Raw genomic sequence first — 288,358 nt, 5'->3', positions numbered from 1 at the left:
TCGATATTTTACAAGTACGTGGCTTGGACAGTGTAGAAGTATAGTGTTAAGTGTTAAGGTAAAGGTAAAGCCTTTTGTCGAGCCTAGTGGCCCATCAGGCCTGGGCTTATACCGGTTTTTCTAGATAGGCTGCTGATGGGATAGGATGCTAGTCCATCACTGGATTAGGTACCACCAGCACTAGTATGTTCGCCGGCACCCCATTCATACACCTGGGTGGAGACAGCAATATGAAAATAAAGTGTCTTTACAAGAGTACAACGCATTGCCCCAGCCAGGGCTAGAATTCGATCCGAAGTCCTGCGCACCAACATTAAGCCACCGCGCTTCTGATATTTTTTGGAGTACTTTTAACGAGCTTTGAGGTGATTGGAAAAATGGGAAACACGATGTTAATTAATATAATACAAATTCCAAACAGATAAAAGAACCGTTAAACAAATCTTTGCCAATTGAGATAAGGTATCCACAAGTAGTCAGGATTTAGATTTCCTTTGTTTAAAATAAATATTGTTGAGTTTCCGAAGTAATATTCCATGTTTTAGAGCATATTTTCGTTTGGGGATATGGAGGCACAAGACGTATTTGTTTTTTTTTTTCTCCAAAAGGTTACGGTTACTTCATGCATAAGAGTGGGAAATGCGCTCATTATATCAACCAAAGGCTGGTACTTAAAACTAACTGCAAAAGCAAAACTGCTCTCCTGAGCTGGTCAAGCGATGGGAGTATTAAACAAGGCACAGACTGCATTGTTGATCAGTCGCTTGGACAGTGCCCTCCGTACGTAGCTATAGTATAGTAGCCTTCATCAACTCAATTATCTTATCTTAGTACACTCAATTATCTTAGTACAATTAAATTGAAAAAATATATTTCAGATAACAGAATTTCAAAAATACATGGCAGTATATTTTTCAAAGTAGAGTAGAGTAGAGTAGAGTGGAGTGGAGTGGAGTGGAGTGAAGTAGAGTAAGGTAGAGTAGAGTAGAGTAGAGTAGAGTAGAGTAGAGTAGAGTAGAGTAGAGTAGAGTAGAGTAGAGTAGAGTAGAGTAGAGTAGAGTAGAGTAGAGTAGAGTAGAGTAGAGTAGAGTAGAGTAGAGTAGAGTAGAGTAGAGTAGAATAGAGTAGAGTAGAGTAGGGTAGAGTAGGGTAGAGTAGAGTAGAGTAGAGTAGAGTAGGGTAGGGTAGGGTAGGGTAGGGTAGGGTAGGGTAGGGTAGGGTAGGGTAAGGTAGGGTAGGGTAGGGTAGGGTAGGGTAGGGTAGGGTAGGGTAGGGTAGGGTAGGGTAGGGTATAACATGTTTATTTCGACAGGATAGCCCATAACGATATAAACATATGTGTGATATATAAATGATATATGTTGATTGTAAAAAGGAATGCTTGGAAAAGAGGTTTAAGAAATCTAAAGTAGAGACGGTCCTTGTTCTGTTCTCTTTATTTGCTTATGCCTTAATTTTTCTCCCTAAAGTTTTCAGTTCACGAACGTAAACTCTCTACAAGACGTATTCACCAGCAAATGCCTGGTCCCTGAGGCTGGGCAATTGGATCCTGATGAAGACACCGTGTTAGTTGAAAGGGCAGAGTGTGGAAAGGCATATGCCAGCTTTGCATTAAAAAGTAAGTAAATGAAGAAAAGAGGGACAGACAGACAGACAGACAGACAGGTAGCCAGGCGAACAGACAGCTGGGCAGGCAGGCAGACAGCGAAACTACCTGAGCAGACAGAAGATTGAGACCAACTAACTCCCGAGTTAGGATTTCGAGTTGGATTTCGAGTTAGGATTTCGAGTTGGATTTTCGAGTTAGGATTTCGAGTTGGATTTTCGAGTTAGGATTTTCGAGTCAGGATTTTTTTGGCAAAGCAAAACCCATTACAATTATTGAAAGCTTACCGTAAACAGGCTAACCGTAGTGCATAGTGGGCTAACCGGAGTGAACTTGAAAATCCAACTCGAAAATCCAACTCGAAATCCTAACTCGGTAAATAGGCAACCTCCAGAAGACTACAAAGGAAACATGCCCAGAAACATACGTCTGGACTCATAATTTCATGTAACCTACTGCTATAAATAATTACAATTTATTACAAAAATATGAAAAACAATTAGTTAAAATTGAAAAGGCATCTGTTCACAAAACAGCGTTTATGACGTTCAGTTCTGACACGTGGCAGAATGTAGGGGTTTCCCCTTTTCCTAAGGCTCCTTCCTCTTTGGGGTGGAAGCAGATTGTGAAGGGGATTGGTACTACCGGTAGTTAACTTAACTCATAATAGCCTATCTTTGGTTCTAATTTCTTTAGTTATGGCTGTTTATTATTCCACTATTGCGCCATTTTACCATATTAGGGCAAAATAATGCGAAAAATATGCCACGTTATTACACAGGGCAAAAATACGGGCTGACAAACTTGCGGAATATTGGCCCAAACAAAGTGAAAAAATTAGTGAATAATAAATTCCTTATTCGATGGTTTGACATATAATACGAGCGGACATTTTGCTACGCAACTCGCAAAATATCCGCGCGTATTATATGTTAAACTTTCGAATAAGGTGTAATATTTGCTGGTATTTGGAGTTTACCTGGTATTTGGAGGTTACTGGTTATTTGGCGGTTACCTGCAGGACCTCTATTATTTCCGTAACCTTCGTCGAAGGGCGATACCTACAGTATAACAGGGGTCTAAAATTTTGATAGACACTTTTATTTATTTCTCCCAGGAATCCACGGATACCTGAAACACTCAAGCGACAAATGTGTTGGTGTAAAAGCAAACAAGCTGGTGTTCCAATCTCAGCCTCCCTGTACGTCTGGCGAACAAGTCTTCTATAAAGAAAGCTTCTCGTCGCCACTGGTTCATGTGGCAAGTGGAAAATGTGTCGCAGATCCCGGCTCAGATGACACGGTAAGATATGATGCAATGCAAACAAAGGTTACCATAAGTGACTCGTAATAGTCTAGACATTCCCGTCTTTGGCATTCTATTGTTGCTAAACCTGTAATGTTGACGTTTAACTTTCAAAACATATTTGTAAAGGTTTTTCATATTGAACAAATTGAAGTCACGGTGACGTCATAAAGCGTTGCCATGGCAACTACAAAAGTGGTCAATGACACCCTATTTTTAACCGTTTGAGGCTAATTTACATTGTTCCAATAACCAACGCCTTGGAACAAATTAACTGTACCTTGATAAGTGAAAGTCAGAATCGAGAAATGTAGTTTCGTTCTAAATTCTGTGTAGCATCAAGTGCTGATTTGCTGTTGTTTCATGGCACTAGGCACTGACTCTAACAGACTGTACATCATCTGGATTGGCAACCTTTACCTACGACGGGACGACCCTTGGTTATAGCGGAGGTAAGTGCGTGAAGCCGCAGGGAGGTGGAAACAGTCCAGCGGATGACGAGGAGTTGGTGATTCAAACAGAATGCTCTAGCCCAGCTTCAACATTTCATTTTGCTGGTACGTCTTTTTAATGTTTCATTTATGAAGTTCATTGGCCAAACGTGCTTGCTTACTTAAACCCTTTCGCTCTCAGTGGAGCATAGGTACACGAAAACCATTGCTCGCCATCGTGGTCTGTTTCGGGCTATCCTTAAGCTGCCACCAGGTGTAGCCTGCTTTGCTCGCCTTGTCGTCTACAATTCTTGTCCAGGTGTTCCTGGGACGGCTTCGGCTCCTCTTCCCCTGTGGGTTTCATCTCAGTGCCTACTTGGTGACATTGCAGTTAGTTTTCCTGAGGGTGTGCCCAATCCAACCGCACTTTTGCCTTCTTATCTAGATGTTGATCCTTTTCTGCTCAGTTGTTGTCCATAGTTTTTCCTTTGTTATGACCTCTCGCCAGTGGATACAGTGGCCAAAGATCACTCTTAATGCGAAGGTTACATCCAACCACGGTTCCAACTCAATACCAACTAAAAAGGCTAAGATTACAACTGTAGCCTTAGGGCACAGAGGAGTCAAGTTTGTCCGCACTTCAAAATTTCTACCGTGCAAAACGACCTTCTAAGCGATCTTGTAAGCGTACGTGATCCAGCGAAATCCAGCGCCCGAAGACGATTTATTTCGCCCTACCAGCCACTACCCACTACCCAACCACTGTCAGTAAGCGATATCATCAGGCGTGTAAACAGATAGTGTCGCATGCCGGCACTGTATCACGTACGTTTGCAAGATCGTTTAGAAGGTCGTTTTGCACGGTAGAAATTTTAAAGTGCCGACAAACTTACTCCTCTGTGCCCTGTACTGCAGCCGGTTATACGGATTCGCGATAAAGATAACACTACGTCCCAAGAGTAACAATTTTTTCCTCACAATAACAACAATTCTTGATAAAGGAAACGCTATGGCATATTTTAATAAATTCTGCCAACATTTAAGATAAGAAAATTTAAGAAGATCTGTCAGAAGAATTTTTATGTAGATATTTGATAACGATAACAGAGGACGCTGCTGGTCACCTTATTGGTTTTTACAGAGTGAAATGTTGAATAAACACTGTTTGAATCGCTCTTTTTTCTCTAAATTGCAGATGGCAGCTGTGGAAGCTCTTGCACATGCGTTGAAGGCTACGAGAAGCATGGCGAAAACTGTTTTCCCATCAACAATTGCGAGACAAATGATGGTGGTTGCCAAGGTAATGCCGATTGTGTCTACACAGGACCCGGTACAAGCATGTGTGTCTGCCCTCCTGGCTATAGGCTCAACTCAGATGGAACAAATTGCGACCAGTGCCCCAATAACAACTGCTACACTCAGTGTCAGTTTGTAGATGACAACGAACTGAAGAGTGTGACCAGCATAAAGCCCCACGTTGAGATTCGATTCTTAAATATCAAGACATCTGATTTGGAAGCATATATAGGAGATACCACTACCGAACTCGTTGTCTATGCGCACCAAATAACGATTTCTGGGGTTCTGACGCTTCCAAGTAGCCTTGCCAAAGTTGCTTTCTTTGCCAATGAGATCCTAAAAGAAAACGGAGGAGAAATTGTGCTGTGGAATAACGCCCAACATACAACGCCAACTACAGGTCGCCGGGCAGCAGTTAAAGTTGTAAATGGAAAACTTTTGTGTCAAAACCGTTATTCAGGCAATTCCCCGTGGCCAGGATATGTCCAAGGAACAGTTCTGAACATCTATACATCGAAGTCATCAGTACCTTTTTCATGCTCTGGAAACTACAACACAAGGGATATTTCAATACAAGCTGCTATCAAATCCAAGCGAAATCCAAAGAGAGCTCTCGATGTTGAACTATATTCATTGATTTTAAATTGCGCAAAAGTCGTTGCACAGGGAATAAATTTTGCAAAGGAAGGCAAGTTGCTCAGAGGAAGTCTTCCAGTTACATTGACTCAGCATGTTTTAGATGAAGTTCGAGCAGCCAAGGACGAACAACTAGATACAGGATCTGTGGATGCTCTAAGATTGGATGCAAAGAATTTATTAGAAGATCTTTCCCTTCGTGCTGGCGGATTTTACAAGGTACCTTACCTATCGCTGAAAGCACATGAGAAGATTCTAGTCCTCATAAAGGATGACGCAAAAATGGCCATACAGAAGTATGAAAGATTCGAGAGAATATCCCAAGACTTTGCGGCAGGGATTGAAGCCACAGACTCTATGACAGAACTTATGACAACTATCGTGAGGAAAAACGACCTGGACGTTGAAGCCCTGCAAACGGAACTTCAAGCAGCAAAAAAGGATGTGCAAGCAATGAAAGCCAAACTTGATGATGCAGTAACTGCCTTAGACACTGCCAAAGCAACATTCGAGGCAGGGGTGCGAGCGTACTCAAACCAGCAGATTGCTAACGCAGTGTTCTCTGTGCTCGGAGGAATTACAACTATATTTGCTGGTGGGGCTGGCGCAGTAATGGGTTTTACAATTGAACTGAGCTCTCTTGGTAGTGACATAAGTAAAATTCAGAAGACCCTCTTCAAGATAAACATTATAATGGACTCTATTTCCAAGATTACTGAAGCTGCAACTGCGTTCACGGATCTTCATTACGATGTCCTGCCCTACGCCGGCACTGGCATTTCTGATTACTATTCAAAATCTATGCCCGAGAAAAATGACCAAAGTTTGGCGGTTATGATCAAAGAGTGGGAAGTGTTTGAGGCAGAAGCAGACGCATTTCTTGGAGTTGGAACAGCTAGCGATATCTCAGGGGCATCAGATTACCTAGCAGCGCTTAAGACAGTAGCCATTTGGGGGAAGGGATACCATGAAAAGTCTATCACGGTTCAAGAGCTTCTAGCAAGGTTGACAAAACTAAAAACACTTAAGAATGAACAGCATCAAGCACAGGCAAATATAAAAGCATCTCGCGACAATGCACTAGAAAACACAGAAATGAACGGAGAGCTATTGGTAGAAATGGCACTGCAAAAGCAACGACTTCGTAACATAATGGTTGAAAAGCTGATGTCTTTCTGTGATTCTTACTTCTTCAACTGGTTGTCGGAATGTCCTGTGATGCCTACCATGTCAGATGATTTGTACGCTTTACACGAGAAGGTTAATCAGGGTCTCAGCGCTGTTATCAATGCTGTTGCGAACTTTGCACCTTTCATTCCACAGCAATTTGAAGCAACCATAACAATAGCGGACGATGGAGAATGCAATTCTCGTCGTAAGCGGGCATTGATTTCTCAGAAGAGACACCAGTTGGAGAAGCGGTCAAGTGGAGGAGCAAACCAGTTGGCACTGAACACTCTCAAATGTCCAATTTCAGAGCTCAAGCGCACTAAAAGCTTTCTATTCAAGCTTGACGAGAACGATCGACACATTTTCAGGGGACACGAGCGGGTTCACGTGGACGAGTTTGAGATATATTTTAAAGGCGCCGAGTTTGACCCAGATGAAACAGAGAAAGAGATTACTGCATGGATTTCCTTTACTGGCCTGATGACAGATGTATTCAGAGGAACACGATATGAGTTTCTTGCTCCCCCTCGAGTGACAGAGTTCTCTTACCAGATCAAAGAAGGTGGCGGCTACGAGGTGACGCAATCTGGTAAAGTAAGCGACAAATATGAAGAATACTACGATGGAATTGCTGCTCTCACCACCTGGAGTGTCAACCTTCCTGACGCACTGAATAGCCCAAGCCTGGATTTGGCAGGAGTAACCCAGGTCAAATTGAAACTCAAGGGAACGCGAGTACCTATAGAGCCAGTTGAAGGCCAAGGCGATAGGGATTCGGGCCAGCATCGGAGAGTTGCAAAGAACGACAAAGAAAAACGTCTAAAAGGAACGAAAGAGAGGAAAATATCGAAGAGCTTCTAAAGAAGGAGATCACTATACAACAGCAGTAGCTGGAAAAGGTTCTGAAGAAATATGGCATTTATCCACGATAAATGTTAAAAGTAGAAGTTAGCTTTTTATTGCTACATGGCAATAGAAATACGTAGGTCATTAATGCAAACGTGTGCTAATTGCATTTATTGCCAATAAAACAAAATGTTTTGGCCATTTGTCTGTGTACTTCTAGTCAATAGCTACGAGCTATTTATGGCTATAAGCGAACGTCACGTGATACGTCCAAGGTGGTCTCCTTAGACGAGAATAGATGGTCCTCCAAGTTGTCTGGGGGTGGGTGCATTTTGCATTGTTTGTGTGGAAAAGCCAGTGAGAATTTTCCACCTAATGGAGCATTTTATATTTTAGTGACCATCAGGATCCCATCAACACCCGTAGTCCAGGAGATAAGTGTCATTTTAGGAACTAATCGTGCATTTTATGATAAAAGTATAAAACTTGGCACACTAATATTATAAATCATGAGGAATATTTTAAAGATTATAGGCAATCTGGATATGACTTTTTCCGGGGGGACAGAGGCACTTTTCAAAATGGCCGCCAGCCAGAATGTTTATTATGACAGCATAATGCAAAACTACTTACTAGAAGGTTTGATTAATATTTTTAAGGATGGTCATTTATTAAAGAAATTCCAGATTTAAAAAATTGTTCAGAAATTGAAATTTTGAAATGTTTTGGGAAACATTTTGCCATTTTGGACTTTATGCAAATTAGATTTTCAAAAGAATTCATTCACACTGATTATATAAAAGTATCTTGTACCCTTTTTTGTTTTTCTTGAAAAAAGTATTTAAACTTGTTTTAATACTGTTTTGCTGAACATATTTCATATATACAAGCAGCTTACGCTTATAGAATGGATCAGCTTGGACGGGACTCCTCAGTAGATCATTCTACTAGATTGAAAAAAAAATTCTCAGCAATTTTCCACAATTGGAAGGATGCAATGAGGCTCCAAATGTGCTGTTTGTGGCCAATGGATACGTCGGAAAATCTCCAAGATCGTGTTATCTCAACGATGAGAGTGAAGCTGCAAAGTAATGATAAAGTCGTGCTGCAAACGTTGTTCACGAGGACATGTTAAGAAACAAACGCGGACCACTAGTTCATTCCCAGAAAATTGTCAGGAGAATTCGGTGCCTCAATGTTATCATGTGTGGGACAAACATTAAGGACAAAGCTAGCTACTTGTCACAACTTGCTCTGTTTCTCAACGATGAGAGTGAAGCTGTGCTCTTATAATGTATAACAGTTGTGTGCGCCGGCGTCAAAAACCCTTTTCGAACACCAGGCATTTCGAACAATGAGAGACGCCACTGCCACTATTTCTAGGTGCAATAGTACACTCAAGAACAAGATCAAAAGATCTAGTGGATACACTTTACAGGCTGGGAGTATCTGTTTCACATGACCGTGTCCTAGGATTGTCTGCAGACCTTGGTAACTCTGTCATTAGCCACTTCGAGACAGTTGAAACAGTTTGCCTGTCTACACTAAACATTGGAGTGTTCCTAATATCAGCAGTCGATAATATTGGCCATGGTCCGACAGCAACTAGTGCACATGGAGTCTTCATTGGGACAGGCATAACACTGTTCAGGGATCCCTACACTGAAAATCGTGGCACAGAACAATCATGCGTTTCTATCTCCGGGTCTGGCAAGACCGGACAGCTACACATTTGTACCGGCAGCCACCGTCGCAAAGAAGGAGCCTTTTGTTCCAGAAGGTTGTGGACTGAAACAATCCAGGTGCAGTCTGATGAATAAGCCTGTAGCAGAAGACAATGATACGACCGGTCATCTCAGCAAGATTATCGATGGTAGTGCCAGTGATAAGGACTTGCATCACCTTGGGCTGCATACCACTCAATAAGACAACAACCAACAGACCCCAGTTCATGGCCCTGCAGCAGTCAGCGCACTTGTTCCTCTTTCCCGGATGACTCGAAGTCAGTGGCGATGATTTGTCATTCCGTGAATGTGTTGAAAAAGGCTGTGGCAGTTTTTAATCCTGGGAAAATTTCTGTGATCACATTTGTTCAACCACTGTTCAGAATTCAAAGCAAATCCAGTGGATATGACCAGAAACATATTGGAAGGAGTCATTTGAAGAAATGATGGGTGGCAAACACATCAAGATGGCATTGCTAAAAGCACTTTCTAAAAGCACTTGGAGATCTTTCAGATGGCAGTGGCTGGACGTCAGCACTAGTACAAGTTGAAAAAGCGACTGCAGGAACTTCAAATTCTTTTTTTAACGGTGCATGTCAAGAAGACCGCCCGTGCACACCAGATTACAGCTTGAGCTCTGTATAAGCTTGACAGGTATTGTACGTAAAGTGGCAAACAAGTCAGCCAGAATGTAGCGGTGCATCGTTTAAAGAATGGTGTCTGGACCAGAGATGTCCAGGATCATTGGCGAATGTCGCGTTGTTTTGTACATGAAGGAAACAGCTTCACAGCTTCATCACCACGAGGACCAGCCAGGTGACCTAACTCATCAAATTGTATTTTTCTGTTATTTTCACCATTTTGTGATAACTGCAGTCTGTCCTTACCGATAAAATACAAGGAACTTAAAACATTTGGTATAACAGTTTTTATAATAGTTTTTAAGCTAAGATTACAAGAACATGATTACTTCACAACGATAACATCATATTTTGCATTTATTTTTAGCAAGCCAAGCATCGTTCCTCGATCAAGAATAATGAATGCAGCAGTCATCGATTCTGTCCGCAATTTAAAAGAGCTTAGCGAACACTAGTGCAACGAGTCCTTTATCAGCTGAATAGTAGAATGCACAACTCGTCTAGTGATAGGATATACAAAAGAACAATTTGAGTTTATTCAGTTGGCGTCCTGATAAAGCAAAAACCCGCACACAGGAGACGCAACTGTCCATGAAACGGGTTTGGCATTTGTTTTCAGCATTATTAATCGCCAGTCAAGTGCGTGATGCTGACCTTTACGCCACCATCAATGAGGGATGTACTAGGCGCTTCAGAGGACGGTGTAGATGTGTAAAAGAAAATCTGCCCTGTACAGTCAAGTATGCAAACGTGGTAGCTGTCAGCGCCACGAATTGTAGGGACACTTGTTGGTTGAAATCATTGTATCCCATATGAGCTTACGTCAGAACAGTCATAAAGTATATCTCGGGGTTTCTTTAATATGAGTGTAATGAAATCATAATTTGCATATATAATTTTAGCTTCGAAAATACCACTCAAATTCTGTAAGACACTTAAAAAGAAATTTTGATGCCATATTTCTTATTTTTGGTCTTAGATCAATGAATAAATATCCTAAAAATGACAATTTGACGTTGTACCAAGTCGCTTTGTTCCAAGTTGACGTAACAAAGAATCTGCCTGGCGGCCATTTTGAAACGTCCCCTCCGCCTGACAAAGGTCACATCCAAGATGCCTATAATCGTTGAAATGTTCCTCAAGATTTATAGTATTTGTGTGCCAAGTTTCATGCTTTTATCATTATGTGCACAATACTTTCACTTATCCACCGGACTACCGGGCCAAGCGTATAAAAACATCATTAAATTGCAGTTATAAGTAATTATAATATATAGATTTAGGCACGCCTAAAAGCGGAGCTCCCCATTTATTTAATTTTCACTGGAGCTTACAATGTTTTCATTCTAGTGAATAAGCGGCCAAAGTACTAATGTTTATGGCGGTTTATAGGTGGAAGAAAAATTTAAATAGCTCACGGTTAAACTGAATGTCAGCAGTACGACAAAAATAATAAAGCGGGGCAAAATCATTACTCATGGCACGAAAAATTACTTTAGAGTACAGTAAATTATCTGCTTTTTAGCAATAGAAAATAGTTTCGCGATCCTGTTATAATTTCGCAGCAGTTTAGTAGACTCCACAATATCTATTACATTGATATAGGATATATTCAACGTGCATTACAGAGTCTGCCGGATTAGCTCAATCGGTAAGGTGCCAGCCTGCGGCTCGGGAGGTCGTGAGTTCAAATTCAGAGGGTCAAGTTTTTTTTTAAGTTTTTTTTACCCTGTAGCAATAAAATGGTTTGTTTATTACATCAACCCGATTTAGCTTTCGAATGCTCCTTCATGTACGATGTTGGCTTTACAGATAGACACGAAAGTCATCGATCGATTATGGCTCTCAATGTCCACTTTTTTGGCGGTCGATTACTTTCTACACGTAATTTTCAGCCACATTTAGTTTCATTGCTTCTTGTTTTTCTTTTCAAACCTCTTTAAATTTTAAAGGCCGCCTTTATATGGCCTTCTTGCTTCACTCTTTCTACCATCAAACTATGGCCGCCATGTTGCGCGACTCCGTACGTATGTACGCCGTACGTACGCGCCCGCGAACCATGCCGCTATCCATGTTGACCATGAAAACTCATTTCGATAGTGTTCCTTCTTTCATGGTTATGGTGCTACGCTTAGGACCTCCGCTAAAAAAATTCCAAGGGCCCTGATTATCTCTCTTGTAATTATTTAAAAGTGTCCAAAAAATGATATTGCCTAAAATGTTAGTGTCGGTCGACTGTATACGCAACCAAATAGTTGATGCTGTTCAGTACACAACAAAGTATTGGCGTCTGGGACATGCTCCTCTGAAACCTTTTAGTGTCAGAACCTCAGACGTGACACGCCATTTACAACATTATAGACATCTTCACCACAACACTTATACAACAATAGACGTCAGAAGCCAAAAAGAGCTAACGTTCTCTCAGTTTTATCAAAGAGAGGTAGTTATTAGTGGAGTTTCTGTTAATTTTTTTAACCAAATAGTTGGTGGGGTACATAATAAAGTAAGGGGACCGGGGGCATGCCACCAATGAAAAAATTGAATTTTCAGAACCTCGGGAATGCTATTTTGGGCATTCTAGCAGAATTTGTGCAGTATAATAGATTATACATTAAGCTATAATTATCTACAGTTCCCCCCCCCCCTTATAGACCATCTCTTTTCTGTCTCCCCTCTCCCCCTTGAAATGGCATTTAAAGACTTAATAGTAGCGCCACGATCCTCCGCCATTTTGTTTTTCATTCCCGTGCGCGCCCTCCATTTTCGTATCCAGCGGTCTCCTGCGAATATAACTAGCGACTTAAAGCAAGTCTAGGAAAGGCGCAATTAAGGTTTTATTTTTACATACATTTCAACCTCGTTCTCAGGGCTTTTCCCTATTTACTAAGGAAAAAGCGCTGGGAGCGAGGTTGCATACATTCGTCTGAAATCCGAGGCGCTGGTCACGCGGAAGTTTAAAAACATCTCTATTTAAAACTAAAGAAATATTAATGCAATTTCTTACTTCCTAGTACTATCACCTTGTAGCTCATTGTAATTGTAGAATAGACATTTTCCCTCACTATTCTTATAGACCCTTATAAATTCATTGTAAATTTTGCCGTGTTTGTCCTCCCAAAACTTTTCGCCATAACATTTGGGTAAGCGATTCAGCAAATTTTGTTACCTTACATTTGGGTCTGATAGCAGCCGTGGATGCGGAGCCGGCAGCAAGAAAATTGTTGCTTCACTTGTCATAAAATGCCATCACGTAGTTTAACGGAAGAAGATTATTTTCATCTAGATATGCTTATGCACCAAAACCAGTCTGATACAAACAAAACTTCGCTTGAAAAGCAATCGTGGGCACTCCAGATCCACCAAAACCTGACCGTTTAAAACTCCAAATGTACATTTTGGGCCACCACGTGGATTCATCCAGGTACAAAAGAATCGAATAAGTTTTCTCACAAGGGGAACTCAAAATAAAGATTTTCGGCCATTGTGATGAGACCTAATTAACACTCAGAATCCACCAAAAACTGCCAGTTTGAAACTCAATGTACAGTCTGGGCCTTTGTGGGAGAATGCCACAACATTGATTCAGCCTTATGTTCACTCAGGGTCCAAAAGGATAGAATAAGAAAATGTCACATGCATGGTGGCCTTCAAAATGAAGATTTTTGGCCGGGGCCTTGTAATGGAACTAAAGCTTAACACCAAAAACTGCCAGTTTGCACAGCATGAAAATTGGTATTTACATTAAATTAAAGGTGGTTAAATCTGGTGTAAATTCGGTTATCCAACTTTACACCATCAATTAAATGTTGTTAAGGCGGTTAAACAGACCTTTACGCTACCGTGTGTAAATGTCATTTAAAGTTGGTGTAAAGAAGTCTCTTAATCTTCCTTTATACTTGAGTGTAAAGCTGGGATAAAGGTCAGCTTTAAAAAATGTAAAGTCAGCGTATAGCTGAAAAAATTTCAAATTTACGCCAGCTCTATTTGAGCTTTACACCACGGTAAAGTTATGTTTTCATGTTGTGTTGAAACTTAAGGAGGCTCGATGTTTTTTTTTTTAGCCGAAGGGTGGTTGTATTGAAAATTAAAATTATCAAGGAAGCCAATGCTCGATTTTTGCCAAAATACACCATAATGATCAAATATGACCAAATTTTATTTTATACCCGTCACTTAATCACAAAGGCTACCATAGCAACCACTGAAGTTTTCTTTTGTTCTCAAACAAGCTTGATTTTCTCGAAATCTAGATTGACTCTTGGTATTCATTTTTTGATAAGTTCAAGTATAGTAGATTGACTACCTGTACACAAAATTTTAGGAAAATCTGTAGTAAATAAGTTTTAATCGTGTAAGTATTCATATTTCAGTGAGAGTAACTGCGCTCAAATAATACGAAACAATTTAAAAGTGCCTATTTTAGATTAAAACAGGGTTTTTCTGAAAATTTCATTCTTGATTTACTTGAAAACGCTCTTACAGATTTTTCTAAAATTTTGTCAAAAGTTAGTCAATCTACTAAACTTTAACATATCAAAAAATAAACAACAAGAGTCAATCTAGATTTCGAGAAAATCAAGCTTGTTTGAGAACAAAAGAAACGGTCAATGGTTGCTATGGTAATCTTTCTGACAATATGACCGGTAAAAAATTAAAATTTGGTCATATTTGATCATTATGGTGTATTTTGGCAAAAATTGAACATTGGCTTGCCAGAGAATTTCAATTTTCAAAACAACCACCCTTCGGCTAAAAAAACTACATCGAGCCTCCTTAATATGTACAGTTTGTGCCTTTTTGGGAAAATGCCACCACATGTATTCAGTCTTATGTTCACAGGATCGAATAAGAAAGTGCCACATGGGGCACTAAAATTGAAGATTTCTTTGCCCTTGTGATTAACAGTCCCAGGCTCCATCGCACGTGGAATAAGAGATGAATCCAAGCAAAGCTGTCATTTTGACCAGGTACTTATTTATGAAATTCTTTTTATTAATCGGGCGTGGCCGATTTATAGTTTACCCTTTGGTCGTCCTAGAGCATAGTCTCCTGTCGGCCAAAAAGACGGGGATAGCTTGGGGTTGCTACAAAACCGCTACGGGTGACGCATACCGCAATGGTTTTCATTTTAGTTTTGACAGGAAATCGTTGCAGGCACACTTGGTCGACTTTTGGGTTAATGTGTAATCAGGTTGTGTTTTTTTGCTTCGGCGGAAGGACAGAGAAAAAAGCTTACGGGGCAAAGTACAGTATGGGGCCCAGTTCTCGGCCACTTTTGACGTAAACTTGTATTTCTTACCTCAGAAGAACCGCAGGAACTTGAAATTTCTCCCAGAGCTAGCTACATTATTCAGCTTTTTGGTGTAAAGCTATCGACCGGTCAAAAATTAATTTGCCCGAGCAATAATAAAAATAAAAGCTCCATTTGTGGGCCCAGTTCTCGGCCACCTTGGCCCAGTTCTCGGCCACTAAAAAGCTTGTGCGTAATTATCTGTAAAAAAAAAATGCTCAATTAATTTTCAGTCATAAAATCACTCTGTAAACCTATTTATGTTATATCGATCCCAAATTATTTTTATGAGGCTTTGTTTAACTTTAGAAAAGAAGGATTTTAACGCGCCTAGTTGCCTATGTGCAGGTTCTGGCAAAACCGCATTGTGTGACCCGTGCATTTAGATGGTTTATTTTGCAGTGAAAAGGTCTTGAAACATTTAGGTGTTGTAGAAATAATAGACAAGACAAGAGTCAGCTCAAAATTTAGAGATAAGATTGAACTTTATTTTTAAAACATTTATTTCTTTCATTCTGGCAGCAGCAGATGAAATTATATTAAAAACCAAGCGCTAAGCTGTGATAGCGAGCAGGGTGGCCGAGAACTGGCAAATACGCAAACGTCGCAAGAAAAAATTTCGAAGTAAATTAAGACCAAAAAATACAACGGTTCAACGAAAAGTTAACTAAAGCAGAAAGCTGAATTATTCTACGTTTCACATGCCAAAAATTAGCTCGTATGGTGGGGGCTTTTGGATAAAATACGGATTTAACTACATCCATGAATTTTAAGGAGCCGTAAACAAACAAATTTTTCGGGAATGCAAATTCACCTACCTCCGCGTAAAGTCGACGTGTGAGCTTTCTATATCGAATTGAGCGATCAAACTCAAGATACTTAAAGCACATGAATCAGTCTATTGTTTGAAGGAAAACCTTTTTCTTTTAATTCAACTGGAGTGTGAAAAAACGCGTTAAACACAAAGTGGCCGAGAACTGGACCCGGCCGAGAACTGGGCCCCATACTGTACTGATATTCACCATTGTGAAATTGCACTTACTTTGACAAGTTAAAGTTATTTTTGTAAATGAAAAAGGTAACGTCATTGATGTCACGCAGTGTTTTTTTTTAGCAAACTAGATGGTTTGCTGGTTTCTGACTATGAATGGGGGTGTGATCTTGCGGTATATTTTTTGAGCCTGACTCCGCCGTAAAACTTTTTTTTTATTTAGCAAGAACTGTGTCGATTTTCATTTCTGAACAATTGGTCGTCAAGTCGTTTGTCACAAAGAGTAGAATATTTGTACAGCATGTTTTGGAATTATTTTAGATTTGGTTAGTAAGACGCTTCTGAAGACCTGAGCAAAACATTGGGAATGTACAGTATTAATAGGAACTTGAATGGAATTTTTCACAAGTTGGATAAAGGTATCAACTGAAAAAAATGGACTTCAAAATGAGAACTTGGATTTTGTTGTAATAAAATTTTATCGCGGATTGGATGCATAATATCACGGCTTTGAAAGTCTTCAAATAATTAGAAAGGTTCCTTTCTTCCTTTTGATCTTATTGTTATTTTCATGTATTGATTATTCGAAAGTGGTTTTCGTTGATACGAAAAAAAAAACGGGTTTTCACTGAATTGCTTGAAGTATTTTTAGACGTGATAATATTGGCTTAATCAAATTACATTGTGCACGAAATATTTGTTATTCTTTTGTCTTGAAACTTTGAGGAAATTGAAATTTTTGTTTGACAGTAGTGTATGAAAGGCATTTTATAGAACTGAATGAAAAATAAGAAACATTGATAAAGGTTATTTCAAAGATTTATTTTGCCTGATTTTGAAGGGTTTCAGGAGTTTTAAAGAGTGCTGGTAAACAGCTGTATGTTGTTTGTGATTACGGATCTTATTTAGTTTCGAACGCTCTAATTTTTGAAAGGTTAAAACAGGTTAAAACCGGGCGGTTTCATGAGTTTTTTGGGTAGAAAGGTACGGTGGTGGTCAAAAAAAAATGTTTAGAAAGGAATGACTGTAGTAGCACGTAAGTCGGAGGTTTGCGTGAGTCGCGGGGTATAGTATGCGTGAGCTGGATTTCCGGCGTCATAACGGCATGTTTTGTTTACTGAAAGATACACTCGACGTTTAGTTAGCTTAGTCGGCTTGGGAAACTATTTTAAAAATGAATGTTGTAATAGTTAATTAATAGTAATCTAGAATTAACCCACTCTCGATTGGAGTCTGTTCTGGATTCGCGCTACCTTTTCGCCGCGAAGGAATTTTGTAAAATTTCGCTAGTGGAAAGAGGTACTGTAAGAACAGTATCAATAACTCAAAAGGAGGAACTTCTTTGTAGCTCTGAATTAAGACGTATGATAAAATTTTAGAATAAGAAACTTTCGATATATGGTTTTCATATTGTTTTTGTCAATTTCCTTTTGTGGCAGATTTTTTGAGAATCAGCTTTTCTTTCGTGTGATGACAGACACAGGACAGAACGAGAGGTGGATGAGAAAGATGCCGAAAATGAATAGGCACCGGAAAACGACAAGAACCGTCAAGGACTTATCTTTAGAGGGCGGGGAGTTTTGGCATACTGTATTTCGAGGACTGGACTGGACTAGTAAAACGCGGACTAGTAAAACGCGGACTTGTAAAACGCAGACTAGTATAACGCGGACTAGTAAAACGCGGACTTGTAAAACGCGGACTAGTAAAACGCGGACTCAGGTAAAACGCGGACTTGTAAAAGGCGGACTAGTAAAACGCGGACTAGTGAAACGCGGACTTGTAAAACGCGGACTAGTAAAACACGGACTTGTAAAACGCGGACTTGTAAAACGAGGGCTTGTTAAGCATGGACTTGTAGAACGCGGACTTGTAAAACAAGCGCTTTTAAATCGGATAAAACTAAACGGTTTAGCGAGCGAAACAATTTGTGTTTGAAGCTCTTGTGTGTTTCTTCGACGGCATATTTCTAACTCTTTGGTCTGTTTTAGCGTGGAGATGTTTTTGCAGTATAGCACATGTTCGTTCTGCAAACCCCTACTAAAACAACGGGATTGATGCTATGAGTTGTGTGCATATGTTTCTTTCTTTCCACTACTTGACGTCTGTTGAGTGCAGTCGTTTGTATTGCTCCCACCTCCCACCATAGAAGGTTGTCCAATATACACGACCTGATACAGATCGTAAAAATCATCACTCCAATTGTACGGTTCGTACGGTTGGTACGAGTCGTGAAACAATGGGTTTACAAGTCGTACAGTAGGTGAAGTGCATATGATTAGTGAGACTTAGTATGACTTAGTATGATTACTGTGAGACATAGTAGGTCTTAACAGTGCTACGAATCGTACGAATCGTACGGTTCGTACGAGTCGTGAAACAATGAGTTTACGAGTCGTACGTTGAATTCAAGTGCATATGATTAGTGAGACTTAGTATGACTTAGTATGATTACTGTGAGACATAGTGGGTCCTAACAGTGCTACGATTCGTACGGTTCGTACGGTTGGTACGAGTCGTGAAACAATGGGTTTACAAGTCGTACAGTTGGTGAAGTGCATATGATTAGTGAGACTTAGTATGACTTTGTCTTAGTATGATTACTGTGAGACATAGTGGGTCTTAACAGTGCTACGAATCGTACGAATCGTACGGTTCGTACAAGTCGTGAAACAATGAGTTTACGAGTCGTACAGTTGGTGAAGTGCATATGATTAGTGGGACATAGTGGGTCCTAACAGTGCTACGAATCGTACGAATCGTACGGTTCGTACGAGTCGTCAAACAATGAGTTTACGAGTCGTACAGTTGGTGAAGGGCATATGATAGTGAGACATAGTCGGTCCTAACAGTGCTACGAATCGTACGGTTCGTACGAGTCGTGAAACAATGAGTTTACGAGTCGTACAGTTGGTGAAGTGCATATGATAGTGAGACATAGTGGGTCCTAACAGTGCTACGAATCGTACGAATCGTACGGTTCGTACGAGTCGTCAAACAATGAGTTTACGAGTCGTACAGTTGGTGAAGGGCATATGATAGTGAGACATAGTGGGTCCTAACAGTGCTACGATTCGTACGAATCGTACGGTTCGTACGAGTCGTCAAACAATGAGTTTACGAGTCGTACAGTTGGTGAAGGGCATATGATAGTGAGACATTGATTGACGGTGAAACAATAGTTTACGAGTCGTACAGTTGGTGAAGTGCATATGATTAGCGAGACATAATGGGTCCGAACAGTGCTACGAATCGTACGAATCGTACGGTTCGTACGAGTCGTCAAACAATGAGTTTACGAGTCGTACAGTTGGTGAAGGGCATATGGTTATTGATATTTGGTGGGTCCGAACACTGTGCTACGTATCGTACGAATCGTACGGTTCGTACGAGTCGTGAAACAGAAATTTGCGAGTTGTTCAGTTGGTGGTGAAGTTCATATGTTTTAAGAGACTTGAGACTGATATCTTTTTTGCGAGCACGAGACCTTTTTAGCCTTACAACCCAAGCCATCCCACTAACGATTCTTTTAATAAAACAAGAATGACAATCACTTTTGAGCGTTTGAGCGTGAAGGTCGTCGAATGGTAAATGCGAGACTTTGCGAGACGGCGAGACTGATATCTTTTTTGCGAGCCCGAGATCTTTTTAGCCTTACAAAAGAAATTGAGACTCCGAGAAGGCGTCAAAGAAAAATTCGAGACGACGATACCCCTGAAATTTGGCTAAAACTTTGCGAGACACAAAGTTTTTGAAGAACCATTCACCACCCAAAAACTTTGTGTCTCGCAAAATTTTAGCCAAATTTCAGGGGTCTCGTCGTCTCGAATTTTTCTTTGACGCCTTCTCGGAGTCTCGATTTCTTTTGTAAGGCTAAAAAGGCCTCGGGCTCGCAAAAAAGATATCAGTCTCGCCGTCTCGCAAATTCTCGCATTTACCATTCGACGACCTTCACGCTCAAACGCTCAAAAGTGATTGTCATTCTTGTTTTATTAAATAAATCGTTAGTGGGATGGGTTGGGTTGTAAGGCTTAAAAGGTCTCGGGCTCGCAAAAAGATATCAGTCTCGCCGTCTCGCAAAGTCTCGCATTTACCATTCGACACCCCTTAGCTTGTTTGGGCCATTCTAAAGCGTGTTTGGGTTTCCACGTTTTTAGAACGAGAAATATACATTGTGTTTACCGTGTTGGGGAGGTGTGTTTACCGTGTTCAAACGCTTTTAGAACGAAGAATATACGTTGTGTTTACCGTGTTGTGTTTAGCGAGTTTCGCTAGCACACTTTTTATAGAACGAAGAATACACTGCGTTTAGCGTGTTTGGGACATTTTCTAAAGCGTGTTTGGGTTTGCACGTTTTTAGAACGAGAAACACTGCCTTTAGCGTGTTTGGGACATTTTCTAAAGCGTGTTTGGGTTTGCACGTTTTTAGAACGAGAAATATACATTGTGTTTACCGTGTTTTGTTTTTAGCGAGTTTAGCACACTTTTTATAGAACGAAGAATACACATTGCGTTTAGTGTGTTTGGGCCATTCTAAAGCGTGTTTGGGTTTCCACGTTTTTAGAACGAGAAATATACATTGTGTTTACCGTGTTGGGGACGTGACGCTTACAGAACGAGAAATATACATTATGCTTGGTGTGTTTTGATTACAGTATCACGCTTTATCACTAATGCTATGCAGTTAGCAAACTGCACGAGTCGTAAACTATTGTTTCACGACTCGTACGAACCGTACGATTCGTATAGCACTGTTCGGACCCACCAAGTCTCGCTAATCATATGCACTTCACCAACTGTACGACTCGTAAACTATTGTTTCACGACTCGTACGAACCGTACCAACCGTACGATTCGTAGCACTGTTCGGACCCATTCAGTGTCTCACTAATCATATGCACTTCACCAACTGTACGACTCGTAAACTATTGTTTCACGACTCGTACGAACCGTACGACTCGTACGATTCGTAGCACTGTTAGGACACACTATGTCCCACTAATCATATGCACTTCACCAACTGTACGACTCGTAAACTATTGTTTCACGACTCGTACGAACCGTACCAACCGTACGATTCGTAGCACTGTTCGGACCCATTCAGTGTCTCACTAATCATATGCACTTCACCAACTGTACGACTCGTAAACTATTGTTTCACGACTCGTACGAACCGTACGACTCGTACGATTCGTAGCACTGTTCGGACCCATTATGTCTCGCTAATCATCTGAATCATATGCACTTCACCAACTGTACGACTCGTAAACTATTGTTTCACGACTCGTACGAACCGTACGACTCGTACGATTCGTAGCACTGTTAGGACACACTATGTCCCACTAATCATATGCACTTCACAAACTGTACGACTCGTAAACTATTGTTTCACGACTCGTACGAACCGTACCAACCGTACGATTCGTCTAATGGTTTTTACGATCCGTATCAGGTCGTGTATATTGGACATGGATGCCACCATACGGTCAATCAACTGCCTTATCTTTCTAATCCCACTAAATATGTCGATAAATAAACATAATAAGCTTCATTACAAACATCACTTGCATTCTCCCATATTACCTTTCCCAAATGAAACTATCTCACTTTATCCCAACAATCCATCATCCCTAACAAAGTTACAAATACATTTAGATCCCCCTGATCCAACCTAGGTTATTTGCAATTCCCTGCTATTTCGAAATAAAACCTTTTTCCTTGTCCGAAATCGTAATTTATGCAAATTGTAATTATGCAGAAATCACGTGATCAAAAAAGTACGGACCTCGTGAAGAAAAACCTTCGGTTCTTGAAGTTTTGTAAGCGGACGGGTCGATTAAGGATTTACGTATTAAACAAGGACGAGTCTAGTGACTGTGAGCGTGTTGCTTTATTTGGTGTACCGGGAGCAACCTTTTCCCACACCAAAAGTGGCGACCCTGCCAGGACATAATCTGAACAAAACGATAAACAAGTATCGAGCGATCGAGTGGAAAACATAAACATGGTGGACGTCGCTGAACAGCGCTACGCGAAGGACCTAAAAAAGGCAACCTACTACGTCAACGAGATTAAGGAAATGGTCGATTTGAGTGTGAAAGAGGATTTGTTGTCTGCTTACGAGAAGATATGTGACATAAGCAAGACCCTGGAGGCTTCGGCAAATCTTGTCAAGGACGCCATGTTGGATGCTGAAAAATCATTTGAAGAAGTAAAAGGCTGGTCACAAGCTCGCAAGGTAGATTTCGTACCTATTCATGAGTTGAGAAGCAGACTTGCGAATGAGTTAAGCGAACTGGAGAAACGGGAGTTGCACAAACGGGAGGAAGATTGGTTCGCAAAGAAGGTTGAGCTCGAAATGGAATTGGAGAAGAAGAAGGTTGAGCAAGCAATGGCCAAACCCCAAGCAGTGAAGTTGCAGAAGTACACAATAACACCATTCCATGGGGACTGTAAGGATTGGCTTCGCTTTTGGAACCAGTTTGTTGTGGAAGTGGACAGCTCGAAGATTTCTGAGATAAGTAAATTCAATTATTTACTAGAATTAGTTGAGGGGGAACCGAGAGAGCACATTTTGGGGCTGCCACACACCCCTGAAGGCTATAACGAAGCAAAGAAGATTCTTGAAATGACTTTTGGAAAGGACATTAACACAGCATGAAAACACGAATTTACGCATTTTTACCGCTTGCGTAAATATTCGTAAATATGTGGCCTTTTCTTTACGGACAAGTTCGCGTTCCGTAAAGATGCGTAAACGGCAGAGAACGCGTAAAGACTGCGTAAAGGATATTACATGTTCGTAAAGGATAAAGATCTCGATGGATATAATTCAAGCTAATTCACTACTTTATATGAAAAGAAATACCGAAAGAAGTGAAACATCATCCGTCTTAAGTAGAATTAGAGTTATTTTGATCAGCTTCACTGTTAAATTTACGCGTCTTTAACATTCTTAACGATTCTTTACGTACCGTTCTTTACGTACCTTTAACTTTCTTTACGCACTGAAAACAGTTCTTACGCGCCTTGTATATAATTCACCACTTTCTAATGAGAGAAATGCTAAAAGAAGTGATAAATCGTCCATCAGAGTAGAATTAAAACTATTATGATCAGTTTCGTTGTTAAAACTTTACGAATCTTTAACATTGTTTACGCTTCTTTACGAACCGTTCTTTACGGACCTTTAACGTTCTTTACTCAGAGTCAATCTTAACGCGCCTTTTATTTCTTTAAGAACATTACTATTTCTTTAAGGCTATTCGAGTAATTCTGTACGCACAATCCAACTACTTTTAAATGTCTTTCCGAATATGTTTAAGCTGTTTTTTTTTACACGGCCACAAACTGTCCGCTGTAATTACCTTTTTTGATTCACATTTTAATAGCATTGAAAAACAGGGAGTTGTCTTATCACGAAAGATAACTGTTTTGTTCTTACAATGGAGACTGCACTGATATATGCAAGCATGATGCTTTGACAGTTAGCTTTTCCAACTTTAAGATTAGACTTTCAAGGCTTCTTGCATTCATTGGCCTAGCCTCTGGCCTCGGTTTATCCTAAAAATTGATCCACCTCCCGGAATCTAAATTTTTTGCCTGTTTGCAAGTGAAAACCACATCTTATCTTTTAAATAAAACAGTGCTTCGTTCAATTTATAAACACTATTATAAAATCCATAGAATTGTTACCGTGAAGCTTGAGCACATTCTATAAGTCTTTCATTGACTTTTCATGCGATCGGCTTGCGAGCGGCCGAGCGATTTTCAGTCTGTCCCTCAGAGGTGGACTGGGCACTGTTATACGTCGCTATTAAGGGTCAGCGGTTTTACGTGTGTGCTTGAATTTGGCGTCCATTTTGAAAGTGACAATGATTCAGAACTTGTTCAACGGTCCACTTCGAAGTCTTCTCTCCTGTTGTTGTTGAGCTTAGTTTATCGAAAACTTGTCCTAACATACAATACAAGCCTTCGGACATAAAAAAGGTTGAGATGGAATGTGTGGTGGACGCGTACATCGTTCCATTTCCTCAGGTTATTCCATGACTTCGAGTCGAGCGCGAAACAGTGAGGTATGATTAGGTGAGTAGGCTTTCTCTTTTTTGTGTCTTAAGCTATGTATAATTTGTTACCTTTTCTATGCTGTACATCCCTTTTAGAAGATATTTCTTAACACTTTAGAGCTAAGCAATAATTTTTACTTATCATGTTCGAATCCCCAGGAGTTCATGACAAACAAATTACTGCAAACATTCACTTATTATTCACCCATTTACTCATTTGAAGTACGTAGACTCTTTGTATCAAAACTGCAAATGTTATAAATAGTATTATACGTCCAGGGTTACATGCATGCGTTACTAAATATACTTTGTAAATCAATCACACTTTCAATGTTCTCCAACCTTGGATAAAACTACTAGCAACTAAAGCCATGAGTGAGAACTGCGGTTTCACTTCAAAATTATGGAATTTTACAAGTACATAGTCCCAGGTTTTGAAAGGTCTGGTAAATTTAAAAACAATATTTTAATCAAACTGAATCTTTTGAAAATATCTTGCTTGATCATCAAACACCTAGCCTGTGCCGCAGATGAAACTAAACCCTAGCCGGGGTAAGATTATGTCTGCGACACAGGCTACAAACACCCATCATAGTCAATTGATAAACAAATACATGTAGTTGACAACAATCAATGAAAATCGATGTTCAAAGCAACACAATTATTGACAACAATCAATGAAAATCAATGCTCAAAGCAACAAAATAATGGTGAGTTCATTGGCTTTTGATTGCTTAAAGAAAATTGTAAGGTACATGAAGGGATAAGAATACATACATTGTTTGTTTGTTGCATGAATCTTAAGGTCTCCACACACGTGGGGACATGTCACAGGGACACGTCGCAGCAAAATGTAGAAGCGACAAAATCATGTGTTGAAGCTGTTTTGTCTTTGCTACATGTTGCACGTAATTCAACTCATTGAACTTTGTGCAACATGTCGCAGGGACAAACTGTTGCAGGAATTCCTGTTGCACATCTCAAAATTATCAGCACACACAAAGGGATGTGTCACTGCCACATGTCCCTGAGTATGTCACTGCTACATGTTGTTGCAACATGTCCCTGCGTCTTGTCATTATAATAATAATAATAATAATCATTTGTATAGCGCCCTTTCCATACGTTCAAGGGCGCTTGACAATGTTAAAAAGTAAAATATAAATTAAATAAATTACAATTTACTTTGAGTTTAAAAAAAAATAAAATATGATTAATATAAAAAGGCCTCTCTAAGTCTTGATAATTTTAAAAAGTAAAATATTAATTAAGTAATTTACAATTTATTTTGGATTAAAAAATAAGTGGAGACCTTTACATTGTACCCTGAAAAGAATGAGTCAGTCAGAAAATTGTATGCGTAATTAATGTACGGGGCTGTGCAGAAACCTTGCCATGACCTTTCCTTTGCTAATACCCACCAATAGTACATCAAATCTTAGCTACAATTTATATCCCTGTAAAGCCAGAGTCACTGATTGTTTTCGGTTACTAATGATTATCATCAGAAACATTTTTTGCCCTTTTTGAGGTTAGACAAAATTAATTTACGTGATCACACACAAAAAAGATTGATCTAAGTAATGAAACAAGGAAAGGTTGAGTGAGAAATCAAAAAGTTCAGTGAGATTGAGAGAGATAAATTGACTGATTTGTGAATAATAAGAAATTCACCTCAATTCTGACTCTTACTCTCTCAGAGTGCATTGTTTTTGCAGTATGGAAATTGCAGTTTTCTTATTTCACACTAATTACACATGTATCATGCAAGTCCAGTTCGTGATTACACCTTTTTGTTACACACTAAAATCTTAAAGGACCCCTGTCAGTCACCCTTGCAAGAATTTCGGTGTTACAATGTATACCGATATGTTATGTAGAGCGTGTCTAAACAAAACAGAGAATGGTGAAACTGCTAAAGGTACAGTAATTAATCAAACTTCCAGTAATACAACTTACAGTATACACTGTATGTACAGCAATGCAATAAGATTTTGCTTCACGATACAGTTTTCATAATTTCGATGGCACTGAAAGTGACAGAGGCTGGCTAGGGTCCTTTAATAAGAAAGCATACATGTACCACTCTGGTAAAAATGCATGTCCAGAAGTAAAATAATGTCAAAGTACACGTGATTGTTTTGCCTCAAATTCTGAGTACATGTACAGTGTTAACAGGAAATTTCTGTAAGAATTCTTATTTTGCTAATTGGCTTAATAAATCGGGCAAGTGCTTATAATATAACAACAGAGTTGATGTAAATAAATGTCTCACATACATCTAATCAGACACTGTGACTGAATTGTTATTTTTTATTCCATTTAATAGAAACTGGAAAGGCATCACTTTGCATATAAAACGATGAAAGACATGACACCAAAAGAAAGCCACTTCAACTATAGTTGCTATTGTGAGACTGCTGTATCTTCATGGACAACATGAGTGGGAGGTCTCACCATCAACATCTCATGGTTTTGTCATTGCTCTTGCATGGCATTAGAAAGAGTGTTCCATGGGTTTGCTCAAGTTAAACTTTTGCTTTTTGTAAGACTGGCCCTTCCATGGTACAGGTGTCTCTCTTATAATGAAGACCAATAATGGAGAGTAAAGTTTCTATGAGTCATGATTCAAGGTGCATTTTACACAAAGTTGGTTATTATCTATTAAACCATGGTTTCCCATTATACAAGTTAGCTTAGAAGCACTCTACTTTGCTTATGGTGACCCTAGTTTGCCTGCAGTTAGTTCTGCTCTGGTCTACTTGCCATTTGGTTTTACTCTGGTTTGCTTGTAGCGAGTTCCACTCTAGTTTGCTTGCAGATAGCTTTCATTTGCTAGTTAGGGCAACACTGTTTTCAATTTTAAGATTTGACTGATCATCATTGACTCATTTGACTCATAAAAACTTTACTCTCCATGAGTGATCTTCATTATGGGTGAGGCAGACTAATAAATTATGCAACATGTTACCATGCAGCTACCATGGGAGAGGGCTAGTCTTGCAAAAGCAAAAGCTTAATTTGAGCACACACATGGGAACATTCTAATGCCATATGCAAGGGCAATGACAAAACCATGAGACGTTGATGGTGAGTCAGAGGCCTGCAACTGCTGGCCGACTTTGAGCCTGTTAGGAACATCACAACAGAGTAGACACTTATGTGAACACGAATTTCACCAAAAAAATAGTGTGTGTGCTTTTAACTTAGTTTCTTTTAAGCATGCAATGTTGGAAATTCAGTGAAATTAATTTCCTGTACAAAGCTTTAAATGAGTGGACACATCTCTAAGGAAATGTATTATTTCCAAAGGAAATGTATAATTGCCAATAAGATTATATTTTACAGTACAGTAACAATAAATAATTTGTGTCACATACAGTACATGTAGGCACTTAAGCCAAACCACCTTGAACAATCGAAACAAAGAATACAACTTAGCTGAACAGTCAAGTTTTAAAAAACCTGTTATTGTTTCCAAGTATTTCTAGTATAAATTCACTGTTATTAACAATCAAACCAAGTGCTTTTCAGATTAACAGCTGTGGCTAAACGTTTATTCTTGAAATAACAGAGATGTATGTTTCGTTTGAGTTATGATAATAAAATAAATTGCAAGGAATTAAACATGTATTCTTGTTCTTCTTGGGGCTGGGTCAGTACTTGGGAGTCATATACGTAAATTACATGTATATCCCAGTTTACGGAAGCGTTAAAAATCGTAAACATTCTGAATAGGCTTTTGAGATGTTGACACAAACCTGCATTTATAAAAGTCGAATTACCAAAAAGGAGAGATATTGACGAAGAATACAGAAAGATACAGAGCCGTCAATGAGCTTTTTAATACTGCCGATTTACGATAGTTTAACAACGCGTAAAGATCGACTTTCTGTTCGTCTTACAGTAGCCGTAAAATTTCGTAAGCAACCTCTTTACGATTTTTTACAGCATGCGTAAACATAGCGTTTATAGTCTACCTACATACTCTTTACGCACTGTAGTTTTCAGTGCGTAAAGACGTTCTGTACGAAATTGTTAAGAGGTTCGTATACAAACGTAAAGAGGATCTTAACGATTTCTTTACGGCATCGTTACGGAATCGTAAATTTAAGATTTCATGCTGTGTAAGGTCCACAAGGCCTTAATTAATGATTTAGAAGCCTTGCCAAACATAACCAGTGTACACAAAATCAGAGAGGTGCACGAGTTTTACAAACAGTTGTCTAAGACAGTCCAAACCTTAGCTACTATGAAGAAACTAGAGGGTGCCCAGAGTTATGTGTACAGTATAATGGACAAACTGGGTCCTGTGAGAGAGGCTATGGCCCAAAGAGATGATGACTGGGAAGAATGGGGACTGATGGAGCTAGTTGATAATTTAAGGAAGTACACAGACCGAAATCCCCTACCCTTAGTGGAATCCAGCCCACCAGCTTCAAGTGATACTGTACCTGGGAAACAATACAGTCATCCAAAAAGGGAAGACAAATTGCTGATGTCCGGGGGAACCTCACGGCAGCCACAATGGCCTCCACCCTGTGTCTACTGAAGCTTGAAAAATCATCGTAGCAGTGATTGTACGAAAGTCTTAGATATTGCTAGTAGAAGAGAGCATTTGGCCAGAAATAAGTTGTGTTACAATTGTGCCAAGCCTGGGCATCTGGTTTCCAAATGCGAAAAGCGAGGGTGTGGGAAGTGCAAGGGGAGACACCATACCTCTATATGTGACAGGATGAAGACAACGCTTTCACCCCACCCCACCCCTGTGACATCGGGCAGGTCTGAGAGGTTTTATGGTGTAGTAGATGCTCAAACTACATTGCATGCAACCGTCATTGCTAAGATCAGTGGAATACAGGCTCGAATCATGTTGGACAGTGGAGCCGGAAGCTCTTACATAAGCTCAAATCTGCTTACCAAGTTGAACCTTAAGCCATACCAAACTGAAAGGAGGGTCATTGAGCAAATGTATGGGACAGTCGACAGACAAGTGGAGATATACAAAGTCACTGTCGAGTCAAATGTTATTGAGGGCTTTGGATTTGAACTAGAGTGCATAAATGCAGAAAAGCCAGTCCTGACTCACCTTCCCAACCCAAGAATTTCAGAGTTGAAGAAAGCTAATCACCGGATAAGGAGACTAAACTTCAGTGAGGAAGCAGCAACAGAAGATAACCTACCGGTGCATGTGATCCTGGGGGCTGCAGATATACAGCGAATTAAAACAACCGACCCTGCTGTTCTGGGTACAAATCCTGATGCTGATCCAGGAGCAGAGTTCACTATGCTGGGTTGGACTATCACAGGAAAGTCAATGTTGTCAGGTACTGAGACTGAGAAGGGTTTCTTTTTGAAATCAAGCCAAGATGAATTCAAACAGATGTGTTCGCAGGAAGTCTTGGGACTTTCAGATGAACCTGATGAGCAAGGGTTGTTCCATGAAGATTTCAAGAATCAGCTACAACGTTTAGAAGATGGAACTTACTCAACAATGTTACCATGGAAGTCACATCAGCTCTCTTTGCCATCTAACAGAGAACTGACCTTAGGAAGGTTGCAGAGTACTACCCGAAAGCTAGAGAGGATGCAGAAACTTGAAGAGTATCACACAGTTATGGAACAACAACTGGAAGAGGGAATTTTGGAGCTGGTGCCAGAAGTCCAAACAGGGGAAGTGATTCATTACATCCCACATCAAGCTGTGATTAGAGAGGAGGCAGAGTCTACAAAGATGAGAATTGTGTATGATTACTCAGCAAAACGAAACCCACAGTCTCCATCATTGAATGACTGTCTGGAGGTTGGCCCTCCATTACAGCCAGCAATCTTTGACATCTTGCTCAGAAACAGGATGAAACCTTTCTGCATTACTGGAGACATACAAAAAGCCTTTCTTCAAATTAAAATCAGTCCAGAGGACAGAGATGCCCTTCGCCTGTTGTGGTACGATGATTTAAAGGAAAGGAACATTGTACAATACCGCTTTACAAGAGTTATTTTTGGGTCCGGTCCAAGCCCATACATCCTTGGTGCTACGCTTGAGAAACACATTAGTCAGTATGAAGAAAAATACCCTGAAACTGTGAATGAGTTGCTTCTGAATACCTATGTAGATGATGTGCAGTCTGGTGGTGATGGCAAGGAGGAATTACTGAAATTCAAGGAGGAAGCAACAGAGATTATGGGCGAAGGTGGATTTCAGCTGCACAAGTGGCACAGTAATATTCCGGGAATCGAGAAACTGAGTAATAATGAACTGGAACCACCTCAAGTAGATTCAACTTATGCCAAGGAGACCGTTGGAACTCAGCCACATGAATCAAAGATCTTAGGAGTCCCATGGAACAAGGAAAAAGACACGTTTTCCATAAACTTTGCAAAAGCTTTGAATGGTGTTGAGAAGGGACCATTGACAAAGAGAAAGATGTTGTCTGCTATCAATAGTATCTTTAACCTGCTTGGAATTGCCGCACCCGTTGTCATCGTAGGAAAGATACTGTATAGCGAAGTTTGCCTTAGAAAGCTCAATTGGGATGAAGAGGTACCAGAGGACATACGCAAACCATGGGCTAAGTGGCTAAATGATATGAAGAAGTGTCCTTATGTGAGCATTTTCCGCAGTGTTGTTGGTGCAGGCCTGACCAAAATGATCTTGCATGGATTTGCTGATGCCAGCAAGTTGGCTGTGTCAGTAGCTGTGTACACCTTAGCAATTCACACCTCTGCACCAGTGCAGCAGACTCTGCTTGTGGGAAAGTCGAGGATAGCACCAAGAGACCAAACAATTCCCCGCTTGGAACTTGTTGCAGCACATACCCTGAGCAAACTGATGCACCATTTGAAGGAAGTCTTGAAAGATCAACGCATTGAAGAATATCTTTGTTGGGTCGACAGTACGACAGTTCTTTACTGGATCAAGGGCCAAGGGACGTGGTCCCAATTTGTACGTAACAGAACCAAAGCTATCCAAGACAAGGAGTACTTACAGTGGCATTACGTACCAACCGGCGACAACCCCAGTGATCAAGAAAGCCGTGGCGTCGCACCTAGCAAAATGGGGGAGTTGTGGTTTCGAGGACCAGAGTGGCTTAGTGCTCATGAAAAATGGCCAGATCAACCTGAAGTGTCTGGGAGCCCAGAGAATGACAAGGAAAGAGTGACACCTAAGCATGAAAAACAGTTCCTAGTCAAAGAAATGGAAGTAGAAAATGAGACAAGGGACACTCTTCTGGGCAAATACACGTCTTACTGGAAGCTTCTACGAGTAACTGCATTCGTAATGCGATTCATAAACAATTGCAGAAAGCATAAGAAGCAGAAAGGGCCACTAATGACTGAAGAACTCCAGGCAGCAGAGAATTTCTGGATCATTCAGGCACAGGCAGCACAAGAGCTAAAGTCAGATGTGAAGTTAAGGGCGGACGAAGAAGGAATATTGAGATGTGTCGGCAGAGTTCCCAATTATCATCCAGTTTTCCTACCACGAAACAGCAAGTTGGCTGCCTTGATCGTTCAGCAAGTTCACGAGCAGATGCTGCATGGGGGAGTTTCGACAACCATGTGCCATGTGAGAGAAAACTATTGGGTACCAAAACTGAGGTCACTAGCAAAAACAGTGATCCATAATTGTAACCTTTGCAAACGGTACTGGAAGAAACCAATTTCAACCTCACACAGCCCAGATTCTATTTTGCCAAGTTTCAGAACTGAACTGTCAAACCCTTTCACCGCCACAGGAGTGGATTTTGCCGGACCTGTCTACTACAAGATTACGAAGTCCACAACCTCAAAGGCATACATTGCACTATTCACCTGTGCCAGTACTAGAGCAGTGCATCTTAAGTTGTGTCGTGACCTGTCCGCTGAAGAGTTCCAGAGAGCACTAAAGGAATTTGTTGCCAGGAGAGGCTGCCCTCAGACCATTGTGAGTGACAATGGAAAAACGTTTGTTGCCACTGGGAAATGGTTATCTAAGCTGAAGAAAGACCAGAGTTTGGCAGACTATTTGGGGACTTTGGAGATAAAATGGAGATTTAACTTGGCCAGGGCACCATGGTGGGGAGGATTCTTTGAACGCCTTATTGGCATCATGAAGAGAAGTCTTTCAAAGGTGGTCGGCAAGAGCCTACTGACCTTCCAGGAACTAGAAGAAGTCTTGCTCGATGTTGAAATGACCATGAACAACAGGCCACTCCTCTATCAAGGAGAAGAATTTGAGAAACCGGTGCTTACCCCAAATACCCTACTCAGAGGAGAGCCCATCCCTATCCTGGAGGAAGACCTGGAGAAGATAGGGGAAGAGAATGTCACTAAGCGGATGAGGTTTTTGGAGAAAAGCAAACAGCACCTTCGAAAGAGATTCATGAAGGAGTATGTTCATGCTCTTGAAGAAAGGCAGCAGAAGTCTGTAGGGAACACTGAGAAGATACCAGACATTGGGGCAGTGGTGATGCTAAAGGGTAAAGCGAAGGATAAGGCAATGTGGAAGCTGGGACGAGTCGTGAGCAAGATTACCGGCAAGGATGGAACAGTTCGTGGATTGAAGCTGAAGCAGGGCAATGGATACATCGTAGAGCGCCCCTTGCAACTTGTGTGCAACTTGGAGATTGGAGGGGAAGACCCTAAGTGGAAACCAAACCCTGAAGCCGAAGTTTTCGTCCCAAGAGTGGGACCAAGCCGAAGAGCCAAACAGATTGCTAATGATCAAATCAGGAACATTGTTGAACAGGAACTTAAGGACGATTAGAGTGACATTTAAGGTGTTAAGTTAGAACACTTAAATGGGGGGAGAGTGTCCGAAATCGTAATTTATGCAAATTGTAATTATGCAGAAATCACGTGATCAAAAAAGTACGGACCTCGTGAAGAAAAACCTTTGGTTCTTGAAGTTTTGTAAGCGGACGGGTCGATTAAGGATTTACATATTAAACAAGGACGAGTCTAGTGACTGTGAGCGTGTTGCTTTATTTGGTGTACCGGGAGCAACCTTTTCCCACATCCTTTGCAAATACCCTTCAGCCACTTACTATCGGCTATTTTGAACTCGTGTTATTTCTAACTCCTTTTTCTTATCATTTGTTTGACGATTCGAAATATCACAGTCTTCAACTCGAGTTCAGCAAACCAAACATCTTCCCAAACAACTACAATTATCACCACCATTTTGCTTCTTACTTTACTCAAACAAGACAGCCTTGTTGAAACACCCATCATAGATAAATAATAAAATATTCATTCCACTCTTCGAAGAAAACTCAAATACCACTTCCTTTCGACAAACAACACAACTGTCACATACCTTTTATGTTTCCACCAAACTACACGAAGTCTACATTGTTTTTCTTCAAGTTCACTTGCCTTCTCCCCGCATATAAAGATCCTTCAAACTTCAAAACCGTGATTTCATCGACAAACTCGGAACCTACACCGAGCAACCTCGTCCCCAGGACTATCCCCATAAATACTCTTTCACTTCTCATGTATCTCATTTGTCTATCGTCGCCGACAAATCGAAAAGCTAATTGGCACCTCTCGATAAACCTTTCTCGCAAATTCCATTTTTTTTATCTTTATCTCGAACATCTACAAAGCACAAAAAAAATTCAACTCCAGAAAATAATAACAACACTACGAAAACTCACGCAAGTCGAAAACAGTCCGCCGGCTCGACAAATTCACATTTGTGCGCGCCCTAAATGAGGCGGACGAGCCTAATGCTCCCCAAAATATCCCTATACGCGACATTTTAGCAAAGTTAAATTGATTAGTACGACTCGAAACCTCTTCTACGACCTACTACCATATGTTTTCCTATATTTATACTACACTCTAAGTTACATTATTTTGTATACAGAAAACCTTTGTTGGATATTCATACTAACACTTTAAATGGTTTTCACTGTTTCACCAGCAAGTCCTCTTTGAGTCTTTCTTTTCAGTTGCAGGAGGTCAAACCCAGAAAACCTTTGTTGGATAAATAGTTCTGCTTAATAAATAGCATACAAAATTGCCTTTATCATAATGTGTAAATTGCCCAGAAAGCATTGTAAAACATCTTCAGCAAATTTGCCCAAACCTAAAAGTTCGGATTTTAATCTCCATATTTGCATAAATTATGTATAAATAGTGTTAATGTGCAACAGTTTGTCCATTAATTCGTGTAAAAAATGTCTTCAAAAAGTTCTTAATCGTTCTTGAAAAAACTCCTTCATCAATCTTAAATGAGCCGCTCACAAACTCAGACGTACATCACTAGTCCATGCCATTACGCACGCAACTATTAAAACTCTATGCTTGGTTAGCATCAAGATGAATATTAAATATTTGTTTCTATCGTGAATGGAAAAAAAACACGTTTACAATTTTATAAGCTCTCTAACCATTTATAACATGTAGATATTACTGTAAACCATACTGCTTAATAGAAAACATTTTGCTTTGTAACTCATTCAACCATTTTACTCTAAAAAAATGCACAGTCCGAAAAGCGTTAAACGACGAACAGAAACCCTAGTTCCTTCATTGTAGCCTTTCCTTCCATAAAATCCTGCGAAATAGACACCTCCACGCTATCCTTCCTGCTTCTATTGAACTACAGACAATTTACAGCTCCAAGATAAATTCATTGTACATGGATCACCATAATATACTCAGACAAATGTATCAATAAAGCTTACTTTCCTTTCTTTGTCTCATTCTTTTTTGAAACTCCTCAAATCCAAACTTCTTACAAATCCTCACATATTACAACCATTTAATTGTTCCTAACATTAATTATTCCATTTCAACTTTTAGCAAACTTACAAAACAATTTCATCAGAGGGCTTCAGACCTACCTTCATGTTTTAAAAACAAACGCACCTTTCAGATAAAGGTCTCTGTCTGCTTATTGTCCGACGCTTGCCTTCTGACACTACCGACTGCATTTTCGGATTTCTCTTGACGCGTCATGGTCATATTCATACAGGATCCCACACAGGACTAATTGTTCCACTCTTTCCTCTCCCATTACTTATCCAGTGATCCACCAGGCGACTTGCAGCGACAACGCAGAGTTGTTTTAGGTCGTGGTTCCACCGCTTTCGCCATATTTAAATAAAATTCTCCGGAAGACTCAGGTAGAAGACAGGAAATCACACTCGCGCTTGGACTCCCTCGGCTTTTGGTTCGTTAATCCACGACTCCAACAAGCCTCTTTTTTCAAGTGTCCAAATACTTTTTTTACTCGTTACTACAAATTAGTCTATCATCATCATCATCATCATCATCATCATCATCATCATCATCATCAAATCCTTTCTTTAAACAAAATAAAATATTTTTAAGCTCAATCCTTGGAAGGACCGTGTACTGGGTAATAAAAATTAACATACACAATAATAGTTCAAATTGAGCATTAAAGCTAAACGCTTGTGGAGCCGTGTACAAAATAGATACATACATAGTTTATTGACGCTTTAAAATTACACCATAGAGAATGAACTGCATAAAACTTTACAAATGTACAAATGTTAATAGCTAAAAAAATATCTAAAAAATGCAACTCTCGCCTTCTTCAACTGCTTGAGGAACTAGAGCGTTACCGAGACCTTCCGGGAGATTTCCTGCACGTGACAGTTCCATTTCCGATCTTTTCAAATCTTCAAACCAAGTAGCTTGACACTGGTCACCACCTCCATAACCTTACCGTGCATCACGCAATGCAAATCAAGCGTGACAATGTTTAACGCTTTTCTTGTTGCGAAAATACCCCGCAACGCACCAACAACCTCAAAGGTCTACCAATTTTATCCCGGCAGTCCCACCATCTTGTGATGATTAAATTGTCACAGTTGTCTCCATGTTCCAAGGGTTGTCCACCGTCTGATCGGTTTCCCCGAAACCGTACTGAAACCCACAAAACACAATTGTATTCATACCCAAACCCCCATCGCTTGCTGCCTAACAAGACACGGGACGCCCATTTACACCCATAATCGAAAACTTGCTAAAATGCGCAAAAGCAAATAGACAATATTTGATGTGGTATGTGAATTTAAATAGTTTTATGGTCGTTTTCATTATTTATCCATAGGAGCAATTTTTAAACTTCCATACAAAATTGCTTTCGCTCAATGGGACTTCCAACTCCCTAGGTCCTAGGCCCTCAGGGTGCAAAAGCACGAGTCCCTCAGTTGCTCTTCAGATTAAATGGATATCAATTTTATACGAAGAATATCTCCCTCAAAATCCACCGAATCTCTAATTTGTTTTTATCAATACTACTTTTTACAAAATTAATTACTAGTCACAACACTGTAATATACATACGCTGTAACTGCCTTTGAAGGAATACAAAGGCATAAGCACTGCTCATTCTGTATAGTTTTTATCCTTTTAATTGATACATCTTTTAGATTTAATTTTAACCCTTCGAATCCTAAGGGGCTCTCTATTTTCCCCTCAAATATCCATACTAACACTTTAAATCGTTTTTACTGTTTTAAAATAGGTACAACCATATGCAAAGTATATATTTTAAGAAACGTTATAAAAAATAGTTGCTGATGCAAACCAATTTCACCAACAAGTCCTCTTTCAGTATTTCTTTACAGTTTCTGTTTACAAAAGACGCAGGAGGTCAAGTCCATTAAATGTATAGTATTTTTGTGCTTTTGACATAGAATTTGTTGTCTTCCAATGAAGCACTGGCCACAGTTATTACACCTCGTTGTCTCTGGTAGCCTGTTACAGTTGCACACTGCCATGTAGAAAAAAATGATATACCACAAGTTAAAGACACATCAAGACCACCCCACTGTGAATTGCCATAGCACAGACAAAATTATAGTCAAGTCTTATATGTTTTTAAGAGAATTACATAAGAACCAAGGCATGTCTTGTCTTGCCTTACATTGACATGCAATAATTTGGAAATACTATAGTCTAAGCTCGTAACAGTTTAAGACAGAATCCATCAGGAATTTGAGTAACATTAATTTTAGTTACGCAAAAATTGAGCACCAGATAATTTAAATCCTTGTGTTCTTTCATACCTTGTTAAAGGCTTGACATGTATAACATAACACCAACAACAGTTCTTTATCAGTGGGGATTGAAGAACTGAATGGAAACATCATTACACAGTTGACCCCCATGCAAAAACACTCCAGGATGTCACGGGACTGTTTGGTGTCCGTCTGCCAATTTCTAACTTCAAATTCCAATGCTAAATTCACATTAAATTTTCAATATTTCTTAGTTGTCTAAATTTTACTAATTCTTTAAAAAAACTATCACCTGCCAAACATCCCCAAAAATCACTCAAAAAAAATTACAAAATACCGCAATACATAGATACATGGGATGTGTGAAGTTTCCTTGGATTCCTTGAAACACCAACAAGATATTTCCGTTTAAGGTGGCTGATAATGGGTTTCAGTATTTCCCAGTCCTTATACTTTGGTTCAGGACTAAAAGCCTTCATCAATTGCTATTACAGTAATGGTATGAAACAAATGTTCAATCATTCATCAACAAGTTGTGATCATTTTCTTGACAATAGTAGTTCCCCGGTAAACAGTTGTAGTACTGTCCCATCAAAGTGCAATGGCTGGAAAATACCGAAAAGCACATGACCTTCAGGTGAAACCGCACCTTACAGTATTACCAATACACTGCACTTTGCTAAGTCTTAAAACTTTACATTTTCTAGTCGTCTACTTCAATCGTTTATTTGTATTGTGTGAAATACATTTATAAATTGAAACCATCATGTCATTAAGTAATAATGCAATCTCGACAACGTTCTAGATATTATATTATGCACACTAATACAGCTCATGCAAGCCCTGTGACTTACACAAACACAGTCGGACTGAGTGCTACTTAAGTAACTGCTTCGTGGTTTCTGCTGTACTGAACCCTGCCTTTCAAGGCAAAGCGCCCGATTTTAAGCTTCTCAAGCTTCTCAATGTTCTTGTTCTTATTTAACTTACAGCAAGGCGCCCAAATGTGTGACCACTTTAAATTTATTCACATTCTTTCGCGCAGATTTAATCCAATCAAAAGCCGTGTATAGCTTGCAGTCGACTTCTGATTGGATTAAATCTGCGCGAAAGAATGTGAATAAATTAAAAGTGGTCACACATTTGGGCGCCTTGCTGTAATACAACCATTAATGGATATAGAAAGGTTATTATTTCATTGATATTCAGATAGCGGCTAAATTTTTGATTTGTTGGTTCTTGAACACAATTCGCTGATTGATCTAAAGTAGGATAAGTACGACATTATGCATTTATGCAGGGCTTTTTGCCAAAAAGTGCAAACATTAGGTGTTGTATTGTGTTAGAAGTTACGCTTACTATGACTCGACTCGACTTACCTTGTTTCCATGTTGTGTTCTTTGTTGTCTGCCTGTGTCTCAGGTCGTTTTAAAGAACATGGAAACAAGGTAAGTCGAGTTTATTCGTAAAATATTTAATTTTATACCTTTTGAGTCAAAATCGCTAAGTTCGCATACAAACCCTTATAAATCGCATCTTTGTAACACAACACCGCACGAAGCCAAGAGTCACGTTTGTACTGTCGTGAATTGTAATAACGTCGTAAATTGTAATACCTGTCGTAAATTGTAATAACAGTTGTCGTGAATTGTAATAGCCGTCGTAAATTGTAATAACAGTTGTCGTGAATTGTAATAACGCACCTATCGCAAATTGTAATAACATGCTGCCGTGATTTGTAATACTCCGAGCTGTCGTAAATTGTAATAACACATTGTCGTGTTTTGTAATAACTAGTATTATCATATTCTGTTCTGTCATTTATTATTCATATTCTGTTCTGTCATTTAACTCTCTTAAAAATGTCTAATTAATCGCAAGCATCGTACAGCGAAGGGAATTAGTGATAGGTTCCGGCAATTCAAGATATTTTTATAAAATTGTGCATTAGTTTGATAAAAGAAAGAAAAAACAAAACAAAATTCAGGTTCACACTTGGTTGTTTTTCTACATAAAAGGGTATATATGGTACTTAATTACTTAATTGCATTGCCCAGTCTCTCACTCTTAGAAAGGTTGGCACGGAGTGTGATAGGTTAAGTTCGCTGTTTCTAATTTGTGCCTTTTTAACATTTATTTAAAAGTTATCTAGCTTCAACCTTTCTCCGCCGATAATAATATTACAAAAGGAGATGTTCACCGGACAATTATTCCAGCCAAACTAGTAAGATAAAAAAATAATTAATAAATAAAATAAAATAAACATCACTGTGAGAATAGGAGGGGTTTGGAATTACAATTGGAGCCCGATACCCCAGCATCATGGCCGCGAAGCCTGGAAAAAAACAAGAACTGCATGGTTACTGAATCAATATGACCAATGGATATTGAGAAAGACAAGGTCGATGTTGTTTAAAAGTCAAACAAAAATACAGAGAAAACAAAAACTGCCAAAATACTAGTTAGCGTTAAGAAATGCCGTTAATGGAATGACTTCTGTTGACTTCGTCACTTTACCTTCCTCACAATTCGTTTTACTTTTTTGACGCGAAAATGTAAGTTGGTCAGACGACACCGAAGACAGATAAAAGGGGAGTGGCTTTACACTTACCGTAATGATTCGATTTAGCGCCCGGGGCGCTTATTTACTTTTGGCACCTCAAGGGAGAGCGTTTATTCGTGACAGGGCGCTTATTTGGGACAGGGCGCTTATTTAATTTTTCGAGAAACAACCAAATGTTCAAATCAAAACTTAAATACATATTAGCAAATTGTTGAAAGTTCAGCTACTTTTTCAAGAATTGTTCATTAAAGCAGTAAATATATACATGTACGGTACGGTTAATGTTCATGCGTTTGTCTATTCGAGGTCGATGACTTCAGTAGGGGCATTTATCCGCAATAGGGGACGCATATTAGAATAGGGGCACCTATAAGAATGGCGGCGCTTATCAGAATGGGGGCGCTTATTTACAAAACACATTCAAATAGTCCAGCCATATGGTGCTAAAAAATACTGGAATTGTGCACTTTGGGGTAAAAGCACCAAATTTGGCATGGTGATAGTATTTAAGTTGCTGAACAATATTGGCTATGGACCCCAGCCAGGGGGGCGATTTTGTACTAAGGGGGGTGGGGTGGTTACAATTTTCAAAGAAATTACTGTAATTCAAGAAAAAAGGTGTACAGTTGAGCCGAATTTGTTATATGTAGTAGTACTTACTTACTATTCAGGTTGCTGAACAATATTAGGTATTTACCCCAGCAAGGGGGGTATTTTTTGTACTAAGGGGGGTGGGGTGGTCAAAATTTTCAAAGAAAGTACTGTAATTCAAGAAAAAGGTGTACAGTTAAGCTGAATTTGTAAGATGTGATAGAACTTGCTTACTGTTCAAGTTCCTGAACAATATTAGGTATTGTCCCCAGCAAGGGTGGGGGGAGATTTTTTGTACTTAGGGGGGTGGGGTGGTTAAAATTTTCAAAGAAGTTACTGTAATTCAAGAAAAAAGTTGTAAATTTGAGCCGAATTTGTTAGATGCGATAGAACTTGCTTACTGTTCAAGTTGCTGAACAATATTACATATTGTCCCCAGCAAGGGGGGGGGGGTTGTACTTAGGGGGTGGGGTAGTTGCAATATTGAAACAAATAGCTGTAATTTACCGAAAAGGTGAAGAGTTGAGCTGAATTTGCCATACTAACAGTGCACAATGTCCTGAGATATGTCATCTGACTCCAACCAGACGTTCTTCACAAACGGGGTGTATAACCAGCACGCAGGGGAGGGGGTGGGGTAGTACGTACCATGGTATTTTTTGACTTTGTAAAGTAAGCAAGCTTAATCCTCTCCCTCGTATGTCCCGGCAACCGCATTTACAAAGCACAGTCCAAGACATGACAGATTTCTAATATTTACAACGTTCTCTGTAACCCCAGCATTGCACCCTCATTTCACCAGCTCCCTGGCATGCTGTTGATGCTTCAGGTGATGTGGTCCACCCAGGCTACCATGCATCTGACTCGGATTGTGCCCATCCCCATTCACTAAGAGAAGGTAGTTCAGGATTAGATACAATGCACTGTCTTCAACAATGACCAGCTTGGTAGGCCACTATCTTGTTGTGTTGTACTAATGCATTAGCGGTAGAGGGTTGTTCTCAAATGTCCTACCTTCTGTGCAAAAACTAACTTTCCTGGCATTATTGTCTCCTTGGCACGGACTTGTCTGGTCATACAACAGCACCACAAATCTTTCCAGCAAACGCATACTAGGCATTTTGTTGAGGACCATGAAAGCTATAGTGGCTTCTCCATAGGACATCCATGTGGCCCATACTGTGCTCTTCCCTCGTCCTTAGAATGCTGATCACAGCCTGTAAAGGCGTGGAAGATGTGCAACACTTGTGATTTCTCATCTCCAAGAGGCCTGACGATATCAAGTATTGCTTACCAACTCCAAATGCAATCACATCTCACTATACTCTTAATTGATTTAGATTTAAGTTGGAAATAGCGAGCATTGTGACATTAATGTCTTCTGTACGAAGAATTAACTTGCTGTGCACAATCAGATGCAATTAAAATTAGCCTTGTAGCAACCTCCTTGTGCATGCAAGGTGATATTTCAGGCGTAACATCAACTGAAGATGACAATACGAGAGTGTCGCTTGTAGATAGAATACATTTTGTTTGCTTCACATGGCAACGTGATCATCTCCTAAGCTAGATATGCTCTGTTTTGTTGGACTCTTCCTTCAGAAATTCTCCCCACTTAGCAGGAACCCTTACATCTGTTTCTACTCTGGCGACCTGCGACCTGCAAGTAAGCGTAAAGTCCGACTTGATGAAGTGTATGGAAAAACTGACACCAAACCAATCTATAACCCCAGTAGTAGATGTGATGCTTATCGATGGTACTGCCCCTGTCAACATACTAAAGCCGTCTGGAACATGTAAAACATTCTCTGGCTATGCATATCAAGTTAACTTGCCGCAAATCAGTAACCAGCTACCGAGTGTGCAGCAGATTGATATCATCTGGGAAAGATGCATACCAAACTCGTGACAAGCGTGGAAGAGGTGTCCGTCGCAGAGTAGAAGCAGATGTAAGGCTTCCTGATAGCTGGGGAGAATCTCTGAAGGAAGAGTCCAACAAAACAGAGCTGATTTTATATGTGCGTGCACAGCAAGGTATTGACAAGATAATTCTTTGTACAGTAGACACTGGTGTTGCAGTAGTGCTTGCTCTGGAGATATGAATTGCATTTGGAGTTGGTAAGCAATACTTGACATCGTCAGGCCTCTTGAAGATGAGAAATCTCAAGTGTTGTACACCTTTACAGGCTGTGATTAGACATCAGCATTCTAAGGACAAGGGAAGAGCACAGTATGGGCCACATGGATGTCCTTTGGAGATCAAGCCACTATAGCTTTCATGGTCCTTAGCAAAATGCCTAGTGTGCAGGATGTTCTAAATGCTATGCCTGTGCTGAAAGGATTGGTGGTTCTGTTGTATGACCAGCAAGCCCGTGCCAAGGAGTCAATGATGCCAGAAAATTTTTTGCACAGAAAGGAAGAACCCTTGAGAACATCTCCCCTACTGCTGATGCATTAGTACAAACACAACAAGATAGTGGCCTACCAAGCTGGTCATTGTTGAGGACAGTGCATTGTATCTAATCCTGACAACCTTCTCTTAGTGAATGGGGATGGGCACAATCTGAGTCAGATGCATGGAAGCCTCAGTGGACCACATCACCTGAAGCATCAACAGTATGCCAGGGAGCTGGTGAAATGAGGGTGCAAACCTGAGTTAGGTTACCAAGAACATTGTTCAAGACTGGCATGTCTTGGACTGCGCTTCGTACATGCGGTGGGGAATGCGAGGGAGAGGATTAAGTTTGCTTACTTTACAAAGTCAAAAAATACCATGGTATGTACTCCTCCCCACCCCCCACCCCTGCGTGCTTGTTATACACCCCTTTTGTGAAGAACTTCTGGTTGGAGTCAGATGACATATCTCAGGACATCGTGCACTGTTAGTATGGCAAATTCAGCTCAACTCTTCACCTTTTCGGTAAATTACAGCAATTTGTTTGAATATCGCAACTACTCCACCCCCCTAAGTACAAAAAACTTCCCCCCTTGCTGGGGACAATACGTAATATTGTTCAGTAACTTGAACAGTAAGCAAGTTCTATCGCATCTAACAAATTCGGCTCAAATATACAACTTTTTTCTTGAATTACAGTACTTTCTTTGAAAATTGTAACCACCCCATCCCCCTTAGTACAAAAAATCTCCCCCCCCCTTGCTGGGGACAACACCTAATATTGTTCAGGAACTTGAACAGTAAGCAAGTTCTATCACATCTTATAAATTCAGCTTAACTGTACACCTTTTTCTTGAATTACAGTACTTTCTTTGAAAATTTTGACCACCCCACCCCCCCCCTTAGTACAAAAAATACCCCCCTTGCTGGGGTAAATACCTAATATTGTTCAGCAACCTGAATAGTAAGTAAGTACTACTACATATAACAAATTCGGCTCAACTGTACACCTTTTTTCTTGAATTACAGTAATTTCTTTGAAAATTGCAACCACCCCACCCCCCTTAGTACAAAATCGCCCCCCTGGCTGGGGTCCATAGCTAATATTGTTCAGCAACTTAAATACTATCACCATGCCAAATTTGGTGCTTTTACCCCAAAGTGCACAATTTTTTCACCATATGGTCGGACTAAAAGGGGGGCGCTTATTCGGAAGGGGGCGCTTATTGGAAGGAGGGCGCTAATTTGAATCATTACGGTAATAGACGAGCTAAATATCATGGAAATATGTTTATACCGAAAAAAGGAGATGAAATTTGAAATTCGACCGTTTTACCCTCACAAAAATAAAGACCAATGACTTATTAAGAACCGACTAGAGAAATCACAGTGTATCCCCACGTTTCCTTTTAACGTGCTTTGCTGAAAATTTGTCGCAGTTCCGGTGAAAAGGTTGGTTAATAATGTTGAATAACCCTCATGACGACACCAAGCAGTATAATAAATTTACGCCATGAGATCTTTAACTGTTTTTTCTAATAGAAAACAAAAACGAGATTTCTGTATGATTGCTAATTCTCATTTTTTTAGGATTATTACAAAACACGGCAATGTGTTATTACAATTTACGACAGCTCGGAGTATTACAAATCACGGCAGCATGTTATTACAATTTGCGATGGGTGCGTTATTACAAATCACGACAACTGTTATTACAATTTACGACAGCTATTACAATTCACGACAACTGTTATTACAATTTACGACAGGTATTACAATTCACGACATTTATTACAATTCACGACAGTACACACGTTCGCTTACACTTATAATTAATTTAATTCGCTTACACTTATAATTAATTCACGAAGTGAACTTGGGCCGCCTGTGCCCTAAGCTAACACATTAATAAACTTTAGCAACTGGCATTATTTGTGAATTTAAATGATTTTTGAAATTTTGTTAACAAAAACTATCACATTAGGCTCTTCAGTTGTCCTAGGGTGTGGGGTATCCCCTGCTTTTTTCCATAAAAAGTTTCTCCACATAGTTTCCCGCATTTACGCTTGGATGCCTGCGAACAATGGTTTCAAGTCGAAGTTCCGGTGGACATAATACAGTAAATATATGAAAAATGTCCACCCGTGCCTCGCCTTGAAACTATTGCCCGCGGGCTTACAAGCGTAGTGCGGGAAATGTCTATTGTCAGGATTTGTTCGCTATTCAGAACCAATATCCCAGGGTGGGGGTGGAGGGTGGTCGCGGAGATTAAAGTTCCTTTGTGATTTTGTCGACTTACCTGTTGAACTACATCAGCTTGATACTTGAGTAAATAACCATTCTCGCCTATTTATTCATCATTTCTGTTTTGAGCTCACAGTCTTCCACACCTTTGAAACTAAGGGTAACTTGCTTTATTTTGATATTTTAAACGAGCAGTGGTCATTTGGCGTTCAAGAGAGATCTGCTCACGATGACGGCCACGAGCAAATGATTCAAAACCGAATTAGATACCAGCGTGCATTGCGGACATGAACTGAACGCGAACTGCCTGGGTATGAAGACAAAGAAGACAGGAGCATATAACCTGTTTGTTCCTTTGTGATCTGTCGACTCACCTGTAGAATTATCAGCTTGAGACTTTCGAAAATAACCATTCGCGCTCGTTAATTCATCAATTGTGTTTTGAGTTCGCAGCCTTTCACACCTTTGAAACAAAGGGTAAGTTGTTTTTATTTAAATTAATACAAATTAGTGCAAATTAGCAAAATTGCACGAAATAGAAGTTAAACCAGAAAAGAATTAACGTTTTCAAGCTAACGGTCTCTTATTAGTTTATTTAACATTTAAAACAAATTCTTCATAGATAAGCGTGATTGAAACGATTGTAAGGATTTATTTCAAATGTTTTGAAGATTTTGGAATAAATTTCGCTGCATGATTCTAGGTAAGCAGAAATGTACATTAAGTAGACAAAAAATAAACATTTTCTTTGAAATTTGAGGCGGCTCAGGAAAGACATCAATTAGTAGTTATTTGTACTGTCACATTTTTACGCTCTACAAGGATATGCAACGAAATTTCGAAAAATAATCACTGGTAGATTTTATAAACTTTATTTCGCTTAAGAACACTATAGTTTCTTCTGTTAAAATACATTTGATACAAATTCTACACAAAAAGTCAGTTTTCACAACATTAATTATTAAATCTAATCGTAAGCTCTATAATTCCCTTGCGAGTACTGTCAAACTACACATTTCGAGTGATAATTTATTTTTCAAACATAGGAATTTATCTGTTTTCGTTTTACAGAGAGATCTTGATCGCTACACCCAAATTATGAGAAAAAATGATTGGTCAACATACTCGTTTACGAGAAAAAGATAATTAATTTTCACCATGCACCTGGGTATCAAGATAAATTATAATTATATAAATATCATAACCTGTTTGTTCCTTTGTTCCTTTGTAGAATTATCAGCTTGAGACTTTCGAATATAGCTGTTGGCGCTTGTTTTTCATCATTTGTGATTTGAGTTCGCAGCCTTTCACACCTTTGAAACAAAGGGTAAGTTGTTTTAATTTAAATTAATACAAATTAGTGCAAATTAGCAAACACTGCACGAAATAGAAGTTAAACCAGAATAGAAATAACTTTTTCAAGCTAACAGCCTCTTAGTTTATTTCACATTTAAAACAAATTCTTCATAGATAGCGTGGTTGAAACGATTGTAATGATTTATTTCAAATGTTTTGAAGATTTTTGAACAAATTTCGCTGCATGGTTCTAGGTAAGCAGAAATGTACATGAAGTAGACAAAAAATAAACATTTTCTTAATTGAAATTTGAGGCGGCTCAGGAAAGACATCAATTAGTCATAATTTGTACGATCACATTCTTACGCTCCAGGAGGATATGCAACTTAATTTCGAAAAATAATCATAGGTAGATTTTATAAACTTTATTTACACTACAGTTTTTTCTTTTAAAATACGTTTCTTACAAATTTCTACACAAAATGTCCGTTTTTGGAACATTAATTAATAAATCTAACAGTGGTCCATTGGCTAGATACTGATACCATAGTCACAAATGGAAAAGTCTAAGATGGCGCACGGATTTTCGCCGGCCCATTTCGGGTATCTTTAAATTGGAGGGAGGTGACGTGGTTGTTTTTAAGTTAGTTAAGTAGAACAATTAACACGATATCATTTAGAGTGATAGGTCATTTTAAAGCAATTCCTAAAAAAATCACGAAAAAGGGGAAAATAGAGTTTTCCGATTTAGCAGAAGATCCGCGGAAGTGGAATATGCCCATTTCAACAGAAATCAATTTCTGGACGTGAAAATCATTTAACCGACTTTAAATGATTAGTAAAATGAGTTGTTTATACCTTTTATATGGCGATTTCTTCAGTACAAACTTTTGAGCCATGATAACGTGCTCTTTACAAATACATCAGTACAGCGCTCAAATCAGTTTATTTCATTTTAACTTATAAAATTATAAACGTTTCTGCTCAACAAAGAATTCGAGCAAGGAATATTTCTTTCAACTGAAACAAGACAAACAAGATTTCCATGGCCAGTTCCCTGACTGAAGCGTCTCAACGTGGTTTAACGTCAAACGTCTTTTTACCGTCAACTGTCGAAAAAAATCAGTTTTTAGTTGTCAAAACTGAGGTACAATTTAAGCAGCTCCTCTCGGACCTCTGGCTCCTCTCGTTTTTGTTTGTAACATTTTAAAAACCAGTGACTCTTGCTATCTTGAGGGTTGCCGAACGCTCGAACACAAGGAAAGTGAGAAATGCACGAGCCTGGGCGTTTTGTAGTTCGAGAAATCCTGACGATCAGCACGAGGAAGCACGAGCTTTTAACACGCATTTGATTACTCAACCGGGCATAATAAATGAAATTTTCACGATTACCGCTAGAACGGTTTTTGCGAGGCAAAAGGTTTTCGTGTTTTTCACACGTTGTTGATCAAGTTAGCCTCGATTTGCATTGGCGTTCTTTTTAAAGTTCACGTCTGTTTGGTGCACATTCAAGCAATTATCGTCGTTGAACGGGTGCCTTATGACGGAAATAATAAAAATAACTATCCAGTTTTGGCCGCGTAAACTGAGGTTTCCTTACCCGTACGGTCCAAGCCGAGACGTTCACAGTACATTAAGCTTAAAGAGAAGATGGCTCCTGTTCTTCTCTTTAAAAGCATATCTCAGCATCGGGCGAAACGATGTACTCGTATCGGGATGCGTGAGCGGTTCAAACTATTCACCCTCATAGAAAATCCAGCTGAGGTCCCGGATAGTCTTTGCTTACAATGTCGATACTAGTTTGTTCCGAATAAAGGACATTCGACTATGGGCCGTTTATATATCAAACAATTTTAATTAATTTAATATAAATGCAGTCTGACCAACTTATTACTACTACGCATCGTTACAGAACAAACGTACTGAGTGACTTAGAATTAAAAACAAAGTTATCAAAATTGAGTTCAATTCACAGATTCATTTAGCGCGGAAAATAGGTGCGATATTCCGCAAAATTCCGCTAAATCGGAAAACTCTAATTTCATGTCGCGAAAATTTCTGCAATGAGGTCCCTGCTATCAACAGTGACGTGTTATGAGAAGAAAGGGGAACCTGTTTGTTCCTTTGTGATCTGTAGACTTACCTGTCGAATTAACAGCATGAGACTTTCGATTCGTAAATAACCATTCGCGCTTGTTTATTCATCATTTCCGTTTTGAGTACGAGTTTTATTTTGATATTTTGAACCAAAATTAGTCATTTGGCGCTAACGAGAGATCTGCTTAAGCTTACGATAACGGCCACGAGTAAATGATTCGAATCTGAAAAAGATACCAGTGTGCATTGCAGACATTGCACGGGCACTTCCTGCGTATCAAAACACAGAAGACAGGAGCATATAATAACCTGTTGATTCTTTTGTGATCTGTCGACTTACCTGTTGAATTCTCAGCTTGAGACTTTCTTAAATAACCATTCGTGCTTGTTTGTTCATTATTTGTGTTTTGAGTTCCCAGCCTTTCACACCTTAGAAACAAAGGGTAAGTTGTTTTAATTTGAATTAATGCAAATCAGTGCAAATTAGTAAAACATACACGAATAAAAGCCAGGAAAAGAGGTCAAAAATGGAATTATCGTTTTCAAGCTAACCGTGTCTTACTTTATTTCACATTTTAAACAATTTCTTCATAGATAAGCGTGATTGAAACGATTGTAATTATTTATTTTAAATGTTTTGAAGATTTTTGAACAAATTTCGCTGCATGGTTCTAAGTAAGCAGAAATGTACATGAAGTAGACAAAAAATAAACATTTTCTTTGAAATTTGAGGCGGCTCAGGAAAGACATCAATTAGTAGTTATTTGTACTGTCACATTTTTACGCTCCACAAGGATATGCAACGAAATTTCGAAAAATAATCACTGGTAGATTTTATAAACTTTATTTCGCTTAAGAACACTACAGTTTCTTCTGTTAATATACATTTGATACAAATTCTACACAAAAAGTCAGTTTTCACAACATTAGTTATTCAAATCTAATCGTAAGCTCTATAATTCCCTTGCGAGTACTGTCAAACTACACATTTCGAGTGATAATTTATTTTTCAAACATAGGAATTTATCTGTTTTCGTTTTACAGAGAGATCTTGATCGCTACACCCAAATTATGAGAAAAAATGATTGGTCAACATACTCGTTTACGAGAAAAAGATAATTAATTTTCACCATGCACCTGGGTATCAAGATAAATTATAATTATATAAATATCATAACCTGTTTGTTCCTTTGTTCCTTTGTAGAATTATCAGCTTGAGACTTTCGAAAATAGCTGTTGACGCTTGTTTTTCATCATTTGTGATTTGAGTTCGCAGCCTTTCACACCTTTGAAACAAAGGGTAAGTTGTTTTAATTTAAATTAATACAAATTAGTGCAAATTAGCAAACACTGCACGAAATAGAAGTTAAACCAGAATAGAAATAACTTTTTCAAGCTAACAGTCTTATAGTTTATTTCACATTTAAAACAAATTCTTCATAGATAGCGTGGTTGAAACGATTGTTAGGATTTATTTCAAATGTTTTGAAGATTTTTGAACAAATTTCGCTGCATGGTTCTAGGTAAGCAGAAATGTACATGAAGTAGACAAAAAATAAACATTTTCTTAATTGAAATTTGAGGCGGCTCAGGAAATACATCAGTTAGTAATTAATTGTGCATTTAAAACAAATTCTTCATAGATAGCGTGGTTGAAACGATTGTAATGATTTATTTCAAATGTTTTGAAGATTTTTGAACAAATTTCGCTGCATGAATTTAGGTAAGCGGAAATGTACATGAAGTAGACAAAAAATAAACATTTTCTTAATTGAAATTTGAGGCGGCTCAGGAAAGACATCAATTAGTAGTTATTTGTACTGTCACATTTTTACGCTCCACAAGGATATGCAACTTAATTTCGAAAAATAATCATAGGTAGATTTTATAAACTTTATTTACACTACAGTTTTTTCTTTTAAAATACGTTTCTTACAAATTTCTACACAAAATGTCCGTTTTTGCAACATTAATTAATAAATCTAACAGTGGTCCATTGGCTAGATACTGATACCATAGTCACAAATGGAAAAGTCTAAGATGGCGCACGGATTTTCGCCGGCCCATTTCGGGTATTTTTAAATTGGAGGGAGGTGACGTGGTTGTTTTTAAGTTAGTTAAGTAGAACAATTAACACGATATCATTTAGAGTGATAGGTCATTTTAAAGCAATTCCTAAAAAAATCACGAAAAAGGGGAAAATTTCATGTCGCGAAAATTTCTGCAATGAGGTTCCTGCTATCAACAGTTACGTGTTATGAGAAGAAAGGGGAACCTGTTTGTTCCTTTGTGATCTGTAGACTTACCTGTCGAATTAACAGCATGAGACTTTCGATTCGTAAATAACCATTCGCGCTTGTTTATTCATCATTTCCGTTTTGAGTACGAGTTTTATTTTGATATTTTGAACCAAAATTAGTCATTTGGCGCTAACGAGAGATCTGCTTAAGCTTACGATAACGGCCACGAGTAAATGATTCGAATCTGAAAAAGATACCAGTGTGCATTGCAGACATGGCAGGGCACTTCCTGCGTATCAAAACAAAGAAGACAGGAGCATATAATAACCTGTTGATTCTTTTGTGATCTGTCGACTTACCTGTTGAATTCTCAGCTTGAGACTTTCTTAAATAACCATTCGTGCTTGTTTGTTCATTATTTGTGTTTTGAGTTCCCAGCCTTTCACACCTTAGAAACAAAGGGTAAGTTGTTTTAATTTGAATTAATGCAAATCAGTGCAAATTAGTAAAACATACACGAATAAAAGCCAGGAAAAGAGGTCAAAAATGGAATTATCGTTTTCAAGCTAACCGTGTCTTACTTTATTTCACATTTTAAACAATTTCTTCATAGATAAGCGTGATTGAAACGATTGTAATTATTTATTTTAAATGTTTTGAAGATTTTTGAACAAATTTCGCTGCATGGTTCTAAGTAAGCAGAAATGTACATGAAGTAGACAAAAAATAAACATTTTCTTTGAAATTTGAGGCGGCTCAGGAAAGACATCAATTAGTAGTTATTTGTACTGTCACATTTTTACGCTCCACAAGGATATGCAACGAAATTTCGAAAAATAATCACTGGTAGATTTTATAAACTTTATTTCGCTTAAGAACACTACAGTTTCTTCTGTTAATATACATTTGATACAAATTCTACACAAAAAGTCAGTTTTCACAACATTAGTTATTCAAATCTAATCGTAAGCTCTATAATTCCCTTGCGAGTACTGTCAAACTACACATTTCGAGTGATAATTTATTTTTCAAACATAGGAATTTATCTGTTTTCGTTTTACAGAGAGATCTTGATCGCTACACCCAAATTATGAGAAAAATGATTGGTCAACATACTCGTTTACGAGAAAAAGATAATTAATTTTCACCATGCACCTGGGTATCAAGATAAATTATAATTATATAAATATCATAACCTGTTTGTTCCTTTGTTCCTTTGTAGAATTATCAGCTTGAGACTTTCGAAAATAGCTGTTGACGCTTGTTTTTCATCATTTGTGATTTGAGTTCGCAGCCTTTCACACCTTTGAAACAAAGGGTAAGTTGTTTTAATTTAAATTAATACAAATTAGTGCAAATTAGCAAACACTGCACGAAATAGAAGTTAAACCAGAATAGAAATAACTTTTTCAAGCTAACAGTCTTATAGTTTATTTCACATTTAAAACAAATTCTTCATAGATAGCGTGGTTGAAACGATTGTTAGGATTTATTTCAAATGTTTTGAAGATTTTTGAACAAATTTCGCTACATGGTTCTAGGTAAGCAGAAATGTACATGAAGTAGACAAAAAATAAACATTTTCTTAATTGAAATTTGAGGCGGCTCAGGAAATACATCAGTTAGTAATTAATTGTGCATTTAAAACAAATTCTTCATAGATAGCGTGGTTGAAACGATTGTAATGATTTATTTCAAATGTTTTGAAGATTTTTGAACAAATTTCGCTGCATGAATTTAGGTAAGCGGAAATGTACATGAAGTAGACAAAAAATAAACATTTTCTTAATTGAAATTTGAGGCGGCTCAGGAAAGACATCAATTAGTAGTTATTTGTACTGTCACATTTTTACGCTCCACAAGGATATGCAACTTAATTTCGAAAAATAATCATAGGTAGATTTTATAAACTTTATTTACACTACAGTTTTTTCTTTTAAAATACGTTTCTTACAAATTTCTACACAAAATGTCCGTTTTTGCAACATTAATTAATAAATCTAACAGTGGTCCATTGGCTAGATACTGATACCATAGTCACAAATGGAAAAGTCTAAGATGGCGCACGGATTTTCGCCGGCCCATTTCGGGTATTTTTAAATTGGAGGGAGGTGACGTGGTTGTTTTTAAGTTAGTTAAGTAGAACAATTAACACGATATCATTTAGAGTGATAGGTCATTTTAAAGCAATTCCTAAAAAAATCACGAAAAAGGGGAAAATTTCATGTCGCGAAAATTTCTGCAATGAGGTTCCTGCTATCAACAGTTACGTGTTATGAGAAGAAAGGGGAACCTGTTTGTTCCTTTGTGATCTGTAGACTTACCTGTCGAATTAACAGCATGAGACTTTCGATTCGTAAATAACCATTCGCGCTTGTTTATTCATCGTTTCCGTTTTGAGTACGAGTTTTATTTTGATATTTTGAACCAAAATTAGTCATTTGGCGCTAACGAGAGATCTGCTTAAGCTTACGATAACGGCCACGAGTAAATGATTCGAATCTGAAAAAGATACCAGTGTGCATTGCAGACATGGCAGGGCACTTCCTGCGTATCAAAACAAAGAAGACAGGAGCATATAATAACCTGTTGATTCTTTTGTGATCTGTCGACTTACCTGTTGAATTCTCAGCTTGAGACTTTCTTAAATAACCATTCGTGCTTGTTTGTTCATTATTTGTGTTTTGAGTTCCCAGCCTTTCACACCTTAGAAACAAAGGGTAAGTTGTTTTAATTTGAATTAATGAAAATCAGTGCAAATTAGTAAAACATAGACGAATCAAAGGTCTCTATATATATGAGACTACGACTATTTTGCTATGGTCTATCTGTTGGCAGTCAATTGTGGTATGGAGTAGTCTTTTGCTAAGGGGTGAAAGAGGCTTTTCATGTTGTTTAGGAGTGGAAGTCTTGAAATCTAAATTTTCCCTTGAGGGTAAGCTCCTGTATCTTTTAGCCATGGTTGGTAATGGATTTTCATCCCTTTGTACTTTGTATATTTCTAGTTGGGGGTCTGTTGCTTTAACTTTGAAACGTTTGCCTTATACCAGACCTTTTATAGTTGTTTTGGTAGCCCTATATCAGACTATGAAAATGTGCCTTCTTGGATATTTGGGTGACTCAATTCGGCGGAATGGCGGAACGGCGGAACGCCACGGTGGATGGGAGGAACATTGTAAAACACGGAGTGACGTATTATCTTAAAACGCGGAATGTCTGAATATTGTAAAACGCGGAATTGTGAAACATTTAAAAAAGTGGCAACAACAGCGACCAAAACTGAAACAATCAAAAGTAAAAATATAACTGCTAACTTTCTCATACGGCAATAAACGCTGTGAATCATGAATTGCCAACGGTGGGTATGTGAGTATATTGATTTAAACCAGGATAACAAGAGGCGACATCCGTTTCTAATATATCTTAAAACCGTTAATCCAAATTCAAAATTTTGTATCATTGAAAGGAGAAATGTTTATTCACTGCTTATTCACTGATTTACTTTCTGTAATCGCGCCCGGTAAGCCTACTTGTACACATAAATGTGCTTGTTTTATCTCGAAAAAAGCCAAGCGAAACATAACGGAAATTCAAATACTCATTAGTGAACAACATTGAAATTAAATGGATTTGAACCATGATTTTCACATGTTTCACGTGTCGTGGTAATCGCCGTCAAAGGCTGCCGGCTGTCGGCTCGTGTTTCCTCGCGCATATCCACGCGCGAGACTGGTCACATCAACTGTGGTCACAGATTCGCTCGTAGTGGGTTTCGCCCCTTGTCTCTCTTTTCTTCTAGTGACCGTTAAATTATACCACGACACTCCCCGCGAGGAGAGTTAATAGTTAATGGTGTTAGTAACTTGAGTTAATAATAATAGCGAAGCACACTAATGACGTCACAAAATTTTAACCCCCGTTGTGACTCGGACAAAAGTCAGACAAACAAACCGCTCTCCGTAAGAGCGATGTATGGCAAAATGGAGTTGGCGGGCACTTTGGAGGCATATTTAGCGATTGTTTCACGATACTATTGCCAGGTAGGCTCAGAATTCGAGAGAAAACCTTAGCTGTGCAACGTAGAAAGCTAAAAACTTGGCTTGAAACAAAAGCTTTGTCATAAAAAGCGATTATTCAAGAAATGTAATATTTCCCCTCAGCTATTGAATGGATTATAAAGGCCCTATTCGGTGAAAGAAAACATTTATTTCTACGCGAAATTCAGAATGTTCACACTGTTCTAAGTGGCTCATTGTGCAACACCATAGAGCCAACCTCCGATGTATGCCACGACAAAATTACGCAAAGAAACGCTTGTCCGATCGGTCTCCCTTATTCTCACTTAATTTCGCGAGTACTAAATTTGGCGATTTTCGCGATTTTTTCAAAATCGCGAAATTTAATACTCGCGAAATATAGGACACGCGAAGTTTAAAATCGCGAAATTTAATATCGTACTGATAATTTAAAAAAATTATGAAACTCGATGTGTTTTATCATGGTTATTCTAACATGTCTGAGCTTCATGTTTAGTGTTTTTTGTTTAATTTTGTCCATTAGTTATCTCCCACTCTTTTAGTCGCACTGTTCGAACTGTTCTCTGCCGCCAAGTTCCTCAAAATCTCGCTCTTGCAGTCGTAGAGGAACCTATTAGGGATTTAGACTGTTGAATACCTTATGTTTTGCTCTGTGTATATTGTTTTGTTTACTGTTTTTACGATGACTTTCATATTAATTATGTTGTTACAGTTTCGAGGTCAAAGCTTCATATTGAAGAATAGATAAAAATCGCGAAATTTAATACACTCCAATTGCACCTTCCTCTCAAAATCCCGAAATTAAGTACTCGCGAAATATGGCTCTTGAATTTTCGCGAAATTTAGTGAGAATAAGGTAATATTAATAACATTTGTCGCGGCAAAATACAATTTAGACTGACGAGCCCGGCAGCTATCTTTTATAGTAATGGGGATAAATAGCAGCTTTATTAAAAGGAAAGTCCTTCAAACTGCAACGATGTATCTGATTATATTATACCATGAGAAAGTCGTATGAATAGCATAATATTTTCTCCCTCTATCTTTCGAAACAGACGGCCGGCCCGGATATCAGTGCCGTCAAATTCGAAAATTTCTTGCAATTGACGTTCTTTCCAGGGCCTAAAGGAAGCATACAAGAAGTATTCTTCGCATTTCGTCGCAATTCTATACTCTAATCAATGATAGTAATACGCTATCCGCCGCTTACATTTCACGGCATTCTGAATAATTTTGCAGTGGGCCGATCAAGGTGTCATTGCCCGATCTTCGACTAATAAATTCAATTTTGGGCCATGTTTTGAATACCTTGAATCTGTTTTTCACTAACAAAAGCAAGAGTGTTTAAAAATCTACCCTTTTTTGGGTCTTTCTCGGCCTCAAATTGAGCCTTTATCGCCTTTTTTTCTTGTCAAGAATGCGTCCTTTCCACACAAAGCCTTTGGACAAACTCAAGTTGTTGTCCGACTCATGCGGGGGGGGGGGGGGGGGTCTCATGCGGCGAAATCTCTTTTTAGTAGTGCGCTTCGCTATTGAAACTTGAGGCGCGTCGTATTGACATTGCGACAGACCGATTAACGTTTGAAACTCGCAACGTAAACCGCCTTCGCTCTGATTCAAATCGACCCCAAACCGACCAAAAAAGACATTGGAACGCAGGTAAATAAGAACATTTTTATTTTAAGATTATGTATAACTAATACAGCGTTTGGGTCCCCTGTGAATTTGCGTTCTTAATCGTTTTAGGTTAAATATTAGCGTCCCTTTAGTGTGTGAGACGCTTGTACCAGTCCAAACTTGCGTTCTAACGTTCTAGGTTATATATTATCGTCGCTTTAGTCTGTGAAAGACTTATACATTGCCTTCAAGTGTTGACTGACGCTTTGTTCACCCACACCGAAAAGAAATCCCTTGAATTGAGAACGCGAATGATTATTTACTCGTGTTTAGCGTGACTAACGCAATCGATTGTCGCTCCTTTAGGTTAAATATTAGCGCGGCTTTAGTATGTGAAAGACTTGTATTAAACAGTACAAATTTCCGTTCTTAATCATTTTAGGTTAAATATTAGCGCCCCTTCAGTGAGTGAGACGCTTGTACTAGTACAACGCTTTAGACTGTGAAAGACTTAAACGTTGCCTTCATGGGCTGAACCTCTCACATTCTCGATTAGTTGTGTCATATCTCATTTGAGATACTCACGCATAAAAATAATTGTTATATAACGTTTATACATGTGACAAGTCACGTTTTTAACACGAGATCGCAAGTGTTGACGCAATACTAATGAGAGACCCTTTCATCACCTACAGCGAAATATGTGACAAGTCACGCCTTTAATAGGAGCTCGCAAGTGTTGACGCAATAATAATAAGAGACCCTTTCATCGCCCACTGAGCGGAAAGAAATCCCTTGAGAAATTAAAACAGTCCCTTGAGAAATTAAAAAAGTCCCTTGAGAGTTTACAAATATGTGGTTCCAAATTTTGTCCACATAACCCCTATTCTCCTACTTTAGCTTGTAAACAAGCAAAATAGTCGAAATAAAAACCAGGAAGGGAGGCCAAAAATGGAATTAACTTTTTCAAGCAAGAAGTCTCTTACTTTATTTCACATTTGAAACAAATTCTTCATATCTAAACGTGGTTAAAAGGATTAAAAGGATTCATTTATAATGATTTAAATATTTTTGAACAAATTTTGCTGCATGGTTCTAGGTAAGCAGAAACGTACATGAAGTAGACAAAAAATAAACATTTTCTTTGAAATTTGAGGCGGCTCAGGAAATACATCGATTAGTAATTATTTGTACTGTCACATTTTTACGCACCACGAGGATATGCAACTTAATTTTGAAAAATAATCATTGGTAGATTTTGTAAACTTTATTTACAATACAGTGTTTTCTTTTAAAATACGTTTCTTTAGAATTTTTACTCAAAAAAGTCAGTTTTCACAACATTAATTATTAAATCTATTCCTAAGCTCCATAATTCCCTTGCGAGTACTGGCAGACACTTTTCGAGTGATAATTTATTTTTCAAATAAGGAATTTATCTGTTTGTTTTTTTTACAGAAAGATCTTGATCGCTACATCCAAATTATGAGTAAAATGATAGGTCACCATACTCGGTTACAAGAAAGAGACGATTTATTTTTTCGCGTGGACTAAGCCGCATAGAAAAGAGCCGCCATTTTGTTTATGTGCGCGCGCTAACTACGCGTGAGGTTCTGTACAGAAAGGATGAGCATTGCAATACAGGGCAATGACCTAAAAACATTTCTTACGAATTTCTACACAGAAAAGTCAGTTTTCACAACATTAATTATTCAAATCTAATTAGCTCTATAACTGCACTAAACATAGTGTTAATTTCAATTCCAACAGTGGTCCATTGAAATAAACGAATGTATAAATTCTGATCTAGAAGAAATTCGATTATGGCTTGCAGCCAATAAACTTACAATAAACTTGACAAAAACGGAATTTTTATTAATTGGATCTAGACAAAGGCTATTTAATCTACCTGAGAATCCCTCAATCAAAATAAATAAAATCCCTATTGAACAAGTATCCACTACGAAATCTCTCGGCGTATATATTGATCAAAATCTAAATTGGGAATTTCACATAAAGGAAATTTCAAAAAAGATTGCCTCAGGCGTAAGCGCCATTAAACGCATAAGGGATTTTGTTCCACGTGAGATACTTCTCACCGTTTACAATTCATTAATTCAGCCTCATTTCGATAACTGTAGTGTAGTGTGGGGATGCTGTTCAAAGGGACTCTCTCAGAAACTACAAAAGCTACAGAACCGTGCTGCGCGTATCATAACCTTATCTAATTATGATAGAAATACTGATGAACTCTTACATAGTTTAAATTGGCACAAACTTGATCATCAAAGGGCCGTGAGTAAATCGATTATGATGTATAATGCTGTGAACAACCTGACTCCGAATTATTTGAGTTCTCGGTTTTTCCCGCGTAATGAAGCCTTGACATACAATCTCAGGAATACTGAAGGAAAGCTATCCATACCACAGCCGCGCACTAATTATTGTAAACGAAGCTTTAGCTACAGCGGGGCCGTGTTATGGAATGGCTTACCGAATGAAATAAAACTATCCATCACACTTAACGAATTTAAGAACAAATTGAAAAATCACAAGTTCGGCTCATTTTGCATTTAAATTATAAGTACACGGCATCCTTGTAAAGCAGGTTTTTGTTTGTTTGTTCTTACTAGTAGTTAGCCTCTCTTAGTTAGTTTAGTTAGTGTTTTATCCCTTGTTCCTTTTTTATTATGTATACCTGAATGGAATTTACCGTGTTTTAAATAAAGTATTACCTACCTACCTATTGGCTAGCTACTGATACCATGGTCACAAATGGAAAAATCTTAGATGGCGCGCGGATTTTAGCCGGCCCATTTTGGGTTTCTTTAAATTGGGGGAGGGTGGTTGATTTTAAGTTAGTTAAGTAGAACAATTAACACGATATCATTAGAGTGAAACGTCATTTTTAACCAATTCCTAAAATAAAATCACGAAAAAGGGGAAAATTTCAAGTCGCGAAAATTTTCTGCAATGAGGTCCCTGCTATCAACAGTTACGTGTTATGAGAAGAAAGGGGAACCTGTTTGTTCCTTTGTGATCTGTAGACTCACCTGTTGAAATTATCAGCTTGAGACTTTGGGAGATAACCATTCATGCTTGCTTATTCATCATTTGTGTTTTGAGTTCGCAGCTTTTCACACCTTTGAAACAAAGGGTAATTTGTTTTAATCAAATCAGTGCAAATTAGTAAAAAATACACGAATAAAAACCAGGAAGGGAGGTCAGAAAATGGAATTTACTTTATTTTCAAGCTAACAGTCTCTTACTTTATTTTACATTTGAAACAAATTCTTCATAGATAAGCTTGGTTGAAACGATTGTAAGGATTTATTTCATGATCAAATGATATAAAGATTTTAAAAAAATTCGCTGGTTCAGGGAAGCGAAAAAAAAAAGAAAAAAAAAAAAAAAAAAAAAAAAATTTTCTTTGAAATTTAAGGCGGCTCAGAAAGACATAAGTAATGTAGTAATTATTTGTGTAATCACATTTTTACGCTCCACGAGGATATGCAACTAAATTTCGAAACATAATCAGTGGTATATTTTAAACTTTATTTCACTTTATAGAACACTGAACTTTTTCCTGTTTAAATACATTTCGTACAAATTTCTACACAGAAAAGTCAGTTTTCACAATATCAGTTATTCAAATAGGCTCTATAACTGCACCAAGCATAGCCCTAAGATAAACATCTTTTGATGGACTAATCAAAACTTCTGTCGATAAGATGAACTTAATAACACCGACAAAAAGAAATTTTTGAGCAGCTACTGTAGGCTAATGCATAACCGAGGTCATGATCTTCTATTCTATCTTCAAGTCACCATCGTTTAGCTTAGGAAGTGGCCGGTTTATGTGGATTCTCAATGATTTTCCAAACCGCCAGCTATTGCACTCAGTACATGATCTTATAGTTAATTTCGATCCCAACAATCGTCCATCAGGTGACTACTGATGTTATGGTCACAAATAAAAATAACTAATGTGGCAGATTTCAGCCGGCCCAATTCAGGGCTCTTTTATTTGGGGTTTTTTAGTTGTACCTGTTATCGACAATGACGTGTAATGAGCAGAAGTGGGAACGTGTTGGTTCCTTTGTGATCTGTCGACCTACCTGTTGAAGTTCATCAGCTTGACAATTTCGTAAAATTTCGCTTGTTTATTGACATCATTTGTGTTTTGTGTTCCAAGCCTTTCACACCTTTGAAACAAAGGGGAAGTTGTTTTAATTTGAATAATTAACAATTATTCTTTGAAATCGAGGTGAATAGTGGTAGAATATTCACCGAGCCGCGGGGCGGCGAGGTGAATATTCTTCCGCTATTCACCGAGATTTCAAAGAATAATTGTTTTAGTATATACACACGAAGTGATCTCAACAGCAAGCGATCTCAAAGTTTTCAGAAGGAAACCATTTAAAGTCGATTTATTTGACCTCTCAATTCATGCGTGGAAAACGTACATACAAGCGGCACTAACCGACATGCGCGAAACAGTTTACAAATTTCAAACATGGAAATTAGTTACCGTATTAAAATCTACGATAAAATCCTCGTCACTCTCAATGTCCTTTAACACCACTCAAACCTGCAATCTGAATCAAAAACCTGCTTGCAAAATTTTGACCGTTGAATCAAGCTTTTGAAGTTCACTTGAATTGAAAATTGAAAGAGCAGTTGGCGAAGGATCCACCTGAAAGTTTGGATTATACTGAATGTGTGCAGAACTGTGGTGAAAACTGGATGTTTTCTTGCACAAAGACGTTTTCCTGAATATTCGTGGAGGATCTTGGTTGAATAACACTTGATGTTGCTGCCGATAAATCTGCGGTATTCATTTCTGCCGATGCCGGGCGAAGAGCGATTTGACGGTAAGCAATTGTTTATCGTTTTAGTACTCGAGTTGTGTGGACATTGTGCTGCAAATTGCGAAATATGTAGTCTTCTCTTACTTTGAAAACATCAGGCCAATTTCTTAGCTTTTTTTTTGTCTTTTCTGGTTCGCATCTTCTTGTATTCTTAGTATTTGCGATTCAGAAACGCCGGCGAAACGCGAGTTTACGCCGGCCATTTGTTTCAGTTTGGATCAACATTATTCACTCCGTAGGGAGTGAATAATGCTCATACGAGATAGCGAACCAATCAGATTGCTTGAAACACCAAGATCACTGAGTGTGTATATACTAATACAAATTAGTGCAAAATTAGTAACAACTGCACGAAAAAAGTTAAACCAGGGAGGAAGGTAAAAAAAATGGAATTCACGTGTCGAAGAGTTTCTTAGTTTATTTTACATCTGTAACAAACCATAGATAAGCGTGGTCATTAACCTGGTTTTGATAAATCTGGTCATACTGTGGACCGGAAAGGCCAAGAATGTGCTTCTCGAGTTACAATCAATCAGTTTCTGTGTATCTCGAGAGAAATTTAGGCTTTCCGTGCTACAGTGTAACATTCACTGGCAATATATGTCTGGATTTATCTAAACCTGGCCGGTCAATGAAAAGTGACGTCAGTATTCTTGAACATGTACGTTACTGTGCAAATTGGCTAAAAACGCAACAAGAAAGGGAAAAAAGAACAACAGCGCTGAAAGGTAGAGAAGAGAGAGGGGAAGAGAAAAAAAGACTGACATTCCCTTTAGTTTTTATATCGTCGAGTTTAGAGATAGTTTCTGGCGAGAAAAAACGCGTTTACAGCGATTTGCGCTTAGAAGGGTGAAAATTTCATTAACCTGGTTTTGATAAATCCAGACATATATATACTTGCCATTCTATTATTTTGAATTTGCTTGTCGAGGAAAACACCGCCCTTCTTTTTCCAAACTTACCGTCATTAAGCCGAAACAAGAATTGCAAATCAGAAGGTCGCAGAAAAAAGGCGTAATTAGCTGAACACTGCCTGCACGTTCTGTGCAAAACAATAACGAGAATGGATAAATACAGGCTATACTTTTTACAGAACGTGTAATAGGCCTTATCACGATTTTCGACGCCATTTTAACGAGTAGGCAAAGCGGGTAGAAATTAGTGTTTGTATGGGAATCCGACGGCAAATATTTTCTACAAAAATTGAAATTCTGGACAACTTATGAATTGTAAAGTTAAGATGCTTGGTAAAAGTTTTTATTCGTTTTTAGTTACGTTTTTAATTTTTCCATACATTAGTCTATAATTTTTCCCGCGAACCGCGTCAATCATGCGGAAAAAGATATAGACAAATGCATGGTAAAGTAAAAACGTCACTGGACGCTTTCTAGCCCAGCTTCAGTATTTATATTTCATTTGAATAACTGCCCTCAAATACTATACGAAACAATTTAAAAGCGCCTATTTCACATTAAAACGGAATTCTTCTGAAAATTTTATTCTTGATTTACTTGAAAACGCTCTTACAAATTGTCCTAAAATTTTGTCTGCAGTTATTCAATCTACTTAACTTTAACATATCAAAAAATGAATACCAAGAGTCAATCTTGATTTCTAGAAAATTAGACTTGTTTGAAAACAAAAGATAACGACAATCGTTGCTATGGTAACCTTTGTGACCAGTAAAAAATTGCGTTTTCCAAGATGTTTCACAAATACCGATTCGTGCCTTTACAGAATTTGTTTTTGGTTTAACATTTTTGTGTCGCCACGGCTGATCTAAAGGTTAACTAAAAAATTATTTCATCTGTGTTTTAAAGGAGCGGGGAGAGATGCGGGGCTTGGGATAGGAGGATAGGGGACTCTCGTTCAGGGTTTTCAAGCAGCCTAAACTGAACCCAGTGACTACCATTTTTTAATTACTGCCGCAGCGAGTTGGCCTGATGCGAATGAGCGAGGCAGCTCTCTAATCGGCAAAGGATTACTTTATGGGGCCTGCAATAACTTTTTTTACCAAACGCAAAGAACTGTGGTCGGCGGTAAGATCAAAGGCACAAGGAATTGTGGTTATGCGAGAATGGAAGATTCACGATGCGCAGTGGAGTTCAATGTGATCCTCGCAATCCTCGCGCTAATGATTTGTGTTTTGCAAGTGACCAGGCGCGAGGCAGGATTGAAAACAAGTGACATCTTTAAGTTAACTGAAACGGTAAAATACTTTGCTTTACAATGGAAAATTTGTTTGAAACTTCACTCGAATCGACTCAAAACTCACTTCAGTTTAATTTTACCGCTGACTTCCGGTGTGACTTGCAACCGACATCCATGAAGGCCTACGCGAAACATTGTGTGTCACGCAACAAGAATGGCAACAGGGGGGAAAGCCTGGCGTAAAACCTTTTGTATAACCACTGCCAGTGCTGTGTATCACCATACATGACCCAAAGTACACTAACACGAAAGCGGATCCTGCCTGAGTTCTTGGGCAGACTAAATCGTAAATTGCTTCATTACATAAATCAATCATTACTGTCATTAATCCTACAACACCTTGCATCGATCTCGCCCGCACTTCCTAACCTTTGGTTGTTTTATTAAAGAGTTTCAGTTTCCATAAGTCTTCTTTTACATATGTTTAAACTTCCTCAGTTGATATCGCTACAAATATCTGAAATATGGCCTGTTCTAATGTTAAATCTCAGTTCAATTTTACAATACTTAACCGTTTCAAACATTAAAAGTAGTACAGTTCATAAAGTTACTGCAAGCATCAGTTCTACATCGTTCTTCCCCATTGGCAGCATTTCTACCATTTTGGTACACAGTTTGGTATGTTAGTTGTGACTTTTGGTGTATATTAGTTATATAGCGTCTCTATCTTTAACTCTTTTATCTGCAGCAGTTCAACTTAACAGAATGAACACCTTGGTGGTGTGGCTGGTCTTCTTAATGGCTGCAGGAAGAAGTGTCGGTGAATTTACTGATTTTGAGGATGGTACGTTTTGGTATTAAAAAAAATTTCTTCCCTTTGAAAAGTCATGATCAGGTGTCGTTTCTTGTTAGAGTTAGGATTTCGGACACAAATGAAACAAATAACCAAGAGAGGCAGCTGCACAGTATAGTAGTGTCTGTATATTTAACAAATCGACCACATTTTTCCATTGTCTACACTCTTTTATTAAAAACTAGCAATGGTATATTGCAATTCCTGAAATTTGATTGGTTAACAGGCAATGGTATATGAGCTCATATACCATTGACCACAAATATGGTAGCCGATACGCGTCAACGAAAACAGCTGGGGAGCTCAAATATTGCAATTCTTTGGGCGTTTTTAATATAGAGGATAATACATGGTTGCGCGGAGATATGAAATTTATCTTCGAGTGTTACGCGCCAACAAGAGTGATTTTAATACGATGTTTCTGGAGCGTCCGACATTCGCAAGAATTAAATCTCCGTTTCTACAAGCTTACAAATGTGTTTATATCAGCAAAAACCTCAGTAGTCAATAAAACAATTCACGCTTGTTGGCGCGTAGGTTAAATGCATGTATCGTTCCCACAAAAAAATCGCAAGAATTCTCTACGCATCATTTTCATCTAAATCATTTATTTTTCTACAAGTTCAGATTGTTGCTGTTATAAACACCTTCCGAGCAGATCTAGTGATATAATTTTGTTGTGATGCTCCTGAAACACTGTGAAATCACGATTGCTGTGTCGGCGCGACGGCGTGGCTATTCAAAAGATCAAACGAACAAAAACTTTCGTTACATTCTTTTGCCGTTATAATCGCCTTGATTTCAAAAAATGCTATTGCCCCATTCTTCCAAACTATCAGCTAATTTTTCGAGACTAAAGAGCTCGAGTTCTTATATCGCTTTTAAGCGATAGAGTCAGGACCTGTTTATATGGAGAAGAGTTGTCCCTGGTGGAAGAGTTACCCTCTTCCCGGAGCCATCTTTTTCCCAGCGTTTATATGAGAAAAGTTGTCCCTGTTGACTGAGCCTCGACTTGGCCCTCTCGGCTCAAAAGACTGGCGACAGTTGTTTTTAAATATTTAATATGGCGACCCTTTCTAAAATCAGGAATGACCAACACCATTATAAGTACCAATTTAGCGCCGGCTTCGATTTCAAAGCATCCGCCACTTTTTTTGGCCGATTGTAACGTTTGCGCATGCTCCGTATCTGTCAACTTGCCGTATGACGAGATAAAAATAGCCAAACTGCTTCTATGGAAAAAAGTTGGCTCGCTCCCTAAGGTCACCCTACCTTTAATGCGAGTGACCCTCCACCCAGGGTTACCCTGTTCTCCGAGCCAACTTTGCAATTTCTCATATGAACGGTTCGCAGCTATTTATAAAGGAACGTACGAAAAGCTCTCTCGCCCGGGGTTGCTCGGTATGGAGGGTAACCCTCTTACCAGGGACAACTCTCCTCAATATAAACAGGCCCTCAGTTTCGAAGTGGCTTCGAAAACCGGCTTTCAGGATACGCAACTTGTTAGGCTCATATAAATACCCCACTCAAGTGGGGTTCGTGCATTTGTAATTACACATTTTGTCCATAACGAAGATGTCATGGTGACTTTTTTCGTGCTCTCCAAACTTCCCGCGTGCATCCATTATTCGATATGCACAAGCTAAGCATGAACCAATTATTAATCTCATCCATTTTTTATCTTTTGTGTTCATGCTAATCTGCATATTTTAGAAATACCATAACCGAGAGAATTCTCGCGCGCTGAATGGTCCAAAGTTATGGTCGACGAGAGTATAGACCATAAAAGTGACGTCAGGTCACGCCACGCATACGCGCGGGCTTGAAATGAGTAAGTTTGGTTTTTATGAATGAAAGCGAATTTCATCTTGTTTTGTTTGAATCAAGTACGCATTTTGTTTTCGGAATTCAGGATTGGACTTCTACTCAGGTGATCTGTCGAAAGAAAATTTACCAGGCTTTTGACTTTTTTGTCTAACTGAGAAGAACAGTGCTAGCTAGCGAACAAAACGGTCTGTCAGCAAACGGAAATTAGAAAAATTTAAATGCTTGCCGCCAAGCGTATATTTCACAGACGTATACAAGAATAACACCAGTAATAGACATACCAAAGCACTTGATACAAGTGGTAAAGCCAAATCAAATCATTTCAAATTTTTAAAATGATAGTCATTTAGACAAGACAATGCCCATGCCAAAAAGTAGCAAAAATCAAAATTTCTTAAAATTCTGAAAGTCTTCTATTTTTCTGAAAGGTACAAAGATAGTTTTTAAAAACCATGAAATAATATTTAGTGGAACCCGAGAATTTGAGGAGATGTAAAGTAAAAGTTCTAGAAATCCGGCAAACAGCCGAACTCAAATGTCACTAGCAGAATTCTAAATTTTATCAATTTCGACTTCGGCTGACTAATCCACAAACGTAAATAGCCTGTTATCATAAAAAGGAGAATATTTCAAGTCTCACCTTAAAATTCCCACCGCTCTTCTTTTACGGAATCATTTTCATGGCATTACATTTGGGATTATTTCGACTTTTTCGGCAATCGTCTCAACATTTTTCTGGTTGACGAATACAACAGCAGCATCAAAAGGAAGGAAAAAAATCGAGCAAGTTTGTTTTGAAAAACCAGCCGCCATGTTGTTTCAAAGTACTGCCGCTGACCGCATCAACAAATTGTGCTGAGCAAATCAATGGAGAAAATGGATAATCGATGAGATGAAAAAATGGTTTAGCAGTGTGGGCCAAATAGAGGTAAAGAAGATGTTTTTTTAATTCTTTACGCGAGTGCCTCTACGACATCAGTAAACACCTCCCTATATGTCACTTGTCACGCTTTTATGTAATGTCGCCCGCTACTTGCAATAGCATTTGAAATGATTTGATTTGGCTTTACCACTTGTATCAAGTGCTTTGGTATGTCTATTACTGGTGTTATTCTTGTATACTTTCGTGAAATATACGCTTGGCGGCAAGCATTTAAAATTTTGCTAATTTCGGCTAGCTGAAAGACCGTTTTGTGGGTTCCGGGTATCGATGACTTTAGCCTCAAAATCTCGAGTATTACCAAGAACGAGAACCAAAGAAGTGTGTTTTCTTCTACATTATATCAACCTTGTTTGGTGGAGAAATTTTGAAGGAAATCGAAGTTCATCCAAGTTGAGCGGTCGATCCTTACACGGATCCATAACTCGGTATACGCACAGCTAAAAGCATGACCCAATTCTTTTATGAGTGGGCATGAGAGAACAGGGCAGAACCAGGTAACAGGTGATACAAAACATTAGCTTAAAATATTTTATTCCCTTCAAGTTATGGCACCTTCTGCAAAAATGGCCATTTTTCACTAATTTATGCATATTTAATTAGATGACTTTGATTGACCAGTTTCACAAGAAAAAACGACTTCTGAAAATAAAATTCACTGCATTATATTCTGTGGTTATTAGGCTTTAAGTACAATAATTCACTTCAACCGTCCGATTTGATTTCTTATCCTCAAACGGTCTTTTGGAAGGTACACATTTCGTACTGTTGGAAATAGCCTTTAACTAGTGCCCAATATCTCCCATGAGCAACAACTTATATACATTATTTTTACATAGGTAATGAAATCCATCATTAAACTTTACAAAAATGCCACAAAATGTCTGGGGACTTCAATATTTTATTAGTATTGAGGAACTAAACACACGTGACTTAACGATTTCTTGCTATTTCATCAAAATTCACCGAAACACAGAAGCCATTTATTTGCCTCAATTTGGCATAAAAACGGTACGAAATAGATAATCAAGCATAAATCTATAGATTAAAATCAAAATATTGGCGAAGAAAAGGCAGTTAGGTTATTTTTCGGAGCGTTTTCAGAGCCGATATAATTCGGCAATGTTGTGATAGCAAATATAAAAATAGCAGCGAAAGATTTTCTTCACAAGCTCGCTCAATTCAACATTTAAGCACATCAAAGTTAAGAAACAAGAAAGTAAATACTACATACATGCCACTTATCGACACACAGATGCTTTCTTTTGAAGAATTTGTTCTTCCTCGCTGCACTTCGATCCTTCGATCGATCTCAATTGACATGTACTGTTGCTTTGAGGCGCGATGAACTTAGCCAATACATCGTGGTTCATTTTTCGTGAAAGGTGTAAACAGGTTGTCAATAAAGTCATTCAAAGAGCTGTTCAAAGTTCACGGAAGGACACTTCTCTCAGCCAGTTTGAATGAAATAAATTTAACTGGAAAATAAACAGCCGCCATGTTGAATTTCTACCTTTGAGCCTGCCGTTTCAGTCAGCGGTACGGCCGTTCACTGGGCATCACGCGTCCATCACGCGTGACCACACGCGCGATCATTTGCTTTTCCTCCGCGAGTGTTCGTTGGATGCGTTTGTGATGAAAATGAGAATATTTTCAAATTGTCGTAGGGAAAACAATTTCCTCCGCTACAGCTTGACGTGTTTACCGCAATGTGATGCTGAATAAACTCTAGGGTGCTTACCATTTGTTGGAGAGAACCGGTTGGAATTGAAAGGCTTCTTTCCAAAATTAGCAAACTAACCGAAATAGATGTCGCTTACCATTTGTTGCTCAGTTTCCTGTTATTTCTTTCCGTTGGTGGAAGACCTGAAGGATGGGAGACTAGAACTGGGAAACCTTACAAATGGTAAGAAAATTTCTGACGTTCCGTCAATTTCCGAAAAGATTTTCCAGAAAAAAATACTGTTCCATTTGACTTTCACCGAAACAGAGTTCTTGATTTTTATGTTCAACGGTCGGCATGCACGGCAACCAAATTAAAATAATTGTTAATGTTCCAAAATGACGCTAAATGGCGGTATAAAACTGCTCCGACGCCTCGGCAATACTGCCTTTTTTTGGGGTGGCACCCTGAAGAAGGCAGTATTGCCGAAACGTCGGAGCAGTTTTATACCGCCATTTAGCGTCATTTTGGAACATAAACAATTATTTTTAGCATAAAAGACGCTACACAGTTAAACAAATCAAAATGTCAACGTCTCCCAGTTACTTTCCAGACATTTGTATTTTTTATTGCTTGCTCAAATTCCCCTCCCCTGGCGGAAATGGGGATTAATACCGCGCATAACGATTACATTTTTTGACCAAATTCCCCTACCCCCGGGGCATAAATGGGAAAAAAATGAATAACTCAGCAAAATTGGAGAATAACGTTTAAAAGTAAGTAAAGTCTGCTTCGAGCCTAGTGGCCCATACAGGTCGGAGCTTATCCCGGTTTCCGGTTAAGCGACTAGGAGTATTGCTAATCCCCCCTGGATGGGATGCTAGTCCATCGCAGGGTTACCCCCAGCAGTAAATTCGCTGGTACCATTTATACACCTGGGTGGAGTGGAGAGAGGCACTGTGAGAGTAAAGTGTCTTGCCCAAGAACACAACGCAGCGCCCCGGCCAGGGGCCTGTTTCTCGAAAGCCCCGGAAACTTTTCGGGCCCGTAAAGCCATTTTTAGTTATCTGTATCTTAAAACCAGAGAAGTGTATAGGCCTGAAACGTTGTATGAAGGGAGCCTCTGTTAATATTAAAAATATCATGGAATAAAACAGCTCTGTGATCATAGGGTTTCAGATTTTGCTATGGCTTTCCGGGTTCGAAAACTTTTCGGGACCTTCGAGAAACGGGCCCCAGGCCTCGAACCCGGGCCGTTCGACTCGGAGGCGAGCGCGCTAACCATTAGGGCACCGCGCCTCCCACGAGAGAGAGAATAACGTTTACCACGGAATAAATCACTATCCGGTGGATAGCGAGGTAGGTTTTGTAATCGTAGCAGGTGGTCTTTCTTGCGCAAGTGCTTTAGTTGGGGGAGCGTCTGTGCTGAACTGAACAAAGTATTCACGTACGAAATGCCTTTAGCGACGCAGTCTATATGGCGCAGCAAATATATACATATATCTATAAAGGTGTGAATGTAGAGAGAGAAAACAAAAAAGGAATAAAACGGGTTTCCCTCGCGTTGATCTCGAAGAAGACAGAAGACTACCTGTGCTGGTTGAAACATTAGCTGATAAGTTTTGCCGTCTTGCGTAGTCCTAGTCTTGCAATAAATTTGTTTAGTTTTAATGTGGGGTTTAAGTTCTCTACAAAAGTCTGCATTCGCGTCTTTGTAACTCACATAGCCACTTAAATTGAGTCGGTGATGAAGAAAATTATCATTTGAAGCCGCAATTCGTCACTTTCAATGTGGGCATTCAGGAGGAAAAATTTGTCCCCATAAAAGTCCTTTTCTAAAACAAAACTGCAGTTATGACGTTTATCGGTAAATGGACAGATGGAGAACTTTGTGGGATCCCGAAAAAGAGAGTGGGTACAAATCCAGTCTCCTAGCTGCCAAAGTGTAATATAATATAGACGATTTGAACAGAAGGAATAGATGTACACAGGCCAGGCTGACAACCTGACCGCCATTTCTTCGAATGTCCATATTCACCCCCTCCCCCACCTCCCAAAAAAGACAGAAACAATAAAAAAACAATAAACATACTAGTTTTAATCTGATATAAGATGGAAAAACTTGCTCTTGCCATCCGCTACTTATTCCGACAAAAACAAACATTTGCGGAGGAAAAGCAAATGAACACGCGTGTGTATAGCTGTGTATAGCTGTGTTGGGCTATGTATAGGCGTGTATAGCTGTGTAGGGCTAGGCTATGTATCCCCTCTATGAATATCCCTATAGGATTTAGTCAAACAACTATATGATGACTACACTACGTACTTGCCCCAGTGAACGGCCGTACCGCTGACTGAAACGGCAGGCTCAAAGGTAGAAATACAACATGGCGGCTGTTTATTTTCCAGTTAAATTTATTTCATTCAAACTGGCTGAGAGAAGTGTCCTTCCGTGAACTTTGAACAGCTCTTTGAATGACTTATTGACAACCTGTTTACACCTTTCACGAAAAATGAACCACGATGTATTGGCTAAGTTCATCGCGCCTCAAAGCAACAGTACATGTCAATTGAGATCGATCGAAGGATCGAAGTGCAGCGAGGAAGAACAAATTCTTCAAAAGAAAGCATCTGTGTGTCGATAAGTGGCATGTATGTAGTATTTACTTTCTTGTTTCTTAACTTTGATGTGCCTAAATGTTGAATTGAGCGAGCTTGTGAAGAAAATCTTTCGCTGCTATTTTTACATTTGCTATCACAACAGTGCCGAATAATATGGCTCTGAAAACGCTCCGAAAAATGCCCTAACTGCCTTTTCTTCGCAAATATTTTGATTGTAATCTATAGATTTATGCTTGATTATCTATTTCGTACCGATTTTGTGTCAAATTGAGGCAAATAAATGGCTTCTGCGTTTCGGTGAATTTTGATGAAATAGCAAGAAATCGTTAAGTCACGTGTGTTTAGTTCCTCAATACTAATAGAATATTGAAGTCCCCAGACATTTTGTGGCATTTTTGTGAAGTTTAATGATAGATTTCATTACCCATGTAAGAATAATGTATATAAGTTGTTGCTCATGGGAGATATTGAGCACTAGTTAAAGGCTATTTCCAACAGTACGAAATGTGTACCTTCCAAAAGACCGTTTGAGGAGAAGAAATCAAATCGGACGGTTGAAGTGAATTATTGTACTCAAAGCCTAATAACCACAGAATATAGTGCAGTGAGTTTTATTTTCAGAAGTCGTTTTTTCTTGTGAAACTGGTCAATCAAAGTCATCTAATTAAATATGCATAAATTAGTGAAAAATGGCCATTTTTGCAAAAGGTGCCATAACTTGAAGGGAATAAAATATTTTAAGCTAATGTTTTTTCACAGTAAATAGCTCACCATACCCAACATTAATGCTAAGTTTGGGCGAAATCGGTGATATGAGCTGTATCACCTGTTGCCTGGTCCTCTTATGGACACACTCTTATAACATAACGCCTACAAAGGTGGTTAAAAACTGAACAGCAAATTTGTCGAGCTTTGAAACACAAGATATATAGCAATCGGCCTTCCCTAAAACCACAAAAATGATATAGCTAACTCAACTATGAAAAAAAAGGATTGATGCGAAATGTTTAATTGAAGATATTTGTAACTGTACAATAAGAGCGATTGAATGAAGAAGAAAAGCAGCAAATAATTTAAGCTTACGCGATGACCGGAAAACTGACAACTAACTTATTCAGTGTACGAGCAGTGTAGGCTCGACACGTCAGTTAAGTTTGTACCTTTGAATCTTGATCTTGTCCTTTCAACGTCAGGTCTAAACTTATAAGACTCAACACTTTGAGCTTAATTTCGCTTCAGTTTCAGCATAATATAGTAGTCTTCATGACAGCCGTGGAGCCGTAAACAAATACTACAAAGTTTGCTTTGTTCGACTTGCACAAGGCGTATAACTTCCAGAAAATATACTGCTTCGGATCTTCCCGTAAAACCTAACTGTTTTTACAATTTTCCAGGACGTATAGACGACTTTGGAGGAGATTTTTCGAGGAAATCTTCGAAAGAAAACTCTCTTGTTCGCTCCCCACGCGGATTTATTCAACTCAAGAAGTGAACACCGCGCCACAAATTTTTCCGCCTCTTCGCACTATTACTTCGTTTACGTCAAAAGGAAATGTCCAAGATTTTAAAATAAAACAATTTTCCATTCGCCCTTATTTGACACGAGAAGTTAAACTAACTCGAAGTAAACGTTGGGAACTCGCAGCTATAAAACTCGACTTAGCAAAAATGCAAATGCACACGTCATCTTATATACGCACGACCGTGCGTAGATATAGATTTATACCTTGATCGCTCAATAGGAATTAGATGGGGCTTAGATAGTCTTCTGCCATGTCGTGTTTATTTATTTATTTATTTGCTTTGGTAATGTAAAACCTCATATTTCTTGGCTAGATTAATACTGTGAATTATGGGGTGATAAGCAACTAACGTTACCGATGCCCTCTTTCGTTTACTTCCCATGTTTCTCCGTTTTGAGTTTTCTTTATTCAAAACTCTATTTTACAAATGGAAGTCTCCCCTCGCTTCATTCAACTGTGGCGGTAGAATGATGATTTACGACCGCAATTAAACATTTTAGTTCCTCTTTGTTGTAACTAATGTACGTTTGTTAATTTAAAACTGTTTAGGTGTTGTCACAGGAACATTGCAGCACAAGGAAACTAAGAAGTGCGTCAAGTTTGGTTATATGAGTTCCCATCCAGAACAATCATGCAAAATCGATATGGGTAGGGATGAACGTTCATTGAAAGAGTGCTTTGACGCTGCAGCTCAATTGGACAGCACTGACCATTCAGCTGAATTGGACACTAACTGTGCAACGATGCGCTTAGACACAGACGGGTTAATCCGAGTGTCCGACAACTGTGTTTATTGGCTTACTAGGAGATTCGATATCTTCAAGGTTTGGAATGGAATTTGTCCCTTAGCGAGCAAACCAACATGCACCCTGTTGAGAAAACCCACTTTCTCTTACAGACACAGCTGACTCCGCCTGATACTACATACAGTCCTCTCTTATTTACGCTATGAGGGGGTCGTAGAGACAATTTTGATACACTTAATGAAAATGGAGGTTAAAAAAGACAAATCAAACAGATTTTTTGTGTCTCGAGTTGACCTTTTGAGTTTGAAAGTATTCCGGTAAAAACAATTTCTAGCTCTCGACAGAGATAGCAGGGGGCAGCCTCTCATCACGTTCCCCAAATTGAGTCCTTGTAGAAAGTATTTGTTTGACCTGCTCCCTTATATTTTGCTATATACAAGCTAGGTCGTTCTCGAAGCAGAAACAGTAAAATATGACCCTGCGGAAACTTGTCCGTAATACGAACTTTTTAACCTCAATAACACCAGGAAAGGACGCTATGAGCAGCTAAGCTAATGAATAGCTGACGTTATAATCCAGCTTTGTTGAGTCGTCATCGTTCAGCTTACGCTGGGCGATTTTGACAAACACCATGGCATAGGGCACACAGCGGTCAGATTCCCGCCAATATTCTTCATACAAAATCGAAAAATTTTCCGAGAGCTTTCGCTTTAAAGCCAACAGTTAACGCCTTTCCTGGAAAGTTAAGGTTTATACGCTGCTTATGAATGGAAAATCTGATAATTAATCTCCACTGAGTTTTCCAGCTTGAAATTTTCTTTCACCGTACTTTTACTATAACATTTTTCTACAAAAGTTTGCACACTTTCGAGTCAAATTCTTAATAAAAGTTCGAGGCGGCGAAAAGCGGAGTGCTGTGAAGGCATAGGGAGGGGTTTATGTGGATCCTCAAAGATTTTCAAAACCGCCTGCAGGTATTGGATTCATTACATAATCAAGTAATTAATTTTCATTTAAACAATCGTCCATTGATTGGCCACTGATGCCATCGCCAAAAATTACAGGATGGGTGGGGGGGGGGGGGGTTGGCTGGGGGCGAGGAATCTCAATCGGAGTGCATTGTGTTTCAAACCGACGTTCAAACTAGATGGCAGAGAGGTAGGGTAAAGGTGGGGGATCTCATTCGAGGGGGTGACTTATTCAGTCAAATTTCAATGTTTAGGAGGGGCGATTATTCACGTGTAGCGCTTATTCGTAGAAGAGGGTGGGACGCTTTTTTAGGCTCCATTATGTGTTGTTCATATCTTTTTCCTGCAATTTTCCAACAGGCTCCCTGTGGTCGCTGGTCGGAGTACTTACAAATCCAATATATGCATGCCTCCGTACAGTCTAACGGGCAGATTCTCGTGAACCGCGGTGATTACTGTGTAGCTGAACAAGATGGCTCTATGTTAAGAGCTGTGAGCACTTCAGACACGGCGTGCCAGGCAAGCGCAACCCTTTTTCGTTTAGTTGGTAAGTATGATACAATAACATCTTTTAATACCTATAGCTGACATCGCCAAGGTAGAATAGCCCAATTCCGAAATTACTTTGACGACGCTGGCTTTACAATATCCTAAACAAAATCGCTCTTATTTTCAACTGAGCGAAGGTGAAAAGAAAGTTTATCGTTTCAACTTAGATTAGCTTGTTTGGTAGGACGGACAGCCCAAACTAACGTACGGAAATTGAGGTAACATTTTTTGTGAGTGTTACGGGTAGGACGGTGTCACGTTACAATGTCGCATAAGTTGAGTGTTGGGACGAGAGAGCCTACTCTCACTCCCTTAAACACAACCAACCGGGCACCAAAAAAAAATTAAAAGGACTTTAAGAAAGTCTACTGTCACGCCGTAAAAAAATAAATCCAAAACTATTGAATCAAAAAATTCGAGAATATTACAGGTTGTAGAAAATTACTATATAAACTACTTGTTCAAGTCTCAGGTCTGTACGTGTTCTGTACTCGAGTTATCCGTGAAAATGTTTCAAGCACATTTAGAGTGCACAGTATGGAAACGCCAACTTCTCGCAAAACCAGATGGTTAAAATCGCAGGATGAGGCATTTTTTTAAAGAAAACGTGACCGCCTTCTGGCGGCCATCTTTGATCTCGTGTGGTGTAAAACTCCAAACTTCAAACTCTTAAAGACGGCAAATGCTATCGAGCTAAATACCATCAACAAGATTAAGGACCTCTAATAGCCAGTGAAGGATAAAAAACTCAGGGGTCTTGCGATACCGGTTTTTAGAATTTTGATGACGTCATGTGAAAACCAAGAATATAACATCATTTCATTTAAGTTGCAAAATATTTATTTTTTTTGTGAAATGTAAAAAACACACTGCGACGTCATATTAAAATAAAGTAACGTTATTATTAGGCGATCTTCCCGACGCAACGCATAAGCGCAAGCACAAGATTCCATACACAACGTCGTTTTGATGCTGGTTTGTTTCCATGGAAATATTACGCCAGGGGGTTACGGTGCCCATTCCCTCGCGCGTAGGAGTGACGCGAACGAGTGTGCACTTGCACAGTCATATTTCCGCTGTGTCTACAAATGAGAAACACAAGCGCAATGATCAAATTTACCCTTTAGCTTGGGTTTCTCAGTGCTAGTATGGATTCTTGATTCCAGGAGGCTACATCAAGTGGGGACGCGTTTGCATCCCCTAGCCACGTCCGTGTTAATAATTAAAAAAAAAAATGTGAATTCCATTTTCCAGCTACAACAGGCATGTTATGGTTTGCTGGTGATTCTTCTACTGCAGCTTCGAGTGTTGACACGAGCTCGTTTGCGAAACTCTGCTACTCTTCACAAAGAAGACTCTGCACTGCTGTTGAAGTTTGCCCCACAAGTCCTGGGGGTCAAAGTGTTGTGGGCGTTACCGGTGAAAGCTTGGACAAAGCTCTTCTCGTGGTAGGGGGCACGTTCTTGGACGTTGCGACTTGCCAAAGACTTTCACAAACGACAGGTTATAACGTTGATGGCTTTTTGTACTGTTCTTGCGACAGGGAAAGCTTGCCAAGTCCCAAAGACTTCATCAGTGACGGTGAGTGTCAACCGTGGTCAAACGTAAAAAAACAAAAAGTACTTCAAATATAGGGTTTTCATTTTCAATGTTCAAATTTCGATACTTTATCAGTTCTCTGCTGATTTACTAAATAATTTTTAGGTAAAGTCTGCGTCGAGCCAAGTGGCCCATCAGGCGGGGGCTTATCCTGGTTTAAGTAGCATGAAGCAATTAGGAGTATTTTTACTCCTCCCTGGAGGGGATTCTAGTTAATCGCAGGTACCCCCAGCAGTAAAGATAGATAGATGCTTTATTAAAACTAAATTGCAACCCGAGGGTTTAATAATGGTTAAAAAAGGTTAAAATTTCTTATATATACAAAATGAAATATACAGCTATAAAAAGTCAAATATTTAATCGGAAATTTTTTTTTTTCGGTACCCATTTTATTATCCACATGTGCAGAGAGAGGCACTGTGAGATTGGTGTCTTGCCTTAGAACACAGCGCAGTGCCACGGCCAGTGCTGGGACCCACTGTGAACCCGAACCGCACGATCGTGAGTCCAGCGCACTAACCATCATGCCACCGCGCCTGAGAGAACTGAAAATATATTTACACTTATATTTACATGTTTTTGTTAATGCTTCCACATCGTGACTGATTCCCCCCAAAATGAATAAAAAACAGTCTCATGTTTGACCGAAGGTTAACGGAGAATGAGGGCTGTCTAAAAATGACCCTCGTTCCCAGTCAACTGCTCGACTCTTCAACAACAGTTCAAGTCATCTGACAACCTCGTTCCCAAGGGAGGAAAAGGAGAGAAGCCCTGAGAACGGTGTTGTTTATCCGAGGCCAATTGCATTATTATTTTTCCTGCCTTTTTTAAATGGAAAAAATGAAATTCTTATGCCTTTAAAATGTTTTGTGCCACGGAGAAAAGTTCAAGTAACATATCAAATGAGAGAATGAGTGTTTCAACACATTTCCAGAAACCGAGAAGAGATATGAAAATACGACGCACACCTAGTATTTCTGACGAACTTTTAGTTGTTTTGAAATTTAATGTGGCAAAACACGATATTGGATGCTTAATATCTTTTCGATCAAAACTAAAAACTAAAGGAAAAAACATAGAACTAAGATCGTAAGAAACTATGCTATTTAAGATGAGATCCAAACACCGTCACGAACGCTTATGTTTTCCCTTGTTTTAAACTTGATGAATTATAAATGAGTCTGAGCTAGAACTCCTGAATATTCCACTGGCGGGTTAGCAAATCCTCGTTGTGTAGGCTTCAGACGTAGCTTGCGGTTGGAAGTTTTAGAGAATATATATTTCCTTTAAGGGGTGCGAAGGAGCAGATCTAACACAGTTTTTTCCCTAAAAGGTCACGGTTACTTTGTGCACAAAAGTGGGAAATGCGCTCATCTTATCAACGGAAGGCTAGTACTAAAAACGGACTGCAAAAGCCACACTGCTCTCCTAAGGTGGAGATCGGATGGGACTATCGAAGGAGATGCATATGAACCCTGCATAGGTGATCTGTCGCTTGGATGGTGCCCTCCGTAAGTAGTATGATGTAAAGGGTAAAACAAAACGCAGTGACCCGCCTGGGTTCAATCCCGGATTAGGCCACCGCTGTTCTGTCGTGAATTGTAACAACGTCGTAAATTGTAATAACAGTTGTCGTGAATTTTAGTAGCTATCGTAAATTGTAATAACAGTTGTTAATTGTAATAAGAAATTGCCGTAATTTGTAATACTCCGAGCTGTCGTAAATTGTTATAGCACATTGTTGTGTTTTGTAATAAGCTGTATTATCATATTTTATTCTGTCATTACAGAGCGTTTCACAAAACTTTTGACAAACGGTTTGCGAAGTTCGTTTGAAATTTCCGAAGTTCGCTGTGAACTTAGGAATTTCATTACGTAGTTGTCAATCAAATCGCGAACTTCGAAATGAAGTTGCGAATTTCACGTGCGACGAAGTTTGCAAGTTGCGAAGTTCGAATTGCTTTCAACGAGACAGTTCCAAGTCTTCCGTCTATTTTCGATTGTAATGGCAGACTTGCCGAATTGTATTGCTGTGTTTAGGGGCAAAAAGGACAAAAAACATAGCAGCTAATGTTTGAATTACTCTCAGCGAACGGAATTATTTACAAGTAGACTTCTGCTTAAACGTCTCACTTCGGATCAAGTCGATATGATGTTTTCAAATAAACTAAGCTTACCTTTCGATGCAAAGCACTCGCTGATGTATCAAGTTGATTTGCTGAAGGAAGAATCACCGCTCCCAATTAATTCGAGGTAAGAGTGCAGAGCGAAGAAATATTTGTGAAACTAAAACCAGCGGAGAACTGCAGTCGAAGGTGGAAATGCGCAAGGTAAGTTGTTTACGTATTTTTACCACCGAGAAGTTTCGTTCGTTTTTGACTTCAGTCTATGACAATTTTAAATTTTCTTTCTATTGTGGCATTTCAATCGAAAATAGACAGAAGACGTACTTGAAAGCAACTCGAACTTCTCATCTTGCGAACTTAGCTGCACGTGAAATTCGCAACTTCGTTACGAAGTTCGCAATTTTATTGACAACTTCAAAATTAAATTCTCAAGTTCGCGGCGAACTTCGGAAGTTTCAAACAAACTTCGCAAACCGCTTGTCAAAAGTTTTGTGAAACGCTCTGTAATAGGGAGTCCTTCTTAAATACATATCTAGAGCAGTTTCTAAGGAATTGCAAGCCATTTTGCAGCGTTTGGAAATGCTTAACCCTATTCAGACCGGGGGGGGGGGGGCTTTTGAGGCCCGTGCTGACTTTGAACTTTTATAACTTTTTTAAGATTTAACCAAATGCTGCCAAACTTTCTGAGTTTTCCTAAAATTTATCTGGCAACAATTTGGTAGGGTTGGATGATGTGTCAGGAACTTGACATCACCATGGCAACGGCATTTTGACAGGCATGTTTTGCCAAATTTGTAATTTTGCGTGTTTCTGTTAATAAAAATCAACTAAAATGGAATTATTTTTACTTTTTTACGGGTTTAAAGCACATTTTTATTGATTTGAGTACTTTGCAGTGATTTTGGGTGGTTTTTTGGCATTTTGGAAAAATTTTGAAATCCAAGATGGCGGATCCAAGATGGCGGCTGTTTTGACATCATGATGTAATTGTCACGTGATGTGACGTCACCATCCCACGTGACGTATACCAAAAGAAAGAGTTTCGGACATACAATACATCCTATAAGTTTCATGGTGATTGCTTAAATATTCTGGATGTTACATAGGGGGGGCTTCCGAAGCCCCCTCCCCCCGGTCTGAGAAGGTCAAAAAAAGCCCGGTCTGAATAGGGTTAATGGTTAATGTTTTGGAAGACCCTTAAGCTTCCAAAAATTTAACCATTAAGCTGTCCAAACGCTAATAACAACTGCATTGAAAAATTGAAATCCGTTAATGAATCTGTTGTGTTTGACTACGTCATTACCTTCCTCGTAGCTCGTTTAATTTTTTTTTAACGCGACAATTTTTAGTCGGTCACACGACACCGAGGGGAGATAACAGGTGGAGTGCCTTTACACTTTAACTCATTCTTGTCACAACAAAAATAATACAAAATTGACCAACTCCAAAAGTATTTACAGCAATAAAGTCTCCAATATCTCATTTGAAAGGGCACAAAGTATACTTTCTATAGAAAAAAGTATAATCTCCTTTCTTTCTTTTCTGGAAGCACAGGCTTACCATCCTATGTTTGTGAGGTCACAGCATGCCCATATGAATATTCAAATTTCTTCACTTATTGCTATTGTAAATATTTAAGCTTTTTTAAATCGTTTTTTACGACTCGTATTTGTAATAAAATGAAGTAGAAATATTTTCGCATTGTTAAGGTTTGTTTTATGCCGTTTTTTGGCGATTTGTAGCGCGCCAGAAGTTTTCGACTCGTGTATAGAATACAAATATTTACACAAGGCGTGCAACTTCGACATCGACGAATCGGGTACCGCTTCTGGAATGCAGCCGAAAACACATTTTTTTCTAAACTAATTTTCATTGGAGATCTCGGACCTTGAAAGAATAGCCTTCGAACTAAAGTCTGGCCTAATTTGAGTGCAATCAGTTCACGCCGTTGTTATTTTAAACTAGCTGGAATATCAAATTAGGTCGTAAATTTGCCGATTTACGATGATCTGTACCACCTACTTGGACTATAGTCAATTCTGTACGGTATTCCGTACATAATTGGACACGTTGACTACCGTTGTACGGTATTCCGTACTTGAGTTATCCGACAAAATATTTTACACAAATTTAGAGAGCTCAGTATGGAAACTCCATGCCGGAGTCCATGTGAAGGGCTCCAAGATGGCCGCCGGAAATCAATAAAAACATATGGCATTTACTTCTGCTATAAAAAGCGGTCAGTTCACCTTCATGAATATGTAAACATTCACATAAACACTTCTCGTTAAACCTCAACTGTTTAGATTGTTAAAAATAACAGGATTAGGCATTTTCTTTAAACATACGTGACAGCCTTCGGGCGGCCATTTTGATGTCGTGTGGCGTGAAACTCCGAAATTCAAAATGTTATATCTTAAAGACGGCGGATGCTATCGAGTTAAAAACCTTCAATAAGATATATATTAAGGACGTCTAATAGCTAGTGAAGGATACAAAGTCAGTGGTATCTCAATTTTGGATTTTAGAATTTTGATGGCGTCATGTGAAAACCAAGCTGAATTCTATACACCATTTTAATAAGTCAAGGAGCCATTTTTAATTTTAATTTTTCCGCTAATGACGTCATTAATAAAATTTTGAAAATGACACCTCGGCCTATTACAATGGTAGATACTTTATTTTAATACGTCGAGGCGCAAATGAACATTTCATTAACGACGTCATTCGCGGAAAGTTAAATATTCAAAATGGCGTCTCGACTCATTAAAAGGGTGTATACACGAGTCGAAAACTTAAACTCCTAGAACTGCTCTCTTGCGCTACAAATCGCCAAAAAACGACATAAACAAACCTTAACAATGCGAAAGTATTTCTACTTCATTTTATTACAAATACGAGTCGAAAAACCGATTTTAAAAAGCTTAAATACTTACAATAGCAATTAGTGAAGAAATTTGAATATTCATATGGGCATGCTGTGACCTCACAAACATAGGATGGTAAGCCTGTGCCGGAAGTAAACCAAACCGGAAACCCTGGAAAAACATTTTTTGTTTTCTATGGTCAAATGTTCAGAAGTATCAGCTTAATTTTGTAAAACACCTAAGGAACTCGTGATATGGCGCTACATAAATGAAGTATTTTCTAATTCTACCCTTCTCATTGAACTCAAAAGATACCATGAATAAAAAAGGACTTCCTTTAAGCGTCGATTCTAAACGGAGTTTCAAAACAACAAACGACGGCGTCACCAAAATGATAAGGTTAGTTGAAAATTCAATTTATAGTTGACTTACAAATCTCGCTAGAACTACTGTTTTCATTCAAGTCTCCCTTTCGGTTGAAAAACTGAATATCGCAGACAGTGCTCGATTCAAAATAATAACTAATGACGCAGAATTTGAAAATTACGCGTTGTTGTTTTGCTGAAGAAAAAGAATTGTACAAAAATTATAACACACGTGTGCACGTGCTGAGTCGCCGAAATGCTAATTACACTTTTTGAATAGCGTTGACCGGTTTGGCCTTTAACGTCTATATTAATATTACCGCCATTGGACGAGGAAAAAATTATTTGATCGAAAACATGCAATATATCCTGAAAAGATGCGCTGTCGGCGAGAAGCCTCTGAAATATACGAAAGTCGCCAAACAAAATTTTTTATCAACAGAACAATAGCTTGCCTGTGCGTTGTGCATCATGTAAATTTCTTAGCCGTACTCTGCAAAACAACAACGGACACACGCACGCAGTCTTCACAGACGGAATCCTGGAAGGCTAACAAGACCTTTGATTTAAACTAATATAGCAGAATGCTCAAGAAAGAGACTAAAGGAAATTAAAACACCAGACGCTCTTTTGTTAACTCTCTCTTTTGTTCACTGCAGAACGTTATTATTACTTTTGTTGATTCGATAAACACCAGTTCTGTCGATATTGTGTTAGAAATAGTTCAACTTTCTCGATTTACTTCCGTTCTGGGAAATTTACTTCCGCTTAGACCTAAGAGCATGCGCAATAAAAACCGGAAGATTAAGGTTCTACCTGAAATCGACCTGAAATTGATCAGATAAATTCCAGTTTCCCAGAGTCCGTCCCATACCGATGACCGACGGACTCTGGGCGCGAGTTTGCGTGCGGCTACTCACGTCTGCATAATCCCTACAAAACGAGTGTTAATCAAAGAAATCGAGCTTTACATTCCCAAATACGACAAAGGACAAATTATTTATGATAAAAGCGAGTTTCTAAACATAAAAAATGGTGATCCGAACGATATTTTGTCGCATTTTGAAGAACATGTGTTCATATCGCGAACAGACCCAAACATGTGCGAAGCAAAATGAAAGATTATTTACCTCAATGTTTCGCCTCGAAATTCGAGCTTACTGTCCAAGTTACATTCTTTGCGACTTGAAGAACCTTCTGAATCAACTTGCTCCTCAAAAACCAACTTTGCTGGCTTTAAAAAGCTGTTAAAGATCGTTAAAGTTCATTCCACTTCGTCCGCCATTTTGGTTTTATAATTCTCAAATAGTCAGAAATTCGTTATGTAATAATTTCTAATTCTGTCAGCTTCCTGTTCTCCAAATTTGAAGGCAAACGAAAGTAAGAAAAGTTTTCTTGGAAATTTCGCGCTAGCGGTCCAAAAAGACCGGTAAAGACAAGCTAAATATCATGCAAATATGTTTAGTCTGGAAAAAGAAGATGAAATTTTAAATTAGACCGTTTTATCCTCACAAAAATAAAGACCAAATGACTTGTTAAGGACCGACTTGCCGAATCGCAATTTAACCTCACGTTTCATCCTGCTTTCCTGCAAATTCGTCACAGTTCCGGTAAGAAGTTGGTTAATAATGTTAAATTACCCCCATGATGATACCAAGCAGTAAAATAAACTTAACGCCACGAGATCTTAACTGTTCAGTTTCCTTATATAGAAAACGAAAAAGAGATTTCTGTGTGATTGATAATTATAACATAGCTAGCAGAGCCGCGCAATCAAATTCAGTATACGTAAGCGTGCTCAAAATCCCGATGGTGCACGCTGTTTCTTATTATAAAACGGAGAACGAAAGGGAAAATATATTCGATTTCGCCGTCAATCTTGTGAGTTCTGTGTGTGCTTTTCTTCATTCAAACTGACAAACAACAAAAACTAACGCGCGAGTCTCGAAGGACGATAAACATTTTTTAACGGCCCTAACGTGGAAGAATCGGCCAACCATGAATTACAACAGTTCGATGGAATTAAAACTAGCAACCAAACGAAAGTTTTTTTGCGTTTTAAGCCGTACACCAAAGCGTCAACGGCTCTGTTGTGATTTCGACCGGTCGGGGAGAATATAATTCAGCGAACGACATCCAACCACCGTTTCCAAAAGAAAAACGTTTATTTTCATTACGGCCCTTCTACAAGGCAACCACGAATGAAATCGGTCCAGAAAATATTAAAAACTAAGCCTGAAATCGAACTTTTTGACTCTTTTAACCCTAAACGAATCTGCTCTCTGCATGTTTTGCTCGCTATGTTTATTTTCTCACACGGTCATGAGTCCAGTTATTTTTTTGTTTTCGCGTCGGTTTTGATGCACAATTCAACCGACAATGTTATAAAACAATTGGTTCATTCTTTTAGCTGTGTACTATCGAGTTATGGAGCACTTGGGAAGTTTGGAGAGCACTCAAGAAGCTAGAGTTGCCCTCGGCTATCGTCTCTTACGCTTCTTTCGTGCTCTCCAAACTTCCCGCCTGCTCCATAACTCGATGGTGCACGCTAAAACATGAACCAATTGTTAATTACAAAAGACGGCAATTTGTTATTACAATTTTATACGACAGCTCGGAGTATTGCAAAATACGGCAATATGTGTTATTACAATTTGCGATAAGAGCGTTATTACAAATCACGACAATTGTTATAACAATTTACGACAGCTATTACAATTCACGACAACTGTAATTACAATTTACGACAGGTATTACAATTTACGACATTTATTACAATTCACGACAGTACACACCGCGCCTTAACGAGTATCAACTCAATTCAATTCGAATTAGTTCAGTCCAATTGAGTTGAATACAATTCAAATAACTGAGTTCATATGTCCAACGTCAGCTTTCATTAAACAATACGTACGTGGCAATATTTTCTCAAACTGCTTGAAACGATATATATAGAGAGGATATATAAATGATATATATATTCATTGTGAAGATTAAAGCTTGGAAAATGGATTTGAAAGAATATGAAGCAGGGAATGCTGAATAAGACGTTCTATAAACTAGCTTGATGTCTGTTCTATATGAGTTTTTATAGTTTGTTTATGCCTTAAGTTTTTTTACTTAAGTTTTCAGTTCACGAATGTAAACTCTCTACAAGACGTATTTACCAGTAAATGCCTGGTCCCTGAGGCGGGGCAATTGGACCCCGCTGAAGACACCGAGTTAGTTGAAAGGGCAGAGTGTGGAGAGGCACATGCCAGCTTTGCATTAAAAAGTAAGTGAATTAAAAAAAGAGGGACAGATGTAGACAGATAGACAGACAAACAGATACATAGACAGACAGACACAAACAGGCAGAGAGAAGGACTAGTGGACGCACATACGTATACAGAAATATGGACAGTCACACAAACAGACAAACACAAATATACAGACAGGTAGTAAAATATATAGATTACCTAGAAACTAATAAGGCTCGTGGTATTTGATCTTTTCCGCAGCACCTCTACTATTACCGCAGCCTGCGTTGAAGCCCGATACCTACAGCGCATTAGTGCATGAAAAAGGATTCAATTCTTTTTTATTTATTTCTTCCAGGGATCCAAGGATACCTGAAACATTCAAGCAATAAGTGTGTTGGTGTAAAAGCAGGCAAGCTTGTGTTCCAGGCTTCCTGTACGTCTGCCGAGCAAGTCTTCTACAAAGAAAGCTATTATTCGCCACTGGTTCATGCAGCAAGTGGACAATGTGTCGCAGATCCCAGCTCAGATGACACGGTAAGATATGATAGAATGGAAAAGTTGCTGTAGGTGTCACTTACCCTGTTTGCATTGCATTGTTTAGGCGACTTTTGGCTGATCAATCTTTTTAATTAATTTTTTATTGATATCTAAACGACTTACATTACATAGGTAATTAGGATAAAAAAGTAACAATTATTGAATTACAAGTAATTTAGTCTTGAATTGGCTGATGAAACTTCATAAACTAAATTTCCTTCTCGACCAAACAAAAACCAGCGCAAAACATGACTGTCTCATTCGCGTTGTAATCTGCATTTCAGAATAAAACATTGATTTTCACTTTCTTCATTCAGACTTGACCTAGAAATCGATACTCGATTATATCACACTTCTCTAGAGATGAATAACAAACATTATTGAATATTCATTCAAAATATTTCTCCGTTTCTGATTGACTTTTAATCCCCGGTTAATTCCAGCTAACCGGCTAGCGCCCACTAAATTTGAAAGAAGGCCATATTATACGACGATTGACGTCATCAATTGTCAATTGCGAAAATTCTACGTCGATGCAAACCTACAATAGATTTAGCTTCAAAAGCACTTCAAGCAAGTGCTGAATGTCAACATTCTAAAGCACAAGAAATTTAATGAAGGTAACCGAGTTTTTGAAGCTTAAACCAAATTTAACAGCGAACGTCGTTGTGTATTTGTGTACTTTGCCTACTGTCAAAACCGTATTTAATTCACTTTGTGGATTTGTAGCTTTGGAAATATTTTGAATGATTAAGAGGACATGTGCACAAATTTCACACAAAATGAAAATTCTTGGCAAGAGTCCTTTACATGGATTTCGCTCATTCTCTTACCATGGGTAGGCCTTAATATGAAATAAATCACAGTATACTTTGTTTGACTAAATATCGATTTATTTTCGAGAAAATCGATAATTCTAAAATCCAGCAAAATTGACGCTTTCGGAGCTCAAAATTTATGCCGAGTTTGTTAGCTTCGCGTCGAAAAATAAAGCACCCTGGGAGAAAAATAAATTAAATATCGAAGAATAACATCAAATTAGTACGTCGAAACATAGTTAGTCGAAAGCAATTTCTGCTCTTGAAGTCCTTTTATTTACAAAATTTAATTAAATTTATTCGACACACTTTTGATTTAATTCAAAATAGGTCAAACTTATCGCTTTATTTAAGTATGAGCGAAGCGAAATAAATGGCCGAAAATTTGGTATTAGACAGATAATTGATTGTTCTTTTCGATACTAAAAGGATTTCCTGGGGAAATGATTGAGTGCGATGCTTTCAGATCTCAAAGTTGCTTAAAATTCGTTAATTTAACCGACCGTGACATTGTTGATCTTATCAACTTTATGTAAACATTCCACGCAAAGGTTAATTTTCCCCATGTGAACTTCAACTGAGTAAAATAAAAACATAGACTTGCTTACCTTGGTGTTTGCTGATACATTGTAAGTCCTGTTGTCCTCATTTACGACAAAACCTAAGCCCTCGGCGAAGCTGGTTATCCCATTTTCTTGGCGCGCCATTTGTAACTGATTTCCACGTCTTGAAGTGACAGTTCTTTTCCATGCATTCTTGAAAACAGTCCAGTCTTAACTGATCAGTGTAAACAGGAATACGAAGTACTTTGCTTTAAATCAATTTAAAGCTTACCAGCAGTGGTGGATAAATCGATACGACCGGCGAATCTTCGTTTCGAAAACCGCCATTTGAGATTTGTCGGCCCTTTGTCCTGCAGTATGCAGATAATTAATTCACACTTGAGTAACTTCCAGCACATGAAATCGACAACCACCGTGACCAGAAAGCACCCTGCTTTTCCTTTTTGGAATATTGGTTGAGGCACTATTTTTATTATTTTAATATAAGCTCTGAATGAAAAACTTTTGGGCTGAACTTGTAATTTAGTTTCACTCCAGTAAGCCACGTTCGAGAGAGTTGTTAAATGGTTGCATGAAAGCGCTTTTAACTTCCGGGTCCAAAGTTCTTCTGTTGCTCAATGTTGCGTTGCTTCGCTTTGTTTCATATTTTTTATCCAGTTCTTAACCTTGTTCAAATTCTTGATTAGGCTAAGGCAAAACAGTTGTAGAGTCAACTCTCTCTTATTGAAGACCTCTATAAGACGGACACCTGGTGTTGGTCCTGTCCTTGCCGGTTTTTCAGTCATTTTTATACTGTAACCAGCTAGGCTACGTTTACACGGGACCAGACCGGAACCGTTCCGAACCGGACCGGACCAGATCGGCCTCTGTTTACACGGAACCGTTTGGAACCGATCCATGTGTTTACACGGGGCCGTTCTGGAACCGGTCCGGAACGGTTCCATAACTGGACCTGCAAAATAGTAGGTCCAGTTTTGGATTCGTCCCGGACCGGTTCAAGAACGGTCTCGTGTAAACAAAAGGCCCATCCGGTCCGAAAATCGGACCGGATCCGTTCCGGACAGCAGCAGTGGTAGATAAATCGATTCGGCCGGCGAATCTTCTTTTCGAAAACCGCTATTTGAGATTTGTCAGCCTTTTGTCCTGCGGTATGCAGATAATGTATTTCACACTTGCGTAACTTCCGGCACATAAAATGGACAACCGCTGTGACCAGATTGCACCCTGCGTTTTGGTACTCAAGGCGCGTTTACACGACTGAAAAATTTGGGTACGGACCCGTCAAAAAATTGATCCGGACCTGACCACTTTTGTAGAGAAACAGTCAAATCAAAACGGGGCCATAGGCGCCTATGGCCCCGTTTTGATTTGACTGTTTCTCTACAAAAGTGGTCAGGTCCGGACCAATTTTTTGACGGGTCCGTACCCAATCTTCTTGCTCGTGTAAACGCGCCTTGAGTATTGGTTGAGGCACCATATTATTGCTATATTAATATAAGCTCTAAATGAAAAACTTTTGGGCTGAACATGTAATTAGGCTACGTTTACACGGGACCGGTCCGGAACCGTTCCGAAGCGAACGGGACCTGTTTACATGGAACCATTTGGAACCGATGCAGGTGTTTACAGGGGACCGTTCTGGAACCGGTCCGGAACGGATCCATAACTGGACCTATAAAATAGCAGGTCCAGTTTTGGATCCGTTCCGGACCGGTTCCAGAACGGTCCCGTGTAAACAGAAGGCCTATCCGGTCCGAAAATCGGACCGGATCCGTTCCGGACCGGTCCCGTGTAAACATAGCCTAAGTTTCACTTCAGGTAGCCACCGTTTAAGAAAGTTGGTTGCGTGACAAGAAAGTTGCGTGACAGCGCTTTTAACTCCCGGGTCTGTTGCGTTGCTTCGCATTATTTTATATTTTTTTGTTCTTACCTTTGCCCAAGTTCTTGATTAGGTCAAGACAAAACAGGTGAAAACAAAATCTAAGATGTTATCGTTGGATCCGTCTTCCGTGAATGTTAAAAATATATATATGACATGTCACGCCACTAGGTATTGTTCTGTATTTTCAAATTTTGTATATATTCTTATGTATCTGTTATTTTTGGCAGTTGCCTGATGATTGCTTCGCAAGAAGCATGAAACTCTGAGTAGCAATAAATGTCTTCGACCAAATAATCCATATATATTCTGTTGGGTTCCGGCGTAAACAAGGGGAGGTGCCCCCCGCCAGAGCTTGCGGGGAGGGACGAGCGCCTCGCCGTCAGGGGGCCTAAATGTATTAAAACATTCATAGTCATTATATAAATATTTTGTTTTTAAACCTGTTTTCCAGTGTGTCTTTGAGTTGATTTGGAAGCTATTAGGGGAAAGACGGTTTAAGTTTCAAATATTATCCGCAGTCTGTTCCTTCGTAAATACGACGGTTGTAATTATAATACGACTCAAGTTTCCAAACAACAAGTGATATAAAGTAATAACTTTATAATCACCTTAATTCTCAATTCCCTAGGCGAACTTCATTAGGAGGGAGTTGTGGAAGCTGGGGTAGTATTCCCCAAAAACGGCTCTGTGCCGTCCAATGAGGTCGTGATTTTGGGTTCCCGATCTAGAACGGGATTTTCAATAATAGACGATATCTAGAACGAGGTATGGTATTTTAAACACACAAAAGTTTCAAAATACCAGCAGCCAAAACGGGGTGACTTGTTTCTAGAACGCGGTATCTTTTGAATGCAAGTTCTTTCTAACTGAATACCAGAGGCCCGTCCAATTATACTGGTAAAAAGGGAATTTTATGCTTCTAGCAATGCTTGTTTTTTGTCCGAAATAATGCTCAACTGTAATTATGCTCATTTTTTTAAAATAATGCTACTTTGGTATAAATACCTTGTTGTATTTTGCAGAAATAAATACAAAAAATGGCATCACGTCAGAAGTCCTGATTAACTTCTGATTACGTGTACTTTTCTTCACCTAGCTTTAATCGAATGAAGTGAAAAACACCCTAATTTCCTTTATTTTTACACCAATATACACCTTGGTGTAAACAGTCATAAATGTTCGGCGTTTTTTTATAAATTGTTTACCGTGACTGGTATTACAACTGCATATACATGATATATGGTCCCTTTTCCCCCACCCTTCCCCACCTTTCCTTCCCGCTTTCATTTCGCCCAATCCCCCACAGGAGAAAGTAGGAGAGCCTGTTTACAGGCTAGACTACACAGAATATATATTTTTAACATTCACGGGAGACGGATCCAACGACGCCATCTAAGGTTTTGTGTACAGCCAACTCTATCTGAAACGGGTACCTTCGGGACCGGCTCCAACTCAGTTCGTCTAAAAGAGATGTCCGTCTTATAGGGATTTTAACGTCGTTTCAAATTTTCCACTGAAAAGGGGCAGTAACCCGAAACGTATGGAAACAGTTATCTATCATCTGGCCCATTTTACATTTACATCTTAAATTATCGTTTACATACACTAGTTATATGCGCTACACAGTCGCACGAAATTTCTGTTAGATATTTCTATGTTACCGTCTCAAAGCCGGTGAATTAGTTACAGTATAAAAATGACTGAAAAAACGGCAAGAACAGGACCAACACCAGGTGTCCGTCTTATAGAGGTCTTCAATAAGAGATCGAGAGTTGACTCTACAACTGTTTTGCCTTAGCCTAATCAAGAATTTGAACAAGGTTAAGAACTGGATAAAAAATATGAAACAAAGCGAAGCAACGCAACATTGAGCAACAGAAGAACTTTGGACCCGGAAGTTAAAAGCGCTTTCATGCAACCATTTTTAAAACAACTCTCTCGAACGTGGCTTACTGAAGTGAAACTAAATTACAAGTTCAGCCCAAAAGTTTTTCATTCAGAGCTTATATTAAAATAATAAAAATAGTGCCTCAGCCAATATTCCAAAAAGGAAAAGCAGGGTGCTTTCTGGTCACGGTGGTTGTCGATTTCATGTGCCGGAAGTTACTCAAGTGTGAATTAATTATCTGCATACTGCAGGACAAAGGGCCGACAAATCTCAAATGGCGGTTTTCGAAACGAAGATTCGCCGGTCGTATCGATTTATCCACCACTGCTGGTAAGCTTTAAATTGATTTAAAGCAAAGTACTTCGTATTCCTGTTTACACTGATCAGTTAAGACTGGACTGTTTTCAAGAATGCATGGAAAAGAACTGTCACTTCAAGACGTGGAAATCAGTTACAAATGGCGCGCCAAGAAAATGGGATAACCAGCTTCGCCGAGGGCTTAGGTTTTGTCGTAAATGAGGACAACAGGATTTACAATGTATCAGCAAACACCAAGGTAAGCAAGTCTATGTTTTTATTTTACTCAGTTGAAGTTCACATGGGGAAAATTAACCTTTGCGTGGAATGTTTACATAAAGTTGATAAGATCAACAATGTCACGGTCGGTTAAATTAACGAATTTTAAAGCAACTTTGAGATCTGAAAGCATCGCACTCAATCATTTCCCCAGGAAATCCTTTTGGTATCGAAAAGAACAATCATTTATCTGTCTAATACCAAATTTTCGGCCATTTATTTCGCTTCGCTCATACTTAAATAAAGCGATAAGTTTGACCTATTTTGAATTAAATCAAAAGTGTGTCGAAAAAATTTAATTAAATTTTGTAAATAAAAGGACTTCAAGAGCAGAAATTGCTTTCGACGTACTAATTTGATGTTATTCTTCGATATTTAATAGGTATTTTTCTCCCAGAGTGCTTTATTTTTCGACGCGAAGCTAACAAACTCGGCATAAATTTTGAGCTCCGAAATCGTCAATTTTGCTGGATTTTAGAATTATCGATTTTCTCGAAAACAAATCGATATTTAGCCAAACAAAGTATACTGTGATTTATTTCATATTAAGGCCTACCCATGGTAAGAGAATGAGCGAAATCCCTTAAAGGACTCTTACCGGAAAATGTTTAACCGTAAGTAACATGTCCTCTTAATGAATAAAACAATTATTGAATTCGGCTTTCGTATGATACGAAGAATGAGGCGGATAACACCCTCCGAGATCTGCATAATTCGTTATATCATACGAAAGCCGAATTCCAATAATTGCTAAATAAAATAAATTTCAGCTAAGAACTATACATAATTGGTGACCAGACTGCAAAACCCCGCCTTATTTCAGATCAAACTGGCCAAAATCTACAACCAAAACGGCTCAAGAACCATAACCTTTGGCGTCGCACAAAGCTATATACCTCATAAAAGAGAGTTTATAGCACAACTTAAAAAGGGTGTGCGCTCTGATTGGTTAATTGTACCTTTACTATTCGCCCATGGGTGTACACTGACGTACGCCTTCGACCTGAGCACGCGCGCTGATGCGACATGGAGTTTTACATATTTTCTCGATTTTCCTGTGAAATTTGAAAAGCTAAATATAACAAAAATAATCCATTTCTCCAAGATCCTGAAAGACTTTAAGACATAAGGCACGTCTGAAAAAATTTAAAAGTTTTTTTGTTTTTTCCTTTTTGATTTTCGTCAGCGTTTACGCGAGCACTACACTTATTTGTTTAAATAAGCGCGCACTTTTAAAGTTGTGCTACAAAACAAATGGTAAACGTCATAGCCTACACTATTGAGTTATGGATGTACTTAATTTACTTAAATTGTGATCCTTCTGACCCTGTTCAACTGAAGTATTTACCAAATCGTATAATCAACGGTTTCTGTGTGTGTAAGCAAGGCACTTTAGATCGCACAGTTTACGTAATTGAAGTCAAACCCTCTGCAATTATTTGTTTTTACATTTAAATTTAAGGAAAGAAATTTATTCTTTTTGGATTTCTTTAGCTTAATCTTGCACCGGCAAAGGGGAAAGAAAGTAAAATCTAAATCAAATATCTTAATCTCTTAAAGATTACCTTAGAAAACGTTTGTTATCCTGTGGGCCCATTAGCATGGACATGATGGAAAATGCTTTGAAATTCCATTTTCAACTGAAAGCAGCTTCGCAGTTTATATGCAATATTCGGTTCTAGAAATAAATGCTCCCATAAAACATTCAAACAGAAGATGAATTTCTAAAAATATATTCGATGTTTCATACGCAAACTAAGCTTGTATAAAGTCTTGTACAAAGACACAGAACTTGAGACATGTACTGAAATGCATACTTTAATAAAGCTTAGTTTAAACCTACTTGACAAATACGGTAGTTTCGGGCCTTAGCAGGGCAAGCTGTTACTGATTTTCTATATAAGTGAAGACGAATGGCGATTGAAATATTTTTTTTTGCCCGCGTGAAGATGAAATTACACTCGACTGGGAAAATCTCAGCCCATGCATGCAGTATATGCAAAAACTTGTCCGGAAACATGTCACTCGCTCCTTGCTCATTTATATTTTTAACTGCTCAACTAACCTAAAACAAAGCTGATCCTTCATTCCATTTGTCGTGATTGTCTCAGAACTGCCACAAAAATTCTAAAGGCAGATAAACGGCATGCAATAACCAACAGAGATTTCATTTTCTATAGTCAACACGACAAGCGACGGCATTCCAAAGCATTTTGCGCATGCTCCGTACGGTTCTCGAATGATTGACAGATTTCTTTACAGGCGCGATCATAAAAACCTAAAAAGCGGCAAGATCAAAGGTAGCTGCCAACCCCCAAAAAGAGTGTTGGTTTGGGCCGAGAGTATCGGCGCGATTATTATTATTATTATTATTATTATTATTATTTTATTATTATTATTATTATTATTATTATTATTATTATTATTATTATTATTATTATTATTATTATTATTATTATTACAAGTGAAACCGGTAAAAACAATATATAATTATATATCCCATAGAAAACAGGCAAATGTGAAAATAGATAAGTGTGTATCAATCAGATCAATCTGCAGCTTACTTTCATAAGCAAATGCCTACATTGTGCGGTTCCAGAAAATATCCATACCGTCCCCAAGGATGGTCATTGGAAATTCCGAGGGGGATGGGGGTCTCAATAGCACAAATTTTTAAAAGTATGAAGCTAAACTGGAAATCCCAGGGGGGAGGGAGGGTCCAAACCAAAAAAAAACATCCTTGGGGAGGTATGGATATTTTTTGGAACCACACCCTGAGGAACCAAGCCTGTGCTGCAAAAAAAACTTGACACATTAACTTAACCTGGAATAAAATTTATGGTCTGCGATAAGAATTATGCAAATTCTCTGTTATTTCATTATTTTTACATGTTTTTATTGAAACAAATTTTTTTTTTTGTCATGAACCTCAGAATGGTTTTAAAACTTACATGTAATTAAGTGTCAGTATTTACATGTAGCCTTATTGTGTTCTGGGATGTTCATATTATATAAAAAGCCATAAATATCACTAAAGTATATTCAGGTTTAAACTGGCAACATGTGGGAATCAATCATGTGGCAATTTTATTACATTGACACAGTGTGTATTTTTGAGTTCATTTTGACTAACAGGAAAGCCCTTGCAAAGTCTTCAAGTCACCTGTAAATAGAAACAAAAGAAACAAAAAACTATTTTTTTGATGAAATTGTTATTTTCCAGCATGCAGACTGTATATTAAAATTAAATGGCCTTTTTCAGTGTGTGAAAAAAACTGGCTGCTTTTATGTTGGGCTAGTGGATCCAATATTTTTCCACCTGCTAGATAGCCAAATAACATTTATGGATTTTTATTTTTTGTTGTAGTTGTTTCGAAAGAAACATGGGACTTGTGTATGAGCAAGCAAACCTCCGCAGTTTCGGAGCACGCAAACGAAACGGGGCATATTCCTTTATGGAATCAAGTCAAGTTTATCGATCGTGACCCTCACCGATACACACGCAGGGTCAAAGAGGCTATCTAAATAAGACATCATTCTAATAACATCAATAGAGGAATTGAAATTCCTGAAGCATGGATACCTACGATCAGAAAGCACAACAGCCGTTTCAACTACAAAGCGGACCTCTGAGGGAACATCATCTGTTAGTCGGAATAATAATGAGGATCGAAATGCCCCAATCACAGCGAACCAACGTGCATAAATAGCAACGCGTAAACAATCGACCTCATCGCCTGATGAAGACTAGCAGTATTGCAGTCGAAACGTCGCGATCAACATCTCAAAGCGATTCTATCGTGAGACAATTATATATTGTTTTTATAATTATTATTATTATTATTATTATTATTATTATTATTATTATTATTATTATTATTATTATTATTTTTTTGGGGGTGGCGGGGGCGGAAATAAGCATGGCGAAACGGAATGCTAAAGGGAACGTTGATTACAGCTGTAGATGAAAAAAAATACTTAATTCTGATTGGCTAATGAAGGAGTGCAGCTTTCGTGTAACACGAGTGCAAAAATGTGTAACACGAGTGCAAAGTTGTAATACCAGTGCAAATTACAAATAGACGCAGACGAAAACAACTACCGGGTATTTAGTTAACAAAGATTTGGTTTCGCTTGAGAAACAACAGTTACAACACCTAAAAAATAGAAGCCAAACAAGGGCAACTGAAATTTACCCTGATGAAGACTCCTGTACGGGGTCGAAATATAAGTGTGTAAGTCTCTTTTCCTTCTTCGCTCTCGACGGTAGCTTGGTAGATCACATTTTCCGTTACGCATTTTCCGCTCAGCGGGCAGTTAGACTTAATCCGACAGTTACATGTTTTTTACCGGCGTTGGCGTATACTTTTTTTTTTTATTATTTGCAAGTACTAACAACATTAAACATACAACATTACGATGATTACAAAATATAGATCACTAACTTTACAAAAGGAGCTACTTTACAGTACAGCTTAGACATTGTGAAAAAAAAGTTACAAAAATTACTCTACTTTATGAAGTCAATACTATTAACATTACAACACTTAGGCTAACTCTACAACACTTAGGCTAACAATGCAAAAAGAAATAAAAAATAACATTGCCTATAATTGTTACCAGAAAGAAAACGAAAGAAAATGAACGATGTAGCGAGAAACAAAAACAAAAAGGAAACTAAATGTTTTGTAAAAAATTCCATTTCTTGATAGAGTTATCGTATTTACCGGATTTGACAGCAATATGTTTTTCTAATGATAGTTTGTCGCGAACGAGGGATATGTACTCGTTAAACTGAACTTTATTTTTTAGGCCGGTGTTAAGGTATAAAAAGTATTTTCCTAATATAATAAGATGGTTTAGGGCTAAACAACCACGAGGAGAGTCCAATATACCATATAAGACATCTAAGTTCGAAAGATGGACTCTTTTTCTACTATGAATATTGTACCAATCTTGAAAATCTACCCAGAACGTTTTTGCTTGAGTGCACCCTATAAAAAGGTGCCAGATGGTATGGAGCTCGGTAGGGCAGAAAGGACAAGTTGGGGAGTCAACTTTCTTCATCTTATGTAATAAGCTATTCGTAGGTAGGATGCGATGGATGATCTTGTACTGGAACATCATCATTTTGGTTTCTTTTGTAACGTTAAAAGGTAAAAGATAAACCTTACACAGATTGTTCTTTTCTACCCCATATTCAATAAGTTTCCTTTCTGCTGTGGGGGGAGATAACTTTTCCAGGGATAACAGTTTTTCATAGAGAGTTTTGCAACTCAACGAATCGCTTATTGAATCAAGGGGTTTAATGGGTAGTTGGTTGTTAGAGTTTAAAAGCTTTTTCCACGAGCGAGGGAAAGCAGAAATGATGCTGTAATACTGTAGAAAAATTAAACTTAGTCTTGAATTTTTCGCAAAAAGAATTAAAAGATAGAAAGCGATTTTTTTCTGTGTTAAGTAAGTCTGATATGTGCGTGACTCCAGCCTGATGCCAATGTGGAAAATAAATCGATTTTTTATTAACAATTAGAAACCTGTTGTTCCAGATTACTTGCTCTAGTACCTCAGATTTATATTGAGGATCGGTCGCAGTGATTTTCTGCCAAAGGGCTATGATGTCTTTGTAAAATCTTGGGAGGTGTTCACTTAGGCAAAGAAGCTTACAGTCATAGTTACACTGAAATAAGAAAGTGCCACCGACGTTGGCAAGGAAAGAGGTTGGAATATATTTCCATGGAGCGTCGTGGTCTGAACATAGGCGGTTTACCCAGTTTAGTTTTAGAGCTTTGTCAAAAATGGCGAAATCTTTCATTTCTAAGCCACCTTCTTTTTTAGATTTTATCAGAGTCGACTTTTTGATTTTCGCAGGTTTGTGGCTCCATACAAAGTCGAAAATCATTCTATTCACTTCTTCAGCGAATCGTGGTGGCGTTTCCATGGAGCTGCAGATGAATATGACTTTTGAAAGGGCTAGAGTTTTAACAATGTTTATTCTTCCATAAACAGAGATATTCCTTTGAGACCAAAAGTTTAAAGTCTTCTGTAATTTTGACAGCTTGTCGAAGAAGTTTCTCTGGTCTGACAGATTGTCATCGTACGAGAAGTGTGTACCTAGAGCGTAGACAGGTTCATCTGTCATTTGAAGATTTAAAATTTTGTCTTTTCTATGTCTCATTGAGCCAAGCCATAACATTTCAGATTTTGATACATTTATCTTTAGCCCCGCGCACTTTTCAAATCGGGAGAGCAATACAAAGAGGTTATTTACGGAATGAACGTTAGCGAGGAAGGCTGTGGTATCATCGGCGTATTGTGATAATTTAACCGTTTTATTATTCTGTATTTTTATTCCTTCTATTTCCTTGGAATTAGAGATTTTTTGAGCTAAAACTTCTATGGCGATGATAAATAGCATACCAGAGAGGGGACAACCCTGGCGTACCCCTCGTTCTAAAGTGAAGTGACTGGACGCGTAGCCGTTGTTTAAAACACAACTGGTAATGTTATTATAAAAAATACTAACCCAGCGCCTGAGCTGCGGGCCGAAATTAAAAGTTTGTAAACATTTTTGGAGAAAGTCCCATTCGATTGAGTCGAAGGCCTTCTCGAAATCTAGGAAGACGGCTATTCCAGGCAACTCTTTTTGCTTCGTAAAATCCATAACGTCTTTGATTAATCTTATGCTTTCGCCAATGTATCTTCCTTTGACATACCCGGACTGGCTAGAAGAAACAATTTTTGGTAGTATTTTCTCTATCCGGAGAGCGATGACTTTAGTTAAAATTTTGTAATCTACATTTAAGAGTGAAACTGGTCTCCAATTTTTCAGGAGCTCTAAATTCTTTTTCTTTTTTGGAATTAAAGAAATCACACCTTGTCGTTGTGAAATGGAAAGAGTTCCGCTTTGAAGTGCATAGTTGAAACTCTCGGTCATATATTTTGCTAACATATTCCAAAAATGTAGATAAAACTCTTCAGTAGAGCCGTCTGAGCCTGGGCTTTTATTTTTGGCCATTGATTTTAGGGCGTTATAGCATTCTTCTTGCGTTACTTCACTTTCGCAGGTCTCAGCTTCTTTTTCTGATAACCTTTTCTCGATAACTTCAAAAAAGTCACTAAATTCTGGAAGCTGTGGGTCCGAATTAACCGAAGTATATATTTGCTTGAAGAAATTTTCCTCTGCTTGAAGAATCTTTTTTGGGTCGGTTATCTTCTTATCTTCATGAATTTTAATGGAAGTCACGTGTTTTCGTCTATAGTTGGTCTTTTCTAAACTGTAGAAATACTTACTATTTTTCTCTCCGTACTCCTACCAACGTGTTCTGCTGCGCACGATTGCGCCTTGTGTTTTACGAGCTTCTACCTCTGCGAGTTTAGCTTTTAATTTGTCCATTTCCATTTTGTCGCTTTCATTGTAGTTAGCTTGCAATTTATTTTGAATACTTATTGCCCCCGCAGGGCTTTGGCCCAGAGGCCAAAGCCCGAGGAGGCATTATAGTGGTCCCAACGTATAAGTAGTTACAGAAGGAAAATACAGAGGAAATACACGGGGAAATACAGGGCATACAGTCAGAAGCCAGAAAAAATCTCGACTTGGTTGAAGTGAGCGCGCAAGCTAGTATCGGGTAATGATGATGTAACAATAGGGTTTGCCTGCAAATAGTATCGGGTAATGATGACGTAGCAATAGCGCTTGCCCGCAAGGTGCTCGGGTAATAATGACGTAACAATAGTACTTGCCCGCTATGGGTTTTGGGTAATTGTGACGTTCAAGCAGCTTCCCGGATTACGCGTCTTCACAACTCCACAACTCTCACCTCGCACATGTAGTGGATCATATTTTGGCGAGATGTATACCGTATATGCCTTTAAGGGGTGATTTTTTCCAAAATTTTTAAGCCGGATGAAAGATTTTAAGTTTATATCCGATATACCAAATAGATTATTTAAAAAACTTGAAACGCACGCGAGTTACCGACAAAAACGTATTCTTTCGACTTAACTTTTTAGTCCGCTAAAGCCTAGTTTTCACTTGCGACGCAAACACAAGCGCAAGCACAAGCGTAAGGATATTAACGGCTATAATTTCACAGTGAATACGGCTTCGACGCAAACAAAAGCACAAACAAAATTGAATTTTGATGCTTATGCTTGAACTTGTGTCAAGCACAAGCACAAGGGTCATTTTTTTGCCTGTTCGCGTGCTTGCGTCACTGGTGAAAACCAGGCTAAAGTGTTCTAAAGCTAATTAGAATGTGTCAACCGAAGAGCCTACGTGACATCGGCAGACTCGCATGTAATTATCACACAACAATCTAACGTTAACCTTTTGTCGGTCGGAAATAAACACCCAAAGCGATACTTGATGAAAACGTTTGATCTTTTAGTCAGGGCTTTGTATTCGGTCGCTACACTTCTAGTAGAAATTCGAGGCTTTGTGCGAAGATTGAATTGCGTGAACATTTCCCCCAGGCCGGGCCCCCAGGAGGTGACCGGAAAAAAACAAACCAAGCACTGCTTGGCCTAGTCTCCTTCGCAGCCGCTTTTTGGGACGTCACGCAACGCTCCCCCCGGTAATCTGAGAACGTGTTTGCGGGCAGTTTGTGGGCGGTGTTTGTTTGCGAAGCGATAGGTTTTTCTAAACGCTATTTTCTCGAATTATATTTTTCGCATGGTAGCTAAAACTCCAAGGGATTTTGTTCAATTGACTTCAAATCTTCAGAAAAAATAACTTCAATATGTCAGCAACAAAAACATGTCGGCGATTGTTTTATTTTTAAAAACGTTTTCGTTGAGAGGCTTTTTTGTACGATCAATCCATGTTTTTTGCTCTGTAACCTTTTACTGTAATCGAATACGACAAAACGCCGACACGTTTTTAGCACTTTGGGAGCGGAAACCCTCGAACAAATCAAATTAGAGAATTTTAAAGCTTTCAATAGCCGATTCACAAAATCACAAAATGGATGAAATATTTAGATAGCCAGTTCTGTGAGCTTTAATTTAATATAGGGTTTTATGTATCTACAATTCAACCCGGACGCGCTACAGTGTTTTGACGTGAGATACCCCTAAAGGCAGTCGAGTTTTTGAGCTTGTACAAGAAGAGTTTAACGTGGCAGCCTTTTTTGAGCTTTTGCAAGGTAAGGATATTTGTTTGGATTTTGTTGCTATCAAAATAGATTACAAAGCTTGCTATTGTAGAGCAAGTTGGTTACGATTGCTGAATTGAACAGACTCAGTTTACATAAAGAAAACATTGAGAAAAGAAAGTCAGAAACCGTGAGCTACTGCGCAGTACGAGTGTTTTGTTTTCTTTATGTAAACTTGGTTTTTCGACTGAGTCTTTCAGTCGCTCTTGTAGTTCTTCTTGTGTGTGTTTTGTGTCTGACAAATCGCAGATTTAATTTGTACTGAGTCTTTCAATCCAGCAATCGTAACCAACTTGCACTACAGTAGCAAGCTTTGTGATCTATTACGTGACTGCCACGTCAAAAATTATACAGTTTAGTATTTTAAAATTGAAAGCGAAATAAATACTTTACAATAAAATTGAGCTATCTTCAACCTCTCACTGCCCATCAATGCCTCACCCAGTGCCCAGATGCGATAGCCACTAACACTAAACCGCTCGCTACAGTTTCGCGCACATTTGCAACCCTCAAAAATAAACACAAACAAGTTTCCATTTTATACAAATCAGATAAGATCAAAAGACCGGGGGCACTTTTAGTGTCAACTACCCCTAGTTAATCTTGTTTGAAGCGACGCTTCTTCATCACGCGATTTCTTTGCTTTGCGTTTTGAATATTTAATTGTGAAAGCCCTGATCTCCATTTTGATCATTTCCCAGAAGAGTCCTTTATGATTTACTTGTTGATGACGTATAACAAATTCGGGAATTTTAAAAGTGAGCAATTCAACGTAATCGGTATCAAGTAATAGTGAATTGTTGAACTTCCAGAAACCAGGTCCGCGTGGAGGGCTGTCTTCGTCGAAAGTGATGTTAAGAATGCCGGTCGCTTAGAATCCAACATTTTGTGGCAAGAGGATGGAACTTCGATTTCTTTCATACTTTTATGTTAGATAGGCTAGGGTATAACTTAAATCACTGTATAGTTCTTTCGATGGAATATCCTTTTATTTTAAAGAAAAATGCAAATAACGAAAATCCGTTAAAATCGTCATTTGAGGCGCTAAATTATTCATGCTTTTTGCACTAGTTTGAGAGCCTCGCGTGCAAAAACAAATCACTCTACCGTCTTTTAAACACTCAAACCATAGTTAGCAATTTCTAAACATCTACTGAAATGATTTTGGGAAATATTGCGTTGTTCTTTGTAGACAAAATAATTTAATTTCGAAGGCATACAATTCACTGCCGTAAAAGTACTTGGTAAATAAAATTAATTTTCACCATGTGCGAAACCTTCAAATCGTTGAAGCTTCTGGTGGTTGAATGTTAGAAGAATGGTGTATAAATCCCTGTAAAAATTTCTCCGGGCAAATGATTAAAAGCGACGTGAGAGCTTTTTGAATTCGGTTAAATATGCAAATATTTGACCTTCCGCGGTCAACTTTGAAGTTACGGGTCAGACATGAATGACATGAATATTTCAATCCGTGCACAAGTCTTAACCCATTTTGGGTCAAAATAATCACACACAAAAACATTATGAAATGTTCTAACCTTAATCTGCTGTAAAAAGCAGGTCCGAAGGCCTTTTAAGCACGATTCCGGCTCTAAGCATCCGTAGTAATTTGAGCTTCGTTTGTGTAAGTATGTCCTATTCACCCCGCCAACTGTCAACTTATTTAGTGGTCGAAATCCAATCTGTGATCAACTTTCGGCGCTTCTCATCACCACTGCATCTTCTTCGACAGCATAGCCGATTGTTAGTATTGCCTCGTTAATAGTACACAAAAAAATAACATCTGATCGCTAAACGGCATGATGTCGGCGCTTACAGTAGCTTACAGTCCCATCTTGCAATGAGCCGTCTGTTCGTCACGCAATACTGTGTCATGGACATTTTTTTAGGGGGTGGTAGGTGGGTGTGGGAAAGGTTGAATATGCGGAAATGCTTGATTTAATACTTTATGACAAGTACGTACTCTAGCCAGCAACAACAACAACAACAACAACAACAACAACAAGTACAGTGATATCTTTAGGCAGACAAGATAAAGCACACGTACTGTCAGGTGATAAGCGTTTGGTACAGTGTAATGCAACTGTTCGCGAATTCGATTGCTCGCACGGGCTTGGTTGTAATACCGGGGCTGGAAGGGGGATATAAATCTTTACAAAACAGGTAGAGTTTTTAAGTAGTTCTTCCCTTTTTTACTGTAGAACCGAAAACGAAGAGAAAAACTCGCGTCTATGTTTTTTTGGGGTGAGGGGGTGGGGGCCGGGGGGTTCTTGGTTGGTTGGTTTGCAAAGTTTTTTTTTTTTTTTTCACAAAGATACCTAACCAAATATCGCATGTCCTGATAAATGGTTAATGATAGAAGTAACGAAAAGTTTTGATTTTTTTTTCGTGATCGAGTGGCAACTTAATAAAAACATTGCATCGCCATTTTTTTCGCCCTACGGTAAATCTGGGTGACCTGTGGCTTCGGGTGGTCATTCGTCAACCTGTAACAACTTTCTTGGGGTGCCGTTTTGAACATACTGTCGAATTCATGATGTCTAAATTCGACAATAACTAATTTGAAGTTCAAACGAAATTAAAACATGTTAAAACAACTCAGTGCTAAAACTCGATGCTAAAAAGGATAAGCAAATTGCTATGGCAATTCGGCGTGTGAAAAAATCGCCAAATTTAATTTAGTGGTTTCCTAAGTAAACAAAACCTTAGTCGTGCTAGTTATTGGCACCGTCTGTTTGCTTAAAGGCAGCGCATGAACAATTTTTTCAAAGTTCAGTTTATTTCACTGGAAATGGAAGGTTGTTGTTCTTTTAAGGCCCTTGTTCGTGGAGTTTGCGGTTTTGATTCTAAAGATCGAAAGCGTCACACTGAAATCGTTCCTCTACTGTCGTGTGAGAAGGACATCAGCAGTCACAAGTTCCAGTATAAATTTAGTTGACTCTAACATGACTCTTTCCGGTGAAAAACCAAACTTCAGAAGCTAGCTATTTGTTTGGTGTTATAAGGCAGCTCTTGAAAACTTCGTTATACAGTCTTAATATAGGACCATATAGTAAAGAAGTAAATGGTTTGAACCCAGTATCAGGTCGTAAAGTGTGATCGTCCGGGTGAGAGTTGCTCTGAAAACTCCGGGATAGGGAATACTTTCTGAGGTTCTCGGTCCATAAGTAGGGTATCATTTTGGCAATGTGTTCCGGGTGTGATCCTTAGATAGGGTACCTAAATTCTATCAGCTAAAATAAACGCCCAGCTAAACGAAAAAAAGGTATCTTAAAACTGAACTTTTTGTTCAAGTATTAGTAAAGCGATTTTATAAAGATTTGTGTTTTGCCGTGTGCGGTTAGCCGTTATTTGTGTCGGCACGGAACGCTTTTCCTCCCCTTGAATAGATTGTTATTTTTCGGTTTTGGGCCTTAAAAGGGGTATCAATGTTCGCTTTCTTTACCCTTAAACCCTATTCGAAATTTATGGGAGTGCCCCTCCATATGTTTTGTGAGGGATTGCTGGGTGGGTGCGCTACTTATTTGTTTTCAAAATAAGATAAGTGGAGGATGGAAGTGCGTATAAAATTTGAGCCGAGACCACTGTTTCCAGTTTGCACAATAATGATTAGTTAATGTATTATATATGAATAAAGGTATAACTGTTACTCAGAGATATCAGAATACGAGCTCCTTTTATACTAATCTCCCCCGACGCGCTTCCCCCACCTCACTCCCCCTCTCCAACCAAAAAAGTAAAAATTACCAGTCCCTAAGTGTTGCCCATCATTTTAAATACAGCGCATTTTTTAACATTTCCGACTGTATTTATCAGTTAAGGTGAGCTGATTTTGCTCATCCCTTTAGTCACAAAGAGCACCGTATTGCTGGTTTTCACTGTCACGCAAGTAACGATACTGTCACGCGCTGCAAAAAATAAATCCAAAGCTATTGAGTTAAACAAATCAAGAATTTTACAGGTTGTAGAAAATAACAAGATAGTCTACGTGTCCAAGTATCAGGTCTGTACGGCATTCCGTACTCGAGTTATCCGTCATAATGTTTAACACAAATTTAGAGAGCACAGTATGGAAACGCCATGTTGGATCCCATGTGGAGGGGCACCAAGATGGCCGCCGGAAATCAATGAAAACATCTGGCATTCACTTCTGCTATAAAGCGCGGTCAGTTCACCTTCGTGAACACGTAAACATTCATATAAACACTTCTTGTAAAGCCTCAATTGTTCAGATCGTTAAAAATAACAGGATGAGGCATTCTTTTTAAGCATACGTGACAGCCGTCAGGCGGCCATTCTGATGTCGTGTGGCGCAAAACTCCGAAATTCAAAATGTTATTTCTCAAAGACGGTGGATGCTATCGAGCTGAAACCTTCAATAAGATATATTTTAAGGACGTCTAATAGCTAGTGAAGGATAAAAAGTCAGGGGGCTCGCGATTCTGGATTTAGAATTTTGATGACGTCACGTGAAAACCAAGAATTCTGTTGGGCGCAGCACCTACCCGTAGAGAACTGAACTCCTACCAGCAGCAATTAGCACATAAGCCATGGTTAGCCATGCCTAGTCGATTTACCAATTATTGGCATGCTGTTATAACCTTGGACAAGCTAATCAACTGTGGTGTTTGTTCTACGATTTTGGTAAGGCCCCGAAAAGCTCTTGTAACTAAGAATATTAAAAGCGTTAGCATGTAACCAGTGATAAATTCGCGGTTCAGGGTAAAGAATAGATAACGCAAGCAAAGAAAACCAAAACTATTCTAATACACGTTTTCTTTTTCATATCAGTAATCAGTTCTGTATGTGTTCCAAGGCTAGATTATGAACAGTTGAACCTTGATATAAGGGTTAAGGTTGTATATCGAATGTTAATTAAGAGACACGCAAAAATGTGTTCACTGTTACGAATCGAAGTTTCGTTATACCGAATTTCTTTTTTACGTATTTTATTATAACTGTAGCAAAGAGTATCGTTCATTTTACCTAGGAATTCGTTAAGTCTAGTTTATAATAAAGGATCGTTCCGTCGAGCTTTTCACGACAAATTACGCCCTAATCCACCCTCCCTCCCCCCGCCACCTGCTAAATCCCCATGACTTGCGTGACGAACAAACGGATACGTGACTTCGTGCACTGCAAAGATAAGCGTCAACATTATTGTGTCATTTTAGCAGCGATCAGATGTATTATATTTGTGGACTATAAACCAAACAATACTTAACAAATGACAAAGCCGTCGAAGAAGATGCACTTGTGACGATATGGGCCGAAAGTTGATGAAAGATTTGTTGGTTTTAGACCACTGGCTATGTTGCACGTTGACAGTTGGCTCGGTGCAGACTTGAAACGAAGCTCAGATGCAACGAATGATAAGAGCCGTAATCATGCTAAAATGGCCTTCGAACCTACCTTTTACAGCAGATAAAGGTTAGAAAATTAAATATTTTTTTCATATGCTTAATTTGGTCTTAAATGGGTTAAGACTTGTGCACGGAACAAAAATTATTTCTGACCCGTAACTTCAAAGTTGACCGCGGAAGGTCAAATATTTGCATATTTAACCGAATTCGAAAAGCTCTCACGTCGCTTTTAATCATTTGCCCGGAGAAATTTTTACAGGGATTTATACACCATTCTTCTAACATTCAACCACCAGAAGCTTCAACGATTTGAAGGTTTCGCACATGGTGAAAATTAATTTTATTTACCAAGTACTTTTACGGCAGTGAATTGTATGCCTTCGAAATTAAATTATTTTGTCTACAAAGAACAACGCAATATTTCCCAAAATCATTTCAGTAGATGTTTAGAGATTGCTAACTATGGTTTGAGTGTTTAAAAGACGGTAGAGTGATTTGTATTTGCACGCGAGGCTCTCAAACTTGTGCAAAAAGCATGAATAATTTAGCGCCTCAAATGACGATTTTAACGGATTTTCGTTATCTGCATTTTTCTTTAAAATAAAAGGATATTTTACCGATAAAACTATACAGTGATTTAAGTTATACCCTAGCCTATCTAACATTAAAATATGAAAGAAATCGAATTTCCCACTGTTGCCGCGAAATCGAGAAATTGTCTGATTCTTAGAGACCGGCATTCTTAAGCGCTACAGCAGAGTGGTCAGAATGTATGTTTGGAATTATATTGCACTCTCGGATTAGCTTACAAAGGTTTTTCGAAACCAAGAGATAATCTAGCCGGCTTTGGATCTTTCTGGAGGCATTACTCCACGTGAATCCACACGAATCGGGGTTTTTAAAACGCCAAGAATCAACTAAATTATTTGTAATAATTAGCGTTCGGAGTTCAACAACAGACGCCTTCTTTGCGTCAAACGGTTTGCCGCCTCTCTTGTCTAAGCTATCAATTACACAGTTGAAATCGCCTCCCAGGACAACATTGTCATTGATGTATTCCCTAAGGAAAGAATTGGAAAGCTCAGCAAGGAAAGATATTTGATGCCTTCCCTCATTGGGTGCGTAAATGTTTACGAAAATTGTCTTCTTATCGCTTAAAATGGTTTCAGCTAAGACGCATCTTCCGTAATTATCTGTGCTGATCTTTTCAATGCTGACGTCGAGTCGCGGTTTGAACAAAGTCATTACTCCTCTACTGTGTGAAGAACCATGACTGTAAGCAATTTTGCCACCCCATTCTGCTTCCCACCTTTTAATTGTTTGAGGTGTAGAATACGTTTCTTGTAGGAAAATAATATCGGATTGTTGACGATGCAACCATCGAAAAACTTGCCTTCTTTTTCTTGAGCTGTTTAGCCCTCGAATATTCAAAGATAAAATCTTATAGATCATTTAGGTTCATGTTTTTAGTCTAAATGTAATACTGGCAATAATGCTCATAAGAAAAACGGAAATATCTAAAGTGAAATAAAGTTTCAGTTTCTTGCTTTTGCGACTTGAATTGCTAGTGGTCAAACTAATCGTAAAAATCGCGACACAAAGGACGGGAAAATATAGTACGAAAAACCAGACGGATTTAAACAAGAAAGTTAACATTGTGCGGTACAGAAAAATTATAACTACAACTATCAAGGACTTACCTAATTGTTTGTTCGGCATTATCAGATACTGGTACGTGAATGTAGAGCAATGTTACATTGGCCAACACAATATGGCCGTGATCGATTTCAATGTTTTAACAGTTAATTTAAACGTCCATTAAACGTCCATACAGTGGGAACGCTTTCGTCTCAGGTCCGCGGTAGAGTGAACCGTCTATAATGAGCTTCTCTACTCTGAAAAAAGCGGCTCGCTTCTGTTGTTCAGATTTAACGTGACATCAAGAAAGTTAACTTCCTTGTTTGCTTCGATTGTTATTTTTAAGCCATTAGTCGTGAACACTCTGCAAATTTCTTTCTTGATATTCTCGCCCAATCCGTCATCTCTGTACAGGCCTACTTGCTTTCGGATGGTCTCGGGTAGCAACAGATATCATCCCAATAATTTGCAGGTTTCAGCGCCGTCGAATGAGCCCATTGTTTCGTCAAAAAAAGTAGTTGAATTCTTCTTCGCCCATGGCCTGCCGTTGGTGAACAATAGCGATTGCTTAAGCTTGGTGTGTAAAATTGTATCCATGTCTTCCTACCTTGATACGTGAAAGTCAGAATCGTGAAAAATGTAAACAATGTATTATTTTTTTAATTCTGTGTACAATTAATTGCTCTTTTCCCGTTGTTCCATGGCACTAGGCATTGACTCTAACAGACTGTACATCAACTGAATCAGTGGCAACCTTCTACTACTACGAAGGGTTGACTCTTTATTCCACCGTTGAAGACTGGTGCGTGGTGCCGCAGAGTGGTGGGGAAAGTCCTGCAAATGACGAGGAGTTGGTGATTCGAGAAGACTGTCTTGGCGCATCTTCAACATTTCATTTCGGTGGTACGGTTTATTTATGGTTCATTTATGTATTTCATTGGCCAAAGATCACTCTTCAATGTGAATGTTTTATTACAAGAGGGTCTAAATGGGGTTTAGTGTTTCGTGTTGTTTGCCCATATCTTTTAATGCTTGCTGTCAAATTGGCCAATTTTTTTAATGTTTACTGTTTCCGAAGAAATACTGTTTAACGTTTGGATTGTTTTTCGTGAAAAACTCATAGTCTTTTAGCAGTGTAAATTATTATCTGCTCTTCGAAAATCGGTAATAAAATCACTCATGAACTTTAAGCTTGTGCTGTGTGTTCTCCTCGGAAATTTTCGGTAGTCTTCGTCATCTTCGATAGTCTTCGGAATTCTTCGGCAGTCTTTGGTAGAATTCGGAAATCTTCCGAAATGATCGGGAATCGTCGGAAAATGGCGAAAAAATTCTTGATATACTAAACAAAATAATATTGCATTTTTTGGAACCGTTTTTGTTTCTTTTTGGATAAAATTTACTGTTACAGTGAATTTTTACTGTTAGTGTTAAAAAGCCTAAAATTTAACTGTTTCATGTTACAGAGGCAATATCGTGATAACGATAACCCATCTATTTATCTTCTTCTATCATCCATCCATCCACCAACCATCGATTCTTTATGTTTATGTAATTAATACATTAATTGACGGCTTTTGCATCATAATGATATGGGAAAATCTCATTTGCATTTTCTTTCAACACACCAAGACCTGGTCAGTTGGTAGCCATCTGCCGTTAAGAATTTTAAATTTCAGACGACCTCATGTAACATTGCACAAAGAATAACCCTAGTTTAGAATCATCCTCAGTCATATTACAAATAGCGCATCTGTGGCTTTGTAGCTCAGTAGCTCCGCATTTATTTGTTCTTCACATGTAATATACATGTTCCACATGTTCGTTGCAGGAAACTCCTGTCCACATGTAAGTTCATATGGGATTCACTCACACGCTGTTGCCATCTGTGGCTTTGTAGCTCAGATGGTAGAGCAGTGGTCATGCAACCCGAAGGTCTTGGGTTCGAGTCCCACCTGAGCCACTGAATTTTTTCCGTGGTCAGGATTCACAGTGTCTCATTTCATTTATTTGTAATAGCCCTAGTATCTAGGCAACTATAACGATATATAAATCAAAATACAAAAATAATTGCTAACGAAATCTAAAATAGTGGTAAACATAGCAGTAACTTAAAAAAAAATACAAAATATAATAAACGCGTGTGCTTGCCGAATGCTTTAGAAAACGGTTAAGTGCCTTTTTACATGAGAGCCGAGATGAGTTTCGTCCCGGGATGAAAAAAAATTCATTTTACATGAGCGTGTTCATCCCGGGATAAGTCGTCCCGCCCGAGTTGAATTCATCTCGCCCGTGCTTACATTACATTACATTTCATCCCGGTTTTTCATCCCGGGATGAAATCGTCCCGGGATGAACTCATCCCGGGACGAAATCATGTATCATCATGTAAAAGCAACAATAAAAATGACCAGACACCGAGATGAATTCATCCCTGGACGAAAACTCTCATGTAAAGAGGCCCTAAGAAATTGATATGCAACATCTCAAGGGAAGGCTGGTAAGCGTAACTAAGGATTTCATTAATGCGCAAAACATGAGGGCCGCTAAAAGTAATCTGACACGTGAGGAACAGCGAGGGTTGAGATCTTTGAAGGGCAGAGAGAATGTGGTTGTTTATCAGACGGATAAATCAGGGAGATTTGCCGTAGACACTAAGGATAACTATCGTGTCGCGTGTCAACCACACGTGGAGAATGATCACACTGTTACGGAGGGTTTGCATGAGAGGTTGCAGAAAGAAGCTAATGCACATTCGGCGATGTGGGTGAGACTCCTGAATGCAGGCGAAGTCGTTGGAGGGCAAGCGAGGATTAAGAGCAACATGCTAGTGAGTTACTGTACACTTGCCCCTCTATATACACTGAGGAAAGATCACAAGACAGCAGCTGATCAAAACAGTGGCCCACCGGTTCGACCAGTTTGTGGAGCAGTATCAGCCTACAACAGAAATCTGTCCCATCTTATAAGTATGATCTTAACGGAGGTGTGGAAGACAGAGGAGAGTATGTGCTTAAACACTGAAGAGAGGTTAGCAGACTTCTGGAAGGTGAATAGTAACAACATCACTGAGGAAGTAATTATTGGCTCGGCGGATGTGAAGGCTCTGTACCCCAGTCTGGACATATCTTTTACAGTAGAGAAGGCGTGCTGGTGTAGATGCTGAGGAGCTAGGGCTATATCTAGCGCTGAACAGAACGGAAGCGGAGTTGAGAGATGTCGGTTTACTACACACTTGTCCACGGCGCAAGACCAGCAGAGGCCGACCACCCACTGTTACAGGCTGCGCCTTAGATGAAAGTAAGATCAAGAAGTTCAAACCTTGGCTGCCACCTGCTGTAAAGGCTGATGGGGAAACCATCAGGAAGATGTTCACTGAGGCCTTAAAGATTGATCTCTCCTTCATTATGAAGAACCACGTGTACTCGTTCGACAAGCAGATAAAACTGCAGTCAAACGGGGGTGCCATAGGTCTTGAATGTTTTAGCCCAGTTGTTCATGGTCTGGTGGGACAAGCAGTTTAAAATCCAGATGGATGAAAATGGGTTGAGGTTGAGGATGTACAAGAGGTATGTTAATGACATCAATGTCATTGTGAACGCTACCAAGCAGGCACGGCGGAGCCGGGGGGGGGGGGGGGGCTGGGGGGGTCAGCCCCCCCACTTGGAAATTTGCTCCGCCGTCCCTGCCAAGGCAGGCCTCAAGTTTGTTGAGAGTGAAAGTAGGGTGGTCGAGGATGGCAGCGCAGCTGAGCAGGAGCGGGACGTCAGCGCCGATAGAAGATGTATGGCTTTAGTCCAGAAGATTGGCAACAGCATTCACTCATCAATTGAGTTGGAGGTTGATTACCCTTCACGACATGAAGATGGTAAGCTACCCATACTAGATTTGAGAGTCTGGATGGAAAGGAGAAAAGTGGACAGTGGAGAAGAGGAAGAGAGTGAGGTGTGTGTAGTGTTACATGAGTATTACTCTAAGGATCAATGCAAGGTCGGCTTTGCCCTGAGACTGTAAGAGAACGGTTCTCACACAAGAAATCCTGAGGATTCTTCTGAACTGCAGTAGAGAGCTTCCCTGGGAGACTGCAGTCAGCCATGTGAACCACATGATGCTCGGCCTCCAGTACTCTGGCTACGAACAGAAGTTCAGAACGGAAGTGGTACGTTCACCGCTGAAGGCTCACAACCGTCTGATTGAGCTAGATGTTAGCGGCGAACAACCACTGTATCGACCAAGAAGTTGGAAACAGCTAGAACGAGCTGAGGAGAGGCGGGGAAAGCGAGAAACCTGGTACAGAAAGGGCAGTTTCGATAGTGTGATCTTCGTACCAGCAACACCGCGATTTCAATTAAGAAACCAGTTCATGAGAGAAATCAAGGAAACAGGCTTTAGAATCAAGGTGGTCGAGCAGTCAGGCCTAACCATAAAACGAATGTTGCAAAGGTCAGAAACGTTTAAAGAAAGGCAGTACAATAACACCGACTGTCTGATCTGTAGCACTGGAGGAAAAGGGTCTTGTCACGGCCAAGGTGTCATTTATGAGCTCTTCTGTCACATTTTTGCCGCCATAAGTACATCGGAGAAACATCCCGGAGTGCTTACACTCGCGGTAAAGAACATCTCAGAGCCATTGAACAGCGCGAGGAAGGTTCTGTTTTGTGGAGACATTGCTGTGATATTCATGCAGGTAACATCGCAGGCTTCACCATGAATGTCACACGAACGTTTCAAAATGATGAGATGCTGAGGCAGATCACGGAATCGGTGATGATCAATCAAACCGAAGAGGGTCAACAGATCAACACGAAAGAACAGTGGATGTATTTCCGGATCCCAGGAGCGGTTAGGGGTCATGAATAGTCACTTAAAATGTCGCAGTGCTTGCAAAATTAAGATTTTGCTCGCAATGCTTGCAAAACTTTAGTGGGTGCTCGTTTGCTCGTGCTCGCACATTTTTACAAGTGCTCGCATGCCATGCTCGGTTTTTAGTGGAGGTAGGTTTTTGAAAAGTGCTCGTTGCTCGTTAGTCAATGCTCGTGCTCGCAAAGAAAAACGCTGTGCTCGCATGCTCACAAATGTTCGCATAGACCATTTGATACCCATAGCGGTTGTCACGCGATCATGAAATTCAAGCTACAAGCATTTCTTTGTATTTTATTGCACAATAGAAACTGAACGCTGAACTCTGATTTCCTATTCTTTGGATATATTTTGTATTTTGTTTTAAGTTACTGCTATGTTTACCACTATTTTAGATTTCGTTAGCAATTATTTTTGTATTTTGATTTATATAGCGTTATAGTTGCCTAGATACTAGAGTTATTCTTTGTGCAATGTTATATGAAGTCGTCTGAAATTTAAAATTCTTAACAGAATATGGCTACCAACTGCCGAGGTCTTCTGACGTAATCTATCTATCTATCTATCTATCTATCTATCTATCTATCTATCTATCTATCTATCTATCTATCTATCTATCTATCTATCTATCTATCTATCTATCTCTCTATCTATCTATCTACCTATCTGTCTGTCTGTCTATCTATCTATCTATCTATCTGTCTGTCTGTCTGTCCGTCTGTCTAGCTATCTGTCTTCCGCCTGGCTCAATGTCAACAAACTTACTCTTAATTTGAAAGACAGATTTCATGTTAATAGGGTCTAGACAGAGAATTGCCGCTCTTGACGGTAACATAGAACTTTCCTTGTCTAATACGGATGTAAGGCAAGTAGAGTCCACTAAATGCCACTAAATGCCTATCTATCTATATTTGGTAACAGAAGACTAGGACGACGCTGCTGGTCACCTTACTGTTTTATATAAAATCAGATTTTGAATTAACGTTGTTAACGGGCATTGATCTTTTATTCTAAATTGTAGATGCTCCCTTCTGGGGAGGTAAACCTCGCTCATGTGGCGAAGAAGGCTACAAATTGCATGGAGAAATCTGTTTTCCCATCAACAATTGCGACACGAGTAATGGTGGTTGTCGAGGTAACGCCGAGTGTGTCTACACAGGACCCGGTACAAGCATGTGTGTCTGCCCTCCTGGCTTTAGGCTCATCTCAGATGGAATAAATTGCGAACAGTGCCCCGATAACAACTGCTATACTCAGTGTCAGTTTGAAGACGACGACGAGTTACTGAGGAAGGTGTCCCGCCTTAAGACCCACGTTGAGATTCGATTCCTGAATATCAAGACATCTGATTTGATACACTATATAGGAGATAGCACTACAAAACTCGTTGTCTATGCGCACCAAATAACTATTTCTGGGACTCTAACGCTTCCAAGTGGCCTTGCCAAAGTTGCTTTCTTTGCTAATGAAATCCGGAAAGAAAACGGAGGAGAAATTGTGCTGTGGAATAATGCCCAACACACAACTTCAACAACAGGACGCCGAGCAGTTGTCAAAGTTGAAAATGAAAAACTTTTGTGTCAAAACCGTTATTCAGGCCCATCTCCATGGCCAGGACATGTCAAAGGAACAGTTCTGAATATCTATTCATCCAAATCGTCAGTACCTTTCTCGTGCTCTGGAAACTACAACGCTAGGGATATTTCAATACAAGCTGCTATCAAATCAAAACGAAATCCAAAAAAAATCATCGACGTTAAACTCTATTCAATGATGTTAAATTGTGCAAAAGTCGTTGCACAGGGAATCACGTTTGCAAAGGATGGCAAATTGCTCAGAGGAAGTCTTCCAGTTGCATTGACTCAGAAAGTTTTAGATGAAGTTCGGACAGCTAGGGAGGAAGAACTAGATACAAGCTCTGTGGATGCTCTAAGATTGGTTGCAAAGAATATGATGGAAGATCTTTCCCTTCGTGCTCGCGGAGTTTACAAGGTACCTTACCTGTCGCTGAAAGCACATGAGAAGATTCTAGTCCTCATTAAGGATGATGCTAAAATGGCCATACAGAAATACGAAAGGTTTGAGAGAATATCCCAAGATTTTGATGCAGGGATTGAAGCCACAGACTCTATGACAGAACTTATGACAACTATCGTGAGGAAAAACGACCTGGACATTGAAGCTTTGAAAACTGAACTGGAATCAGCAAAAGCAGACTCCCAGGCAATGAAAGACAAACTTGACGATGCAATAACTGCATTAGATGCTGCGAAAGCGACATTCGATGCAGGGGTGCGAGCGTACTCAAACCAGCAAATTGCCAACGCAGTGTTCTCTATAATCGGTGGAATTACATCTATATTTTCTGGTGGGGCTGGTGCTGCTGTAGGTTTCACAATTGAACTGAGTTCTCTTGCTGAAGACATAAGCAGAATTCAGAAGACGCTCTTCAAGATTAGCATTATAATGGATTCAATCTCCACGATTGCTGAAGCTGCAATAACCTTCACGGATCTTCATTACGATGTCCTACCCTATGCCGGCACAAGCACTTCTGATTACTATTCAAAATCCAGGCCCGAGAGAAATGACCAAAGTTTGGCAGTGATGATTAAAGAGTGGGAAGTGTTTGAGGCAGAAGCAGACGCATTTCTTAAAGTTGGAACAGCTAGTGGGATCTCAGGGGCATCCGATTACTTAGCAGCGCTTAAGACAGTGGCAGTTTGGGGAAAGGGATACCATGAAAAGTCTATCACGGTTCAAGAGCTTCTGGCAAGGTTGACAACGCTAAAAACACTAAAGAATGAACAGGATCAAGCACAGGCAAATATAAAAGCATCTCGCGAAACTGCACTAACTGAAAGAACAGCGAACGGAGAGCTATTAATAGAAATGGCACTGCAAAAGCAACGACTTCGTAACATAATGGTTGAAAAGCTGATGTCCTTCTGCGATTCTTATTTCTACAACTGGTTGTCGGAATGTCCTGTGATGCCTACCATATCAGATGACTTGTACGCTTTACACGATAAAGTTAATCAGGGCCTTAGTGCTGTTATCAACGCTGTTGCGAACTTTGCACGTTTTATTCCACAGGACTTTAAAGCAACCATAGTCATAACGGACGATGGAGAATGCAGTGCTCGTCGAAAGCGGGCATTGATAGCTCAGAGGAGACACCAGTTGAGGAAGCGGTCAAGTGGTGGAGCAAACCAGTTGGCACTGAACACTCTCAAATGTCCAATTTCAGAGCTCAAGCGCACTAAAAGCTTTCTATTCAAGCTTGACGAGAACGATCGACACATTTTCAAGGGACACGAGCGGGTTCACGTGGACGAGTTTGAGATTTATTTTGAAGATGCCCAGTTTGCCCCAGACGAAAAAGAGAAAGAGATTACTGCAAGGATTTCCTTTACTGGCACGATGACAGATGTATTCAGAGAAACACGATGTGAGTTTCTTGCTCCTCCTCGTGTGACAGAGTTCTCTTATCAGATCAAAGAAGGTGGCGGCTACGAGGTGACGCAATCTGGTAAAGTAAGCGACAAATATGAAGAATACTACGATGGAATTGCCGCTCTCACCACCTGGAGTGTCAACCTACCTGACGCGCTGAATAGCCCAAACCTGGATTTGACAGGAGTAACCCAGGTCAAATTGAAACTCAAGGGAACGCGAGTACCTATAGAGCTAGTTAAGGATGCCAATGAAAATGAAGGTCAAGGCGATAGGGATTCGGGCCAGCATCGGAGAGTTGCAAAGAACGACAAAGCAAAACGTCCAAAAGGATCGAAAGAGAGGAAAAGATCGAAGAGTTTCTAAAAAATGGTCACTGTACAACAGCAGTAGCTGGAAAAGGTTCTGAAGAAATATGACATTTATCCACGATAAATGTTAAAAGTAGAAGTTAGCTTTTTATTGCTACACTGCAATAGAAATACGTAGGTCATTAATGCATACGTGTGCTAATTGCATTTATTGCCAATAAAACAAAATGTGTTGGCCATTTGTCTGTGTACTTCTAGTCAATAGCTACGAGCCATTTATGGCTATAAGTGAACGTCACGTTATTTGTCCAAGGTGGTCTCCTTAGACGAAAATAGATGGTCCTCCAAGTTGTCTGGGGGTGGGTGCATTTTGCATTGTTTGTGTGGAAAAACCAGTGAGAATTTTCCACCTAATGGAACATTATATATTTTTAGTGACCATCAGGATCCCATCAACACTCGGGCCAAGCGTATAGAACATCATTACATTGCAGTTATAAGTAATTATAAAAAAAAATTTCAAGGGCCCTGATTATCTTTCTTGTAATTATTAAGTGTCCAAAAAATGATATTGCCTGAAATGTTAGTGGCGGTCGACTGTATACGCAACCAAATAGTCGATGCTGTTCAGTACACAACAAAGTATTGGGGTCTAGGGCATGCTCCTCTGAAACCTTTTTGTGTCAGAACCTCAGACGTGACACGCCATTTACAACATTATAGACATCTTCACCACAACACTTATACAACAATAGACAGAAGCCAAAGAGAGCTAACGTTCTCTCAGTTTTATCAAAGAGAGGTAGTTATTAGTGGAGTTTCTGTTAATTTTTTTAACCAAATAGTTGATGGGGTCGAGGTACACATTAAAGTAAGGAGACCGGGAGCATGCTACAAATGGAAAAATTGAATTTTCAGAACCTCGGGAATGCTATTTTGGGCATTCTAGCAGAATTTGTGCAGTATTATAGATTACACATTAAGGTATATTTAACTACAGTCCCCCCCGTATAGACCATTCCTTTTCTGTCTCCCCTCTCCCCCTTGAAATGGCATCCCCTCAAATCCCACCATGATATGAGTATGTACCATTTAAAGACTGAATAGTAGCGCCACGATCCTTCGCCATTTTGTTTTTCATTCCCCCGCGCGCCCTCCATTTCCGTATCCAGCGGTCTCCTGCGAATATAACGAGCGACTTGTAGCAAGTCAAGGAAAGGCGCAATTAAGGTTTTATTTTTACATACATTTCAACCTCGTCCCCAGGGCTTTTCCCTATTTACTCAGATATGTCCAGGATTGAACGCTAATGAGATGCACGTTCCTCATGACAGGCATCACAAAGTGTCCTCGTTAATAAATGTTCACCAAAATACACCAAATTCTGTCAAATATGAAGTAATATGGAAATGTCAAATAATACAGTCAAACATGAAGTACTTATAAAACAATACTTGCGTTCAATCCTGGACATAAGTGTATTTACTAAGGGAAAAGCGCTGGGAGCGAGGTTGCATGCATTTGTCCGAAATCCAAGGCGCTGTTCACGCGGAAGTTTAAAAACATCTCTATTAAAATTAAAGAAATATCAATGCAATTTCTCGCTTCCTTGTATCATCACCTTGTAGCTCATAGAAATTTGAGAATAGACATTTTCCCTCACTATTCTTATAGACCCTTATACATTCATTGTAAATTTTGCCGTGTTTGTCCTCCCAAAACTTTTCGCCATAACATTCGGGTAAGCGATTCAGCAAATTTTGTTACCTTACATTTGGGTCTGATAGCAGCCGTGGATGCGGAGCCGGCAGCAAGAAAATTGTTGCTTCACTCGTCATAAAATGCCATTACGTAGTTTAACTGAAGAAGATCATTTTTATTTAGATATGCCTATGGACCAAAACCAGTCTGATATAAACAAAACTTTGCTTGAAAAGCAATGATCGTGGGCACTCCAGATCCACCAAAACCTGACCGTTTAAAACTCCAAATGTACATTTTCGGCCACCACGTGGATCATCCAGGTACAAAAGAATCGGATAAGTTCCCTTACAAGGGGAACTCAAAATAAAGATTTTCGGCCATTGTGATGAAGCCTAATTAACACTCCGGATCCACCAAAAACTGCCAGTTTGAAACTTCATGTACAGTCTGGGCCTTTGTGAGAGAATGCCACAACGTTGATTCAGCCTTATGTTCACTCAGGGTCCAAAAGGATCGAATAAGAAAGGGTCAAATACATATGGTGGCCCTCAAAATGAAGAGTTTTGGCCGGGGCCTTGTAATGGAATGCCACCTTGTAGATTAAAGCTTAACTTCACCCCAGATCCACCAAAAACTGCCAGTTTGCACAGCATGAAAATTGGGATTTACATTAAATAAAAGGTGGTTAAATCTGGTGTAAATTCGGTTATCCAACTTTACACCATCAATTAAATGTTGTTAAAGGCGGTTAAACCGACCTTTACGCTACCGTGTGTAAATGTGATTTAAAGTTGGTGTAAAGAAGTCTCTTAATCTTTCTTTATACTTGAGTGTAAAGCTGGGATAAAGGTCAGCTTTAAAAAATGTAAAGTCAGCGTATAGCTGAATAATTTTCAAAATTACGCCATCTTTATTTGAGCTTTACACCACAGTAAAGTTATGTTTTCATGCCGTGTTGAAACAGTTTGTGCCTTTTTGGGACAATGCCACCACGTGGATTCAGTCTTATGTTCATAGGATCGAGTAAGAAAGTGCCACATGGGGCACTAAAAATGAAGATTTTTTTGCCCTTGTGATTAACAGTCCCTGGCTCCATCGCACGTGGAATAAGAGATGAATCCAAGCAAAGCTGTCATTTTGACCAGGTACTTATTTATGAAATCCTTTTTATTCTTATTTAACTTAATACAACCATTAATGGATATAGAAAGGTTATTTTTCATTGATATTCAGATAGCGGCTAAGTGTTTGTTTTGTTGGTTCTTGAACACAATTCGCTCATTGATCTAAAGTAGGATACGTACGACATTATGCATTTATGCAGGGATTTTTGCCAAAAAGTGCAAACATTAGGAGTTGTATTTTGTTAGAAGTTACGCTGACTATGAAACGAACTGTGACTGCCCTAAGCTAACATAACATATTAATAAACTTCAGCAACTGGCATTATTTGTGACTTTAAGTGATTTTTTAAATTTTGTTAACAAAAACTATCACATTAGGCTCTTCAGTTGTCCCAGGGTGTGGGGTATACCCTGCTATTTTCCATAAAAAGTTTCTCCACATAGTTTTCCGCATTTATGCTTGGATGCCTGTGAACAATGGTTTCAAATCGAGGTTCCGGTGGACAAAATACAGTAAATATATGAAAAATGTCCACCCATGCCTCGCCTTGAAACTATTGCTCGCGGGCTTACAAGCGTAATGCGGGAAATGTCTACTGTCAGGATTTGTTCGCTATTCAGAACCAATATCCCAGGGTGGGCGTGGGGGTTCGCTATTCAGAAGCAATATCCCAGGGTGGGGGTGGAGGGTGGTCGGGGATATTAAAGTTCCTTTGTGATTTTTGTCGTCTTACCTGTTGAACTACATCAGCTTGATACTTGAGTAAATAACCATTCTCGCCTATTTAGTCATCATTTCTGTTTTGAGCTCACAGCCTTCCACACTTTTGAAACAAATGATAACTTGTTTTATTTTGTTATTTTAAACGAAAAGTGGTCATTTGGCGTTCACGAGAGATCTGCTCGCGATGACGGCCACGAGCAAATGATTCGAAACCGAAACAGATACCAGCGTGCATTGCGGACATAGCGTGCGCACTGCCTGGGTATCAAGACAAAGAAGACAGGAGCATATAATAACCTGTTTGTTCTTTTGTGATCTGTCGACTCACCTGTAGAATTATCAGCTTGAGACTTTCGTAAATAACCATTCACGCGTGTTTATTCATCATTTGTGTTTTGAGTTCGCAGCCTTTCACACCTTTGAAACAAAGGGTAAGTTGTTTTAATTTGAACAAATTTCGCTGCATGGTTCTACTTTAGTTGAAATAAACATGAAATAGACAAAAAAATGAACATTTTCCTTGAAATTTGACGGCACAGGGAAAACATCATTAGTAATTATTTGTAGGCTCACATTTTTACGTTCCACGTGGATATGCAACTAAATTTCGAAAAATAATCATTGATAGATTTTATAAACTTTTTTCGCTTTAGAACACAATTATCTTTCCTGTTGTAATACATTCTTACGAATTTCTACACAGAAAAGTCAGTTTTCTCCAACATTAATTATTCAAATCTAATAAGCTCTATTACTGCACTAAGCATAGCCCTAGGATAATCATCTTTTCGACTAATCAATACTGTCGATAAGACGAATTCCTAACCTTAATAACACGGAAAAAAGAAACTTTTCGAGCAGCTAGGCTAATGCATAGCCGAAGTCATGATCTTCTATTTGTGGGTTTTCAAGTCACCATCGTTTAGCTTAGGAAATGGTTTATATGGATTCCAAATGATTTTCCAAACCACCAGCTATTGTACTCAGTACATGATCTAGTAGTTAATTTCAATTCCAACAATCATCCATCTACCTACTGATGCCATGGTCACAAATGGAAAAATCTAAGATGGCGCGTGGATTTCAGCCGGCCCATGACGACGAGGTCTTTTAATTGGGGGATTTTGGTTGATTTTGAGTAAGTTTAGTTAAAGGAGAAGTTCACTCCAGAATGGCCATTAATTTTTTTTACGCCAATAAAAAGTTTATGCAAAGATATGTTGTTCACCAAAACTTCAGCTTCTAACGAGCGCTTAAACCCTACGAAATCCTTTTCTGAAGTAGCCCAAAACTCGACAACTGAACGCCGCCATCTTGGAGCTGTTAATGCATGCGTGACGTCAAAGAGCTCAGCCTGAAGTTGAGCGGGAAAATTTTAATTACTTCAAACTCCTTGTTTCTTTGTAGTGGCTTTTGTTTGTCAAAATGCCTGTTTGTGCAGCTCCATTTTGCTTAAACAGAGCTCCAAGAAATACAAAAAGAGGTATTTCCGTTTTCACCGTCTTTCAATATTTAAAGAACAATTGCTCAAAAGCGGACACAAATATTTGTGTGTTCCGGCGTTAAATCGGGGTCCGATCGAGTTCATTATCGAAGTGCAATTTTCTGCAACTTTTCCAGGTTGATCTATTATTACCTATCCTTCGAGACCCTCGATTTTTCTCGTCGTCCCGCTCGACAATCTGTCTCTGGGTCTCCGAGGATGATCATGTTACCAATGTTGCAGTATTGCATACGGTACGTGCATGTTGCAATCAAGATTTGTGACAAACAGAACATAAACAACCAATAAGGCCATAAACGGCAATGTCGCCAATGTCCTTCGCAGTAATAAACGTCCTCCTCCACTGCTCGCGTCAGTCATGACGACATGAACGCGAACATTGCTGTTTCGTTTTGTTTACAGCATCCATCCTAGTTATTTTACGCCGGACGTTTGCTTGAACATTATAAAAAATTACCAAAGTAGAATGAAAAGAATATATTTACTTGTTTGCTTGACCACAAATAATCGCCGGGACCTCGATCAAACGCCCCCAGGGTTTATTTAAAAGTTAGCAGTTTTGACCCGGCGTTTATACGAAGCCGGCGTTTAATCGGGGACCCGCGTTTAATCGAGAAAATACGACGAAGTCAACAACAACAACAGAGAGTTTGTCTGGTTGATTAAAAATCCTCCCTAAAATAAAGTAAAAAAGTGAAATAGCATAATCGTAACATTGGTTAATATTGCGTCTGCCTTTTTCTTTTTTTGTGGGTATTTTCACTCAGGAGACTGTATCTGTGATCTTCTTCGAAGCATTCTTCCGTATAGTTTTCGGAACACACAAATATCTATGTCCGCTTTGCCAGGAATTTTTCGTTTCTGCCCATTCTTATAATCCATTCGTGAGCATTTTTTCTTTTAGATATTGAAAGACGGTGAAAGGTTTTTTGTATCTCTTGGAGCTCTGTTTGAGAAACATGGAGCTGCATAAACAGGCATTTTGACAAACAAAACAAGGAGTTTTGAGTATTCAAACTTCAGGCTGAGCTCTTTGACGTCACGCATACATTACTAGCTCCAAGATGGCGGCGTTCAGTTGTCGAATTTTGGGCTACTTAAAGAAAGATTTCGTAGCGTTTTAGCGCTCGTTGGAAGCTGAAATTTTGGTGAATAACATATTTTTGTATAAAGTTTTTATTGGCGTAAAGAAAAAAAAATGGCCATTCTGGATTGAACTTCTCCTTTAAAAAAAAAATAACACAATATTATTCAGCGTACTATGCAATTTTTAACCAATTCCTATAATAATCAGTTTTGTAACCGTGCGGTTAATGTTTGACCACCTCTTTTAGTTCTTTGGCTAGAGAGGCACGGCACCGCACAGTAAATCAAAGTGGCTACGAGCCACTAAACTCGGAAAATAAATTAGGAAACAAAGAGGAAACTTTTACAAAGATTTGCCACACTGCAGTTAAATCCACTCTCGACACATAACATCCAAAACATTTGAGGTTTTTAAAAATTGTTGATGAGAGCACTCGGAAAATAAATTAGGAAACCAAGAGGAAACTTTTACAAAGATTTGCCACACTGCAGTTAAATCCACTCTCGACACATAACACCCAAAACATTTGAGGTTTTTAAAAATTGTTGATGAGAGCACTCGGAAAATAAATAAGGAGACAAAGAGGAAACTTTTACAAAGATTTGCCACACTGCAGTTAAATCCACTCTCGACACATAACACCCAAAACATTTGAGGTTTTTAAAGGTAAAAGCCTGTTCCGGCAAGTTTGTGGCCAAATATGGAACTTTTTTTTATTATAACGAACACAGAAATGCTTTGTTATCACTTTCGCTTTTATCCCGTTCCGAGAATGAACGATTATCCTTTGGTAGTTAATGCGTAGGAAAACACCACAGGGTGCTGTAGAAATCCTACAGGATAAGCCAATCAAATGTCTCGATTCATTAAAGTTATTTTTGGCATGTTTTCCTTTGGGATCCTTTGGTTATTAATTACATGTATCTCGCCTTCGGTGAAACTGGTCATGGCCACAAACAAAAAATATAAGGGACGAAGCCCAAACGTGACGCGGTACTTAAATAGTTGTGGCCGCGAAGTAGATATCTCGGGGCTAATTGCGCCAAATCTTGCTGCTGGAGCGAGACTCGCAGCCAAAATTTAGAGTCAGGCCCTGGACGAGAAGACTTCCAGAACATACGAGCTACGGCTCATCGTATTAGAAGAGTTTGCGGCCCAGAACGGCGATGATGCGATTTTGTTCGGTCCAGACAAAAGGCCCTTTTTAGCGACCACATTGCAAACCATAATGCGTAAGGTATTTTAGTACCGATGGTCGTACCGATCTAGAAATGACAGTAATCAGTTACGAGTACTCCGAAGCACATTTGGTTGTGTCATCGTGCCTTTGTGAACTTTTTGATGCTATTTTCTAGTTAGTGTACATCGTATTCATTAGATATATTTGTTGATTACGACAAAATCAGCTGAAATAATTACGTTGTTATTGACTTTAATTCTTGAGTGATCGTGCGGCAGATGAATTGAGGCTCGCCGGATGTGCAACTATTAAAAACACGAGCTCGAGGTGATTTGTAAAATTTACGTTTTCAGATTTAAATGCGCCTTTAATTTAGGATAAAAGTAGGTTTACCCTATTTTTACTGAACTGACTTCCGTCCAAATAACAGTGATTGATTTCTATACACCATTCACATTTACGCTTTGAAACCACGGCCACAGTTGTCACAGTTTGCAATAACGCAAAACCTGGTAAAAGAATGGTAAGACATATTTTAATGCGAGCGCAAAATGTGGTACATCTACAAAAACCACAAATTGCGTTAACGCAATTTGTGGTATAAAAACTTAAGGCTATAGTCCATACTTTTGAAACCACAGTTTGCAATAACGCAAAACATGGTAAAATAACATTGAGACATATTTTAACGCGATCGCAAAATGTGGTACATCTACATGAACCACAAATTGCGTTAACGCAATATGTGGTATAAAAGTGAAGGCTGAATTTTGAAACTACAGTTTGCTGGTAGGTGCATATTAAGACCTTGTTTGAAACGAAAAGCAAAAAATCTGAAAAACACTTGCAGAGATTATAATTAGACTCGTGAAAAGAAGGAACATGTGCTGTGGGTCGCACGCATTGGCCAGGTTACCCAGGTTTTCGTGGCGTTCAAGATGGCGACGGACTGACTCAACGAACGCAATTGATAAGAAGGATTTTGCTCCTTTTGGGGAGTACAAAAAGCTGCCACCTTTTTTAAGGCCTATCTGGGGGAGAACAAAAGCTAGGTGAACTAATTTTTCTCGGCAAAAAAATGCGAATTATTTTTCGCGATCGTATTGTACAATGTAGAAGGGGTATCAAATGGTCTTTGCGAGCATTTGCGAGCATGCGAGCACATCGTTTTTCTTTGCGAGCACGAGCATTGACAAAAATTAGCCTTGCGAGCAACGAGCACTTTTCAAAAAGCTACCTCACTAAAAACTGAGCATGCGAGCACTTGCAAAAATGTGCGAGCACGAGCAAACGAGCACCCACTAAAATTTTGCGAGCATTCCGAGCAAAAGCTTAATTTTGCGAGCACTGCGGCATTTTGAGAGACCATTCATGACCCCTAATGTAGACATTGTAAGATCGTAATTATTAAGAAGTTAAAGCTGTTATAAGTCAAAAGGAATTTATTATACCTCAGTTATCGAAATACTCTGTAATTCAGGAAACTTACAGCTATACCCAACAATTAGATAATAACTCTACTACTGTACTAGTTTGTGGCAAATGTGCAATTTCATATTCATTCTATTTATAATTATATTTAAGTACGTAATATCAGCTTGTTTTGTACTATAAAAGTCTTATAGAACATAATTTAATATAATCCCGGTGGTTTCATTTTTCTAGCAAACATGTTGAATATTCTCTATGTGTTGATAATTTTTTTTTTCAGAGGTGATGGATGAAACAAAAGGAAAGAAAATTGGGACATTATGCACCTATCAATGGTTTGCCCCAGGATGGGGGGGGGGGGATTTGACATGGTGAAGCTCTCCCAGGGAAGGGATTTTGACATCTAAAATGGTCTGCTGGGTTAGAAAATTAAGAGGAGATATGTGAAATTTGACATTCGCTAGGTGCCCAGGGGTGGGGAATTCAACTCTGGACTCCAAAAAATGTCAAATTCCCCTTGGGTTGCCACCCCCCCCCCCCATCCTGGGGCAAACCATTGATAGGTGCATTACGCTGTCGTGGGCTCAAGCCTCCTGTAATTATATGCAGCAGCCTTCAATTATTGGTTTAGTGCGTCTGGGCACACAGAGCCATTCCGCAAAGCTATTGTTGTTACTGAAGATGGCTCTTAAAAAGTTATTCCTAATAAGGGAAATCCCATGTCTTCATCTGGTAGGTAATAAATTGATTCAATGATTACTTTTTGCTATTGGAATGGGTTATTCAGTCTACTATTTAAGCTCCGGTGTCAACAGTTGGGGGGGGGGGGGGCAGGGGGAGTCTGAACCTCCCGCCTCCCGTACCTTTTACTCCCGCTTCCCGTACCTTTTACTCCCTCCTCCCGGCCGTTTCCGTAGCTGTTCTCTCATGCTTGTTCCATGTCTATTGCGAAATAAATTAATGAAATGTTACAAAATTTCACTCGTTTTCTCCCGGTTCCCGCCACTTAAGAATCCCGCTTCCCGCCCTCTCTCCTCCCGCTTCCCATTCCTTTTCTCCCGGGCTCCCGCCCCCCTGTCCCTCTCCACTCAAAATACAAGATTTCAGGGTCATGGAAACCTTAGAAATTATATAGCTAAGATAAGTATCTTGGTATAAATATCTATACTGTTACAGCTGTAGCTCTTGTTCACTCCTTCTTAAGTGATTTAAGTAACTTTGTTTTCTGCAACTTCTTTTTATACGGCTCACCTGAATAGGAAATAATCAAATTATAAAGTGTTCGTTATGTCGCTGGTCGTGTGATTGTTTACTTGCATAGTTTACTGATTTAGTTTTAGAATTAATGAATTCTTCTTACTAACTATTTTGTAAACATGCAATCAATTAATAAATTTATATCATCTTGTTTTGATTCAACAAAACGTTTTCAAGATCATGTTACCAACACTCTGCCAGTAGAGTAGAGGTTAATTTTGAAGATTAATCTTGTATACAACAACAACAAAACTTTTGTTCACACCCTTAATTAAATTAAATTTACAATACAGTCAGAATTAATTTCATACATGTATGTTTTAAGGTACTAAACAATTTAGCTCTAAGTATTATCTGACAGAACTGTTGCATGTTTATGAACCTGTGAGACACCTTGGCTCATCTTGTGACAAGTGGCGGCTTGCTATTGACTTCTACAACTTAAGGCAATTCTGGTGAATTGCATTTTGCATCCTTGCTGCGCATAACATTTGCGTCTTATAGCGCTTACACCCGCAAGCGTGCACACAGCATTAGGGTTTCCTAATGAAATGAAATTAAGTGACCCCCCATTTTATAACATAAATTCCAAGAAAAAACAACCCTCTATGATAATATCCAAGTTTTTGATTATTGAATTATTGATTTGAATTATTGATTTGCCGTTTTTGAAATATTCTCATAGAATTGTCATTAAGATCTGTTTTAGGTATTTCAATGGAAGAATATAGCTGCTTCAATAGCCATGTTATTCCATTTTGTTTGATTTTTACAGCAAAATTTAGGCGTTTCACTATTAGGTATATTTTTTTGAAGCATTATAAAGCGCTTTGGACTTGGATAAGTGCTATAGAATGATATAAATATTATTGTACAGTGTCTTTTATTGTACTGATATAGTGTTTTAACCCTAGTTGTTGTTAAGGTTATTAACAACAATGTAAAATCATGTGATTATGTTGTTTACAATATTACATATTGTCACCCCATTAATCTGTGCTTCCTTTATTTATTCTCATTAATTTCCTTCATTTTAAAATTTTACCTCTTTCACATAAATATTTGTGTTATCCAGTGGTAAGTCTCCTTTCAATTCCTGTCAATTTAACTTGCTTAACTTTTAAATACCGTATTTATTCTATTAAGCACCCTGAGTGCCTAATAAACTTTTGGACCTTGAGAGCTAGTGTACGTTTATTCGAAGTGCGCGCTTATTTGAGGCTGGGCGCTTATTAATTTTTCCATTCCTCGCAAGTAGTGAGTTTATTTTACAACAAAACAATGAATAATAATAAAACGCGAAGATATACCAAAGCAGAATTTTAACTGTTCATTGAAAGTTTCTGTAAAATAATAATAAAACGCGGTCTTCTGGGAACTCTCTCAGTAGTACTTAGTCAATTTCAATCTCAGTTTCGATAATAATCAAAGTACTCCTCTTGTGAAAATAAGTGAAGAAGTGGTCGCAAGTTATTTTCACTTTAATCCAAGTCACCACTTATCATGTACTCCTCTTGTGCACGTCAGTATTTTTTTAATGTTGTTATATGATATCTTATTTTTAGGTTATCCCATTACATTGCCAAAGCAAATCGTGTCAACACTCGAAGCTGCAGTGGAGGAATCACTAGCAAACCAAGACATGCCTGATGTAGCTGGAAAACGGAATTATTCTCTGTAAATTAGTTAGTTAACAGGGACGTTGCTTGGGGTTTAATCGAGCCCCTCTTATTATGTTACGGGTTTTTTCAATGTTTCGATACGTGTAATGCAATTCATTACTGCACTTTCCTTTTGACCTTACTCAGTCGAAAAAAAACCGATTTTGTTTGGGATATCGTAGAGCCCGTGTCGTCAAAGGTTAAGTAAATTCTGAATAGGCTATTCCAGTCTCATACCCAGTCGCTATTGACGTGTATTTGGGGCGAGGTTAGATTGAATACTAGGGTGGGTTTTCCTTCGACCCTTCCCATGACACCCCGCACGCCTCAATTTACTTAGCCCAATCTTTTCTCGTCCCACAACACGTAAATAGCAACTGGTTACGAGTCTGGGGCTATGCTTCTTTGGCGGTGGCAGTTGTAGATTTTTAAAAAAATGTTATTGAATCATAATAGAAGTTCAAACTTCTAATCATACTAACCAACTATACGGAAACGACTTGAGCTTGCCTGGCACGTTGCGTCTGAACTGCTCAGAGCTGTTAACGTGTTGTAGCTTGGATGTTTAGTTACACAGTTTTCACCGTTGTTGAGGAGAATCTTCCCGTTAGGTTGTACGGAGGCATAGATAAGGTTTTCAAACTTACTCTGGTGTGGCCAGTCACCACAGGGAGCCTGTTGGAACAATTGCAGTAAAAAGATTTGAATACGTTATAATGGAAGCATATTACATTCAAGGGGGGCTGACTCATTTCAAATTTCAATCTCTAGAAGGGGCGATCTTTCGTTCGCGAAGTTCAGTTATAGTAATGCTTCCATAATATAGTAAATGGTTTTAACCCAGGAGTATCAGTAGGTCGTTAAGTATGATCGTCCGGGTGAGAGTAGTTCGGAGAAGAACTGTTGTTGGTGACTGACGTTTCGACAACCTGAGCGGAAGTCATCTTCAGAGACTCTACTGATACTCCTGGGTTCAAACAATTTACTATATAACTGAACTTCGCGAATGATCGCCCCTTCTAGAGATTGAAATTTGAAATGCGTCAGCCCCCTTGAATGAAACCCCCACCCAACTAGTTTGAACATCAGCCATGTATCAAGATGAGGACCCCATTCTATTTCATTTATTTTGAACGTCAGCTATGTGGGGTAGCCTATCTTCTAAAAGAGTGTCCTTTGTCCGTGTTATTGAGATAAAGAAGCTCTTCATCAACATAATTTTACTGTTTCTGCTTCTCGAACGACGTAGCTTAGCTTGGGTGACTCCGATATCCATCCTGTGCCAATCGCGAGAAATCTTGGTTCTTGGTTTGATTCTAGGCTGTCCATGGTAACACATATCACAAAAACCTGCGCCTCTTAGTTTTACTATATCTATAATATCCGTCGGATCAGAAAGTATCTTTCACAGCAGTCAACTGAGACTCTCGTCCATGCATTCATAACAAGTCGCCTTGACTACTGCAATAGTCTTTTATATGATCTACCAGGTTGCCTGTTAAATAAACTGCAACGAGTGCAGAATGCCTGCGCCAGACTGATTTTTAAAGAACAGAAATTTTGCCATGTAACGCCTTTTATTAATGAATCGCACTGGCTGCCGATTAGATACAGAATCGAATTTAAAATACTTCTAATTACTTTTAAGATTCTTAATTTTTTAGCGCCTTCTTATTTATCATCTCTTATTTCTCTTAGGGTCCCCTCCAAATATAATTTTAGGAATTCTAGCGATAAACTTCTACTTTCCACGTTTTAAATTAAATCAAAAGCCACACTAGGTGTCGACCGTTCTTTTACCTGTGCTGCACCGAAACTTTGGAACGCGCTTCCATTAGACATAAAAAGTGCCAGCACTGTTAGTATTTTTAAAGCTAAACTAAAAACACACCTTTTTCGTCGTGCATTTTTATCATAGTCGTTTTTAAATTATATTCTACTTTTAAATATTGTAATTTTAGCTTTTTAAAATCATTGTAAGTTTACTCTTAATTTTAGTTTTTAGCTTTTTTATTCCGTTTTTAATATTGTAATGCGCATTTGAACATTTTATATATGAAATTTGCGCAATATAAATGTTATTATTATTATATTATTATAAAACAAAATAAAAGGGAGCAGGTTAATCACATACTTTCTACAAGGACTCATTTTGGGGAACGGGATGAGAGCTACCCTCTACTATCTCTGTCGTAGATGAGCTCAAAAATGTTTTTTCCTTCTGATTATCTCTAAAGCTAAAAGCTTTACTCGAGACACAAAAACTCTTTTTGGTTTGCCCAAGACTATCATTTCATTTAATGTTTTAGAAAATGTCTCTGGGACCCCCTCACAACTGAAATTAGAGATGATTTTATGGCAGGTATCATGCGGAGTCAGCTGTGTCTGTCAGAGAGGGCGGGTCCTTACTGATGGCTTACTTGTGTTTTGGCCTGCTCCCTGAGAGATAAACACTTATGTCCAGGATTGAACGCAGGTATTGTTTAATGAGTACTTCATGTTTGACTGTGTTATTTGACATTTCCATATTACTTCATATTTGACAAAATTTGGTGTGTTTTTAATAAGGACACTTTGAGATGCCTGTCATATGTCCAATCCTGGACATATCTGGAGATAAATCCCATTCTATACCTTAAAGATATCGCGGCTACCATACCAATGAACACACCAGTAGAGCACTCGGATTAACCCGCTTGTGTCTAAGCTCACCGTCTCACAGCCAGAAGTGTCCAAAAACGCTAAATTATCAATGCAATATCGAAAAGGCGAACGGCCTGCAAGGCATGTCTTACTTGGACTACTCGTTTTACCAAACTTGACGCACATCTTAGTATCCTTGTGTTGCACTGCTCCTGTGACAATACCTAACCAGTTTAAATTAACAAACGGAGAACAGTTGCAAGCAAAGAGTGACTAAAAGACACCTCCACCGCGGTCAAACGACAGAAATATGCAAAAAATAAGAAAAGCACTGCAAAGATAGGGTTTTAATTTTCACAGTTCAAAGTTCGATACATAACCGGTATCCTAAGGGTTTACTAAGTTTTTTGGAGCTTTACTAAAAAAGTTCTACGTGTTTGAAAATAGCGATATGCGGACTTGTCGGCGCCATTTGTCAAAGCACTTTGGTTCGGATGCGAAACATTTAAAAAGTAAAAACACTGGTTTACCTGAGAGAGTGGGATTATGCTTTCACTTGGCAACTATTTTTATCTATCCTTGCTCTTTATAACACTTTAATTTGAACCACAAACGGCGAAATGGAAAGAAAACCTGCCTGAGACGTTTGACCGCGGTGAAAAATACACCATTTTACTAAATGGATACAACTTTTGCCCCTCTTCTAAAGGAGCAAAGTTTGGAGATTTTAGTGAAAGAAAACCTGCCTGAGACGTTTGACCGCGGTGAAAAATACACCATTTTACTAAATGGATACAACTTTTGCCCCTCTTTTAAAGGAGCAAAGTTTGGAGATTTTGGTGAAAGAAAACCTGCCTGAGACGTTTGACCGCGGTGAAAAATACACCATTTTACTAAATGGATACAACTTTTGCCCCCCTCCTAAGGAGCAAAGTTTGAGGATTTCGGTGAATTTAGTGGAGAGGAAAAGGGCGCGGGAACCCGGGAGAATAAGTGGGTAGGGTACCGGAGGCGGAAGAAGAGAGGGTGGATAGCAAGATTCCCAAGGTGGCGGAACTGGGGAAATTGAGAAATATTTCACGATATACCGTAACATTTTGCAAAAGGGTTTCTGTTTGCAATATAGAAATAGCACAAGAGGCGTTAACCATTTTGGAAGGGGCGGGAACCGGAAGTAAAAGGTAAGGGAAGCAGGAAGTACAGACCCCTCTATCCCCCATAATCAAGTAGAGACAATATGTGATTGTAAATCAGCATTTTCTCTACCCTCCCCCTTCCTCCCAGTTCAATGATGCGAGAGTAAATTTGCATTTGTAAAATAAGGTTTTAAATAAAGATAAATAAAAACGGAGAGGAGAAACATGGAAGTGAATAAAAGAGGACAACAGTAATACTACTTGCTTATCATCCCGTATTTCCAACAAATTTATCATGCTGTATTGCTTATAAGCAGTAAATGGTCAATGGCAATGGGACCTTCTGTCCATTTTCATTTGTGTCCGAAATCCTAACTGTAACAAGAAACAACGCCTGACTTATTCAAAGGGAAGACTTTCGCTGATATAATATTGACCGCAACATACCATTCTCAAAATCAGTAAATTCGCTGACACTGCTCTCTGCAGCCATCAAGAAGACAAGCCACACCACAATGGTGTTCATTCTGTTAAGTTGAACTGTTGCAGATAAAAAGCGAGAAAGATAGAGACAATATATAACTGACATACAACAAAGCTCACAACTACTATCTGAAATAAAAAAGTGTAGTCACTTTGTCCAGTTCAGGGTGATCGTCAACTCTGACTGAACTTCCTCTGCTTCACTCGAATATCAGTTTCCTTTTCCCAAGATCGGATAAGCCAATGTTTCAGTACTTATCCAACCGTAATGCTTTTCCAGATCAGTGTAGCGTATTTGCTTTGTCGATCAGTAATATTGTATTGTTTCTACCATGAATTACTGTTTTGGATTTTAATTTACCGCTGTATATAATGTAATCAACAAAGCCACCATTTTGGACTCAGTATTGAGCGGTTTTCAGTTCCGTGTTGTAAAACAAAAACCAAGGTTATCACTCTGGCCAATCACAAAGCACAAAGACAATACAGTGAGCCAATCAAAACTCGAAGCAAATACATGTAACCGACGCGAAGCGCGGGAAAACGTGCGCGTGCGAGTCACGATTGATTTTGGTTTTACTTCTGATTGGTTGAGATAGTGGCGCGAGTTTTTTATACCAATCACTAAACGTAGAAATGCAAAACCAAAGCAAATGCGAAATACTTTCGACACTTGAGTGAAAATCACTTTATTCCCAATAACTACAACTGTTTGAAGATTTTGCAGCTGCTATTTAAATCCTTTGGTGTAAGGTTACATCGATGCAATTTGTTGCAGTTTTTATCGAGTGTAACGTGAGGTACTCTTCGTTACACAAAGCGTGGAGAGAGGCACTACGAGAGTAGTGTCTTGCCCAAGAACACAACGCAGTGCCCCGGTATGGGGCTCGAACCCCGACCGCTTGATCCGCACGCAGTCCAGCGAACTAACCTTTAGACCACCGCGCCTCCCTTAAATTAAAATACCAATCTCAAAATAGAGATCATATAGTAGCTAGTGCAACGCTCGCTTTCACAATTATAATCCTAATTTAATAAGGACAATTTCAAAAAAGGATTGCTAACAAAAGCACTTCCTGAAGACAAAGTTTTGACTTTATTTTCTTTTCACAAAAAGTTGTTAATAATTAACACGCACGTTTACACGAGTTAACCCAAAGGGTTCTTTGTTTTACGACACTGTCAGCCTTGTAATCACTTGGCTTCACATTAGAAGTTAAGTTAGTTTCATTATCTGATTGATGATGACGAAAATAAACTGAAGTTATTTCTTATTTGGATTTTATAATATTTTCGTTAGTCCTAGATGTCCATCTTCGTGCTACGCTTTGTGTTATAAAGCTTGAGATTTTAATAATAAATGTTGTGAAAACTGACTTTTCTGTGTGTAAATTTGTTAAAAAACTGAAAAGTTACAATGTTCTCAAGCGAAATAACATGCATAAAATCTAACAATGATTATTTTTTTCGAAATTTTGTTGTATATCATTATGGAGTATATTGTGTTCGTACAAATGATTACTGATTGATGACGTTCAGCGGCGGTCAAATTTCAAAGAAAATATTTATTTATTGTCTAGTTTATGTATATTGCTGTTATAACCGTGCAGCAAAATTTGTGCAAAAACTTTTTTAAGCATTTTAACTAAATCCAGAGAATTGCTTCAACAACACTTGTCGTAAAAGATTTAAAGGAAAGAAGAAACTTTTGAAAACCGTTAACTCCATTTTTTTTAGCTCCCTTCCTAGTTTCCTTATAATTCGTGCATTTGTTGCTAATTTGCAATGTTTGTATTAATTTAGATATGTAAAACAACTTACCCCTTGTTTATTTTCCTTTGTGTTCAAGACCTCAAAGGTGTGAAAGGCTATGAACCCAAAACACAAATGTCGAATAAACAAGCGCGAATGGTTATTTACGAAAGTCTCAAGCTGATAATTCAACAGGTAGGTCGACAGATTACAAAGGAAAATACTTGTCTTATATTCCTATCTATTATTATATTTTTGTCTTTTCAGTTTTGCAACCCGCTTCTGCTCATTAAACAGTAATAAGTACCTTATTACAGGAAATTTTCGCGACATCTATAAATTTTCTCGTTTTTTGCGATTTTTTTTGACGTCGTGAAAGTAAGATGTCGCAAAAATAAATTTTAAGGTATCAAGAAATAGTACTGGATCAAATTCCTTTACACAATTTAAAAACAAAAGCCTTTTGTTGTTTGTCGCGCTGGTGACATCGACCCGAGGCTCGCCGACGATGAGTTTGTAATAATCGGAAAATTGTCGGGTTGACAAATTAGCGGTTTTAGTGGGGAGGGAAGTGGAAAGTTGCGCTTCAGTTCAGATGTTGTTATTACAGGGGTACCCAGAAAAGGAAATTTGTGTCACCTGGTCTTTGTGAGCTAGCAACATCACAAGGACATTTAACATACTATCAAAAGTGACTTTTTCCATGAATAGTAATCCTTCCCTAAACGTCCAGTTGAATCCCGGTAACTGGAATCCTCAGAAACTCGAACCTCCGGGATAACTCGAACCTTTTCCGATTTCCCTGAAAGGTTCGAGTTATCGAGATTTAAATGTACTAAGGATTTTCGTATCGCCAAATTGATCACGAAAAGGAAAGGGTTGATTATTAAAAGATTGCTCAAGTATCGTTTCAGTCTAGTTTCGCAGCAAAGCCTACCATAAGGATTAATATCACTTGTTTTTTCAGAAGTTGTAGAAATTGCCCTCGTCGCTTCGCGATTCTGGCAATTTCTACAACTTCTGGAAACACGCGTGATATTAATCCTTGATTTTATTCGGCCGCATGGGATTACCTTTACTTATTGCTTGTATTTTCGTGATCCACTAGAATTCAATCTCATAATTTTTGTCCAGAAGTAACAGAAATACACATTATATAGCTATCGGTGGTAGAAAATATGTGCTTTTTTAGTTTTAATAAGTGCAACAAATAAAAACAATTATGTACAGCGTAGTTTTGGTTAGTTTACGATAGGAGACGTGATAGACAAACTTTAAACCTAATATGTCGTCTACTACACCATAATTTTAGCCTTCACCCTATTCAGACCAGTGGGGGGGGGGGGGAAGGAGGGGTGGGGGGCTTTTGAGGCCCTTGCTGACTTTGAACGCTTATAACTTGTTCAAGATTCAGCCAAACGCTGCCACGCTTTGCGAGTTTATCTAAAATTTATCTTGAAATAATTTGGTAGGATAGTTCGTTTTGTCAGAAAACTTGACGTCAACAAGGCAACGGCATTTTGACAGGCATGTTTTCCCAAATTTGTAATTTTTGTGTTTCTATTTTTAATGCAATTATTTTTACCTTTTTACGGTTCTTAAGAACAGTGTTATTGATTTTGAGTACTTTGAAATAATTTTGGGTGGTTTTCTGGCGTTTTGGAAAAATTTTAAAATCCAAGATGTCGGATCCAAGATGGCGGGTATTTTGACATCATGATGTAATTGTCACGTGATGTGACGTCATTATCCCACGTGATGTATACTTAACAATTATTCCACAAGTGCGCGTTGGATAATATATAGATTTAGGCACGCCTAAAAGCGGAGCTCCTCATTTATTTAATTTTCACTGGAGCTTACAATGTTTTCATTCCAGTGAATAAGCGGCCAAAGTATTAATGTTTATGGCGGTTTATAGGTGCAAGACAAATTTAAATAGCTCACGGTTAAACTGAATGTCAGCAGTACGACAAAAATAATAATCTTAAAGCGGGGCAAAATCATTGCTCATGGCACGAAAAATTACTTTAGAGTACAGTAAATTACCTGCTTTCTAGCAATAGAAAATAGTTTCGCGATCCTGTTATAGTTTCGCAGCAGTTTAGTAGACTCCACAATATCTATTACATTGATATAGGATATATTCAACGTGAATCATAGATTCTGTCAGATTAGCTCAATCGGTAAGGTGCCGGTCTGCGGATCGGGAGGTCGCGAGTTCAAAACCCCAGAGGGTCAAGTTTTTTTTTTTTATTATTTTTTTTTTACTACCCCGTTGCAATAAAATGGTTTGTTTATTATATCAACCCGATTTAGCTTTCGAATGCTCCTTTATGTGCGATGCTGGCTTTACAGATAGACACGAAAGTCATCGATCGATTATGGCTCTCAATGTCCACTTTTTTGGCGGTCGATTACTTTCTACACGTAATTTTCAGCCACATTTTGTTTCATTGCTTCTTGTTTTTCTTTTCAAACCTCTTTAAATTTTACAGGCCGCCTTTATACGGCCTTCTTGCTTCACTATTTCTACCATCAAACTATGGCGGCCATGTTGCGCGACTCCGTACGTACGTACGCGCCCGCGAACCATGCCGCTATCCATGTTGACCATGAAAACTCATTTCGATAGTGTTCCTTCTTTCATGCGTATGGGGCTCTGCTCTGCGGCCCTTCGGACCGCTGTAGAGCTCCGCTATAAAATGGTAGATAGCCAAGCCTCGTTAGCTATAACGATCTCATATCCAACAAGCGCGGGTGGAATAATTGTTTTATTAAAAACGCCCAAAGAATAGCCCAATTTCGATATTTTAAAATTCAGCCTAAAACAATAGACATCACTACGAGGCTCCGGGGAATAAACCCCACAAACTCTATAGTTTAGTCCCCGGAGCCTCGTCCCGAGGTCTATTGTTTTAGGCTGAATTTTAATATATCGAAATTGGGCTATTGCAATATTTGAGCTCCCCAGCTGTTTTCGTTGACGCGTATCGGCTACCATATTTGTGGTCAATGGTGTATGAGCTTTGCAAAATACCATTGCTAGTTTTCAATAACAAAAGATAGATGTTCTGACATGTTCGTTTCATTTTGATTGCTTAAATATTCTGGAAGATACATAGTTATTTTGGGTAAAATTAGTAAAAAAAATGACCTGAAGGGGATTTGAAAAAGGTTCGAGCTAGCGTCAGGTTCGAGTTAGTGAAGGTTCGAGTTATCGGGATTCAACTGTACGTTTAGGAGAAGTTGACTTTTCGTGGAAAAAGTCACTTTTGATAGTATTTTAAAAATCCTTGTGATGTTGCTAGCTCACAAAGACCAGGTGACGCAAATTTCCTTTCCTGGGTACCCCTGTGATAACATCTAAAAGCACAACTTTCCATTCTCCTCTCCCCTAATGCCGCTTATTTGTCAACCCGACAATTTTCCGATCATTACAAACTCATCTTCGGCGATCCTCGGCTCGATTCCCACACACGACAAACAACAAAAGGCTTGTGTTTCAAATTGTGTAAAGGAATTTGATCTGGTACCATTTTTTGATACGTTAAGTTAATTTTCGCGCCTAGTTATTTTACCGACATGTAATTCAGTTCACGACGTCAAATCTTCGCGATTTTTTTTAAGAACGGGAAAATTTAAAGATGTCGCAAATATTTCATACAACGAGGTACCTGTTATAGTCATTGAATGAGATCAATGCGTAGAAGTGGGTTTCAACACTAAAAAGACAGAAAAAACCTGTTAGTTCCTTTAAGGTCTGTCGACATGCCTGTTGAATTAACAGCGTGAGACTTTCGTAGTGTCGTAAAACCAAAACCAAAGTAATCACTCCGGCCATTCACAAAGGACACTGGCAACCCCCTGGACCAATCAAAACTCGAAAAAATACATGTAGCCGGACACAAAGCGCGGGAAAACGTGCGCGAGCGAGTCACGATTGGTTTTGGTTTTAATTCTGATTGGCTGAGAAAGTGGTGCGAGAGTTTTAAGCCAATCACTAATCGCAGTAATGCAAACGCTAATTTCTTTTCGACACCTAAGTGAAAACCGCTCTATAAGCAAGCAGAGTATTCTCGCAAACAATTACAGGTAACCAACAATTACGGGTGGTTACAACGCTTCAATTAACTCTCTAGTTTCCCCATCACTATATTCCAACAGTAAACCCTCGAGTTTTCAAAATATTTCAAGATTATAGATAAAAATTACTAAATAAATATATGTTTTAATAATATATACCAACACCAAAACAAGTTTCCCTTGACACTTAAAATAAAACATAAAAAAAATGAGTGTAACTTAATATTGCTCGCATTTTTATTGTTTAACAAATGGCTTTGGTTCAAATTGTGGAAAGGAATTTGATCCGGTACCATCTCTTGATACGTTAAAATTAATTTTCGCAGCATTTTGCTCTCAAGACGTCAAATCTGCGTGATTTCCAAAACAATTGCGAAAAACGAAAAAAATTATAAATATCGTGGAAATTTCCTCCTATGAATACCTGTTATAGTCATTGAATGAGATCAATGAGTAGAAATCAAGTAGGTTGCAACACTAAAAGGAGAGGAATGACCTGTTGGTTCCTTTGTGGTCAGTCGACCCACCTGTTGAATTACCAGCGTGAGACTTTCATAAATAACCATTCGTGCTTCTTAATTCATCATTTGTGTTTTGAAGTGCTGACCTTTCACACCTTTGAGACCTTAAACATTAAGGAAAATAAACAAGCGGTAAGTTGTTTGACCTATTTAAATTAATACATATTAGTGTAAATTAGTAACAACTGCACGAAAAACCAAGGCCAGGGAGGGAGTTCAAAAATGGAATTCACGTTTTTCGAGAGTTTCTTATTTATTTTACATTTGCAACAAATATGTCATAGCATTTATTTAAATGCTTTGAAGAGTTTTTTACACAAATTTTGAAGGATGGTTCAAGTTAAGCGGAAATATACACTAAACAGACCTTTTCTTTCAAATTTGACCACCGAGAAACGCCATCAGTCGGTAGATATTTGTGCGATCACATTATACTCCACAATGATATACAACGAAATTGTTAAAATCATTTAATCATTTTTAATCATTATATCGCTTAAGAACATTGTAATCTTTCCTGTCAAAATAAAATTTCTACAAACTTGCACAAAGAAAAGTCAGTTTCACAACATCAATTGCATTATTAAAATCTAATACGCTCTATATGACAAAGCGCACCCGAAGATAAATATATTTTGGGCAAATAAAAATATGATTGATATCCAAAATTAGCTAGAAATATTTTTCATTTTTTTTTACATCATTATCAACCAGGTAATTACAAGGCTGACAGTGTTGCCAATCAAAGAGCCCTTTGGGTTATCTCGTGTAGCCTTGAGAATTAATTATTAACTTCTTTTTGTGGAAAGAAAATAAAGTTTAACTGCTTTCATCGGTCAAACAATCAGGTACGCATTTAGACTTTCTCAAAGTCGTTTGCTTCTCGTTCCGGTTTGGTGAGTCTAACTAGCCTTAAATTGTTGGAAGTCATAGCGTAGTTGGGGCGTAGGGCGTAGGCGCCAAAACAACAGGTGGGCTGCTTTAGCCGACAGGTGACCTTACGCACCAGCAAGTTAGTAACTGGTATTGTCCATTGGTTTTGACCATCAAGTAGTGACATATAAGTTTTACTGACATTCTGATTTTACAATTATTAGTACATACAAGTCACAGTTAAATCACTCTTGGGCTTAGAGCAGTTTTTAAATGAGTGTCGTAAAACCAAAACCAAAGTAATCACTCCGGCCATTCACAAAGGACACAGGCAACCCCCTGGACCAATCAAAACTCGAAAAAATACATGTAGCCGGACACAAAGCGCGGGAAAACGTGCGCGAGCGAGTCACGATTGGTTTTGGTTTTAATTCTGATTGGCTGAGAAAGTGGTGCGAGAGTTTTAAGCCAATCACTAATCGCAGTAATGCAAACGCTAATTTCTTTTCGACACCTAAGTGAAAACCGCTCTATAAGCAAGCAGAGTATTCTCGCAAACAATTACAGGTAACCAACAATTACGGGTGGTTACAACGCTTCAATTAACTCTCTAGTTTCCCCATCACTATATTCCAACAGTAAACCCTCGAGTTTTCAAAATATTTCAAGATTATAGATAAAAATTACTAAATAAATATATGTTTTAATAATATATACCAACACCAAAACAAGTTTCCCTTGACACTTAAAATAAAACATAAAAAAAATGAGTGTAACTTAATATTGCTCGCATTTTTATTGTTTAACAAATGGCTTTGGTTCAAATTGTGGAAAGGAATTTGATCCGGTACCATCTCTTGATACGTTAAAATTAATTTTCGCAACATTTTGCTCTCAAGACGTCAAATCTGCGTGATTTCCAAAACAATTGCGAAAAACGAAAAAAATTATAAACATCGTGGAAATTTCCTCCTATGAATACCTGTTATAGTCATTGAATGAGATCAATGAGTAGAAGTCAAGTAGGTTGCAACACTAAAAGGACAGGAATGACCTGTTGGTTCCTTTGTGGTCAGTCGACCCACCTGTTGAATTACCAGCGTGAGACTTTCGTAAATAACCATTCGCGCTTCTTAATTCATCATTTGTGTTTTGAAGTGCTGACCTTTCACACCTTTGAGACCTTAAACATTAAGGAAAATAAACAAACGGTAAGTTGTTTGACCTATTTAAATTAATACATATTAGTGTAAATTAGTAACAACTGCACGAAAAACCAAGGCCAGGTAGGGAGTTCAAAAATGGAATTCACGTTTTTCGAGAGTTTCTTATTTATTTTACATTTGCAACAAATATGTCATAGAATTTATTTAAAATGCTTTGAAGGGTTTTTTACACAAATTTTGAAGGATGGTTCAAGTTAAGCGGAAATATACACTAAATAGACCTTTTCTTTCCAATTTGACCGCCGAGAAACGCCATCAGTCGGTAGATATTTGTGCGATCACATTATACTCCACAATGATATACAACGAAATTGTTAAAATCATTTAATCATTTTTAATCATTATATCGCTTAAGAACATTATAATCTTTCCTGTCAAAATACAATGTCTACAAATTTGCACAAAGAAAAGTCAGTTTCACAACATCAATTGCATTATTAAAATCTAATACGCTCTATATGATAAAGCGCACCCGAAGATAAATATATTTTGGGCAAATAAAAATATGATTGATATCCAAAATTAGCTAGAAATATTTTTCATTTTTTACATCATTATCAACCAGGTAATTACAAGGCTGACAGTGATGCCAATCAAAGAGCCCTTTGGGTTATCTCGTGTAGCCTTGAGAATTAATTATTAACTACTTTTTGTGGAAAGGAAATAAAGTTTAACTGCTTTCATCGATCAAACAATTAGGTATACATTTAGACTTTCTAAAAGTCGTTCGCTTCTCGTTCCGGTTTGGTGAGTCTAACTAGCCTTAAATTGTTGGAGGTCATAGCGTAGTTTACTGAGGCGTAGGGCGTAGGCGCCAAAACAACAGGTGGGTTGCTTTAGCCGACAGGTGACCTTACGCACCAGCAAGTTAGTAACTGGTATTGTCCATTGGTTTTGACCATCAAGTAGTGACATATAAGTTTTACTGACATTCTGATTTTACAATTATTAGTACATACAAGTCACAGTTAAATCACTCTTGGGCTTAGAGCAGTTTTTAAATGAGTGTCGTAAAACCAAAACCAAAGTAATTACTCCGGCCATTCACAAAGGACACAGGCAACCCCCTGGACCAATCAAAACTCGAAAAAATACATGTAGCCGGACACAAAGCGCGGGAAAACGTGCGCGAGCGAGTCACGATTGGTTTTGGTTTTAATTCTGATTGGCTGAGAAAGTGGTGCGAGAGTTTTAAGCCAATCACTAATCGCAGTAATGCAAACGCTAATTTCTTTTCGACACCTAAGTGAAAACCGCTCTATAAGCAAGCAGAGTATTCTCGCAAACAATTACAGGTAACCAACAATTACGGGTGGTTACAACGCTTCAATTAACTCTCTAGTTTCCCCATCACTATATTCCAACAGTAAACCCTCGAGTTTTCAAAATATTTCAAGATTATAGATAAAAATTACTAAATAAATATATGTTTTAATAATATATACCAACACCAAAACAAGTTTCCCTTGACACTTAAAATAAAACATAAAAAAAATGAGTGTAACTTAATATTGCTCGCATTTTTATTGTTTAACAAATGGCTTTGGTTCAAATTGTGGAAAGGAATTTGATCCGGTACCATCTCTTGATACGTTAAAATTAATTTTCGCAGCATTTTGCTCTCAAGACGTCAAATCTGCGTGATTTCCAAAACAATTGCGAAAAACGAAAAAAATTATAAATATCGTGGAAATTTCCTCCTATGAATACCTGTTATAGTCATTGAATGAGATCAATGAGTAGAAATCAAGTAGGTTGCAACACTAAAAGGAGAGGAATGACCTGTTGGTTCCTTTGTGGTCAGTCGACCCACCTGTTGAATTACCAGCGTGAGACTTTCGTAAATAACCATTCGCACTTGTTAATTCATCATTTGTGTTTTGAATTTCTGACCTTTCACACCTTTGAGACGTTAAACACACAGGAAAATAAGCAAGGGGTAAGCTGTTTTACCTATTTAAATTAATTTATACCAATTAGTGCAAATTAGCAACAACTGCACGAAAAAACCAAGAGAGGCAAAACCAGGGAGGGAGTTCAAAAAATGGAATTCACGTTTTTCGAGAGTTTCTTGTTTATTTTACATTTGCAACAAATATTTCATAAATAAGTGTTCTTGAAACGACTGTAAAGATTTATTTAAAATGCTTTAAAGAGTTTTGCACAAATTTTGCAGTAGTGGCAATACATTTTCTTTCAAATTTTGACCGCCGAGGTACGCCATCAATCAGTAATCATTTATACGATCACATTATACTCCACAATGATTTACAACGAAATTTCGAACTGAAAAAAAAAATGATTGTTTTATTTTATGAACATTTTATCTCTTAAGAGCAATATAATCTTCCCTTTCAAAATACATTTTTTCAAATTTGCACACAGAAAGGTCAGTTTTCACAACATTAATTATGAATATCACCCGAAGATAAATATATTTTGGGCAAATAAAAATATGATTAATATCCAAAATAAGAAATATTTTCCTTTTTTGTATCATTATCAACCAGATAACTACAAGGCTGACAGTGTTGTCAATCAACGAGCCCTTTGGGTTATCTCGTGTAACCTGAGAATTAATTATTAACTACTTTTTGTGAAAATAAAATAAAGTTTAACTGCTTTCTCGGTCAAACAATTAGGTACGCATTGCGTACATGTATCTTCAGTTATTGCTTTTGTTAAGGCTGGTTTTCATTAGCAACAAAGTCGGAGTCGGAGTCGTAATCCGAAGCGCAGAGCGTTACGATCTACTGAAAATCAAACTAACGGAGTCGTAAGCAGAGTAGGTGGGATTCGGCTTATGTCTCCGTCGCTTATGAGCTTACTAGTGAAAACTAAAGCCGGGTTTACAGGGGCAATTTTTGTGTGACAAATATATTTAATCGTATAGATGGCACAACAATTACTACTATTTTTTGTTAGGGATATTAGCTGTGAACTTTGGGGTGCAGCAGTTATATAGCGTCTCTATTTTTATCTCTTTTATCTGCAGCAGTTCAACTTGACAAAATGAACACCTTGGTGGTGTGGCTGGTCCTCTTGATGGCCGCAGAGAGCAGTGTCAGTGAATTCACTGATTTTGAGAATGGTATGTTGTGGTCACTGTATTATAAAAAAATCATCCTTTTGAAAAGTCAGGCGTTGTTTCTTGTTCGAGTCGCGGATTTGGATACAAATGAAACAACAAATCCAGTAACCAAAAAGAAACAGTACGCTACAGTGGTTCCTAAATAATCTGAATAATTTGATAGAACCTTCTTGAACAGAAAGTCCCATTGCCATTGCCCATTTACTGTTTATTTGAAATACGACTTGTATTTTGGGTTTTCGGTCAGTTTGATACTTTGAAATACTGGGTTTTAAGCAACTAGTTTTACTATTGTCCTCTTTCGTTCACTTCCCATGTTTCTCCTTTTTAATTTTTCTATATTCAAAACCTCTCTTTTACAAATGCAGGTTAACCCTGGCTTCATTGAACTAGGGGAGGGGGGGGGGGCAAAGCGATGATTCACGACCACATATTGACCCCTTTACATTCACCCAAGTATGCAAAAGTTGCATTTATTTAATTTAGTGAAATGGTGTATTTTAGTAACTCTTTGCTTGCAACTGTTGACCGTTTGTTAATTTAAAACTGGTTAGGTATTGTCACGGGGGCAGTACAACACACGCAAAGTAAGAATTGCGTCAAATTTGGTAGAGTGGAAAGTCGTCCATATGGAACATGCGTGTCCAGCCATTCGGCAAAAAAATTTTGCAGTGAACATTTAGCGTATCTGGACTCCTCCAGCTGCGCGGCTGTGAGCTTAGACACAAACGGATTAATCCGAGTGTACGGCTGGTGTCTTCATTGGCTTGAGGACCGCGATATCTTCAAGGTATAGAATGGTATTTCCCTTAGGGAGCAGGCCAAAGCATGTGTTTGACCTGCTCCCTTTTATTTTGCTTTGTACAAGCTAGGACGTTCGAGAAGCAGCAACAATAAAATTTGACTTAGGGGACACCTCTGTTGATAGGAAGAACTCCTTAACCTCAATAGCACCGACAAAGGACACTTTTGGAGCAGGTCAAGTCGCCATCGTTTAGCTTACACAGGGAGATTTTGACAAAGGGAGGGGAGCATAGGGAGTGGTTTATGTGGATCCCCAATGATTTTCAAAACCGCCTTAATCAGTTTCATTCCAACTATCGTCCATTAATTTGCCATTTCATGATGCCATGGTAACAAATGGAAAATCCAAGTTGGCGGCTTTCATCCGCCCCATTTCTAATTTCTTTTATTTGGGGGATTTTGGTTGATTTTAAGTTAGTTTAGTTAAGAAGGTAACAAAATACAGTAGACACCCACAAGTAAGTACCTGCATTTTCCCAAGACAGCCTAAACAGGTTCTTACATAAATGATAATTAGCACACATTTAGGCTATTTAGGCCTTATATGAAGTTTGCATACCATTTTATTTATATTTATGTGATTGTATCAATAAGAATATTTTACGATTTTCGACATTTGCATTTACATTGCAACTGGGCTCCTAGGACCCCTCTTCTAGGTGTCTCCAAAGAGGATTCAAAATGGTGACTTATCTCATTTCCCTAAAAGTAAACATTTTTAATCGATTTTAAAAAATAAGAACCCATTTACAAATTTTAGGCTAAAGAGGTTCTTACATAGCGGGTGTCTTACTGGCAAATTTTATCCTAACAAGTTCTTAGAAATAAGGTTCTTATTCGCCTGTTTTTACTGTATCATTCAACATGATAGGCCATTTTTAACCAGTATGGCAATTGTGTCAAACAGTATGTCCGCGCCCAAGGAAGGCGCTTCAGAGAGTATTAGCTTGACGTTGATCAGGCTTTCGGTCAATTATCTCTCAAAAAGTTGTCAATTTTATGTAAATATAAGTGAAAAAACTTATATTTATATTTATATTACAAAAACTTGCCAAATGCGACGTTTTTCTCTGAATCGGGTGGCTATACAAATAAAATAGAATGGAATCCTCATCGTGGTACATGGTATTTCAAACCGACGCTCAAACTAGGTGGGGGAGAGGTAGGGGGTCTTATTCGAGGTGGTTGTTATATTCCGATTTTCAATCTCTAGGTGGGGTAGTCTAATTCCGCGAACTCTCTCTTCCACGCGCCATTTATAGAGGTTGAACCCAGGCGCAGAAAGAGAGAGAAAGTCCAGGATAACTTGCATGCGCATGCGCAGTTTGTTCCCCAAAATCCGGGGAAAAAACATATTTGGCAGCAATTTTGAAAACGCGCGCGCACAGATGACGAGTTCAACTACGCGACCGTGTACTAAACTTGGATCACCGGGAATAATTTTAAAAAAAGCCTAGCTTGCCACAAAAGCTAACGTTCAAAGAACACAAATCGCTATCGATGAAGTATTCCTGGTATTCTGTACCTGTTCATTGAATTGGCTCTGGATCCAATTTTGCAGTTTTTTTCTTGCATTTATTCGCGAACTTTGTCGCGTAGTTGAATTCGTCATTTGAGCAAGCACTTTTTACCCTAGCGCGCCCGTCTCAAGCAAGTAGCGCCATGCTCCTCATTTCTGATTGGTCCGCTCTGACCATGCGCATACAAGTTATCCTGGACTCTCTCCTCTCTCGCCTGGGTACAACCCCTTATAAACGGCACGGAAGAGAGAGTTAAGGGAAGAACTATAGGTGGGGCGATCAATTGCGTGTGGCGCTTGTTCGGAGAAGAGTGTGAGAGCGCTTGTTCAGTAATAATTAAGGTTCCATTGTAATGTATTCAAATCTTTTTACTGCAATTGTTCCAATAGGGTCCCTGTGGTGGATGGTCAGGTCGAAACAAAATCTTTAAAAAACTTATCCTTGCCTCCGTTCAAACTAACGGCCAGATTCTCCTCAATAACGGTAGAAACTGTGTAACTAAACATTCAAGCTACAACACGTTAAAAGCTCTGAGCAGTTCAGACCCGACGTGCCTGGCAAGCTCAAGTCGTTTCCGTATAGTTGGTAAGTATGATTAGAAGTATGAACTTCTGGTATGATTCAATAACATCTTTTATTTCATAAACTGCAGTGTTTTACGTAATATATCAAACACTGGAGACGGTGTTTCGTCGGGATATCCAAACACCGAGAAGATAGTTGAAAATACAGCGCGCAGCGGAGTATTTTTGACAAAATTCGAGGTGTTTGGATAGCCAATAAAACACTGTCTCAAGTGTTTGATTTATCTTCTTAATAAAAAAACAAAACAAAACAAAAAAACTACGGAGTAAACGGAGAAATAAAATCGTAAATATCTATGCTAATTAAGACCAGGTATCAAAACCTCCGTTAACTTGATGAATTATTAATGAGGTTGAGAAAAGGATGTCTAGCCCTGACAAAAACTGTAATACAACACACGTAAAATTACGATAATTTTACCGTGCTGATATCGATGACTTTAATTATGTTTAATTTATGATGAGTTTAATTATGACTTTAATTATTAGGAATTTAAAAGCAGAGACCAATACAACGTGGAATGATAAAAAAAAAAATATGTATTTCGGCTGGCCACACCAACTTTCTTTAGGTACAATGGGAGTTTACACTGGAAGGGGTGTATTGAAAGGAATGTAGGAACCAGTAAAACAAATGGCAATAAAGGATGTCTGTACGGCGACCCCTTGATGGCTTTGGGCGGGTTGGTGGAGATGTTTGTTGAAACATTTGCTAATATTGCACGGGGATGAAAGGAACCAATACAACTTCGAATCTATACGAGGCGATGTCAATGTCCGTGGTGATGAAGAGAGCAGTAGGTTAAATGGGATCTGTCTGAAGATCTCTATTCCCTTCATCACCATGGGCAGTTATGGGCATTGAAATCGCCTCGTGTGGAAGTTGCATTGGATAGGATGCTAGTCCATCGCCGGGTTACATCCCCATCAGTAAATTCGCCGGTACCCATTTATACACCTGGGTGGAAAGAGGCACTACGAGGGTATAGCGTCTTGCCCAAGAACCCAACGCAGTACCCCGGTCAGGGCCCGGCACACTAACCATTAGGCCACCGCGCCTCCCACGTACCGTGTTTTCCTGGTCGAACTGTTCTCTATTTAAAGCCGGGTTTATACGGGCATTTTTTATATGACAATTTTATGTGACAAATGTATTTGATCGTGTAGATGAAACAAAAATTATTTGTCGGCAGCCCAAAGTTAAGTGCGCCAGTTATGACCTTGGACAGCAGAGATACGCACAGAGATACGCGCGTACAGTGCTCAGTGGTAGTTTGGGAGACTGGGGACCACATATGCTGACGTAATATTTGCCACATTTTATGTGACGAGTCGTCTACACGAGAAATTTTCGTATGTGACAACTTTAATTTTATTTACACATAAAAGCTAACTCACCAGCTTGTCAACAGAAATATTTGTCACATAAAATTGACCAATTTTTCTCATCGACCTCATTTACACAAGCAAATAAACTGAGTCAGTTGTCAAATAAAAATTGCCACAAAATTACTCGTATAAATTAAACTCGCCTTAACTAGCCAGGTACAAGTCAGCTACTGCTGGTACATGCTTAATGTTCTAACTATGTCTTCTTGAGTGAGTGAGTTAGTGAGAAAGTGAGTGAGAGTGAGTGAGAAACTTTATGAAAGTGTCAAAACCTTATAGCCTGGCAATAATACACCATACTAATTAGGGGACACCGCTAAAAACTAAAAACTACACTAATACTAATATCAATACAATAAATATGTATATAAGTGATATAAAAATGTTATATAATCTATGATAAAAAATGTTAGAATCTTTAACTAATTGTAAAATATGACTAAAAAATATGACTCTTCGTGCTTTTTTCTCTTTTTCCTTCTAACGTTTTGAATTTAAAAGTGCACATAATTTAGAATAATTGTGGTATCTAAATGATTTGTAAAGTAATAAATTGCATTCCATGTATCGAAACATTGAAAAAAATTGTTACGTTATAAGATGGATGTAAACTTTAAAAGGTATGAATGAAGTTTTTACTTATAAAAGAATAGATAAAGAGGGGCTCGTTTGCACCTCTTAGCCACGTGCCTGTTTACTAACTAATTTACAAAAAATATGCGAATTTCGTCTTCTAGCTACAGGCACGTCTTGGTTTGCTAGTTATTCATCTAATGCAGCTTCGGATGTCGACACGAGCGCAAATCACTGCGATTATTCAAACAGAAGACTCTGCACTGCATCTGAAGTTTGCCCGACAAGCCCCGGTGGTCAGAGTGTTGCAGGCGTTACCGGTGAAAGCTTGAACAAAGCTCTTCTCGTGGAAGGGGGCACGTTCTTGGACTCTGCGACTTGCCAAAGACTTTCGCAATTTTCAGGCTATAACGTTGATGGCTTTTTGTGCTGTCCTAGCAATAATTTGCCAAGTCCTAAAGACTTCGTCAGTGACGGTGAGTGAGGGCTGTATGAAAATGATCCTCGTTCCCAGTCAACTTCCCGACTCTTGACCAGATATCAAGGAGAGCTGAAGGTGCTGGCCGATGGGGCTCAAACGTTGAAAATTTTTCCTTTTTCCATTTTAAAATGGAAAACTAAATGCTTATGCCTTAAAAACGTTTTGTGCCAGGAACAAGAGTTCAACGAATATTCCACTGGCGAGTAAACAACTCCCGGTAGTGTAGGTTTTAGACAAAGCATAATTTTTGCGTTTAGAAGGTTAGGGAATATATTTCCGTTTGGGGGTATGAAGGCAAAAATGTAATCTAATCCACTTGTTTTATAATAGGTTACGGTTTCTTTATGCACAAAAGTGGGAAATGCGCTCATTATGTCGGAGAAAAACTGGTTCTCAAAAGTGACTGCAAAAGCCAAACTGCTCTCCTGCGTTGGTCAAGCGATGGGACTATCAAACAAGGCGCAAACTGCATTGTTGATCAGTCGCTTGGACAGTGCCCTCCGTAAGTACTAGTATTGTACTAAAAGTAAAATGTAGCCTTGATCAACTCATTTCAGTTCAATTTAATTGTCAAACAACTTTCATTCAACAATAGATAGTTATTTTTAAAACTTCTTAAAGCGATACATATCATATGATAAATAATCGATATATATTGGTTGTAAACAATAAAGCTTGAAAAACTGATTTGAAGGAATCTGAAAAAGGGACAGCTGTTGTTCTAAACTATCTTGGAGTCTGGTCTTGTGAGCTCTTATACTTTGTTTATGCCTTAATTTCTTTTACCTTAAGTTTTCAGTTCACGAACGTAAACTCTCTACAAAACGTATTTACCAGCAAGTGCCTGGTTCCTAAGGATGGGCAATTGGATCCTGATGATGACACCGAGTTAGTTGAAAGGACAGAGTGTGGAGAGGCATATGCCAGCTTTGCATTAAAAAGTAAGTGAATGAATAAAAGAGGGACAGACAGACAGACAGACAGAAAAGTCAAACAAACAGAGTAACTATCCAGCTAGACAAAAAGACAGAATAGCAGAGAGGTGCATAAGTATACAGAAATATAGACAGTCACACACGACACACAGACAGACACCAATACACAGACAGCTAGTAAAACACAGATAGACAGAGGTTTCAGGTGATTTTTGGAAGTTAAGATCAAAAGTTTGTGTCTGAGGTGACGGTTTGGTTTAAGAAGTAAATTAGCACAGCAAAGTAAAGCAAAGCAAAGCAAAGCAAAGCGAAGCAACGTAAAGTCATTGTTGTTCATACTTGACTGTGCATGCACCAAATGTCGAAACTATAGCCAATAATGTTGATGTATGAAGAAAACCGTTTCTTGCAATCTTCTCTTGCTAGCTTTCATAAAATATCCAGCTCCTTTGTTGGTTTTGCAGTCTGTATCGACCAGATTACCGCCATTACCGTTATCGTAACCGTCATCGTTATCGTAGCCGTTATCGTTATCGTAACCATCATCGTTATCGTTATCGTAACCGTCATCGTTATCGTTATCGTAGCCGTTATCGTTATCGTTATGTCGTTTGATTTTCTCCGCAGCACCTCTTCTATTGCTGCAGGCTTCGGTGAAGCCTGATATCTATAGCATATTAGGGCATAAAAAGGGGTCCAAATTTATTTTTGACTGACACGCTTTTTTCCTTCTTCCAGGGATCCAGGGATACCTGAAACATTCAAGCGACAAATGTGTTGGTGTAAATGGAAACAAGCTTGAGTTCCAGGCTTCCTGTGAGTCTGCCGAGCAAGTCTTCTACAAAAAAAGCTTTTCGTCGCTACTGGTTCATGCAACAAGTGGAAAATGTGTCGCAGATCCCGGCTCAGATGGCACGGTAAGATACGATGCAATGCAAAGGTTGCTTTTAGTGTCAATTTCGCTTGAGCTTAAAAGACCTTAAATGAGTCGTTTGCATTGCATTGTCTTGGCCACTTTTGACCAATTTCCTTCCCTACAAACAAAAACCGGCACGGAACGTTACAGTCTCATTCGCATTGTAGTTTGCATTTCATTCATTTTTTTACTGTATTCGTCATCATCAAATACAATAACAATGCGAAGTGTTCCTTCTCTGATTTGCGCCTATCACTAGCGCTTCGTATCACATCACATTTACATTAACGTTTGATTTGCATTGTCTCTTTCACCGCCCGGGGAGGATGGGAACTCCAGCACTGCTTATCCAATCAACGCAGAGAAACGGCGACATCGTATAGCCCTGATAAATCAGACTCTAGAAATATAGTTTCGTTTTATACTCTGTCTACAAACAAGTGCTGTTTTGCTCTCGTTTCATGGCACTAGGCACTGACTCTAACAGACTGTACATCAACTGAAGTGGCAACCTTAACCTACGATGGGACGACTCTTGGTTATAGCGGAGGCAAGTGCGTGAAGCCGCAGGGAGGTGGGGACAGTCCTGCGGATGACGAGGAGTTGGTGATTCAAACAGGATGTTCTGGCCCATCTTCAACATTTAATTTTGCTGGTACGTTTTCAATTTATATCCCATTATGTTCCCTGTAAAAGCCGGGTAAGTGAGCTCCACAAGCTAAATGCAATGGTAACAACCGCTAATAAAAAACATAAGTTGAAAATTAAGAACGACTTTCAGCAGATTTCAAATATCCGCCGGAAGAAATCGAAAATTGATTTCCCTCATTTTTTGCCCACAGATAGCCTTTAGCTAGCCTTGAAATTTGATGTAGTTTTTTTCATCTCAAAGCGCTTTAAATCCGTGAAAAACAAGAAAAAGGAATTTCGCCCACAAGATCGCCAAAAATGGCCGAATACAAAGCTAAAAGAGGGCAACCTAAGTTTTAACTTAGTTCGCGTGCAAAGAAGAACCTGAATTTTTAAATACGTTTTCTTGAAAGGCAAGGTATTCAGCTTCTAAAAATATGTAATAACTTCAGTTGAGCGTCATTTGAGAATTAATTACAAATTTTGTAAAAATACCTTTATTTACTTATAGGAAAATCCCTAATTTATTGATAAAGTTCAGAATTTTTTTCGCCATGTGCCATAACTCCAAATTTCTTCAAACTTCGGCTGTGGAACCCTTTTATGCTATTGTAAATTATGTATGAAAATCAGCTTGGGTTCTCTTTCGAGAGATTTTTGAGGCGCCTCTGAAATAACCAAGTTTTAACGAAATTACATCAGCAAATGTAAACAGCGGAATATTCCCGTGTTTTGACGCCAAGCGGTCTTGTCAAAAATAAAGGCGATTTAAGCCGACAGTTGTGTTACAAGTTCTTGGTACTCATAAGCCAAGATCTTGTTTCCTAAATATAAGTGGAATAAACGCGATTTTAGCGCCAAAGTAACCTTTAATATTTAACTCGAACAAGCTGAATTAGTTTCTTTAGTGTGAGACATATCTTGACGAGTTGTCGATTTCATGTCGCAAGACGAAAATAGAAACTAATTTGTATTGTGGGCCCACTGCAATTATTACATTCAATACCGAAAGAAAGATTTTTCACATCAAAGATTAAGTAAAAACTAAGGTCTTCCATAAACACTGCAAGTGATAAATGGCATAAAATTTATAGTTTTGTGTGACATAGCGAAAATTTAAGAACACTGTAAGAACTAATCAAATTACAAACTGAACTGTTCGACTTTGTGTAGTGAACTGCATTCATATTTAGGAACGAAGCAAAATTAAACTAAACTACATCTTCGCGTGGTTTTTTGTTCAGTAGACCGCGATTTTTTTTATGGTAAATGGAAAGAGTTAACCGGCAGAAAGAATTAAAGTTAGGGTATAAACATAGTTAGTTATGGAATAAAGCAGTGGATACACTGTCGACATGAAGCGATAAAGCTGAACGGTTAAGTCACACTAATCCCAAGATAACGCTCTTTTTTACATCAGAACGTCTAATTTTCGGCCGAAAGATATGAGCAAAAAATGTTATTAATATGCCCTTCTTTAAAATTTTAAAAACAAAGTCAGATGCGACAGAACGCCGTTTGAAACAAGCCAAGTCCATACCTACCCCTCACTGAGGTGGGCGCATACCCCTACTCAATCTTTCCAAATTATTTCAACAACTGTGTGTCCATAAACTATTGGTAAATACTAGGCAGTTTAGACGGTCCTGCTTTATGGTGCCTTTGGAGTAATTTTTTAGACGTCGGAAAGCAGAAAATGTATGCTCTGAAGTCGCCAATGCCACAGCTTACTTCAAATACGATCTTACAGGTTGCGGAACTTTCCTTGTAGCGTTTTGGGAAGAGAAGTTTCGTTGAACGATCCACACCATAATATCCCGCCAAGCATGATCCTGATAAAACGTTTTGTGTCTTACAAAACCACTTTTATGCTGCGCTGACGATATGGGGGGGAGGTATGGGGGGGGGGGGGGCTTGAATCTAGTTCTTTTAACTTGTGAGGGCCGCAATGCCCAGCCCATAGGAAGAGACACGCTTCCTGTCGGTCGTGGTTTAGGTACTTCTGTTGGAATGTTTTGGGACGATACCAGATGGCAATTCAAGTCTTTCTGAATAACCAGTAATGGCTCTGTCAAGAAGGCTATCGTTTTCAATAGCGCGGTGATGTTTGCCGCAATCAAGGTGCTGCTGAAGTGAGGAGAAACGCTGATAACGCTTAATACATCCTTCTTTAGGACAGGAAAAGAGTGCTTACATTTGATTCATCAGAAGAGGATTCGTCAGAGCTTGGTGAATCGCTTGGGGCCGGCGTGTCAGCCTGTTTTGAAGGGATCTTTGGTTTCTTAGATTGAATTATGGTAAAATTCGCCTTTTGTCCGTTAGTGACGCTGTCAACTGCTGATAGCACTGGAACTTCCATACTGGGTTCGACGTCGAGTTTCTCCCACTGAATCAATTTTCCAAGACCAATTTTATAGGTCCTCCATATAATCAGCCCTTCGTCAGTGTACTCTATGTTTGAAACAGCGCTGACACCTTCCAACGTGATAGCTGGGAACGCTCGGGCTCAGGGGGTCCTGAAACGGTAACGTTAACCGATGGTAATCCACCCGCCCAAGTACTCGTAAAAGATAATTGTGGCCTCTTGAACACTGCAAGCATTTATTCAAGAACACTGTAAGCATTTATTCACTGTCGATTTTAGGTGCGTAAATTTATCATGAAACATACATTAGAGCAGATAGCCCAAAAGTGTGACCATTTAATTTAATAAGTTAACATTCGTTCGTGCAGTTACTATCCAATCAGAAGCCGAGGACAGCTTTCCGTTGACGTCTGATTGGATTTAATCTGTACGGAAGAACGAGAATGATTTTTAAATTTACGTTCCCTCAAGGTAAACAACACAAATGCAAAGGTTGATTGCAAATCTATGGGCAGTTCAAAATAATTTGGAACAAAGGAACAAAAAGAAAATAAAGCTGGGAACGTCAAAAGGGAGCAACAGTTGTGTTTCTGATATTTTAGGGTACAGAGATCACCAAAAAACGGCAAAATATTTTCAGGGAAAAGTGGAATCTGCGGGACGCCCTCATAAGTATGGTGCCACGCCTTTTTATCTCAAAATCTTATTTTCCTGTAAGTAAACAACCAATAGACAGAGTTTTTATTGAAATTCTGCGAGCAGTGGTTTTTCTTTTTCAAATGGGCCTTTTTCCGGGGAGGGCTTACATACGATGGGGGGGGAGGGGAGGGGGAGGTTATTTTTAAATGGACGTTTGCAATACATTTGCGTTTCTATTGAGACGTGCGGGGGGGGGGGGGATTTTTGTTATAACTAACAAAACAACCTCCACAGCAGCAGCCTATATCCGAAAAGTTGTACTTTCTTGGCTTAAATCGAGAGCGCTTATTATCTGAATGATTCTTACATTAGAAGTATCTTGTCTAGAATTGTTTTACACTGTTTACCACGCTCAGTACAAAAAAAGGTAAAAAAAACAAGGGCTCAGTATTAGCGACTCGCTATGGTTAAATTATCCATGGGGACGAGCACTGTTTCGTCACTAAGCTTTTCAGCTGGTGCCTTTCCGCTTTCTGCTTCACAATCCAGTTTTGAAAGTAGAATACGACAGTTACGACAAACACCTAAAACAAATAAAAATTCAAATCAATATTAACTTTGAATGCGAAATTGTCATCAGTGGTTGTTTTTCCCCGTGTGATGAGAAGAACTACTTTTGACAACAAAGTCACGTGACCAGGCTGGTATATCCCTCGGAATATGAGATTTTTGTTTACGAAAATGATCTTTAGTTTATAAAGGAAATTACTACTTGTTTATTAGCTATGTATGTTCATTGTAATCTGTACAAACCTCATCCAACGGCAACAAATACACCTGTCCACTGATGAATCAACTTTGCTCCCCGTTTTCCAAGGCCTCCCTTTTGCTTTAGGCCACCTTCTATCTTCGCTATGGCCCGATAATTTCTCAGGAACCTGGCATCGCTGAGATTCTCGGTGCCATCCAGTTCCCAAGGACGATAGGTGGTAGGGACAAATAGTGAACTGACCAATCGAACGGTAAAAACTGCTGCTCTGGCAAGAATCAAATCAACCTTTGTTTCGACAGCTGAGATCCCCCATGTAGACTTATGTCCCGCTATTTCTCGAGTACGGTAACAACGGAATAACTTCTGTCTTCTTCGCCTTATCTCTCCGCTCGTAGGTGCAGGAATCTCCGACATTAGTGCTTAAAGAACACTTCGCTTCCATACGGAAATAATGATAAAAAACCTGTTTCCTTTTCTTTCCTTACCCACGCTAGTATCAAGGTTTTCTAATTTGTAAACATCAACCAAGATCATTATCAACGACCAAATGTAAAAAGTACACCAAAGTACCCTGAGTGATGTGTTTACGTACCGTGTTTTAAAGGTAAACATTTTATAAGTATTTTATCTGCCAAATACATTAAATAATCTTGCCATCCTTTTTAACAGCGTTCGTTCACGAAGCGGTTTTACACATACCGTTTACATTAAGGCGACAAGGAATCTAACAAAATCACGAAATGCCAACCACCAAATTAATTACCGACGTACGGGTGAAAGAAATATTTCTTCTATTAATGACATTGTTTAATCCAAGAATGAACTCTTTTGCCATGATATTTTAGTTTCAATAACTAATTTATATCTTAAGAACGGAGATATGTTTATAAAGGAATTTCAAAAGTTATATTTGATATTTCAACAAGCCCGCTGAAATGAACAACCAGCAACCATTGTTTACATTTGCTGATAATTCCGTTCAAATTCGGCTAATTCAGCGACGCCTCAAAAATCTCTCAAAAGAGAACCCAGGCTGATTTTCATACATAATTTACAATAGCATAAAAGGGTTCCACAGCCGAAGTTTGAAGAAATTTGGAATTATGGCACATGGTGAAAAAAAATTCTAAACTTTATCAATAAATTAGGGATTTTCCCATAAGTAAATAAAGGCATTTTTACAAAATTAGTAATTAATTCTCGAATGACGCTCAACTGAAGTTATTACATATTTTTAGAAGCTGAATACCTTGCCTTTCAAGAAAACGTATTTAAAAATTCAGGTTCTTCTTTGCACGCGAACTAAGTTAAAACTTAGGTTGCCATCTTTTAGCTTTGTATTCGGCCATTTTTGGCGATCTTGTGGGCGAAATTCCTTTTTCTTGTTTTTCACGGATTTAAAGCGCTTCGAGATGAAAAAAACTACATCAAATTTCAAGGCTAGCTAAATGCTATCTGTGGGCAAAAAATGAGGGAAATCAATTTTTCGATTTCTGCCGGGAAATCAATTTTTTGATTGAAATTTGCTGAAAGTCGTTCTTAAGCTGTTGAATAACTTTTAAGAGGGCAAATCTCTATTTTTTTAGAATTTCTGGACAGGACGGTTAAAATCGAAATTTTTTTTTTACGCCAAAAAGACCCTTTGGGTGAACTATTTTTGAAAATATTATGTAAAACTTCCAGCGAGTTTTATTTTTTGAGAAAACGAGGAAAGTTTGTAATTCGAGCTCATGCTGTCTGTACGCCGAGGAAAACTAATTAATTGACAGCAATTTCGTGGCATTTTCGATGCGCTCGTTCTCAAGTTCAGAAACTTGCCTTGATTTTATTTTTACATGAGTAAATATATGTTATTTGCCGGCCGGGAGGTCCGTATTGGGAAAAACTGTACCCTCGGTCTTGAGTACGGCCCGAGGCCGCAGGCCGAGGGCCGTGCTCAAGACCGAGGGTACAGTTTTTCCCAATACGGACCGACCTAGGCCGGCAAATAACGTTTTTATTTTTTTCTACTTATTATTTGGAAAAGAAACCAAGGAAAAATGAGTCGCAAAATCTTTGTTTTTACGCGCGGATTTGATTTGATTTGATTTGAGTCCGACTTGATCGACGAGCAAGGATGAAGAATGCTGTTTGGCAGTTTGCTATTTAATTCCGAATGAAATAGCTTTACTTAAAATGAACCGTACTCAAAAAAGGTTCAGCATATTTAATTTACATTGCAGAGAATCAAGAAAAGCAAATGAAGTCATAAATAAGCACAAATATGCCGCAAAACTTAACACATTTAAATCGATTTCAGTCAGCTTCCCAAACAATTCTCGATAAATTCTCTTGAAAGAATTTTTGCTCACAGGGTGTTAAGGCTATTTCTCTGACTCAAAAATACTCTTTGACTGGAAAGCAGTATTTTAATCTATTCACACTTGTATTTAACAAATTAATAATCTCTGTACTTTTCCCAGCAGAATTTTATTCTGATAAACAGTGTCATACTGAATGAAATGCGTAGTGTCTACGTACGGCACAATATTGTGATAATTAATTTGTCCGTTTTTAATCAAAGAATCTCATTTCCTTGAATGATGGCAAATAGTGTTCTGCTTTAGCAAAACTTGACAGATAAACAAGGCAGTTAAACTCATAGATAGAGCCTAAAAACCGCGGTGAAGGTTACCGCAATGGAGTGAAAATCATTGCAAAATGCACAAACAACGCGACGGCAAACTACGAACGGTAAACTACAACTCGATTTTGTTGAGAAAGAAATAAATACTCGCCTTTTGAAGAACTTTGAGGCCTTTAATTCCACTGCTTTTTAGTCCTTTCAAATTTACAACGGTTGGTAAACTCGAGTAAACAGCTATTTCGATTTTGGAGAGCAAAACTTTCATGTGTTCGTTCGTCTCGCTGCACACTGATTTCGCGCGGAACTGAATCCCGTTCCGTTGATTCCCTGCGGCCCGCGTACCGTTGACCGCGGTCAAGATCGGAAAATTCCGCCCGCTCCCGGAACCAATCAGATTGCAGGATTTGGTTCATCTTGCCCGCTCACGCGCTGAGAAAAAAATAATGTAATTAACCATCCTTAGGGCTTCCTTTTGAACAGAAAATCTTCCTGAAATATGTAATTGTTGACACCTTTTTACCGCATTAAAAACTCTACCGATCGCAATTTAATTTACATACCGAATTTGACCTAACTTCAGAGGGCTAGAACTCCAAGGGTATACGTTTCTATCGGTAAAACATGGGTTCTTTGGAAAGCCCTATTCTTTCATCTTATCATATCCGAAGCGTTAGTTTGGCCCGTTAAAAATGAGTGCGCTAGCACGAAAATATACAGGCATTTTTGACATGTTTCCGCCATTTTCATTCTGCAGCCAACCGGGTAATGTCGAACTAAATTGTTAAAACGAATTAAATTTGGTCTTATACTATCGCCGTTATCAGTTTCAATGAGTTTACTTTTTTTTACTACAAAACTACAATATCTTAATTTTTAACGTAAAGGAACGGTTTTAATTAAAAAATAAAGCAACGAACAAGACATGCTCACCTTGTGCCTGTGCCGCCGTTAATTTATGCGAGGAAAGAGACTTGTCGCTGAGGTTGTTTCCATTTCCACTGAGGCGTTTCCGTCCACTTCTCAGTTTTTAGATGTAAGAATACACTTTTCACGCAAATACATCTGAATTTAGACGACATTCCTGAAATTTAGCAAGAAATCATATCCTCCAAAACGGCAAATTCGTGTTCGGCTCCTGTTTATTATACTCGTCACGCAAGAGAATTTATTGATATCATATTTCCAACACAAGTTGACGTGACGTAGGGACGGACCATTGAAGTAACCGGAGGGGTGTTGACTTTTTCCAAAAAAAACTGTTACAAGAAAAACGGAAGTGACAGTGCATAGTTTAAAAAAATAAGGTAAAGAAAGAACCCAAACGAGCAGTAGTTATCATCTTTTAAAGGAGGAGCTTTTTTTGGGGGGGGGGAGGGGGGAGGGGTCGTATTTTAAAAACACTTTGGATTTTGTGGGGGAACAGGGGGAAAACGTTCTGATAAAAAGAGGCGAAATATATTCAACAGGCATAATCAAATCCCTCCCCCTCAACCCCATTGGCAACCTGAACGGTCCCAGGAGCCCCCAAATGTCGCTTAATACAGAAAACAAACCCGAGAAATGAATTTCAGTAATGATATTTATAATAGTTCTTGCGTGAATCTTACGTGCGTTACGAAAGAGGCCTGTATGTTTAAGCAAAAACTGAACGTCGTGCAATGCTTGTGCCCTAGAATAAAATCCTGCAGACAAGTAGGCCGAAAATTTTTACCCCCACCTCCCTCCAGCTAGGAACTTGATACAGTGTACGGGTTATTGGGCAATTTATTTGCGTTGGCTCTTCGAGCTGGCGTCATTTAGATTTGCTACACCGCATTGAAGAGTCCCAATTAGGACGAAACAGCTGTCTGTGGTTGCAATCCTGCTGTATCGGTTCTAGTCGCGGTGGTGTCTTGGAAAGTCAACTTTTCACGTAATACGATCAGCCTTGCTTTCAGTTGTCTATATTTTTTACGTTCATTAGGTAAATCTGTTGTTTTTTCGACCCAGGCTGAATATTCTTATTTTTCTGCTGAATTTAGGCTGAAAATATTCTTAAGAACATTCTTAGATAATACCCGTTAATATCGTGTGACATTTCCGTTTCAGTACATAATGGGTATCAATTGCTGTACTGTTCATCGAACTGTCATGAGCATCGAACATTTTGGCTAGTGCATGTTTTTATCGTGTTATTGGATAGTAAAAGGTTTTGCCTTTTAGAGACAGTCCATTCTATTCTATTTACAAATTTTCAACACAAAATTGTATTCTTTCTTTTAAAAATCTCATCCTCAGATTTATTCCTAGCTATGTTACACCTTGATATTCTTATTAACTAGATTCTTATAAAATAAAAAGAGTGTATCCTGATTAATTTATATGCGGTGACAAAAATAGACGTCAACTATAATTCTTACAGGCCTGGTGAAATTTTGTCCGTCACAACTGAATCTTACAAAAAGATCTAGTATCCGTACACATTAAAAACATTAATTTAGGGTGGTTACACCTCGTATTTGTATGTATTTCTATGACTGTATCGTCAGATCATGATGTTCCCTATTTTTGTATTACCGTATTTTCTCAATTAACCCCCCCCCGGGCGTTTATTTCAAACTTGGCTTGGTGGACCCGGCGTTTATTTGAAGCCGGCGTTTAATCCGAGCCGGGCGTTTATTAACGGAATGCAAATTTCTGTCAAATTTTCAGTTTGATTTGTTTTTATCGATCTCAGAGACCAAGGGGCAGTTTTACAAGGCAGGGCGATTTTTCTCTTCGTTTTGCCTCGAAAAACTTTCCCTGGGCATCTTAAGTCGACCGTTTCCCAAAGGTACATTATTGCGGATTGAACACGTTTAAGTTGCAATCAAGATTTATGACAAAAAGAACATAAACGGTATTTTAACTATAAAGGAGCATGAAGTAAAGTTTATCAGGGATTCTCAAACTCATTAATAATTCATGACGTTATAAGCCAACCAGAGCGCCCCATTCGGGTCAGGTGGATGAGTTGGAAACTCAATGAAACACCAGTTGAAAATCACTAGTGTTTCATCACGTTTTCATCAGTAGTGAAAAAATTGTTCTTAATCTGCATATTCATATATTACTCAAACACAGCTTTACATGAATCATTAATTTTTAATAAACAATGACCAGGAAAAACATTTCAAATTACAAACTGACAAGCCTAAGTCATTTGAAATTAAAGTTTACAGTACATTTCTTAAAGTCGCCAAAACAGACTGGCATAGTATCCATATCCACATTCTGAGAAACTTAAGCGGCGTAAGCGGCGTAAGCGGCTGAACTTAACGGCTTAACGGCTTAGCGGCTTAACGTAAGCGGCTGAACTTTGTGCAATTCATACTCTTTAAAAACTCCACCAACCTCGAGTATTGGAACATTGACACTTCGCACTCGTTGCCAATCCTCAAAAATCCCTATTGCCCACTTAATTTTATATCTGGTAGACTTCGGTACTGCTCTCTCTACGCAAAGTTCTTCTTCCTCGATTGTTTTCGGGGAGCGAAACCTTCCTTCGGCCATGGCAAAAACAATATGTAAATCCCTTCAAGTTCACAACGCTTTTAGAATACAAATTTGGTGCAACGCGAAACTATTGGATAATTAAAAACAAAAGCTCACAAATACAATGAATGCCGACTGAATACAACAAATCACACATACAAGGCATTTTAAAGAAAAATGGGAAAAAATACGACACTGCATAATTTTGTATTGTTTCTTTAGAGAAGTCATTTCAAAAACTCGTGCATCGTGTTTCATCACGATTTCCAAACACTCGAAAACAGATGAAAGCACTCGGCCCAAGCGGCCTCGTGCTTTCATCTGTTTTCTCGTGTTTGGAAATCGTGATGAAACACTCGCACTCGTTTTTGAAATAGTAAGTTTATTCTCAGGAATGGCACTGGTATGACATACTAGTACGGTATGCTGCTTTAGAAATTTCAATGAACGTTCAAAAGAAAAGGCTGGCGTAACATAGCTAGGATGGACGTTGTACAACAAATATAACTTGTTAGCAGTTTTCGCATTCCTGTCTTTATTGCTGACGCATTTTCGTTCTTGTCAATGTGTTAGTGCTCACAGTCGTTGAAATCTCTAGAAACCCTCCAACGTTTGTTTATAAGTTCGAGGAGTTTATGAACTTCAAACTTTGTAGTACTATTCTCACCGGGGCCCGCGCGAACAAACACCCTAATTTCCCATTCCACGTGCCCAGTTACTTTGGCAACTGCAAGCCATGCCGCTGACTATGTACAGGTATATATATAGCTTCTCAGTACACGTGTATTCTGTCTTTTCGTGAAGTGCTGGAGGACTGAAGCATTGGCGACCCACCCACCTCCCCGCAGCGATGACCTCTGTACTTGCCGTATTGGAGCTCTCGCTCTCTCTCACCTCCGGAGTCGCCTCGTTCCCATAACTTAACTATAACCGGGGTGATTGAGAGTAAGGGCTCCGGTGGGAATTGTTTACTTGTTAGCTTGACTTCAAATAAACGCCGGGACTTCGAACAAACGCCCCCGGCGTTTATTAAAAAATAAGCAATTTTGACCCTGTTTTTATACGAGGCCGGAGTTTAATCGAGGTCCGGCGTTTAATCGAGAAAATACGGTAATTAAAACCATGCGGCTGCTGAAATTTTATCCGCCAAACGTAAACCGGACGAGTAACCGGACGACCATTGCTAATTTCTTTTGCTTGTAGCTGAACCAAGAATCCTGGTGCACACTTTAGGAGTAGCACGAAAAAATGCGACTAACGAGAATAACGGCGAGCGGAAAAAATTGCGAGGGTCTTCTGCAGGCGAAGTAGCGGGAAAATTTATTCATTCTCCCTGTCTATCGACGCTTTGAAATGCGAACACCGATCAGCATATAAAAATATACTTTTCATTAAAGCGAAAGCGAAAACAATGTAAACACTCGGCGGCAGTCTTTCAGCCATACCCTGTCTAGGACAGGTTCAGGCCCTGTTTAGGACAGAAGAGCATGAAATTATATACCCTGTTCAGGACTGGAGGAGTCAAAAACGATACCCTATCCAGCGGCACGTGTCCGTATAGGCCATATAGGGAAGTGCCCCCCCCCCCCCCTCCCCGGGGACATAACCCGGTTGGCTGCAGAATGAAAATGGCGCGGAAGCATGACAAAAATGCCTGTATATTTTTTGTGTTAGCGCACTCATTTTTTACGGGCCAAACTAACGCTTCGGATATGATAAGATGGAAGAATAGGGCTTTCCAAAGAACTCATGTTTTACCGATAGAAACGTATACCCTTGGAGTTCTAGCGCTCTGAAGTTAGGTCAAATTCGGTATGTAAATTAAATTGCGATCGGTAGAGTTTTTCATGCGGTAAAAAGGTGTCAACAATTACATATTTCAGGAAGATTTTCTGTTCAAAAGGAAGGCCTAAGGATGGTTAATTACTCATGTAAAAATATAATCAAGGCAAGTTTCTGAACTTGAAAACGAGCGCATCGAAAATGCCACGAAATTGCTGTCAATTAATTAGTTTTCCTCGGCGTACAGACAGCATGAGCTCGAATTACAAACTTTCCTCGTTTTCTCAAAAAATAAAACTCGCTGGAAGTTTTACATAATATTTTCAAAAATAGTTTACCCAAAGGGTATTTTTGGCGTAATAAAAAAAAAATCGATTTTAACCGTCCTGTCCAGAAATTCTAAAAAAATAGAGATTTACCCTCTTAATTGACAACAGGGATAGGTTACTTTTGGAACTGCAGACACATTTTAAGCAAGACAGAATTATTACAATTAACGTATATATACGATCGCTCAAACTTTCTTCAAATTTAGTCAATAATTGTCCTTTTCATGGAAGCCGCTAAGGATAAAGGATAAATCTTATATAAGAAAAGTAACGCGCATGCATCCAATTAGTAATAAAAAAAATTAAATCGAATACTAAACTGCATCAGAAGTTCAACTATTAGTCGGCCATTCTGATATATTTTCACGACCCTCGGATATATCTTTTCATGGACGCTAATTTGTTTTATTTATTTTTTTGTCATTTTGAGGTCTTAGCCACCAGAATAAACGTAGTTCATTGGCCAACCCTACACCCCCTTGCGTCACGGTGGCCATGTGTGGTGGACCAGAACAATAGACTTTCTCTACGTTGGGAACTAAATTCTATTTTTATTCAAATTCTGCGCAAACATTTTGTATTGCTTGGTCAATCAATATGGAGGACTTATCACGTCAGTGAAAACCATCTATTTTAGTGTTTCATTACAACAACGGTTGCAATTTAACACCAACTACCAATAACGTAAATTAAAGAAGCAGCTCGTTCATCACGATCGCGTTGCAAGAGTGACCAACAACAAATTTCTCCTCACAATATCAATACTTCATCAAGAGAAAAGGTCAGGAGAATTAAAAAAATCATCACCAAAGAGAAATTATAAGATACTATAAAAAAAGTATGGAGATCATTCAGGAGTATTAGTATGCGAATATAGGAGAACGCTGCTGATCACATTAATTAAACGACAATGTTTAAGTTGATTTTTATTTTTCTAAATTGCAGATGCTAGCTTCTGTGGAGGTAAGCCTTGTACATGCGTAGAAGGCTACGAGAAGCATGGCGAGAACTGTTTTCCTATCAACAATTGCGAGACGAGTAATGGTGGTTGTCAAGGTAACGCCAAGTGTGTCTACACAGGACCCGGTACAAGCATGTGTGTCTGCCCTCCTGGGTATCGGCTGAACGCAGATGGAACAAATTGCGAACAGTGCTCCAATAAAAACTGCTACACTCAGTGTCAGTTTGTAGATGACGACGAGCTGAAGAGTGTAACCAGTCTTCAGGCCCACGTTGAGATTCGATTCTTAAATATCAAAACATCTGATTTGGGAGCATATATTGGAGATACCACTACCGAGCTCGTTGTCTATGCGCACCAAATAACTATAGCTGGGACTCTGACGCTTCCAAGTGGCCTTGCCAAAGTTGCTTTCTTTGCCAATGAGATCCTGAAAGAAGACGGAGGAGAAATTGTGCTGTGGAATAATGCCCATCACACAACGCTAACAACAGGTCGCCGGGCAGCTGTTAAAATTGAAGATGGAAAACTTTTGTGTCAAAACCGTTATTCAGGCAACTCCCCATGGCCAGGATATGTCAAAGGAACAGTTCTGAACATCTATACATCTAAATCATCAGTACCTTTCTCGTGCTCTGGAAACTACAACACAAGGGATATTTCAATTCAAGCTGCTATCAAATCCAAACGAAATCCAAAGAAAGCTCTCGATGTTGAACTCTTTTCAATGATGTTAAATTGTGCAAAAGTCGTTGCACAGGGAATCACTTTTGCAAAGGAAGACAAGCTGCTCAGAGGAAGTCTTCCAGTTGCATTGACTCAGCATGTTTTAGATGAAGTTCGAGCGGCTAAGGAAGAAGGACTTCTTCTTCCAAGATCTGTCGATGCTCTAAGATTGGATGCAAAGAATTTGATGGAAGATCTTTCCCTTCGTGCTCGCGGATTTTACAAGGTACCTTACCTGTCGTTAAAAGCACATGAGAAGATTCTAGTCCTTATAAAGGATGATGCTAAAATGGCCATACAGAAATACGGAAGATTTGAGAGAATATCCCAAGATTTTGCAGCAGGGATTGAAGCCACAGACTCTATGACAGAACTTATGACAACTATCGTGAGGAAAAACGACCTGGACGTTGAAGCTCTGCAAACGGAACTTCAAGCAGCAAGAAAGGATGTGCAAGCAATGAAAGCCAAACTTGATGATGCAGTAACTGCCTTAGACACTGCCAAAGCAACATTCGAGGCAGGGGTGCGAGCGTACTCAAGACAGCAGATTGCTAACGCAGTGTTCTCTGTACTCGGAGGAATTACAACTATATTTAGTGGTGGGGCTGGCGCATTCATGGGTTTTACAATTGAACTGAGCTCTCTTGGTAGTGACATAAGTAAACTTCAGAAGACCCTCTTCAAGATTAACATCATAATGGACTCAATTTCCAAGATAGCTGAAGCTGCAAATGCGTTTACGGATCTTCATTACAATGTCCTGCCCTATGCCGGCACTGGCATTTCTGATTACTATTCAAAATCTATGCCCGAGAAAAATGACCAAAGTTTGGCGGTTATGATCAAAGAGTGGGAAGTGTTTGAGGCAGAAGCAGACGCATTTATTGGAGTTGGAACTGCTAGCGATATTTCAGGGGCATCAGATTACCTAGCAGCGCTTAAGACAGTGGCAGTTTGGGGGAAGGGATACCATGAAAAGTCAATCACGGTTCAAGAGCTTCTGGCAAGGCTGACAAAGTTAAAAACACTAAAGAAAGAACAGCATCAAGCACAGGCAAAAATACAAGCATCTCGCGACACTGCACTAACTAAAAGAACAGTGAACGGAGAGCTATTGATAGAAATGGCACTGCAAAAGCAACGACTTCGTAACATAATGGTTGAAAAGCTGATGTCCTTCTGTGATTCTTATTTTTACAACTGGTTGTCGGAATGTCCTGTGATGCCTACCATGTCAGATGACTTGCACGCTTTACACGAGAAGGTTAATCAGGGCCTTAGCGCTGTTATCAACGCTGTTGGGAACTTTGCACCTTTCATTCCACAGGAATTTGAAGCAACCATAGTCATTGCAGACGATGAAGAATGCAATTCTCGACGGAAGCGGGCACTGATAGCTCAGAGGAGACACCAGTTGGGGAAGCGGTCAAGTGGTGGAGCAAAACAGTTGGCACTGAACACTCTCAAATGTCCAATTTCAGAGCTCAAGCGCACTAAAAGCTTTCTATTTAAGCTTAATGAGAACGACCCAGATATTTTCATGGGACACGAGCGGGTTCACGTGGACGAGTTTGAGATTTATTTTGAAGGTGCCGAGTTTGGCCGAGAGGAAACGAGGAAATCGATTACTGCATGGATTTCCTTTACCGGTATGATGACAGATGTATTCAGAGGAGCACGATATGAGTTTCTTGCTCCCCCTCGTGTGACAGAGTTCTCGTACAAGATCAAACAAGATGGCAGCTACGAGGTGACGCAATCTGGTAAAGTAAGCAACAAATTCCAAGAATACTACGATGGAATTGCTGCTCTCACTACCTGGAGTGTCAACCTTCCTGACTCGCTTAATCGTCCAAGCCTGAATTTGGCAGATGTAACCCGGGTTAAACTGAAACTCAAGGGAACGCGAGTACCTGTACAGCCAGTTGAGGATGGAAATGAAAAAGTGAGAAGAGGCGACAAGGGTTCGGGGCAGGATCGGAAAGTTGCAAAGAACGACGAAGCGAAACGTCAAAAAGGAAAGAAAGGGAGGAAAATATGGAAGAGCTCTTAAAGAAGAGAATCACTGTACAACAGCAGTAGCTGGAAAAGTTCTGAAGAAAAATGGCATTCAGTTTATTCACGATAAATGTAAAACGTAGAAGTTAGCTTTTCATTGCCACACTGCATTATAAACAGGTCCGAATTGCATACGTGTGTTAAATGCATTTATTGCCAATAAAGAAAAGTTGCGTTGGCCATTTGTCTTTAGACTTCAATAGCTACGTCAATAGCTACGAGCCATTTATGGCAGACGTTGAATGTCAAGTGATAGGCCCAAAATGGAGAATAGATGGTCGTCCAAGAAGTCCAGGGGCGCATTTGGTTTGTGTGGAAAAAACGGTGAGAACTTTCCACCAAATGCAACAGTACAATGGTTCGGGACCGTCAGGGGCCCATCAAATCCTGTGACCGTTATTTTTTATTGGGCTAGGGTGTGTGTGTGTGTGTGTTTGTGTGTGAGAGTGCTGGTAGGATTTGACAGACAGTCCCTATAGTTAATTTTTACATGTCCCTTCCCCCTTCGAGCTCGTTTTCCTCGATGTTTTAGATGACACCGTTCCCTCTCCCAAAATGGTAAAATAAAACTAAAAGTTATGAAGTCAAACGTATAAAAATATCAGATAAAATTGCAATTTTAAGTTTTAATTAGAATAACAATCATGATGATAATAATAATATTACATTATTAATAATTAATATTAATAATAATATTGTATTAGTGCAAGGGCCCTATTATAATTAAGAGCTGACATTTTCCTAACTGTTTATAATGAGCGTTTTGTTAGTGTGAATTGTCTCCATATGCAACCAAATAGTTAATGCCGTTCGGTACATAACAAAGTATGGGGTTCTGGGACATGCTTCCATGGAAATCTTCGTTTCGGAACCAACTGTTTCAAACTGAAAATATCACTCTTAAAACAAATTAAGTGATTAATGAGTTTTATCTTCAGGTTGGAACAGAATAACCTAGGTTGAAAACGGATTTAACCTGAAAACCAGTTTAACCTACAACACAGACACCTTCACTACAACAATTAAATATAAATATGAAAATAGACAGAGCCCCAAAAGAGCTTACGTTTCCTCAGTTTTGATAAAGGTTTGGAACTTTTTACCCACGCCAGGCCCCCCATACCAGGCCCCCTATATCAGTCTCCCCATACCAGGCCTCCCATACCAAGCCCTGAACATTATACAATATTAAGCCCCAAACTATACACAACATACTATATCAAACCCCGAACGACAACATACGATATCAGGCTCTGAACGACAACATACAACACCAGGCCCCAAACCGAAACATACAATATCAATTAAGCCCCGGACGAAAACATACGATATCAGGCCCCAAACCATACACAACATACAATATCAAGCCCGGATCCAAAACATACAATATCAAACCCGGCCCAAACGACAACGTACGATCTCAGGCCCCAAACTATACATAACATACAAAATCAAGCCCCCGAACCAAAACATGGTATTTCAACACTAGGACCCAAGGGATCTGGATCTGGAGTGAAAATAAAATTTAATCTGTGTGGTGGTATTTCAACACAAGGGTCAAAAATCGTCATCTTCAGTGGCTCATTTAGCACTCTCTTATTCGATTTTTTTGGACCTGCAGAAAAATTAGGATGAATCAACGTGATGGCGATATTTTGGAAAAAGAGTTATACTGTACATTTCTGGAGTGAAAATGAGATTTAATCTACGTGGTGGTATTCTTAGACAAGAGCTCATAATCGTCATTTTTAGTGGTTCATATAGCACTTTCTTTTTCAATTCTTTCGGACCTGGTGTAAAAACTAGGATGAATCCAGGTGATTGCAGTTTTTCAAAAAACACAAACTGTACCGTTCAAGTGTCAAAATGGCCATAAACACCCAAGTCTTAAACTGGCCAGTTTTGTTGGATCTGGAGTGAAAAAAAAAAATTAAACCTACGTAGTGGTATTTCAAAACAAAGGCCCTAAATCCTCATTTTCAGTGGCTCATGAAACACTTTATCTTTCGATTCTTTTGGAACTAGAGTGAAAATAAGGATAAATCCACGTGATGGCAGTTTTACTAAAAAATACAAACTGCAACTTTCATGTCTCAAACTGTTCGGATTTGCTGGGTCTGGAGTGAAAATAAGGTTTAATCTACGTTGTGACGTTGTGGAATTTTAACACAAGTGCGCAAAGTCGTCATTTTTATTGGCTCGTGAAGCACTATTTTACTCGAATGTTTTGGAGGTGGAGTGAAAATTAGGATAAATCCACGTGATGACGGTTTTCCAAAAAAAAAAAAAACTGTACATTTCAAGTGTCAAACTGCCCAGTTTTGGTGTATCTGGAGTGAAATAAGGTCATTTTCAGTAGCTCTGTAGCTCTTTCGTATTAGAATCTTTCAGACCTGGAGTAAAATCTAGGATGAATCCACGTGATTGGAATCTTCCAAAAAAAAAATTTCATTTCAAGTCTTAAACTGGCTGATTTTCTGGATCTGGCGTGAAAATTAGATTTAATATTCGTTGTGGTATTTTAACACGGGCACAAAATCAGGTTTTTTATTAGCTCATTTAGCACTTTTTTATTCGATTCTTTTGGACCTGGAGTGAAAATAAGGATGAACCCACGTGATGGCAGTTTTTCAAAGAGACCCAAAATGTACAGCTCAAAAAATTGGCCAGCGTACGCAATTCTGGCTTAGTGCGCACGCCCCTATTTCACGTCACATATGAGTCGTGCATCTTTTCGCCTTGTTCCCAGAAGACTAGAAAAGGTTGAAGGTATATGATTATTGTTCAAATGGCAGAAGTAATGGCTTCAATGTCGAATGTTCTAACAAAGAAATTAAATTAAACCCTCGTCTTCTTACGTTATTATATGATGAGTCACCTCAAGTGCTTCCGGACTTTTATTAACAGAAAAAATATTAGTATAAAATTAAAAAGATTACTCAAAATGTAGAATGAAAGCTCATCCTCTTCTTAAATTGGATTTTTTTATTGTTATATTGGGGATGCATGACTGCCGGTAATTTATGGGATTGTGTCGTCAGTAATAGTATTGTAAGTTTTAAGCTGTAAGTTCTGTATATGTAAAAGCCGGTTTATTGAGAAAATTTGGTTACGTCTAGTTCCTCGTTCTGAGCAGTTTTCAACTGTAGCTAATTCTTGTCTCCTTCGTAGCCGCTATTTGGAGAGCGTTGTGTGACATCGCAAATAGCGGCTGTGAAGGAGACTAAAAGTAACGCAAAATGTAATAAATTTGACGCAATCTTGACATATTTTGCGTCAAAAGTCATTGAATTTTGAGTTACCGAGGTTTTTAAATTTTGCGTCAAAAGTCATAACATTTTGGGTAATTATTACAAGTTGCGTCAGATGTTATTACATTTTGGGTCACTATTACATTTTGCGTCAGTTATTGTTATTTTTTGAAACAACCTTAATGAAACACTCAAAACTTACAAGAATAGTTACATTAGTACACTTCTCTAACTTATATTGCACGTTGCATTGCAGCATCACCAACCTGTAAGTGTACTTTTTAAACTGTGTACAATACAACACGATACATTGAAACAAAAACTCAAGTCCATAGGAAAAAAAAAACTTCAAAGAAAAAGGGAACGCAATACTGCCTTATAAATTAAAAGAGGAGCGTAATAGTTAAAGTTCAGGTGTCAATGTGTCAGGTTTTTATTTGTATTTAAGATTAATTTTGTTGCTAAAATCAGTCAGGCAAAGTAGATTATTTCATTTTGTAGCTTGGGGACGGCGTCAACAACTGAGCTTGTGTCGTTTTTTGGCGTAAGTTGACTTTTTTCCCTTGTGTCTATTTCATGGCCAAGCGATATTCGTAAATCATCTAGGGAAACCTTAGGATCTGTTCTGAATACATTACTTGCAAGAAATTTCAGACGTTTTATTTCGGACGTTTAATTTTCGGTTACTTTTTTTAATCTCATTTTGGACAAATTTCGGACAAAAATTTCTCCCACTTTGCTAAAACATAGCTTATGTAAATTTATGCCTTTTAAGCAAGAAAAAGGCAGTGCAAAAACATCTGTGAACATGGTAGTTTTGATGCATCCTTAAGGTCGTTTGCCTTGCATATTTTTTTTCTAGAGTTTATAAACTTGAGTGGTATCAGTTTGATGTCTGTGAGTTTGTGCACTTTTTGATTGACATGCTGTGATACTGTGTCGGTGGTCTTGGTCTGTATGGCTTTGCGATGCTCTTCTATACTCTTTCGCGTTAAGCGCATTTTGTCTGTCTGTCGGATTAAGCTAGTGTAGTTACACTAATGTCCAGGATTGAACGCAACTACAAAATTATCGATTTTATGCTATGGTTTGTAAGAAATTTACTATTTCTTGTAATTTGCGTTGAATTTCATCAAAGAAAAATGTCTCTATGTCTTGACGAAGCTACAAATCTTAATAAGATTGCTATTTATACAAAAATTACGATTTTTCTTTTACTTTGTTAAACTTTATCAAGACCAAAATGATTATGTGTTAAGGAAAACTACAAAATTGACGAAAATTGCGGATTTTGTTTTTGTAAATTTCGTTGAATTCCATCAAGACCCAGATGTCGATAAGGTCTTGAAAAAAACTTTCGTTATTTTCGATTAGTTCCATCAAGACGAAAATGTCTCTATGTTGACGAAAACTTTATCAAGACCAAAATGACTATGAGGTGTCCGTTGCTGAGATTTAATAAAATTGCGATTTTCGTAAATCGTTAACTTTAATTAAGACCAAAATGTCTGTACGGTCTTGGAAAAAACTACGAAAAATACTATTTTTAAAAACCTTACGATTTTTCGAAATTTTAGTTAAATTTCATCAAGACCAAAGTGTCAGAAAGTACCACTTGCAACGTCTTAAAAAAACTACAATTACAAATTTCCAAAAAATTATAATTACCCTGTCAAACCATCAGTTATCTCTTAAAATCAAGAATAATTTACTACACACATAATATGCCAGTTAAATAAGGTCCGACAAAAAAAATGATATCGATAAAGGAAATTATGATTACATCCAGTCCCTCCAGTGTTAAGATAAGATAAGATAAAATTTTATTGCACACTCCTAAAGAGGTTTTTCAGTGAACAATACAATACATGAAGTGAAATAAAATGTAAAATGTAAAATATGTACACTAGTCGTATATTAACAAAAAAATAGAAAGAAAAATGAAAGAAATAAGAAAAAATAATTTAAGAACTCGATGAGAAGCTTTGTCTTCAGAGTTTTCTTAAAATTTGCATGACTCTCGCATAGTTTTAAGCCTTTGTCTTTGTCTAAAGACACTGGCTTACTGCAGGTTATTTAAGTTCATTCCGAGGCTGGATTTTTTTAATTCGTTTGAGGAAGGATAATGGCTATTCTTGAAAAAAAAAAGGATTTTGATAAATACTTGTGATGTTGCTGTCTCGCAAAGAGACCCGGTTTATTCTCGTCGATTTAGCCCTTATCACTTCTCTTAGCCGACAAAACCTTGGTATGAGAAACGAAGAGCTATGGGTTATGAATGAATTTGAATTTTTTGATTGACTGTTTTAAACAAAGGATTCTCGAACGTATACTCGAACGAATTATTATACATTTATTTGAAACATCATGAAGACCAGAAGTCCTAGAATCTAGGACTGGAAGTCCTGTGCCCCAGAGCCCTTTGTTTCTCGTGCCAAGGCCTCGCCGGCTAAGAGAAACGAAAAGGGCTATGGGGACGAGAATGGGACCAGGTGTTATTGACGCAATTTTTTTCTGGGTACCCCTGTAATAACCGCATCTAAACGCACATCTTTCCACTCTCCTCCCCCACAATGTCGTAAATTTTTCACGCCAACAATTCTCCGATAACTAGAAATTCATCGTCGGCGAGCTTCGGGTCAATTCCAACACGCGACAAACAACGGAAGGCTTTTGTTTCAAAGTGTGTAAAGGAATTTGATCCGGTACTATTCCTTGGTACGTTTAAATAAATTTTCGCGACATCTTACTTTCATGAATCTTCGCGATTTCAAAAACAAACGAGAAAAACAAGAAAAATTGTTAGATGTCGCGAAAAGGTACCTGTTGCTGTTTAAAAGAAGAGGTGGGTTGAAAAAAGAAAAACGAAAAAGGACGAATATTATAACCTGTTTTTTCCTTTGTGATCTGCCGACCTACTTGTAGAGTTATCAGCGTGCGACTTTCGTAAATAACCATTTGCGCTTTTTTTATTGATCATTTGTGTTTTGCCTTCCTTGCATTGCGTTTCACTCCTTTAAAGCAAAGGGTAAGTTGTTTTAAATTAGTGCAAATTATCAACAAATTCACGAATTAAAGTAAAACCGAGGAGGGAGCGTAAAGAATGGAGTTCACAGTTTTCAAAAGTTTCTTATTTATAACACATTTCTAAAAATATTTCATAGAGGAGTGTTGTTGAAACGATTATAAGGATTTATTTCATACTTAAAGGCTTTAAAATTTTTTTGCACAAATCTTGTTGTATAGTTCTCGAGGCGAAATACATAAACAAAACAAAAAATAAACATTTATTTGGAAATTTGAACGCCGCGGAGCACCCTCAATCAGCGATCATTTGAGCGATCACATTTTACTCTACGACGAGATACAACGAAATTTCGAAAAAAAATAATCAGTATTAGATTTTATGCAATTTATTTCACTTTAGAACATCGTTTCGTTCCTGTCAAAATACATTTTTTACAAATTTGCACACAGAAAAGTCAGTTTTCACAACATTGATTATTTATAACAAAGCGCACCCAAAGAGAAGTATAGTTTGGTCTACTGAAACTATGGTAAATATCCAAAATATTTTTTTTTTTTTTTTTATTATTTTTTTTTTATTGCAAAACACACACAGAACGTTCTTACAAATTGACATGTTCGCTACTAATTACTTACTATACAAGGCTTTACGCATTACTATACAAAGCTTACTCTACTTACAGTACAATACACTGCTTACACTACCTACATGACAATTAAATTGTTTACAACACACTACTTACAATACAATACTCAATTTCTTAAAATTTAATATTTATACTTATAACAGCGCAATACAATTTATCTCTTTTAATACATTTGCAAAAAAACTACAACTACTTTTGGCTTATTAAAGATAATGAAAATAAAAATGGTAACTTATAGAAACTTAATCAAATTGCGCCATTTTTATCTTACCGACATTTTGTTCAAAAATTTTAACTGTTTCTGTCAGTCATTGAGAGGGGCTTGAAGGGCGTTGAAGGAATTACCTGTTCAGAGGACCTTAGAGCCTAATATATTGTGTATATTCGACTAGGGAGGGTGAAGATAAAGAGATAAGTTTTTATTCATTTATTTTATTTCTTCTTTAAAAGGCTTTCCAGCAAATCCCACTTTTTGTTGGTTGTGTCATCTGTTCTTTGTTCAACGACATAAATCGATTTAAGATAAAGTAGAAAACTTTCTATTTTAGGAGGTCTTGTTTTATTTTTACAAATCCAAATAAAGTGTCTGGCCAGTAGAAAGCAGAAATTAATTTGGCGATGATTTTTTGAGCAGTCCGGTATCAATCCTAAGGCGACAGAGATGTTTACTGTGTAGTGTTCTGGAAATATTTTAGATAATTTTAGCAGTTCGGTTAAGGAGTTCCAAAAGGAGGTCACCTTGGAGCACGACCAGAAGAGATGCTTTAATTTTTCTGGTTCTTCTTTGCAGAAAGAGCAGTTTGGGTCATCTTGTACTCCAATTTTTGTTAAGAATTCATTAGTTGATATTCGCCTATGTAAAAGTTTGAATTGGAACTCAATAAGTTTTGTGCTTTTGGTGCATTTAAAGGCTAATTGATAGGCATCGCTCCATTTAATGCATTTTGTTTCTTCTGTATTACAGTCTTCAAACCATTTCCGTTGAGATTGGGAAGAAAGCGTAGATTTTTTGGATATCAGTTTCTGATACACTGGTGGGCTTGTTCGTTGCGATTTTATTAACGTTTCCGAAAAGGTTTCGTATTCGGAGTCTGTCATAATAAGGTTGTTTTTGTGTGCGTCCCAGAGCAGTTTAAGGGCCGATATGAGTCCATAGTATCTGAGAGGACAAATTTTAAGACTGAATTTTGTTTGTAGTTCAAAATAGGATAAGAAATTATTTGAGCCATCTTTCAAATGTTTCACCTTTGTGATACCTTTATGATAACATTCAGAGTAAAAGACAGGACGGTCATCAATTCTGATCACTGAATTGTGCCATAAGTTTTGGTTAAGGAACTGATTCTCAGATTTAATTTCATCTTCAAAATTTACATCCGACCAGATTGTCAGTACTTCTTTGATAAAAGTATCCTTAATTTGAAATTTCTTTATGTCTTTCGTGTTGAGATTGCCCTTAAGGACTATTGGACCTCCATTTTTGTCTAACTCCACATCAAAAAAAAGTTTCCATTTACCATGATTTTCTTCATCTAAATATTTTTTAACCCACGAGGCTTTCAGGGATTTGCTAAAACTTTCAATATCGATCATTCTGAGGCCTCCGCTTGGGTAGTCATTAATGATAACATTTCGTTTGATTCTATCTGGTTTTCCATTCCAAAGGAATGAAAAGAAAAGTTTGTTTACTTCTTTGATGACTTTCTCATTTGAAGGTAAAGGCGATAATACATAAACGAGTTGAGAGGCGACAAGACTCTTCAGGACTGTTATTTTGCCCATTAGTGTGAGTCTGCGATATTTCCAGCAGCTTAAGACAGTCCTTACCTTTTCTAATTTTTCATTGTAGTTCAAAGTCGCAGTTTCTTTCGCGTCAATTGAAAGCCAAACACCAAGAGCTTTTACTTTGTTTTTTGGCCACTTAAAGTTTCTTCCAGGAAGTGATATTTCAGAGCTACCACATTTTGATCCGATCCATAGGGCTTCCGTTTTTTTGTCGTTTAGTTTCAAACCGGAGACTTTGTAGAAATCATCCAGAGTTTGAAGACAATTTAGTAAAGATTCTCTTGACCCATTTAGAACTAAAGTTGTGTCGTCCGCGTATTGACTTAACTTAATTTCTTTATTTTTTACTAGGATTCCTTTAATATTTCTATTTTTGCGAATTGCTTTGGCTAACACTTCAGCTGATAAAACGAACAGATAAGGCGAAAGGGGACACCCCTGCCGAACGCCTCTTTGAATTTGAAAAAAATCACTCGCCCAGCCATTGTTTAAAACACAGCTTTCAGAAGATTGGTAAAATAGGTTTAACCATTTTATCATACCAGTGCCGAAACCGAAATATTCTAGAGTTTTCCTGATGAAAGGCCATTCAACTGTATCAAAAGCTTTTTCAAAGTCAAGAAACAGTAATAATCCTGGTATATTTTTTTCTTTTGCATAGCGAATGATACTGTCGATTAGTCGGATGTTTTCACCAATGAATCTGCCTTTAATAAAGCCTGTCTGATCGTTGTTAATTACGTTCGGGAGGTACTTTTTTATACGATTAGCAATTGCCTTAGCCGCTAGTTTATAGTCGCAATTTAGTAGAGTTAGTGGTCTCCAGTTCTTGATTAGATAAGGCTCTGCGTCCTTTTTTGGGATAAGTTTAATAATTCCCCTTCTCTGGGTGATTGAGAGTTGACCTGTATCGTAGGCAAAGTTTAATGCATTGATAAGAGTGGTGGATATGTCATTCCAAAACATTTTGTAAAACTCGGCTGGCAAGCCATCCGTACCGGGGGTTTTCTCTGATTCCATGGTTTTAAGAGCATCTAGGCACTCTTTTTTGGTAACTGGACCTTCGCACGCTTCCCTTTCATGATCTGTAAGGATTGTATCGTTTTCACCGTCAAAGAAGACAGATGTATCAAGCAATTCATCTGCCATACATCTGGATTCATAAAGACTCTTAAAGAAAGATACACACTCATTTCCAATTTCTTCGTTTGAAGTAACGAATTGGTTTTCGCTTATTTTGATTTGGCTTATTGCACTTTGTTTATAGTGTCGTTTTTCTAGATTTAAAAAGTATTTAGTATTCTTCTCTCCTTCGTTATACCACTTCGTTTTTGATCTCAATATTGCACCTTTAGTGCGCTCTTCAATTATTTTCTCAAGTTCACGCTTTTGTTTATCAATTTCTTCCTCGATGTGTGAAGTTTGAGCATCATCTAAATTTCTTTTGTCGGCTTCCTCCTCTAATTTGGCAATTGATTGTTCTAGGTCAATTTCCCGTTCCTTTGTTTGTTTCTTTTTAGTCTTGGCATATAAAAGAGATTTTTCACGCACTTTTAATTTAACCATTTCCCAGAGAAGTGTAGGCCTGACCGAGTTATCTTCACTATATTCGTCAAGTGTTTCTTTAATAGTTGCTTTTATTTGATTCAGTCAAAAAGGATGTATTAAGCTTCCAGAAACCCGGTCCCCTAGGGTTTGAATGTATTGATATCTTTAAAGTTATCATAGAGTGATCTGATTTATATCCGGGAGATATTTCGGCGTGAGTTGTCGAGTTAGCAATACTTTGGCTTACCAAGAAAAAGTCCAACCTGCATTGAACTTTAGGGTGCCGTTGTCTCCAAGTGTATCTATTGGTTTCGGGGTGCAATAACCGCCATGCGTCCACTAAATCAAGATTCTCAGAAAATTCGTGAATAATTTTTACACTGTTTTGGTGCGTTTTTGGAAGACCACCGATTTTGTCCTTTTCTAGATCTAGGACGAGGTTAAAGTCTCCTCCTATAACAATTTCCTCGCTTTTGAAGTCAGCAAGATGGTCGAAAAAATCAGAAAAGAACGCTGGGTTATCGTCGTTCGGGGCGTAGATGTTAGCCAACGTTAAATTTTTTTCATTTGCTTTTATATCGCAAACAATGAAGCGCCCTAAAGGGTCGATGTATTGTTTTTGAATTTGTAAATTAAAGTTATTATTAAAAAGGATGCATACTCCTGCTTTATTGCTCTCATAGGTGCTAAAAATGGTTTGGTACCCCCATTCAGCAGACCACATAGAATTAGTGTTTTCGGTACAATGAACTTCTTGTAGCATATAAATTGAAAAGTTTTTTGTTCGTAGCCAATTAAACACCTCCCTTCGTTTCACATTATCTCTAAGCCCCCTGACATTCAAAGAAGCTATTGTCAAAGCCATATTGATTCATTTAGGATGTTTTTCATGGAAATTCCTTCACGCCTTGCTACCCCCACAATGAGATGACCGTACGTTGGTGTTACATGTTTGGCAAGATAAAATGTATAGAATTTAAATAAACAAAGGACCAAAAGAATAAGCAAACAAACACTTACAAACGAGTAAAACAATTTTTTGGTTGGGAACATGCAAATAGAATAGTCCGAATGGTGTTATGAAAACTACTAAGGGATGGCAAAAAGACGGTCGCCTTCTGTTTTTAAATAAGTAAGAAAAAGAAAATAGTAAAGAACAAATCCTAGATGGCGGGGATGGCGATTGCAAGTAGAAATAAATTTAGCTGTTACTTTCTGCGATTTAGTAGAGTTGCTCAATGCAAGACAAAAAAGCATCAACAAATAGTCATTAGCATTTCAGTTTTACAGTTCCAGAATCTTACCAGATGGCCAGAATTTTCCTCGGATAAACAGTTTATCTGGTTGCGCCTTGCTGAAAGAAGCCGGGATATTGTTCTTTCTTGCCTTCTTAAAAGTATCCATTTGCTTCCTCCTTCTGGCGACTATCTCGTAAGGAAGGTCTTGGTACATCTTGAAGTCGCTTCCTCTTAAGCGATTGCCTCGAGAGAGTATTCGCTCACAGTCCTTGTATCTCAAAAACCGTGCTATGATCGGTCTGGGCTTGTCGTCGTTCTTCTTTCCCAGGCGGTGCACTCGCTGTATCTCAACAGTGCTTGCATCTTCCAAGCCAAGTTCTGTTTCGAGGAAATCGCGAAGGACTGATTCTGTTTCCTCGCGGCCGTCATATTCTTCTACAATATTCTCAAATTTCAGATTTTCGCGTCTTGAATAAGCCTCTAAATACAAATTTTTATCCTCCAGCTCGGTAAGCTTGGCTTGAAAAGCTTCATACTCCTTCTGTAGATTTGCAAAGGCCTGTTTGGTTTCTTTCTGCTGGTTTTTAAGGCTCTCTGTAAACTCAAGATGCTTCTTAGCGGCGGCGTTCGTGCTCGTCTTTAAGTTTTCGATGTCTCGGCTTGCAGTCGCTTGAGAGTTTTCGAGACTCGTTATTCTCAGCTCCAAATTTTGCAAGGACTTCTGAACGCCATTGACAGCCTCTTGTATTTTATCTAAGTCGTCTAGCTTTTTGAGCTTTTGGTTGATTTCCTTAAGTGTTTCTTGCAGTCCCTCTGCCATGCTTAGGGCCGCGAAGATTTCATCATGGTCGTCTTCCTCGCTCTGCTCGCTCAAATCTGTGTTTCCGCTCCTCGGCTTTTTCGCCTCTGGTGAAGTGCTCGATTCATCAGACGAAGAGATTCTATTTCTTCTTTTGTCTAAAGTCTTTTTAAGATATGCGGCCATAAACTCCAGGTTCAAATTTGAAGTTAAGTGCCAGAAAGGCGGACCGATCAAAAAGACGTCTTACTCGGCCATTGCTCGCCCCAATCTCTCCAAAATAAGAAATAGTTTTTATTTTTATTTTACATCATTATCAACCAGATAATTACAAGGCCGACAGTGTCGTCAATCAAAGAGCCCTTTAGGCTATCTCGTGTAAACGTGAGAATTAATTATTAACTACTTTTTGTGAAAGAAAATATCTTCATTTTATAGTGCTTTGTTAAGGCTGGTTTTCACTAGCGACGGAACTGCAGTCGGAGTTGTAATCAGAAGCCGGCAGAGCTTTACGAGCTACTGAAAATCAAGCCTACGAATTCATTAGCAGAGTTTAAATTCCGCTTATGACTCGCCCGTATGTTCATATGGTGCTTATGAACTAGTGAAAACTAAATTGTCGGAGCCGCAAGTAGAAACGGAAGCACTCGGAGGGCCTTATAACTAGCACTGTGATTGGTTTCTTTTTCAGCTTCTGCTCGCGACTTTGTCAATCTACTTTATTGTTACTTATTTTCACAGGACTTAATTTTCGCGATTTTCAAAAGATCGTTAAATTAAAGACACGCGAAGAAAGGTCCCACGAACATTAACGGCGCGAAATTTAATACCCTTCGATATTCTTTATAGTCAATGTTACCATCAGTTTACTACAGAATTATCTTGGTACAGTCGTCAAACTAGCACAAAGGAACAAGTCAAACTGTTTTCAATTTCGTTTTGTCGTGTTTTTGTTCAGTGTTACTCGAAACTATTGAAATGGGCTGCGCCTCAGGAGCATTTAAACACTTACGCTGTACTTCCATTCATCAATGGTGTCACGCAACCACTAACAAGGATTCTTTGAAAGCACGACATTCAAGTAATTAATAAACCCCACAAGACATTACAACAAGAATTTCCATCCCCTAAATTTAGACCACCAGTCGAACAACAACCAAATGTGGTGTACAAAATTCCTTGTGCTGATTGTGATTGGTGCTATGTGGGTGAAACCGGCCGTTGCTTTGAAACCCGCAAAAAAGAACATATCAGGAATGTAAAAACCTGTGCGAATGGCTCAAACATTGCGAAACATGCGTGGTCATTCGACCATCGCATAGACTTTGAAAGCTCTAGTGTAATTGACAAAGGCTCTTTTCGTATTAGAAAAACTTTGGAAGCTTGGCACACCTCTGCTACTAAGCATGCTGACAATAACTCGAAGCCCATTCCAAGCCAATATTGTATTCTTTTTAAAAAATAGCATCTTAATTAGCACATTTTTACTTCGCTTTTGTTTTTCATTATTTTCTTTTTATCACACCTTGCTTGTATATATTTTATCCATTTTGTATTCAATTTTTTATCCGTCGAAGGCTGTAGAGCGACAGCCGAAAGCTCATTGTTTTTAATCTTTTTAGCCAGTGAACGTTTGTTTTTTATTATGTCTTATCCTGGCTGCGCTTCAATCTTCTTCCGCTAACATGTCAGGAAAAATAGCGGTTTAAAAGCATCCAAAGAACTACAACTCTTTCGAGATTTTTTGCCATTTAAATTATGTGGTGAATAATTATGGAGTGTTGAATTTTTTTTTACCTTTTTCTTAAGAGGAGCAGCGAGAAATTTCGGTCAGAGTTGTCAACTATCGTCTTTAACTGAACGCAGTGACTTCTAATTCTTTATTGGAATATTAGTTGTGAGCTTTGGTGTGTTTTAGTTATATAGCGCCTCTATCTTTCACTCTTTGATCTGCAGCAGTTCAACGTAACAGAATGAACACCTTGGTGGTGTGGCTTGTCTTCTTGATGGCTGCAGAGAGCTGTGTCAGTGAATTTACTGATTTTGAGAATGGTATGTTGTTGTCAATTACTATACGAAAATGTCTTCCCTTAAAAAAACGGACGTTGTTTCTTGAGTTAAAATTTCGGACACAAATAAAAAAAGGAAACCAAAGAGAAACGGTACAGAATTGTGGTGTCAGAAAGTCCCATTGCCATTGCTCATTTACTGTTTATTAGCAATACGACCACGTTTAGGATTTCTTGGCCAGTTTGATACTTTGAAATAAAAATAATAATAATAAAATTTACGATATTTAGAGGGTAAGCCACGTCAGCCCTAGCTGGTTTTCATGCTGGTCCTCTATCTAGGTCGAATTGTTTCCTTTCGTTCACCTCCCATGTTTCTATTTTCAAATTTACTCTCGCTCCATTCAACAGTGGGGGCAAAATAATGATTCACGACAGTGATATGCTTCTGTTCACGACCATATATTGTCTCTATTAAACTATTTCTTAATTTTTTCCAGCAGATTGTGGAAAAGTTGCATCTTTTTAGTAAGATTGTATATTAAAGTTCCTGTTTGCTTTTAACTGCTGTGCCCTCTTAATTTAAAACTGTTTAGGTGTTGTTAGGGGAACAATGCAACACAAGGAAAGTAAGAAATGCCTCAAGTTTGGTAGACTGACTCGCTATCCAAGTGGAACATGCAAGGCCAGTGCACGTGGACCCTTTAGTCAGTGCCTGTATGATTTAGCGTTTTTGGCCACCTCTGACTGTGCAACGGTGATCTTAGACACAAACGGGCTGATCAAAGTGGCCGGCCAGTGCGTTCATTGGTTTCAGAACCGAGATGTCTTCAGGGTATGTGATAGGCTTTGTCCTGGGAGCAGGCCAAGACACATATACTCCCTACGGACTCATTTTTGAGTTATTTTTTCAAAATAGCTCCTAGTCGGCGTGATGGGCCGTGTTGTCAGTGGGTCAGTGGGTCAGTGAAGTGTGTTTGTTTGTCACACCAATCAGATTTCAGGTACTATCGGAATCAATCAAATTGTAGTTTATAAAGGGGAAGCAATCTGACACAGTTGTAGTGAGCGATTTCGTTCGAAGCGTGATTTTAGATTAGAGTGAAGGAGGCGGAATCGGTGAGTTGTGAATTAACCCTGGATTAAAAACGTTTTTCCTAACGCTCGCCTGCTTACAACGCACACGCCGTGAGCAAAAGGCCCAACACTAACTTGTTATTCGTCTTATTCGAGCGTACGTTTGGAGAGGCTGGCTTTCCTGACCGTAGTAAAAATTGCATAAAACATTTGCACAAAACAGATTTGAAGAATTTGGTAGTTAAGGAGAAACAAGACATGTTGCTCGAAAGTCATGGCGATTTCTGAACTCGAAGATTTTAGAACTTGTCAAGGAAAGTTGAAGTAGCTTGAAGTGCAAGACAACGTTTCGCATCAGCAATCACGCAAGTGATTTGCCGATAAATAAATTTTATGCATGTTGAAATCTGTCAAATTTTAACTTTTTTGTATGAAAACACATATTTAACGATTTCTGTGAGGCATAATCTTCAATTTCAAGTCTTCTGCGTTTGTAAGCCGGATGAAACTGGATGGTTTATCCATATGTAAAATTGCTTTTAATCGAAGCCGACGCGACGCGACAGGGAAGACTAATTTGTTCGAGACAACATGTTTACGGCTCGCTGAACATAAAAGTTTTTTTTTCTTTTTATGACATTTGTTTCCAACAGTTTAGCGTAGCAAAGCCCTTTTTGATAACATAATTACAGAAGGTTTTAATAAATTCGGGCCGAAGTTGGGAACTTTGTATCGAAGTTCGCAATTTGATTCGCAAACTCGCAACGCAATTGGCAACTTCATAACAAAGTTTCCAATTTCTCAACAAACTTCGCAAAGCGGGCGGCCAAAGTAAACTGAAATCAACTATAAAACATCTCGTTCAAACATTTAATGAACCGGTACAAGAATTACCTTTGCTGTTAAAAGCAACTATGATCGATAGCAAAAACAGAATAATAGCGTGCCATTCCGTGACAGTTTGATAACTCAATTAGTTCTTGTTTGTTGAGTAAAATTTACGTTGTGAATAAACCAAAATCTTTGTTGAACAGTTCTGACAGGAAAAAAATACTCCAGGTGTACTGCGCTTTAAAGAACTTTCCCGAAAAGAGTGGTTTTTGATTTGATTCGTTTATTACTTCGTTTATTATAGTACTTTTCGTTCAATGACTATATGGAGACGTGGCTTTTTCGAGAAAAACAAGGGTATCGTGTTACGTTCGTTTTAAAAAAACAAAGGTATCATGTTACAAACGTGAGAAAAACAACAGTATCATGTTACAGTGTTTGGCAAAAAGCCAAAAGTATTCCGTAACAAACAAAAGTAACACGTTACGGTTGCTACAAAGCTAGCAACAAAATAACCGCTTTAAGGTCAATCATTAGTATGTATTTATTTAAAGAGTATGCACGAGCCGCCGGACGACTGAAGCCGACAACAAACGAAAAATTCATGAGAATGTTTGTTTTTAAACTCTTTTGTACAAGTAATTACTAGTAATTGTTCTCAGCTTTGTGCCACGTGCGCTGCAACATAGGGAATTATCATAATTAGATTCACAGCTTTGAATATATCACACGTTGTTGTAAACATTGACTCGGAAGGTCTTCGGAAGCCTCAAAACCTTCAATTTTGTGTCCAAGTTTTCCCCGCCGATATAGAATTTCAAGAGTTGATTCTCGAGGAACATGAACTTGGTGTACTATATTGTGCTCTGGCTAGAGCGAATTTTTAAATTTCCTTCTCAAAATGAAGATAGCATGTTTCAAAGTTTAGATTTCAAATTTTTACTCTCTTAGAAGCCATTAACTTGTAGCAGTTTTTGAAATCGAAAATTTCGTTCTAGTGGGAGCACAAAAGAAGTTACGATTTATCACTAGGCTATATAATCATTTAATTTGGTGCGCTGTGCTAGCTGCAAACTTGGACACAAAATCGCATTATCTTCAGTTAAACTTTTAAGGGCTTGTAACATCACAGACAACGGTCATCTCTCAGTAAAAGGACAATCATGATGTAATTCCATCATCCCTAAGTATCCTAATTAAATTTTAGAGGAATCGATACTCAAAATGTAGTGAATTAAAGCTTTACAAGATAGCACTCCAACAAAAAATTTGGCTAATGAATATATTAATGAGCAAGGGTCCTGCGCGACCTTAAACAGAATAAAAATGTGCCATTTTGTGACATTTAGAAAATTGAATTAGTTTTTGTTTTTCAATTAAATGATGAAAATTTACGTATTGAATAAAACAGTTCTGATGTATCAAATGCACGTAAAAATTATTTTGTTTGCAAGCAAATTTTGTGCAAAAAAGTGACTCCGTGGGCCATATAGCTCAACCCATGGCATAAACCATCCCAACAGGACAATCACTCAGTTTTACCCCAAGCCACCCCATAAATTGAAAAAATAACTCCTGCACGCTTAGCGTGCCTATGTTTTTAGCAGACAGAGCTGACTCCGACTGATACTACATACAATCCTCCCTAATTTATGTTATGAGGGGATCCTAGAGGCAATTCTGTTAAATGAAACAATATTTTAAGTAAGGAAACCAAACAGAGTTTTTTGTCTCTAGTTTAGCTTCTGTCGTTGTAATACACTGTGATTATAGCTTTTCAAGTCACCATCGTTGACTTTGACAAAGTTTAGATGGTAACGGATTTAAATCATACAACTTGAAAAAATAACGCTTACTTTTTCGACTGTGTTGTTTCCGCGCGTCTTTAAAACAAGAACTTCTTTGAAGTTTTAACCGGGCTGCCAACAACTGTCATATATTTCAACAGTTCAAGATAATAAAAAAGTACAGTTTACTCTAAAAAAGCTAAATAAAGTCCAAAATGTTCGTAAAGTTTCCATTGGTAACGGATAATAGCTTTTCAACATTGCGTGAAAGCCGTGACCCATGTTCTGGTCGACCGAGCAAAGAGATAGTTGCTTGAATGACGTAAGGTTTGTATGCATAAAAATAGCTTGGACATGTCAAAACAAGTACGGTTTTGCAATGTGAATATTCTGTAATCACTCTTATTCAAACGCTTGAATGCCAAAAAATATATATTTCCTGCTAAATAGAGCGCAGACATGTTACATAGGAGAATGATTTAGTAGCATAGCTGCTGGCCTATTCTGTACTAGCTCTGATTCAAACGCTCGAAGCCACAAAAATATACAATTCCTGCTAAATAGAGCGCAGACATGTTAAATAGGGGAATGATTTAGTAGCACAGCTCCTGGCAAGTAGAATGATTGTAAAAACTTTAGTAAGTCAATGATTCAAATGCGTGATTCAAAGCACGGCTGACGAGTTGGCCGAGTGGGAGTATGGGTCTGGTCACCCACACGACGAAACCACGAGCAGAGCAAGAAACCGCGCAGCGCGGTTAAAAATCGATATTTGAAGCCGTTGATTGTTTTTTATCCGGAAATTAAGGTTTCATTTCTCTTTAGATGCTCAAAGATAATTTTTATGGGTAAGGTGGCCTAGCACTTATTTCAAAACAGTTTAGACCAACAATCTGCGAAATCTAAGTGACAAAGCTCATTAAGCGAAGTCTAAATCATAGCAAATAACTTCTATGCACTAACATTTTGTATAATGTATGTATGTTGGGGGTAGGAGATTTTAAATATAATGGAAACCTAATCGGGATCCACGGTGCTTCAAACCAACTTTTAATATACATGGGGGAGGGGTAGGCATCATGATTTGACCTTGTTTTTAAATAAAGATTATTCATATTATTTCAATTTATAATGACTAGGAGGTGCAATCATTCGCGTGTGGCGCTTATTTGTAAAAGAGGGTGGGAGCGCTTGTGTGAGGCTCGAGGTTCATTAATAATAATGCCTCCATTTTTTGTTGTTTATATCTTTCAAATGCAAAGAGTAGGACACGGAGTTCCCGGCGTTGTGGTCTGGCCTATTCACATGCATGTATGGTTCGGGTGGTGAGACCAGATCATATATATGGACGAATAGCGGCTGATAGGGTGATGTCCGATCTCGTCCCGTACTCTAACTATGAAGCGCATTGATCTTTGTAAATGCGCTATACAAGAACCATTACCATTACATTTTTTTCAACAGGCTCCGTGTGGTAGATGGCCGGGGGACTGGGCACACCATGAAAACCTTGTCCATGCCTTCGTACAGTCAAACGGGCAGATTCTTTTGGAAACTAATTACTGTGTAACTAAACACTCAGGCTACGATCCCAAGTTAAGAGCTCTGAGCACTTCAAATGCGGCGTGCCAGGCAAGCGCAAGCCTTTTTCGTTTAGTTGGTAAGTATGATACAATAACATCTTCTAAAATTAATAGCTGACATACTGCCAGGGTAGAATAGCCCATTCCTAATTTACTTTTGGCGACACTGGCTTTAAAATATCCTAAACGAAATCGCTTTTATTTTCGACTGAGCGAAGTCGAAAGAAAAGTTTTCGTTTCAATTAAAATTAACTTATTTGGCAGCAAGCAAAGTTTTAGCGATTTCAATGCTCTTGGACCTGCGTCGCTGGTGAGCCCCAGTCTTAAGTTTTCATTTATTAACATTTACCGGAGGTTTTACTAACTATTTTGTTTTTTAATTATGCGAATTCTGCTTTTTAGATAGAGGCACGTCTTGGTTTGCTAGTGGTTCCTCTACTGCAGCTTCGAGTGTTGACACGAGCACAAATCACTGCGATTATTCAAACAGAAGACTCTGCACGGCAGCTGAAGTTTGCGCCACAAGCCCTGGGGGTCAGAGTTTTGCGGGCGTTACCGGTGAAAGCTCGAACAAAGCACTTCTCGTGGTAGGGGGCGCGTTCCTGGACGCTGCGACTTGCCAAAGACTTTCGCAAACGTCTGGCTATAATGTTGATGGCTTTTTGTGCTGTCCTAGCGATAACTTGCCAAGTCCCAAAGACTTCCTCAGTGACGGTGAGTGTCAATCGTAAAAAAGTACTTTAAAGAAGAGTTTTTCCTTTTCGTTGTTTAAATTTCGATATTTTACAAGTACGTGGCTTGGACAGTGTAGAAGTATAGTGTTAAGTGTTAAGGTAAAGGTAAAGCCTTTTGTCGAGCCTAGTGGCCCATCAGGCCTGGGCTTATACCGGTTTTTCTAGATAGGCTGCTGATGGGATAGGATGCTAGTCCATCACTGGATTAGGTACCACCAGCACTAGTATATTCGCCGGCACCCCATTCATACACCTGGGTGGAGACAGCAATATGAAAATAAAGTGTCTTTACAAGAGTAAAACGCATTGCCCCAGCCAGGGCTAGAATTCGATCCGAAGTCCTGCGCACCAACATTAAGCCACCGCGCTTCTGATATTTTTTGGAGTACTTTTGACGAGCTTTGAGGTGATTGGAAATATGGGAAACACGATATTAATTAATATAATACAAATTCCAAACAGATAAAAGAACCGTTAAACAAATCTCTGCCAATTGAGATAAGATATCCACAAGTAGTCAGGATTTAGATTTCCTTTGTTTAAAATAAATATTGTTGAGTTTCCGAAGTAATATTCCAAGTTTTAGAGCATATTTTCGTTTGGGGATATGGAGGCACAAGACGTATTTGTTTTTTTTTTCTCCAAAAGGTTACGGTTACTTCATGCATAAAAGTGGGAAATGCGCTCATTATATTAACCAAAGGCTGGTACTTAAAACTGACTGCAAAAGCAAAACTGCTCTCCTGAGGTGGTCAAGCGATGGGAGTATTAAACAAGGCACAGACTGCATTGTTGATCAGTCGCTTGGACAGTGCCCTCCGTAAGTAGCTATAGTATAATAGCCTTCATCAGCTCAATTATCTTATCTTAGTACACTCAATTTTCTTAGTACAATTAAATTGAAACAATATATTTCAAATAACAGAATTTCAAAAATACATGGCAGTATTTTTTTCAAAGTAGAGTAGAGTAGAGTAGAGTGGAGTGGAGTGGAGTGGAGTGGAGTGGAGTGGAGTGGAGTGGAGTGGAGTGGAGTGGAGCGAAGTAGAGTAGGGTAGAGTAGAGTAGAGTAGGGTAGAGTAGAGTAGAGTAGAGTAGAGTAGAGTAGAGTAGAGTAGAGTAGAGTAGAGTAGAGTAGAGTAGAGTAGAGTAGAGTAGAGTAGAGTAGAGTAGAGTAGAGTAGAGTAGAGTAGAGTAGAGTAGAGTAGAGTAGAGTAGAGTAGAGTAGAGTAGAGTAGAGTAGAGTAGAGTAGAGTAGAGTAGAGTAGAGTAGAGTAGAGTAGAGTAGAGTAGAGTAGAGTAGAGTAGAGTAGAGTAGAGTAGAGTAGAGTAGAGTAGAGTAGAGTAGAGTAGAGTAGAGTAGAGTAGAGTAGAGTAAGTAAGTAATAAATTGCTTTATTTGCATGACCGTTACCGTCTACAGTGTTGCAAAAGCATATCTAAACTAAAAGTAACAAAACGATCCTATTATATCATACTAAAACTTGATTAAGTTACATCGCTTTCACCTGATAATAACAATGCATCACGTAAATTCATACATGAAGAAATAAACTTCATAACTAGCTTATTAACATGATAATCATTAGAGTTCATAAGAAGTTTAATGTTTTCTGAGGTTGTTTTCCTTTCAAAGTCAGGTACTATCTCATTGATTCGTTTTAAGAATGTCCGCCTTTCGGAAGAGTATTTGCTACAATCTAATAAGAAATGTGTTTCGTTTTCTACTTGATTTGACTTGCAAAATGGACATAATCTATTTGCTCTGGGTATATGGTCAGTCTGATATCTACCCAGTTCAATCATAAGTTTGTGATTACTTAATTTAAATTTCACAAGATTTTTTCTTTCATTAAAATATCTTAACTGTTGTAAATAATCAGATGCAACGTATTCAGTTTTAAAAACTTTAAAAAATTCTAATTTCCTTGAGTGTTCTAGGCTATGTCGCCAGAAAGATATATATTTCTCTTTCATATTGGTTGTGTATCGTTTAATTCTATAATTATCTAAAGATTCCGGGTCGAAATTGGGGAGATGGTAGTGTTCTATTAAATTCAAAAAATTGGAATAAAATCCGGAGTTGTTGATAGAGTGTAAGTTCTTTGACATAAGAAAAGATTGTTTGACAATTGAGTCGTTGTCTTTCTTGTTTAGATAGACAAAGTATTTCATAATTCTCTGGTTAATTGGGATAATTAAAGGTAATCTTCCAAGTTCCGATCTACAAGCTATGTTCGAGGCCTTATTGTTTACTTCTAAGTACCGTTTACAAAATTTGAGATGAATTTTTTCTATTGGGGAACTATCCCAAGTTTTAAAATTCTGTTTCATGTACATCCCCCATATCTCACTGTTGTAGCTTAAGATAGGAAATATCATTGTGTCAAAAATTTGGGATGCAGTATTAGGTCTAAGTCTATTAAGGTTTGAGTGTTTTCGTATACTAAAAAAGGCATGCATCGCTTTTTCTTTTAAGTGTTCGAGTGCAAGAGTAAAGTTTCCCGTTGGGGTTAAACGTGTTCCTAAATACGTGTATTCTTGAACAATTTCAATTGATTCAGTGCCTATATTGAAGCTGATGTCAATGGACTTTCTTTGGCGTTTTTGAAATATCATTATTTTTGTTTTCTTTGGATTAATTTTTAGCATCCACGTTTCGCAATAGGACGAAAGGACGTTTAAACAGTTCTGCAATCCAACTTTGGATCTTGATAGTATAATCAAATCATCTGCGTACAACAGGGAGTTTATTTTTGTTCCATTTGGAAGTACAAATGGATCAGATAGAGTGTTTTCAAATAAATATGGCAAATTATTTATATAGAGATTAAATAAAAGGGGGCTTAGGATACACCCTTGACGTACACCTCGTGAGTATGCGAAAGATCGTGTTTTGTTTTCTCCGACTCTTATTGAGCATGAAGAGTTGCAGTAAAGGCTTTTAATTAAATTGTAAAAATTTCCTCCTATGTTCACTTTGAGTAACTTATAAAATAATCCCTCGTGCCAAACGGAGTCGAAAGCTTTGCGGAAATCTACGAAGCAAGCATATATTTTCTCTTTGTGGTAGTGGACATATTTATCTATTAGGGTTCGTAAGGTAAAAACATGGTCTGCAGTGCGGTTTTCAGGCAGAAAGCCAATTTGTGAATTATGTAAAATCTTGTTGTCTTCAAAATATAAGTATAATCTTTGATTCAGAATGGAACAAAATAGCTTACCAAGACAACTAGAAACACATATGCCTCTATAGTTTGTCGGATCACTCTTGTCACCTGATTTGTAGATTGGGGTTATAAGGCCTTGACACCAAACATCTGGCATATGTCCTGATCGCAGAATAAGGTTGAAAAGTTTGATATAAATAGGCATAAGTGATTCAAGGCTCGCTTTGATCATTTCATTTCTTATTTTGTCAGCAAATGGCGATTTTTTGTTCTTCAGTTTCTTTACCGCTTGACGTATTTCTTGCTCATTTATTTCGTGATCTAAGTTGTTAATCTGTTCTTTTCCATTTTCTAATCTTTGCAGTTCACAAACTTCATGCTCAGGTATGGAAACTGTAAGAACAGTTAAGTAGAGTAGAGTAGAGTAGAGTAGAGTAGAGTAGAGTAGAGTAGAGTAGAGTAGAGTAGAGTAGAGTAGAGTAGAGTAGAGTAGAGTAGAGTAGAGTAGAGTAGAGTAGAGTAGAGTAGAGTAGAGTAGAGTAGAGTAGAGTAGAGTAGAGTAGAGTAGAGTAGAGTAGAGTAGAGTAGAGTAGAGTAGAGTAGAGTAGAGTAGAGTAGAGTAGAGTAGAGTAGAGTAGAGTAGAGTAGAGTAGAGTAGAGTAGAGTAAAACATGTTTATTTTGACAGGATAGCCTATAACGATATATACATATGTGTGATATATAAATGATATATGTTCATTGTAAAAAGGAATGCTTGGAAAAGAGGTTTAAGAAATCTAAAGTAGAGACGGTCGTTGTTCTGTTCTCTTTATTTGCTTATGCCTTAATTTTTCTCCCTAAAGTTTTCAGTTCACGAACGTAAACTCTCTACAAGACGTATTCACCAGCAAATGCCTGGTACCTGAGGCTGGGCAATTGGATCCTGATGAAGACACCGAGTTAGTTGAAAGGGCAGAGTGTGGAGAGGCACATGCCAGCTTTGCATTAAAAAGTAAGTAAATGAAGAAAAGAGGGACAGACAGACAGACAGACAGACAGACAGACAGACAGACAGACAGGTAGCCAGGCGAACAGACAGCTGGGCAGCTAGGCAGACAGACAGCGAAACTACCTGAGCAGACAGAAGATTGAGACAAACTAACTCCCGAGTTAGGATTTCGAGTTGGATTTCGAGTTAGGATTTCGAGTTGGATTTTCGAGTTAGGATTTTCGAGTCAGGATTTTTTTGGCGAAGCAAAACCCATTACAATTATTGAAAGCTTACCGTAAACAGGCTAACCGTAGTGGGCTAACCGGAGTGAACTTGAAAATCCAACTCGAAAATCCAACTCGAAATCCTAACTCGAAATCCAACTCGAAATCCTAACTCGGTAAATAGGCAACCTCCAGAAGACTACAAAGGAAACATGCCCAGAAACATACGTCTGGACTCATAATTTCATGTAACCTACTGCTATAAATAATTACAATTTATTACAAAAATATGAAAAACAATTAGTTAAAATTGAAAAGCATCTGTTCACAAAACAGCGTTTATGGCGTTCAGTTCTGACACGTGGCAGAATGTAGGGGTTTCCCCTTTTCCTAAGGCTCCTTCCTCTTTGGGGTGGAAGCAGATTGTGAAGGGGATTGGTACTATCGGTAGTTAACTTAACTCATAATAGCCTATCTTTGGTTCTAATTTCTTCAGTTATGGGTATTTATTATTCCACTATTGCGCCATTTTACCATATTGGGGCAAAAGAACGGGCAAAATATGCCACGTTATTACACAGGGCAAAAATACGGGCGGACAAACTTGCGGAATATTGGCCCAAACAAAGTGAAAAAATTAGTAGAATAATAAATTCCTTATTCGATGGTTTGACATATAATACGAGCGGACATTTTGCTACGCAACTCGCAAAATATCCCCGCGTATTATATGTTTAACCATCAAATAAGGTGTAATATTTGCTGGTATTTGGAGTTTACCTGGTATTTGGCGGTTACCTGCAAACCAATTAGGCTCATGGCGTTTGTTTTTTTCTTTGTCCCGCAGGACCTCTATTATTTCCGCAACCTTCGTCGAAGGGCGATACCTACAGTATAACAGGGGTCTAAAATTTTGATAGACACTTTTATTTATTTCTCCCAGGAATCCACGGATACCTGAAACACTCAAGCGACAAATGTGTTGGTGTAAAAGCAAACAAGCTGGTGTTCCAATCTCAGCCTCCCTGTACGTCTGGCGAACAAGTTTTCTATAAAGAAAGCTTCTCGTCGCCACTGGTTCATGTGGCAAGTGGAAAATGTGTCGCAGATCCCGGCTCAGATGGCACGGTAAGATATGATGCAATGCAAACAAAGGTTACTACTAGTGACTCGTAATAGTCTAGACATTCCCGTCTTTGGCATTCTATTGCTGCTAAACCTGTAATGTTGACGTTTAACTTTCAAACATATTTGTAAAGGTTTTTCATATTGAACAAATTGAAGTCACGGTGACGTCATAACGCGTTGCCATGGCAACTACAAAAGTGGTCAATAAAACCCTATTTTTAACCGTTTGAGGCTAATTTGCATTGTTCCAATAACCAACGCCTTGGAACAGCTAAACTGTACCTTAATAAGTGAAAGTCAGAATCGAGAAATGTAGTTTCGTTCTAAATTCTGTGTAGCATCAAGTGCTGATTTGCTGTTGTTTCATGGCACTAGGCACTGACTCTAACAGACTGTACATCATCTGGATTGGGAACCTTTACCTACGACGGGACGACCCTTGGTTATAGCGGAGGTAAGTGCGTGAAGCCGCAGGGAGGTGGAAACAGTCCAGCGGATGACGAGGAGTTGGTGATTCAAACAGAATGCTCTAGCCCAGCTTCAACATTTCATTTCGCTGGTACGTCTTTTTAATGTTTCATTTATGAAGTTCATTGACAAAACTTGCTTGCTTACTTAAACCCTTTCGCTCTTAGTTGAGCATAGGTACACGGAAACCATTGCTTGCCATCGTGTTCTGTTTCGGGCTATCCTTAAGCTGCCACTAGGTGTAGCCTGTTTTGCTCGCCTTGTCGTCTACAATTCTTGTCCAGCTGTTCCTGGGACGGCTGCGGCTCCTCTTCCCCTGTGGGTTTCATCTCAGTGCCTACTTGGTGACATTGCAGTTAGTTTTCCTGAGGGTGTGCCCAATCCAATCGCACTTTTGCCTTCTTATCTAGATGTTGATCCTTTTCTGCTCAGTTATTGTCCATAGTTTTTCCTTTGTTATGACCTCTCGCCAGTGGATACAGTGGCCAAAGATCACTCTTAAATGCGAAGGTTACATCCAACCACGGTTCCAACTCAATACCAACTAAAAAGGCTAAGATTACAACTGTAGCCTTAGGGCACAGAGGAGTCGAGTTTGTCCGCACTTCAAAATTTCTACCGTGCAAAACGACCTTCTAAGCGATCTTGTAAGCGTACGTGGTCCAGCGAAATCCAGCGCCCGAAGACGATTTATTTCGCCCTACCAGCCACTACCCACTACCCAACCACTGTCAGTAAGCGATATCACCAGGCGTGTAAACAGATAGTGTCGCATGCCGGCACTGTATCACGTACGTTTGCAAGATCGTTTAGAAGGTCGTTTTGCATGGTAGAAATTTTAAAGTGCCGACAAACTTACTCCTCTGTGCCCTGTGCTGCAGCCGGTTATACGGATTCGCGATAAAGATAACACTTTATGTCCCAAGAGTAACAATTTTTTCCTCACAATAACAACAATTCTTGATAAAGGAAACGTTATGGGATATTTTAATAAATTCTGCCAACATATAAGATAAGAAAATGTAAGAAGATCTGTCAGAAGAATTTTTATGTAGATATTTGATAACGATAACAGAGGACGCTGCTGGTAACCTTATTGGTTTTTACAGAGTGAAATGTTGAATAAACACTGTTTGAATCGCTCTTTATTTCTCTAAATATGCAAATGGCAGCTGTGGAAGCTCTTGCACATGCGTAGAAGGCTACGAGAAGCATGGCGAAAACTGTTTTCCCATCAACAATTGCGAGACAAATGATGGTGGTTGCCAAGGTAATGCCGATTGTGTCTACACAGGACCCGGTACAAGCATGTGTGTCTGCCCTCCTGGCTATAGGCTCAACTCAGATGGAACAAAGTGCGACCAGTGCCCCAATAACAACTGCTACACTCAGTGTCAGTTTGTAGATGACAACGAACTGAAGAGTGTAACCAGCCTTCAGGCCCACGTTGAGATTCGATTCTTAAATATCAAGACATCTGATTTGGAAGCATATATAGGAGATACCACTACCGAGCTCGTTGTCTATGCGCACCAAATAACGATTTCTGGGGTTCTGACGCTTCCAAGAAGCCTTGCCAAAGTTGCTTTCTTTGCCAATGAGATCCTTAAAGAAAACGGAGGAGAAATTGTGCTGTGGAATAATGCCCAACATACAACGCCAACTACAGGTCGCCGGGCAGCAGTTAAAGTTGTAAATGGAAAACTTTTGTGTCAAAACCATTATTCAGGCAATTCCCCGTGGCCAGGATATGTCCAAGGAACAGTTCTGAACATCTATACATCGAAGTCATCAGTACCTTTTTCATGCTCTGGAAACTACAACACAAGGGATATTTCAATACAAGCTGCTATCAAATCCAAGCGAAATCCAAAGAGAGCTCTCGATGTTGAACTATATTCACTGATTTTAAATTGCGCAAAAGTCGTTGCACAGGGAATAAATTTTGCAAAGGAAGGCAAGCTGCTCAGAGGAAGTCTTCCAGTTACATTGACTCAGCATGTTTTAGATGAAGTTCGAGCAGCTAAGGACGAACAACTAGATACAGGATCTGTGGATGCTCTAAGATTGGATGCAAAGAATTTATTAGAAGATCTTTCCCTTCGTGCTCGCGGATTTTACAAGGTACCTTACCTATCGCTGAAAGCACATGAGAAGATTCTAGTCCTCATAAAGGATGACGCAAAAATGGCCATACAGAAGTATGAAAGATTCGAGAGAATATCCCAAGACTTTGCAGAAGGGATTGAAGCCACAGACTCTATGACAGAACTTATGACAACTATCGTGAGGAAAAACGACCTGGACGTTGAAGCTCTGCAAACGGAACTTCAAGCAGCAAGAAAGGATGTGCAAGCAATGAAAGCCAAACTTGATGATGCAGTAACTGCCTTAGACACTGCCAAAGCAACATTCGAGGCAGGGGTGCGAGCGTACTCAAACCAGCAGATTGCTAACGCAGTGTTCTCTGTGCTCGGAGGAATTACAACTATATTTGCTGGTGGGGCTGGCGCAGTAATGGGTTTTACAATTGAACTGAGCTCTCTTGGTAGTGACATAAGTAAAATTCAGAAGACCCTCTTCAAGATAAACATTATAATGGACTCTATTTCCAAGATTACTGAAGCTGCAACTGCGTTCACGGATCTTCATTACGATGTCCTGCCCTACGCCGGCACTGGCATTTCTGATTACTATTCAAAATCTATGCCCGAGAAAAATGACCAAAGTTTGGCGGTTATGATCAAAGAGTGGGAAGTGTTTGAGGCAGAAGCAGACGCATTTCTTGGAGTTGGTACAGCTAGCGGTATCTCAGGAGCATCAGATTACCTAGCAGCGCTTAAGACAGTGGCAATTTGGGGGAGGGGATACCATGAAAAGTCTATCACGGTACAAGAGCTTCTAGCAAGGTTGACAAAACTAAAAACACTTAAGAATGAACAGCATCAAGCACAGGCAAATATAAAAGCATCTCGCGACAATGCACTAGAAAACACAGAAGTGAACGGAGAGCTATTGATAGAAATGGCACTGCAAAAGCAACGACTTCGTAACATAATGGTTGAAAAGCTGATGTCTTTCTGTGATTCTTACTTCTACAACTGGTTGTCGGAATGTCCTGTGATGCCTACCATGTCAGATGATTTGTACGCTTTACACGAGAAGGTTAATCAGGGTCTCAGCGCTGTTATCAATGCTGTTGCGAACTTTGCACCTTTCATTCCACAGCAATTTGAAGCAACCATAATAATAGCGGACGATGGAGAATGCAATTCTCGTCGTAAGCGGGCATTGATTGCTCAGAAGAGACACCAGTTGGAGAAGCGGTCAAGTGGAGGAGCAAACCAGTTGGCACTGAACACTCTCAAATGTCCAATTTCAGAGCTCAAGCGCACTAAAGGCTTTCTATTCAAGCTTGACGAGAACGATCGACACATTTTCAGGGGACACGAGCGGGTTCACGTGGACGAGTTTGAGATATATTTTAAAGGTGCCGAGTTTGGCCCAGATGAAACAGAGAAAGAAATAACTGCATGGATTTCCTTTACTGGCCTGATGACAGATGTATTCAGAGGAATACGATATGAGTTTCTTGCTCCTCCTCGTGTGACAGAGTTCTCTTATCAGATCAAAGAAGGTGGCGGCTACGAGGTGACGCAATCTGGTAAAGTAAGCGACAAATATGAAGAATACTACGATGGAATTGCTGCTCTCACCACCTGGAGTGTCAACCTTCCTGACGCGCTGAATAGCCCAAGCCTGGATTTGTCAGGAGTAACCCAGGTCAAATTGAAACTCAAGGGAACGCGAGTACCTATAGAGCCAGTTAAGGATGCCAATGAAAATGAAGGCCAAGGCGATAGGAATTCGGGCAAAGATCAGAGAGATGAAAAGAACGACAAAGCAAAACGTCCAAAAGGATCGAAAGAGAGGAAAATATCGAAGAGCTTCTAAAGAAGGGGATCACTAATCAACAGCAGTAGCTGGAAAAGGTTCTGAAGAAATATGGCATTTATCCACGATAAATGTTAAAAGTAGAAGTTAGCTTTTTATTGCTACATAGCAATAGAAATACGTAGGTCATTAATGCAGACGTGTGCTAATTGCATTTATTGCCAATAAAACAAAATGTTTTGGCCATTTGTCTGTGTACTTCTAGTCAATAGCTACGAGCCATTTATGGCTATACGTGAACGTCACGTGATATGGCACGAAAAACTACTTTAGAGTACAGTAAATTATCTGCTTTCTAGCAATAGAAAATAGTTTCGCGATCCTGTTATAGTTTTGCAGCAGTTTAGTAGATTCCACAATATCTATTACATTGATATAGGATATATTCAACGTACATTACAGAGTCTGTCGGATTAGCCCAATTGGTAAGGTGCCAGCCTGCGGCTCGGGAGGTCGTGAGTTCAAATCCCAGAGGGTCAAGTTTTTTTTAAGTTTTTTTTTACCCTGTAGCAATAAAATGGTTTGTTTATTACATCAACCCGATTTAGCTTTCGAATGCTCCTTCATGTACGATGCTAGCTTTACAGATAGAGTAGATAGACACGAAAGTCATCGATCGATTATGGCTCTCAATGTCCACTTTTTTGGCGGTCGATTACTTTCTACACGCAATTTTCAGCCACATTTTGTTTCATTGCTTCTTGTTTTTCTTTTCAAACCTCTTTAAATTTTAAAGGCCGCCTTTATACTCCACTCCAACGGTAGATTTTTAAACACGAAAAAGATGTTCCCACCCTCATATACTGCGTAATACTTCCGCTGTCCAAAGATTGAGCATGCACGGGCCTTGATACAAAACGAAATTACTGATTCTCCTCAACTCATCGTCATACACACGGGAACAAATGATCTAGAACTGACACACACAGCGGATGATCTGATATCTGAAATTACCACTATGATTACAGAAGCCTCAACTAAATTTCCCTCTAGTAATATTATCTACTCAACACTGCTTCCACGAGCAGATGTTTCATCTTAAAACATTGCTTACATTAACGAAAAAATTTGCGTTCAATGCTCAAAGTTACCAAATGTGCGCCTGGTCACTCATGAAAACGTATTTGCAAAAGGTCCAGCTGTCTTATATGACAATAAACATTTACAAAGACGTCACATTGGTTTATTTGCGGCCAATCTAGTAGAAGCGATTCGTGGTAGAACGAAACCAGCACGATTAATTAGCAGCCAAACAAGGTCTCCGCCCCGTCAACAAAACAGAGCAATCCTGGGAACAGTACCTCTTGGAACATATGCATCATACAGCAGCGCAGTCAAGGGCTTTCCCACAGAAATGCCTCGCCATCAACAAGGACCTTACATTCCAATGGTTCCACAGGCTCAACAGCAAGAAAACCGCTTAATATATGGACAATCACCGAACAATCCCGTAATAAACAATTCAGTTCATTCTCAGAATAAAGACTCATCTGTAGAAGTTCCAAGAGAACTAATATCCTTTTTAGATTCATTAAATCGTTTATTTAGCTTTAAATTATTTACCAGAATGAAATATCAGGATATAGATCAGTAATCCAAGATTCTATTAATTCGAGAAAAGGTGGTCGTAACTCCGATGGTATTGTTTTACTTTACAAAAATGCATTACATGATTGGATTTCAATTGTGAAAAAATCACCAAATTTTCTATGGTTTAAGATCAACAAAGATTATACTAAAACCAACAAAGATATATACACATGTGGACTTTACATTCCTCCGCACAACTCAAGATATTTTGATAATGAATTATTTGAAGAACTTGAAACGGACATTGCACTTTTTTCCTCCCATGGATCGGTTCTTCTTATGGGCGACTTTAATTCAAGAACAGGGAAATATTCTGATAGTATCTGTCAAGAAGGGTCGAAAGTTATTCCAAATGACCGATCTGAACTTTCGCTTAATCCAACTCAGCGAAATAGCTTTGACAATGAAGTGAACAATCACGGAAAAAGACTTCTTGAAATATGTAAAAGCGCCGATCTCAGAATAATGAATGGAAGAGTCAGTGGGACTCTTTGGGGAGAGCTACCTTTCACGGGAGAAATGGTATAAGTGTAATTGATTACGCACTGTGCGATCAAGATTTATTCTTAAATGTTTCAAATTTTATAGTAAAACAGCCCACTTCATTATCAGATCATAGCCCTATAGTGACTTGGCCAAATATTAATTGGACCAATTCTGATACATGTATTCCAAAAGGATCGCATAATAACATCAACTCTTTAACGCGCATATCAAAACAGTTTGGGAAAGCGATTCTACACTGAAATTTAAAGATGCTTTACGCTCTCCAGTTATCCTAGCCTGCGTAGCTGGCGGTATTGGGTATAACGCGCGCAAGCAAGCGGCGAAGCCGCGACAGCGAGCGGCGCAGCCGCGAGTGGCTTGGGGCGGGGGGCTTGAAATACCGCCTGCCCGGATGGGCTGCTTTTTGGCTTCCGCCCCCTTATTTGCATTTTGACAAACTGATGAAAGATTCTGTGGTTTCGAATATCTCAACCAATCAGAGGGTAGATCGTAATATGAAACTTTGTATTTGGCGCGAAAAAGAGTTGCCCTGCGAAGAGAGCGGGGAGAAGCCATCGGGAAATCAAAACAAAGCGCCGATGTGTTTCGATGGCGTCGAAGGGCGACACGCCGAAAAAGCATGTCAAAGAAAGAGAACAGCCAACAGCTAGTGTCAATGATAATTGCAGGCTTTGCTGTTGTCCGCTTAAGATCAAGTATGGGGAATTCAAAAAGACATCACACATTTCGACGCAAAACCTTTTCAAGGTTCCAAAACGTGAAGGATTTGCGAATGAGACTTTGGCAGAAATGTGTTCAAAGATTGGGCTCACGATAGAGAGATCAGGCAGTTTATCTGATCGTGTTTGCCATGCCTGCGGAAGAAAAATCAGGAACGTTTGTGAACTGTTTAACTTTATTCGACGGAATTTGCAGAAGGAGAAAGAATCTTCCACGAGTACTGATAGTTGTGATAGTTCTCTGAGGTTTAAGCGGCTTTTGCCAACGACCATTTCTTCGCCCGATCGAAGTCCTCGAAAACGAAAAGGGCAGAAAGCAAACTCTGAAAAGACCCGTGATGATTTTAAAGAAGGAACAACCGCACGGAAATCTCTTGGATTCGACAGTACGCCACCACCGAACGACCTCGCGAACGACAACATTGCCTCGAGCACGCCGGAGGAAAATAATATCTCACCTCAACAACGCGCCGAAATTGCTTCCGCGCATCTGAACGTTGAAGATCTGCTAGAAAGCTCCACTACAGAAGTTAAAGTTGTCGTTGTCAAACCGAGTGGTAAAGTGGATTCCTTTAGCAGATTCGAAGATAAAACCAAGTCGATGATAGTCAATCTGTGCAAAAAGGAATGGAAAACGGTGGCGAATTTGGCATTCTCGCACCCGAATGTGCGAGATGAATTGTCAGAATCTCTGCAAAAGGTTGTTTGCATGGAGTTCCAAGAATTATGTAACACAAGTACAGATTCAGTTTTGAAGAAGACGAGGCCCGAAGATTTGGCCGCATTCTCAAACAAAGTGTTAGTTCACGAGGCGGAAGTTTGGTGTCCTTTCTGGATGGATTGCGTTAGAGGTGCGTGTAATGTGGGAAATTCTTCTGAGCTGGATGTAAAGAAAACCAATTCAATGGCCTTGATCACATCCATTGCCGCTCGAGCTAGAAACCCCACAATGTCAGCAGTGGCATACCGAATCTCGGGAGTTCTATTTCACAGTGGAGTTAAGTATGAAGATCTTCGATTGTTAAATAAACTGGGTGTCTGCATGTCCCCAGATATGATTGTTGAATTTCAAAGAAAGATGGGCGAGAGTTGTGAGTCGAAAGTTTGTCATTGGAAGAAGGAGATAGAGAAAGTAAAGGTAGCGGGCAAGTTATTGGATGAAGTCAAAGAAAAGCAAGTCGGTCATCACGAAGACGACATTATGCGTGTGGACGTAGACTTCTCAGAGCAAACCTTAAAGAATTACAAATTCTTCAAGGCTGATGCATTTGAATTATGCCAAGAGCACCTCAGCAGTGTTGCAAATGGAAGATCTGTTCTCACTGACCAGGATTTGGCAGGTGCTTCTGAAATCATCGCAACAACGACCCTCCCGTATTACAGGTATTTTGTGAATTATAATAATTTTTTGGGTTGTGAATTACAGTAATTCATTATAAAATTGAAATTGTATACAAAGGAACACCTGTAATAGAGATGCATTTGGAATTAACAGTTGGCAATTGGCTAATCTGTATTGTTTTTTTTAATATAATAATTACCCTTTGTTTTTAGCGTATTGAAATTAATTATGACACTTTTAAACTTTAAAAGACCCCAAATCCATTATTTCGTTTGGCTTAGGTTTGACTATTATGCATTTTACTGTTGGCTCAGATGTTCATGGTATATAATGTTTAAGTTTGCTCCATCTCTTTTTATCTCTTATCCTCTTAGAAGCAATATACCACAGCAAATGATTAATCAAAGTACTGCCAACTTATCAAAATAATAACCTGTTACTTATGAAATAAGGCTTAATCATATCAAAAGGTGGTAGACTTGTAAGTCAATTACAGTAGGTGGATACATGTATTTATCTATTTCTTTTCCTTGATCTAAGGGTGGTTGGTGACAACATTGACCTGGAGGTTCATGCAAGAGTTCAAAGTGCAGAACACAGCAACCGATCCATTCATTGGACCCAGCAGTATGCTGTTTTGAACAGAGTGATTGAGCCTAATTTGGACACGACACGTCCAAGAAAGTCTTTCAAAGAGGTCCAGTTGATTGATCTCCTTCCAGACAAGGGAACGCTTGAACGCCTCAAGCAGAGATTGGCAGTGATAGTGAGCAGGGTCATTTGCAAGTACCTACCAAAGTTCAATCCGTTCAGTGATGTAGTCATCCGCCATATTCCTCATCGCTACTCAGATGATATGAAAGCTAAATCCAAAACAGTAAGTGGAAAATATTTTATTTCACTACAAGCAAGCAGTGTTCCTACTTGCCATTGTTATGAAGATGGAATAAACAATAACAAGGTGCCAGTTTAGAAAGAAAAAGTGAATAATGAGATTAATTATATACTTTGTCAAAGGGAATGTTCATTTTTTATGAGGTGGAAGAAGTTGGGGGGAGGGGTAGGATTTGAGGGAGCAAGAAAAAGGTTTAGCTGTAAAGGGGGGGGGGCAGTCCGAAGAATATGGTCTGTAAGAGGGGGGCACTGTTGTAATGAGGGCTTCTGTAATAATTAAATAAAATTGCCAGAATGCCCAAAATAACATTCCTAAGATTCGGACAATTCAATTGTTCATAATAAGGAAGGGGGGATTATATATAACAGGGACTATCTGTCAAATCCCACAAGCTTCCCCCCCCCCCCACCTTTCCCATATAAAACATAAACAATCAAATTGAATTTTATGAAATCAACATTTTTAGAATTTCACATGAGAAAAAATACTTCCAAATAAATTTGTTGAACCATCCATCAATGTTTTTAGTAAAATTGCGTGGAAGAGTGTTTTCAAATCTAATACCCAGCCCTTCAAGTTGGTGTTATTTGGAAACCACATTTATTTTGTTGACTCCAGTTTGATGTAATATTCTAGCATGTTTTTTAAAATGATGTATCGGTAAATGTTTTACAGAAACACAGAATTGGCACCCTTAAGTTCGATTTCCCCAAATTTTCAACTTTCTGGTTTATTGGCTAGTGATTTTACTTTTCAATGAATTTGTTTTTTTTGCAGTGTAGTCTTGGCATTGAGTTTTTCAACCCAAATGTTGCAAGCGAGATGGCACAACTTCTAATTTCAAATCAGCAGAAGTATGTCCCATCTTTCCAGACTAATGGAGAAACCATCATTCTCGAAACCGTCCCATTTCACGGAGAACAACTATTCGAAGAAAGGGCTCGGAATACACAGTGGGTCTATCAAGATGGTGATAATGCCTTTGACAGACTTGAGGGACTTGAAACTGAATTTGCAGATTGGCATGCAAAGATGAACTTGTATTTGGTTTGTATAAAATTTAACAAATATACAATATAGAAGTGGATCCTTAAGGGTTTGTTTTGAAAAAATTATAAAGACTATGTCTAATAATTTATTGTCCAGGAGATGGAATCAGGCAAATTTTCCAGTAAACTACCTGGTTGATTGAGATGATGGTTACGAGACACTTAATTTTGACATTTCATTGAAGCTTTCATTAACCCTAGATCCCATATAGGATTACTAAAAAATATATTTTATTACCAATTTCAATCATGGCTCAAGAAAAACTTTTATTCCAGCCTGGCCAGTAACTCTTCAATTTTATTTCCCCCCCCCCTTCCCACTTTTATAATTCATGATTGGTTTGCCAGGGCTCCTGCCCATCTGGCACAATAACATAAAAAGTCACTTCTCCCACAACAGTAAAATCTACTTGTCTTGTACAACCGGACGTAGCATTTGCCAAGTCCTGCTAGTTGAATGTATGCATATCTACTGTTTATATTGCTCTTTAGTGCAAACAGACTTTTGAGTCTCACTCAAAAAATAAGGATTCAAAAGAACATTAAAATGTACATGTGTTATCTGGAAATAAGAATAAAACTTAACATTTATTCATTAAATAGCATGTCTGCATACAAATAAATATCTACTGAGGCTTTCTGTGTATCAACACAGTAGTTATATAGAGCAGGGTCCAGGAAGACTTTGAATGAAATGAAATCAAAGCCACTGTAGCCAGGGAAAATTACCTTTACTAATCTCAGGGAGGGAGGGAAAGACACAGATAAAAGAATACTTAAATGGCAATCAACAATTAAAAATTTGTATGAATTTTATTTACTTTACATGTTACTGTCTTTGATATTATGTTATTTAAATTTTAAGCTTGAAAGTGAAATCTTTGTGGACCACTCTTCAGCTGCAGAGGTTGGAACTTCTCGTGCAAGCATGAATAGAACGTTCAAGACGAATGCTGCAAAGGGAGTGAAAAACCACTATAATGAATACAAGGAGTTTCATCAACGTGAAACGGAAGCACATATCTGCGCCTCATTTATGGAGATGTCAGGAATGACAACATTTGATGGTATGAAACCAAATAAAATAAAATTTGAAAATAATTAGCCCAATCTGATGAAAATATTTTGGTGCAAAACACTATTTCAATGTTACTCCTGTAATTCTCATTCTTACAGTATGTAGGTTTATAAACCAACATATCGAAAATATGAGTTTACTGAGGCAGGTACATCATTGCCTTCCCTGAACCAGTGTTATATTACTGTTCACCAAGTGGGTAGAGGGAGACTTTAAAAGAAGTGCAAAATTGGCTTTCCATGGGAGAATAGTATTCTACCTTAAGTATATATACTTTCATATACATACCTAAACTTATGAAAACCCAACATTTTTTTAAACCTGAAGCTTGAAAAAGGTACCCCTTTTGGGCGGAGCCTCCCTGTATAGGCCATTATAGGAAATCCCCCCCCCAGGAGTGTTGCTTAAGTCAAACCTTCTGTAATATATGAAACATTTTATTCTTTTGGTGCAGAACATCCAGATTATGACATGCCATCCAAAGATGACTTGGGAAAAGAAGGTCGAAGGAAATGGTTGCATGAAGTTTGCCTAAAGTACGTTGAGAAATATCTCATGACAGACAGTGAAGTTGATCCTTTGGTTCAACAGGTGCACGAGTTAGCGGGTGCCTTAGATGAAGATGGTTTCTTGTGTCGCGTGGATGGGTGTGACAAAAGATATGTTCACCACTCCGGTAGAGTCAAGTAAGTATTAAAAATTTAGTTAATATCAATATTAATACATATCAGAAAAAGAACTGAGGGTATCCACCAAAAAGAAAATTATTTTATTTTTTTTTCATGCATGAGATTTACAGGAAGAAAGATTGGTCCATTAATACCAAGTGAGGGTATTAATGAACAATAAATGGGTATCAATCACACACATGATTTAAAAGGAAACTCTTTTTAAAGGAAACACTGTTTTTTATAACATTAAGAAATAAATCAAATTCCAAATTTAACATGAACAAATTCATTAATAACTGTTGCTGAGTTTCATTTTAATTGTTGTAGACATGAAGTTGTGCACCATAACATTGTTTGGGAAAGATATGAGCCAGGAAAGGAGAAAGATGTCATGGGATTTTACCACTGTAGAGCGTCATGTGGTCTGGTGTTTTCCACAAAATCTCCAGGAATTGGTAAGTAACTCATTAAGGGCCACAGAATTTCATTCGGGATAGAATATTAACTAGTGTAGATGACTAAAATCATTATTGATGAACCAATTTACTTAACGAACAGTCCCTTTATCTAGGTATAATAATGATCCCTAGTTGAAAACTTCATACTCCCTTGGATAATTAGGGCATCATAGTCCTGAGTGTAATTTTAATTTCTTTGTTTACAGCCATGAAAAACAAGAACATCCAAATGTTACTGTTGAGACTGATCAGGATCAGCAAGAGGAAGGAAACCAAAAAGCAGGCAAAGAAGATATCTTGTTTAATTATCATCAGGCAAAGCTGGCATTTGGTCTCATATTGTTTGAGTTTGATGATGCCATTAAAGAAGGGTATGGTGAGAGAATTCATGACATTTACAAGGTTGCCCTGCTTTTGTACAAAGCCCATGGAAAGACAAAGTATGCGTATGCCATTCTCCTGTACCTGACCAAAATTGAAGCAATCTTGTCGGAATCAGAAGCACACAACCTTAAATGGAACAGAACATTTAACAAGCATGGGTTGCCAGGAATGAACATTCCACTCGACTTGCGAACTGAGCAATACAATTGTGCAGTTAAAAGCATGTGGAGGTCACTTGGTTCCAATATCAATGAAGATTCAGCAACTAGAGTGGCAAATACTGTTGAGCCAATGGAAGGTATCCTGGATGCTATTAGACGTGACTGTGGACTTCCAGAAATCCAAGGTTACAGGTCAGCAGGGAATTCTGAAGTTCCTGTTCTGCAAGTGATCAAAGATCTTGTGCAAATTAATGCATTTAAGTATAAAGCAGGCAGGGAAGGACACCCATCATTTCCAAAGTTCCACTCTAGTTTACTAAGGAATCTTGATTACCGTGATCTCCATACATGGATGAATGATCTTCTTAAGACATGGGAGACCATCTATGAGTTAAATAGAGTTTAGCTGTAATGGTAATTTGGAGCCTAAATTGATAGAAAAATATTCAGTGCTTTCTGCATATTACTGATCATTGGAGTTCCATCACTCTATCAGTTATTATAGTTCACCACTGAATTTTCTCCAATTCCAGGAATAAACATTCCACTTGACTTGTGAAATATTATTCCTTGAAGCTAGGCTTTTCGGGCTAATATTTGTTTTAAGAACATCAAATTTCCGCGGGGCAACTATTAGCCGATAGTTCCTCGACAGAAGCACTCTATAAATTTGTTTAATTATAGTGTGCCAGTTGTGAAATTGATAAGGGTGTGGTGGTCATTTGAGGAGTGACAATGGGCTTCCAGTGATCTGGGGGAAGTTTTTATTCTTATCCTTGTTTTTGGCTTGCAGAAATCATGATTTGCCTGAGGTTTAAGTGTCTCCATTGAATGATGCTGGGTACCTAAAATTTAATGTTGTGGTTGTGGTAGTTATTCTTAGGAGCAGATGCTCTTAATTTAAGAGCATCCAAAGTATTTCTAAATGAAAATGCTGTTATAACCCTTTCTTTTTTTTAGGCTGGTTTGGATAGAACTTTTTTTTTTCATTGTTGTAAATAAATGCGACACTTATTCAGGGATGGAGCTCTTGTATCATAGTGTATTATCCCATATGCACTGTAATATAAACAAGGGACAGCATTAGAAAAAAGGCAGTGCTTAATCAAGTAAATAATTTGTTGCTGCATGTTCAGCAAGCAGCTTGTTCATAGATATAATTATAAGCACACAACCAGGTTTATATAATTATTTATAGCTTTGAAGGAGACAGTATTTGTCTACAAATAATTAATGCGAATTATATTGTTTATTTAGGACATTGAGCTTTGAACAAATTCATTCAAATTTAGGTAATTTGTTAAGTTCCATAAATTATCTATACCTCCCCCACGGAAGTTGTTTTTCTTAAGACCCCCACCCCCTCTGGAAAATCCAATTAACTTCTTACATTTCCTCAATTTTGGTCCATAAGGCCCTCCCACCCCCAAAGAATTTTCAATCCCTTCTGTGGGTGGTGTGTGGACATTTTCTGGAACCACACATTTCAATTCTACATTATTGCAGGAATTTCAATAACATTTAGGGGTGGTGAATGGTCCTTCAAAAACTGTGTGTCTCGCAAAATTTAGCCAAATTTCAGGGGTCTCGTCCTCACGAATTTTTCTTTGTCGCTTTCTCTGAGTCTCGATTTCTTATTCAAAGCTAAAAAGAACTTGGGCTCGCAGAAAAGATAATTATTAATCTCGCCGTCTCGCAAAGTCTCGCATTTACCATTCGACACCCCCTACATTTTAATGGTGCGACCGTAGTTGGGACCATAAAATTATGGGGCTGTATGTACCCTTTCCATTATAGGTTAATTGTCCATGCTCCCTTATTGAACTGGCAATTAAAACCACATAATTAGATTGCTTTTGTAGTTACAATTAAGTTATGTACCAATGAAATCATAACTTACAGTGGACAGTTAAAGGCCCAATAGGTAGCAACAGACACTGGTAAAGTTAAACTGTATTTTATTGAAATCCATGCATTGATTTGCCTGAATAGTATAGGTGGTATTTCAATCTCAGGCTTACAGGAATAATTATTCCTTTAAAAAATAAGAGACCTGAGTGCTTAACTGACATAAATTGTATGACTAAAGAGGAGGGCATCTAGAAAATCCAAAAATGACTTGGAAGAGAATGTCATGTCCAGTATTACTTATTTAACATGCAAATAAAAAGAATTTATTTGTCAACAGACTATATTACCATTGTGTCATTACCGGTAGCCATTAAAGCAATAATATTTGCCTTGCGAGAATTACATAACATAATATTATTCGATAGGCACAAATTGCATTGTCCTTGGAGTAGTCTACTCTGGTAAAGCATCTGGATCAGGCAAATCATCTTGGAAATCCATATAATCACTGAGAAGCAATTCTTCAAGTCCATTAACAAATTCCACATTGACATTGCAAGTAGTTTCGCCTACAGGTTGATTCGCCTACAGTGAAGTCGATTAGCCTACACGACCTGAGTTGTTTCGCCTACACAAAAGTCGATTCGCCTACACTTTTTTTTCTCGAATTTGAAGACTTCATCTTTAGTAGAGCGTATTTCTTAAGGTTGCGATCGGGAATTTTTTATATACTCGCTGGTCACGCGTAGTGTTTGACTGGTATGGACTAGGAAGAAGACACAAGGCCTGGGAACGAGAAAGGATGTTCTGTTACTGTCAAGAAAGTCGCAAGTACAAACACTAGAAGTGGTTTATAATAAGGACAACAGGAAAATGTCACAAGTACAAACAATAGAAGTGGTTTATAATTAGGAAAACAGGAAAAAGTCACAAGTACCTTGCGCGGGCCACTGGTATTTCTAATAAAGTAAACCTTTAAAACTGATCTTAAGTTGCTTTTTGTTTGCACGCGCATGCGAAAGTTATCTTTATGGAAGTAATTAGCTGTTACTGTCAAGAAAGTCGCAAGTACAAACAATAGAAAATGTTTATACACTGTAATAAAGAAACAAGAAAAAAAAATCACAAGTACCTTCATGGGCCACTGTTCAACTGCATGGTTAAACAACTTACTTTACATCGATATCAAAGTCAATTAGCAATAACGTGTGTGACAAAATAAACATCGAGTTTTAAAGTAAACTTTATTAATATTGAACTTTATTTAGGTATTCCTCTCTTCTATCTTTCGGAACATAGCAAGCTTTGATGTAGGCGAATCGACTTTGGTGTAGGCGAAACAACTCAGGTTGTGTAGGCGAATCGACTTCACTGTAGGCGAATCGACCTGTAGGCGAAAATACTTGTAGGCGAAACAACCGGATTCCATCTATGTCATTAAATATCTCATTAAAAATTTCAAGAATTTTGACAGCATGATTTTTTGAAAAAACAGGAACATTCAGAATTAAATCTCTAAGGGTAAATAGTTTATGACAGCAAGCAACTACATCAGAAACAAGTTCCTTTGAAAATCCATGACAATACCCAAAAGCACTGCCAACAAGGCTTTCCTGTAACTCTAGGAGAGCATCTTTTAAAATGGTCTTCTCCTCATCTGTCACAGTTCTGCTATTAATTGACAACAAAGGTGTTGGCGTTGGTTGTACATCAAAAGGCTTGATTGGTTTTGTGCACCCACTTGAATTGCCACATTTACATTTAATGGAACAAATATTACAACAGTCATGAGGAGGAGAAATACTGGCAATGTTTGGATCAAAGCTCTTGTAACTTGCTACTCGATAGCATACCTCCGTTTTCAAAAATTCACGAACATTATACTCGACGTGTGCCAGCTGTTGGCCATAATAATACAAAACAATATCTGAAGGAAGGCTATCTCGTCCAGCTCTTCCTGCTTCCTGATGGAAATCAAGCAAGCTCCTCGATGGGCCAAAGAGCACAACATAACGAACATCAGGGAAATTTACTCCCATGCTCAAAGCAGTGGTAGCAATTGCAACACGCTTGAGTCCATTGTTTTTATATGAAAGAAGTAGCCTCTCTTTATATTCTTTATGGGAAACTGAGTGAAACAGACCAATGAAACAATCGATCCTTTTTCTTGATGTATTTGGGTGGAATGCGTGTTCTCCAAGTGACATCATGAGATAGTTGAACACGCTTGCCATCGAATACATGGTGTCACAAAACACAATGGTTTTGAGGGTGTCCTTGCCATTTTTCTTTATCAGTTCTACCAGCCAATCCAGTTCCCTCAACATATCAGTTCTTGATACCTTGTTAATTGAAAATCGTAGATTGCTTCTGTTTGGGCTGACAAACAAATGGATGGGGTCTTTCATGGCAAGCTCTTTGATCACAGTCGTCTCTGTTTCCTCGTCAGCTGTTCCAGTTAGAGCCAAAACTGGAGTTCCTAAAATAAAGAAAATCCATCCTCTTCTAGAACCAAAACTACAGATTAAAAGTGGGCGAGGGGAGTTCCACTTTATGGTAACGTAAAATGTGATATCCCACTTTTAATTACTTTCATTTCCGTATTCATTTTGGATTCTGATAAATATTAGGGCAACTTCCAATAGGCAATTATTGAGGGGGATGTTGCCAGGACTTTTTTCTAGCTGGAAAATGGATCCCTTATTAGTGTGTAATTAAGCTAGATATGCATACAGTAAAAACCTGGGAGTATGAACCTAACATTTAACAATTGCAACCTGCTAGGCCAAAATATGCAAATTAACATATTAAGCTTTAAATTTGAAAACAGGTTGTTAGTTTTTTTATTTCACTCTTGGGAAAATTAGTTTGGGCAAGGCTTTTCTGTACATGTATACAATGTGATGTTCTGAATGAAAAGTGCTTCATTTTTACATAAGAAGTGTTGTTTGGTATGCAAATTTTATACATATAACAAACTGAAAAGTTCTATTAGCAACAATAATTTTTTTTCCTTAGAAAAAAAGATCCTAAATTTGTGTCAGCTTTACCATTTATATAAGAACCTGTTTAACCTGGAAAAATTAGATTCGTACTAGCGGGTTTGAACTGTATTTGAAGCAACAATTTATGAGGCATTTTTCGCAGCGTGACAGTTAAATTAAAAACAGAGTTCAAGTTCGTACCAATGCATCCATGTTTCACAGTCGAGGAATTTAAAACTATCTAATCTTTAACATCATTGTAAAAATAAAATATTTACTAACCGTCTTTGCACATCGATCGAAGAATTGCCAGTCTTCCATAAGCTCCACGGAACACTTCGACAGGTTTGGTAGATTTAGTCTTCCTGACAAAATGAATAATTGATCGCAAAAGTTACGTGAGCGGCCGTAACACAAATTGAAATTATGCCGTTACCACAAATAGCAAACAAAGAGTCGATCGAATATTACCTTTTGCCTGTCCAAGCTTCCACGGTATGGGACTCGTCGACAACAATCGCCGAAACTGCTCGATGAAGTTCGCTTTCACCTTTTAACATCGCAAGGAATGGCTTCTCGAGCACTGCCTCTGCAGAGCAGTAAAGAAACTGCGGCGGATTATCTCGTACCAGATCGATCGTTTCAGACGACAGTTCCATCGCTGTGAAGTTCAGCGACAACATTTCAGAAATCTGGTCGTCGATGATGCTTTTTAACGGCGAAATGACAATAACGGAGGTTTTGGTCGATGATAATTCTTGTTTCGCTAGCGCAAACACCGTAAATATCATGCTTTTGCCAAACCCTGTTGGCAAAATTGCCATGACATCTCTTCCATTAAGCAAGTGGTTAACAGCCATTTCTTGTTCTTCCTTCAAAACAATTTTTCTATCCTCGCGTAGAAGATTCAATCTCGACAACGCATTCGATAACGCTTCCTCTGCCATGTTTGATATTTGCTTTGTTTGGGTTTGTTCGCGGCAAAAGAGATGCCGGTCTCTTGCAGCGCTCCCTTGGGAGATTACCGAGACATTTGATTGACGTGCTTTTCATTTCCATCCAATCAGAATGCTCCGTACGCCAGCGTACGGGCTCCTCAAAAAAGCAGCCCATCCGGGCAGGCGGTATTTCAGCCCCCCGCCCCAAGCCACTCGCGGCTGCGCCGCTCGTTTGTCGCGGCTTCGCCGCTTGCTTGCGCGCGCTAAACCAGCAATACCGCCAGCTACGCAGGCTACAGTTATCCAAACTCTCATGACAAGATTACATAGACGAAAGAGCACATATTAACGATGTTAACACTTCCCTTGATAAAGTAGAAAATATTTTTAACACAACTGCAAGACAATGTTTAAAGATTAAAACCACAAGAGAGCGCAAGCGTATCCAGTCATCGTCAAACAAAAAATGGTTTGATCGGGAATGTAGATTAAAAAGACATGAATTGAGGAAATTGGCAAACCAAAAACACAGAGACCCCCTGAACTCAATTTTACGTGAAAATTACCACGTCGTTCTAATGCAATACAAAAGTTTACTTAAATCTAAAAAGAACGACTATTATAATAGCAAGCTTCATAATTTGGAGGAAGCTGTTAACAATTCAGATGCGGCTAACGTTTGGAAATGTTTAAAATCAATGGATGACACTATTAAAAAAGAAGATACTCCTTTAGTGTCAGAAGAAAATTGGCTGCGATATTTTGAATCTCTTCACTCCAATGATCGACTTAATCCAATTCAAGAGAAAATCTGTATCGAACTTCAAGAAGAAGTCCGGAAAAAACAATTTCGGCTATTAGATCACTTGATTACCGAAATTGAAATACGAAATGTGCCAAAAAGTTAAAGAACAACAAATCTTCTAATTCAGATAAAATTAAAAATGAAATGATTAAAGCAAGTATCAACGACCTTATGCCCGTATATTACAAACTTTTCAATGGAGTTCTAAATTCAGGTTCCATGCCTCAAACATGGTGTGGTGGTCTCATAACGCCAATTTATAAATCGGGTGGAAGAAGTGATCCGTCAAATTACCGTGGTATCTGCGTTTCGAGTTGTCTGGGTAAACTGTTTTATTCTATTTTAAATCAAAGGCTTCTCGAGTATTTCAACACCAATCATATATTACACAAGTCACAGATCGGCTAGATGCCTAACAATCGAACAGCAGACCATGTTTTCACACTCCGAACTTTGATAGACAAGTACGTCCATAATCACAATGGCAAAATTTATGCCTGTTTTGTCGATTTTAGAAAAGCTTTCGACTCAGTCTGGCATAATGGGCTTTTAAGTAAGTTATTGCAAATTAATTTAGGGGGATCCTTCTACAATTTAATTAATAGCCTTTATTCTAAGTCTTCTTGTTCGATAAAAATCGATCAGTATCAGACACGACCCTTTCAATATATGAGAGGTGTACGACAAGGTTGCGTTTTAAGTCCACTACTTTTCAACCTTTATATTAACGATTTTCCGTTCTCATTTGAAAATATTCTGTCTGATCCTTTTGTCCTACCAAACGGTACAAAATTAAACGCTCTACTATATGCCGACGATTTAATTATTTTATCACGTTCCAAAACAAGTTTTATTTTCCAATCTTTTTTCCTAATCATGTTTCTTAGTACTCCTATTTTACAGAAATATCGATTTTGGGACAAAATTCGCACAAGGAGCCGAGAACGATAAAGCTAAAATTTGTGCTTTTACCGGAAGTGAATGGTAATTCGGAGTAAGGAACTGGGACGGTTGTTAGGCTGTGCATCCATTTTTTGCTTTTTCTCCGTAATATTTTGATTCTGGTAGCTGCTTTGCGATGTTGTTTTGACTGTTCGAGCTCTCTTCACTTCGTGGACGCCATATTTGATTTGAAACTTAGTCCCAGTTCTCAAAAGTCAAAATTGAGCAACCGGAAGTCTGGGGCGAGTACCGCACCTAGCAACGCATAAACAAACAATGTTTCTGCAGTCTGCAAGCCTTTTAGACAGCGGAAATTCATCCAAAATGGCGACATTGAGCTCGCATGGATAAAAACTCTTCAATAACACGGATTTTGGAGGATTTTCACCAAATATTTACCACATTTAAGTAAAATGTGGACTTCCTGCTGAGCAACGTTTCAGAAAATCACATTTTATTCCTCAACGAGAACACATTTTCAAATGAAACTTGGCATGTAGTTCGTACATGTGTAAGTCTACTATCGTGGTCTTGGGAAACGAGCAAGGCTAAAAACTGTGGTTATGGCGGCCACAGAAACTTAAGGTATGAAAAAAATAACCAAAATTGTTTATATCTTTTTGGCAATTTTAGATATTCGATTCCCCAAACACAGATTTTTGCGTTGTTTGATGAAGAATGAAAACACAGTTCAATCATTCGCCTGTTTCTAAATGGCTGCTAGAAAAACTTGAAAATGTAAAATATATGCTGTTAATAATAAAGTTAATTATTAACAAATTGATGTACTATAATGTCAATAAAATGTTGGCAACTCATTCATCAAATAAAAATGACTCTTTGTGGAAGGTTTGGTGAGATTAGAGTGAAAATATCCCTATTTTTTGTATTGTCAAAAATGCACTAAATTTGCCTGGGCAGGTACCTTAACACATTAGACACATACTGCAACACGTGGATGTTGAGCGTAAATCCCAAAAAAACCAAGATAATGGTTTTTCAAAAACGTGCGAAAAAATGTACTGAACATGTATTTTACATAGGAAATCAAACAATTGATGTTGTACAAGATTACACTTATTTAGGAACCAAAATATCTTCTACAGGAAATTTTAAAATCTCACTTGATCACCTTAAAGAGAAAGGACTTCATGCACTTTTTACTTTGAGACGACACACCAATTTTAGTAGATTGAAACCTTCTCTTGCCTGTAAAATCTTTGATGCAATGATATCTCCAATTCTGCTCTATAATAGTGAAATTTGGGGTGGTTATTTAAAATCTGATTTTAAGGCCTGGGATGGTTCACAAATTGAAAGAACACATCTACAGTTTTGTAAACGCTATCTTGAAGTCAGTAATAAGGCTTCTAATGTTGCATGTAGAGCTGAGCTTGGTCGATTTCCTCTCCTTATCACCATTAATCAAAGAATCCTCAATTATTTGATATATCTCCAAGAAAAGCAACCGGATTCTTTTGTTAGACAGTCTTTTTTAATTTCATTAGAACTTCACACCGCTGGTAAAAATAGTTTTTACTCTAATCTTATGAAGATATCCGAATATTTTAATTTTGGTAATTTTAATCCTGATTTAGTAGACACCGCAAAAGTGACAATGTTTCTGCAGTTAATGAAACAGGAATATATTTCGTACTGGCAGCATACTCTACAGCATTCTCAAAAACTAGAATTTTATAGATCTTTTAAGAACGAATATGCTACCTCCAATTATCTAGAGTTAACTAGGAGAGTTTCTGGTAGGAGAACATTAGCTAAATTACGTATTAGTAATCATAAGTTAATGATCGAACTAGGCAGATATAACAATACGCCCAGACATAATAGGCTCTGCCCGGTCTGTGATTGTAATAAAACCGAAGATGAAATTCATTTTCTCTTTTATTGTTCCAAATATGCAACAATAAGAGATAACTTTTACAAGACAATACAGCCTACCATCTTAAATGTCAGCCAACTACCAGTGCCTGACTTGATTTTAGAATTAATGAATTCTCCCGATCATTTTGTGACCATGCAATTGATTAAATTATATCATCTTGTTTTGATTTACGTAACAAAATACTATCAATGTAATTAATTTTATATGAATCATTTTTGTTTTTTACTATATATTATTATTTTATTATTATTATTATTATTATTATTATTATTATTATTACTAAATAAGTTTACGCTTTTGCAATATTGTAACAAATTTACAGTCATGCAAATAAAGCTTGTTGTTGTTGTTGCTTCACTCTTTCTACCATCAAACTATGGCCGCCATGTTGCGCGACTCCGTACGTATGTACGCCGTGCGTACGCGCCCGCGAACCATGCCGCTATCCATGTTGACCATGAAAACTCATTTCGATAGTGTTCCTTCTTTCATTGTTATGGTGCTACGCTTAGGAGCTCCGCTAAAAAAATTTCCAAGGGCCCTGATTATCTCTCTTGTAATTATTTAAAAGTGTCCAAAAAATGATATTGCCTAAAATGTTAGTGTCGGTCGACTGTATACGCAACCAAATAGTTGATGCTGTTTAGTACACAACAAAGTATTGGGGTCTGGGGCATGCTCCTCTGAAACCTTTAAGTGTCAGAACCTCAGACGTGACACGCCATTTACAACATTTTAGAATATAGCCGCTGTATACGCGCGATGGAGTTCTAGCGGGCATTATTTTTAATAGAACATAGCTGAAAACTATAGAAGCCCGGTACCCCGGATGTGCGAATTGTTTGTCGAATTTCGCTGAACGACTTCGTCGACTTCGCCTCTATTCTCTTGTTTTGTTGTTTAAATGATGCTTTAAAGCAGCCACTAATTTATCAGGAACGTTTTACCTGCTTAAATGGAAGTAAGACAGTGCCAAAGGAAGCGACAGATGAAGAAAGAATCGTTGAAATTTGTTGGTTTTCTTTGGAGTTGTATACGCCACTATTTTTCCGTGAACTGCCCGAATTGATTGGAAATTATTTAGCAAAAAAATCCGGACTCTAGAAACGCTTTGAGGTAAGAAACCTTTTTTAGCCACAATTTGAAGACAGAACACTCCACTTTTGTTCGTTTTAATCGGAAAAAAAGGCGAATTTGAAAAACTTGCTGCGAAACGAACGCATGAAAATTTTTTATTTGAATGAAATTGAAGTAGGCTTAACCAAACTTGAATGCGTAAATATTTCAACAAGATTTGTCGGCTTTGTGAGAATCTTTTGGTAGTTGGAGAAAGCACTATATAAATAGAAAATATGAATGAAATGGTATCTTGGTTAATTTATAAAGAGGCCGCCAAAGAAAAGAATAAACTAAACTTTCACTTTTACCAATGTTGCGTGCGTTTGTAAATGGCAGTGCCGTGAGCGGCCGCGAATTTTGTAAGTTCTATGTTCTTTTTTTCAATGCTATATTCTAAACCCACTAGAAGATGGTTTTCCTATGTCCTATAAGAAAATAATTCACTTTTGAGGTCTAGAAAAGCAGCTGAATGCCCTCGCCTGACGGCTCGGGCATCCACTAGCAGCTTTTAGACCTCAATCGTGCATTATTTTCTTATAGAACATGGAAAACCATCTTCTAGTAGGTAAATAGACATCTTCACCACAACACTTATACAGCAATAGACAGAAGCCAAAAAGAGCTAACGTTCTCTCAGTTTTATCAAAGAGAGGTAGTTATTAGTGGAATTTCTGTTAATTTTTTAACCAAATAGTTGGTGGGGTACATAATAAAGTAAGGGGACCGGGGGCATGCTACCAATGAAAAAATTGAATTTTCAGAACCTCGGGAATGCTATTTTGGGCATTCTAGCAGAATTTGTGCAGTATTATAGATTACACATTAAGCTATAATTATCTACAGTCCCACCTTATAGACCATCTCTTTTCTGTCTCCCCTCTCCCCCTTGAAATGGCATTCCCCCTATATGAGTATGTACCATTTAAAGACTGAATAGTAGCGCCACGATCCTCCGCCATTTTGTTTTTCATTCCCGTGCGCGCCCTCCATTTTCGTATCCAGCGGTCTCCTGCGAATATAACGAGCGACTTGTAGCAAGTCTAGGAAAGGAGCAATTAAGGTTCTATTTTTACATACATTTCAACCTCGTTCTCAGGGCTTTTCCCTATTTACTCAAAAAGGGAAAAGCGCCTGGAAAGAGGTTGCATAAATTCGTCTGAAATCCAAGGCGCTGTTCACGCGGAAGTTTAAAAACATCTCTATTTAAAACTAAAGAAATATTAATGCAATTTCTCGCTTCCTAGTATCATCACCTTGTAGCACATTGTAATTGGAGAATAGACATTTTTCCTCACTATTCTTATAGACCCTTATACATTCATTGTAAATTTTGCCGTTTTTGTCCTCCCAAAACCTTTCGCCATAACATTCAAGTAAGCGATTCAGCAAATTTTGTTACCTTACATTTGGGTCTGATAGCAGCCCTGGATGCGGAGCCGGCAGCAAGAAAATTGTTGCTTCACTTGTCATAAAATGCCATCACGTAGTTTAATGGAAGCAGATTATTTTCATCTAGATATGCTTATGGACCAAAACCAGTCTGATACTAACAAATCTTTGCTTGAAAAGCAATCGTGGGCACTCCAGATCCACCAAAACCTGACCGTTTAAAACTCCAAATGTACATTTTCGGCCACCACGTGGATTCATCCAGGTACAAAAGAATCGAATAAGTTCTCTCACAAGGGGAACTCAAAATAAAGATTTTCGGCCATTGTGATGAAGCCTAATTAACACTCCGGATCCACCAAAAACTGCCAGTTTGAAACTCAATGTACAGTCTGGGCCTTTGTGGGAGAATGCCACAACGTTGATTCAGCCTTATGTTCACTCAGGGTCCAAAAGGATGGAATAAGAAAGTGTCACATGGTGGCCCTCAAAATGAAGATTTTTGGCCGGGGCCTTGTAATGGAATGCCACCTTGTAGATTAAAGCTTCTTTACCCCAGATCCACCAAAAACTGCCAGTTTGCACAGCATGAAAATTGGGATTTACATTAAATTAAAGGTGGTTAAATCTGGTGTAAATTCGGTTATCCTTTACACCATCAATTAAATGTTGTTAAAGGCGGTTAAAAAGACCTTTACGCTACCGTGTGTAAATGTCATTTAAAGTTGGTGTAAAGAAGTCTCTTAATCTTCCTTTATACTTGAGTGTAAAGCTGGGATAAAGGTCAGCTTTAAAAAATGTAAAGTCAGCGTATAGCTGAATAAATTCCAAATTTACGCCACCTTTATTTGAGCTTTACACCATGGAAAAGTTATGTTTTCATGTTGTGTTGAAACTTAATATGTACAGTTTGTGCCTTTTTGGGAAAATGCCACCACGTGTATTCAGTCTTATGTTCACAGGATCGAATAAGAAAGTGCCACATGGGCCACTAAAAATGAAGATTTTTTTGCCCTTGTGATTAACAGTCCCCCAGGCTCCATCGCACGTGGAATAAGAGATGAATCCAAGCAAAGCTGTCATTTTGACCAGGTACTTATTTATGAAATCCTTTTTATTCTTATTTAACTTAATACAACCATTAATGGATATAGAAAGGTTATTATTTCATTGATATTCAGATAGCGGCTAAATGTTTGATTTGTTGCTTCTTGGACACATTTCGCTGATTGTTCTAAAGTAGGAAAAAAAAAAAAAAAAAAAACCACAAACAACTATAAAACCTATTCTAAAGTAATACGTACGACATTATGCATTTATCCAGGGCTTTTTGCCAAAAAGTGCAAACATTAGGTGTTGTATTGTGTTACAAGTTACGCTTACTATGACTCGACTCGACTTCCTTGTTTCCATGTTGTGTTCTTTGTTGTCTGCCTGCGTCTCAGGTCGTTTTAAAGAACATGGAAACAAGGTAAGTCGAGTTTATTCGTAAAATATTTAATTTTATACCTTTTGAATCAAAATCGCTAAGTTCCCATACAAACCCTCATAAATCGCATCTTTGTAACACAACACCGCACGAAGCCAGGAGTCACGTTCGCTTACACTTATAATTAATTTAATTCGCTTACACTTATAATTAATTCACGCAGTGAATTTGGGCCGCCTGTGCCCTAAGCTAACACATTAATAAATTTTAGCAACTGGCATTATTTGTGAATTTAAGTGATTTTTGAAATTTTGGTAACAAACACTATCACATTAGGCTCTTCAGTTGTCCCAGGGTCTGGGGTATCCCCTGCTATTTTCCATAAAAAGTTTCTCCACATAGTTTCCCGCATTTACGCTTGGATGCCTGCGAACAATGGTTTCAAGTCGAAGTTCCGGTGGACAAAATACAGTAAATATATGAAAAATGTCCACCCGTGCCTCGCCTTGAAACTATTGCCCGCGGGCTTACAAGCGTAGTGCGGGAAATGTCTATTGTCAGGATTTGTTCGCTATTCAGAACCAATATACCAGGGTGGGGGTGGAGGGTGGTCGCGGATATTAAAGTTCCTTTGTGATTTTGTCGACTTACCTGTTGAACTACATCAGCTTGATACTTGAGTAAATAACCATTCTCGCCTATTTATTCATCATTTCTGTTTCGAGCTCACAGCCTTCCACACCTTTGAAACAAAGGGTAACTTGTTTTATTTTGTTATTTTAAACGAAAAGTGGTCATTTGGCGTCACGAGAGATCTGCTTACGATGACGGCCACGAGCAAATGACTCGAAACCGAATTAGATACCAGCATGCATTGCGGACATAGCGTGTGCACTGCCTGGATATCAAGACAAAGAAGACAGGAGCATATAATAACCTGTTTGTTCTTTTGTGATCTGTTGACTCACCCGTAGAATTATCAGCTTGAGACGTTCGAAAATAACCATTCACGCGAGTTTATTCGTCATTTGTGTTTTGTGTTCCCAGGCTTTCACACCTTTGAAACAAAGGGTAAGTTGTTTAAATTTGAATTAATACAAATTAGTGCAAATAAATAACAACTGCACGGATTAGAAGTTAAACTAGAATAGAATAAACGATTTCAACCTAACAATCTCTTAGTTAATTTCACATTTGTAACAAATATTTCATTGATACGAGATAGGCGTGGTTGAAACAATTGTAAGGATTCGATTTAAAATGTTTTAAAGATTTTTTGAACAAATTTCGCTGCATGGTTCTACTTTAGTTGAAATATACATGAAATAGACAAAAAGGAACATTTTCCTTGAAATTTGACGGCACAAGGAAAACATCATTTAGTAATTATTTGTAGGCTCACATTTTTACGCTCCACGTGGATATGCAACTAAATTTCGAAAAATAATCATTGATAGATTTTATAAACTTTTTTCGCTTTAGAACACAATTATCTTTCCTGTTGCAATACATTCTTACGAATTTCTACACAGAAAAGTCAGTTTTCTCCAACATTAATTATTCAAATCTAATAAGCTCTATTACTGCACTAAGCATAGCCCTAGGATAAACATCTTTTCGACTAATCAATACTGTCGATAAGATGAATTCCTTCACCTTAATAACACGGACAAAAGAAACTTTTCGAGCAGCTAGGCTAATGCATAGCCGTAGTCATGATCTTCTATTTATGGGTTTTCAAGTCACCATCGTTAAGCTTAGGAAATGGTTTATGTGGATTCCAAATGATTTTCCAAACCCCCAGCTATTGTACTCAGTACATGATCTATTAGTTAATTTCAATTCCAACAATTGTCCATCTAGCTACTGATGCCATGGTCACAAATGGAAAAATCTAAGATGGCGCGTGGATTTCAGCCGGCCCATGACGGGGTCTTTTAATTGGGGGATTTTGGTTGATTTTGAGATAGTTTAGTTAAAAAATAAGACAATTCTATTCGGCGTAATAAGCATTTTTTAATCAATTCCTATAAAAAACGCGAAAATTGGAAAATTAGATGTCGAGAAACTGATTTCCTGCAATAAGGTACCTGCTATCGACAATGACGTGTAGAAGTGGGGACCTGTTTGTTCCTTTGAGATCTGTCGACCTACCTGTTGAATTACTTCAGTTAGAGACTTTCGTAAATAACCATTTGCGCTTGTTTATTCATCATTTGTGTTTTGAGTTTGCAGCCTTTCACACCTTTAAAACAAAGGGGTAACTTGTTTTATTTTAATATTTTGAACGAAAAGTGGTCATTTGGCGTTCAAGAGAGATCTGCGTACGATGATGGCCACGAGCAAATGATTCGAAACTGAAACAGATACCAGCGTGCATTGCGGACGCGCATCACCTGGGTATCAATACAAAGAAGACATAATGGCACATATGAAGAAACAAAGGAGCAAATAAATAACCTCCTTGTTCCTTTGTGATCTATCGATTTACCTGTTAAATTCTCAGCTTGTGACCTTTGTTAATAACCATTCGCGGTCGTTTATTGATCATTTGTGTTTTGTGTTCCCAGCCTTTCACACTTTTGAAACAAAGGGTAAGTTGCAATTGTTTTAATTTGAATTCATACAAATTAGTGCAAATAAGCAACAACTGCATTAATATAATTAGAAGTAAAACCAGGGAGGGAGGTTAAAAAAATTGAATTTTCGTTTTTAAGAGTCTCTTACTTCATTTCACATCAGTTGTAACAAATATTTCATAGATAAGAGTGGTTGAAATGATTGTGAAGATTTATTTAAAATGTTTTAAGACTTTTGCACCAATTTTGCTGCATGGTTCGAGTTAAGCGGACATAATCATAAACTAGACAATAAACATTTTCCTTGAAATTTGACGCCATCAATTAGTGATTATTTGTAAGATAACATTATCACCCTACACAATTATAAGCAACTTAATTGCGAGAAAATAGCCATTGTTAGATTACATGAGCAGTAATATGGCGGATGTTCAAGCTAATCTGACAGTAAGTGCGGAAGTGGCTTCCAACTGGTACAATTCCAACTTCCTTAAAGGAAACTATGACAAGTATCGAACTTTAACACTTGGTAGAAAATGTAATGACACCTTGAAAATTATCATTGGCGACGTAGAAGTTCAATCCACTGAATGCCTGAAATTGCTTGGGGTATCAATAGACAACGATCTCCGATTTGATGAACATATTAATTCTATCTGTACGAAAAGCAGCCAACGTGTAGGAGTGTTAATGAGACTCAGGAACTTGATACCCACTAGCACCAAGTTACAATTGTTTAAAGCTGCCATTCTACCCTATGTAACTTACTCTCACCTTGTCTGGCATTTCTGCCGTGCGAGTGATAGAAGAAAATTAGAGCGCATACAAGAAAGGGCACTCAGAGCCATTTTCTGCGACAAAACGTCAAGTTATGACAAATTACTAGTTATGGCCAACCTATGCACTCTACAAAATAGAAGGTTACAGGACCTAGCTACTCTTATGTACAAGGTTAAGCATAACATCTGTCCTAAGTATGTTGCTGACTTATTTCAGAGGTCTGAGACGAAGTATGCCTTACGCAACAAAGAATTTGTTATCCCTAGATTTAATACAGTCACATATGGCAAACATACGATCAGATACGTTGGGCCTAAGATATGGAACATAATACCAAAGGACATTAGGAGTTTACCAACACTGTCATCTTTTAAGAAAAACATTCGTAAGCTAGATTTAGATATTTTAATGAATGATAATTGCTGCGCTAATTGTATTCTATGTAGTTCTTAATGTAAGTTCTTAGCTTGTATTTTAACTGTACCTATTGTAAATATTTTATCTTGTATTTTAACTTGTATATATTGTAAATATTTTAACCAATTTTAACCGATTTTAGCATTTGTTAGGATATTTCGATTTTGTTATTTTTCTTTTACTTTAAAGTGTCCCCATTTAGTGGTTTTATTACTGCTATTTTAGTTTTTGACACTCAAATAAAGGTTTTATTATTATTATTATTATTATTATTATCTGTATTTCGCTTTAGAACATTATAATCTTTCTTGTTAAAATACATTTCAAATTTCCACACAGAAAAGTCAGTTTTCACAACATAAATTATTCAAATCTAATAAGCTCTATTACTACACTAAGCACAGTCCGAAGATAAACATCTTTTGGACTTATCAAAACGTCTTTCGATAAGATGAACTCCTTAACCTCAACAACACGGACAAAGTACATTTTTCGAGCAGCTAAGCTGCCGTTATATCCCATTATTTTGGCCTTTTAAGCCACCATCATTTAAGGTTGGTTCTCATATGGCGAAGAAGGGAAAGAAAAGCTAGAAGAATAGAACAAGAGCAATCCAAGCGATTGTGGTCGCCCCAATCGCCGCAGGCGGAAAACTTCCTTTCCAACAGTCATCCATTAGTTTACTACTGATGCAATGTTAACAAGTGAAAAAAAAAATTGGGATGGCAGTTTTCAGCCAGCCAAATTCGGGTTTCTTTTATTTGGGGAATTTTGCTTGATTTTAAAATAGTTTAGTGAAAAATAATTTAACGTAATGGGGTCTTTTAATTGGGGGATTTTGGTAGATTTTGAGTTAGTTTAGTTAAAAAATAACACAATTCTATTCAGCGTAAAAGGCATTTTTTAACCAATTCCTATAAAAAAAAAACGCGAAAATTGGAAAATTAGATGTCGAGAAACTGATTTCCTGCAATAAAGTACCTGCTATCGACAGTGTCGTGTTATGAGTAGAAGTGGGAACCTGTTTGTTCCTTTGAGATCTGTCGACTTACCCGATGAATTACTTCAATGAGTTAGAGACTTTCGTAAATAACCACTCGCGCTTGTTTATTCGTCATTTGTGTTTTGAGTTCGCAGCCTTTCACACCTTTAAAACAAAGGGGTAACTTGTTTTATTTTAATATTTTGAACGAAAAGTGGTCATTTGGCGTTCAAGAGAGATCTGCTTACGATGACGGCCACGAACAAATGATTCGAAACTGAAACAGATACCAGCGTGCATTGCAGACATAGCGCGCGCACTGCCTGGGTATCAAGACAAAGAAGACATAATGGCTGCAGTCACATCTAGGCTACTTACTATAGTTAAGACGGGGATAACTATAGTTAGCTATTTCAGTAATGTGCCCGCTTCTCTAGATCTGTTCACCCTAACTATAGTTAGAAAATTTACGCCTCGCTGATCCAAAACAATACAGACTAACTATAGCTATACCCAAGCAGGGTTCATGGCTTAATCTTAAGTTTACAAACGAACAACCAATCAAAATGTGACAATTCTTTTCGCACGTGCGAGATGAATATAAATATGCAAAACAAAGCGTGAAGGGAAGGAAAAAAGAAAAACAACATGCCAAGAAATAGCATATCACCAATGTTAGCAAAAATAAAGCTTGAATTCTTCGGCGTCTAGCATCCTTACTTCATTTTATTATATGTCTACAATAGTACGCGCGCTCTGATTGGCTGCTGAGAGGGCATTATTTTCTTGTAATGACCGGGCATTATGAAAATTTTTCTCGGCTCGACGGTTTTTTGAGTTGTGAGTAAAAGTTACTAGCCAGGGGCAAAAACAACAAAAAATGCCGACAAAATAACTATCTTTTCAATAACTGAAGGAAAAAATATAAGCATACCGATACTTCTTTAGTATGTGCGACGAAGAGAGCCACAGAGAGCGAATTTTACCTCCAGTGTTTTTTTTCCCTTGATTATACTCTTTTTTGATTAGTGCTTAAAGGCCATATAATAAATAACTTATTAACCTCGTCCGTTCGGCCATTACAGGGGAATCTCAGACCTCGACCTTGATGTATTGACCTCGTTGTCGCTCGGTCAATACATCACGGCCTCGGTCTGAGATTCCCCTGTAATGACCTCACTCTCGGTTAATAAGTAGTATTTATTTTCTTCAACGCCGAGATGCCGTGCAAAAATATATAAAAATAGAAGAACAACTAGACACAGATCAACAACAAGGGCTGTTTGATAAACTAATCTAATTCGAAATTATTCAAAAACTAATCAGAACTAACTGTAGTTAACTGCATTGGTGTGACCGCAAAGACGACCGAAAGTACTAACTATTGTTAGGTATGACGTCACATAACTTGAGACTAACTATAGTTTAACTTTAGTTACGTCGTAGATGTCATATGACCGCAGCCAATGACCCATATGAAGACACAAAAGAGCATATAAATAACCTTGTTGTTCCATTGTGTTTTGTCGACTTACCTGTTAAATTCTCAGCTCGTGACCTTTGTTAATAACCATTCGCGCTTGTTTATACATCATTTGTGTTTTGTGTTCCCAGCCTTTCACACAATTGAAACAAAGGGTAAGTTTTTTTAATTTGAATTCATACAAATCAGTGCAAATTAGCAACAACTGCACGAATTAGAAGTTAAACCAGCAAGGGAGGTTAAAAAAATGGAATTTTCATTTTTAAGAGTCTCTTACTTCATTTCACATCAGTTGTAACAAATATTTCATAGATAAGCGTGGCTTAAACGATTGTAAAAGTTAATTTTATTTTAAATGTTTTAAAGATTTTTTCACCAATTTTGCTGCATGGTTCTAGTTAAGCGCAAATAAACATAAACTAGACAATAAACATTTTCCTTGAAATTTGACGCCATCAATATTAAGTGATTATTTGTAAGTTAACATTATCACCCTACACAATTATAAGCCACTTAATTGCGAAAAAATAGTCATTGTTAGATTACATGATCTGTATTTCGCTTTAGAACATTATAATCTTTCCTGTTAAAATACATTTCTTTCAAATTTCCACAGAGAAAAGTCAGTTTTCACAACATAAATTATTCAAATCTAATAAGCTCTATTACTACACTAAGCACAGTCCGAAGATAAACATCTTTTGAACTTATCAAAACGTCTTTCGATAAGATGAACTCCTTAACCTCAACAACACGGACAAAGGACATTTTTCGAGCAGCTAAGCTGACGTTATTTTTGGCTTTTTAAGCCGCCATTATTTAAGGTTGGTTCTCATACGGCGAAGAAGGGAAAGAAAAGCTAGAAGGATAGAACAAGGGCAATCCAATCGATTGTGGTCGCCCCAATCGCCGCAGGTGGAAAACTTCCTTTCCAACAATCGTCCATTACTTTACTACTGATGCCATGTTAACAAGTGAGAAAAATTAGGATGGCAGTTTTCAGCCAGCAAAATTCGTTTTTTTTTTATTTGGGGAATTTTGCTTGATTTTAAAATAGTTTTATGGAAAATAATTAAACGTGATAGGCCATTTTTTATCCAATTCTTATAAAAATCGCGAAAAACGGGAAAATGAGATGCCACGAAAATTTCCTGTAACGAGAAGTGGGAACCTGTTGGTTCCTTTGTGAGCTGTCGACTTACTGGTTGAATAACATCGCCTTGAGACTTTTGTTAACAATCATTCGAGATTGAAACAAAAGTTGTTTTAATTTGAATAAATACAATTAAGTGCAATTTAGAACAACTGCACGAATTAGAAGCAAAACCAGGGATGGAGGTCAAAAAAAGGAATATCACGTAATGACAGTACTAAACAGGGCTAAATGTTGCTTTATTGTGACTTTTTACTCCGGCCCAGGCCCTTTGAAGTCGTCAATAAAAATCTGTAAAATTGCGCAATCGAGTGACCTAGTCCCATTGTGCTTTGCGTACCATCTGCTTGACCTCGAAAGGGAAAAGTTGCCATAACTGATCGATTTAAAGCTCGAATCTTTTGTGTCACGGAACGGATTACAAACTTCCAATATTGATGTCTGGTTTGTTATGCTTAACACGTAAAATTCCCTGTCTGGGAGAAGTACAGACCGCCAAAACCTGGCTGGTGTGAAAAATTCCTCTTTCTTTCGGGGCCGCGAAGACCGTGTCCCGACACAATTATCAGTGTGTTTTGAATACAAATCATGGACTTGATCAAGGACTTTTTGCGGCTTCTTGAGACTTCAGTAAGCAAAGTTGTAGTATATAGTATTGTTCTGAATTTTGGATGGTAATTTTAGAAGAATAAGAAAAAGTAGTCAAGTAAAAAAATGACTGCAAAAGCCTTCCGCTATGAGAAATCACAATTTTTGCTTTTGCACATGCTTGAGTTTTGAAATTATCAACATTTTGACGGTTTTGAATACATTTCTTTGCTTCGTCTTCTTTAAAAATTAATCTGAAACAACGTTTCTTTGAAGTTTCTTTCTCAAACTCATTATAATTCATATTGTTATGAGCATACCAGAACGCCCCATTCTGGTAGGTGGATAAGTTTAGAAACCCAATGAAAAACGAGTTGAAAACCACACGTGTTTGGAAAGGATTTTAAACCCATTTGTAAAATGTTTCTTAATCTGCATATTCATAAGCCAACGCAACAACAACGTTAACCAAAGGTCGCACAGGACCTTTGCTTATGAATAAATTCATCAACCAAATTTTTTGACGAAGTGTTATCTTGTAAAGCTTTAAATCGCTGAAGTTTGAACATCGATTCCTCAATTACGTATCAAGTATATTAGACTAAGGATTAAGGAATTTACACCATGATTGTCGTTTTACTGAGAGATGACTGTTAACTGTGATGTTACAAGCTCTTAACCCTATTCAGACCGGGCTTTTTTGGACTATCTCTGACCGGTGGGGGCTTCGGAAGCCCCCCTATGTAACTTCCAGAATATTTAAGCAATCACAGTGAAACTTATAGGATGTATAGTATGTCCAAACATCTTCCTTTTAGTATACGTCATGTGGGATGATGACGTCACATTACGTGATAATTACATCATGATGTCAAAACAGCCGCCATCCTGGATCCACCATCTTGGATTTTTAAATTTTTCCAAAACGCCAGAAAACCAACCAAAATTACTGCAAAGTACTCAAAATCAATAAAACTGTGCTTAAAAACCGTAAAGAGGATGCCAAGTTTGGCATTGTTTGGTTGAATCTAAAAAAGGTTATAAGCGTTCAAAGTCAGCGCGGGCCTCAAAAGCCCCCCCCCCCCCCCCTTCCCCCCAGTCTGAATAGGCTGAATAGGTTTAAAAGGTTAACTGCAGATAATGCGAAGTTTTCAGCTAGCACAGCGCACCGAATTAAATGGCTTTATAACCTAGTGATGAATCATAACCTCTTTTGTTCTGGCAAGAACGAAATTCTCGAATTCAAAAACTGCTAGAACTTATTGGCTTCTAAGAAAGCAAAAATGTGAAATCTAAACTTCGAAATGTGCTATCTTCTTTTTGAAAAACAAAGTTTCAAAATTCGCTCTTGCCAGAACACAATAGAGTACATGTTCCTCGCGAATCATCGATCAACTCCTGAAACTATATATCGGCGGAAAAAACTTGGACACAAAATTGCAGGTTTTGAGGCTTCCGATGACCTTCTGAGTCAATGTTTACAACAACGTGTGCTATATTTAAAGCTGTGAATCCTGGTTTCAGCGCACGGGGCACAAAGCTGAGAACAATAACGTGTTATTACTTGTACAAAGAAATTTAGTTTGTTGTCGGCTTCAGTCGTCGCAGTTTGTGCATACTCTTTAAATAAATATATAAATAATGATTGAAAGGATCCTACACGACCTTAACAACAATTCTTGCCAGTCTTGCAGACAATAAATTCGAGAAACATCACTTACCATTTTACTTCATCACACACCACTTTCCACTCGTGGGATATTTCACGGTACGCCACTCGAAAACATGGCATAACTAATGTACATCTGGGATACATGTACTGAATACGAATCGCTGTTTTCGAACGAAATTATCTTCAACGTAAACGCAATGTTGCATGTAAAAAGTAATGTAAAGTACAATTCTGTAAACATCTAAGGTGAGTTATTAAGCGTTGTTGTTTTTGTAGAAGGGATGCGGGGTTGGGGATAGGAGGAGAGGGGACTCTCGCTCAGGGTTTTGAGCACCCTAAACTGAACCAAGTGACTACCATTTTTTAATTTGGTATATTAGTTGTGACAGTTATCATAATGTAGCGTCTCTATCTTTCACTCTTTTTATCTGCAGCAGTTCAACTTAACAGAATGAACACCTTGGTGGTGTGGCTGGTCTTCTTGATGGCTGCAGAGAGCAGTGTCGGTGAATTTACTGATTTTGAGGATGGTACGTTGTGGTATTATAAAAAATTTCTTCCCTTTGAAAAGTCATGATATCGATCAGGCGTCGTTTCTTGTTAGAGTTAGGATTTCGGATACAAATGAAACAAATAACCAAGAGAGGCAGTACAGTAAAGTAGTGCCTGTATATTTAACAAATTGACCACATTTTCCCATGGTCTACACTCTTTTATTTAAAACTAGCAATGATATATTGCAATTCCTGAAATTTGATTGGTTAACAGGCAATGGTATATAAGCTCATATACCAACTGTGGAGCTCAAATATTGCAATTCTTTGGGCGTTTTTAATAAAACAATTATTCCACTCGCGCTTGTTGGATACCATCTCATATCCAACGTATGCTCGTGGAATAATTGTTAAATAGACCATAGAAATGATGTCAGAAAATGTTCTAAACTCAAAGTTTTGGACATTTTGAGAAAGGTCTCCTGCCATTTCGTATTTATTTATTTGGTCATGTCAAACCCCATATTTTGGATTTCTTCGCCAGTTTAATACTGACAAATATGGGGTGATAAGCATCTAACTTGTTGATTTTTCTTTTTTAAAACTCTATTTTACAAATGGAAGTTTACCCTCGCTTCATTCAACTGTGGAGGTAGAATGATGATTCACGACCACCATTAAACATTTGAGTCTCCCTCTTTGTTGTAACTGATGTGCGTTTGTTAATTTAAATCTGTTTAGGTGTTGTCACGGGAACAGTGGAGCACAAGGAAAGTGGGATGTGTTTCAGCATTGGTTTAGCGAGACGTTATCCTTATGGAACATGTCGAGTCGATGAGGGTGGGCAATGGGAGAGGTATACCTTGGATGAGTGCATTGACCATTCAGTGCAATTGGACACCTCTAACTGCGCAACGGTGCGCTTAGACACAGACGGGTTAATCCGAGTGTCCGACGACTGTGTATATTGGCTTAAGAAAACAGATATCTTCAAGGTATACAATAGAATTTGTCCATTAGCGAGCAGGCCATCATGCACCCTCTTGATAAAACCCATTTTCTCTTACAGACACAGCTGAGTCCGCCTGATACTACCAGCCTGCGAACAGGCTCCCGAGTAGGGTGTCTCAGGCCCCGCTCTTCCGCTCGCTTCGCTCACTTTCGCCGCTCGCAACCCCACTCGGGAGCCTGTTCGCAGGCCAGATACTACATACAGTCTTCTCTAATTTACGGTATGAGGGGGTCGTAGAGACAATCTGAATACACTAAATGAAATTATAGGTTAAATAAGACAAACCAAACAAAAATTTTCTGTATCGAGTTGACCTTTTGGTTTTGGAAGTATTCCGGTAAAAACAATTGCGAGCTCTCGACAGAGGTAGCAGGGGGCAGCCTCTTGTCACGTTCCCCAAATTGAGTCCTTGTAGAAGGTACCTGCTCCCTTTTATTTTGCTATATACAAGCTAGGTTGTTCTCGAAGCAGAAACAGTAAAATATGACCCTGCAGAAACTTGTCCGTAAGACGAACTTTTTTTAACCTCAATAACACCGAGAAAGGACACTGATGAGCAGCTAAGCTTATGTATAGCCGACGTTTGAATCCAGCTCTGTTGGCTTTTCGAGTCGTCATCGTTCAGCTTACGCTGGGCGATCATTCGAGGGGTGACTTGTTTCAAATTTCAATGTTTAGGAGGGGGCAATCATTCGCGTGGAGCGCTTATTCGTGGAAGAGGGTGGAACGCTTTTTTTAGGCTCGAGGCTCACTTAACAATAATGCTCCATTATGTGTTGTTCATATCGTTTAACTGTAATTATTCCAACAGGCTCCCTGTGGTCAATGGTCGGGGTCCACACAAATCCAACATATGCATGCCTCCGTACAGTCTAACGGGCAGATTCTCGCGAACAGTGGTCAGAGTGTTTACTGTGTAACTGAACACACAAACTTCAATGGCAAGTTAAGAGCTCTGAGCACTTCAAATGCGGCGTGCCAGGCAAGCGCAAGCCTTTTTCGTTTAGTTGGTAAGTATGATACAATAACATCTTTTAAAATCTATAGCCCCGGGCCCCCCGGTCTATAGCTGACATCGCCAAGGAAGAATAACCCAGTTCCGAATTTACTTTGACGACGCTGGCTTTATAACATCCTAGACCGTGAAAATCGCTCCTATTTTTAACTGGGCGAAGGTGAAAAGAAAAGTTTTCGTTTTAACTTAGATTAGCTTGTTTGGTAGGACGGGCAGCCCAAACTAACGTACGGAAATTGAGGTAACAATTTTTGTGAGTGTTACGGGTAGGATGGTTTCACTTTACAATGCCGACCGTTTGACCTTGGAGTCGCATACGTTGAGGGTTGGGACGAGAGAGCCTTACTCCTACTTCCTTAAACACTTTTTACCTCCCTCCCAAAGCCTCTACGCAACGGTGACGTACTTGATGTGTATTGCCACTTGTCCTGCTTAGAATATATTTTACGAAATTAAACTAGTTGTACCTATCGGTAAGTGCCAACGAGCGAAATACTCATGTTTGTTCATAAGAACAGATATTGAATGGTTTTTGATAGAACTATATTTGAAATGACCAAAATTTGGTAAATTGTATTTTAGGTAATATGCGAAAAAAGTGCTATTTCTCTGGTGTTCATAAATGACACAGGCTTGATAGCCTGCGTAGCAGGCGCCGTAGTTTCCAGCGCGCGTATTCTCGCGATCGCGCACATTTAAAAACGTACACAGATGTCTGCTACGCAGGATACGGGTTTGACAGATTGATAACTCTTGACAAATCTTTAAATTCTTTTCAACGTTAAAATGTCACAAAATGTAGGCAATAAATGAGGTTTAATCACTTTTTTTTAAAATACAACACGCGATGGTTAAAATGTTTCCGTCCACAAAAGGGATAGTTGCATTTCAAGAACTTCTTATAAATCAAATCCCAAAATCAAAACTGCTAAGATGCTTTTTTAAAAATAATTTTCAGTAATCAGAGACAGTAATGCACGGGTCAGATTTCAGTCTCGCATGCGAAGTGTCTGAAAATTGCTCAAAATTCAACAAGTTGCTCGAGAGGAAAAAAGTTGCTCGAAGTGGAAAAAGTTGCTCGAAACATGAAAAGTTGCCAAAAAGTTGCCGAGCAACTTGTGGAAAGCCCTATGCGTAGAGAGGCACTGTGAGAGTGGTGTCTTGCCTTAGAACACAGTGGCCAGTGCCCAAATCTACTGTGAACCCGGACCGCACGATCGTGAGTCCAGCTTACTAACCATCAGGCCACCGCGCCTGAGAGAACTGAAAATATATTTCCACTCTCATTTACATGTTTTTGCAAATGATTCCACTACAGGTAGCCAAAGCTTAACCCTATTCAGACCGGGGGGGGCTTTTGAGGCCCGCGCTGACTTTGAACTTTTATATTTTTTTTTAAGATTTAACCAAACGCTGCCAAACTTTCTGAGTTTTCCTAAAATTTATCTGGCAATAATTTGGTAGGGTTGGATGATGTGTCAGGAACTTGACATCACCATGGCAACGGCATTTTGACAGGCATGTTTTCCCAATTTTGTAATTTTGCGTGTTTCTGTTAATAAAAATCAACTTAAATGGAATTATTTTTACATTTTTACTGGTTTAAAGCACATTTTTATTCATTTTGAGTACTTTGCAATGATTTTGGGTGGTTTTCTGGCATTTTGGAAATATTTTGGAATCCAAGTTGGCGGATCCAAGATGGCGGCTGTTTTGACATCATGATGTAATTGTCACGTGATGTGACGTCACCATCCCACGTGACGTATACCAAAAGAAAGAGTTTCGGACGTACAATACATCCTATAAGTTAAGCCCCCCCCCCCCCGTCGAGAGGTCCCCCGGTCTGAGTGCCCCCCTCGCCCCCCACTGCCCCGCGCCTCCACTCCCCCCCCCCCCGCACGCTCCCCTCCCCCCCCCCCCCCCCCCCCCCCCCCTCCCCGCCCGCGCCCCCGGCCCCCCCCCCCGTCCCCCGCGCCCGGGGGCCGTCGCCCTGCCTTCCCGGCGGCCCGCCCCCGGCTCCCCCCCTCGGTCACTCTCGCCTCTCCCCCTTCTTTCGGCTGGCGCTCCTCCTCCCCGTGTCCCCGAGCTCGCGAGGCTCGGGCACTGCGGACGACCGGGGTCGGCGTGCGTGTTCGAGGTCATGTCCCGTCCCTCCCTCCACGGCGCGCCACTTCGCTGTCCACAGTATCCTCGCATGGTCTTTCTGTGGGTGTGCGTTCCTTCCGTAAGATAATTCCTATGTTTGAAAAAAAATATCGCTAAAAACGTGTACTTTGCCAGTACTCACTCGCAGAGGAATTATAAATGAATTATATGGAATATACAAGGTCTTCCTGCTCCTAAACGAATATGGTGACCCCCTTTTTTATTTCAAAATTTAAGTTCCCTTAAAGTAATAAACCAGTAGGGTTAAAAATCTATGAAGTTTGGTTAAAAATCTATGTTCAGTTTTATTTCAGGGTAATGACCTTAAAACATCAACTACGAGAAAGAGTATTTCATCACATTTCCAGAAACCGAGAAGAGATATGAAAAATTAATACGACGCACAGCCGGCTAGGAATTTCTGACGAACTTTAAGTTGTTTTGAAATGTAATGTGGCAAAACACGATATTTAGTGCTTAAATATCTTTGAAACCGAAACTAAAAACTGAAGGGAAAACAGAGAACTAAGATCTATGCAATTTAAGGACGGTGCCTCCTATTGCTACTGCGCACTTGTTCTGCGCATCACGCAATGCATCGATCACACTGGGCGCGCGCGCTTTTGATTAATTTGCTCGCTCAAAATGACGAATTCAACTATGCGACCAAGCGCGCGACTAAAAGGCAAGAAAGATTTCCCCTACTTTTTATTTTATAAAGTGTAAGTGGTAAGTCTATAGAGCACACGTTCAATTTTTCATGAAGTGAAAAAAATCTTTAGGCCGATTTTCTGGCCGTGCAAGTGAGAGCTGCTAGATTCAAAAATGGCTCAAACGCAATTATTTTGTTAACAGAAACGTGGATCACGCAGTTCCGAAGACATTATTTGTTAGTTATTTTAAAGATTGTTATATTTAATGTTTCTTTTGTTCACGAAAAACCAATTTCAAATGGAATTTGCAAGGAAATTGTATTTAGTTTTACTTTATTTTAAAATGCCACGTCAGCACTTTTTTCCAGATTTCAAACCTAATTACATGTATCTCGAAAATTTGCGTGGCTACCCCCAATTTTCTTTTTGAATTTTAGTAGCTCTTTGTAACATCTTCATTTATTGCATAGTCATCTGCCGGGCAAAAATACATTGTTATTAGTAGGCACCGTCCTTAAGATGAGATCCAAACACCGTCACGAACGGTTATGAGATCCTTTGTTTTAAACTGGATGAATTATTGAGCTAGAACTCCTGAATACCGTAAAATTCCGGTTATAAGCCCCCCCCCCCCGCCTATAAGCCCCCCCGGTTATAGGCCCATCTTCCTCGAAACAAAAAAATACATCCGATTATAAGCCCCCCCGGATATAAGCCCCCCCTCTGCCGGATGACAGCACTGAACAGGGTTAAATGTTGCTTTATTATGCGTTTTTAACTTAAAAACGTATTTTGATCAACACTCCCGTTGCTCGTTTCGAAACGTTTTTTTTTATTATTCCGCTTATAAGCCTTCCCCGAATATAGGCCCCTCCACTTATTAACCCACCCAACACCCCTTACGAAGTTGGATAAGCCCAGGGCTTATCACCGGAATTTCACGGTATTCCACTGGCGAGTTAGCAAACCCCCGTTATGTAGGTTTCAGACGTAGCTTGCGGCTAGAAGTGTTAGAAAATATATATTTCCTCTAAGAAGTTTGAAGGAGCAGATCTAACACAGTTTTTTTCCTTAAAAGGTTACGGTTTCTTTATGCACAAAAGTGGGAAATGCGCTCATTACGTCAACGGAAGGCTGGTACTCAAAACTAACTGCAATAGCAAAACTGCTCTCCTGGAGTGGGGAAGCGACGGGGCTATCAGACCTGTGGGCCATAGCTGCATAGTTGATTGGTCGTTTGGACGGTGCCCTCCGTAAGTAGTATGATGTAAAGGGTAAAACAAAACGCAGTGACCCGACCTGGGCCCAATCCCGGACCGCTTGATCTGGAAACCAGCGCACTAACCATTAGGCCACCGCTGTACTGTCGTGAGTTGTAACAACGTCGTAAATTGTATAACAGTTGTCGTGAATTGTAATAACACATTGCCGTGAATTGTAATACTCCGAGCTGTCGTAACTTGTTATTCGTGTGATAGATCTGCAACATTCTTCATATCATAATCTGCCTTATCCAATAATTGCTAAATATTGATTGTGAACATTAAAGCTTGGAAAATGGGTTTGAAGGAATATGAATCAGGGACTGTTGAATAAGATGTTCTAAACTAGCTTGATGTCTGGACTATATGAATTTTTACACTTTGTTTATGCCTTAATTTTTTTACTTAAGTTTTCAGTTCACGAACGTAAACTCTCTACAAGACGTATTTACCAATAAGTGCCTGGTCCCTGAGGCGGGGCAATTGGACCCCACTGAAGACACCGAGTTAGTTGAAAGAGCAGAGTGTGGAGAGGCATATGCCAGCTTTGTATTAAAAAGTAAGTGAATGAACAAAAAGGAGAGATGAAGACAGACAGACAGACAGACAGACAGACAGACAGACAGATAGACAGGCAGGCAGGCAGGCAGGCAGGCAGGCAGACAGACAGACAGACACAAATACACAGTCAGGTAGTAAAATATACAGATAGACAGAGGTTAACTTGCTTTTTTGGAAGCTAAGATTGAAAGTATGTGTGTCTGAAGTGGCTGTTTAGTAAGTAATTTTTTTGCGCAAAGTTTTGTAGCTTTGTGAGTAAAGCAAAGCAAAACTAATCAAAGAAAAGCACAGCAAAGCGAACCATTGAAAGCAAACAAGGCGCAAACTGCATTGTTGGTCAATGGCTTGGACATAACGGTGCCCTCCGTGTAGATAATAGTAGTTAGGTGTTCCCAGCGATTTCTCGACACGCCCGTTAATATAATAAAGTTCTCATCTTATCTCATCTCATCTCATTTCATTTTATCTCATCTCATCTCATCTCATCTCATTTCATTTTATCTCATCTCATCTCATTTTATGTCATTTTATCTCATCTCATCTCATTTTATCTCATTTTATCTCAGCTCATCTCATTTTATCTCATCTCATCTCATCTCATCTTATTTCATTTTATCTCATCTTATCTCATTTTATCTCATTTTATCTCATCTCATCTCATCTCATCTCATCTCATCTCATCTTATCTCATCTCATCTCATCTCCCTCTTTCTCATCTCATCTTTCTCATCTCATCTCATCTCATCCCATCTTATCTCATCTCATCTTATCTTATTTTATCTCATCTCATCTCATCTTATCTCATCTCACCTTATCTCATCTCATCTCATCTCATCTTATCTCATCTCATTTTATCTCATCTCATCTCATCTCATCTCATCTTATCTCATCTCACTCTCATCTCATCTCATCTTCTCACCTTTCTCATCTCATCTCATCTCATCTCATCTTATCTCATCTCTCTCATCTCATCTCATCTTATCTCATCTCATCTCATCTCATCTCACCTCATCTCGTCTCATCTCATCTCATCTCATCTCATCTCACCACTTATCTTATCTTATCTTATCTCATTTTATCTCATCTCATCTATCTCATCTTATGTCATCTTATCTTATCTTATCTCATTTCATCTCATCTCATCTCATCTCATCTCATCTCATCTTATCTCATCTCATCTCATCTCATCTCATCTCACCTCATCTCATCTCATCTCATCTCATCTCGTCTCATCTCATCTCATCTCATCTTATCTCATCTCATCTCATCTCATCTTATCTCATCTCATCTCATCTCATCTCATCTTATCTCATCTCATCTCATCTCATCTCATCTTATCTCATCTCATCTCATCTCATCTCATCTCATCTCATCTCATCTCATCTCACCTCATCTCGTCTCATCTCATCTCATCTCGTCTTATCTCATCTCATCTAATCTAATCTTATCTCATCTCAACTTATCTTATCTTATCTTATCTTATTTTATCTCATTTTATCTCATCTCATCTCATCTCATCTTATCTCATCTCATCTCATCTCATCTCACCTCATCTCGTCTCATCTCATCTCATCTTATCTCATCTCACCTCATCTCGTCTCATCTCATCTTATCTCATCTCATCTCATCTCATCTCACCTCATCTCGTCTCATCTCATCTCATCTTATCTCATCTCACCTCATCTCGTCTCATCTCATCTTATCTCATCTCATCTCATCTTATCTCATCTCATCTCATCTCATCTCATCTCATCTTATCTCATCTCATCTTATCTCATCTCATCTCATCTCACCTCATCTCGTCTCATCTCATCTCATCTCATCTTATCTCATCTCATCTAATCTTATCTCATCTCAACTTATCTTATCTTATCTTATCTTATTTTATCTCATTTTATCTCATCTCATCTCATCTCATCTTATCTCATCTCATCTCATCTCATCTCATCTTATCTCATCTCATCTCATCTTATCTCATCTAATCTCATTTCATCTCATCTCATCTCATCTAATCTTATCTCATCTCAACTTATCTTATCTTATCTTATTTTATCTCATTTTATCTCATCTCATCTTATCTCATCTCATCTCATCTCATCTCATCTTATCTCATCTCATCTCATCTCATCTCATCTCACCTCATCTCATCTCATCTCATTTCATCTCATCTCATCTCATCTCATCTAATCTTATCTCATCTCAACTTATCTTATCTTATCTTATCTTATTTTATCTCATTTGATCTCATCTCATCTCATCTAATCTCATCTTATCTCATCTCATCTCATCTCATCTCATCTCATCTTATCTCATCTCATCTTATCTCATCTCATCTCATCTTATCTCATCTCATCTCATCTTATCTCATCTTATCTCATCTCATCTCATCTCATCTTATCTCATCTCATCTCATCTAATCTTATCTCATCTCAACTTATCTTATCATATCTTATCTTATTTTATCTCATTTTATCTCATCTCATCTCATCTCATCTTATCTCATCTCAGCTCATCTCATCTTATCTCATCTCATCTCATCTCATCTTATCTCATCTTATCTCATCTCATCTCCTCTCATCTTATCTCATCTCATCTTATCTAATCTCATTTTATTCATTTTATCTCATCTCATTTTATCTCATTTTATCTCATCTCATCTATTCTAACTCATCTCATCTCATCTTATCTCATTTTATCTCATCTCATCTCATCTCATCTCATCTTATCTCATCTCATCTAATCTCATCTCATCTCATCTCATTTTATCTCATCTCATCTAATCTTATCTCATCTCATCTCATCTTACCTCATCTCATTTTATTCATTTTATCTCATCTCATTTTATCTCATTTTATCTCATCTCATCTCATTTTATCTCATCTCATCTCATCTCATTCCATCTCATCTTATCTCATCTCATCTCATCTTATCTCATCTCATCTCATCTCATCTCATCTCATCTCATCTTATCTCATCTCATCTCATCTCATCTCTATCTCATCTCATCTTATCTCATTTTATCTCATCTCATCTCATCTCATCTTATCTTATCTCATCTCATCTTATCTCATCTTATCTCATCTCATCTCACCTCATCTCATCTCACCTTATCTCGTCTCATCTCATCTCACCTTATCTTATCTCATCTCATCTCATCTCACCTTATCTCGTCTCATCTCATCTCATCTCATCTTATCTCATCTCATCTCATCTCATCTTATCTCATCTCAACTTATCTTATCTTATATAGACTCTTGGTTTTAGGCCATCGTAACTTGATTAAAAATATAACACAAACAGCGGTGAAAAGTTCCAGACCCCTTTCATACAATATATAAATAGTTGCCAAAAATTTTAACGGTCATACTTTTGAAAATGTATGTAGCTTAGCATACGAAACGTCAAGTTTATAAAAATGCGATTTTTCATAATGTTTATCACCGCTGTTTGTGTTATATTTTTTATCTTATCTTATCTTATCTATTTTATCTCATCTCATCTATCTCATCTTATCTCATCTCATCTCATCTCATCTCACCTCATCTCGTCTCATCTCATCTCATCTTATCTCATCTCACCTATCTCTCTCATCTCATCTTATCTCATCTCATCTCATCTTATCTCATCTCATCTCATCTCATCTCCCCTATCTCATCTCATCTTATCTCATCTCATCTCTCTCACCTCATCTCGTCTCATCTCATCTCATCTCATCTTATCTCATCTCATCTAATCTTATCTCATCTCAACTTATCTTATCTTATCTTATCTTATTTTATCTCATTTTATCTCATCTCATCTCATCTCCTATCTCATCTCATCTCATCTCATCTCATCTCATCTTATCTCATCTCATCTCATCTTATCTCATCTAATCTCATTTCATCTCATCTCATCTCATCTAATCTTATCTCATCTCAACTTATCTTATCTTATCTTATTTTATCTCATTTTATCTCATCTCATCTTATCTCATCTCATCTCATCTCATCTCATCTTATCTCATCTCATCTCATCTCATCTCATCTCATCTCATCTCATCTCACCTCATCTCATCTCATCTCATCTCATTTCATCTCATCTCATCTTATCTCATCTAACTTATCTCATCTAACTTACTTCTTACTTACTTATTTTATCTCATTATCTCATCTCATCTATCTAATCTATCTTATCTCATCTCATCTCATCTCATCTCATCTCATCTCACTATCTCATCTCATCTTATCTCATCTATCTATCTTACTCATCTCATCTCATCTTATCTCATCTTATCTCATCTCATCTCATCTATCTTATCTCATCTCATCTCATCTTCTTATCTCATCTCAACTTATCTTATCATTCTTATCTTATTTTCTTTTACTCATCTATCTCATCTCATCTCATCCATCTCATCTCATCTTATCTCATCTCATCTCATCTATCTTATCTCATCTCATCTCATCTCATCTTATCTCATCTTATCTCATCTCATCTCCTCTCATCTTATCTATCTCATCTTATCTAATCTCATTTTACATTTACTCATCTATTTTACTCATTTTTCTCATCTCATCTCATCTAACTCATCTCTCTCATCTTATTTCATTTTATCTCATCTCATCTCATCTCATCTTATCTCATCTCATCTCATCTCATCTCATCTTATCTCATCTCATCTAATCTCATCTCATCTCATCTCATTTTATCTCATCTCATCTAATCTCATCTCATCTCATCTCATCTTACCTCATCTCATTTTATTCATTTTATCTCATCTCATTTTATCTCATTTTATCTCATCTCATCTCATTTTATCTCATCTCATCTCATCTCATTCCATCTCATCTTATCTCATCTCATCTCATCTTATCTCATCTCATCTCATCTCATCTCATCTCATCTCATCTTATCTCATCTCATCTCATCTCATCTTATCTCATCTCATCTTATCTCATTTTATCTCATCTCATCTCATCTCATCTTATCTTATCTCATCTCATCTTATCTCATCTTATCTCATCTCATCTCACCTCATCTCATCTCACCTTATCTCGTCTCATCTCATCTCACCTTATCTTATCTCATCTCATCTCATCTCACCTTATCTCGTCTCATCTCATCTCATCTCATCTTATCTCATCTCATCTCATCTCATCTTATCTCATCTCAACTTATCTTATCTTATATAGACTCTTGGTTTTAGGCCATCGTAACTTGATTAAAAATATAACACAAACAGCGGTGAAAGGTTCCAGACCCCTTTCATACAATATATAAATAGTTGCCAAAAATTTTAACGGTCATACTTTTGAAAATGTATGTAGCTTAGCATACGAAACGTCAAGTTTATAAAAATGCGATTTTTCATAATGTTTATCACCGCTGTTTGTGTTATATTTTTTATCTTATCTTATCTTATCTCATTTTATCTCATCTCATCTATCTCATCTTATCTCATCTCATCTTATCTCATTTTATCTCATCTCATCTCATCTTATCTCATCTTATCTCATCTCATCTCATTTCATCTCATCTCATCTCATCTCATCTCATCTCATCTCATCTCATCTTATCTTATCTTATCTTATCTTATCTTATCTTATCTTATCTCATGATATCTATTTTTATTGTTGACTCCAGGGATCAAAGGATACCTGAAACATTCAAGCAATAAATGTGTTGGTGTAAAAGCAAACAAGCTGGTGTTCCAGGCTTCCTGTACGTCTGCCGAGCAAGTCTTCTACAAAGAAAGCTATTATTCGCCACTGGTTCATGTAGCAAGTGAAAAATGTGTCGCAGATCCCGGCTCAGATGACACGGTAAGATATGATGGAATGGAAAAGTTGCTATAAGTGTCAATTACCCTTGAGCTTAAAAGAGTTGTTTGCATTGCATTGTCTAGGCGACTTTTGGCTGATCAATCTTTTAAAACCAAACATCAAGTCAAAGGCTTGATGTTATTTATGTCGATACATTTGGCCTGTTGTGGCTTCCACACATATTTGTTAATCCGATGGTGGTCAGTCATGTGACATAATAGCCAATCAGATGTAAAGGCGTAATCAGTCCGTCAGTATAAATGACGGGTCGCATTGTCAAGTACTCCCTCTTGCTTTCACCATCACAGCGAGTACATCTCCTGGGAAGACAATTTTCAGGGTCGAGAGCTCAAGAAAATATTTTGCGGCTTCATCTGAAGCAAGATGTTCAAGTGTTACCCATCAGTTCAACAGATAAGTACAAGATTATTGTTCGTTGTTTACTAGCAATACGGTGTCTTTTTAGGAAGACTTATAATCAATCTGCATGATCGTGTATGTTTTGATAACACACGCAGTCAGCTATTGAAGTCAGCTAAGCCAGATTCGGTATTTGGACGTGTACTGCTCGAGCCTTCGACATGGCGATCCTCTGGTTATTTTTGTATCCACTTCCTAGCTAAACCCTTCTCTTTTCCTTCCTTCGTGTTGTAAATTATAAGCTGACGTTAAACTTTATACATGTGCACCATCGGATGGATGGCTAACATCAAAGTGCTCGTGTTATAGATCGGTTCCAGGTACACATATTTTCGTGCTTACGCTTTCGATTGTATCTGAGCAGCAGAGTTTCTTGCCGGTTCATATTTATCTAAGCCGAATTGTTATTGCCTTGCCTCTTTTTATTGTTATTGTGGGTTGCTCCACTTGGCAGGCTTTTTATATTATTGGCTCAGTGGTCCTTGTTCTTGTACGATCTCGGTATCGTATTTTTATCGGCTTTGACAAGTTGCTTGTTTCGCCTTGAACCTGGCATTTTTATTTCCTGCTCTCTCATGTTTTTCATTTTCGTTTAATTTATAATCTTCCTTTTCAATTATACTTTTCGGTATGTGCAAACGATTACAATTTGCAGCTTGAAATCAGTAACCTTAGATGATCTGTTCGTCGTTTCTCTATTCGCAAACCGAGCTTCTCTGTGGCTAGGCTGTCGGGGTTTTTCAGACAACAATTGGCAATAGGCCTTTGAGGTGCGCCACCCCTTTTTTGTCGTGCTTTGCCGTGACGGAACCTTTTATTTGTACGTTATACATACCAAAAAGTGTTCTCGTTTTATCTTGCTTTGGCTTTGCATGCATGCGCTTGGCGCCATCTCAATCCTTGGGTTTTCCGGGCACGTCCGCCGATAATCTGAAACCGTGCGTTTCCTGTAATTTTGTTGTCAAATTTATAGTCAGTTTTTTAATACTACAAGTCGATTTCCTTAAAGTTTCTTCCTTCATAACCGACAAATATACCCGGTTTCTTATTTGCTCACAGGCGCCCTTCAGTTACTTTCTACATCTTCCAAAGAAAAAAAAAAAAAAAAAAAAAAAAAAAAGAAAATCCAACAGCAAATCAACCACTTTCATTTTTCGTTGCAATTTTATCATTTCCGTTTGAAAAGATTAAATAAACATATGCGAGATCGAATGGTCACTTTTCAAGAGGGTGTCAATCGACACACAGGTATTAATAGGAAAGCATCGAATGACCGGACAACAGAAGGATTTTGACACGATGACATGCATGCAATTCAAATGCAAGACTTTTGTACGCACATTAACATATTGCTTTGCTTGCCCATATCAATACTTGTGGGGCTTTGTTCCCCTTGTTCACTGGCCATTTTGCCAGTTTTTATTGGAGACTTCGTTTCTCCATTTGATGGGGAATTATCCCATTTGTTGTTTATCACTGTTATTATCTTGGACGGTATGGCATGAACGAACCCTTTGTCCTGAGCTTTGCCTCAGTGACCTTCTCATGCACTATACCGTACCGTCCGGGTTTTGTTTTCAGAACCCGTGCTGCCCCTTTTGGGGCAGTATTAGCATTTTAAAGTGATGTTATTTTTATTTTGTGGGGCTGTGTTCCCCTGGTACGCTGGTCATGCCAGTTTTATTGGGGGCTCCGTTCTCCATTTATATGATGGGAAATTATATACAGTTTATATCCCCTTTGTGTGTCTGTTGTTGACGGGCAAGCTTTAGCTTTTATGCTGTACAAGTTTATTTTGATCTTGTATGCAACCAGTTTTAAGATCGTGCTATTGAGTTTTGTTTTTGTGCATTGTTGAGATTGGTTTACTGCCTTTATTTCGAAACATATACCATAATTCATTTATACATTATTTTCTTGTAAAACGGATCGTATTTTACAGTTAATTGATTTCCTGTTCACTTCCTGTGGTTCACAAAGACAATGATCTTATCGAGGTTTTCCATATCGAAAAAATGGCATTACCTAGTATATCTAATTAAATATTTTCATACTGGCTCATTTTACATAATGTTTGTTATGCTGTGATGAAGATAAAAGCGGCACCTGATCTACAAATAAATGGATTTACGCTATTTAAAAGGAACACAAATTTTTGAGTTAACGCTTAAACCTATATTTCAGGAGACTTTGGAACATTATATCTTCCAGTCTCATTGTGGAGCCCCTAAACGAAATTTATCGATTAAAGTTCTATGGAGGGGATTTTTAATAGCATCTATAACAGTTTGTTGTTCAGAGCTGCTGTAGAAATAATAAGGTGTACTAAAGTGGTTGCCTGAATAGTTTCTATTGGCACCTATAGCTAATTACTGCGATAAGTTCTAAACTTTATTATCAAACCTTACTCCCCCAAGGTTGTCAAGTGCCTGGCTCTGCATTCGGGAGGGGACAGGTTTTCCCCCAAAGACGGGGTTTTTTCCTGGCGGGCAGCAGGCCAACTAATTAATGTTACAACAGCATCATTGTTAGAAATCCAATGCGTTTATTTAACCTATATTGTTTAGCATGGGTCAGACAATGGGCTGCCATGCAGTAACCGTGTTTTTATGGTTTGACCGTAACACACTGAACGTCATTCCTCTTAAAAAACGCCAAGTGTAGGCGATTTGGTTACCAAAAGCACGGAATTCAGGTCAAATATAGCCTATCTATAGTAAGGAATAATTTATTTTCAAGAAATGAAAACCAAAATGCCATTTCACATTTTGCTTGCACGAGGCGGATTTGTTCCTTTGCCCAGATAACACTCTTTTCAGGTATCCTAGCTAGACTTTGCGGTTTCCGCCTGTTCCTTTACACCTATTCCAAAACCGTGGACAATGTGCTGCTCGATGCATTAGAGCATTTTAAAGTCATTACACTCCCTTTTTATAAGAATACAGTTTTTCTAACTTAGGCTGAATTTTTCTTATTTTTCTGCCGATTGTAGGTTAGAAATACCCTTATGAACATTCTTACAAAATACCGTTTGACATTTCCGTTTTAAGCATTGGGTAATCCATTACAAGTGTTCGGTGTGCAGATCTGTGGCATGTTACATCGTGCTCGTGTTCCATCGCTTTTTGCTGCAGTCAGGACGCGTCAGATAACACTTGGCCGTTTGGCGTTATACAAAGCATTCCTCACAGAGATACAACGATACAATGAAAGAAATCAAAACACTTGAGTTTGTTTCACCAGAAAATATATTTAACTTTCTGTATTTACAGATTTTCAACGCAAATATATTCCTTTCAAAGTCTCAGCCTTTGGTTTATTCTTGAAATTTTCTTGCAAAGTCGCAAATTTCAGCCCCGATATTCTTATAAACTGGATTCTTATAAAATAAAAAGAGTGTAATTTATAGTTGTACTTAAACATAGACTACAATTATTGCCGACGGACGTGTAGGTCAGACAAGGGCTGCTACATGTTCTTTCGTCACTTAATTATCAGTACGTTTTCGTGTTTACCTTAGCCTTAATTTCGGAGAGTTCAAGTTTACAAAGACTATAGTTATTGCCACCGAACGTGTAGGACTACATGTTCTGTTGTTACTTTATTCTCAGTTGCTTCTACGTTTATGGAGAGTTATTTAGTACTTTAACAAAGCTATAGTTATTGCCGAAGAATGTGTAGGTCAGACAAGGGCTGCTACATGTTCTTTCGTCACTTAATTATCAGTACGTTTTCGTGTTTACTTTAGCCTTAATTTCGGAGAGTTCAAGTTTACAAAGACTATAGTTATTGCCACTGAACGTGTAGGACAGACAAGGGCTGCTACATGTTCTGTTGTCACTTTATTCTCAGTTGCTTCTACGTTTATGGAGAGTTATTTAGTACTTTAACAAATACTATAGTTATTGCCGAAGAATGTGTAGGTCAGACAAGGGCTGCTACATGTTCTGTCGTTACTTTATTATCAGTTGACTGCTAAATTTATGACGAGTTATTTACCAGGTATTTAGTACTTCAACAAAGACTGTAGTTTTTGCCGAAGAACGTGTGGGACAGACAAGGGCTGCTACATGTTCTGTCGTCGCTTAATTATATAATCAGTCAGGTCCTCGTGGTTAGATTAATCCTCCTCGTTAGCATAATTAGCGTAGCAACTTTATATTCCCGCAGTCAATTATCGGACCTGCTGTAAATAGTCGGCACTTTACTTTACTAGCAGAACTTTGGGTCAGTCAAGGGCTGCCACATGTTCTGTAATTTTCTGAAACCTATCCATAGATGTTTACTCAACCTTGACGGTGACGTAAGTCAGGCATGGGCTGTTACTGATCCGTCGATTATTTTCGAATCGTGAGCTCTGTAATGAAGTCTTGGTGGGGCTGCCACATTTTTGTGGCTTGTGGCGCTTTTTCCGCCCCACCTTTGCTGAAAATGATATTTTAATTACCATTATCGTTGTAAGCAATTCACTTCCGCTTATTTATCCATTAAAACCGCCACGTATTTAAGTGGCCAAGAAATGCCAACCTGTGTGTCATCCGGGTCTTGTTCTTTCAACATCTTCAGCAAACTAGTGCGACTTCACACAGAGCTCCCGAATCTTATTCTAAACAATGTTTCGGCATAAAACCAAACATCAAGTCAAAGGCTTGATGTTATTTATGTCGATACATTTGGCCTGTTGTGGCTTCCACACATATTTGTTAATCCGATGGTGGTCAGTCATGTGACATAATAGCCAATCAGATGTAAAGGCGTAATCAGTCCGTCAGTATAAATGACGGGTCGCATTGTCAAGTACTCCCTCTTGCTTTCACCATCACAGCGAGTACATCTCCTGGGAAGACAATTTTCCCACCCTCCACTCCCTTATTATCACCTGTCGGGTTAGCATGTGTGCTATGTCATTTTGCGGGGCGCTTTTTCCGCCCCACCTTTGCTGAAAATGATATTTTAATTACCATTATCGTTGTAAGCAATTCACTTCCGCTTATTTATCCATTAAAACCGCCACGTATTTAAGTGGCCAAGAAATGCCAACCTGTGTGTCATCCGGGTCTTGTTCTTTCAACATCTTCAGCAAACTAGTGCGACTTCACACAGAGCTCCCGAATCTTATTCTAAACAATGTTTCGGCATAAATTAATTTTTTATTGATATTTAAATGGCTTACGTTACATAGGTAATAAGTAACAATTATTGAATTCAAGTAATTTAGTCTTGAAGTGGCTGAGGAAACTTGCAAAAATATTCCTTTCGACCCAACAAAAACCGGCGCAAAACATGACAGTCTCATTCGCATTGAAATCTGCATTGGAAGCCGGCAATTTTTACTAAACTGAGACCCTGTAAGGGGGGGGGGGGGTCAGTTGTCCCTTATCCCTTTAATTCGGAGCACAGTTATCTCTCATGATCATCCATTAAAGTATCACCAGCGTTATCCCTCAAAGTATCTTTGGTGAAGTTATCGCCGCACAGTAAAGTTCAGGTCATTCCCTGAAATAACTAGAAATATTCACGGTCTTTGAAAGTAAAAGAAAAGAACCTTTTGTTTTTCAATATTGAATTCTTGTCGTTTGAGCACAACTACCTAACAATCATCCCTGAAATTTGGGTTAAGTGCTGTGAGCGAAATAAGAAATAATGGTCTTCTTCTCTGTACTTTGATGATGAATTCTTACCGATTGTCCATCAAGTAGTATCCATACACGTTAGCCGAGAATTAATCCGCCTAAGCGTCATTGTGTATGGTTAGTAAGCTTGGTCGTATCCATAAGGCGCTGACTAACTTTGCTTTAGGTCGATACGAAGTTTGGAAGTATTTTCGCTAATTAAACATGATAAAAAAAAAACTTCATAAGTGTCCGTTTAATGATTTCAAAGTGTCCGTTGTCGGTCTTAAAGGACGTTTGGTTAGAAATGAGTGAAAAACGGCAGGGACCATCACCAGGTGTCCGTTTTATGGAGGTGTCCGTCTTATAGAGGTGTCCGTTAAGAGAAAGTTGACTGAATATACACAATATACTTTTTTTAAATTCCGTGTACAATTAATTTGCTGTTTTCCTATTGTTTCATGGCATTAGGCATTGACTCTAACAGACTGTACATCAACTGGATCAGTGGCAACCTTGAGCTACGACGGGACGACTCTTGAACATAGCGGAGACAAGTGCGTGAAGCCGCAGGGAGGTGGGGACAGTCCTGCAAATGACGAGGAGTTGGTGATTCAAACAGGATGTTCTGGCGCATCTTCAACATTTCATTTCGCTGGAACGGTTTATTTGTGGTTCATTTATGTATTTCATTGGCCAAAGTTCACTCTTCGATATGGATCTATCTATCTATCTATCTATCTATCTATCTATCTATCTATCTATCTATCTATCTATCTATCTACCTATCTATCTATCTATCTATCTATCTATCTATCCATCTATATTTGGTAACGAAAGACTGGGACTACGCTGCTGGTCACCTGATGGGTTTATACAAAATCAAATTTTGAATTAACGCTGTTAACAGGCATTGATCTTTTTTCTAAATTTTAGATGCTACCTTCAGTGAATGTCAATCTTGCATGTGCATAGAAGGCTACGAAAAGCGTGGCAAACACTGTTTTCCCATCAACAATTGCGACACGAGTAATGGCGGTTGTCAAGGTAACGCCGAGTGTGTCCACACAGGACCCGGTACAAGCATGTGCGTTTGCCCTCCTGGATATAACCTCAACGCAGATGGAACAAATTGCGAACAGTGCACCGATAACAACTGCTATACCCAGTGCCAGTTTGTAGATGACAACGAACTGAGGAGGGTGACCCGCCTGAAGACCCACGTTGAGATTCGATTTCTGAATATAAAGACATCTGATTTGAGACACTATATAGGAGATACCACTACCGAACTCGTTGTCTATGCGCACCAACTAACTATATCTGGGACCCTGACGCTACCAAGTGGCCTTGCTAAAGTTGCTTTCTTTGCCAATGAGATCCTGAAAGAAAACGGAGGAGAAATTGTGCTGTGGAATAATGCCCATGACACAACGCCAACAGCGGGTCGCCGGGCAGTTGTCAAAGTTGAAGATGAAAAACTTTTATGTCAAAACCGTTATTCAGGCCCATCGCCATGGCCAGGATATGTCCAAGGAACAGTTCTGAATATCTATACATCCAAGTCGTCAGTACCTTTCACGTGCTCTGGAAACTACAACGGTAGGGATATTTCAATACAAGCTGCTATCAAATCCAAACGAAATCCAAAAAAAAGCATGGACGTTAAACTCTATTCAATGATGTTAATTTGTGCAAAAGTCGTTGCACAGGGAAACACGTTTGCAAAGGATGGCAAATTACTCAGAGGAAGTCTTCCAGTTGCATTGACTCAGAAAGTTTTAGATGAAGTTCGGGTAGCTAGGGAGGAAGGACTAGATACAAGCTCTGTGGATGCTCTAAGATTGGTTGCAAAGAATATGATGCAAGATCTTTCCCTTCGTGCTCGCGGATTTTACAAGGTACCTTACCTGTCGCTGAAAGCACATGAGAAGATTCTAGTCCTCATAAAGGATGATGCTAAAATGGCCATACAGAAATACGAAAGGTTTGAGAGAATATCCCAAGACTTTGAAGCAGGGATTGAAGCCACAGACTCTATGACAGAACTTATGACAGCTATCGTGAGGAAAAATGACCTGGACATTGAAGCTCTGGAAACGGAACTGGAAGCAGCGAAGGCAGACTCACAGGCAATGAAAGAAAAACTTGACGATGCAATAACTGCATTAGATGCTGCAAAAGCGACATTCGATGCAGGGGTGCGAGATTACTCAAACCAACAAATTGCCAACGCAGTGTTCTCTGTAATCGGAGGGATAGCATCTGTATTTGGTGGTGGGGGTGGTGCTGTTGTAGGTTTGGCAATTGAACTGAGTTCTCTTGCTGAAGACGTAAATAGAGTTAAGAGGGCGCTCTTCAAGATAAGTATTATAATGGATTCAATCGCCAGCATTAATGAAGCTGCAATTACCCTCACGGATTTTCGTTACGATGTGTTTCCCTATGCCGGAACAAGCACTTCTGATTACTATTCAAAATCCAGGCCCGAGAAAAATGACCAAAGTTTGGCAGTGATGGTGAAAGAGTGGGATGTTTTTGAGGCAGAAGCAGACGCATTTCTAGGAGTTGGTACAGCTAGCGGTATTTCAGGGGCATCAGTTTACTTAGCAGCGCTTAAGACAGTGGCAGTTTGGGGAAAGGGATACCATGAAAAGTCTATCACGGTTCAAGAGCTTCTAGCAAGGTTGACAACCCTAAAAATATTAAAGAATGAACAGCATCAAGCACAGGCAAAAATAAAAGAATCTCGCAAAACTGCACTAACCGAACAAATATCGAACGGAGAGCTATTGTTAGAAATGGCACTGCAAAAGCAACGACTTCGTAACATAATGGTTGAAAAGCTGATGTCCTTCTGCGATTCTTATTTCTACAACTGGTTGTCGGAATGTCCTGTGATGCCTACCATATCAGATGACTTGTATGCTTTACACGATAAGGTTAATCAGGGCCTTAGTGCTGCTATCAACGCTGTTGCGAACTTTGCACCTTTCATTCCACAGGAATTTGAAGCAACCATAGTCATAACGGACGAACAAGAATGCAGTGCTCGTCGAAAGCGGGCATTGATAGCACAGAGGAGACACCAGTTGGGGAAGCGTTCAAGTGGTGTAGCAAACCAGTTGCCACCACTAAACACTCTCAAATGTCCTATTTCAGAGCTCAAGCGCACTAACAGCTTTCTATTTAAGCTTGACGAGAACGATCCAGACATTTTCATAGGGCACGAGCGTGTACACGTGGACGAGTTTGAGATTTATTTTGAAGGTGCCCAGTTTGGCCAACAGGAAACAAAGAAAGCGATTACTGCATGGATTTCCTTTACCGGCATGATGACAGATGTGTTCAGAGGATCACGATACGAGTTTATTGGTCCTCCTCGTGTGACAGAGTTCTCTTACCATATCAAACAAGATGACAGCTACGAGGTGACGCAATCTGGGAAAGTAAGCGACAAATATGAAGAATACTACGATGGAATTGCCGCCCTAACCACTTGGAGTGTCGACCTTCCTGACTCGCTCAATCGCCCAACCCTGAATTTGGCAGAAGTAACCCGGGTTAAACTGAAACTCAAGGGAACACGAGTACCTGTACGGCCAGTCCATGGCGTAAATCAGGGCCATGGCGATAGGGATGCGGGCCAGGATCGGAGAGTTGCAAAGCACGACAAAGCAAAACGTCAAAAAGGAACGAAAGGGAGGAAAAGATCGAAGAGCTTCCAACGAATGGTCACTGCACAACAGCAGTAGCTGGAAAATGTTCTGAAGAAGAAATGCATTTATCCACGATAAATGTTAAAAGCAGAAGTTAGCTTTATATTGCTACACTGCAATAAAAATAGGTCAATAATGCATACGTGTGTTGATTGCATTTATTGCCAATAAAAAAAGTTGTGCTTGCCATTTGTCTGTGTACTTCTAGTCTATAGCTAATAGCCGTTTATGGTTATAAGTAAATGTAAAGTATAATTTAATATAGAAGACCCAACCAAATAGTTGATGGGGTTGAGTTGATACTGTTCGGTTACCGTGTATAACAAGGTAGGGTGGTCTGGGTCATGTTCCTATGGAAAATTTAAGTTTTCAGTGCCTCAGACATGCTATTTTAAGAATCGTCAGAGCCCAAAAAGAGCTTGTGTTCCCTAAATTTTATAAAAGAGAGGTACTTCAGTATTAGTGTTTTTTTGCTTTATTTTTCACCCAAATAGTTGGTGGGATTGAGGTTCATACAGGACAGCGATAATCTGAGTAAAGGCATTTATTCGAAATAGGTGTTTGATTTTAAGTTCTAGAAATAAAAAAGGCCAACAAATCAATTTTCTGTACCATTCAGTAATTCAGTATGCATATATTTTTTTTTATCAAATTGTCAACCTCGGATCTTTCTGATTGGTTTACTGAACCTTGGTTACCAGTCATTACACCTGCGTTTGACCTCATATAGAAAATAAAAACGGCAAATATCGTTTTTTTTTTTGGCGGAAAGCGAAAGTTTCGTCATGGCGGGAAACAGCAGATTTGGCGAACTCTCCACCAAACAAATACCAGAATTAATGGCATAGTCGTACGAGTACATACGGACTTCAAATTGAAGGTTAACTAAAAATAATAGTTTTCTAACGTAGAAAAACACCAACGCAGTAAAAAAATCTCGAAAATATAGAACAAAAATGGTTTAGACTGGCAGAGATTAAGACAAATTCCAAACGATAAACAAAAAAAAAAAACATTTTTTTTTAAGTTTTGTTGTCCTTGACGAAACTCCTTTACAGAACAGTTTTTCCTTCCATGACGTTGTTCGAAAATATTTTTTATCTTGTCCATACAGTTGACAATGACTTTTCTTTTGTCATAATAACGCTAAATGCACACGATAGGCTTCGGTAGAGGCCGAAAAAGTTCGTTTAACTTTACTACCAAATATTTACCTTTTGTCTTGTCGACCGCTTGACGTTCAGCCACTTTCAAAGTCCTTCATTTTTATCGGTTAAAAGAGATTTACTTTGAACACGTCCACGGACTCCACGAAGGACTCAATCTAAAGCTTTACTTCATATGAACAGCAGCGATTTCACAAAGTAAGCGTTCTCCCGCCTTCCGCAAATTGGCGCGAAAGTTTGGCGCGAACTACAGCAAACGCCAGCGATCGGCGGATCGGCATCAGAGCATTGAAACGTTTCAAGATGGACCATTTGGTCGTGTCATAGAAGCCGGACGTCGACTCTTTTGCCCTGAATCACGAGCGTTTTCCCGAAAGATTTCTTAACCCCCGGCCCAAATGACTATGATTAAAGACGTTCGCGCGAAAATCTTCCAACATTGCAATTTTTCTTAAACTTTTCCACTGCTAATTTACGAGTTACTTATGTTAAAAATGTAAAAAAATATATGGGTGTCACCGAATTCATTTTCGAGATACGATATCTGAAAGAAGGCGCTTATTTGAATAAATTTGACTTCGTCTCTCGATATGACCTCTGCGGCTTCTGGCAACAAAATATTTTAAATGAATTGATGAAGGACAACTTTCTTTGTCCGAGTTTATTTGATTGGGTCTATTGAACAAATATATTTCATTTTAATAGTCCCTTAGAGTAAGCCTTGTCTTTAACAATTGGATTTGCAAATAGGCTCTTACCGATAGTGCTAGCACTTTTTTTGGCATTATTTGGCTTTGCGAGCATTTTTTTTTTTACATTTTATCCCAAAAAGCACTGCTAGCATAATTTTGTGTTAAAAAGCACAATCTGACTTTGTTTATGGCATCCAAAGATGCATTTTGCCCTCATTTTAGTCAAAGGAGCCGAGGAGGCCTGGGAATAGGCTTGATAGGTCAGCGGTTGCCTTCTAGAAACTCAATCCATCACACTCGTTCCGAGATGTCGTCATCCACGTTGTCATTGAGGAACAATGGAAGTCAGCCAGCCAAGGCAGAGATAGCTCGAGAGCGTACTCTGACATCAAACATTGATCGTTTCATTTTGTTGTTGAAAAATGTAACTGAAAATCTGGAAAATGTAATATTCTAAGATAAAAAAAAAATCGGAAAAAAGCGAGCATTTTTATGTAACCCACGAGCACTTTTTAAAAAAATTAGCATTATTTTAGCACTTTGTTGGCAAAAAACGAGCATTTCTTTTAGCATTTAATGCTTTTTTTACGAGCACTTTCGGTAAGAACCTATTTGCAAACGTTCAAAACAGCAAAATGCTGCAAAATGTGACTGATTCGATCGCACGTGGGAAGAGAAATGAAAAAAAATAAACTTCTAACATTCGAATTTGCCTCATTTTTTGTCAATCGGTAGAGATCTATCCCAAAAGGTTATAAATCCCACAAAAATGGGGGTCACCGATCGTTTAAGAGAGGAAACTGCAAGCGAAGTTAACGCAACGGCTATACCCTATGTGTGTTTGAAAAGATTTCTCAGAGCGCGCGCGGGCTCGTGCATGACGTGGCGTGACGTTGCGACATGAATTACGTGCGCAACGTAGCGCCAACGTCAATGTAATTCCCATTTCTCCACTGTGCAAAAGCGACAGAATGATAAACTGACGAAAACCAGCAAAGAATGAATGCTTTTCGTCTGTGTAACTTAGCTTTGATTTTTAACCCCCGGTCGATTCTATACTGAAAAATACCCATAACACAAGCATGTGATGATACTCTATCTTAAAGACGGCGGATGCTATCGAGCTAAAAACCTTCAACAAGATATATATTAAGGACGTCTAATAGTCAGTAAAGGATAAAAAAGCAAGTAAGCGATATCTTGGGCACTGTAGCCGGCAAGCAATAAAAAGGCGCAAAAAGCGTTCAATTTCAAAAGAAGCTCCAAAAAAGTGGTACGAGGCAGCCCAAAGGGCCTTTTATTTTGAGGAAATGACGTATTGTGCGCTTTTGTCGAGTCAGCCGCTTGTCAACACATATCGACACTTCACTTTGGCATATACCACGTACATATAGCCGACCACTGGGAGGAGAGCCTGGAAAGAGTTATTTTGGGAAGCTGCCATAATCGAGTATTTAAACGAAGACAAGCAAATAGTTGTGTTCAAAGGCCGTCACACCTCGAAGTGAAACCTGTAAGGAATACAGGAGGAGAAGGAGAATGTCTGGAGAGGCAACTCATCCGATGACCGTACGAGGTTCGCCAACAAAATACGTGAAACTAAACGTTGGAGGGTCTCTTCATTACACAACCATCGGCACGCTCTCGAAACAGGACAGCATGTTGAGGGCGATGTTTAGTGGCAGAATGGAGGTTTTGACAGATACCGAGGGTACGTTTAATTCTTATATGCATTTGTTTCTGTAGTGGGAACAACTTTAGGCCTATTTACCCCAATTTTCAGGCTCAAACCCGGGGATAAACTAACATACAAAGCTTAAATACGAATGACGTGCGAAATGTCTTGTAAACCATACGCGTAGCTTATGTAAGCTTATATGAACTGCGATCGACACATTTATCACACGTTCATGCTTTTAATACTGCTATTCAACGTATTTTAATACCTGTCACACATACCACGAGCGATCTTTACTCTTGTAGTTCTTTTTAAGTCAGTGAAAAGAACGCAAACCAATTTCCTCGAGAGCATATTCTGCAGGACGTTACAAATCGATAATATCGATACTTAAAAAAATCGATAAAATTCGATAATTTTCGATACTAATTAATTGATTAATATCGAAAATCGATAAAAATCGATAGCAAAAGTTGTTGTGATTATCGATTTCGATTCGATTTGTAATTAGAGTTCGATTTCTATCGGTTTCTATCGATTTTTATCAATTGCTATCAAAAATATCGATTACTTAGAAAAATATTGTACAGCTTTCCTCGCCGCATCCGCCATTTTGGATTTCAACGCCGGAAAGACACTGGAAACAAGGGTTGGAAAGCGTCCGTGAACAACATATCAGAGAACAAGATGTTGTGCCGGCGTATGTAGAAGAGAACGACCTTTGAAATTTGGTTTAATTGAATTCACCCAAGGCACAATACAGTTATGCTCGGAAACAATATTCTTCAATATTCTTGCAATGATTTATTCGGTTTACTAGGTTTATTCCACGGATTCCGCCATTCTTCGGTTTCCACGTGATATTCCAAAACTTGCTTTGATGGAAGAATTTTCCGCTCAAACCGCGTGTTACAGGTTCGATCCCTAAGTGTAACATTTTCGTACATCTGTTTCGTGCTATCTTCCAGCTTTCATTGCTCCAAAATGACACTGGGTTATCCAATCAAGAACCGGCAGTCATGGTAAGACACAGTGGTTATTTTTCGTTTGATTTTGGATCGTCTTTTTCATTCCGAGATGCCAATGAATTTAAGTTTCGCTCTACAATGTAGTAATCGATCAAAATCGATACCCCGATACCAAATCGTGTGATTATTGATTTTTATCGATTATTTTAACTAATCGATTGATCAGTATCGAATACTATCGAGTAATATCGATTAATCGATTAGGTTTTCGATGATCGATTTTGATCAATTTGTAACGTCCTGATATTCTGTCAGATGTTTTACGGACAATGCCAAAGGATTCTATGAAATGTCTTGTTTCTGGTCTAGAACGAATAATGTCCTGTAGATTACAATGTAGGTTACTGTCTTCTGTTAAAACAATTGTTTAGATGTTTCTATTCGATGTAGAGTTGTCTTTGAGATCTCAGAAGCCTACATAGAGGCATAATTTGGATAGGAAAAGAAAAAACAAACATAGGTACTGAATTAAAATGGCTGAGGGGGAAGTTTCATCATTTTTTTATAACCTGATTCGCTCCCTTCCTCCACCCCACCTTGCTACCCTATTTACCCCTTAGAAGTACACTTAATATATGGAGAGGGGTCCTAAAGGAACTAACTAATAGATCATGTACAGGGTGGTAAAGGGGTTATGTGTGACGCATGATTTGGCCCAAAATTAGTGCATGACACGTGAAAACAGCTCAAATTTGGCCATGATCCGTGAATCACCTGCCTAGCGGGATGCGTGACCTGCTTATTTTGAGGACCGTGATTCGTGATTCCGGCCCAATACCTTCATGAAAACCAAAGGTAAATAACATACTCATAAATCAATATACGGTTAGTGAAGCAAAATTAACAAACAATACGAATCATGAAGCGACTTTTCGTCACTATTCGCGACTATTCATCACTATTCGCACTATTTGTACTATTCGCTATTCGCAACTTTTCGCTATTCCCTATTCGGGTTTTCCAGATACCCGCCCACAAGGCCCTAGGCGAGTGTTCTTACCACATTTTGACATTTTTTGTAATCTACAGTATAACTGAACAGACCAATGGCAAAATGGAATCTATTTGTTTTTTTCAATAACACTGAGAAGACTTTAGTTCTGAAACAAGGCTGCCATCAGTGAGAATTTTAAGTTGATTTCATTTTGTGATTTATTTTCCTTATAATCACGATAACTAGTAAATGGATTGACAAAAGGAATGATGGAAAATATTTAATGAAGACAACAACAATAACAGCCCTCTAAGAGGTCATGTGGTTACCAATATTTTAACAGACTTGTGTTTACAGTCGAACTGAGGAAATAGTGAATAGCTAAAATGTGTCTGGAATGTTCATAGTGAAGTAATGATGAAAGTAGTCCACCCCCCCCCCCCCCCCACACACACACACACACACACACTCCTGCCTTCAATTATTTTACAAGAAATCAGATTGACAAAAATTTGTTAAAGATTTTCTGAGAGATTTTTGGTGAACGTAGTTGTCGTAGGCTTTCTTGCAAAACAAATAACCCATATTGATGTTGGCGGGTCTAAATGTATTTTTGGTTTACCTCAGGTCCTAATAAGGGGGAAAACATATTAAAGGCAGCGGGTTGACCCTTTTCTGCAAAATAAAACGATCTCCGTATACTCGGAGATAACTTCAGACATTGATTCCAAGCAATATAAATATATAATATATAACATTTCACTGCATTTCAGACCATCTGCGTTCGTACTGTACGTAGTACACAACTCTTACCTCGATTTCGATCGATTCATCGGTTTTATTTCGCAGTTGACGATCAAGATCACTAGACATTCTATTATTGCTGCCTTCTTGTCCTGTAGGCCACATTCAAATTTACGGGGGGATTGGGTAACCTTGTCACGCATTCTACCAAAATTTGTAACGATCGGACCAAAAATAAATTTTTGGTAATTTGTTTAGCCATCGTTCCTGAAGAAACGATATTTACATGTAAAGGGAAGTACGGGAAAGAGTTTTATGGCCAGAAGTTATTAAGTAAATCCTCGTGCCGTTTCAGGTACGCTTTCGTTCTTCCTTCGTGCTTCGGAAAATATTACTTCGAAACAATATCCACGTGGAGACGTCCAACTACGTTCGGCCATATGCACGTGCAATCATCATATTCCAACTACGTTCGCCCATATGCACGTGCCAAGCATCATGTTTCAACTATGTTCGGCCAGCGGTTCATCAAAGCAGTCAATTCTTGATTGTGGACAGTTCGAAAGCGCCATAATGATTATGAAAGTGGCTTTTTTCAATCGGAATCCTCATATTTAACTAAATCCTAACAATTCATCACCGTAACTCATATATCCTTCTAAACAATAGTATTGTAATCGTAAAAAGCTACCTGGAGACCTTGACAAATCCTCGTGCCATTTCGGTACGCTCTCGTTCTTACTTCGTGCTTTGGAAAGTCTTACTTACATTACTTACACAGATAGCAGCATTATGGTTACCTTGGTAACCACAAAAAACTAACCTTATTGCATTTGCAAAGTTTTTAAACTCAGTGTTCCTTTAAACCCAAACTACTTAACAAACACAGCTTTTGCCATTTTTTGGAATCAGTCACTATCTACTTCAAGCTTGTTTAGTTCAGTTAAGGTCTTTTTTGTGAACAATATTTTTGGAACTTGTTTCTTATTTAAGATCTTGTACTTTAATATTAAGCCAATAATAAGCCAATAACAAACCCATCTCTTTTTACGTGGTTAATTTCCAGCAAAAATAGAAAAATACCTGTACATGTACGTCAGGCCAGTAGGGTTAACAGGGTAAATAACAAACTAAATAGATACTGTATTGGTTTATTTTTTTAGGCTGGATTCTTATTGATCGCTGTGGAAAGCACTTCTCCCTTATTTTAAACTTCCTACGGGATGGCACTGTACCGTTACCACAGAATGAGGTAGAGCTACAAGAAATCTTGATAGAGGCCAAGTATTATTTGATTGAGTCATTAGTAGAACTTTGTGAGAAAGCCCTTGAAAAGAAAAAGGAAGAACATGACCCTATCTGTCGAGTTCCACTTATAACTTCATCCAAGGAGGAAAGGCAACTTGTCACTGGTAAAAAGGTATGTTGAAGTTTAATTGTGTTCTTCTTGAAACCCTGGAGCGCCAATTGGTGAACATGCAGACCTTGCTAATCTTACTGTTCTTTCTGGAGACATCAGTGACCATCAGATGGGACTACGACTAACGAGTACGGGATTGAGTATGAGTACAAGTTTTCAAAATTCATGTGCCTCCTACAATCACTTATCACACCAATCTTATCGGTGTTAGCAACAGGAAAGAGATATACATCGTAGTTTGGGGGAAACAATTTTTCATGAAATTCCAAGGTTGTACTCGTATTCGATCTGGTGCTCAGAGTCAATCAAAAAGTTGCTATCGTGTTAGACCAACATCGTTAGATAGACTATGGCCTTATGCACACCACAAGGTGCTACAAGGATGATGATGATGATTATGATTAGACAGACTATGGTGTTCTAAAAGCGGATGTCTTATCCTTTTTTAGTGAATCTCCAGATTTCATAATTTGCTGTGGTCTTCTTGTAAACAGGTGCCCAGATTTTTAGTTCTGCACAGTTCCTTCTTAATAGAGCATATTCCTGTTCTCAGTATTGGACTGGAACTAGCTTGCAATGGAGGCTAATGCTGGGGAATATCATTAAAAAAACTTCATGTCATTTGCATTTGAAAAGATTACCCTGCATTAGCCTCCATTGCAAGCTAGTTCCAGTCCAAATACTGAGAATACAAATATGGTCTATTTCCTTTAACCAAGGCATTAAGCCAGGATTTGAAGATTTGGGTCCTAAGGCACAACCCACCTTGGGAGATCTATTCAGGACGCATCCCCCCTGACTCCAGAAAATGTACAAGTAATATAAAGTGAATTTAAGGTGGCTCCATATAGTTTCATAACTGCGTGGACGCTGCTAGTGCAAGAATCTGCATGTGTGAGCTGACACAAACCCCGGCAAAAATGATTGATCACAGATTTATGCTAAAAGTTTCAAAGGAAAACTTTAAGAGGAGATTCTACTGTTTTAAAGAGAATGTATCTTTGTTATCATAGAACAGAAGATTGATAAAATAAGTTTTCTTTTCCTCAACAGCCAGTGGTGAAACTCTCGTATAACAGATCAAATAACAAATACTCCTATACTGGGTAAGTCTGTAATGTTGCTTAAGGAGAAAAGCATTATTAACTTAACCTTTGTTCCTTTCCCAGGGTAGCTGAAGCCATCAATAATGAATTCTGGAACACAAACAAATTGACATTATCTCATAACATTAGGGTGAGGGGCGCGGACTCCGGATTGAGCGGTCTGGGTTCAATCCCTGGCTTTGGTCATTATGTTGTGTTCTTCGGCAACACACTTTCCTCTCACAGTGCCTCATTCCACCCATAGGTGTATAAATGGGTACCAGCAAATTTAATGCTTAGGGGTAACCCTGCGATGGACTTGCATCCCATCCAGGGGGGATTAGACATACGCTTAAACCCTTTTATGCTACTGGAACTGGGATAAGTTCTGACCTGAGTGCAGACTTAATTTATAAGCATAGGGGAAAACGCCCCATCACCCCCCTCCCACCCCCAAAATTAACAATAAAAACTAGACTTGTGGAAACAAGCGGACGATGCTTAGCATGACTTGAGGAAAGGTCACACTTTCTCCTACGAGAAAGAAAGATTGCGTGACCAGCAAAAGAAGGATGGTCACGCATCGTTTCTCTCTACGTGTACTTACTAGTTGAGGCAAGCATTGTGTGACGATCCAAACAGCCACTTGGAGTTTATTACATGTTGTTGTTTTTTTCACTCCCACAGTCAATCAGACGACAACCTGTTAAAAAATATCGAGCTCTTCGACAAGCTGTCGCTTCGTTTCAACGGACGCATTCTGTTTATCAAAGACTTGATCGGTAACAACGAAATTTGTTGTTGGACTTTTTACGGCAATGGCAAGAAACTCGCTGAGGTGTGTTGCACTTCCATTGTCTACGCCACGGAAAAACCGCAAACAAAAGTCGAATTCCCGGACTCGAGAATTTACGAGGAATCACTAAACGTTCTTTTGTACGAGCATCGGGGCACTGGGAACCTTCCCGACGCCGAACTACTCAGCGCGACTCGTAGAGCCGTCGGGCCACGAGTGATTCCGGAGAGCGACGAAGAGCCGTCGAGAAGGCAAGACAAGAACCGATGAAGAGAGTGAAAGAGGTTTTATTAAATCGTCAGCTGGATTAGTTTGAATTCTATGCATGTAAAGCCCTGTAAAGCTCGGGGTTTGGACGTGGTACGTTGATTCCCACACGGGAGGTATCTGTGTTGGATTTGTCTCGCTGGGTAATTTTTGAAATAAAAAGATTGATATCTTAGACTCTCTGAGAACACACAAAGTGTGGCTATTTCTGAAGAATTCTTAAGATGCATTTTACCCTCTGAAAAGCATTATATGTACTTATTGACTGAGTGGGAGGGCCGGACGGGAAAATATTTGGCTCGAGGTCAGGACGTACGGACCGAGCGCAGCGAGGTCCGTGCGTCCTGACCGAGAGCCAAATATTTTCCCGTCCGGCCCGACCTAACTCAGTCAATAAGCATTTTATCATATGACCTGACTGAATTTTTCTTTTTCTTTCTATTCGTGGATACAGACGCGGCAGCCCGTTTCGCGCGCATTTTGAAAAGCCAATGGTAGCTCGTAATTTGTTTGGGAAGCCAGTAAAGTGCATTTGAACTGCCGATGTGCGTACAAAGTTTTTAAACTTCTGTTTAATAAAATTGTCAACCAAATCTCCAAGTTTTAGCTCCATTCCAAGAAGATTTAAATCCGACTAAATGCCTCGTACATGATTGCAGTAAGTAGAAATTTCAAAGGAAACGTTTATGAAGGACTACAACAAAGAATTTGCACGACGTTTCGGCTAGTCTTGCTCGTCTCTCGGCGAAGACTGAATTTATCCTGATTGAACAACTTAGCGACGTTTCTTCTGAGCCGAAATTCACAATTGGTTTGACGAGAGGATTAATTAATTTTCCACCAAGAAGGATTTTGGATATTAAAAACAACATTAGATCTTAATCTACGAAACTACATAAAGACTTGGAAAGGGATTGTACTGGCAGTTCAGGATTTTGCTTCGCTTCGTTTCCCTTCGGCCACCCTGCGAGCAGAGCCTCTTTTAACTTCCCTACGGTTGAGATTTGGGAAGAAGAAAGAGGCTCTGCGTGAATCGTGTCATTTCTTTGAAGTCGCCGCAGCCCCAAAGTTTGGGCTGGTCAGTCCGGATTAAACCGGTTTTTGCTGCGCGGGCATTAATTTTTGGAAAAACTGATGGCCAAGACGGAGCCCACAGTACGCTCTCGAAAGCACTAGAGCTGACGATTGCTCTCGCCATCTGCTACCGTTTTTGTGCGTGTGCAGCTTGTGGATCATTTAAGATCTCGTTTTTTCGCAAACCAAGAAGAAATTTCACGGTTTAAATAGCACATCTCTACCACAAAGTCACTAATACGACCTCAAGCGGTGTTTGACGTGTTTTTTACTGAGGGAACTCAGACGCTTTTCGAAGAAACGCACTTGTAAAACAAAAACTTTGTTCACAATGTCGTGTACGATCCGACACGCCATTCCGCGCGCGCATGCTAAGATTAAGTGGTCCTCGCGCAAGCTAAACGCGCAAGCATCGCGTAAACCTCGCGCATGCTCAACAAAGATTTTACACGGTTCTTGCAGAGCCCCTTCTTCTCAAGTATATCAGTAGAAAAAGAAGGGGCTCTGCTCGCAGGGTGCCCTTCGGCTTCAAGTTGTTTTGTTTACCACGGATCATAGGATTCATGAACGTCTGCTGTTGCTGCTTAGTCCTTGAATTCGTTAGTTCCTCGACGATGTTGAGCTCTGCATTACAGTTGATGTCCAAATTGTGCTTAAAATGCTTTGTGAAAACAAGCGGAAAACTGTGTCATTATCAGGTTAGTGGTAAACATGTACTCGCATTTTGTTTGTTGTGATTAAAAATTACGCAGCAGAAAGCCGAGAAATTTGAGTTTACTTCGCTTTTGCATTTTGTCTTCAATGTTTATCATGACTTCAAACCAGGATACGTCTTTGTCCGATTATGTTGGTTTTTTTGACGGCTTTTATTTCGATTTTATTGTTGTTGTCAGGAGTATTTCTTCATCAATTGGCAAGTTTAAACACGTTTTGTTTTCATTTTTGCGCCTGCAAACTACATCGCTTTCTAGATAGTAAAGTTTTGATAAACATGTTGGACATTCTTTGCCTTTTAGAAAAATCTTAACTATGGTTTATCTGAATTCAAAGCTGTGGAATCATTTGGTTCCAATTCCGGCATCTCGCAGCAGTAGCGGGGCCGTACGCCTTTCTAGTGGGGCCGTACGGCTTTTTCCGGCCCTGCTAAAGCGAGGCGTACGGCCCTCATACGGGACTTTTTTTCATATGGTTTTCCAAGGAAATTGCGCGCGGGTCCGTACGGGTCATATGATAATTGTTTTTATGTGTTGCTATAAAATATTTGGAGAAGTTCTGTGAATTTTTTCTTCTCAGCCATCAAAGGGAGCAAAGACCCAGAAGAGAGAGGGAGGTCCTTCGAAATTTGGGAGGGTGTATTACTGGATCTCAAAACCATTATTCTTTACCAGACCACGAAATGCTGTTTAATGAACGTATTTCTGACTGAATGCCGGTGCCGTGAAAAGATAACCTATTCCTTGCTAAATACGGCATGGGTATCTATTCCAGACAAATTGCTTCATTAATGGCCTAAGTGTTAGGCAGAATTTACGCCAAAGTAAACTGTTTGAAGTTTTAAACCTATGTTCTGGACAAACACTGATGCCTGTCTTCCAAATTCTGAAAATTTGAGAACCAGGCATCGTAGCAGCTAGTGCCAGACATAAACCTGTTAAACTATACCACGTCCAGCGGCACATATCCACTTAATAGCCTACCTAGAATCTCACGTTCGAGATGGCTAGATATCCCCGCATCGCCGGCTTTTGTTCTCTCCGTTTGCCGTGCGAGTGATTGCCCGCTCACAAGCTGTAAATTATAGTGAATATAGGGGAGTACCAACGTGTTTTTTCGATCGATGAGCGCGCGGTGAGAAATCGAGAGGCTGTCGTACATTTTGCGCTAACCTATCAGAACAAACTTTCTATTAATTTGTAAACCAATCGCGATTTGGCTTGCACACGTTTTCCCGCGCTTAGCTTTACTTTGATCTTTGATTGGTTCATTGCGTTTATTACATTTTTTTTGATTGGTCAGTCGTAGGAAAACCGCTCTAGTGCAAGACATCCAAATTAAAAAACACGGGAAAAGAGGGCTGTGAATTGTCTAAGCACATCCGGATCCTAAAGCTTTGAAAATAAATACATATTGCCTTCGGGCAGGGGGGGAGGGGGTCACACTGTATCACACCAAGGGTACCGGCTTACCAGATTGTCATGTCGACATCCACACTGTTTTCCCAACATTCGCTCATTTCGGATGAGCAGTCAGGGTTTTGAAGGTCTAGAATCTAAACCTGGCGGCCCGTATTCCATTTAAATGTTTCTGTTAACTTGTATCCATTTCAACTAAGTTAGCCACACAACCCATGTTTACTTCCTAGACCACTTCCCGATTCTTGCCTGTTTGGGGTACTTCAAATTTGCAATAAATTACTGTATGTTATATGGTGTCCCCAATTAGCTTTCGCAAGCTAAATTCTAATAAAGTTCAAATCCCAAAGGAGAAAGTAGCTAAAAGAGATTCTACAGCAAATTCAAATAAAACAAAGACTAAAACTGTCCCAAAAATACTCACTTATGTCCAGGATTGAACGCAAGTATCGTTTAGTGAGTACTTCATGTTTGACTGTGTTATTTGAACAAATTTAAAAACAGAAAGGCTGACCGTACGGTTAAGGGGTTGAACTTGTATATTTTCTTCCACGGCCTGACTTCATCTTCATCCCTGATGAAGTCAGGCCGTGCCTGACGAAATATTGGAAGAAAATATACAAGTTCAATCCATTAACCGTACGGTCAACCTTTCTGTTTTTAAATTTGTTCGTATTTATACAATTTGCTGATCAGATCCACCAGGATCCGGTTCTTTGTATTGTCCGTTGGCCCTTTCTCAAGTTAAAAGTTTTTGTGTTATTTGACATTTCCATAATAGTAGTAGTTGCCTTTATTTATAAACACTTTATTTATAAACACGATATTCATATTTGACAGATTTTGGTGTGTTTTGGTGAACTTTTATTTATGAGGACACTTTGTGATGCCTGTCATGAGGAACATGCGTCTTATTTGCGTTCAATACTGGACATATCTGAAAATACTCGTCAGGTTTTCATAGTTGGAGCAACTTTTTATTTTCTGACCGAAGATTTCCGAAGACTTTCAAGTAAGTTTCAAAAATGTTTGAATTCACTTAGGAGACATAATTTCTTGCCAAACCAATTTTACGCTGCACTCGCGATATTTTTTGGCACCAAAACGTGCCCCCCCCCCCTCCCCCCCAAAAAAAAGAAAAGAAAAAAAAAGACACATTCGTTTGGGAGGGCTACAGCCCCCCTCCTACCCCCTGCTCTGCCGCCTATGTAAAATAATTAGTAAACCTGCTCATCAAGTTACCCAAATGCATCTCGTTCTTTTTTTTTTGTAAGTTTGTTTGTTTGCTTTTTGAAAAAACAAGGTCTTTACTCTCTGATTAATCTGAAAAGGTGCTGCTAGACTTTTTCCCTTCGTCTGTTTAGCCTCCGCTGTTTCCTCTTCAAGCATACAAAAAACTGACAGACCTGATCAAGAGGAAATAAATATTTTCTCGTGACCTGATACAGTGGTTTTCACCACAGGTAGACAATCCTAGACAAGGTAAGTGAACTTTATTTATCTGGCTTACAGAAGATCACAGTTTGGGATCAAAAGATACGAAATTAAATTCAGTATTTTTGGATATATCATAGCGTTTCGTGACGGTTACCTCACGCAGTCTCAAACACAAAGGCTTGTGCTTTCTGTGCGCAAGGTATTGTGGGATACTCTTCTTCGAGCAAACATGGCGGACGGTCCAGCAGGATTTCACTTCGATGAACTAAACAAAGTTCGGGTTTTAGAGCCAGAAATTAGCCAGCAGACACAAGAGCTTAAGGAAGAGTGTAAAGAGTTTGTCGACAGTAAGTTGCCTTTATTTCTAACGGCATTCCTTGGAGTAAAATTTACTCTAAATTGTGAATGGAATTTGTGATTACAAAATTTGGAGATTTTGCTTTTGCAATGGTAACGTAGATTTTCATAGTTGATTAAATTTTTTACCTGTTTAGAAATTGGAGAATTTCAGAAAATAGTGGGAGGATTTATTGATATGGTCGATGCGTTGGCCAAAGAGGTCGAAAAGGAGAAAATGAAGGTAAGAGTTCTTGTCGACCGCTATTTGTTTATATTTATAAGTACGCTGTATAAAGTCTCCTTGGTGATAGTCATGCCATTAATTCACTTAAACTTTTTTCGTTTGCTATGTTCTTGAAATTTGTTGTTGGAGTTATTTTCTCACTCCTTTTGGATTAAATACCGCCTGTCAGAACTGGTATATAACATATTTGTTCTCACCCTGACGACGGCACATAGATTTTGTACAGTGTATTTGGTTACGAATTTGCACCGACTTTAATAACGATAAATTGACTGGAAACTGGGCTGCGCTCAGGCAGTCAATACTATTTTTATTTAAACTACTTTTAATTCAAGAAAGCCATGCATTGAATTAATAAGTTTGTAAACCTATTTCACATAGTTCTTAAGTTGAATATTTTTCCAAGAGCTCTGTTTTAGATAAAAGGGTCATTTTCTGATGACTCCACAGAACTATCTTAAAGCTAACCAAAGTAAATTATAATTATCCTATCTGGAGCAATGAAGGGGCTGTCAGTCTATTCACATTAGTTTACTTTGTTTGGTAGGCCATTGGTTCAAGAAATCTTTTGAAGTCAATTGCAAAGCAAAGAGAAGCACAACAACAGCAACTTCGAGCACTAATCGCTGAAAAGAAAACACAGCTTGAACGGTGAGAACCTATTAGGCATACTAGACAGCTCAGCTGACTGTAAAACACGTTAATATATCACATGTGGAAGAGAAAGGAAAATAAATTAAGACAACACCCCTCTTTCTTTCGATCATAAAAAAAAAACAATTAAAAAGGTGGAAATTAAAGCGCGTTCATTCCAACGATCGAAAGAAAAAATCACAATATTAATCAAAAGATCAAAAGAAAATGTCACACAATATCAACCATCAGTGCCTAACTAAAAACGAATACTGATGCAAAACAGGCATGCATTTAATTCAAAATCAACCATTGATTAGCCAAATATTCAGATCCCCCTATTAACATCCCGATTTCTTTCTATTGTTCAAGCGGAAATTGAAGGTCGCTTGTAATGTACTCTTTCTCAGAGGTTTTCTAAGGTCTTTTTATAGGTAAATCACCTTGAAAGGATATTTAAATTGTTGAGAACTTAAGCTAAAGTAAGTATTTCTTTCTTCTTTTCTCAAATTGTGTGATTTTGTATGAATTATTCAGTTTTTCATGAATTAGGTAAAAAGTTGCTATTTGAGATCAATTCTGCAAAATCGCAACTTGCATAATATCAGAAGCCCTGCCCCAAATACTGATTGCACATATGTATGGTACACACAAAATGTACCTTATGTTATGATTCACAATGAAGCAACTTCAAGTATCCAAGATGAGTATTTAGTCATTTCTCCACTCTGTTGGAAAAACAAATACCTGTACCACAATATAGTAATAAAAAATTATTTGAGTCAGCTTAAAAAAAGACAGAGGCAGCCGAGCGTTTTGAGACGTGGGAAGGCATTACTGACCCAAAAATACTTGGCAGGTTTTCATATTTGGGGAAATTTTTTTCCGTTCAAGCAACTTTTTGTTTTCTGAGAAGTTTTTAGACTGAAGATTCTCTGATTGCTGTTCAAAGGCCACACAAATGCTTCTGATCATTATTGAATTTTCCAAAAAGAAACAAAGTTTCCCGAAGACTTTCAAGGAAGTTTTAAGAATGTTTGAGCCCACTCAAGAGACAAATATCTTGACAAACCAATTTTACGCTGCGGTCGCGATATTTTTGGCACCAAAACGTGTGGGGCTGAAGCACCACAAAATTTTGGGGGTTTTTTGGGGGGGAGGGGTTAGGCCCCCCCTGCACCCCCCACCTAAGAAAGGCTTCCTAAAAATGGCAGATGTGATAAGAACTGTGATAAGAATAACTGAGATTTTTTTTTTTGTAGTTTCCGTGTGCAACATGAAGCTTTACAGAAAGTTGAGAGTGAACAAAATGAGTTTATAGAGCAGTTTATTCTACAAAAGTGATTTTAAATCTCAAGGTAAGACAATTGCCTATTTTGTTGATTTTTATGCTAAATAGTAAATAGAAAACACTTCCCGTGTTAACATAAACTTAATTTAAAACAAATGGAAGTTTGCAAGAATATGAAAAGACGGGGAATAATCAGGTACATGTACTAAATACTTCTACAGCTCTTTTGAGTTCTAACAAACAGCTTTTACTTCAGCCATCTTAAACGCAGAGAGCATTTTGTGTGCTTTTGCATGTTTGGTGACAATTACTGCACCCCAGTCGACCTTCAGTTTGCTTGTTGGAATATAATGTTGCCACATGATCGCATGAAGGCACTGGTCCGGGTCACATACAAATTATTTCGAATATTTGGAATCGAGCTCATCTGTATCAGGACCATCGTGAAATAAAAATAAAAAATTCAACTGAATTCTTGACTACCCGCGGCTTAGCAGCCCAAGTAAAAATGACTTTCAACTGATCACAGTGGTCATAGTCGTATTTTGTGTGAAATAGCAAATTAAAAATTCTTTAAGTTTATCTTAACTACTTGCATACCATTTTTCTAAAGTCGTTATCACTTTCTTATTAATTTTCAGGGACCATCTGTATAAAAACATCAATAACTTAACTTTGATATGTCATTAAATTAAGTCAACATGTAAATAAGAATTTTATTGTACTCTTTTGTTAATATATATTATAGTAGAGTTAATGTTACTTGTGGTAGTTTCAAAATGAACCAGGTGTTTAGTTGTGTTTTTTAACTAAATTGAAAAAAAAATAAAATTATTGACCTTTGGTGTCATCATCATTATTGTTGCTGGAGATTTAAAGTTTATCATTATTGATGTCAAAAAATAAAATTGTTTGTTAAACTAGAAATAATATGGTTTAGGGTCAATGAGCTGAGATACTTTTACATTTTGTATATCTTAGTTGTAAATTTTTCGTTGGTGAAGAAAGCCACTGTAATGATTAAGTGTCTTGCACAGAAAAATAACACTCAGTCAAAAAATAGACATCTTGATCCATACTTTAGTGTAGTAATCACTTGGCTACATTGTAAGCTGTACATTGTAATCTTAATGGCAGTTCATTTTATCTCGTCAAATCTGAGACAGTACCAGTAATATAAAACTTATTTTGAATGAGTAAAGTGGTAATACTGAATATTCCATTAAGTGTTTTGAGGGCTGGAGGGAGTAACAAAACTGACAATGGAGTCAGTGGGTAAAAAAGGTAAAATCTGCATATGAGCCCAGTGACCCATCAGGCTGGAGCTTATCCCGGTTTCCGTAGCATGAAGCGACTAGGAGTATTTCTACTCCCCCCTGGATGGGATGCTAGCCCATCACAGGGTTACACCCTAGCTTTAAAGTCACCGGTACCCATTAATAAACCTGGGTGAAGAGAGGCACCCAGACGGCTTGATCCAGAGCCCACTGTGCTTCCAACAAGGGAGTGGGAAGCAAAAGAAAATAAGGGGAGAGGGGACATTTTTCACTTGAATATTTAATTAATTCAATGCCTACAGTATATAGGCTGCTGGCAATAAAGAAGTGAACACATGGACTTATTTTTTGTCCAGGTGGACATTATTTTATTGAATATACTATCTTCCTTAAAATAATCTATATAAAAGTGATGGCTTACTGATAATATGCATGAAAATTTTATGAGTTTTGTAGTATTTTCCAAGCCCTCCAGGGGTGAAAAAATGTGAAAAATGATAGCGCTTTTAAGTAATCTGTAAAATCTCAAATAAGGGAATAATTATGCTTGTCATTTTTCTTGTGATTTAGCTACATAGTGGTGCACTTCACCTACATCATTCAACCTACATCAAGTAGGTGGATCTAGTTTTTAAGAACAGTCTTGGACCTCTACTCAATATATTATAACACCATTTAACTTGTGGTGTGCGACAATTACAGACAGCAGACTTTATTTCTGCAGTCTGCTGTCTACATTTGATGCACACTATTTACCTAAAATAATCTACAGTCTCATTGAATAACTGCCACTGGTAATCATAAATGGATTCCACTATGAACTCGGTAATTATTCCTTTACATTTTACAAACTTAGTTGCAATATTATTGGGTACATTAATTAATTGCCACTGGAAATCACATATGGATTCCACTATGACATCAGTAGTTATTCCTTTACATAATTGTACAAACAGTTGCAATGTTATTGGGTACATTAATTGCCACTGGAAATCACATAATAATTATGGATTCCACTATGACATCAGTAATTATTCCTTTACATTGTACAAACTTAGTTGCAATATTATTGGGTACATTAATTGCCACTGGAAATCATAAATGGATTACATTATGGCATCAGTAATTAGTCCTTTACATTTTCAAGATGTTACAAGACAAATCAAGAATACCGTATTTTCTCAAATAAACGCCCCCGGCGTTTATTTCAAACTTGGCTTTGTGAACCCGGCGTTTAATCGGGGCCCGGCATTTATTAACGGACTGCAATTTTCTGCCAATTTTTTTAGATTGACTTATTATTACCGATCTTCGAGACCAAGGGGCAGTTTCAGGCGGGACGATTTTTCTCTTTGTTCTGCCCCGAAAAAGTGTCCCTGGGTATCCACGGATTATTTCCCAGAGGCGCACTATTGCGGATTGGATAGTTTATGTTGCAATCGAGATTTGTAAAAAACAGAATATGTTTACTTGTTAGCTTGACCTCAAATAAACCCCGGGACCTCGAACAAACGCCCCCGGCGTTTATTTAAAAACTGGCAATTTTGACCCGGCGTTTATACGAGGCCGGCTTTTAATCGGAGTCCGACGTTTAATCGAGAAAATACGGTATTATTTATATTTTTATGCACTGCCATTGATGTCATTTATAGCACCCAACATGACGTCAGTGATTATAGCATAGGCATCGCCCCAGGCTCTCTTCAATTTTGGTGTGAAGTTATCTCCCAGGCCTGTCGCCAGGACCCATATGAGGGCCTGGCCGACATTCTGTAGAAAGCAAAAGATAAGAAAAATCAGAAAACATCCCGCAAGCTAGGCTAGGCCTTTGGGTGATTGCTGAATTTGGTATCAATTTACAGGTGCGTAAACCTGCGCGGAACCATGATTTAAATTTTGACAGAACTGAGTTTCGACTTGGTAAAAAAACGGTCAAGATTTTGCATCGTTTTACAATGTACGCAACTTTACGAGCAACATTTTCACTCGACGTGACTTTGCGACATTTTGTGCAATACCGCTGACGCGGCAAGCAGGAGGGGAGGGGGGGGGGGAGGGGTCTGTACTTCCCGCTTCCCGTACCTGTTACTTACGGTTCCCATCCTGTCCTTAGTAGTTCCTGCCTCTAAGCTATTTTTATTGCAAAATGTTGCGAAATGTTTGCCAATTTCTCCCGCTTCCCGCCCTCTATTCTCCCGCCTTGTACCCCTCCCGCCCTCTATTCTCCTGCCTCGTACCCCTCTCGCCCTCTATTCTCCCGCCTTGTACCCCTCCCGCCCTCTATTCTCCTGCCTCGTACCCCTCTCGCCCTCTATTCTCCCGCCTTGTACCCCTCCCGTTCTCTATTCTCCTGCCTCGTACCCCTCTCGCCCTCTATTCTCCCGCCTCGTACCCCTCCCGTTCTCTATTCTCCTGCCTCGTACCCCTCCCGCCCTCTGTTCTCCCGCCTCGTACCCCTCCCGCCCTCTATTCTCCCGCCTCGTACCCCTCCCGCCCTCTATTCTCCTGCCTCGTACCCCTCCTGCCCTCTATTCTCCCGCCTCGTACCCCTCCCGCCCTCTGTTCTCCCGCCTCGTACCCCTCCCGCCCTCTATTCTCCTGCCTCGTACCCCTCCTGCCCTCTATTCTCCCGCCTCGTACCCCTCCCGCCCTCTGTTCTCCCTCGTACCCCTCTCGCCCTCTATTCTCCCGCCTTCCGCCTCGTACCCCTCCCGCCCTCTGTTCTCCCGCCTTCCGCCTCGTACCCCTCCCGCCCTCTATTCTCCTGCCTCGTACCCCTCTCGCCCTCTATTCTCCCGCATTGTACCCCTCCCGCCCTCTGTTCTCCCGCCTCGTACCCCTCCCGCCCTCTATTCTCCCGCCTCGTACCCCTCCCGCCCTCTATTCTCCTGCCTCGTACCCCTCCTGCCCTCTATTCTCCCGCCTCGTACCCCTCCCGCCCTCTGTTCTCCCGCCTCGTACCCCTCCCGCCCTCTATTCTCCTGCCTCGTACCCCTCCTGCCCTCTATTCTCCCGCCTCGTACCCCTCCCGCCCTCTGTTCTCCCTCGTACCCCTCTCGCCCTCTATTCTCCCGCATTGTACCCCTCCCGCCCTCTGTTCTCCCGCCTCGTACCCCTCCTGCCCTCTATTCTCCCGCCTCGTACCCCTCCCGCCCTCTGTTCTCCCGCCTCGTACCCCTCTCGCCCTCTATTCTCCCGCATTGTACCCCCTCCCGCCCTCTGTTCTCCCGCCTCGTACCCCTCCCGCCCTCTATTCTCCCGCCTCGTACCCCTCCCGCCCTCTATTCTCCCGCCTCGTACCCCTCCCGCCCTCTGTTCTCCCGCCTCGTACCCCTCCCGCCCTCTATTCTCCTGCCTCGTACCCCTCCTGCCCTCTATTCTCCTGCCTCGTACCCCTCCCGCCCTCTGTTCTCCCGCCTCGTAGCCCTCCCGCCCTCTATTCTCCCGCATTGTACCCCTCCCGCCCTCTATTCTCCTGCCTCGTACCCCTCCTGCCCTCTATTCTCCTGCCTCGTACCCCTCCCGCCCTCTGTTCTCCCGCCTCGTACCCCTCCCGCCCTCTATTCTCCCGCATTGTACCCCTCCCGCCCTCTGTTCTCCCGCCTCGTACCCCTCCTGCCCTCTATTCTCCCGCCTCGTACCCCTCCCGCCCTCTGTTCTCCCGCCTCGTACCCCTCCCGCCCTCTATTCTCCTGCCTCGTACCCCTCCTGCCCTCTATTCTCCCGCCTCGTACCCCTCCCGCCCTCTGTTCTCCCGCCTCGTACCCCTCTCGCCCTCTATTCTCCCGCATTGTACCCCTCCCGCCCTCTGTTCTCCCGCCTCGTACCCCTCCTGCCCTCTATTCTCCCGCCTCGTACCCCTCCCGCCCTCTGTTCTCCCGCCTCGTACCCCTCTCGCCCTCTATTCTCCCGCATTGTACCCCTCCCGCCCTCTGTTCTCCCGCCTCGTACCCCTCCCGCCCTCTATTCTCCCGCCTCGTACCCCTCCCGCCCTCTATTCTCCCGCCTGGTACCCCTCCCGCCCTCTGTTCTCCCGCCTCGTACCCCTCCCGCCCCCTATTCTCCTGCCTCGTACCCCTCCCGCCCTCTATTCACCTGCCTCGTACCCCTCCTGCCCTCTATTCTCCCGCCTCGTACCCCTCCCGCCCTCTGTTCTCCCGCCTCGTACCCCTCTCGCCCTCTATTCTCCCGCCTCGTACCCCTCCCGCCCTCTATTCTCCCGCCTCGTACCCCTCCCGCCCTCTATTCTCCCGCCTCGTACCCCTCCCGCCCTCTGTTCTCCCGCCTCGTACCCCTCTCGCCCCCTATTCTCCCGCATTGTACCCCTCCCGCCCTCTGTTCTCCCGCCTCGTACCCCTCCCGCCCTCTATTCTCCCGCCTCGTACCCCTCCCGCCCTCTATTCTCCCGCCTCGTACCCCTCCCGCCCTCTGTTCTCCCGCCTCGTACCCCTCTCGCCCTCTATTCTCCCGCATTGTACCCCTCCCGCCCTCTGTTCTCCCGCCTCGTACCCCTCCCGCCCTCTATTCTCCCGCCTCGTACCCCTCCCGCCCTCTATTCTCCCGCCTTGTACCCCTCCCGCCCTCTATTCTCCTGCCTCGTACCCCTCCTGCCCTCTATTCTCCCGCCTCGTACCCCTCCCGCCCTCTGTTCTCCCGCCTCGTACCCCTCCCGCCCTCTATTCTCCCGCCTTCCGCCTCGTACCCCTCCTGCCCTCTATTCTCCCGCCTCGTACCCCTCCCGCCCTCTGTTCTCCCTCGTACCCCTCTCGCCCTCTATTCTCCCGCATTACCCCTCCCACCCTCTGTTCTCCCGCCTCGTACCCCTCCTGCCCTCTATTCTCCCGCCTCGTACCCCTCCCGCCCTCTGTTCTCCCGCCTCGTACCCCTCCCGCCCTCTGTTCTCCCGCCTCGTACCCCTCCTGCCCTCTATTCTCCCGCCTCGTACCCCTCCCGCCCTCTGTTCTCCCGCCTCGTACCCCTCCCGCCCTCTATTCTCCCGCCTCGTACCCCTCCCGCCCTCTATTCTCCCGCCTCGAACCCCTCCCGCCCTCTGTTCTCCCGCCCTCTATTCTCCTGCCTCGTACCCCTCCTGCCCTCTATTCTCCCGCCTCGTACCCCTCCCGCCCTCTGTTCTCCCGCCTCGTACCCCTCCCGCCCTCTATTCTCCCGCCTTCCGCCTCGTACCCCTCCTGCCCTCTATTCTCCCGCATTGTACCCCTCCCGCCCTCTGTTCTCCCGCCTCGTACCCCGCCCCGCCCTCTGTTCTCCCGCCTCGTACCCCCCCCCCCGCCCTCTATTCTCCCGCCGAGTACCTCTCCCGTTCTACTGCCCCAGTCGGAAGCAAAAACTAATACTTATAATAAACCGCAGCTGTTTAGAACTTACCCTCAAAAAAGAGATCAATCGATAAAGGCTGTTGTGTTTGTGTGAAAAATTAATTAGTCAGATCAGGATGACAGTTGCACCACGCATTTGCACGAAATAAAATGTTGAAATTGTTGCACGGGTAACGCGCAGTGTTCAAAAAGTAAAAGCCGATTCTAGGCGCAACGATTTCAGGGCTGGACACAAGGGAGTTTTTGCACCGTATGTCCGGGCAACCTCGATCTTCCCCTGTCGTGCTTGATGCGAGCTTTTAATGGGCGCGACCAAACAAAACAGAGGAAATTCCACGATACCACACGGGTTTTCCGTTTACGAGGCTAGTGTGGACAGGACCTATGAGAAATATGTCTTACCTGAAATTCTTTTGCAGTGAGCTCGAACGCTGCATGCATCTGACCTAGTTCCTTCAACTTGGGTATAAGGATATCCGGCTTATCCAAATGTTTCACTGCAAGATCTACAGCGTTAATAACATTTAAAGCGTGCATGGTGAACTGGGGGCTTGTGAAATCATTACCAAACGGAAATAAATCTTTCAGCTCAGGTGCTATCTCAAATAACCTGCAAACATATAGAAGTAACGTTAAGTACCGAAGGCAAGGCCGAACCACGTTAAAAAAATGTTGTAATGGAAAATAAAACCAAAAAAAAACAAAAGTAAATATAGAGATGAAAAAAGGAAACTCTAGTTTGTGAAAATAATTAACAATTCAGGGCTCAAAATAACGGCCGGTCAACGGACAATGTTTCGGTTTGCCGGTCAATTTGACCGGACACACATGGCCGTTAAAATGATAACTGATTCAAGAAATTGCAGCCAAAACACTTACAGTGAAGCAATAGTGGGTCATTTCATGCCACGTAAAAAAAGACGATCTAACGAACAGCTGAAACATATTTTGGGCGGAGACGGAAGGCGGCAAAAAGCCAAGAAAAAAAAAAGAAAAGATTAAAACTAGAGTACGTGTCTGGACTTAGAGTAAAGAATTAAGGTGTTTGTCGTACTTGTGAAACAACAGTTCTCCGTGGTGCTTTTTATTGGGTAACACTTTTTCCCATGAGCTACGGATCAGTTCAATCTGTAGGTCAGTCAACCCATCCGACTCGTCGCTGCAAAGTAAGGTTAGACAACAAAATGTTACTGTGATAGACTTCCCGCTATTAAAGATGCGCGAAGTGTGTCAAGTTTGAGAGAGAGGGTAAGGGCTGCAGGTGAATCTTTATGGATCGAGCACATGTCGAGGGTTGAGGGAGGAATATACAAGAAAAGAAAAATCAATGCACTTAACAGATTTTGACAAGTTTTGGTCGACAATTGGAATACACATGTCTAAAGGTGTTGACATCATGCCTTTCCAAACAGCAATTTACACATGTACCCATTGCGGACCTATTATTTTTGTTGTTGTTGCTGTTGTTGTTGTTGTTGATAGCCACTTACTAGAATGGAGAGGATTATAAATGGCAGGGCTGAAAATTTTGATACGCTACGGCGCACCATGTTACATTTAAACGGACACCGAAATTGTTGCGCAGTGATTATGGACATAAACAACTACCGGTATTTTATATATAATTAGGGTTGGATTAGCCTGCGTAGCAGGCGCAGTAAAGTTTCTAGCGCGAGTATAGGAGAAACGCGAAAGGTGCGAGAAGGCGCACTCTTTTAAAAGCGCTAAGAACTACACAGACGCCTGCTACGCAGGCTAGGGTTGGATACGCATTGCAATTTAAACACTGTATGTCCGGGCTTTTACTTAGTACTACTACGAAGAATTTTCTTTCTTCTTTGTTTTTGTTGTCTTAACTTTATAACTCGGCGAGCAAGGAAGTATATTAAATAAATTTTAGATCGCTTTTCACAGGTGGCGTACTGGGGGGTCCATCGTCCTCCAAGCCAAGCGCTCCCCTTCCCCAGGGGATGCGCATTCCCCTACTTTTTTTAAAAAAATATATATATATAAACAGTGTCTGTTGTGTCCGTAACCGATGTGACAATGGATAACGAGGCAGTTCAGACGATCCTGCTTCATGGTGCTTTTTGGGTTGTTCTTTAGACGAAAGGAAGGCAGTAAATGTACGCTCTGAAGTCACTGATGGGGAAATGGTTTTCGTTGAAATTCCCGCCAACCACGATCCTGATAAAACGATATGTGCCTTGACAAACCAATTCTATGCTGCGCTAGCGATACGGCTTTCGGCCCTCACCCCCCCAATTTTTGCTTGGGGGTGCTACTGCCCCCCCCCCCCCCCCCGTGCTCTTTCGCTTATACTTTTGTCGATGACTTATGTAAAATATCATCTGCTCATTGTTCGTAGCTTTTGATACACCTGAAAAGCTTGTAGCCTTTCGCTGTTTTATTATTTAAACCAACAAAATGCAAATTAATTTTTAACCGGCAAAATGTTGCGATGACCCCATTGACAAAATGTTGTCAAATAAAAGTTGTAGCTATGAGAGACATAAGAAAACTCCAAGCGAAAAAAGATCAATTATCAAACATGTAGGAATTTATTTTGATGAAACAATAACAGAATGAGTTTTAACGCCGGCGCCTTTGTAATTGATTTGATAAAGCATGCCCTTGGACAAACTTGACTTCAACTCGACCCTATGAAGCCGCAAAGTGCGTTCTGTTCTCAAAAACCTTTAAACGGTTAATGTCGTACGATATTTAACCACAAAGTCAGTAGCATCGGTATTGTCGTTTGCTGGACTAAGCTGCAGGATTAAAATCGACTGCAAACTATGTCAAACAACAAACATTTCTCACTGACATTGCGACGAAATTGCCGTCCACAACGAATCAGAGATATGCCGAGTATCATCTTGAACTGATTATTTCTCTTCTTGCGATTTCGCCATCTAGTTTAATCGTTTATTAGTATTGTCTGGGATATTCTTGGTCTTCAAGTTGAGTGAATGGAATTGTAAACATGCGAGGCGGTTTCGACAAGATTGTTCTAATTGTTTTTATGAGTTCTTACCTACCTTGGTTCCGGTTTTAGAGCCGGAGTAGGAGGGAGCTCGTACGATTCCCTTGATTGAAAGATTCCCATTTTAGCACTCAATTCAGAGATAACTACCTTGCCAAATCACGGGTGGTCTCGAACAAGGCGTTTTGCAACACCGTAGAATAATTTCGTTTCGAAATTTCACACTGCACTGAACTTTTACACTAATTGTGGGCTAAATATGCAAGGAATTAGCGAGCTGTAATAACACGCTTTGTAATGGTGTATTCAGATTTAGCAAAAATTAATGGACATTTTTTTTGTTCTACTCATTTAAAAATCAAATCCGGAAAGTTAATTTTAAGTCCTACTAACTTAAAGTGAACAGAGAGAGGGATTGCGACAAATTCACAAGTGTATTTATACACACAAGTTGAGGTGTATATTTATAACTTATCTATGTGGGAGACTCTTATGCAAAACAGAATGAAAAGCTTGCACGATTAAGAGCTCTATCACGAAAACGTTTACTGTGTGAATTTAATTATTCAGGTATTAGGGTATTATTATTATCATTATTATTTTCTATTATCATTCGAGTACTTTCTGCCTTATCAGTTCTTATCATCACTACCCGCTGTGGTCTTATTTTATATCGCGTTTCGTTTGTATGTGACGACATGTTCCGTGTACTGTGCGTGTATTATCAAAAGTTTATTGTTGGATTATTTTCTCTATTGTAGTCTTTTTGTTCCAGGGATTAGCTTTAAGCCATCAATGCAGCGGCGCGAGTGTTCTCGCAATTTTTTTGTGTTAACTGTCTCTCGAAACACGTACTCTTTCAAAAATATACGATTTCCGGCACTTTTGTGATGAGTCGTGGACACTCTAGCGACCCCTAAGTCGCTCACCAATTAGAGGGGCCCTTGTTTCCTTCAAAAGTTTGCCTGTGTTCCTTCGTTTCCGCAGTTTTTCCGCCTGTGTTCCATTTTTCGAAGCGCGCGAATGACGTCACGACTCAGACAAGACTCAGACAAACAAACCGAAATGGTGGACGATTTTCCTAAAACACTTCCTAAAGCAGCCGTTATTCTTAAACACTTTCATAAACCGAAAACGTCGCCTAGATTCCTTCAATTTCTCTCAGAACACGCTGATGTTTTTTGATCCTCGTGGCGGTTATATTCATTAGCATTTTATTTTTCGACCTCGCGCGCTTCGCTATTTGCTTGCCCTTCCTTCCCCCCCCCCCCCCCCCCCCCCCCCCCTCCCCCACATACACAAAAAAGAAAAAGTTCAGTACTGGTTGACTAACCGTACACAGTAGAATTGTTGGAGTAATTTAGTAAAGTAGTAAAGATTATGTAAGATTTTTAATAAATCTACTAGATTATTGATGTGATCTTTCAAATCCTTGAATGTTTTGATATATATTTTTTATTTTTGATCCAAACTCCAGTCTACCACCTTAAGAAGAAATTTGGATTTTATTGGTCCACTGACCACCCCCGTATGTGTCTGGTAGAGAAACTAATTCTCCCCAGGGGGACCCAATTCCCCGGCTAGAAAGCCTATTACATGTTATACAGGGCCAGGGGATAGAAAGAACGTAATAAAGTTAATTGCAAAAAACTCAGCGGGAGAGATATAGAGAAGCCATTCCGCACAAAAATATCAGTATGGTGTATTTAAGTGTCGGCATAGAGAGATGTGGGTAGTATTGGATCACTGATAAACTCATCAAGTATACTGAATACACGGCAAAAAACGCCCAGCTCGAAAGCATTATACCTGCTTAAATACTACATTGAAAAATGATCATTTAGCCAGCGACAGATGGCAGCAATGTTAAGAAGTCTTCAAGATCGGGAGATAATTACATGAAATTACATCTGGAATGCGAGGCGCATTATTGCTAAATCACAGTAATAGAATGAGAAAAGTATCGAATAGTTTAGCGAGAAAGGTATAAAGATTTAACCTGATAACGTACCTTCGTTCCATGCCCGAAAGAACCCGAAAGACGTACAGCTGTAAATATGCTTAGGGTGGCAGCTGTATAAACTAATGATAAACTAAAGAAATGTTAATAAATATGCGAATAAGTAGTAAAGAAAGGTTTTGATGAAAATCAGCTGTTTTTTCAGTCAACTCCTTCAAGGAGTGGGCGAGTTCTCAATGTTTTGTTTGGGTTCAATTTCTACACAACGAAAAAGAAATGCGACCACCCGTAAGACAATTAGCCATGTTCGAAACGAGCGGGGGACTGGGTACGAATATTCAATATCGATTGGATTGAAAAACTGGGCCTGTCATCTGAAAGAGCATCCAAAATATAGCACAATTTGAGAGTTATTGGTTTAAACGCAAAGGCATGGAACTCTTTTAAAAATCGTTAAAATAAGAGAGCTGGACAGCTGTCCATCCAGCCATACTAAGCTCTCTTATTTTAACGATTTTTAAAAGAGTTCCATGCTTTGCGTTTAAACCAATAAATCTCAAATTTGGTTGAGCTACTAATTTTTGGATGCTCTTTCAGATAAAGACAGTTTTTCAATCCAATCGATATTGAATATTCGTACCCAGTCCCCTGCTCGTTTTGAACATGGCTAATTGTAAAGAGCTAACTAGCCTCATATAGGCCCACTATGATGTCTTGACGCTTCCTCTCTTCTCCCCCTCCCACTGGCCTACTTTTTTGTAGTCATAGTAATAACTTTGTTTCCTGAGTCCTTTTGGTGCCTTTTCAAAATTAACACCACAGTTTCAAACCGCCAAGCTTCTTTCTCGGCTTCTGTTTTCATGGAATTGCCCGGGGAAGCGGTACACCCGCCCCCATCCCCTCCCGATTCTTTTTTAAAGAGCAGTTATTTGATTTTAAGGCTAAGGGAAGACGATTGTATGCCTGATTAAACTGAATCACGTGATAAATTCAGTTGCGTGACGGAGAGGAGGCCATCAAAATGGCGGTGTCACAACGGTGATTTGGGTATCCCCCGGGGGTATCCCTTTGTCAGTTTGGATAACCCCATAAGGTCCACGGCCCGTAAGGAATAACCAAGACATTGACAGCGCAAAATACAGCAGGTTGATATTTCAAACAAAAAAGGCGCATTCTAAACAGCTCGCAAAGTTCAATGTGCGAACATGTCAACCAACTGACATAAGGCTGTCACGTAATATTGCCAAGCTGTGAAAACTGACCTCTGTCGTCTGTCTGAAATTTTACGCGCTCCCAGCATTTAGGACCAAGAGTTATTCAATAATGCTCATTTATTTTATGTGAACTAATGCATTTTGTTTTATAGATATCCAATCGAACGTTCGGTAAGCGAACCCAATCGAACACCAATCGTTAAGTACTTGTTAAATGTAAAAAATAACAACCAATCGAACACCAATCGAAAGTAGTTGAACTCACATTAAACTTTGGTCAATCGAACAAAATCAAACGTTCGATTACCGAATAGTCCTCAATCGAGGAAAATCGAACGTTCGATTACCGAACAGTCGACAATAGTATTCAAACAACTCCCGTTCGTTTATACATCTATTTGGGGGCTAAAACCTCTCATTAAACATCAAAAAAGAAGCAAATTTCTTTCTATGAATTCTTGTATTTATTTTACGCATAAATTATACCATCTAAAAAGAAATTCCAAGATATTTCAAAATTGCTCTTGTAGATTTCGATGAAACTCCGCAGAGCTGAAGGCAAACACCCAAGGTATACGTAGCGTGAAGGATCTCGAGAGAAAATGCGGTTACGGGCTAAAATTCGATTCAGAGCAAAAACCTATGTGACGTCATAGTCACGTGATATTCATTCCGATCTCCCAAAAATTTATATCATATTGCAGTTCAGTCTATGTGTAATCCATGTGATATAGTGGATATGTCATTGACATTAATCCCTTAAGTATGAGGGTTTCAAAAATGATAGGTATCGCTAGAAAAAAACTGGGTCGAGCCACCTTAAAGGGAGTAACTTACGACAAAAGCTTACAATGCACATGATGAATAAATTTAAAACAAAGCTAACAAGAAAATCTTAACAGTCTATAATCCTTATGAGTCCAACCCTTCTTAAAAGGGATTTTAGTTTTCTGAAACTAAAGTTGCAAACATGTCTTTGTCAAGTTTTAACAAGTAAGTTCCTCCATGTGAGCCTCCAGACATGGATAGATAAGAGCACTTTGAAATCAGTCCTTTAAGTTTTCTGCAACGTTTTAAAACTTCCTGTGCATCTGGAATCTGCTGGTACACCACTTTGCAAGCTTCTGATGCATATGCCTGTTCAGATAACGTCCAAAAGCAAATGCTAACTTTGCCAAATCAGGATCAATCGCTGCATTCTTTTGAGTGGGTAATTCAGGAGGTGTAACTGTCTCTGTGTTAGATGGTGGTTCTTCATTGGCATTAGAATACTCTGGGCCATCTAAATCCAAGGCATGAAATATAGCATCACTGTAGGCAGATGAATTAGGGTCACAGGTCAGCTCTTCTGCTGGAGGAAACTCAGGACCTTGACTGTCAAATTCTGGTAGGGCATCACAGAAAGGAGACAATATGGATGATTTGAGACCAGAATCTTCCATTTCTTTTCATTTCTTGGATGGAAAGTTGCCTTTGCTTTGGAGCACAAAAGTCTAAGTCACAATGTTTATGTTCAGTTTCCTTTGGAGGTTGCAATGAAGCAGGTGGCTGCTGAGTATTTGCCCAAGTAAGCCATCCATCTGCAAGTTGTTTAGCAGTAGTGTCAGCTGCTTCTTCGAGAACAGCATCATCAATTTGTCATGTCTCTAACATCTCCTAGAATGACATTCTCAGGGATACTTCAACTTAGATTCCACTGCCAGTGTTGTGCAGTATGTGGTGTGCAAGTGAGGAGTTTCTTCTGTTAGAACTGAATCTGGTGTTTCAGCAAGGTCTATGAGCTGAGCATTGTAGCACGGATCACTGCTAGGGCGTGCTGTTTCAGGTTTGAGATTTGGCTGAGATCAAAGGGACCATTAAGAGTGTGTCCATAAGAGGACCAGGCAACATGTGATACAGCTCATATCACCGATTTCGCCCAAACTTAGCATAAATGTTGGGTATGGTGAGCTATTTACTGTGACAAAACATCAGCTCAAAATATTTTATTCCCTTCAAGTTATGGCACCTTTTGCAAAAATGGCCATTTTTCACTAATTTATGCATATTTAATTAGCTGACTTTGATTGACCAGTTCCACAAGAAAAAAAGACTTCTGATAATAAAGTTCACTGCATTATATTTTGTGGTTATTAGGCTTTAAGTACAATAATTCACTTCAACCGTCTGATTTGATTTCTTCTCCTGAAACGGTCTTTTGGAAGGTACACATTTCGTACTGTTGGAAATAGCCTTTAACTAGTGCCCCATTATCTCCCATGAGCAACAACTTATATACATTATTCTTACATGGGTAATGAAATCCATCTCTAAACTTCACAAAAATGCCACAAAATGTCTGGGGACTTCAATATTTTATTAGTATTGAGGAACTAAACACACGTGACTTAACGATTTCTTGCTATTTCATCAAAATTCACCGAAACACAGAAGCCATTTATTTGCCTCAATTTGGCATAAAATCGGTACAAAAAAGCTAATCAAGCATAAATCTATAGATAACAATCAAAATATTGGCGAAGAAAAGGCAGTTAGGACATTTTTCGGAGCGTTTTCAGAGCCGATATAATTCAGCAATGTTGTGATAGCAAATGTAAAAATAGCAGCGAAAGATTTTCTTCAAAAGCTCGCTCAATTCAACATTTAGGCACATCAAAGTTAAGAAACAAGAAAGTAATACTACATACATGCGACTTATCGACACACAGATGCTTTCTTTTGAAGAATTTGTTCTTCCTCGCTGCACTTCGATCCTTCGATCGATCTCAATTGATAGTACTGTTGCTTTGAGGCGCGATGAACTTAGCCAATACATCGTGGTTCATTCTTCGTGAAAGGTGTAAACAGGTTGTCAATAAAGTCATTCAAAGAGCTGTTCAAAGTTCACGGAAGGACACTTCTCTCAGCCAGTTTGAATGAAATAAATTTAACTGGAAAATAAACAGCCGCCATGTTGTATTTCTACCTTTGAGCCTGCCGTTTCAGTCAGCGGTACGGCCGTTCACTGGGGCAAGTACGTAGTGTAGTCATCATATAGTTGTTTGACTAAATCCTATATAGGGATATTCATAGAGGGGATACATAGCCTAGCCCCACACACCTATACACACCTATACATAGCTTAACACAGCTATACACACGCGTGTCCATTTGCTTTTCCTCCGCAAATGTTTGTTTTCGTTGGAATAAGTAGCGGATGGCGTTATCTACCCTCTGAACAACCGGGGCTTGATCTTAGCCTTATAAGTAGTGTGCGTTTCTTGTAAAAGTGAGAATTTTTTTCAACTTCTCCATTGAATTTTTTTGATAAATAGTTGATGAGAAATACACTGGATGCAGTGTAATGTATGCGATGCAATCGGTTTTGATGCTCTGAAATTGAGCTCTGAAATGTCGGAAACCATTAAATAATCAGAGCAAGTTTTTTCCATCTTATATCAGGTTAAAACTAGTATGTTTATTGTTTTTTTGTTGTTTCTGTCTTTTTGGGAGGTGGGGGGGGGGGTAGGCCTTTCTCGATTATGCTAGCATTTTTTTCGGCATTTTTTGGGAAAACGAGCATTTTTTTTCGTTTTTTCTTGAAAAAGAATTGCTAGCATTTTCTGTCATTTTTCATGACTGTGATCCAGCTTTCAGCACTCAGAACTCAGACGGATAAATAATCCTAAAGTTTCACAGTTTTGATTACTTAATTTGATTGTTTTCTGTCCGTTTCGACTGTTTGTGCGTTGTGTTACTTGTGTACTTGTGTTGTGTTACTTAGGTGTGTGTTTTTTTAATTTTTTTTTTAAAAATTAATTTTTTTTATTTCTTATTTTTATAAACAAAGAATTATTAAGTATCACCTGTTGTTGATATGAGCATATAATATAAGAGTTCGTACGTTTTGTTTGAAATAAAACAAAGCATTTTTTGGAATTCAAGTGGCATTTTTTAAAGAAATCAGGCATTATCTTAGCGTTTTTTTGGCTTTATGCGAGAATTTCTAGTAGCATTAAATGCCAGTTTTACTAGCATAATCGAGAAAGGCCTAGGGGGGGGGGGGGGTGGGGTGAATATGGACATTTGAAGAAATGGCGGTCAGGTTGTCAGCCTGGCCTGTGTACATCTATTCCTTCTGTTCAAATCGTCTATATTATATTACACTTTGGCAGCTAGGAGACTGAATTTGTACCCACTCTCTTTTTCAGGATCCCACAAAGTTCTCCATCTGTCCATTTACCGATAAACGCGTCATTACTGCAGCTTTGTTTTAGAAAAGGGCTTTTATGGGGACAAATTTTTCCTCCTGAATGCCCACATTGCAAGTGACGAATTGCGGCTTCAAATGATAGTTTTCTTCATCACCGACTCAATTTAAGTGGCTATGTGAATTACAAAGACGCGAATGCAGACTTTTGTAAAGAGCTTAAACCCCGCATTAACACTAAACAAATTTATTGCAAGACTAGGACTACGCAAGACGGCAAAACTTATTAGCTTATGTTTCAACCAGCACAGGTAGTCTTCTGTCTTCTTCGAGGTCAACGCGAGGGAAATCCGTTTTATTTTTTGTTGTTTTCTCTCTCTACATTCACACCTTTATAGATATATGTATATATTTGCTGCGCCATATAGACTGCGTCGCTAAAGGCATTTCGTACGTGAATACTTTGTTCAGTTCAGCACAGACGCTCCCCCAACTAAAGCACTTGCGCAAGAAAGACCACCTGCTACGATTACAAAACCTACCTCGCTATCCACCGGATAGTGATTTATCCCGTGGTAAACGTTATTCTCCAATTTTGCTGAGTTATTCATTTTTTCCCATTTATGCCCCGGGGGTAGGGGAATTTGGTCAAAAAATGTAATCGCTATGCGCGGTATTAATCACTATTTTTGCCAGGGGAGGGGAATTTCAGCAAGCAATAAAAAATACAAATGTCTGGGAAGTAACTGGGAGACGTTGACATTTTGATTTGTTTAACTGTGTAGCGTCTTTTATGCTAAAAATAATTGTTTATGTTCCAAAATGACGCTAAATGGCGGTATAAAACTGCTCTGACGTTTCGGCAATACTGCCTTCTTCAGGGTGCCACCCCAAAAAAGGCAGTATTGCCGAGACGTCGGAGCAGTTTTATACCGCCATTTAGCGTCATTTTGGAACATTAACAATTATTTTGATTTGGTTGCCGTGCATGCCGACCGTTGAACATAAAAATCAAGAACTCTGTTTCGGTGAAAGTCAAATGGAACAGCATTTTTTCTGGAAAATCTCTTCGGAAATTGACGGAACGTCAGAAATTTTCTTACCATTTGTAAGGTTTCCCAGTTCTAGTCTCCCATCCTTCGGAAAGAAATAACAGGAAACTGAGCTACAAATGGTAAGCGACATCTATTTCGGTTAGTTTGCTAATTTTGGAAAGAAGCCTTTCAATTCCAACCGGTTCTCTCCAACAAATGGTAAGCACCCTAGAGTTTGTTCAGCATCACATTGCGGTAAACACGTCAAGCTGTAGCGGAGGAAATAGTTTTCCCTACGACAATTTGAAAATATTCTCATTTTCATCACAAACGCATCCAACGAACACTCGCAGAGGAAAAGCAAATGATCGCGCGTGTGGTCACGCGTGATGGACGCGTGATGCCCAGTGAACGACCGTACCGCTGACTGAAACCGCAGGCTCAAAGGTAGAAATTCAACATGGCGGCTGTTTATTTTCCAGTTAAATAGTCCATTTTACAGTTGCCTTCCAAGTAACCTGGCCTTTGAATAGTAGCGAGGCTGGAGGTGACCTTGCATTGATACAAACCTCCCTGCTTTATTATGTAAATGCAAACTAGTTAGCATCAGAACAACATGATTTACACAACAAAAGCAGTGAGGTCTGTATCAAAACAAGGTCACCTCCAGCCTCACTTCCATTCAAAGGCCAGGTCACTGAACAGACAACTGTAAAATGGTCTATTTATTTCATTCAAACTGGCTGAGAGAAGTGTCCTTCCGTGAACTTTGAACAGCTCTTTGAATGACTTTATTGACAACCTGTTTACACCTTTCACGAAGAATGAACCACGATGTATTGGCTAAGTTCATCGCGCCTCAAAGCAACAGTACTATCAATTGAGATCGATCGAAGGATCGAAGTGCAGCGAGGAAGAACAAATTCTTCAAAAGAAAGCATCTGTGTGTCGATAAGTCGCATGTATGTAGTATTACTTTCTTGTTTCTTAACTTTGATGTGCCTAAATGTTGAATTGAGCGAGCTTTTGAAGAAAATCTTTCGCTGCTATTTTTACATTTGCTATCACAACATTGCTGAATTATATCGGCTCTGAAAACGCTCCGAAAAATGTCCTAACTGCCTTTTCTTCGCCAATATTTTGATTGTTATCTATAGATTTATGCTTGATTAACTATTTCGTACCGATTTTATGCCAAATTGAGGCAAATAAATGGTTTCTGTGTTTCGGTGAATTTTGATGAAATAGCAAGAAATCGTTAAGTTACGTGTGTTTAGTTCCTCAATACTAATAAAATATTGAAGTCCCCAGACATTTTGTGGCATTTTTGTGAAGTTTAGAGATGGATTTCATTACCCATGTAAGAATAATGTATATAAGTTGTTGCTCATGGGAGATATTGGGCACTAGTTAAAGGCTATTTCCAAAAGTACGAAATGTGTACCTTCCAAAAGACCGTTTGAGGAGGAGAAATCAAATCAGA

General features: G+C 38.9%; 13 protein-coding genes and 2 long non-coding RNA genes across 19 annotated transcripts in view; 12 read left to right on the top strand and 3 right to left on the bottom strand.

Moving 5' to 3' along the window:
* LOC144645907 (uncharacterized) overlaps positions 1–7,701 on the top strand; it is a 15,954-nt gene extending 8,253 nt beyond the window's left edge. Inside the window, exons 6-10 of the mRNA XM_078505428.1 lie at positions 609–780; positions 1,470–1,618; positions 2,724–2,908; positions 3,285–3,468; positions 4,538–7,701. Of these exons, the coding sequence (XP_078361554.1) occupies positions 609–780; positions 1,470–1,618; positions 2,724–2,908; positions 3,285–3,468; positions 4,538–7,308 (3,461 nt within the window). The 3' untranslated portion in view covers positions 7,309–7,701. The remainder of the gene's footprint in view (positions 1–608; positions 781–1,469; positions 1,619–2,723; positions 2,909–3,284; positions 3,469–4,537) is intronic.
* The window catches only part of LOC144647135 (uncharacterized), a 35,904-nt gene extending 8,269 nt beyond the window's left edge, over positions 1–27,635 (top strand). Inside the window, exons 2-3 of the long non-coding RNA XR_013569536.1 lie at positions 23,487–24,027; positions 26,338–27,635. This is a non-coding gene — a long non-coding RNA (uncharacterized LOC144647135). The remainder of the gene's footprint in view (positions 1–23,486; positions 24,028–26,337) is intronic.
* Positions 27,636–28,743: 1,108 nt separating this feature from the next.
* On the top strand, positions 28,744–32,757 carry LOC144647558 (uncharacterized). Its single transcript, XM_078507351.1, has one exon. It carries the CDS (start codon positions 28,744–28,746, stop codon positions 32,755–32,757), a length of 4,014 nt encoding a protein of 1,337 aa, XP_078363477.1.
* Positions 32,758–53,117: 20,360 nt separating this feature from the next.
* On the top strand, positions 53,118–116,538 carry LOC144647101 (uncharacterized). Its single transcript, XM_078506854.1, has 10 exons — positions 53,118–53,143; positions 63,848–63,943; positions 73,077–73,351; positions 74,602–74,788; positions 76,045–76,371; positions 77,723–77,900; positions 84,873–85,021; positions 85,345–85,523; positions 108,117–108,309; positions 113,285–116,538. Exons 2-10 carry the CDS (start codon positions 63,865–63,867, stop codon positions 116,083–116,085), a joined length of 4,368 nt encoding a protein of 1,455 aa, XP_078362980.1. The 5' UTR covers positions 53,118–53,143; positions 63,848–63,864; the 3' UTR covers positions 116,086–116,538.
* Positions 116,539–119,992: 3,454 nt separating this feature from the next.
* On the top strand, positions 119,993–232,196 carry LOC144645903 (uncharacterized). The gene is made up of 6 exons (XM_078505424.1): positions 119,993–120,013; positions 220,613–220,636; positions 229,654–229,749; positions 230,455–230,708; positions 231,537–231,735; positions 232,177–232,196. Exons 3-6 carry the CDS (start codon positions 229,671–229,673, stop codon positions 232,194–232,196), a joined length of 552 nt encoding a protein of 183 aa, XP_078361550.1. The 5' UTR covers positions 119,993–120,013; positions 220,613–220,636; positions 229,654–229,670.
* Positions 122,951–127,634, top strand: LOC144647082 (uncharacterized). Of its 2 annotated transcripts, none has more exons than XR_013569522.1 (3): positions 122,951–124,405; positions 125,065–125,516; positions 127,607–127,634. It is a non-coding gene; the product is annotated as an uncharacterized LOC144647082 (long non-coding RNA). The 2 variants fall into 2 exon arrangements; XR_013569521.1 differs by having other exon boundaries at positions 122,951–124,474; positions 124,751–125,516.
* LOC144645906 (uncharacterized) lies at positions 128,180–132,007 on the bottom strand. The gene is made up of 3 exons (XM_078505427.1): positions 131,929–132,007; positions 130,337–130,569; positions 128,180–128,377 (listed from the first exon to the last, which is right to left on the bottom strand). Exons 1-3 carry the CDS (start codon positions 132,005–132,007, stop codon positions 128,180–128,182), a joined length of 510 nt encoding a protein of 169 aa, XP_078361553.1.
* Positions 143,435–167,297, top strand: LOC144645905 (uncharacterized). The gene is made up of 9 exons (XM_078505426.1): positions 143,435–143,513; positions 144,068–144,303; positions 146,227–146,422; positions 148,548–148,859; positions 149,195–149,366; positions 149,657–149,805; positions 150,538–150,716; positions 151,187–151,370; positions 164,317–167,297. Exons 1-9 carry the CDS (start codon positions 143,435–143,437, stop codon positions 167,112–167,114), a joined length of 4,305 nt encoding a protein of 1,434 aa, XP_078361552.1. The 3' UTR covers positions 167,115–167,297.
* LOC144645901 (uncharacterized) lies at positions 186,697–249,152 on the top strand. Its single transcript, XM_078505423.1, has 7 exons — positions 186,697–186,778; positions 187,104–187,415; positions 235,620–235,794; positions 236,214–236,362; positions 241,990–242,168; positions 248,672–248,871; positions 249,137–249,152. The coding sequence occupies exons 3-7, from the start codon at positions 235,634–235,636 to the stop codon at positions 249,150–249,152; spliced, it is 705 nt and encodes a 234-aa protein (XP_078361549.1). The 5' UTR covers positions 186,697–186,778; positions 187,104–187,415; positions 235,620–235,633.
* On the top strand, positions 204,403–206,897 carry LOC144645741 (uncharacterized). The gene is made up of 4 exons (XM_078505286.1): positions 204,403–204,520; positions 204,986–205,217; positions 205,530–205,654; positions 205,863–206,897. The coding sequence occupies exons 1-4, from the start codon at positions 204,490–204,492 to the stop codon at positions 206,609–206,611; spliced, it is 1,137 nt and encodes a 378-aa protein (XP_078361412.1). The 5' UTR covers positions 204,403–204,489; the 3' UTR covers positions 206,612–206,897.
* On the bottom strand, positions 209,587–211,987 carry LOC144645904 (ATP-dependent helicase wrn-1-like). The gene is made up of 4 exons (XM_078505425.1): positions 211,512–211,987; positions 211,323–211,405; positions 209,644–210,535; positions 209,587–209,602 (listed from the first exon to the last, which is right to left on the bottom strand). The coding sequence occupies exons 1-4, from the start codon at positions 211,985–211,987 to the stop codon at positions 209,587–209,589; spliced, it is 1,467 nt and encodes a 488-aa protein (XP_078361551.1).
* LOC144647110 (uncharacterized) lies at positions 249,152–252,960 on the top strand. Its single transcript, XM_078506866.1, has 2 exons — positions 249,152–252,094; positions 252,951–252,960. Exon 1 carries the CDS (start codon positions 249,166–249,168, stop codon positions 251,953–251,955), a length of 2,790 nt encoding a protein of 929 aa, XP_078362992.1. The 5' UTR covers positions 249,152–249,165; the 3' UTR covers positions 251,956–252,094; positions 252,951–252,960.
* Positions 252,961–255,195: 2,235 nt separating this feature from the next.
* On the top strand, positions 255,196–261,904 carry LOC144647127 (BTB/POZ domain-containing adapter for CUL3-mediated RhoA degradation protein 3-like). Its single transcript, XM_078506881.1, has 4 exons — positions 255,196–255,488; positions 259,325–259,581; positions 260,635–260,687; positions 261,354–261,904. The coding sequence occupies exons 1-4, from the start codon at positions 255,317–255,319 to the stop codon at positions 261,730–261,732; spliced, it is 861 nt and encodes a 286-aa protein (XP_078363007.1). The 5' UTR covers positions 255,196–255,316; the 3' UTR covers positions 261,733–261,904.
* A 4,265-nt stretch (positions 261,905–266,169) lies between these two features.
* On the top strand, positions 266,170–269,689 carry LOC144647132 (intraflagellar transport protein 20 homolog). Its single transcript, XM_078506888.1, has 5 exons — positions 266,170–266,719; positions 266,867–266,952; positions 267,503–267,606; positions 268,851–268,946; positions 269,521–269,689. Exons 1-4 carry the CDS (start codon positions 266,602–266,604, stop codon positions 268,930–268,932), a joined length of 390 nt encoding a protein of 129 aa, XP_078363014.1. The 5' UTR covers positions 266,170–266,601; the 3' UTR covers positions 268,933–268,946; positions 269,521–269,689.
* An 808-nt stretch (positions 269,690–270,497) lies between these two features.
* LOC144647129 (neuroglobin-like) lies at positions 270,498–280,736 on the bottom strand. 4 transcript variants are annotated; one of them, XR_013569533.1, is made up of 5 exons: positions 278,534–279,036; positions 276,547–276,651; positions 275,895–276,102; positions 271,154–271,926; positions 270,498–271,046 (listed from the first exon to the last, which is right to left on the bottom strand). XR_013569533.1 is itself a non-coding variant. In XM_078506885.1 (4 exons), exons 1-4 carry the CDS (start codon positions 280,498–280,500, stop codon positions 271,780–271,782), a joined length of 471 nt encoding a protein of 156 aa, XP_078363011.1. In that variant the 5' UTR covers positions 280,501–280,736; the 3' UTR covers positions 270,498–271,779. The 4 variants fall into 4 exon arrangements, 2 of the variants coding, with proteins under 2 accessions (XP_078363011.1, XP_078363009.1); XR_013569534.1 differs by having other exon boundaries at positions 270,498–270,977; positions 271,180–271,926; XM_078506885.1 differs by lacking the exon at positions 278,534–279,036 and adding an exon at positions 280,490–280,736 and having other exon boundaries at positions 270,498–271,926.
* Between the last annotated feature and the right edge of the window lie 7,622 nt (positions 280,737–288,358).

This window comes from Oculina patagonica, chromosome 3 (genome assembly GCF_052425735.1).
Source record: "Oculina patagonica isolate OP01 chromosome 3, crgOcupat, whole genome shotgun sequence".
NCBI classification, from domain to species: domain Eukaryota; kingdom Metazoa; phylum Cnidaria; class Anthozoa; order Scleractinia; family Oculinidae; genus Oculina; species Oculina patagonica.
This window is presented reverse-complemented; position numbering and strand designations above follow the sequence as displayed.

Coding starts and splice junctions, on each gene's coding strand:
- LOC144647129 (XM_078506883.1), bottom strand. CDS start 278,601: ATGGGAATCTTTCAATCAAGGGAATCGTACGAGCTCCCTCCTACTCCG. Junction 276,652..278,533: donor GCTCTAAAACCGGAACCAAG/GTAGGTAAGAAC, acceptor CTTACTTTGCAG/CGACGAGTCGGATGGGTTGA. Junction 271,927..275,894: donor TCACTGCAAAAGAATTTCAG/GTAAGACATATT, acceptor TGCTTTCTACAG/AATGTCGGCCAGGCCCTCAT.
- LOC144647558 (XM_078507351.1), top strand. CDS start 28,744: ATGAAGACAACGCTTTCACCCCACCCCACCCCTGTGACATCGGGCAGG.
- LOC144647110 (XM_078506866.1), top strand. CDS start 249,166: ATGTGCATAGAAGGCTACGAAAAGCGTGGCAAACACTGTTTTCCCATC.
- LOC144647132 (XM_078506888.1), top strand. CDS start 266,602: ATGGCGGACGGTCCAGCAGGATTTCACTTCGATGAACTAAACAAAGTT. Junction 266,720..266,866: donor GTGTAAAGAGTTTGTCGACA/GTAAGTTGCCTT, acceptor TTACCTGTTTAG/AAATTGGAGAATTTCAGAAA. Junction 267,607..268,850: donor AAGAAAACACAGCTTGAACG/GTGAGAACCTAT, acceptor TTTTTTTTGTAG/TTTCCGTGTGCAACATGAAG.
- LOC144645901 (XM_078505423.1), top strand. CDS start 235,634: ATGCACAAAAGTGGGAAATGCGCTCATTACGTCAACGGAAGGCTGGTA. Junction 236,363..241,989: donor TGCCAGCTTTGTATTAAAAA/GTAAGTGAATGA, acceptor TGTTGACTCCAG/GGATCAAAGGATACCTGAAA. Junction 242,169..248,671: donor ATCCCGGCTCAGATGACACG/GTAAGATATGAT, acceptor TCATGGCATTAG/GCATTGACTCTAACAGACTG.
- LOC144645903 (XM_078505424.1), top strand. CDS start 229,671: ATGAACACCTTGGTGGTGTGGCTGGTCTTCTTGATGGCTGCAGAGAGC. Junction 229,750..230,454: donor ATTTACTGATTTTGAGGATG/GTACGTTGTGGT, acceptor AAATCTGTTTAG/GTGTTGTCACGGGAACAGTG. Junction 231,736..232,176: donor AAGCCTTTTTCGTTTAGTTG/GTAAGTATGATA, acceptor TGTCCTGCTTAG/AATATATTTTACGAAATTAA.
- LOC144645905 (XM_078505426.1), top strand. CDS start 143,435: ATGAACACCTTGGTGGTGTGGCTGGTCCTCTTGATGGCCGCAGAGAGC. Junction 143,514..144,067: donor ATTCACTGATTTTGAGAATG/GTATGTTGTGGT, acceptor AAAACTGGTTAG/GTATTGTCACGGGGGCAGTA. Junction 144,304..146,226: donor AGGACCGCGATATCTTCAAG/GTATAGAATGGT, acceptor TTGTTCCAATAG/GGTCCCTGTGGTGGATGGTC.
- LOC144647127 (XM_078506881.1), top strand. CDS start 255,317: ATGTCTGGAGAGGCAACTCATCCGATGACCGTACGAGGTTCGCCAACA. Junction 255,489..259,324: donor GGTTTTGACAGATACCGAGG/GTACGTTTAATT, acceptor TTATTTTTTTAG/GCTGGATTCTTATTGATCGC. Junction 260,688..261,353: donor AACAAATACTCCTATACTGG/GTAAGTCTGTAA, acceptor TCACTCCCACAG/TCAATCAGACGACAACCTGT.
- LOC144647101 (XM_078506854.1), top strand. CDS start 63,865: ATGAACACCTTGGTGGTGTGGCTGGTCTTCTTAATGGCTGCAGGAAGA. Junction 76,372..77,722: donor CAAAGACTTCATCAGTGACG/GTGAGTGTCAAC, acceptor TTTCCCTAAAAG/GTCACGGTTACTTTGTGCAC. Junction 77,901..84,872: donor TCGCTTGGATGGTGCCCTCC/GTAAGTAGTATG, acceptor TTTTTACTTAAG/TTTTCAGTTCACGAATGTAA.
- LOC144645906 (XM_078505427.1), bottom strand. CDS start 132,007: ATGAACACCATTGTGGTGTGGCTTGTCTTCTTGATGGCTGCAGAGAGC. Junction 130,570..131,928: donor ATTTACTGATTTTGAGAATG/GTATGTTGCGGT, acceptor TAAACTGGTTAG/GTATTGTCACAGGAGCAGTG. Junction 128,378..130,336: donor GTAGCCGCGATATCTTTAAG/GTATAGAATGGG, acceptor TTGTTCCAACAG/GCTCCCTGTGGTGACTGGCC.
- LOC144645741 (XM_078505286.1), top strand. CDS start 204,490: ATGGAGATGTCAGGAATGACAACATTTGATG. Junction 205,218..205,529: donor CACCACTCCGGTAGAGTCAA/GTAAGTATTAAA, acceptor TAATTGTTGTAG/ACATGAAGTTGTGCACCATA. Junction 205,655..205,862: donor TTCCACAAAATCTCCAGGAA/TTGGTAAGTAAC, acceptor ATTTCTTTGTTT/ACAGCCATGAAAAACAAGAA.
- LOC144645904 (XM_078505425.1), bottom strand. CDS start 211,987: ATGGCAGAGGAAGCGTTATCGAATGCGTTGTCGAGATTGAATCTTCTA. Junction 211,406..211,511: donor GAAGCTTGGACAGGCAAAAG/GTAATATTCGAT, acceptor TCATTTTGTCAG/GAAGACTAAATCTACCAAAC. Junction 210,536..211,322: donor TCGATCGATGTGCAAAGACG/GTTAGTAAATAT, acceptor TCTTTATTTTAG/GAACTCCAGTTTTGGCTCTA.